Source organism: Carassius carassius, chromosome 29, assembly GCF_963082965.1.
Source record: "Carassius carassius chromosome 29, fCarCar2.1, whole genome shotgun sequence".
Classification (NCBI taxonomy): domain Eukaryota; kingdom Metazoa; phylum Chordata; class Actinopteri; order Cypriniformes; family Cyprinidae; genus Carassius; species Carassius carassius.
In genome coordinates, this window is record NC_081783.1 from 8,066,783 (window position 1) to 8,355,140 (window position 288,358).

General features: G+C 37.5%; 13 protein-coding genes and 3 long non-coding RNA genes across 28 annotated transcripts; 4 read left to right on the top strand and 12 right to left on the bottom strand.

The window, feature by feature from the left end:
• Positions 1–3,057: 3,057 nt before the first annotated feature.
• On the bottom strand, positions 3,058–4,818 carry LOC132110097 (uncharacterized). Its single transcript, XR_009424584.1, has 3 exons — positions 4,733–4,818; positions 4,207–4,328; positions 3,058–3,156 (listed from the first exon to the last, which is right to left on the bottom strand). It is a non-coding gene; the product is annotated as an uncharacterized LOC132110097 (long non-coding RNA).
• A 7,303-nt stretch (positions 4,819–12,121) lies between these two features.
• vimr2 (vimentin-related 2) lies at positions 12,122–23,918 on the bottom strand. The gene is made up of 10 exons (XM_059515739.1): positions 23,551–23,918; positions 22,589–22,730; positions 22,143–22,301; positions 21,854–21,973; positions 20,085–20,180; positions 19,410–19,547; positions 17,833–17,949; positions 14,163–14,273; positions 13,966–14,090; positions 12,122–12,416 (listed from the first exon to the last, which is right to left on the bottom strand). Exons 1-10 carry the CDS (start codon positions 23,649–23,651, stop codon positions 12,374–12,376), a joined length of 1,152 nt encoding a protein of 383 aa, XP_059371722.1. The 5' UTR covers positions 23,652–23,918; the 3' UTR covers positions 12,122–12,373.
• Positions 23,919–25,467: 1,549 nt separating this feature from the next.
• LOC132109561 (inositol polyphosphate 5-phosphatase OCRL-like) lies at positions 25,468–40,326 on the bottom strand. Of its 2 annotated transcripts, XM_059515740.1 has the most exons (24): positions 39,792–40,326; positions 39,154–39,233; positions 35,103–35,194; positions 34,880–34,918; positions 34,327–34,440; positions 33,884–34,015; positions 33,552–33,759; positions 33,315–33,473; positions 33,132–33,233; positions 32,824–32,938; positions 32,561–32,677; positions 32,180–32,361; positions 31,948–32,059; positions 31,544–31,653; positions 31,302–31,437; positions 31,118–31,228; positions 30,607–30,772; positions 30,262–30,497; positions 29,697–29,720; positions 28,287–28,403; positions 28,104–28,188; positions 27,616–27,743; positions 26,442–26,553; positions 25,468–26,357 (listed from the first exon to the last, which is right to left on the bottom strand). In XM_059515740.1, the coding sequence occupies exons 1-24, from the start codon at positions 39,831–39,833 to the stop codon at positions 26,233–26,235; spliced, it is 2,844 nt and encodes a 947-aa protein (XP_059371723.1). In that variant the 5' UTR covers positions 39,834–40,326; the 3' UTR covers positions 25,468–26,232. The 2 variants fall into 2 exon arrangements, with proteins under 2 accessions (XP_059371723.1, XP_059371724.1); XM_059515741.1 differs by lacking the exon at positions 29,697–29,720.
• A 441-nt stretch (positions 40,327–40,767) lies between these two features.
• On the bottom strand, positions 40,768–44,135 carry LOC132109308 (protein eva-1 homolog C-like). Its single transcript, XM_059515316.1, has 7 exons — positions 44,114–44,135; positions 43,534–43,634; positions 43,311–43,431; positions 42,874–43,029; positions 42,547–42,690; positions 42,378–42,449; positions 40,768–41,222 (listed from the first exon to the last, which is right to left on the bottom strand). The coding sequence occupies exons 1-7, from the start codon at positions 44,133–44,135 to the stop codon at positions 41,017–41,019; spliced, it is 822 nt and encodes a 273-aa protein (XP_059371299.1). The 3' UTR covers positions 40,768–41,016.
• Positions 44,136–50,153: 6,018 nt separating this feature from the next.
• On the top strand, positions 50,154–56,079 carry LOC132109562 (chloride intracellular channel protein 2-like). The gene is made up of 6 exons (XM_059515742.1): positions 50,154–50,337; positions 53,179–53,288; positions 53,712–53,837; positions 54,399–54,499; positions 55,401–55,570; positions 55,679–56,079. Exons 1-6 carry the CDS (start codon positions 50,284–50,286, stop codon positions 55,835–55,837), a joined length of 720 nt encoding a protein of 239 aa, XP_059371725.1. The 5' UTR covers positions 50,154–50,283; the 3' UTR covers positions 55,838–56,079.
• A 3,366-nt stretch (positions 56,080–59,445) lies between these two features.
• Positions 59,446–77,607, bottom strand: LOC132109563 (sodium/potassium/calcium exchanger 3-like). Its single transcript, XM_059515743.1, has 18 exons — positions 77,493–77,607; positions 77,072–77,328; positions 73,027–73,122; positions 69,351–69,427; positions 68,450–68,524; positions 68,282–68,366; positions 68,100–68,203; positions 67,949–68,023; positions 67,840–67,865; positions 67,690–67,743; positions 67,390–67,532; positions 67,145–67,311; positions 65,210–65,495; positions 63,821–63,987; positions 63,623–63,737; positions 61,836–61,948; positions 61,217–61,282; positions 59,446–61,103 (listed from the first exon to the last, which is right to left on the bottom strand). The coding sequence occupies exons 2-18, from the start codon at positions 77,235–77,237 to the stop codon at positions 60,993–60,995; spliced, it is 1,926 nt and encodes a 641-aa protein (XP_059371726.1). The 5' UTR covers positions 77,238–77,328; positions 77,493–77,607; the 3' UTR covers positions 59,446–60,992.
• A 656-nt stretch (positions 77,608–78,263) lies between these two features.
• Positions 78,264–81,195, bottom strand: zdhhc24 (zinc finger DHHC-type containing 24). Of its 2 annotated transcripts, none has more exons than XM_059516689.1 (4): positions 81,046–81,195; positions 80,437–80,832; positions 80,031–80,308; positions 78,264–79,153 (listed from the first exon to the last, which is right to left on the bottom strand). In XM_059516689.1, exons 2-4 carry the CDS (start codon positions 80,739–80,741, stop codon positions 78,861–78,863), a joined length of 876 nt encoding a protein of 291 aa, XP_059372672.1. In that variant the 5' UTR covers positions 80,742–80,832; positions 81,046–81,195; the 3' UTR covers positions 78,264–78,860. The 2 variants fall into 2 exon arrangements, with proteins under 2 accessions (XP_059372672.1, XP_059372673.1); XM_059516690.1 differs by having other exon boundaries at positions 80,437–80,799; positions 81,046–81,192.
• Positions 81,196–81,916: 721 nt separating this feature from the next.
• LOC132109309 (dentin matrix acidic phosphoprotein 1) lies at positions 81,917–85,986 on the top strand. Its single transcript, XM_059515317.1, has 9 exons — positions 81,917–82,010; positions 82,647–82,706; positions 83,057–83,213; positions 83,806–83,889; positions 84,030–84,129; positions 84,206–84,682; positions 84,799–84,931; positions 85,091–85,699; positions 85,803–85,986. Exons 1-9 carry the CDS (start codon positions 81,934–81,936, stop codon positions 85,984–85,986), a joined length of 1,881 nt encoding a protein of 626 aa, XP_059371300.1. The 5' UTR covers positions 81,917–81,933.
• A 4,335-nt stretch (positions 85,987–90,321) lies between these two features.
• On the bottom strand, positions 90,322–93,813 carry foxa (forkhead box A sequence). The gene is made up of 2 exons (XM_059516691.1): positions 93,538–93,813; positions 90,322–91,619 (listed from the first exon to the last, which is right to left on the bottom strand). The coding sequence occupies exons 1-2, from the start codon at positions 93,595–93,597 to the stop codon at positions 90,549–90,551; spliced, it is 1,131 nt and encodes a 376-aa protein (XP_059372674.1). The 5' UTR covers positions 93,598–93,813; the 3' UTR covers positions 90,322–90,548.
• A 1,724-nt stretch (positions 93,814–95,537) lies between these two features.
• On the bottom strand, positions 95,538–127,063 carry LOC132109564 (cytoplasmic FMR1-interacting protein 2-like). 3 transcript variants are annotated; one of them, XM_059515745.1, is made up of 29 exons: positions 126,919–127,063; positions 113,400–113,549; positions 113,200–113,289; positions 109,399–109,476; positions 108,877–108,978; positions 108,066–108,247; positions 107,855–107,951; positions 107,508–107,636; positions 107,322–107,426; positions 107,144–107,232; positions 106,435–106,672; positions 106,067–106,359; positions 105,851–105,998; positions 105,606–105,759; positions 105,351–105,507; positions 104,740–104,836; positions 104,579–104,655; positions 104,364–104,472; positions 104,141–104,260; positions 103,759–103,958; positions 103,579–103,666; positions 103,321–103,464; positions 103,138–103,228; positions 102,499–102,629; positions 99,658–99,730; positions 99,336–99,430; positions 98,119–98,357; positions 97,865–98,012; positions 95,538–97,196 (listed from the first exon to the last, which is right to left on the bottom strand). In XM_059515745.1, the coding sequence occupies exons 2-29, from the start codon at positions 113,514–113,516 to the stop codon at positions 97,029–97,031; spliced, it is 3,759 nt and encodes a 1,252-aa protein (XP_059371728.1). In that variant the 5' UTR covers positions 113,517–113,549; positions 126,919–127,063; the 3' UTR covers positions 95,538–97,028. The 3 variants fall into 3 exon arrangements, with proteins under 3 accessions (XP_059371728.1, XP_059371727.1, XP_059371729.1); XM_059515744.1 differs by having other exon boundaries at positions 102,496–102,629; XM_059515746.1 differs by lacking the exons at positions 95,538–97,196; positions 97,865–98,012; positions 98,119–98,357; positions 99,336–99,430; positions 99,658–99,730 and adding an exon at positions 100,248–101,642.
• A 1,299-nt stretch (positions 127,064–128,362) lies between these two features.
• itk (IL2 inducible T cell kinase) lies at positions 128,363–137,152 on the bottom strand. The gene is made up of 17 exons (XM_059515747.1): positions 136,354–137,152; positions 136,069–136,173; positions 135,810–135,891; positions 135,542–135,664; positions 135,359–135,390; positions 135,005–135,156; positions 134,063–134,128; positions 133,879–133,933; positions 133,282–133,361; positions 133,002–133,147; positions 132,713–132,784; positions 130,664–130,832; positions 130,067–130,283; positions 129,636–129,700; positions 129,428–129,546; positions 129,187–129,344; positions 128,363–128,777 (listed from the first exon to the last, which is right to left on the bottom strand). The coding sequence occupies exons 1-17, from the start codon at positions 136,489–136,491 to the stop codon at positions 128,709–128,711; spliced, it is 1,848 nt and encodes a 615-aa protein (XP_059371730.1). The 5' UTR covers positions 136,492–137,152; the 3' UTR covers positions 128,363–128,708.
• Positions 137,153–138,127: 975 nt separating this feature from the next.
• Positions 138,128–139,674, top strand: med7 (mediator complex subunit 7). 4 transcript variants are annotated; one of them, XM_059516692.1, is made up of 2 exons: positions 138,128–138,277; positions 138,676–139,674. In XM_059516692.1, exon 2 carries the CDS (start codon positions 138,685–138,687, stop codon positions 139,411–139,413), a length of 729 nt encoding a protein of 242 aa, XP_059372675.1. In that variant the 5' UTR covers positions 138,128–138,277; positions 138,676–138,684; the 3' UTR covers positions 139,414–139,674. The 4 variants fall into 4 exon arrangements, with proteins under 4 accessions (XP_059372675.1, XP_059372676.1, XP_059372677.1 ...); XM_059516693.1 differs by having other exon boundaries at positions 138,134–138,247; positions 138,645–139,674; XM_059516694.1 differs by having other exon boundaries at positions 138,135–138,281.
• A 1,184-nt stretch (positions 139,675–140,858) lies between these two features.
• Positions 140,859–152,371, top strand: lonrf1 (LON peptidase N-terminal domain and ring finger 1). Its single transcript, XM_059515748.1, has 12 exons — positions 140,859–141,293; positions 144,203–144,321; positions 145,173–145,295; positions 145,469–145,639; positions 145,888–146,017; positions 148,951–149,026; positions 149,229–149,343; positions 149,543–149,664; positions 149,869–150,027; positions 150,238–150,400; positions 151,879–152,028; positions 152,128–152,371. The coding sequence occupies exons 1-12, from the start codon at positions 140,996–140,998 to the stop codon at positions 152,275–152,277; spliced, it is 1,776 nt and encodes a 591-aa protein (XP_059371731.1). The 5' UTR covers positions 140,859–140,995; the 3' UTR covers positions 152,278–152,371.
• On the bottom strand, positions 145,159–145,980 carry LOC132109569 (uncharacterized). Its single transcript, XR_009424520.1, has 3 exons — positions 145,860–145,980; positions 145,455–145,675; positions 145,159–145,272 (listed from the first exon to the last, which is right to left on the bottom strand). It is a non-coding gene; the product is annotated as an uncharacterized LOC132109569 (long non-coding RNA).
• LOC132109568 (uncharacterized) lies at positions 150,259–159,364 on the bottom strand. Its single transcript, XR_009424519.1, has 3 exons — positions 159,027–159,364; positions 158,678–158,903; positions 150,259–150,385 (listed from the first exon to the last, which is right to left on the bottom strand). It is a non-coding gene; the product is annotated as an uncharacterized LOC132109568 (long non-coding RNA).
• Positions 159,365–206,318: 46,954 nt separating this feature from the next.
• Positions 206,319–279,382, bottom strand: gria1a (glutamate receptor, ionotropic, AMPA 1a). Of its 6 annotated transcripts, none has more exons than XM_059515751.1 (16): positions 278,995–279,379; positions 278,687–278,821; positions 261,959–262,198; positions 256,187–256,371; positions 252,966–253,019; positions 247,824–247,982; positions 247,330–247,497; positions 245,568–245,672; positions 245,194–245,304; positions 242,813–243,019; positions 241,919–242,352; positions 219,733–219,931; positions 219,406–219,653; positions 212,510–212,624; positions 210,381–210,515; positions 206,319–207,839 (listed from the first exon to the last, which is right to left on the bottom strand). In XM_059515751.1, exons 1-16 carry the CDS (start codon positions 279,074–279,076, stop codon positions 207,672–207,674), a joined length of 2,745 nt encoding a protein of 914 aa, XP_059371734.1. In that variant the 5' UTR covers positions 279,077–279,379; the 3' UTR covers positions 206,319–207,671. The 6 variants fall into 6 exon arrangements, 2 of the variants coding, with proteins under 2 accessions (XP_059371734.1, XP_059371733.1); XM_059515750.1 differs by lacking the exon at positions 212,510–212,624 and adding an exon at positions 213,113–213,227 and having other exon boundaries at positions 278,995–279,364; XR_009424521.1 differs by lacking the exon at positions 212,510–212,624 and adding an exon at positions 213,085–213,227 and having other exon boundaries at positions 207,702–207,839; positions 278,995–279,381.
• Positions 279,383–288,358: the final 8,976 nt, after the last annotated feature.

Below are 288,358 nucleotides of genomic sequence, written 5' to 3' on the forward strand. Positions count from 1 at the left end.
CACGCCGAAGTGCGTGAAGGCGGGGGTTTATCTGACAGGACACACGGCAATACACAGCAGCCCACAGCAATATACAGCACCACGTCAAAATTATAGGTTTTCACAGCACGAAGACTCACCCACCACACTCAGTGTACGGAAAGGACACCCGTCTTCCTTCACTTCGCTTGGTTCGGATCTGGCGATGGAATATGCGGCCTAGCTAGTGATGTCGTCGTTGTGACTACTTCAATAAGTATTCCTTCGGCTCTCCCACCACACTATATTAGGGGTAGGGCCGCCCTCCTCCTCCTGGAGAGATCTACACAACGCCAGGTCAATATACAGGGCACTTTCGACTGGCTCTTAGTACTCACATCAATGCCACTTCCAATCCCCTTTTTCACGTCGTCTCAGTTCGCCGTATAATCTGTTCACTTCTCAACCTTTAAGGTTCGCGATGTCTTCACAATCATACAATTCCAGCCTGAGGGAGAGAGAGAGTTAGACAGCTACCAGCAGCGTACCAAGACGGGCACAACCCAGTGCTTCACACACACCAAAAAGAGCTTCCCAGACTGGGAAATAACTTGGCCTTAAGTACTGCCTTGTCCAGCGTATCCTCCAATCACCAACCGCTGTCCCTAACTAGGCACAGGTGCATCGAATTCCCTGATTTTCCTTCTTACGGCGCTACCGGAAGTTCCGGTGTTCTGTTTTTCCGGTCCGGGCGGAAACGCTTCCGGGCGGAACCAAACTTCCCGAATTTTGGTTCCGCCCCTAAAGATCGTCACCTTGTGACATCTACAACATTACTCAGTATTATTCTAACAATAAATACTTTCCAAGTAATACTGTTTCATTTTCTTTGACTACAGTGCAAAAACACATTGTCTTATGTTGTCATATGACACTAACACCTAGGGATACACCGATGTATCGGCTGCCGATATTCATAAGTCGATTTTTCCTCAATTTACAACCATCAGCATATCGGCTATATAAGGAAAAAGGCTGATATACTGTAACAAACCAATGGTTTATTAATTAACTGCATGAAGGCAGTTAGCTGTATAATGTCTGTTGCACAATCCTTGCGCTGTTGTCTGCAATTTATTGCTAATCAAACAACAAAAGATCGCACACTATGCTTGACTAAATAACTTTTGTAACTTTCAGAAGTGTAGTGGACCTCATCTGAATGATGACCAAAATTTGCTATTGTTTTATTAAGTTGATTGCTTCCTTTTTCACAAAAAAAAATAAAAAATCACCATAAGAGCTAAACAAAACACAGCAGGAGAAGTGCACATTAAACTCTCTCTGTCAGCTGCATTATCATCAACATAGAGCGAATAACACAAAACACCTTTTACAACTAATAATAAACGAATACATACAGATCTCATGCCTTTTCGGGGGGTGCTTTATAAGCTGACAAACTTTAAATCAGAAGATTAATCATAAAGCCTGTTACAATAAAGGATTAATATGTATTTAATTTATAAAGTGTTATTTTACAATTGTTTACTTTATTTCTGTACCTGAAAACTGTTAAACCTACCCAAAAAGCACTGTTTATTTAATATGTATCTTTGTTCTGTTGTATTTATGTAGGCCTGCTGAATGTTAAATGGATCCAATCCATGTTCATTAGAAATTATTTGATGATGCAGCAATCAAACTGCTAGTATATTTTAATGCAGGTGTTTTTGAACTTGATTTAAAACATGTTTTGATGGCAAAATTTTAAATAAGAGAGGAAATGAGAAATATCGGTTAATAAGTGTTTGTTAAAATCGGTATCGGCCCAAAAAAAATAAAAAATAAATGCTATCGGTGCATCCCAACTAAAAACATAATATTATCACAATTTTCTTAGAAAAAATTAAAGAAGAAAAACAGGCGCTGGACACTTGGTCCGTGATTCAGATCATCTGATATATGTATGTTGTCTTACTTGGTACACTGTATATGCATACATAAGCTTTGAAGTGCAGAGGTCATCATAAAATTGCAGTGCTGTGGAAATTCCCATCAGATGATCCTATGGCAAACATTAAGAAGAACAGAAGGATCAGGGAGTGCAGCAAGGTCAAGTTCAAATCTTTACTTACGTAATACATGAAACATCACAACAAACTGAGCTCAATGAGAAACAGACCTGCTTTTGGAGGAGAGGTGCATTAAAGCAGAAACGGCACTGGCTATATCATCCTTTACCTCCCAGAGCTGGAGGAGGTTCTGATGTAACGGCTGGAAAATCTTGGCCAGGGATGCTTCATTCATGCGATAAGGCTCACATGCTGACTGCCTTTGTGAATTCTACACAGCTTATAAATGCATTAGTACACGGGGATGGAGATGTCACAGAGCAAAAGAAAACGTTTTTGGGAGGGGGCCAGAATGCTATAATTTGCCAACTCGGATTTGATGAACCTCATTAAACTATAATAGCTGATTTTCTAAATCGCTGCCGACGCTGCTCTCTTTAACAAGCTTCTAAGGATGTTTGCCTGTATCCATCCTATTAACCGCCCCACTCTTCCTGATGTCTTAATGCAGGTCAGCTCCTCTGGGTTTTAGTAAGAGAGAGAAATGGATAGAAACAGAAAGAGAGGGAGAGCTTTCTGTTCTCTTTTTCTTATCTTTTAGCACAGCCAGCTGACCCTGTCTCGGACGCTGCCGCTCAACAACCAGCCAGGCTTTCTTGGCACAGTCTGTAGAGAAACCACCAGGCAGAGAAACAGCCCCACCACAGACTAAATCCCAGCACATCTGGAGCAAACATGTTGTCTTGCGGATCACAGGGACCTGTATAGTGCCATGCACACGCAAAGTACCGCGAGAAAGTCAATATGTGCAGTGATGCAGACACATATGCAAATCTATGTACACTGTCCTTCCCTAATCTCTCCTCGAAGGAATAAATCTGCATTTCATCACAGTTCCTTTAGGTATTAAATGCATTAAATATTCTGCATACATATTAAAAAATGTAGCTGAGCTTAGAGAAGATATGTAAAACTTCACCTCCACGTTGAACCAAAACAGGCGCCTTATCAGCTAATTATTTTTCACTGGATTGTTTATTAAACATGAACCTGAAGACCTTCCTTTCAGCTGTTTTGGAGTGTGTGGTGATGGCAGGCAGGGCCTGGGTCTGGTCGAGACAGCCTGTAAACACATACAAGGGCAGTGTAAAGAATTTCAATATTTCAATTTTATATTTTCAATCTGAAAAATTACAATAATTTCCATTTTCACATTTTCTGGTATCATCTCAAATCCAAAATAATATTGCGTGATGTAATCTGACCACTACAGGTCACAACTGCTATCTACTATCTATCTATAAATACATATTTATGCTATATAACTCAATTGGCCTTAAAAGAGAAGTCTGAAAACAATATAAGCATGAATCAATTTTTTGTGATGACTTTGCACTGATAAGGGAAAACACAAACTATTGTTTCTGGATTTCAAAAGGTAAATTCCTTTGAATTCCTTTATGTCAAAAAGAAAAAGGATTCATATTAGAGAATATGAAAACATAATTTGACAATTTATCATTCCTACAATGCTGTTTTCACACATTTGAATTTAATCAATCAAAAATATAGCAAAATGTATTCATTAATTGCAGCAATTTAAAATTTTTTAAGTGTTTATTTAATTATATTAAAAAAAATACTTTATTTCTGTGATGAAAAGTTGAATTTTTAGCACCATTACCCCATTCTACAGTGTCACATGATCCTTCAGGAATCATTTCTATTATGCTGATTTGATGAGCAAGAAACATTTCTGACTATTGTGAATGTTAAAACAATTGTGGCCCTTCATATTTTTCTGGAAACTAGGATTTAAGAGAAATAATTTGTAACATTTCTGTCACTTTTGAATGGTAGCCTAGTGTAGATCCTCCTTCAGTGAAAACAGTGCTGTTTCCCATTATTAAAGCTAGTTTTTAGGCATATAATTAAAATCCAGTTTTCTTTGCCTGGATAAGAGTCTTGGCTAAGCTACAAGTAAACAGCAAGAAAGTTAACTCTCTGTAAACAGTTTAATGTGATGTTCAGCCAGGATCTTCAGAAAGCAAGTGAATCTTCAAACCACTTCCACATGTTTGATAGTGTTGCAATTATTTTATGATAATAAACACCTGGCATTTGATCCAGCATAGGCAGCTGAGATTATAGAAGCATGATCACACATGATTACCACTGCGGTTGTTGTTATTGCTACAGCTTGGCGAAGTAATGAAGTGACCCCATGATGATCCTCTGACTCCTGGCCGGAGCCCCGGACATGAACCAACAGAGCCCCTCAGACAGTCAAGACATCTGACAAACAAACAGGTCAATCTTAAGTAGCCAGACAACATCTGCTGCAAAACAATTTGCTGCTTTGCCTGGCTGGAGATTTTCGACATTAAATTCGCCTTATTTGACACAGTCCATTTCTTCTAGTCAACATGATAAACCGTGATATGAGTGCAACTGCAACACAGCGATAAAATCGATTCTAAACTCGTACAAGTGGGCAACTATCTGCTAAACACACACTAAATGGACACACTGTGCAGAGCTCTGCAATAGTTGAGACAAAAACATCAACAAATGTAACGTTAGTTGTCTGAAGTGTTTGAAATCAAAACACTTGAGACCTTGTTTTATACCTGTTATATTTGGCCAGGGTTTTAAACCGTGTTAAGAACTCAATGTAGCCACCCCACAAACTTACTTACCCACACGTTTCTGTAGCGTGACAGTAGTTCTGTTATCTTCATAACTGCGTATTTTTAACAATAACGAAGTACTTTATGTAAATGGTTGCACGATCGAACGCGCTCTGGTTCTCTCCGTTTCTCAAATGTGTAAGTCCGAATCATTGCAGTGAATCGGTTTATCCAAATCGGCCCAACGTCTCAAATGATACTAAATTCAATGATACGTTGGATACTAGGGAAGTCTCTTTTACTCTAATGAATCGATTCAGCTAAAGGATCTTATCGAACATGCACTGTAAAGTCTAATTCATTAAAGTCCGATTCAGTCAGACAGGAATGTATAAATTCACAAAAAGGAATCAACAATTCGAGTCCCTGTGTCATAATTCGATTTGGTTATGTCATTTACGGTGTCTGTTGTACTTAATATAATGTACCTGTTTGACCCCATCACCCTAATTAAGACACTTTTAATAAATTTTAATTCTTAAAATGCTAAAATTCAGCTCTTTAATTTATATCATTAGACAGTTAATACCCGTTCACACCAAAGGACTACTGTAATAGATATAACTAAGTTTTTCAGTCCTGTGAGAATAAGGAAGTTCATAGCATAGTTCACTGAGATATGACATTGCTGGAATAGAAGTTCAAACTATTTAGCCCACAACATTCTAGGTGTTAACAGGCTTCCATACTTTGTGCAGCTAACTTCCTTTTTAAATACTTTGCATTGCTTCAAATTATGATTAGCTGGTGTAGCTTGGCCAGTCACAGTTTCAAAGCAGCTTCCTCACCACTAGTTTTGAAAGTTGTCAGCATTGTGGAGACCTTGTTAGACCTTTTTGATAATGGCATTTAAATAGTTCTCACAACCTCCTAAGTATGAAACCATCGAGCCTGAATACTCTCTCTCAAATTAAGAAAACCTGTGGAGCCTATTTTCTCTTTTAAACAGGAAATTATATCACAGCACCTAGACAGCCTGATCTGCATATCTCAACTGTATAGAGTCCCGGTCCCTAGTGGACTTCAGATGTAGCACCTTTGCATGCTCCTTCCACATTTACCCTGCAGGAGAAAGTGTGTGATGTTTATATAGTTTCCATGACGAGAGATGTCCTTTAGAAAGAGACTGAGGAGGTGTTTAATGATCTTCACCACCCTCAGGTTTAAACAACCATTATAGCATCAGTCTCGAACATACACAAACGCTTCTCTCTTCTCTGCAGGATAACCGATGATGGTTGGCTGAGGACAAAAGAGTTTTTTTTTTTTCAGCTACAATACCACCCAGAAGCCTAATACCATCCTGATGATTACTCCTGTAGCTGTTGACAAAGAGATGATGTTCTCATGCATATGAAATAACTTGCAGACTATACATATCAGACTGGTTGCATTATTTAGGTTACCCTTCTTTATTTGCTGTCTCTTGAGAGACACACATTCTTAAACTCGGATATCAGATTCATGAGAAAACCAAACACTGCATGCAAAGAAAACAAGCACTCTTGAGAGACATCCATATGCGTAAACAAATTATATTCATCCTATGTGGAAATGAAACAATGAGCTTCTATTGCCTAGAATTCAACTTTAATCATCATGCCCATCAATCCTTACTCTCATACTCTTATATTCTAGTCATACTGCACTACTTAAATGCGTTTAACAAGGTTAATGTCTTTGGCTTACAGTAAAACATATGGCAAGTCTGTGTGCAGTTTAAAAACGGCAATTAACATTGTTTATGTCACAATTCCATATGCAAGTAATTCCCATAAAGCATGAATCAACTCCACAATTTCTTTAACAATTGCAAAATAATATCTCTTTGCAAATGCTCATATGCAAACAATTAAATGCACTCAAAAGTGCTTCAATTTGTATTAAAATGGTTTGGTGAGTTACTTTGCAAAGCATGCACCTATGATATGCCATTTCATGAAGGCTCTGAATGCATTTAGCTTTTGCTCCAGCAGCTCCGCAGCACATTTGTCTTCATCTGAGGCAGCTGCTGAGCTGTGTCTGGTGGACAGCTCCTATTCGTTCAATTTGATGATTAAATAGATTTTGATTTGGCATGCTGCTGTGTAAACTTCCTGTGTGGCTAACCCTCAGGTCTGGCCTTGCCTCTGGGCCCCCCAAGAGTCCCGAGCACCGTTGCTGTTACCATCCGTCCAAATGACCAGAGTTCAAAAATTCCTATTTAACCCCCTCATTTCTGGGTGTTCCTCCAGTTCGCACCAGCCGGATCCCAGAGACTTTGTGAATATTAAACAGCACCGACTGCGGGAATGGCTCCCAAATGGGCAGCAGATGTTTTTCGAAGGCGAGGTGAGATTGTTTTGTCTCCAAATGGAGTTTGGATATTTCTTGTTGACAACACATCACAGCAAGTAACCACTTAAGATCGGTGACCACAGTTTCCACCAAAACATAATGGTTACAGATGACTTTGACCTCTTCAAACTCTTTTATCGAATATTTACAAACCATATGGCTTATTGCATAAACCTCAGAGGTTGAGGGTAAGTATCTTTTCATCTGTTGGTAATCACTATAAGCTCCATATGTTGTTAAAGTTCCTTAGGAACATTATCCTGCAGCTTTACTCTGATAAAAGGGGATATAATGCCTACCATAATCTCTTTAGTATACAAGATGTGTCCTATGTCTGGTAACATTATCTACTAAGAGTAGAGGAGTGCCAACTCATGCCAGCTTCAGCTGCCAAACTGAATACTACCACTATAGTCAGTTTAAACTACAACTGCCTTCTGGTTACCTGCTCGACCTGTCAGTTCTGAGAGGAACCAGACCAGTATATAGAGTAAGATGAATGAGTAACTAGTGGAAAATCATTTCAGAGTCTGTTTAAGATCCAGCAGCAGTCATACCTTCAGGCTAATGCTGTATCAAACTCCGTGAGACGAAAGAAAGGAAATGGCTTTGAAGGATGAAGAAGCATGCAAACCCATTTTTAGGGATTTATACAACTCATATCATGCTTTTCACTCCAAACTAATCCTAATAATTGCTCTGATAATGATAAAAACAGATGCTACAAGAAACAGTTTATTTTAACAACACAGAATGAGAATGTTTTATGTACACTGTATATGCATTTATATTAATCATAGGACAAGGGATTGATGAAACTGGCTAGAACTGCATATGAAGCTAAAAGGATGACACATTTTTTTTAGTATGACAAAGCAGAGCATTATGGGTAAACATGCCTATGTACAGTATATGATACATACTATATAAGCCTTGATTATTGTTGCATTAAGGCCGTTCATTAAGGATGAAAAACCACACTGGAAGACCACCGTTGGAATCCTTTTCAGAATATTTTTTCAGGCTGATGAATGTCGGTCAATCAGAATCCAGAGCTTGAGCATTTAAAGACAACATGACTGCAGCATGTTCATATAATACATAGAATATTAGCATCAGTTGGTTTTGCCACACTAGTATAATCTTGATGCGAATGGGACTTATAACTGACAAAAAGATGGTTGTGACAATGAAACTACTGCTAATTTACACATGAAAACCTGCCTAAGTCAGGTTCTAAATCTACTCTGTGATGTTGATGCATTAGCTACATGTAAGCAGCACCTTGAGTGGAAAATCATTAACCCTAGACAATCCAGTTCAATTTAAATGTCACAATAACCATGAAAATATACAGTACAGGCTGTCACACCAAAGTTACCTTATGGATGATGAAATTTTTTGTGAATATGAAATATTTCACACCTATACAGAAGAATGAACATGAAAAAATAAAGACAACCTTGAGCTAGAATGATGTTGTTTGGTGTTCTCCGTCATCCTATAGAGAGGGTGAAAGAGTGATGCCTTCTTTCTTCGGCTGGCAACATCTTGCCGATTCCCTGCAGCTAAGAGCGGCCTCTGTAATTTATTATTTGTTCGGTTCTTATTATGGAAATACTTTCTCAATTGACTCTCACTTTTGTATATTTTCACAGTCGTTATGTTCTTTCTTTACTCTCTCCCCCCTCCCTCTCTTTGTTTATTTGCTATAATAACATGCTTGGTCTCGTTCTAGGCACAGCATACGTGAACCTTAAAAATGAGTTTTCTCTTTCAAAGGGACTTTGTTTATTTGTTCAGTCGGTCAGGTTGGGATAAAATGGCTAAGAGTGTCTATCAAGAGGTGATCGCTGAATTGAATCAAACGTGTTGCTCTCTAGTGAACATTACCTTGAATACCTAATCCAATTTTTCATGACTGAAACAGCATGTTCTGTTTGGCTCATATATCATAGGGTATTGCCAATGACTACTTTATACACGATTGGATGTCCATTTTCCATGTGAAATTTTCCTGTACTATGTGTGGAAAGTTGACATTATTTGACTCGTTGGGTAAATCTCACAAAACCTTTGGTCTCATTTCACACCAAAATCAAAAGAAAGATATATTAAACTATGTATAGTATATATTAAACTATATTAAATATTAATATATAATGCATTAATTTTTCCATGATTAAATATGTATATATTATCACTGTAGTATGGTAAAAAAAATAATCATATATTATTATTTATTATTAACTATTATATTATTATTTGCAATAATGAGATAATGGCAAACACTATTGAGAATATTATGAATTATTATATAAAATGTTAAACCTCTGGATTCACTAAGTCACAATAAATTACAAATAAATACTTATATTAATAAATACACCTCAAAACACTGTATCATTATTGCTAAATATAATTCATTATTTTTTATAAATTGTTTGTTATCTAACATGGGTGCGATTGACCTCATTATTCTCACTCTGAACCTTTTTATTAACATCGGTGTATTCACGCTTGCACACAGACTGGATGTGTGGGTAGCAATAACAGACTCAGGTGTGTAAACTTTCATAAGCATTAGTATTAGTTAAGATTAAGAGCTGGCGTTTAATCTTTGTTATCCATAGATGTCTCTCCGTTGATCTCTGCCTCCATTTTCACTTCTCATCAAGGCCATCAGGATTAAAAGGCCAGGGGTGTCACTGACCACTGACCCAAACCTCAGCTTTGATGACTGACCCCTAATGCCAAGTTGTCAAGGTCTGAAAGCTAAAAGGAAGACCGGCCTCTGACCTCTCAATGTCACTGCTGGTCTACAAGGGGTTAATAGCCCCTCAAAGGTCCCATAAAAGCCCACTGGGGGGGTAAAACGAGGGCTGAAACTCCCATACCAATACATCATGTCCAACCCCTACCATCATCAGCAAAATCACTCAGTTCTTGTTTTAATGTGCAGTTGTTTTTGTTCTAATCAGTTGTTTTCAGCCTGGATACGATTTTCAAATTGAGAAAATGGAAATTACGCAATTGTGAATGACTCACAAACCATCCCTACGAAATTAACAAGGTAGCGCAAATTGATTTAAAAACATTACCAATGTTTAAGAAGCCATTTAACTGATCAAATTTAATTTGAGGTACATCAGCACACAGTAAACTAATTAGCAAGTAATGAGAACACAATATTCATCACATTAGAGACAGAGACAAACTGGGGAAAAAATTCAAAACAGAAAGAAAGACAAAGAGACTTGAGTAAAATATGCCCTGCCAAATATCCCCACATGACCTTTTGCTCCCCCCTGCTGATGTCAGATCCTCCCCTCCCCTCTTCCATTGTCAAACCTCAGGAAAGGCCAGAAGCAAACCAAAATGCCCACAGGCCAGTGGACCAGGCCCAGGGTCCCATACTTCATCACAAGCACCCAGAAGGCTTTGGGGTGGGTGAGTGTTTAAAGAGGGGGAGGTTCAGGGTGATCTGGTGCCCTTGGGCAACAAGAATGACTAAGTACCTCAGCAGTGAAAATAAGGGCCCCAAAGACAGAGCGACTTCCTCTCCTGCCGCCCATGGTTCATATCCAGTGAATTAAAGAAGTCAGTTTTGCTGCACAGGTCAGTTCAGCCGCACCGCAGGCCTTACCAGATGAGCTTCAGTTCAACAGGAATTCACGGGTCCTGGATAATCTTATCTAATCCATTATTAGCTGCATTTTTCATCTTAAATGCACAGATAACAAGCCTCTGATAGGGTTAATAGCACAGGGCGCTTACAAGTGAGGGTCAATATGAAGACTGAAGGGCTCGCTGGGTAAAACTCCACAGCGCTCCGTTTCAAGACTTCAAAGGTGGTGAAACAATATGGCACTTGACTGACAGAAGGCCGATTGTGGTCTCTTTCAAGTCCGTGTCAGCACAAAACACCCCCATAAAAGTGAAATGTACTGAACTTAGAGTTCAGACAGATGAGGAAAAAGACTGATTGATTTCAAAGGCAAATATTTATTTAAACGCTGTAAGCTGTTGCATCGAAAAGAGTCGGTATTTTCAATTTAAAATGAGCTACAGATGACAAGAGACAGGCAAAATGTCCAACAAGTCAATCAATTTTATCTGTCTTGTCTAACTTAGTCAATAAATTTGTATCCAACTTTTTAATTTTATTTTCATAATTTTGGGTAGTCAAGCTACATTTTCTTTTCTGTCCATGTATACATAACATGATACGTAACTGAATACGTAACTGTAAAGTGAGTGAGTGTGAGTGAAGTGACATTCGGCCAAGTATGGTGACCCATACTCAGAATTTGTGCTCTGCATTTAACCCATCCGAAGTGCACACACACAGAGCAGTGAACACACACACACACTGTGAACACACACCCGGAGCAGTGGGCAGCCATTTATGCTGCGGCGCCCGGGGAGCAGTTGGGGGTTCGGTGCCTTGCTCAAGGGCACCTCAGTCGTGGTATTGAGGGTGGTGAGAGAACTGTACATGCACTCCCCCCACCCACAATTCCTGCCGGCCCGGGACTCGAACCCACAACCCTTCGATTGGGAGTCCGATTCTCTAACCACCAGGCCACGACTTCCCCCTAGCACTAGCAGTGTGTATATAAGGTGAATGAAATCAAGCAACAATTTCATTAAGTCTCATATATTGGAACTACAGAACCAGAACGGTGCAATTTTGGTCAGACTAAAGCACTTTAATAAGACAAATGATTTTTTATTCCAAGTGAAACTCTTAAAGTGCATGTAAATGCTCTAAAACAATGTTTGGACAGTACAGGAAAGGTTTAGATTCAACAGAGCACAAGGAAATGTGTGTACATTAAAAAAGTTTGGGGCTGGTAAGATTTATTTATTTTAGTGTAAGTCTCTTACACTCACAAGTCTGCATTTATTTGATAAAAAAACATCGGTAACCCAATATGCTGATTTGATGCTCAAGAAACATTTCTTATTATTGTTGTTGAAACCAGTTGAGCTGCTTAATGTTTTGGGGGAACAATTATGTATTTTTTAGGATTCTTCAATTAATAGAAAGGTCTGCTGCACAGATCCAGTGTTTCTTGAAGACCCGGGGTTACCTGCCACTGACCCGTTATCAATGAGCTTCCACGAACTCCCTGAAGTTCATCTGTCAGTGAAGGTTTACATCTGCTCAGAAGGTTAAGTGTGTCTGACAGCTGTTTTCTTTACTTTCTTGATTTGTGAGACTTGCTGTTAAGGGTTGAATTGTATGTGGTTTTAGTGTTTCTTTGTGTCTGCTTCAGTCCAGAAGAGAGCATCACCTCTTCTTGCAGCTTACAGGCAGCTCAGTCTCTCTTCTTCTTCTTCAACCAAACCCCTGCAGAAGGAAAAAATGAAAAAATTCTGCTTTTATTTGACCCAAAGATTAGCCTGAGGCATCTGACTCTGAACACCCCACAAAGAGCAATGTTAAATCTGAAATCTATCTGCACTAGTGAAGAGTTAGGGCAACTATTAAAACCCCAATCTTACTGTCACAGGGTTCAATGTAGAACTAAACTAAGGGTAATCATAAGCAACTGTTGGCTATGCAGATCCTTGGATAAGAGTCTACAACATTTTAAACTAATGATGATGCTCAATGTGGCATCAGAGATATACGTGGCCAACCAGCATCTGGCAAAAACTACATTTGGGATTTTTCACAAGCCAAATGCCAATGGAGATGGCAGCACGGTGCCATTAGGGGTTTGTGGAGCAGACAGCTATCTAAAATCTGCAAGAACATACAAGCCAAGCCTTCATCTCTTATTCATCAAGGATGAGAAAGCAGCAGTAATATGAAACTAGTATATTGAGAAAACTTTGTATCTTACTGCAAGGGCCAGAAGGCAAAGAGGTGTGATATAAACAGTCTGGCCTACTAAGACAAAACTGTCTTTTTCTGTTCATTTTAATGAGCTATTGTTTGTAAACTTGTCATTTCCTAAACCTCTAAGGGCAGGAAGCTCTATTTTAGGGGTATATCAAAGGATTAAGGTTACATGGTGGATGCGTCATGCCACATACATCAGTGGAGATGGAGAGTATTCCCAATCCGGTGATGCCATGAAAAAAAAAACATGTTAAGGAAAGCAGGAAATTACTTCATGTTTCTGAAACTGTAAGGGGATGCACTTCCTGTGACCCATCTTGGCCTCAGGAATGAGGGCACTATTCTTAGGTATGTCTTCATCATGCATTGTGTCATTCATTTACCCTGCAGTGCAATGATATAATACAACACGCATCTATTCTTTAAAATGTAAATATATATTAAAGCGAGATGGGATATTTTATATTTGATATTTTGTTGTTTTTATTTATATATTTATTTAGTCTTTGCTCTATCATTTTCCTATTTTCCATTTTCAAATTGGGGTGGGGGCAAATATCACATATGATATTTTGATTTGTTTGTCTTACAGTCTACTTGGTAAAACCTTAAGTCTGATCACTTGTAACAGTAATAGCTATTTAATTATTACTTTTAATGGTAAAAGCACACTTCTCTGCAACAAGCTGAATTTTTACACAACCTTTCAAAGGTTTAGGGTCAGTATTTTTTTATTTACTTATTTTAAACATTAATATTTTTAGAAGTTAGAATAAAACATTATGATGTCACAAAAAGGTTTCATTATAAAAAAAAAAACAAAAAAAAAAAAAAAAACTTTGATATATATTTTGATATTGTTTTTACAATGATAAAAATAATAATAAAGAAAATCTTGATCACCAAATCAGCATATTAGAATGATTTCAGAATGATCATGAGATACTGAAGACTGGAGTAATGTTATTGTACTATGTTAATGTATAAGCATCAATAATAGCAATGCTTGCCTTTACACAGCACCAGTAATGACTCTTATAACTTCTATCACCTGTAAGCAGCTATCTCTATGTCTAGATTCATCTTCTGGTTCAGCAGTTCTTCATAGTCCCCACTCTGATCCTTCATCTGGAACCGAAGATCAGCCTCCTCCTCCTCCAGCTGACAAATGTAATTCTGAACATAGACAGCACTGTGGTGAGATACTGAGAACTGCTGCAGCAGAACAAGAAGAGTGAGTGTGTGTACCTCCAGCTCCTCTATCTCCTCAAGGTATTTGGTTTTCCTGCCTTCTATTTCAGCCTCCAACTCGTCTCCATGCTTCTCCAGCTCTGTCACTTCTTTCTGCAGCTCTGCAATCTACAGTCACACAATCATACAGCACAAGGAAAGATTTGGACACACCTGAATGAATGTATGTGTGATCAAAATGCTTAAATGCATACAGTTGCATACGGTTTCATTTATTAAAAATGTTTAAAATAAATAACGGATTAGACAAGATATTACACCAGAGCCTACAAGCATCCAGCATATAATTTGGAAACTCTATCAATACTCTTTAAAAACCACACCATAAAGTTGGCCAGATTGTACAGAGCTATAATCTAGACTAAGGGTGGATAATTTAAATCTAAAATACAGGAAAGTTTTTTTTGTTTAACTTTATCATCACTATATAATTTCCATAACTCCCTTTATGTAAGGGGAAATGGTAAATAATTCAATAAAAAAAAATGAATGCGAGTGTCCAAACAAAGACTTTCACTGTGCATAAACAAACTGATGCAGATCCACAATGTATAACAATACAGAGCAGAGCTTAACATGACATTATGTTCTAATTAATGACTTTATTTTAAATGACTTATTTTGGTCTTAAACTAGCAATTGTGAGAACATGTCTGAAAACAGTCGAAGTTTCATGTTGCATATTCACCCATCAACAAACACAACGCAGAGACCTGTCAGCCACACCTCTGTGCACGAGCTGGCCTGCTGTGAGTAATTACTGTAATCAGGTAAGTTAAACAGTCAGCTGTCAGAGATGGATGGAGATTGCACGCTCTGCTTCACTTTCAGGTAGATCATGGGAGGCTCCGAGCTCTGTTATTAACAAGCTGATGATACGTCAACCGATGAAAATGGTTGTTACTCCACTCTGGGTCTGGAGTGAGAGTAAGGTGGTCTGGCCGGTGGCCCCCCCACTAGAGAAAACTAGCCATGTCTACAGCTAAACGAGACCTGATTTCACCACTAACAGTTTGTTTAGGCAAACTGTCTCAAAGAGCAAAAAGATCACTAGTATCCTTCCTTAATGGCAAGAGAGATAGGCCGACAAGTAAATTAGGGATGTGTCCAAAACCAGACATCTGCCTGCTGCCCAGTAAAAAAATTAAATAAAAAAATCATAGAGAGCATTTTAAGAAAACTGTGGGTCAGTGGCACAACTCTCATTTTTGTCTTGATATATTAATTTACATCAAACTACATTAAAAATGTAATTTAAATATATAAAGATTTGAATTTTGCTTGTCTATGAGGAGTATTTATTTTTATTTTACATTTGAATTTATTATGATAATTTTCTGGGGCATGGAATAAAAAAATATCCTGACATTATAATGAAGAAAAATAAAAAGTCTCTTTAAAAACATGCTGAGGTCAGTACATCACTAAAAATATCAGTTAATCTGACATCAAGGCACAGTTAGCTCAGGTTGTAAAATGTCATGTGGTCCAACCTTCCAAAAACCTGCTATTTTTGATTTAATAATTCATAATATTTGTAAAGGGTTCAAATAAAATATTTTAAAAAAGCATTTTTTACTTAAAAAAAAAAAAAAAATACACTGAAAACATTTTTGAAAATAATGAAGTTTTATACACTCCAAGGTGTATGGATAATGTGCTAATATATTTTAATACTTTTTTTATAAACATGTATTTTATTAATAAAAGCTTTTCAAATACAAATTGGAATTAGAAATTAGCATGTGTTTTAAATTAGTAATTCAAAAGATATTTGCCTTTTCTTAGTCCTGGACACTCCTATTTCTCACTGACAACATTCATGAGTTCAAGTGAGTTTCATAAATACTGAATATTTCTCGACTACAAAACATATTTCCCAGCAGAAATGGGATCATTGGTTACATTCTTAACCATTCTTCTTTCCGCCAGCCACTGAAATGCACAGAAGGAATTGTATATCATATAAAGGACATCTATGCTGCTTTCAAAACCTGACCAGTTGAAGGGATTTTAGTAGACAGGATGTTATAGAAACACTAGATTCACACGTGCCTCCAAGGTAGGAAGGCATCCTGCAAAGGTTTCTGACACAAGCTTGGAAACACAACAGATAGGAGAGAAAAGAAGAGAGAAAATACAGAGAGAATGTAGTATGAAAGGAGGAAGCAAGACTGTCCATCACTGATCAGGAAACAGGATCCTGTGTTATGAGAGTGAGCCGTTCACTTGAAGACGGTCGGTTTATTTTAAGAGAGGGGCTACGACCACAACCACAATAATTAGAACCAAACCGCCCTGTTTGTTATCTTAAACGTAAAGGTGTCAGTTGTGGCTAGCCAACGATTTTCTGAAGCAGCGAACATAAATCCTGAATGATTTCCCTTTTGTCACTTTTTCTTCCCTGCCTCTTTTTTTTCAACCTAAAGTTTCTCTTCCTGTCGGGTAGGGAGGCTGACAGGTGAGATTTTATTACTGTGATTTGCTGTCTCCCTAGGCACTGCAGGAACGTGTGAAGTTTATGAAGTTTATGATTGGGGAAGAGAGTGCGTCGGCAGACTGTGAAATGTATTGTTCATAATGGAAGACAGTGAGGAAGATAAACACTGTTAGAGACGATACACTCCTCACAAACTCATGGTCCTATCTCTCAGAATAAACACTACGGGCAGCAGGAGTTCTCTTACTTTATTTCTCAGCTGTCAGTCTGACTGAGGACGCTGCATTGTGAAACACCATCCCCCACAAAAACTCCTCAGCTTTTGCCTGCTCTCCTAAACGCTGATTTTCAGCATTAGGGCTGACACAGGAACTCACGTCTGATGCTGAGCTGTTGAGGTGGTGGGTGTTCAGGTCAATCATTGGAGTTAAGCTGTGGCCATGTACACCGCACAGGCTTGAGAGTCACAACCACATTTTAACGTAGGGCCAAATCCCTTAAATTATTGTTCTGTGACCACAGAGATTATAAGAGCTCAAAACAGCAAGACAAATATGGACAAGCACCTCTACCCCTCGAAGGTTCGTTTTTGTTTGTACAATGACAGACTCACGAGGGAGTCTGTCTCCTAAAACGTAACATTAAAGAGCCTAAAGACTTTATTTTACAAATTACAGAATAGTTAAAATGGTTCGTCAGCAGCATTTAGTTACCTTTCACTGTAACTCAATCCAGACTGTATTTGTGACACATTAATGTCTCTGCTTTGTACAAATATTTCTGCCTGTTTGTATAAAATCTAAAAATGAACAATTTATTGTGAGCTCTAACAGTTCTGGGCTGTGTTTCTCAAAAGCATAGTAAGCTTAAGTACATCGTAGACCCATGAAACCAGCTACGATCAATTTAGGCTTAGGATGCTTTTGGGGATCACAGCCCTGAACGATTCACTAAGTGAGTCTGCTTCAATCTGCTAACTCACATGCACGTTCAAGACCATTCTGTACTGGGTCATAAGAATCATTTGTGTGTAAATCAGACGGTGTTCATTATTTCATGTAGGAAACAGTAGGGTATGCACTCTTAATGAGAAGATATCTGCCTAAACTAAAACTAGGTTTTGTAAATTGCCACCAAATGTGACAAATGTGTGTTTTTGCCTAATTTGCGACCATTTTGGTAGCAGTCTGGACCCCTGAAGTGGTTTTTAATGGTAAACTCACTCACCAAGTTCTTGAGGACATTCACATCAGTCTCTTTGGAGACGTCCTTCACTTCCCCTCCAATCAACTTAGCCAGCTGCTCCTCCTCCTTTCCTGCAGCGCTCGAGGCTCTGAACTCAAACTGAAAAGCAGGAAAGGTTCACAGCTTTAAGTTTCTTCCATCTCTGAAGAAGAGTTACCACCCATTAAGTTCTGCAGACTGCAGGCAGTGAAGATGAATCACTGATTATTCCCAGAAGAAAGAAGAGCAAATGAAGGCCCATCAGGTGAGCAGGTGCAACCAGTCAAAAATCAGCCTACAATTACTGTTTCCCCAAAATGCCAATCAATATCAATTGTGAGCGAAACAATTGGACCTTGTGCGGGGCTAATGAAACAAAGCACTAGTTTTTGGTTCTGAGACCACCTGAGAGCGAGCAATGAATAGAAAAGCAGAGCAAATGAAAATAGAGAGGGGTGGTAAAGGATGTGTTTGTGCATGTGTGAGCTGGTTTTTGTGCATGTACAACTTCTGGCACAAGAGCAGGAGTTGTTCTTGGCCTGCTTATCTTACACCCACACACAAACACACACTAGAAGTCTCTAATAGCCTATAGAGGCTCTCCAGTGTCTTCTTGTAGAAGTGCTCTCTTCTCCTCTCCAGACTAATTCTGCATAGAAGCCTGGGAAGGGCTCCAGAGCTCTGATTACCGCCGTGACCCTGGTCGAGAGCAGGCCACTTTTGGGGCAAATGAGGTTAAAGGGCACTGGTGCTGTAGGATGACCTTTAGAGAGCCATCACTCCTCAAACGACACAGAGGGGACAATAGTGCTCTCAGCTCAAATAATATATATTTTTTAACTAAAGAGCTTAAATGAGCTTTAAATTTAGGCCTTTAAACCCCCTGGAACGCTGGTTTTGTTTACTTTTATTATCTTGTATATTATTCTATTAGTATATTACATTAACTGATTTTGATTGATTTTCACCATACATTTCTGTCATATGGACATCCACTTGAGATAATCTATTGATAAATACAATGTAGAAACTTTAATTTTCTGAAAAGCTGCTTTGCAATGATTTGCATCGTGAAAAGCGCTATACAAATAAACTTGAATTGAACTGAACATCGTCTTTTATATGTCTCTTTAAAGAAGGCAGCATTTATTTGACCAAAAAAACAGTTAAATATTATTAGATCTTTAAATAAGTGTTTTCTATTTTTTATAAATTTAATAAACTATTATTTCTTAGCAGCCATTACTCCAGTATTCAGTGCCACATGATCTTTCATAAATCTTCCTTATTATTATTATCATCGTGCTGCTTATTATTTTTGTGGAAACCGTGACACTTTTATTCAGGATTCTTTGAGAAAATGTTGAAAAGTACAGCATTCATTTATTAACATTCTAACTGTCTTAACTGTCACTTTTAATCAATATACTGCATCCTTGCTGAATAGATTTATTTAAAAAACTTACTGACCCAAACTTTTGAACAGCAGTGTATATGATAGAAAATCTGTCAATTTAGCTTGTACTTAAAATGTCAATATTTATCGAGATGGTCTATGTCTCTAAAAATCTGTAATTCACCTTGAGGCTCTCAGCTAGTGTGCCATAGTACTCCTTGATGTCCATGATGGCTGGAGAGATATCAAAGGAGGGGAACTGCAGGGATACAGTAGGAGAACCTTCATCCAGAGTCATGGGCTCACACAATTTCCCCAGCCTCTGTGGACAACACAACATTATGACTTTCTGTTTCTCCTCAGGTAACAATATCTGCCCGTGCGAGAAAGGGCTAGCGGTTCATTAATCTGGGCCTGATGAAGTGTTCATGAAAAGGAGATTGAGTCTTAGTCTCAGCTTGTTCTTCTCAACATGAATAATGAGAGAGTGGCAGATGTATCAAGATAATAATAGCAGTTAATAAAACAAGACAAAACTTCTGTTTTCACTTCATTCGCTTGAACTGTGAGTTATGCCGCACGTCCCAGAGGGAGGTCAATGGATATTTCTCTGTTTCAAGCACTTGAGTACCCACAGACTCCCCATATACTATATTCTTTCATTTTGTGTTTTGAGGGACCATGTTTCCTGTCAGTCTCCATTCCGCAAAACCTTGTTCCCACTTATCAGAGGAGACGCTTTTAATGGCAAAACCCCCAGAAGACCATTCCAAGAATTCAGAGATCTAAAACAAAATGGCCCTTTCTGATCACAACTAAGAAGTAACAAGAAGAAGTGTTATTGACGCAATAGTCTTACCGTTTCGTGCTGCCTGTCCATGGCGGCCAGCTGCTCCTCATAGATGGCCACTTGCTCTCGAAGGGCCAGGCAGTCAGTGGTAATTGCATCCACCTCCTGAGCAGGGCAATGGAAATAAGGTAAATTGAAACTCCAAGCTCTTACCCCCCAACATCTTCTATCGTGAGAATCATCAGTGCCACCAGGTTTTTCCCCAGCAAAGACTGCAATGCAGGGAAGGAGAGATCCACATACGCAGCCCGACATCCAACGTTCAGACAAAGCCGTGCTTTATTCGGCTCATCTGGGTATCTTAAGTGCCTGATTAATTGGCGATGAATTAAATTACTCAGAATGAAAGCATTTGCATGCGAATGCAGCAGTGTGACGGTGGGTCTGGGTGGCAGAGGAAGCGCATTGCACACACACGCTTCCCTGGAGCCTAGAATTGGCACAGTGGCTGCTGTTCCCGTTATCTCAGCGTGAACACAAGCCCAGTACTGGAGAGAGTCTAGACAGCGTTTCGATGCCGATTTGCTTCCTCTATTCTACATTGCCGAAGGGCTAAAATACACTATGGTGGACGCATTCCAGTGAGTTGCTTTAAAATTATACTTTCTCATGCCATTTTCTTTTCATTTAATCGTTATCATCGCTTCTTTAAAATGCCAGTTAACACCAGAATAGTGAAGATACAAAATTGCATGCTTATGTCTCTAAAGTATATTATTTATACAGCTGCAACCCCTCTCATATATTATCCTAGTGACTACCTTTTTGGTTCTTTTCCTGTTTTATTCTTTCCCTCCAACCCTCCTTTCTCCTCTCAGCCCAGCCGGAGAGCTAAGCCCTGCTCTGTTGCATCTAGGAGATATGAGAGGCTGAATGAGTGAATTATTAGGCACAGTGAAAGCTTTCCCACATCTGCTCTTTTACTGGAGATGTGCTCTGACATCTGTGGGGTGACAGAGTGGTTTCTACAGAAAGAAGCTCGGGTTTCAGAGTGGCCGCTGGCCGGGAGTCAGCAGGCCTGTAATCAGGACTCTCCAGAGTGGATCTGGGAGCAGCAGCTGTGCTGTGCCACTCCAGGGACTTTCACACACCTCCACTGGAGTCAGAGCACCCCGCCCCACCCCACCCACAGCACAGACTAACACTGCCATCTAGTGGTGGGGAAAGTGTAGTTTATTTAAAAGCTTGTATCCTGGTGTATTAATGCATAGACTTGAATCTGGTAGGAATTTGATCAGTGTTGTTATTGTTAATTTAAATCAAAACTATTTAAGATAATTTTTGTAAAATGTAAAAATAAAAAAAATGTCACAATTTTTTTTTTATGTAAATAGAAATATATAGATAAAAAATTACTAAAACTAAAATTCTAAAAATAATAGTAATAGTAGTAAATCAAAATAAAACAGTACTGGATATGTTGTGTTTGTCAAACTTGTCCATAGTTAATGTGTCCATAGAGTAAAACATACCAGCAATATTTTATATATTTTCTCTAGTGATTTATTCTGTGAGAAATGGGAAACTGACACATCCACTAAAAACGATCTTGGAGCAGTTGGTCTAAAAATAAACCACAAAAATAACAAGAAAAGTAAAAATAGAAATGTTAGTTTTGAGGAAAGACCATGTATAATTTCTTCAAAGGGTTGGCTTGATATTAAAATGCATCAAAACCAGTGAAATTCAACTTTAAATGTGGTGAAAGTGTCCAAAAACATTTAAGGCCTGTATGTACACCACATATCAAATAACATCTGCAGTATTCATGGCATTACCACAGAAACATCTTCTCGCTCTTGCTGGAGGAGTCTCTTGTGCTCAACAACCTGATCGTATTTCATCTGCAGACGCCGCAGCTCACCCTTCAGCTCCTCAGTGTTGCATAAAATCAGCTCCTATGGGAAACGATAGGCCAGCAGCAATGAAAGAACCAATAAAATAGATCACGTGTTCAAGAAACTATGACATTTGAAGAGAAAACACGCGACTTATCAATTTAATAACCGTACATCAAGTTAGGCATAAATATCCAGCACCACCCAGGCTGGAATTTCTGAGCGGTACCTTCTCTTTCCGTAGCCTCTCTATCACAGCCTCTAAACTGTAGTCCACAGGACCGCTGATGCTGACGGTGCTGGTGGAGATCTGCTCCGACTCCAGCATTTCCTCCAGCTCAAGAATCTCTGCCTCCAGAGATTCATTCTCCTCTTCTAGACACCGAACCTACAATAGTCCCAAAAGTAGAGGACATGTATAATTGCAATTGCTTATGCTCAAACTGTTGTATATTATTATTCCACGCAGTAGAGGACACTGTGACTGCAGCATCTTCATGGCCTTAATATGATTTTCCTCAAACCCTCAGGCAAATGACTGACCCCATTAAAAATCATGGAAATATGATAATTGGGGCACACACAGGGAACCCATTAGATCCAGCACGAGCACAGCTGGTTGTTAGCCAGCAGAACCTTGGGTGTGTAAGATGTGGAAATGTTCATATGGCTCACCACGTCGATGAGGCCGGCCAGGCGATCGTTGAGGCCGGCGATGACAGAGCGTTCACTGACAAATCGTGCCACACCCTCCTTGTTTAGGGCACGAGCTGCAGCAAAATCCAGCTCGGGACATTCACGCACTGAAACTCCACCCCTGTCAAACACACTGAAAGCTTTCCGAAGTCTGCAATGGCTTGTTTATTTTCTATGCAAGCATAAGCAAACAATGCTGAAGGAAAAAGAGGAAATACTGAAGCATAAAAGAGCTTAACTGATAACATGTTTATGTAGTTTATTCAGAAACCAAAGAAAGAAGAAAGAGTGAAGACATTGTTTACATGATTTAGTTTAGGATTTTAGATGGATGTGTATTCCTGGTTGCCAGATTTTCCTCCCATAGTTATTATAAGATAAACTTTTTCAAAAGCCATTTGAGTCCCTTAGTGTTATGATCTAATTATTCTGGTACAATCAGTAGGTAAATATCAGATCTAAACAAACATGTTCTTTTAATTGAATCCCTTTGTAGTTTACAATTCAGCTTTCAGCAATACAATTCAGATTTGCCATCACCGTAATAAATTACCATTTACAATATTAAAACAGAAATCAATAACTTTACATTGTAATATTTAACAATATTGCCCTTTTTATTATTAAAATGCAGCTTCTTTCAAATTGCATTTTTTTTTAAAAACTGTATTAACCCATAACGTTTACATATGTGACCATGGACCACAAAACCAGTCATAAGTAGCATGTGTATATTTGCAGCAAAAAAAAAAAAAAATGTATGGGTAGAAATTATCTATTTTTCTTTAATGACAAAAATCATTAGGATATTTAGTAAAGATCATATTCCATGAAGATATTTCGTAAATCTCCTAATCTTTTTGATTGGTAATGTGTATTGCCATGAACTTCTAGGGTTCAAAAAAGCATACGTGTAGGCTTTCAGATCTGTAAGCACTGACCTGGCATTGAAGCGGACCTGGACTCCACAGCGTCCTGCAGCCTGGCTCCACTGCTCCTCCTCAAACAGTTTACGGTAGGAAGACACTCTCAGCAGGGCCATGACAGCAGCAGGACAGCAAGAAGAGATGACCACTGCGCAAACCGGGGCTCTTTATAGACGCAGGTGCTGAGAATGTCACAGGCACTTGTGGGATCTCTCACTGAACACAAGGTGTACTAACTAGAGCAACAGCGTCAGAAAATAAACCTTTCACATGGAGCATAAACAATTTAGAGATTGGAGGCCACTCCTTCAGAAAGCAGTTATACTGGGACAATGACAGAGGTTGCACTAGCATTACTTATTTGAGCAATAATAATAATAATAATAATAATAATAATACAGACTTAGCAAGCAGTAAAAAAAAAAAAAAAAAAGGAACCTTTCAAGAAGCCCAATAGCGTCATCATATTCGTCTTTATTTCATTGAATAAATTAGATGCCCGGCCCCTCCCCACAAATAAAACAAAGTATGTGCAAGTATCCATCTGCAAAGTACCAGAGACATCATTACAAAAACCGAATAGATATAGAAAGACAGGTCACAACAATAAACAAACAGGCAGGGTGGTGATCACAGCACACCAGAAATCTGTGTAATGGCCATCTGCTTTTTTGTTCCTCTGATTCAGTCTTCTGCAATGAGGTCCTCCCAGGAACATCATCCATTGGCAATGAAAAGAATGATATCAGGCAATAAATGTTTGAATAAGAAAGCGGAGGTTCATTGTGGCCCTTCCCAAAGCAGAAATTAGAAAAAAATAAGCCCAACAGAAAGCTCAGAGACAGGGGGCTTGTAAACATGTCAGAGGATGTGAAGAGATTTAGGCATCCGAGATCATTGGATGACTTCAAACCACAGCCTATATCATTCACAGAACATCACCGCTTAAGAGTTTTCAACAATCTCTGAAAAATGAGCAGAAATTGTTACAGCTTGTCACTGGGTCAGTACCTCAAGCACATTTTTGTAACTTATTTACCCCTAAAAGTGTACAGTAGTACATAAAAGGTACATATTAGGTACTGTTCCTTTTAGGGGTAGATAAGGTACAAAGGTTCCTCTTTAAGTGTACTTTCACAAGCTTTATGCCTAAAACTACAATTTGTGCACATTTCTGCCTAAAACTACAATTTGTGCACATTTTTTTTCTGACAGTAAGGGAAGGCAGAACGAGTTGGTCAGAAAACGCTTACAACTCTTTTTCCAAGTTGCAAGACTCACGCAAAACATTTCCAGTGAGATTTTGAGGAAATGTTGCTAATGGACAGACACACATTGTGGGGAAACAGCTTGTGTGGTTTGTGCTACAATAATATTTGAGCATTGGGGTGATGAATAATACGAGTACAACAGAGGAGACTTCCTCTTTACACACTGTAGTACTAAACCAGACTGACTGGCACAAGAAGTTAAAAACCAGCAGAATTCTTAGAATTTCCCAATGTATACTACGAGATCAAGAGAGATAAACATATGCCGGTATGTCACGACACAGAAACAGAACGTGTAAAAGTAACATGAAACAACACCAACAAAGGACACAAAGACTCTAAACGTACACAAAATCATCCCAGTCTGGGTTAGTAGAACACTTAACATACATATAAATAGAAGGACCACAACTCAGTCTTCATCACAAGACTTGACAGATAAAAGACCAGACCCACTGAGCACATCAGTTAAAATGTTAACGTCTCTGTAGCACAACAGGATCCAGAACAGAGAAAGACCTCAAAAGAATACATTTCATAGACAGAGTCCAGATCTAATGAAGGCAACCTCATCCCCTTGTTGCCATCATTCAAGGTGACTTATAATTATGGTTTGTGGTTGTGTCATCATAACAGACAGAGGAGGAGACCGGAGAGCATGTTTCTTACAGATAACAGACTTATATTCATCTGTGGAGGACATCCAAATGCCCAATGCTGAGGACAACTGTGTGGGAGACAGAAAAACATAAATAACATGTGCACACCACATTGGACAATACCAGCTGATTCATCATGATTCAGATCATAGTCCAGACTTCTCCTCCACTCCAAAAGGTAGTCAATTGTCAAAGTCACCTTGTAGGAAACAATTCTCTGTGAAGGTCATTTTTGAAGGAGAAAAGGAATAGAGCATGAGACAGATGGAAAAGTGTGCTCTGACGGAGCATTTAACCCAGGAAGCAGCAGTCAACATAGCTTTCCTTTAGTGTAACAAAGTCATGTTTTTGAGTGCCTGTGAGTCACATCTAACACATTCAGTCAAATCTGGTCGGGAATATTGGATTTGGCATTACAGCACACTGATCCAGAGGACAAAACCAGAGAAAGTGTGGTTGCACATAGCCTTATAGATGCTACAGTCAAAAAGATGAGGTTTGTAAGTGTTAAAGTGTAGTTATTAATACTACGGAGATAAACTGACACCTATTCATCTGAAGCAGGAACAGAAGAATAACGAAACGTAACCAATGGGCAGTGTCTGTGCAAAACTGTGTGTCAAACTTTCATCATGGAGGCAGTCAGTCATCTTAGTGCAGGGTGGCCCAAATTTCTCCCAGAAGACCAGCCACAAACAGAATGTCTTTTTGCTCAATCTGAACACCTCTGAGAGAAGGCATGACAACTCGTTCTGCGGTTCTCTTCCTCAGTCTTCATCGCCTCCCATTAGGAACCCCAGTATGAAGTCGCTGGCTTTCTGACGGTCGTGTGACGTCTGTTTGCCAGCGAGGTTGGGAGGCGGCCGAACGAGGAGGCTTGCGAAGAGAGTAGCTGGGGAAGAGGTACAAGAAGAGATGCAACGGTAATGTACCTGTATGTCTGCAGTCTGCTGGCACTTAAGAAAGTCAGACTCACCTAGGAGGTTGGCGTTCAGGTTGTTGTCAATCGAGTGTTTAAGTAATTCCCTCAGGAAGGCCATCAGGTAGCGGAACACATTGCGATGGGCTCGTGGGAGCTGAGATATTAGCTGCCATTTAGAGTAAAACAAAGAATTAATCATTAAACTGTATTTCTTGGTTTAAAATAAATTCAGATTTTCCACTCAGACTTTTGGAAGCCACTCTATATTGGAAGCTTGTGGTTGGATGGTTGAGACATGTATATATTTTATATATACATACTGCATTTTTTTTTAAATTAAAAATACAGAACAAAACTGAAATATGGTTAAATATTATTACAATTTTAAACATTTTTTATAATATGACATTTTTTTCCGTAGAAAGTTCAATAGATCAGCTTTTATTTAAAAGACTGTCATTACTGGTCACTTTTGGTCATTAAATGCTACCCTGCAGAATAAAAGCATAAAATAAAAACAATTAAAGATAAGGGTACATTTTTTTTTTAAATTGAGATTTAAAGATCAAGATTGAAAATTGCCTTTAAAGTTGTCCAAATGAAGTTCTTAGCAATGCATATATTACTAATAAAAAAATTAAGTTTTAATAAATTAATGGTAGGAAATTTACAAAATATCTTCATTGAACATGATTTTTTTACTTAATATCCAACAGATTTTTGGTATAAAAGAAAAAATATATAATTTTGACCCATACCATGTATTTTTGGCTATTGTTCCAAATTTACCCTTAGACTGGTTTTGTGGCCCAGGGTCACATATTAATAACTAATGTATAAACTTCAATGAAAAAAATAAATAAAAATCTCTATATACACTTCTGTTTTACATAAATATATATAAAGAAATGCTAAAGTTTACTCTTTGTTTTTGTTGATTATCAAAAACAGCAATTGAACTTCATAGTTTAGACCCCATTGTTAATTCTGTATAAGGTTCCATCAACAGCTGAGAGACAGTTTCTTACATATAAGCAGAATAGACAATGAAACACACCCAAATGAATCCGAATCAAAACACACTGAATGCAGAAACATAAGGAGAGCTTGTGAAATGGAACTGCAATAATCATTACAGTACATAGATTGCCAGACCTACCACAAATAGCAAATTAAACACATAGTCTTAAACCTACCAATATACTTACTGCCGTGCATGCATGTTTACCTGTTTGCACAGGCGGCTGTCATGAGAGCATTCCAGACAGCGCTGATAGAGTTCATAACACAGCACAGGCTCAGGAAGAGCCTCCAAGAAGATCAATAGTGCTTCGGCAACTGAGTGATTAGAGCCAGCTAACCAACAGTCAAGGAGAACCACGGTGAACAGTGAGAATGCACATTTTAGCATCAGGAAGAGAAAATACGGCAGTGAAAAAAAGGAAAAGAAATTACACATAATCTCCAGGGATGCTCTAGCACCATCACAGTAGGACAGAGGAATCATTCTCTGTCTCTCAGCAGCACAGGGATGAATTATGTGGGAGAGTTCAGCCAGTCAGAGCAGTTTTAAAGGGAGCCACTCGGTCACATTCACTGAAATGACAGACATTAGCATTTCTATGCTATGTAACTCTCAGAGCCAATCTATCTGCTGGGAAAAACTTGCCCTTTTCATATATAAACATATGTATATCTTTTGGTGGGAAAGGATACGGATGGATTCAGGAATGCTGGTGTCCAAGCAGTCAATAATATTTTGTAGCTCTTCTTGCAGGCCAGGGGTCTGAAAAAGTTCCTCCTGTGGGTTTAAAAAAAAGAAAAAGAAAAAAGAAAACTCGTTAGTAGTTTAAGATGTGATGGTTAATCATTGGTGGATTCATGCTTTATTTTGTTTACCTGCTGGCAGGCCTTAGTGTAGAGGTGATTAACAAGCAACCAGACCTCTTTGGGAATCTTCAGAGGTTTATCCTCTGTTTCTGCACTGTCCAACAAGAAATTCATCCTGGATTTCTCCTGTGAAATCGAGAAAATTATCACAATCTATATATTGTAGCACTTTCCACTATTTTGGTTTTCCATTACTTTTTTTTTTTTAAGCACTAGATCCTATACTTTTGTTGAACTATTCTTTCTCAACTGTATTCAACATTTCAAATCTTAAAACACTGACATTTACGGTAGTTGAAATTATCTTGTTTTAAGTGAAACTGCATGCTTTTTTGCCAAAATAAAAAAATAAAAAAAATTCTTCAAATTGTCACAGTCAGAATTAACATCATTTAAAGAAGTTTTTGAATATTAGAGAAACCACCAACATATCATTTTCACTTATACTGTATACACTACCTATTAAAGGTTTAGAGATTTTTAAATGCTTACATTTTTTAAAGCCTCTTCCGATCACCAAAGCTGCATTTATTTGATGCAATAGTGTGAAATATTATTACAATTTGAAATAACTGTTTCCTATTTTAATATATTTTAAAAGTAATTTATTCCCTTGATGGCAAAGCTGAATTTTCAGCAGCCATTACTTTAGTCTTCAGGATCACGTGAACCTTCAAAAATCTTTCTAATAGGTTGATTTGCAGCTCAAGAAACATTATTTTATATTCATAATGCAATGTTGTTGTTTTTTTTATTTGAACCCTTTTGTGAAAATTGCTTTTAAAAATATAGATGTCTTTTAAGATGGTTCTTGTACAACTTGGAGAATAACCACTTTGTTTAAACTTTAAAGTATATAACACATTATATAATAATTCATCCATGTGATATTTGAAAAAGGGTGACATATAACATTCCTCTCTCTTATACACACACTGAAACATGTTACATGGAGAACAGTTACAGCCCCAACACCACTGAACAATATAAGGAGACTCATGCAATTAGTAAGAATACAACTCATGCTGAGCCACAGAAGCAAAAACAACTCCAAAGAACAGTCGACTCCAAATTACAAACACGGAGTTGTGAGGCTGGTTTCACCATGCTGTGAGCTGCTTTCTCTCTCTACTAATCTAACAGCGCTGGCTGGTGAGCAGTGAGCAGGGTGGGAAAAGGAGGGGCAGCATTCAAGCTGAGAGATTCAAGTATCAGTGACTTTCATTAGCCTGAACCAGCAGATTGACTGCAGCAAGCTGACCTGTAGGAATGGGCAAGCACATCGAGACACTGTGACACTGGGACAAACATTTAATAACAGGACAAAGTCACCCTCAATCCCACATGTAGGCCATGATAATTGCAGCTATCCTATTGTGTAACATAATAGTCTTTTCCGAGGATGAAGATGGACTTTACCTTTTCCATGCAGCTATCCTCTCCCTGAGTCATGCAGAACCAGAATGATTGGTCGGAAAGAAGTAGTCAGAGAAGAAAAGAGTAACAGAAATGAGGAGAGATAAGATAATAGAGAAACATTGCGTAATCAGTGAGAACACAGAGCCAGTATTGCATAATCACAGATTAGCATCTTTCAGCTATCAAAGGTAATCACTGAACAGCAGAGATAGAAACAGAAAATTACTAAAGATGATTGCAACTCTCTAAATTACAGAGAATATAGCGGCAAATGGAACAGTTACGAAAAGCACGGGTGGTTTGCATGGTGACCTATTGCTACTGAAAAACCTGCATCCCATAAAATTTATTCCTGTACATGACTTCGTCATTCTAGCCTCAAATTAGAATTATGTCTAACCTGAACGTCTTCTCTTATCTAAAATCTGGAAGCAAAATTCCTTGCCGCTGTTTGTTATGACCTTCCACTGGCAAAGAAAGGAAGAAAACAGCTGTGCTTTTGCAATGTCAGCCATTCTGAGGTTATAATCCATCTAATCAACTGAAGCTGCGGCCTGTGCCTCACCAGATCTATGAGTTTGGTGATGGGTATCTCACGGATGGGCTTCTTCATACGGCACAGGGTCTCTAAAGATGTGCCGAAACAGCAGGGCAGGTAGTTTCCCGCCACAGTGATGAAGTAGTCTTTCCCTCGGTCCAGATGAAGAACCAGGATGTCCTCGATTTTATCCTCACCAGAGTTTAGCAGCGTCACAGAGTCTTTACTGACATACACCTCCAGGAAGATCTCCATTTTCTCATCTGGAAGAAACAGTAATACACAGACTATATATATAGTATATATAGGACACTTTACTATCTTTTAAGAAAAAGGCCTTACATTTTATTTGATGCCATATGAGATACTCACTAGGTTCTAGTACCCCTTCGCTGGGCTCAGCACGAAGCCAGGGCTTACAGTACTGAGAATCATTGAGTTTGGGAATGAAGGCGAGGGTGCAAGGGACCTGTCCATCATTAGTGATGAGAAAACTCTGACGCTGGAGCTGACGAAATTTCACATTCTCAAAGCTGAACTATGGGATAAAGAACACATATAATGTGTTTTTGGCAAAGCTGATTAGTCAGAAATCATTCTGTATTCAATATGCTGATTTGACACTCAAAACCTTTCTTATTATGATCAATGTTAAAAAACAGATGTCCTGCTTAACATTTATGTGGATGCAATGATATATTTAATTGTGCTCAGCCCATAATCCACTCACTGTCCAGAGAAATGCTAAAATAGCGCAAACATTATCAATCTTCCTCTGATATATAGTGGGATCTCAGAAAGCCTGGAGGCAGGCCAGTGGATCAATGCAGAGAGAGTTTGTCAGAGGATACGCTCCTCTGTCGGGTTCTCTGTCATTACTCACCTCCCGTCGTGTAAGGGACAAAGAGGGCAGAAAGTCATTTTCCATCCTGTCCATGTCCCGCACAATCTCTTCAAACACCTTCTTGTAGCGCTGGTCAATCACCATCTTCACCTGCAGGACACATAAAATCAATGTGATGCTCTCAACTTCTTTATTGGAGCATGATGAAAGAAGTAAACCTCACCCCAATACTGAAGAGAGCGCTGACAGGTTTGTGGTCACTGGTCTTCAGCTCCATGTGACTGCGGTATTGAAGCTGCTTCACGCTGCTCCCCCTCCAGAGGATACGGTCGCACCAGGCAGGGACTCGACACTTTCCACTGTGGATGACAAATACCAAATCATGAAGTGTCAACCTAATTCTTTTCATTTTGAGATCAAACAATGACGTATAAAAGAGGAGGTCCTAATCTCGGAGAACTTTACCTTGAGTCCCATTGGTCTGATTTAGTGTCATATTTGTAAGTTGGGATGAAATTAATCTCCCCTTCCATGAAGTCAGTGAAGGCACGTTTAGTAGTTCTCTGAATGTTCAGCTGGCAAAGTGTAACAGAAGATGCTATTATTAAGAGTGCTTTTAGAACAAAAATGAAAGTCAGTCTATATTTGGCTAATACTGAAAGAAATGCCACATACACACACATACACACACACCAGAAAAAGCAAAGAGGAAGCAACAAATGATAGCCTAAAATGATAAATACAGTGGAGTGCATACATAAAGAAAACCACTGATGAACTCACTTTTGAGCTTTTAATAAAAAAATATTAATAACTAATATTATTAAAATTCTAAATTATAAGAAAGTAGCTTCACTGAAAGGTCTCACCTGATCATACTCCTGAAGCCTCCGTAGCTCTTTTACCTCAATAAGTCTTTTTACCTCCCCAGCTTCAGGCAAACATAGCCTGTAGTTGAGATCTCCAAGCCAAATCACCACACTTAAGAGAGGAAATAATAACAACTGAATCAATCAAATACTGAGTCAATATTAGCTTTAAAATTATGTTATCTAATCATAGGAAATCAGCTTCAAAATGGCTTCACTGGATAACACTCACTCATGTTTGACTATACTGAGAGGGGGGTATTCCAGCAGGTGGAAACTCATGCGGGCACATATGTCTTTGTAGTCCTGGTTCCGCCGCTCATAGTCATCCACATGAGCTGCCAAGTGAGAGTTTACGAAGCAGAAGCTGGTATTATGGAACACAAAGCGCACTGCTACTCCTCCTTTATTCCCCTATAATAATGGAGTAATAAAAGAGGGTTAACTGATCTACTGATATCATTCGTTTTGTGGTCATTTCTGTAATCCACATCACTCTAAGATTACACCATAAGCAAATACAATAAAAGATACACATTATATGCGAAGCGATAGGCTAAAGGTACTTCCTGTTTTGACAAACCACTACCTATTGTTACAAATTCAAATGTACCATTTTATTCATGAGGCCAGTTCCAACAGACTCTGAAGCCACCTCTCGAATGTGACGTTTGTGCTCCTTGTTGACATACACCACCAACATCATTCCCACTAGGCGAATGATACGGATCTGAAGACAGGATGCAGAGCATCATTAAAGGTTCACACGAAACCAAAACAAGCACCACATACTTTCTTCAGCTGACCACAGGAAAGACTAGACTGTCCTTTGCATTTTAAATGTTGAATAGCAAAAATCAGCTGTTGTTCACACACCCGTTTGTATCTGGCTTTAGGATGGAGGCTTCTCTCTACTGCATCAACCCATAACTGTTCTTTGGATGAGTCCATATAGAGAAAGGCCTCTGTGCTCAGGTCCAGCTCCTGAAATCTGCAGAAAAACAGAACAAATCAATATGAACACAATCAACGAAAATACAAATGGACAATTAATAATGTACAACGACCTTTTAAGGGTGAAATATTTATGCCTGTCCCACTGGAGTCACAAAACTGCAGCTATAATGACTGTTTTCAAACAGGTTTCCCCATGCTCCAAAAGGACTTCATGTTCTGCCACTCACCCCAGTGCGTAGACATCTGGAGGGTCTGGGTCACAGCACAGCCAGGGCTCAAGACTGCTGTCAGGAGACTGACCATTCACATTCCATGTGCCAATAAAGAACCTGTAAAACAGCAACTCAATTAAATACCAGGAATCAGTCTAAATAAAATCAATCACACGTTTCCAGACATGTTACATTTACCTGAAGTTCTTAATATCTACATATTCTTTCTCCTTCTTGCTGAGGCGATACTTGAGCAAGCCTTCCCTTGACCCTATGTGGGTGCCCATCATGGCCTGTCTCATGGTGTAGTTGGACGGGCTGTCAGACCAGGAACTGGAACGGTCTACAGACTGAAATCTGTAACGATAAACAGCATTTCAGTTCAACACAGCTGAAAATCTATAGGCTTCTGCATTTAAGACCAGTAGCACTCACTCATTTCTGACAGATGTGGAGTTCTGTGCAGATGCTGGCCTATCTTTGGTGGTTGGGCCTGCTGCGTGATTAGTCAATGGTGTATATGTGACCTTCTGAGGGGGAAGAGGGGGCAGTGGTGGAGGAGGTGCCCCTCGTTGTGCCACTGTACGGTTTTTCTGGTTCTTCTCTTCAAAGCCAAAATCTGCAGCGATTGAGAGGGCGGAGTCTATAAACAGAGAGGAACAGACCAGCAGGATTATAAATAACAAAGCCTTCACTGGCAACTACTGACTTTGGTGTTTCTGAATTTGTAATCCAATGTATTATGTGTGCTATTTATATTTCCATACCTGTTTTTGAGGGCTTTACTAAAGTTCTATTGCTGATGTTATTTGAGGTGGATTTGGAGGTTCCTCTTTGAGGGGGGACTGGAACAGGTACAACAGGCTCCATCTTTTTGGGCAGTAAACTCCTCTTCTCAGCTATAGATGGGGCATTGAACAGTGAGGTTTAATGTATTTACACATTAGTGAATGGTTTTCAAAATTTCTTCAGCAGTGGAGAATGTTTATTATTGTCACAGTTTTAGTACGGGCAGCTCTACTACTAATCTGGACATGATTTTCAATCTACTTATAAAACACATATGAAAATCTTTGATTACAAATCTGTAAATTTGTTTTACATTATGTTTTTCAAAATTATGTAATTTTGAAGTATTACTGACAGTGTCTTGTAAAGGCAGGAATACACTACACTATTTTTGTGGCTGCATCCTGTGCAGGGGTATCACCTTGCTGTTTGGCTTTTGTCACATGTTGCAAGAAGGACTGAGTGTGAATGTCATCCTGCAGCTCCAGCAGAAGCTCCGGTGTTTGCTCGCCTTGAAGATGAATCCGTACCGTCGCTGTTGAAGAACATTTTGTCAAATATTCACATCCAGACATCACAGCTAAGCATTTTATTCTTTAGAAAAAGCACTTTGCTTAAGTGAATCATTGTATATTTATTAAAAGCAATATGCATTAAGAAACCTGCAAAAGTACACAAATCACATAAAAAATAGAGCATATAAACTCCAACCATTTCATATAATTTACAGAAATTTAATTAATTAGATTAAGAGTAGCAATGAGCTGCTTAATCTGAATGCTGCTACAATAAGATCCTTACGGCCAGATAGATATGACTCAACTATAAATTATGTAACAATTATTTTTGAAATACACTTGATTTGTATTCTGTGCTGATGTAATTGCCCCAAAACGCTATACAAAACTAAAATAAAAATGGCTATGAATCAAACAAATATAAGAATTTAAAACAAAAGGCTAATTAAAACTTACAGTCAATTGAGATGTCAATAAGAAGCGCTTCTTCAGCCTCTAAAATAGGAAAATAAAAAAAAGTCAGAGACAGATTTTAAGAGGACTGGACCAGGAAATATAAAACAACCAAATGATTTTCAAATATTTGATCAGGAGAAGGAGATTTCATCATTCAAAACATCATGCATTTACACTGTTACAAAGTCCTTCTGTAAAATATATATAGCCATTAGAAGCTTACCTCGAACTAACTGAAAATTTTTATTGATGGGGATGGACAGCTGGGGCACTGGGCTTAATACAATTGCTTCAGGGTTTGCCAGAATATCCAACCTAATAACAAGAAATCCATCCATGAAATGTCATAAGAATGCATAACCTGTCTCACAAGTCTTTCTTTATGCTTCATAAAGTCATTTTATGTATGTATGTATGTATGTATATATATATGTATGTATATATATAAATTTCTTTTTTTCTCTCAAAGAAACATGCTCAAAAAAAAAAAAAAAAAAGTAATAACACCACTTTTGTTAAATTTTTATGTTAAGGATGCAGAACAGTGTGATGTACATAACCCTCTACAGACATCTTGGCAACTGAATCACCATTGGCTAGTACATTTTTTAGTTTACTCAAAAAAATGTATATATTTTATTTTTGTGGAGGAAATTTGTCTAAAATATGTGTTCTTTAGACTGTCTCTGCCTGCTTCAATTGGCTGCAATATGCTTGAGTTTTTGATGAGGTGAGAGATGATGGGAAATCTATCTGTGTATGTGTGTGCAAGACAAGTGTGAGACAAAAAAAATGTTATTTTAGTTTCTAAGACATCCGGACTACTTTGTAATGCAAAATGATTTGCATGAAATGCTTAGAAACTCATCTAGAGGACATAGTTGAACACCTTAAATGGACATACATGTTGAATATGCATTATGATTGGATGAGATCAAAGCATCCGCATTTGATGAAGGTATAAATGTTAAGTTGGGGTGTTTCCTTTTTGGTCTAACTATGCAGTCAACTTGGATGACCGTTTTACTCACAAGAAAATAAATATTCAAAATACTTTTGTCTCATGAAACTGCTACAATTTTACAAACACACACAAACACGTTTGTAAAACTTTTGAACGGTATTGTATCTCTCATATTTCGGCTATGGTCCAGCATAATCTTATCTCATCAAAAATGTAGCTTCAGAATGTAGAGGGAAGCTTTTGGAAATGCAGTAAGCTAAATGCACATTGGCGGGTAAATTGCAGACCATATTTCACTCTCTGACAATAACAGTGCCAACTCCAGGGCATCAGGTTCCTCTCAAAGTGGTCATACCTCCATTTCGCTTCATGGGAAATTCAATTACAGTGGATTATTGGAAAAACCTTCAGATTTCACTGCCTGAGTGTGCCATGCAAACGCATGGGGCAAGACTAGAACCCCTCTGTGCTGCCAGTGAGCCCCTCTCATTCAGTCTCAGAAGACAATAATTGCTATAATGCATGCTGTTGCCAGGAAACGCAGCACTCATGAACAAGGGAAATTCGGCCTAGACTTACTAAGCAATCTCACATTCAATCAATACAAATAATAGCCCAGTGTAGGGATGATGGTTATAATCTGATCTTGCCAAAAATATTTCCTTATTCTCTGACGTTAACCTGTGGAACCCGCTCACATTAATGCTTCACTAGTCTCAGCCTCAGAAGTCATGCCCACGGACCATTGGCTGATTGTCTGATGCATATGGCACACAAAAGTGGAAACATGTCAGGAGTGTCCAAGTCCTCATCGGATTGGTTGAATTCTACAAGATTTCCGCGAGACGTGTGTGTCGCGTTCTTTAACGTCCCACCTGGAAACAAAAATACGGTGGCGCCAAACCCCCTCAAGAAAGAAGAAAGCCTAGTGTTTACAACTGTGACAACGACTGCTTATAAGGATCAATAAATGCTGGATTTTCAAAAGTATGTGAAATATTTAAAGTTCGCAGCACAGAACCTTTAAAATATGTCAGAGAGTTTTACACATCAGTCTGTTATTGTGGTGACATTTCCACGCCTCAAAACGTGACGATGAACGAAACTAACTGTGATTGGTTGATTGACATGTCAGTCAAACGGCCTCATGGGTGGAACTTGGACAATGAAAGCTGCCATAGACTAACGTTTCACTGACAAACACAGCTCAAAATTGTTACTTTCTATCTACCCCAAAGGTCTGTCAGGCTAAATGAAACATAAAATACTTTTATAAGCTGGTTACACTTCCTATGGGGACTTCCTGGGGAAGCTGTGGCTTAATGGTTAGGGAGTTTGACTCCTAACCCTAAGGTTGTGGGTTCGAGTCTCGAGCCGGCAATACCTCGTCTGAGGTGCCCTTAAGCAAGGCACCAAAAGCATAAATGGCTACCCACTGCTCCGGGTGTGTGTGTGTGCACTTTGTGGTTAAAAGCAGAACACAAATTCTGAGTATGGGTCACCATACTTGGCTGTATGTCACATCACTTTCACTTTTTTTTTCAACTATGATCTAAACAAAGATGTTCTTGCAGTTCAGGTTAAAGGACCGTTCACCATAAAATGAAAATTCTGTCTATTCATGCATGCACAAGTTTCCTCAATAACCAATTAGGTTTGTTCTTATACTCAATTATCAATATTTATATGTGAATTTACTTTTATATTTAGGTAAACTATCACTTTAAAGACTTTTGTTGCTCTAACTCAGTGGTTCCCAAATCTGGTCCTGGAGAAACCCAACATTGCATGTTTCTGACAGGTTTCTTATCTGACATGTTTGAGGTCTTGAAGTTTTTACTAATGAGCTGATAAGTTGAATTAGGTGTGCATAACTACCTGCAGAAGAAATCTGCATAAAAGATTTCAATGCATACTTTTACGTCTAGTGCCTAATGCGTCAGTCAATGAACGCTTCCTCATGCAGGTCTGAAATATCAAATGTGTACACTGTTCTTATTGTTAGGAGAACCTATTCATTACACAACAAATAACATTTTTGACCTCTTTTGCCCAGTCAGTTCTTGAGCTTTGAGTAAAGCTTAGCTGAGTGTGTACAGTTTTAATGCAGTTAAAGAGTTTGTGTGCTCATGTGAGGCTTATTAGGCTCTAGAACACCGAGATGGAATGCAGGATAATGGGCAGCACACTGGCATCCACCACACACAACGAAAGCCACACTGCCTCACTGCACAATCTTTCACAGAGTATTCTCACATCTATAGCAAGCAGCAGTAAGGGCGATGTATAATTCACAATTCTTTCACATTCACATTTCTGGGGTTCTCAGAAGCAGAAGTTGTCACAGTTGGGTAAACCAGCAGTGAATAAGAAACTACAACAAATATAATTTTTGCATTCTCAATTTCTCCAACAGAAAAAAAAACAAGACAAAAATCCATGATAGTGTTTCCAAGATTTTGCAAAAGAGGATAATAATAGAAAGAGCTAAATTATTGCAGAAAGACGTCTAATTTACAGCCATTTTCTCAGCCAATATATTAAAAACACCCTTGCAGATGTGTTAACATTTTAATGAAAATATAACACACAAAATACTGTTAGAAATGTATTCAAGATATTCAAGATCTCTGAGAATTGCTTAACTTTCAGGGCTGCCAATCAAGAATTTCACATAGGAAGAGCAAAGTTGGCACACCACAGTTCCAAATGTAGAAAAATACTTATGTTCTGACCACATGACATTTCGAGCCTAACACGTCTGATGAAAAGCTTTTAGGCTCTAAATGTCACCTCACCTGTGAATTGTTTCTACTTTTGGGGCTGTGGTGTACCAACTTTGCGCTTCCTGTTTGAAATTTTCTGCTAATCAAGAATAACATACATCAGCCTGAATGAGTGAGATATATCTAGTAAGTATCCTACTATATGTAAAGACCATCAGATGTAAAAATAAATAGCAGGTTGTTAAAAGCCAGCTGCATTCTCAAGATAGAGATGCTCATCAGATAGCTAGCAATTAGATGGACTGTGTTGGTGGGTTTGGTTGCTAATCATGTCAAAAATGCCAAAAACGACAACACAATTGTCAATGTAATAACACAGACAAGGCAGTAGCAATGAACCCACCTGACAGAATGAGCAGTCAAGTCTGACAGAAACTGAACAGCTGCTCTGATGCTCATGTTTCCCAAGCTTTAAAATTAACTTTTGCAACTAATCACATTATACACATTGTTTAGTATAACAGTTAAGACGTGTAAAATGTGAAATAGAGAACTGAGATCAAATAAACAGAGAGTCTACTTACTTGAACTGTCCAGAACACTCTAACAGGGACAGGAGTCTTGATTCTTTTTGTCCATTTCTGAGCACATGTCCTCTAACGGTCTGAAATAAATCACTGTCAAGGATTCAATTGGATAGCTGGAGGCAGAGGGAATGGGAAAAGGGTGGAAAGTGTGACGCCTCATGGCTCTCCAATGCTTGCTCCCTCCCTCAAAATATAAAAAAACTTGTTGGACTTTATATAAGTTCATTAGGTAAGTCATAAAGCAATCCCCATCATACTTCAAGATATATATATATACAAATCATTAAAAGCTCTATTTTCATAATAAACTGCATCTATAATGTTTTACCTTACAGACACATCATATCAAGTGACAATGTCACGCAATGATGTTCAAGTTATAGAAATAAGAAATACGAGTATGTTTTGATAAACAAAACGCTTAACGTACCAAGAGACACTTGCGTAACTTCTGTCTGACACAAGAGGGAAAACGACAGCTGAAATGACAACATTTGTACTCGGTGTAGCCTCTTTTAATACACTGGCAAATTTTTACCATTACAGTTAGGCTAACAGCTAAATGACTTTAAAAGAGACAGCTACTGCTCCATACAAAATGAAAACGAACAACCGAGCTATCAAATAAAGGATACGGCCAAACACTTGCTATCGCATATCCCGAATGAAGACTCCATCGCGAATGTTGTTAAATGGGTTGAATTAAAGCCGTCAGGCGGCTAGCTAACAGGCTAACATTCAACTCGGCGCGACTGTTTTCTGATGCCAGGCTCCACCCCTCACCGCGCGTGCCGGGCTGCCGGCCTTTCTTCCGGGGAGCTTGAGGAACGATCGATTGCTTGCTCGGGAAGAATTTAGCTTGCAAAACGGGTTTTGAATAAACACGGGTGGGGAAAAACAATCAGTGTGCACCCGCTCTTCCAAACAGAAGTGACGTAAGAGTGCGATTCAGCTCGTGAGACGGAGTCACTAAACTCCAGAGAAAACGACATCCATTGAATAAGTGTATATCGAATTTGGGGCTAAACAGGGATCACGGTTGATGACAGTTGTGTTGTCGCATAAATAGGTCAATGACATCTCGAGTGATGTTCTGGTTTACGTTTGTAAAATATGTTGCAAGAGACAACCGGTCAAGTATGGGTTCCGAGATCGTCATCACCGGGCTGTCCCGGACGCAACAACATCACTAGGGTGTTATGCACTGCTCAGGGATGTCATACATGCTCCACTTTTTCGCATTACTGGGTGAAAACACAGTAGCCTACGCTTTACGACGCACTTTTAAATATTGACTGCATAGTTTCTGATAAAACACTGCTATTAATCGGATTAGCCTAGTTGTTGCTAAATCTGAATAAAGGGATATATTGATCTTTTGCTTGCGTTATGTTTCTGTGTGTTGCAAGTATATTATTATTTCAGTAGCCTACTACCCAGAACATATGTTTTCAGATAATAAAAAATTCAAGCCAAATTCCACCTCGATGGCTGTTTGATAAGCATACAATTATTTTATTTGTAATGTGCACGCCAAAGAAATCGGATCACAGACTTCCATTCCCATTCATAAAAAAAAAACCTGTTTGAATTATTAATGACAAAAACATAAGCAGGTGGGCTTGATATTAATGTCACAATCCACATCACACATTTAAGAAAATGTAATCTTGGACTTCACTCATGTTAAATCATTTAATTAGTGCTTCTTTTAATAAGGAAAACAGTCAGATAAGAAGAAAAAACATCCAGATTAAGCAGATGATGTTTTGATTTTGTGCATGATATGAGGGCAGATGCCTCCATTGGGCATCTCAGGTTTGTCCTCATCCTTCCTCTCCTCCATCACCAATGTCATTATCATCTCTGGGTTGAACACGTCTGGTGTGCGGTAAGGGCGTACGAGGTGGCGAAAAGGTGGGAGGACTTGAGCTCATCTCCTAGCTCAGAGGCAAGGTCTTTCAGATCTCTAATCAGGGTGGATTTGAGACTGAACAAACACAGCAAGAAGAACAGACAAGCACAGATACCAGAGACAAAGTATAAAGCCACTGTCTCTGGAAGACCTTGGAGAAAAAAAAAGCTAAGATGAAGAAAATAAAATCTAATAAACAATATCAACAACATAAATAACAAGATGATAAATTAAGTAGTAAGATACTTCCACATTTAGTATATGAGAAGGCCACTGCTGACTGCTGATGTTAGCAAGCTATGAAGAAAAATATAATCATTCATATACTTGTTTATTCTCTAAGGCTTTGGCACTTGTATATAGTTTACATGCATGCATGTTACTGATATGTATGCTGCAGATAATAAGATTCATGTGTACATTTTAAAATGAAACAAAAAGTTGATCATAAAAAAGAAAGATGAATAATATTAAGTATAAAAATGGCATCTAATCATTTGAACATTCTGGGATCAGACCAAAAGATTTCCAAAGAGTTGGTGAAAATGTTTTGTGGTCTGGACACACTGGGACAAGTTTACCACCCTCCTGTGAAGGGGGAAGACGGATTGGATCCAGCAGTCAGAAAGACCATCAACAATTGATGACTTGCAGTTCTGTTATATAGCTGAGTCATGTGCAGTTGTGGTCAAACACTTACATACAGCTTTAAAGAAATGTGCAAAATCTCTTAATGCCTTGTGTTGCCTTTTTGACCATAAGTGATTGTTTCACTTTTGCAATAATTGATTATGAATCCCTCAGTGAGAAAAGATGGATCTCAAAGTCATAGTCATTGCTGGAAAGGGTGGAGAAGATTCTGGTAAGTTGAAGAACAGTGGACAGCTTTACTGCTCAGAACAATCAATGGATTCATAAACAATTATCATAAAACAAAACACAGTCATGTCAAGTCATCCAGGCAACAAACAGTATTCAGAATCAAGAGCATTTAATCTTCTTCAAAAATGTAGCTATTATTTTGTTCTGTGGACTATGTATACACCTATAAAGTAAAAAATAAATAAATAAAACATGCAATTTTTATGTCCTCTTTTATTTTGTTAAAACTATTAAGATTTTGCAGATTCTGCAAGGTGATTTAAAACTTTTGACCGCAGTGTAATTTATTTCACATGCAATAATCAATCATGGAATGAGTCACAGTAATTAGGTTGAAGATATCTTTTTAACACAAGCTAGCTTATTAAAATTTAAATTAGATTAGCAACAAAGAGAATTTGCACTATACAATTATTTTTCTTACCATGTGTATAATCAGAGAGCAAGAACAGATCTATGTTTCCACGTCCAACATCTTCCAGTAGATACCGTGGTACTAAAAGCACAACAACAAGGTAAATCTTTTTATGACTGCTTCAACATTAATAAATAAGCTAGTAGATTGTAGTTTCTCTTAACCTTCTAAAACTCACCATAGCTGAAGGAGACTCGCAAGTGCTTTTTGGTCCCAGGGAAACAGGGGTCTCCAAATCCCTGAGCATTAGCCAGTACAGAGCAGATTGTCCTGCCATGACATTTCCTTGACACCCTCCTCAAGGCTGACGGAGACAAGCACTCTAACAGGAAACAAGCATTTAAGCAAAGTCTCATTAAATGAATGACTGTTTTCAAATATATAATATGATCTCTGTTCTACTTTGTACAATGGGAAAAAAGGATTTGAACACATAATTTGGCCTCTGCTGTTGTAGCCAAACCTTCCCACTAGATGGGAGAAGTGAGTTATTTCAGTCTCAGACCTATATCTGGTTTTGATTTAGTCTCTTGAGGGCACTCAAGGCTGTCATGCTCCAGGTGGCCAAACGTGGCTGAATAGATTGCCAAAACTGTGTCATTCTTACAGGCCAACTTCATTCGCTCATTCTCACACACCGTTCTCGAACGATGATGCTCTGTGGAGAAGAAAAACTCATTAGGTGTGTGAAAAACAAGATCTATCGAATCTGATTGAAAAGATGCAAGCGTATATTTGATTATTCTGGTCCTATTTATCAGACTATTCCAGGACACTTTCAATTAGATCGAAATTCATTCGGCTCAAGCTCAGTTGACAGAGGTGTTAACAAGACTTTTTAATCCAAAGAGGCATCAATATGATCATTTGGGTGCATGTAAATGTAGAAGTCATGTTTGGTTACAAAATATTGATGAAGCACAAATATAGGTTTGTCAGTAGGCTTGCACTTGTAGGAGACAATGATGTATTTGCTGGTTTCAGGGCAGGGATCTTGACCAAACACAGGACTCACCACAGGAATCTGACACTCCCGCCGAATCTGGCACTCAGACAACACTTTCTAGACATAGAAACAAACACATTCTGACTGAAATTCATTAATTATGATGAGTTCCAAAGGTTTTTAGTTTGTCTCTGGAATTAAAGTATGAGTAAAAGATACCTGAATGACTGTGGTTGTTGCACAGTCTGTGTTTTCCTCTGTTATGTTTGGGTTTGCGTGTAGGCATAGATATGGACTTGGAACACGGCGTCCATAAAATGCTGAGCAAACAAGGCATTGTGAATGCATTTAAAAAACAGAATTTTAGACCGCAACTAATGTACACTGATTCTATAAGCCTGTTATAGTGCAAATCCAGCAGAATGACAATGGGCAAACCAACTCCCTCACTTATCTAATCTTGCGAGGTGTGGCTGACATTAAAACTTTGTGATGCAGAAATCTCTTTTCAGGTTTCTAACACAACTGCTGTTTCAATCTTACAAATACAGTACAACAATAACTGGTCTGGAACCCTGGAGGACTGAGAACCGGAGAAAACATAAATGAGGGATCCTGCAGAAAATGTCCTTTTCTAGAGGCATTTTCCTCTTTCTTATCCTCCAATTTTCCACGCAACTCAGGTTACTAAACTGTTATGTTCTAAACATGCAGGGCTCCATTCCTTCACTGGACCATATCCATGAGCATTCAATGAGAAGGAACTGGATCAGTGGCTATTGTAATGTTTGGCCTGTACCTCTCTCATTCTGGATCTGCATAGTCCACTGTTATGCAGTGCCAGGCACAGACACTCTCACAAATAAACACAATGAGCTATTCTTGGCTGATACTTGAAGCCACTATACAGGACAACTGAATTACAAAGCCAACATTTGTCAGGGACACTTAAATGCTGACTTTTATGGTACAATGATGACACAAACACTGCAGCTGGCTCCATATTTGGTGATTCTAATGTCTTTTGAAGTCCAAAATATAGTGTATTTTGCATGCCTTCAGACTATATTTTACATAAAATATTAGTCTTTAGTTCAGAATGGGTTAATAAAGATAACTGCCTTCCTATATGGACTGTCCTCAAACAATGGAGGAGAATGGGACAGTTCTGTGACCCTAACTCCCATCTCTCTTAAGCTGATACACTACAGATTGTTGACAAGGACTGAGTAAAAGACAAAATACAGAATGTTCTCTTTCCTTTCAAAGGGTCGCTCCAGGACAACATGCTGAATTTCATCTATCACAGCCACAAAATCAGAGAAATACAATTACCAAAAGAAATCTGGAGCTAATGAGGTTTGCCTTGTGTTGACAGCTAGGACGACGGAGAGGAAACACCAGGACCAACAAGAGCTTCATGAAGACATAGTGCACAATGCACATTACGAAGCGCTGTAATTTTTAACTAGAAGTTGTTTGGCTGTTTACTGCCCTCTGACTTCTTGACCAGGAGAAAGGGGTCAATGGTGGCATTGTGCTGACAGGAGAACAAGCGCTCATTCAACAGCATTGACACTGACACACATTTGTGTCTAATTTGTGTCTAACACACTAATTAGACAGTTATCATGCTTGTTTTTCATTTATTTATCAAAGACAGAGTTCACATGTCTGTTTTTAATAAGCAACCCTGATTTTTACCCTGATGATAATAAATTTTGTTTCCATTCAAACGACAACACATATTAGTGTTCAGCAGGGCTGGACTGGGACAAAAAATCGTCCCGGGCATTTTTGCCCAGACCGGCCCACTATATGATCATAAACACCACCCATCTTTGCACGCCCTTAATTATATGCATACCAACTGCTATTCATTAAAACCACTAATGCCATGTAATGAGTGAGTATAGGAACGAGTGAGAGTTAACAGATGAAATAAGTCAAAATTGTATATATATTAATACAGTTGAACTATACTCCACAGCGGTGAATCCTAAAACAAGCTATAAGCGGCTGTGGCATAGCAATACCAGTATTTCTTACAGGATTTTTGTTAAAACTATGGTGGTGTGTCCTCGGTCCTTCTAGGGGGGTTCGGGGGCATGCCCCCCGTGAGAAAATTTTGTGCATTTTAATGTTAAATTCATTAATCTGGTGCACTTTGAGAGTTCAAAATTAAAAGCTCCAACCCATATTCAGTGTGCAAATTAAACAAAGAAAAATTCGAACCTCTTTTAGTTACAGTGTCTATTTACATTACACCTATACATAATAATAGTTATAATATTAATCCAATGACCGTAATAGCCATATTTTGTAAAACAAATGCACAAAAAAATAAAGGAAACTTTCTTAATTAGTTGTACCAATTTCTATACTTGAAAGAGATAAGCACATGATCTTTTATTTTGACGCAAACTGCATCAAGCTTTTATTTTGGCGGAAAACATGGTTTACAAACGCCTCTTATTAAATTTCTAGTGAATTGCGGTAATCGTCAACTATGCAGATGTGGAAATAATCTACACTCATGACATGGCCTAAGTGTTTTGAAAGAAGTTATGCTTACCGCAGGCTCTACACTTTCTCATCTCTCTCCTGATCCTCCGTCCTCACTATCATCATCTGCCACAGGAGCTGATGAAGTTCAGAAAACATATATTTTGACAGTTTACAGTGTCTGCTTTAAGGGCCTGGTTCTATTTTTTCACGCTATTTATCTGCACATTCCTTGCGTTTCTTCTCCATCTTTTTTTACAGATACACACTGACACTGCTGCCGCTCGCTCACTCGTTTAAAGTTGTGATTAGGCCAGCCCAGTGTCAATCAAGAAAAGAGCCAATGGGCCGCTGATCTACGTGTTTCATGGGCTGGTCTGTCAGAAAAAAAAACTAACACTGACTTTGACCAATGCATTACACCGGCACAAACCCAGAGCCGCCAATTAAGCAAAACAAAACAAAACGAATGGGCCGCCGATGTACAAATTTTATGGGCCGTTAAAAAAAAAGAAAAAAAAAAAAAAGAAAAAAAGTATGAGTATGAGATATATCGGCCCAAAAAGCACGTCGGCCCACCGGGCAAATGCCCGGTATGCCCAATGGCCAGTCCAGCCATGGTGTTCAGTAATACTGATCAGTCTAAATAAGAATTCTAGTATTATCTAAAAGTCAAAATATTAAATTAACCTTAATCTGAAAAGGACATTAGTGTAAGATATTAAGATTTGTGTTCATATATCTGTCATATACATTGACCTCAAATGTTTTAATACTGTATATTTTAAAATGGATTTAATAATATAATACACATTCATATGATAAATAATACAAAATATGTTACTACTATTTAATAATAAATAAAATCTATTCTAAAGTTTGACTTAATTTTCTTGTTTTAGGCATATATCATAATAAACCTATATACTTAAAAAAAGACAAAAAAACATTTGCTGCTGGGGTAAGAAAAATCTATATAACAGATTTTTTTTGTGTGTGAAATAATTAGATATTTATCAGCAAGGATGCATTCGAGCAAAAGTGACAAAGTACAAATTATTTCTTTTTGAATAAAATTAGTGATGTTGAAAATATTTGCTTTGGCAACAGAGGAGTACATTATATTGTAAAATGTAAGGGGAAACAGTTATCTTAAATTTAAGATGAAAGTGATGTATAGCCAAGTATGGTTACCCATACTCAGAATTCGTGCCCTGCATTTAATCCATCCAAAGTGCACACACACACCGTGAATACACACAGCAGTGAACACACACACCCCCGGAGCAGTGGGCAGCCATTTATGCCTTGCTCAAGGGCACCTAAGTCATGGTATTGCCGGCCCGAGACTTGAACCCACCACCCTAGGGTTGGGAGTCAAACACTCTAACCACTAGGCCACAACTTCCCCCCAACATTTTTTACAATATTACTGTATTTTTGATCAAATAGCATTTGTTTCATCAAAATTACAGTATAATCAGTAATATTGTCTTATTGAAAAGATGGCTTTCAAAAACATTACAAAATCTTAAAATCTTTAAAGAGGTTTAGATTTAGTGTTTAGCATTTATTTATTTATTTTTGCATTTTTATCATGCATTAAATCAGATTTCTCTCCAAGAAAAAACTCAAACCAAGAAATGATATTAGCTGAGCGCGAGTATTTAGTTTCCTTTGCTCTCATGATCAACATTTGGGGTCCTGTTTTGAGAGATAAAGCAAGGATTTTCCCACTGTGTGTTCCCAGTTGCTGGATGTCCTGTAGATAGCCTATCATCTGAGGATAAGTGCTTCCTCTCTCAGCCTACAGAAGAGATCTCAGTGGTTAGTGAGTGCGTCACATTTCCATATTATAGAAACACTAGAAAAAGCAACTTTACCACCATAGCAACTAAATACACATAGCTGGAAATGAGTCTTGAATCAGTCTGCTGTCTCTATATCTGAACATGTGCTGCCTATTCAGCAGAAGACACAAAATGTGTAGGACTCTGTATATGCTGTGTCTTAGCTTTCTCAGCAATCTGACAATACAAACACCCTCCCAGAGTCAAAGAAATGCAACCCCCACTTATGAGACTGGTCTAGAGCCTGATAGGAATGTTTGTGAATTGATTGCTGTTTAATAAGGTGCTGACCTTTGACATGCTTGCTTAGTGATTGCAACAGTAACATCAGATTAGAGACTTAGTCTTGCATCATTACAGCTCATCATCTCCATAGTGATTTCTTGTTTGGTATATTCTTTGCGGTGCTGCAGTATAACAGGAATGAGAAGCTAGCTAGCGTGGACTTAACAGCTCACAGCTCAGATCTGTAACTCATAGTATCCTCATGGCTTCAGGAGGAGGGAGTACACTGAGTAAACTGGCACGGCTCATTTCCTCTGCTGGCCAAAATGGAACTCAGTTAATTTCCAGGATTTGTTAGGAGTTTCCATGTCAGGGTCTTGTTTTGTATATATACAGTACAGTACAGTATTATCACCAGCATCTTTAAACGTTTAAAGAGTTCACCTCAACATTAAAGAAATGACATAATTTACTCATCCTTAATGTATTGAAAACATTTTTTTCTTTCTAGAGTGGAACAGAAAAAGGATATATAGACAAATGTCAGAGTTGACATATCTTCCATATATATTTTTTCTATAGGGATCATGGGCTGACAAGCTTCATCATTAATATAGTCAGTTACATGTACACTATATTGTTTATTTATCTTATTTTAGCTTACTTAACATGGAAGTAAGCTTTTTTTGTTCCGATTCATTAGTAACAAATAACTAGGTAAATAACTAGAAGAATAATGACGAAAAAGATTTGCACTATATACCAATGTGTTTACAATTAAAATAAGGCATAAAAATAATATGATAAGAAATACAAGTTAGCAATGTAAAGCAGCATAACAAGCTGTTTTGTACAGCTAAAAATAACTGGAAGCGGATAATATCAGAAGCCTCACATTCAAGTTACAAATGTTGTGTCCGCTCTAACAATGACTGTCCCTTTAAAATGGTCCACTTTAAAAATTCTTTGTGAAGAAAGAAGAAAACAACTCATTGCTTTCTCCAAGTTATTTTTCATAAAATAGTTAAACTAGTGTGAATTCCCCAAAATGATGTAATATATACAGTACCCCTAATATAACATCTGTGTGCTGAATGAGGAAATGAAACTCTTTCCCATTAGAGTTTTTTTCAGAGGTTGAAAACATTTTTAAGAATGACATTGTCATTATAATTTAGATGATTTTTCAGTCAGTTGGTATACGAGATGAATTTTATTGTGTAGGTTATTCTGAGAGTGTTTCGTGTTAATATGCGCAGTTAAGGGCAAGCCATTAGATGACAGAATTGTTTCCTCTGACTCAAACCGCATCTGTGACTCAAGAGGACTGCTCAGGGAACGAGGGGAACTACCTATTTGTTTAAAAAAACAAACAATCCCTTGAGAGTGATCACATACCCACACCCTCATTTGTCCATCAGCACAAAACTGTGTGTATCTTAGCAATAGACTTCTGTTGTTTTATATATACTATACATTCTAAAGACTAACTCTCCCATGCCAACTGCATTTTTATATATGACTTCCCTGAATGTTCCCCAAGGAATGTAGCTTACATTTTGAGTTGACACTTGCCACATGTTCTCCTGTGTCGCAACTGATTTCAAAAGTGAAATCTGGTTGTTTTTGAAAGTTTAACCAGGGGTTACTGGAAGTTAGAAAAATTCCAGAGAAGAAGATAATAAAGAATGAGTCAGAAACAGAATCAAATGAACTGAATCTTTCAAACACAGAGAAGAGATCGTGTGATTGCTCTGTGGTCTGACATCTGAAAGCAATTATACCTTTTCTTTAAAGTGAAAGTTAAAGTGGCTCAACTGATTTATAATAAACAGCCCCTACATTACAATGCTGAAAGAAACACATTGTGATTGAACATATGGGAGGGATGAATGTTAGTAAGAGGTCAGCTACACACATCTTATAGACTAAAAAATAAATAGCCTGCTTGTGTGTGTGTACACTTGGATGGGTTAAATGCAGAGCACCAATTCCGAGTATGGGTTACCACACTTGGGAAATGTCACGATTTTCACTTTCTCACTTTCAAATCGGTGTTAAGTGTTAATAGTCTACACAGGTCCTTGCTTCACTTCAGAGATAACACTGCGAATGTAAATGCATGTTGGATAAAATGAAAAGTTATTTTTGAGCCCTCTGTCACATTCTGGCAGCAGTGTTATATAGCTGAGGTCACGCCCATCCTCTCTAGCCTCCCTCCCTCCTGACTTTAAAGTCTGTAGCCGGAGGGAGACAACTAGAGTCTGACTAACTTTCACACATTACAGCTGCTTATCATTCTTTTGGGGGATCTTCAGTTCTCTGGTAATTTGTGGAATACTTTTTAAGGAGGTCCGGACTAACTAAAGTCGTTTTTCTGCTGAAGAAAATGGCACTCAGACAAGACTCAGATAAAGAACCACGAATTGAGCTCTTCATAAAGGTCAGTTGTTAAACTTTAGTTTAAGTTGGCCAGATACTGTGATTCCAAATTAAAATAATATTCAAATTCAAATTATATTTAATATAAATATTATATCAATATAAAACAATGAAATTATATCTGTAATATATTTAATAAATCATATTTTGAAAATAAAAATACATATAATTCATTAATAATAAGAAGAATTGAATAATCAACTATTTAAATCATCCAGTAATCTGAACATTGAGGTGGGGACGTGTCAACAGAGCACGTGTCGACTGTGATTAGGTCCGTTATTATGTGATCCTTATTGTTGGAATAATGATGTTAAACTCACTGAATTATACTAACTTTTTATTGAATGGTGGTAGCTAATAAAATAGTTTATGTACTGTACATCTCGCCTTATTTTCCACTTATGATAGAAGTATAATTTATTTCTGATTGACAAGGGAAAAAAAAGTCCTTCACACTCTTATAGACTAAATAAGTCTATAAGACTTTTGCCAGTTGGCAAAATTAGATTAATGGTGGATTTATACTCTATCAGTGCTTTCCGTTAGGAAAGGTTTTCATTTGGGCACCATGAATCAGAGGTTGACATGGGCGTCACAGTCAACTCAGTTAACACATGTAATAGTGAAAACTGGATAGTATGGTTGATATATAACTGTTCTTGCTTACGCTGCTCTTTATCTGACATACAGACAGGACTGAGGTCATCTTATCAACAAACACACACACACACACACACACACACACACAGAAAGACTGACAGCTCTTGGCTCATGTAGTCACACCCATAAACATGCTTACATTTCATATACTGTAGATCCCATTACCATGCTTTACCAGTCTAGATACAATTCATGAACTAAATGAGTAGGATATGGATGAGTGGTGACTTTTAGATCCTAAAGATCATCAAAGCTTTGTAGATGGTCACCCAGTTATTTATAATTCACTTGTTTACGTTCTTAAAAAGATGTGCATCATGGGCGACAGAAGCATTGTGCAGATCTGTTATCTCCCCCTTCTAGAAAATTCCTGTTTTTCCTCTGTTTGGATCAAGCTCTTGAATTGTCCGCCCACACCCACACAATACATGGGCTATTTATGTTTTTTTTTTTTTTTTTATTGACGGAGGGACACATTTAGTTAAAAATAAAAGCTATCCATTAATAATAACAGACTGCTGCGGGTCAAAAATATCTTAAGAACATACTGACTGTATTTACGTACATTTAAGAAAATGGTTTGTAAAAAATAAAGCAGCAGTCTGAAACATTATGTAAACAGTAAATGCAAATGTAAACAGTAAATGCAAATGCTGTTTCCTATGGAAGCCCGTTTCCGCCACTAAATAAAAAATAAAACAAGGTAATTATCTCACAATTCTCAAATTTTTTCTCTGAATTGCAAGTTTATAACTCGCAATTCTGACTTTATAACTTACAATTCTGAGAAATAAAGTCTACCAGACTAAAGAGTTTTTTTCTTTTTTTTTCCTCAGAATTGCGAGTTCATATTTCGCAATTATGATTTTTTTTTTTACTCAGAATTGAGAGATATAAAATAAATCAGAATTGTGAGTTTATATCTCTAAATTCTGACTTTATAACTCACAATTTTGACTATAACTCACAATTGCGAGTTTATAACACACAATTTTGACTTTATAACTCACAGTTTTGACTTCAGAATGGTGAGATATGAACTCGCAATTCTGATAAAAAAAGAATTGCAACTTTATAACATAATCTGTATGTTATAAAATCAGAATTGCAGGATATGAACTTGCAATTCTGACTTGTATGATAAAAAGTAGCAATTAACTCGTTTTATTTTTTTTTCAGTGAAGGAAAGGGGCTTCTATCGCTTCCTTATGCTACTTTCTAAACAAAAAAAATCTGTATTGTTTTTCAACACGTTTTTTACTGCTATTTTAAATGATGAATTGCATTGTGTTGTGTTTTAGGTTTAAAGGAAATGACCTTAAACTTAATATCCAGATAATGTCCCAGCTGGAAACCAGTAGCTGCCAATAACTTTGTTTTTCTTCAGATTTTTTTTTCTCAAAACCGTTTAACATACCTGCATACATGGAAAGTTGTGGAGAAAGCAAATCACTTGTATAAAGTACCGTTTAAAAGTTTGGGGTTAGCAATTTTTTTCCCCGCAGGAAATTAATACTTTAATTTAGACAGGATGTATTACATTGATTAAAAGTGACAGTAAAGACATTTATAAATATTTAATGCTAATATTTTAAACCTTATATTTATCAAAGAATCCTGTTTCTACAAAAATATTAAGCAGCACTGACAGTGCCAAATCAGCATGTTAGAATGATTTCTGAAGGATCATGTGACACTGGAGACTAGAGTAAAATAATAATAATAATGTAATAATAATTTCACAATATTGCCCTAATCCTCATGTCTTTCCAGAATCCAAAGAACACTGAAACAACACTGAACCACACTGACTTTTTGAAGTTTATTGACAATGATACATTCTTCTTATACACTAAAATCTTTATGTTCCACAGAAGAAATAAAATAGGTTTGAAATGACATGAGGGTTAGTAAATGACAACAGACTTAATTTTTTTGGATGATCTAAATCAGGAAAAAAAACATGAAAAGAATTTAAAGGGAAAATAACTGAGTTCTCAACTGGGTTATTAATATTTTTATATGAGTCTCTTGGATTCCAAGCATAAAAACAAAATGGTCAATCTTAACAGAACATGACGGAAATCTACAGTGTGTGCTTCTCTGTCTATGAGTATGTGAATTAGTGTCTGTGCTTATGTGATACTGACCATGGATTCCTTTTTTTTTTCAACTCAAGGCCGGTCATGATGGAGAGAATGTGGGGAACTGTCCCTTCTGTCAGAGACTCTTCATGGTTCTTTGGCTGAAAGGAGTCAGGTTCACGGTAACCACTGTTGACATGAGGAAGTGAGTGTCAAATGAGGCTTTCGTATCTCTGAAACATGACGATAAGGCTATCTAATTGAATGGAATTCAGTAGACAAATAGAGAAATCTGAGGAACCGTGGGCCAGCACCGGACTGAGTTTGATAACACTGGTGGTGGGGATGGTAACGGTGTACATTGTACAAACATGATCAAGGCAGTGAGAACTTTCCAATTGCACTGTTCCCAACTAAATCTTTTAAAGCAAATGCAGCTTTCATCCATATACCAGCTGGACACTCCCATATCCATGTGCTTTGAGTTATTAAATTGACTTTCATATTGTTTTAAAGCAGCATTAATCACTTTAGTTCTCATTCAAAGACAATAAATGACTTTATATTGACCATGTCCGCGCCCTGTGGCTTACACTCCCTCTGCTTTGCTCCACCCTGTGTTGTTTAGGAAGCCAGAAGAGCTAAAAGACTTAGCTCCAGGCACCAACCCTCCTTTCCTCTTGTACAATGGCACACTGAAGACCGACTTCATTAAGATCGAAGAGTTCCTGGAGACCACCCTCGCCCCTCCCCGGTACATGTGCATGTCATGTAATGCCATATCAAATATATCGTCCTCACTTTAACAAAAGGTTCCATAAACATATTGTTCTAGTGTTATTCTGTCATGAATCAAATGGCTGCACTTATTTAAATAATATCTAATGTATTGACATTGCTGTAATAAATCATCCACATCAAAGACTTTCCACCCAGTACTTCAGAATATTTATTGATAATAAGACTTATTTTAAATTGATGGTTCCAAAGATATTAGAAATTCAGCACAGAAAGAAATGACTACTTTTATTCAGCAAACATGCATTTAATTGTTCTTTAGAACTTTCTATTCCTAAAAAAAAACAATATGAATGTTTTACAGTATATGCTCAAATAGCTGTATTTTACTGTATTTTTGGCCAAATAAACTTTTTTTAAATAAAACCCTATAGCACATGTATTATGTATATAGACAATCTTAAAACAAATCTTTTTTTTTTTTTTTTTACACGTCAGCATAATTGTGGACATAATTGTTGGATGTGTATGTTTTGGGTGTATGAAGAATAAATGTCTCTCTTTCTGATCCTATCAGCTATCCTCATCTCAGCCCCCGCTACAAAGAGTCTTTTGATGTGGGTGCTGACATTTTTGCCAAGTTCTCGGCTTTCATCAAGAACAGCCCAAACAATGCTTGTAAGTTTCATTTCACAAACAAGTCATAAATGAAATGAAAAAAAAAAAGTTTTTCCTCACTTGTTTACACAGCCATAACAACTCAGTGTCTAGAACTACATTTAAGCCACAGCGTCATGTTGCTGTTTGCTAATTCAAAATGTGTGGATCTAAAAGTGCAGTAACATTAGTTACGAAAGTTTATTGTCTAAGCTACTTAGTCCGTATTGTAGCAAATAGTCACCAGCTTGATGGTCAACGCGGAGAATAATGTTGCGAAATCTGCTTGAGACGTTTCTAGGGCCTTATTTGAGTAGCACAGCACGATTGTGTAATATTGCTTTTATACAATTGCTCATTACATAAAAAGTTAATATTGAGTAACTTACATTTTAGAAGTTCCAAACACAGCCACAGCTATTCCCGACATAACTGAAGTGCCTTGTTCCTGCTGTATCATGCACGATTTCAGTGTTTTGAATAAATCGGTTCAGTGAATGATTCAATGACTCGTTTAAAATAAAATAGTCGCGTGTCGCTTCAAGATGAATTAGCTTTTTGAAATGAATCGGTTCAATGACTCAATGCTTCAATTACTCAAAGGACAGCAATTTGTCCCCACCTACTGGTTATTGAGGGCCAGAAAGAGTCATTGAAAATCCTCACCTGCCAGTATGGAAAGTGGGTGATCTGTAAACAGTAATATGAAGATTTTTACTTTTTGTATCAGTAAAGCTGAATCCAAGTGATATTATAAATATTTAGGTACATAATTAGATGAATTTACATTACACTTAGGCCTACATAATGGAACAAAACAAAATGAGTATCTATGACATTGTGGCTTCACAATTAGGTTATAATATAGCCTACTTTAGGCTATCACTCTTGAATATTTTTTCTCTATTGTTTGATTCCTCAGTCCACGAAAAAGCCTTATTGAGGGAGTTTAAGCGCCTGGATGACTATCTGAATACTCCGCTTCAGGATGAGCTGGATCGAAATGTCATCGTATCCAGAAGAAAGTTCCTTGATGGCAGCCACTTGACACTGGCAGACTGCAATTTGTTACCAAAGATGCACGTCATCAAGGTGATACGCCTCTGTGGTTTATACATTCACAGGCCTGTGTGATTTAATAAAGCTACTTCCGATTTATAAATGTGTTTATTCTGGGGTTTTTTTTTTTTGGTTTTGTAGGTTGCTGCCAAAAAGTACTGTAATTTCGAGATTCCTGCTCAGTTCATTGGAGTGTGGCGTTACCTACAGAATGCATACGAGAGAGAAGAGTTCAGCCAGACCTGTCCAGCTGATATTGAAATCGAGAAAGCCTATCTGAGTGTGGTCATGAGGAACTGAACTTCAGATTAATGAAGCAATATTGTGATCAAATGTTTAAATAATGTAAATACAAGTTCTTAAGTGCATAAGCATCTACATAGTTGTAGTTCACAGGTGTGGAAATCTATTACAGCTGAAGCCAAAAACACACCACACACAGTTTGCTAATGTACTTTCATTGTGCTTGTGATCTCAAAGCCCTTCTGAGTGACTGCTACTGTCAAAGAGGCTTTATTCTGGTAGTTTTAGAGGTTAGGATCCTTTGCAAATGATCTTGAGCGCAACAGTCAACAGAATTGTGCTTTTAACTGCAATATCATATGTAATGTTTTTGTGCATATTTGTGTATGTATTTTACATTCATTAGGGTGTATTCGGTTATATGTAATGTATAGCTGAAAGGGTGTTTTTAACCATCCGTAAGAATAAGCTGAAAACACTGTAGAGGGTAAAGTTTAGTCAAGTCAAGCGCAGAACTGGAGTCAGTGAGTAATGTGGCAGTAATGGTTGTTTTGTATTAAGGGATATTGTGATGGATGTATCAGTCACATAGACTCCATTGTTAGACGTTAGGATTGTTTAAGAAAGAGATTAAACTGCTTTCTTTAGGTTTCACTTAAAAATGAAATTAATAATATACACATCACACATTTGTCTTTCTCTTTTTATGTGATCGTGAAGCATATCCAGAGCTTTGATGAAAGATTGGTTTAAAAACATAAATCTTACAACTGATCTGTTTAACCCAGAGTATCTTTTTATTTTACAGTTGAAGTTCTAGGTCAGTTTTCATTCATGATAAAAAATACATTCATATTCCTGTTAAATTACTGTATATAAAACAATATTCACAATGTCAAACAGCAGCTGGGTGGACTTTTTTTATGGGGAAAAACAAAAGCATACATTTTAGATGTTTGTACATAAAGTGTGTTAAGCTGGTCCTCTGTCCATCTGAGCAGATTAAATCCTAGTTTGTAACACAGTATTTCCAAAAACAGGCTGTAAAAGGAAGGACAAAAAGTTTATTTCGTAATGCAATATAAATAAATAAATAAAAAGCCATTGTGTTGTCTTTGACATTTTTAAAAAAAATCTGCATTACATAATTGTATGTACTTTAAAACATTCACTAAACTGTTTTTCACTACATATATGAAAACGTCTGCTTATATACTTTAATTGCTCACCTCTCTTATTGTTTTTTGGTAAGTTTTGCTCAGATCGTAGATAGCCTTGAGAACGCAGGTTATCAGCTGCTGCGAGTTTCAAGACGACTGCTTTTAAATCTTCCACCTAAAGACAGAACATACTCATTCATTATCATTATTTTTATTATGTGAAAGAAAGAAAGAACAAACTGTGCGTTTATAACAAAGAGTATACCATGTTATTTATTTTGCCTTGTTGCAAAGTCTCTTTTGGACCTAGAAGGAAAGTAAAAAAAGCCTTGATTAGGCTACAGAGAGTTTTGACAATTGTATCCATTCTAATAACAGGATAAATGTTATGTACCCAAGAGTCACAGTCTCACCTCTCTGGAGCAGGACAGGGAGCACAGTTTTAATGTCCCTTTGCTCCATTAAGTCATTATTCTGTCTGTCCTCTACCTCTGCCACCAGTTTTTGAATCAGTTCTGCAAAGATTAAAAAATAAATGTAGAATTTCAGTCATTATATTAGAAAACTACAAAAAAAAAAAGTTGGTGGTGAAACAAATTGCACTCAGAAATTGCTAGTCAATTTCACAAATAATCAAAAAAAAAAAAAAAAACGCATGTAATTCATTGATAAACATTACATTTTAAAATAAAAACACTGAAACACTTTTTTCTTTGAATTTTCACCAAAAGCTATTAAATTAAATGTTTACGTTTCAAATTTGTAGTGCAGAAGAATTGAGTTATCATCTTATCACTGATCAAGCTCATGGGTCTTTATCAAACCCTTCCCATTCTGCATTCACCACTTTCTCTTTAATATTTACACCGAAAGCAGAAGGGATGTTGAGCAACCAGCCCAATGTCCATTACACATGGTTAGCCTCATGTTCAGCCTTAACAAAATCCATGAGCTTGCCAACTTATCAAGAGCACGCTGCTAATCTTACCTTCCTGTTGAGGCAGTGCCGTGTCTGAATAAAGAGGCAGTGCGTGAGTTCTCCGCGCAGAGCAAACCACGGCCAGAATGTAGAGCAGTGCCAGTGACAACATGTTGAGAGGTTGGCGGGTGACTCCAGTCTCCAGTACTCTCGCCCCAGTCAGGATCTTCAGTTTTATATCTTCAGAGGCCATCTATCCTGAAGGGATCAATATTGCTCGTGTCACCCCATCCCAGTCTTTATGGTTTGATGTGATGCTTCCCTCGTCGTAGACACAATTAAAGTTGTGCTGTCAGTTCAGACAGAACCTATCTCTGCTTGCACAGAGACCCCTAACAAATGTTTACTCTTCACTTTCCATCAGTGACTACTCTGTCTCAGATTCTTTATGTCTGACATCTTATGTTGCATGATAAATTTGGAATGATTTTTGAGTCAGTCCCAATTGTTAAATGAATCGGTACCTTTTTATCATGTGGAACAAGCTAATTGCATTACATGCATTTGATTTTGTTTAATTTTGGACAATTTTGTTTTCAGTGATGTTCAAAGTTAGATACTGTCACACATGCAAAGCCTAAAAAGTCCTCTTACGCACCAGATGATGTGTGTTCTGGGACAGTGCTATTGGTTTCTCTTTTGCTGTATTTATCAAAGTGAAAGGTATATAATATGACACAAAGGTTGGTGCTAAGTGAACAAACAGCGCAGCACGGTGATGGATTATGTGTCTCTGTTTTTCCTGAAATTGCAGGTGGAGGTATTGGTCGAACATCTCTCATCTTCCACTGTCTTTGATGAAACATTATGTCCAAAGACAGAAAGAAACAACAAGAACATAGTAAAGAACATCATTTATTTTGGAGAAAAGCAAGATTTTGTTTCCTCAAACTAAATTAAGTTTTAAATAAAATTATTCTAAACTAAAGTTTACCTTTATATATTAGTGAATGGTTGGTGTGATCGTTGGTTTTGTTAATAAATGTCAAAATAATTGACTCTATTGTTCAAAAGTTAAGGGTTGTATGATTCTTGTTTTTTTATTATGCTCACCAAGGCAGCATTTATTTGACCATCACATGTAAAAACTGTAAAATTGTGAAATAGTATTACAATTTAAAATACATGTTTTCTAAAATGCAATTTATTCCTGTGAGGCAAAGCTGAATTTTTCATAATATTCCATTCTTTAGTGTCACATGATCCTTCAGAAATCATTCTAATACACTGATTTGCTGTTCAAGAATAATTCGTATTATTATCAATTTGAAAACAGTTGCGCATATAATTTTTTTCTTATGATAAATAGAAAAAAATTCAGCTCTTATTTAATTATTGGGCCTATTTAAGTTTAAGGATCTGGTCAACAGAACACATTGCTAGATCACAAATTTAAGATATAAGCAGTTATAAATGTTAATCCATTGTAAAAACTGTAAATGTAAAAACAACAAAACTTTCTTTCCTGAAATGTTAACCAATAGATGCTTATAAATAAAATCAGAAAAATAACTCAGCATCTCAAATGTGTTCACAAAATGAAACTTTATTTGTGACACTTCCAGAAGTTCAAGGGGAAGAATGCACATGACTTCTTACAGTGATGTTTTGGGGTATTGCACAGACCTTGTTTTATTGCACTCAACAACATACAAATATCTTTAAGAATATAGACAGAACTGTAACAAATGGTGAGATATTGATTATGACTTCTAAAATGAAAACAAACAGGGAATATGTTGAACTGGATCATAATAAGATGTTTACTCTGGCTATAACTTGTCATTTACAATTTATTACTCCAATTAACTGAATTAACTTATTGTGAGATGAAAATATTCTAGACAAATTAAATAATTTACATTTTGCTCATTAGTACTAAGAGAACTGCAAACCACAAGCAACAAAATGTCTTAAATGTCTTTAAGAAATGTAATACACAACAGAACTAAAACATAAGCATATTTAATCAGGATAATATGCCAAAAATAACTTTAAAGATTACTTTACAACAATTAAAACACTGCTGTACCAAATCCTTTGATTATGAATTTAAATTATGTTAATTATAATTCATTATCTGTCCTGTAGACAGTATGCAATATATGATCATTGGAAAACAAATATCAGTTATAACTATATTGAGATTCCAAACACTGTGCTTTTAACATGGTAAAGGCCTGTGTATAAAGCGGTTATTTGTGATTAATGGTTACACATTGTTAAAGATTTAATTGATTGTTACTTTCTTATGTTCATATTCATAAAGTTGCAGCAGGGCACAAAAATCATTTCGTTACAACATATCAAAATGTGCAGCAGACACCTCTAAAGCGGGACTTTATATAAAACTATGTATGTTTGGTATGTAAACACTTACCAAAGATAGGGGACGTTTTTGGTTAATCGGAAATACTACAAGAAACGCTTTCAAAAAAAACAGAATACTTTCTTTTTCAAGGAACAGCACATAAATGAACAACTGCTCTTAAATATACTGAAACAGGAACATTTGTGAATCCTAAAAACCACAACTTTTTACAGACCTAAAGTCAAAAATAAATAAGGCAAAGTAATGCAATAAACTGAGTGAACTCTTACAAGAGTTAATAGGACTCTTTTTAGTAGTAACACTTTTGCAATACTTTTCTTCGTATCATGCTTGATTGTGACTATAAGATTTCAGAATGGGAATATGCAAATCGCGAGGCTAGAGGAAGTGTCCAGTGTGCTGTAAACATTTAATACTGCTTGTATAAATTCATCACATCTTGAAATTGAAACAGATTTTTGTTCTCTTAAAGAAGATCTTTATGCTAAGTAGAAATGTTTCAGAGGTACATTATGAAGTACAGTGTCCTTGAGTTTGGCAGCACTGTCTAGCAGATGATTGGCTTTAAGACGTGTGTAGAACTGACTGAAGCAGGGTCATATTTTAAAATGTAACGTTCACTACTCTAGCTTCAAACCATGGCTGAAATAACCAATACTAATAAGATAGTGACTGGGGGTAAAATATGGTTATCTAGGTCTAGATCTATACTACAGCTCAGCAAAACATGGAAAGCAGGATCTAGAGTTTCTCAAAGCAGATGGAGCAGAGCAGGAAGATGGCATACAGGAACATAAGCCCCAGGCCTAACCTCCGGTCCAGCCTCCAGTGATTCAGGTGCACGCTCAGTACCTGTGCAAACAATGACAGACAGAAAACAGGCCATGAGGCCAAGATTACAAAATATGAACAAGCATAACTATGAGATCAAGATAGAGTTCTCAAATTATAAATCATCATCTTACAGTGAGAAAAACAGAAGCAAGGAGAAGAATTACTGAGTACACCAGCCCCTTACTGTTAATGAAGACCTAGAGGAAGACCAAGAGAGAATGTTGCAAGAATCAAATGAATATTTTGGTGTCACTTGAATTTAATACACAGAACCAGTGTCATTACCTTAAGGTAAAAAACAAAAACAAAACAAAAGGAAACTAATAAAAAATAAATAAAAAAAATCGGTACAAATTACACTGAAATTTAAATTTAAACTTTAAAAATAGGGCTATTACAAAAAATTAATAAAATTACTGTGAGTATATAAATATTACTAAATATTCCATAAATAACATTAAAATTAGTGTCAATTAGACTTGAGTAGGTTGACGTTAGACTTAAATATGTTGAAGTTGAAGCACAAAAGTTTAACATTTAAATGTAATATTTAAGAAACATGAAACGTAAACAACATTTAAAACAAAAATCTAATTAAAATCTATTGCAATACAGTTTTTTATTTTGTTTGTTTTTTAAATTAATTTAAATTAGTTAATTTATTGACTGATGCACAATGATTAGAAAAATAATTGGAATACCTCAGTGACCACTGTGATCAATCCCTAGTTAAAATAAATACAAACTCACCGTTGACCCATAATCAACCACTAGAGTACGCAAAGCCCAGGGGAAACCAAGACCCAGCAGAATGTCGAAGATGTTACTGCCAATCGAGTTGGACACCGCCATGTCTCCCATACCTGCATCACCAGACACATTCATCCATCTGACCAATCAACTCAACTTTACAAACACTCTGATCTTTTAAATCTACAGGTCCTTCTCAAAAAATTTGCATATTGTGATAAAGTTCATTATTTTCCATAATGTAATGATAAAAATTAAACTTTCATATATTTTAGATTCATTGCACACCAACTGAAATATTTCAGGTCTTTTATTGTTTTAATACTGATGATTTTGGCATACAGCTCATGAAAACCCAAAATGCCTGTCTCAAAAAATTAGCATATTTCATCCGACCAATAAAAGAAAAGTGTTTTTAATACAAAAAAAGTCAACCTTCAAATAATTATGTTCAGTTATGCACTCAATACTTGGTCGGGAATCCTTTTGCAGAAATAATTGCCTTAACGCGGCGTGGCATGGAGGCAATCAGCCTGTGGCACTGCTGAGGTGTTATGGAGGTCCAGGATGCTTCGATAAAGGCCTTAAGCTCATCCAGAGTGTTGGGTCTTGCGTCTCTCAACTTTCTCTTCACAATATCCCACAGATTCTCTATGGGGTTCAGGTCAGGAGAGTTGGCAGGCCAATTGAGCACAGTAATGCCATGGTCAGTAAACCATTTACCAGTGGTTTTGGCACTGTGAGCAGGTGCCAGGTCGTGCTGAAAAATGAAATCTTCATCTCCATAAAGCTTTTCAGCAGATGGAAGCATGAAGTGCTCCAAAATCTCCTGATAGCTAGCTGCATTGACCCTGCCCTTGATAAAACACAGTGGACCAACACCAGCAGCTGACATGGCACCCTAGACCATCACTGACTGTGGGTACTTGACACTGGACTTCAGGTATTTTGGCATTTCCTTCTCCCCAGTCTTCCTCCAGACTCTGGCACCTTGATTTCCGAATGACATGCAAAATTTGTCCAGTGCTGCTTCTCTGTAGCCCAGGTCAGGCGCTTCTGTCGCTGTTTCTGGTTCAAAAGTGGCTTAACCTGGGGAATGCGGCACCTGTAGCCCATTTCCTGCACACGCCTGTGCACGGTGGCTCTGGATGTTTCTACTCCAGACTCAGTCCACTGCTTCCGCAGGTCCCCCAAGGTCTGGAATCGGTCCTTCTCCACAATCTTCCTCAGGGTCCGGTCACCTCTTCTAGTTGTGCAGCGTTTTTTGCCACACTTTTTCCTTCCCACAGACTTCCCACTGAGGTGCCTTGATACAGCACTCTGGGAACAGCCTGTTCGTTCAGAAATTTCTTTCTGTGTCTTACCCTCTTGCTTGAGGGTGTCAATGATGGCCTTCTGGACAGCAGTCTTACCCATGATTGCGGTTTTGAGTAATGAACCAGGCTGGGAGTTTTTAAAAGCCCCAGGAATCTTTTGCAGGTGTTTAGAGTTAATTGGTTGATTCAGATGATTAGGTTAATAGCTTGTTTAGAGAACCTTTTCATGATATGCTAATTTTTTGAGATAGGAATTTTGGGTTTTCATGAGCTGTATGCCAAAATCATCAGTATTAAAACAATAAAAGACCTGAAATATTTCAGTTGATGTGCAATGAATCTAAAATATATGAAAGTTTAATTTTTATCATTACATTATGGAAGATAATGAACTTTATCACAATATGCTAATTTTTTGAGAAGGACCTGTATATGTGTTCAGGACAAGGAAGAGTAGGGTGATCTCAGCACCTTGACGGGCAACTATGAGACTAGCCATGCAGTCTGGGACACTGGTGCCTGCTGCTAGAAACGTAATTCCCATGACAACATCTGGAATGTCCAGTGTAAAACTGATAATGGTGACCTGCAACAAAGACGATGTGTGTTAACAGCCCATTATATAATATACTGAGACATTCCCATATGACAATGAAGCATTGATCTCACCATCCACACCATGAGGTAGGAGAACACGGCAATCCAGAGTGTTGAGGCCACAAAGGTAACCATGAACCAGCGCTCCCAGCGAGGCAAAACACAGTTTGGGACAGTGTAATACAGAAGACAGCCTAAAGGCCATGACAACACCCACCGGACCTGTTCCCAGCGCCCCTCTGTGGATAAAAGTACTTCATTAAATATTTTCCTCACTTCATACTTGGCTCCTTAACACCACCTACTGGACAAAAACAGATTTCACGTATATGTAAAAAGATACAAAAGCTTTCACTAGGACAGTACCCTTTGAAAAACTTACTAATAATGCACTATTTATGTACTAATATGCAGGAACTGATATGTACATTTAAGGTAAAATGTATTGCCACAGGGAGCGATTTTGTACCTTTTTTGTGTAAGTATTCATACAAAATATCACCAACAGGACAAAGACTGGCGTATGATACTTGCATTAAGTATTCATAATCTCTCTCTCTCTTTTTGGCTTTTGTTATTCAAATGTTTCAAAGGTTTTCCTTTTGAGCTCTTCAAATTGCAATTTTCACCCCTTAATGTCATCTTCAGTAAGATTTTCAATTGTTCAACAGTGATGAAGTTGATTTGATTGCAAGCCGCATCAGCCCGAGAGGTTGGAGAGCTCTCATCACTTTTCTATAATCATAACACTAGAGCATTAATCTAAAACGCATGCCTCCATTATCTAGAAATGGCTCTCAGGCTAATGCATTATGGTCCTTAAGGGGCCAAAAATGAGGGCCATTCTTCTAATCAGGATGTGAAAAAAAAAAACTGTAGACCGATGAACCACAATAAACTCAATATGTTTTCCTGTTATTCTGAATAATGGTTTAATGTTATGTTTTGGAACTATTTAAAAACATATCCACTATGGGTGGGAGACTTTATGCCTCTTATGATACAATTTGTTATTGAATCACAGAGTCCTAATCTAAATTTATTCTGGATGAATCTAAATTTTCAGCAACTGCACAGAGGGGCGCCAAGATTTACATTAAATTCGGTGTGCTATTCGGTGTTTCTAAGCAATTCATTATGAAATTTATTGTGAGTTCTTTATACACTAATATTTTTTCAGTGTATAAATGTACATACAGTATATATATATATATATATATATATATATATATATATATATATATATATATATATATATATATATGTGTGTGTGTGTGTGTGTGTGTGTGTGTGTGTGTATGTATATTTTTTTTTCAGTGTAGGCTATGCATGGATGTTACATATGTATATACATATAAAAATATAAGTTTATTACAAATATTCATTATTGTATTTCATTTTATTATAGTCACGATTTCTTTATTATTATTTATGATCTAAAATTGTTAAATATTCACTCCCCTGGCACAGTAAGAGGTCCGAAGGGTTGTTCCTCATCTGCCTCTTCCTCCTCCTCTTCCTCATCATCTTTAGGCTGTGTGTCTCCTATGTCTGCTACTCGTTCTAAATCCCCTCCTTGGCCCCGCTGCCTAGGTTCCTCCAGGGGTTGCATTTCACTCTCAAGGGCCCCTCCATTCTCCAGACCCCAAGGAACCCCCTCCATGCCTGGACCATCTTGGCCAGGAGTGTCCCCTGCTCCGCTGCCACTGCTGTCTCCAGGGCTCCTGTTTCTAATCAGTCTCTGCCTCTGTTGAAGACAGAAGATTTGAAAGATGTGCAGTCACACACTGCAGAGCTGGAGAAGAGGAGACCCAGTGTGAACCCCTTCAAAAGAATGAGATTCGGTTAGATGAGAAATGGAAAGGACAGAGTTTCAGAGTCAAGCTTGCTGAACACATCGCAAGACCAAGGTAAAGCACAGTCCATTCGAGTGTCGTAGTGATGACATGCAAGAGCTGCAAGAGTCAAGCCAACAAGCAAGTCACATGAACAACTGTTGATGGAATAAACCATTTGCTCACACAAACAACAAAATGGTTACATAAGGTTAAAGGAGTAGTTTCTGAGGATGCCTACACCTAGGAAGAAATGCTATTGCTGACATTTGAGCAGTAAACTTTCAGTTATACAGGAAAGGACAGCAGATGATCTAACGATTGGATAAGGCACAAATCCTACCTGTTGCAGAAGTTACAGCTGAAGGGTCATATTAAAGGACCCATAGAAAATAGAAATCATAAATGAAATCTCTTTAATGATTCTCCAAGACAGCAATGACATTAAATGAGCTCAAACTGACTGTATTGCTTATCACATCTTTCTCTTGAGAGGAACATTTTTATTTCATATTTCTTACTGAATGTGATCAGTTATCATCTGTGTCCATTTTTGTGTTTCCTAATTTTAGAAACAATGATTGACTTTCTCAATCTATATAAATCATGGTTTAAACAATTAGGGTTATGGTTAGGTTACAAGTTATTTGAAATTAAAATCTGTGCAAGATAATAAGATTTTATGAGAATGTGTATTGGATGACATTTTTCTACCTCAAAGCCAATAATTTCTAATTTTAAGCAGAAACCTCAAGAAACATTTTTTCTCAAACTTTTTTTTAAAATTAAAAACAACAAAAACTATTTGTTAATGGAAAAAGAAGAAAAGAAATCGATACTTTTTTAAAGAAATAATTATTCAAATTATATATAAATGACTGACAAAAAAAAAAAAAAAAAAAAAAAAAAATATTAAAATTGGAATTGACACAAGGAAAAATCTGTAAAATGACAGTTTTTTTCTGTAAAACCTTTAAGAAATATTTTCTGTAAAATTATTGTTTTGCACTTTATTTCAGTCAAGATATATTTTATTGTAATTTTATGGTTTTTGTTTGGCAGCCATAGTTGCCAGTCATTTGAACATGATTTTGCCCTTTTTTTTTCTAGTGCATTTATAATGTTACAAAATATTTATATTTAAAATAAATGCTGTTCTTTTGAATTTTACTGAGTAGTAGCAAAACCGTTTTCAGCATTGATAATAATAGAAATGTAAGAAAGACAACACCCGAAATGAAGAATAATAAGAAAGAAGAAATTATTTCTGAAAGATCATGTGACACAAGACTAGAGGAAATATGCTGAATTCGGCTTTGCCATTACAGGAATAAATTACATTAAAATATATGAAAACTGTTTTTTTAAATTGTAATTTTATTTCATATAATATAACTGTTTTTACTGTGAGCAAATAAATGCATCTTTGGTTAACATAAGTGACTATCAAAAACAAAACTAAAATCTTATCAACCTCAAATATTTGAATGGTTGGTTGAGAAACAGAGGTGCTGTTGTCCGATCCAGATGTGCACAAAGCGAGCAAGCATCCAGCCAGTACCTCAGTGATGAGCATGCGTCCGGCCATGCTGAGGCGAGTGCGGGGGGAGAAGTGGGGCGTGATCATGACACGGAGGCTTGCCTCTGAGAAAGAGAACTGGTGAGGGTGTAGACTCATCATCTCATCCACCATCACCACCGGGGAGTCCTGGCCACCCGCATTCTGACCTGGGAGAGAGAGAGAGAAGTGATACTTTATTATGCACAAGCACTCAGTATGATCCACACAGCTCCACCCACACACACCTTTCTTCAAAAGGATCATGGAGGTGTCACAGTGTGGGCTTGCCTCTCCTATCGACACATCTCTGCACAGACTGCTCACCAAACACTGCTGACCTGGAATACCAAACCTCTGCTCCACCCAGCCCCATAGCTGACTGTTAAACCTTGAAAGAAGCACACACACAAACTCATATTATAGCATGTGAAAATTTCATTGAAGTATGTTAAAAATAAATAAATAAATATATCAAATATACATATTAACATTAATTACATTCCGACTGTTATTGTGAATAATGAATAAACATGTTAGATGCTTACTTCATGATAAGGATGTAAACTCCATACATTGATATGAGGATTATAGTTTCCCACCTGCAACAGTGATATTATATGATTATGCTATAAGCTCGGATCACTTAAATGTCAATGAGCATTATTACACCTTCTTTATGGTTTCAGCACACTTACCAAATTACTTTTTCATCATATATGATCTGAAATGCACAAAAACAAACACAAAAAGGAATTAAGTGGGACTATAAATGTAACATTGAGACTCAGTCAAGCTCCTGCTTACCAGAATCAAGGCTAACACTGAGAGGGTGTAGTAGACAGAGTCACGGAAGAGCGGCCACCAGGTCAGAGTGATGGTCTGTGAAGCAGGAATGGTGGAATGTCAGAAGAACTGTAACGTTTCATATTTAATGTAATGCATATGCATATACTACCTGTCCAGAAAATATTCCACAAACTCCGATGATGACCAGGATGTTGAAGACAGCTGATCCCACGATAGTTCCCACCCCCAGGTCTCCCTTGGTGATGAACACGCCTGATATGAAGAGACAATTATTTATTGACGACTTATTTACAGCAACAACTTCTTGAAAAACATTGCCAGAGGCCTGACCAATCAAAGATGTGAAAAGCTCGGGGGCGGAGCTGCCTGCTGCCATGAAAGTGGCACCTGCAACATCCTCGCTGAGGTGTAGATTCTGAAATGACAAAGTCCGGCTCAGAATATGCTCTGATATTTCACAGTAAGACATTCCTGCCAGTATGAACAAAGTACACTCACCCCACAGATTTTTTCCAGAGAGGGGACAAAGTAGACATCGCAGACAATAGCAAGGGCATAGAACATGTAAACTGCCTGTGGTCAAAAGAGCACACAGTATTCAGTTCAGCAGATATCCATTATTTTACCTTTACAAACACCAGCTTTGCAAGGTAACAATAATAGTGCTATCGAAGACTGTACTGAACAAAGTCTTTCATTTTTAGTTATATCATTATTTTGAATTTCGCTATGCATCCATACAAGTAAACAAATGTTTATCTAATCAAATTACTATAATTCTACAAGTGAAACTAGAAATCAAGTAAAAAAAAAAAAAACCTAGTAAAACCCTAAAAAAGGAAATGTACACTAGCATTCAAAAGTTCGGGGTCTTTTTTTAAGTATTTTTTTTAACTCTTTTAAAAGTCTATGATGCTCACCAACATTGGATTTATTTGATCAAAAACAGTGCTAATTGTTATATTGTCATAAAAAACATACAATTATAACATAAATTATAACTATTTCCTATTTTAATACATTTTGAAAAAAACTGAATATTGAGCGGACGTTACTCCAGTCTTCATGATCCTTTAGAAATCATATTATTATGCTGGTTTGGTGCTCAAGAAACGCTTCATATTAAAGGTGATGTATGTAGGATGGACACTGAGCAGTTGAACTAGGTATTACAGTCCAGTATTTATTTAAAACAGAAATCTTCTTTACAGTCACATGTGACCAATGTAAGATTGTAAATGTATTCTTGCTGAAAAAAAAAAAAAATGGATGTCTTTCAAAAAAAAAAAATTTCTTATTCACCCTAAACTTTTGATTGTTATTGCACTTTGCATTATTTAGTCAGTCCCTGCACCATACAGTTCTCTATATATTTCTCACTGTACTGTGGTATACTTACACAAAACACATGCAGTAGAACTGCCCCATGCCTCCTCTGTCCCTTAGTGAAGATGTCCTCTGGAAATTCATGGATAGCTGAGAGGTAAAGTGAACATTTTTGTGTGAGGCAGGGGTTAAAAGACCATCAAAAATACAGAAACTATGCAATCTATAAAGCAAGGCCAACACTTTGCGCACATTCCCCTTCAAACACTATGAGACCAACTTGACAGTTCTGATGATAATAACATTTAGCATATTAATGCTTACATTCAAGGTCACATAAGATAAAGGTTTCAGATCTGACATCACAGTTGCTATTAAATCTTATTCTGTTTTACAAAGCATTTCTTATGGCCATAAAAAAATGTGACTGACATGGGAAAATCTAACCACATATTCAGATGTATATAAGGGGAGGAGAAAATCAAATACACAAACAAACAAGGCAAAGCAAAGCAAACGGTATTTAATCTGTGAGAACGCTGATCTATCTAGTGTTGTTCTTTCTTACTTCACTGATGTAGTCCTTATCAATGCAATGTGCTCCATTTAACTTAAGGTTGTTAAGAAGCTTTTGTCTATGGTAACTAAGTGGCAATTCAATTGACCAGCCTTTTAGCTAATCTGTAATAGTGCAGAGAGGCCAGGAAGAGTGGGCCTAGTTAAATCAGAGGACTGGTAATACTTTAGCCCACAGCTTCTTTAGATGCAATCAGCGTAAAGACGGTTCTTGCTCTGACTGCCTTAAAGAGGCCAACTGTCTGAAAAACAGCCATGAAATAAAGAGAAGAAGGAGGAAATGACACCCTTTTAAATGCACAGCTTAGTAACAATCACAGTCTTTGTGTTTTTAAACTTCTCTTGCATTGAATTTACATATAATTTGCTATTATTTAAATGCTACTTCATAATTTCAAATGCAATGGAAAATTTGCCTTGATTAATCTGAGCAATAGTATTAAGTCTGTTATCTTAATGCCAGAGGTGGAAAGAGTACAAAAATATTCTACTCAAGTAAAAGTACCATTACATTAATGAAATTTTACTTAAGTACAAGTAAAAGTACCAGTCTAAAAATCTACTCAAGTAAAAGTAAAAAGTAGCTCATTTAAAATTTACTCAGAGTAAAAATTACTTAGTTACATTTTAACAGTGGGAGGGAGTCAGCATGGGACAGGCCAGTTCCTGGAGGGCCACAGTCCTGCACAGTTTAGATATAACCTTAATTAAACACACCTGATCCAGCTAATCTAATAATTTAGGTTTATTTGAAAACTACATGATATGTGTGCTGGAGCAGGGTTAGAACTAAACTCTGCAGGGCTACGACCCTCCAGGAACTGAGTTTGACATCCCTGGGATAGGTCTATTAATCTCAAACTAGTTGTTTTTAATTAAAGGAATCAGTTATTTAGAATAATAAAACATTTGGGCTGTTACCAGGCAAATCAGTATCAACAAACTCATCTTTTAATGCAGAGGAAATGCAGAAGATTCATTGGAAGTGGCATTTAGATGTATTACACTGTTTAGTGCAGGACAAGAATGCATTTAACCTGCAGTTACAAATGCATGAATAATGTTTTGATATACAAGACATAAAATGTTGAATACTCATTTGAAATGATAAGAAATTAATTATTTAAAAAAAAATCAAAAGTTAAAAATACTTTAAATGTGAAATTAAAATGGCCAGTATGTGGCAGCAAGTCACTGTTAATAAGTGAGTCATTGCGATTGAACCGAATAATTTAAACCGGTTGATTCATTCAGAAACGAAACACTGTCACGTTGCTCAGAGACGCAAAACTGTGCTTTGGTGGCTGTGTTTGGAATTATTTTCTGTTGTAGAAATAGAGCTAAAAAAGGCAATATGGTGTCTAAAACGCAAGTCTCTTAATTAACTTGTTTACTGAACTGTTATATATATGTATGTATATATTCATGATGATTTTTGGAGGAAAAGATGGCATTCTTTGTGTGATTTTGATTTAATATATGAAATTATATAAATATGTGAATTTTCTGCCCCTATATCTTCAATTTTGTGATCATTCTAAATGCATTTTAGGAGACTGAATCACACAGTGAAAGAATGCGCGCGCACATAATTAAAACAAAAATAGCACACTCCTCACCACTGTTTTTTTTGGCTAATTTGTGCAAAACCTCTTGCTAAAATGTCAAAGCTTCATTTTAACCACCAATGCAACGATGCAATTATTTAGCTTACCTCTACATTCTTGCGAAGGGTTGATGTCTTGTCGAGATTTTATAAGCTGCTAGTTTGGTCTTCCTAGGCATGTACATCTTACACTGCATAATAGAGCATACATATGACCAGGGGTTCACTTAATTTCCTTCGAGTTCAACTTCAGAATATGACGGGGTTTCGTTTTCAGCGGTGTCTGCACCACTAACGCCTGTTTTGTCCGTCTGCATCTTTCTTGTGATTTTAGCGCCAGTTTGCCCTCCTGCCCATTATGCCGTAGTTTCCAGGGAGCGATTTATTTTTTTATTTTTTATTTTTTTTTACTCAGTAATTAATGTGTTTTAAAATGTAGCGAAGTACAATACTTCAAACAAAATATACTTAAGTAAAAGTAAAATTACAGATTAAAAAAATTACTTTAAAAAGTATTAGTACACAAAAAAGCTACTCAATTACAGTAACGCGAGTAAATGTAATTCGTTACTTTCCACCTCTGCTTAATGCATAGCTGGAATCAATAGCTGCTCAGTTACATTTAAGATTAAATTTACCAAGGACTCTATTGAATTTCATAAATCAAGAGGATTTTTAAATAATTAAAGGGGTGTAATGATTTGAAGAGCTTTTAGAGCATTCCATTTGATTTACCTCCAGAATCAATCTGCTCGGCCTACACTACCGCTGACATCTTAGTTAGCTGTTTTTAAACATTTATTTTCCAAAAAGCATTGCAAACAGCTTTCACTAAATATGAATAATATATAAGCATGGATAATAACACACACAGATGAAGTATTAAATGTCAATAGCAAGCAAATAACAATTGGCATTTTTTTCTCTGCAATAAATCATGAAAAACAATGATCTTAAAGGTGTTTTACATTATTAAAGTGAATCATATCCAGTCTGAAAAATGATTACAATTTAATTAGCATCACAGACTATATTATTATCATGTATAAAAGTCAGAAAGGTGCAACCTACACAAGGGTTGAAGGACATTAGAGCTTTCACAAGCGTTGATATATCAATATATATATATATATATATATATATATATATATATATATAACTTGCTTTGGTGAAATCTCTCATTTCTAAAGATGAGAAAGTGAGTGAGAAGGAGAGTGCATAAGGAAAAAGGAAACAAATGAAAAAGAGAACCACCTCTTGCGATGACTGATTTGTGATTGTTGATTGTTGGAAGTTGATTGAAGGAAAAAAGGGCATATGACGTATCTCTCTATGGTGGCACACTTTGAATGCTTAAAACAGACTATCCTCTGTTCTGAAATTAGGGATGCTGTTGCTTAGTAACACAAGCCTCAAAGGGGGCTTGACTATGAAGAGGGCACCTGTCTGCATCATTTCACAGAATGAGGAGGCAGGGTGAATGACAGCAAGATATGGAGAGATGTGATACAGACAGACGGGTGAATAATAATAAGAGAGAGAGAGAATTGCTCATGTTTTCACTCACCAGCTCTGGGTGTACTGGTTGTCTGGTTCTCCTCTACGATCTGCTGGGTTAGTTTACGCCGGGCCCAAGTCAGGTCCGAATCCTCTTTGGAATGGGCTGTAAAAACACATAGCACACAGACCTTTATCTTTAGTGGTCCAAGTTTTTTTGTGAAAGCTAGATAAACCAACATTTTATATATAACCACAATTCAATACAGTGCAGCATCCAAAAGTCTGGTAAAACTGCTATGTTTTGCATTCTTTTCTAATTTATTGGAATATTCAGTGTTTTGGACCTGCTGTATCAAACTCTAACTTATTTAAAAATAGGCAAAAGATTGAGGCAATCAGAATGCTTCCTTCCCTCCTCTCAAGTTCCCATGGAAACCCGATCCAAAAGCTGTGATTAATGAGTGTTGTGGAGCTGGATTTGAGCCCAGAGAGGGTGTGGTTTACCCTAGAACCAAATGGCAAAAATAGTTCTCATTTGCATATGCAAACTAATCAGTTCCAAATATAACTGCGATAGGCTAACTGCCTGTATATTCGAATACATAGAAAAAATGTAAACATGTAGACTTATAAAAAAAAATAAAAATTCATTGCTTAGTTGACTAAATATTTTTGTGATCATCACAAAGTAGAGAGCAGCCATTTGTCAATCACCTATGGTGTACCTACATCTATTTCATCTACAGTATACAGTATGTTTGGTTTTTGACATATCTGTAGATCCACACCTAAACCTGCATTGTTCTTGACATTGTGACGTTATTGTCTATTATTAAAGTGAACCTTCGTTTCATTCAGCTGCAGATTCCAATGGCATGTTTTAGGAGCTGCTTAACATTCAGACTCAGCCTCCCAGAGGAACGCATTACTCACACAGACAAAGCTGGAAAAATTAAAGGCACTGTGAAAAGATTAAATTATAAGCAACACAGAATGATGATGCAGAAGCAGGTCACATTGCACATGTTTGTATCTTTTTTCCTCATCTCTGTCAGCATCCATTTTGCTTTTTGACAGGGTGTCGAAATGTCATCTCTGGAACAATTAATTCGGTAGTTGATATGTCCTGAGGTGTGACATGCTATACTCAATTATAAATAAATTTACTCAAACTTGTATTACATATCCAGTTTTGATAAGCTCATATTAATTGTGAGATCAAATTTTTGCACTTTCAGTTTTTTTAACCACACTTTTGTCAGACCACAGGTGGAGGGAAGAAGGTGATTAAAATGGTACAAAAAAAAGAAGGAAAAGGTGACAAATTGAATCATATATGGACATGTTATGCATCAACTAACAGTCCTTACCCAGCTAACAATTTTTGGTTCCCAGAATGTTATTTTTTATGGTTTGTTTTTGGTTAGCCAGAACATTCCCATAACTGTATTGTAACAAAAATCTAACACTCCCCTAACATTAGTATAATATTCCCAGAACATTATAATAAGTATTTGGTTCCTAAAAATAATGTGATTAAATGGACTTAAATGAACAGATCTTCTCTGATTTTACCCTTCAACCTCTGGAAACAAGTAATAGCCAAGTGAACACCCTAGACACAGGTGTGATGTCCAGGTAACAATGATCTAGAGGTTCTGGGGAGGTCAATGTGAAATATGTCAGGCTGAAGCAGCTGTCACTGTCATGTGCCTGCCATGTTCTGCCACACCTACAGTTCACTTAGTCCCTGTTGCTCCTCCACTACTGCTTTTGGGGTTTCAGTGCAGGATGCTTTAAATTCAATGACACAAAGAAATTGAGTAATCATGTTATGTAATTAATATTATGTTGATCGTAAGTGCGCAAACACTTCCATTACTTTTAAGGGGATAAACATTTTTAGTTAATTTCTGACAATGAGAAATCTGTTTGCAAGCTAATTGTATTTTTGGTCCCCCAGGATCCAACAGTCATTTAAGTGTCAAATATTATATACCAGTGGCCTACTTATATATCACCCTGAACCACAAAACCAGTCATAAGGGTAATTCTTTTGACATTGAGATTTATAAATAAGCTTTCCATTGATGTATAGTTTGTTAGGATAGGACAACATTTAGCTGAGATACAACTATTTGAAAATCTGGAATCTGAGGGTGCAAAAATAAAAAATCTAAATATTGAGAAAATCCCCTTTTAAGTTGTCCAAATGAAGTTTTTAGCAATGCACATTACTAATCAAAAATTAAGTTTTACCATATTTATGGTAGGAAATGTACAAAATATCTTCATGGAACATGATTACTTAATATCCTAATGAATTCTGGCATAAAAGAAAAAAATCGATCATTTTGAGTAGTGGGCTATTGCTACAAATATAGCTGTGCTATTTATGACCGGTTTTGTGGTCCAGGGTCACATATTTTGTCTAAGCATCGCTCAATGTTTTCTAAAGATCTCCCTAATGCGTGAAAGCGGCGAGCTGTTGCTATGGTTACCTCGCTGGCGAATGCAATTTCTGACTGAGGGCATCTATTTTGTTCTGCCTGATTACTTAAAGTTCATCTTTTTTGCGAAATGAATGTTGTTTAAAGGGGTCATATGATGTTGCTAAAAAGAACATTATTTTGTGTATTTGGTGTGATAAAATGTGTTAATGTGGTTTAAGGTTCAAACACATTATTCTCCACATACTGTACATTATTGTTTCTCCTTTATGCGCCGCCTTTTTGAAACGCATCGATTTTTACAAAGCTCATCGGTCTGAAAAGCGAGGTGTGCTCTGATTGGCCAGCTATCCAGTGTGTTGTGATTGGCCGAATACCTCAAGTGTGTGATGGAAATGTTGTGCCTTTGCCATACTGTGATGGAGTGTCCCGGTCAGAAAACAATAAAACCTATTACAAACGAGGCATTTGTTGCATCCAGTGGGGACAGAATTACGGATTATAATGACTTATACCGTCGCGTAAACATAAAACCATGTCTGCACGTGTGATCGGAGAAACAACAAACAGCAAGTGCTACTCTACACTGCTCTAAAAAACTCACGTTTGAATCATCAGTGGCAAATCCTTTACATATGTAAATGTACTTACAGACTGAGATTAAGAACATATGGCAGATCAAGAAATAAATAATGCCTTGCACACATCTGAATATTTGATTTGAGCTGTTCTTGGACAGTGTTGTAAATACAACTAAACTTCTGATTTCTAGTCGTGTGCTCTTTTGAAAGGCCAACCTAAGTATTTTCGCTTCCACAACGAAACACACAGCATCTCCACAACATGGCAGCAGCAACAATTCTACAGCGAGAATCAACGTTACACTTTCCTTCTTTGCTTAAAGTGGCATTATGCAATCTTTTATAAAGAATATCTCTTTGGGATTGAGTCTTTAGTCTTTGCAACTTTAGGGATCTTATGTTTACACAAACAGCTTGCATGTAACACTCCAACGAGAAAGGAAAACATGATATCGCATCAAATGAACCCTTTAAAAGGTTTTAAACCTTATTTAAAAAGGTTTAAGAAAAAAAAGTAGAAGAAGAAGAAAAGAAAATGACTATTTATGAGAGACCCCAAACATTTAGTTTTGACTTTGGGGGTGGGTGTGGGAGTGGAGACTTGAATCCTCACTCCCGCAGTTCCCACCCAGTTTTTGATTCCTAGTGGCTCTTATAATTTGGTTTGATCATGCACACTATTATTGTTGCTTATGTGGCTGATTCACAGTCATACTGCATAAAAGAAACACCTTAATATAACAGAAACTCGTCAATTAATCACTAATGCTCCACATCTCCACGACAATCTAAAACACTCAAAAGGATGATATTCATATAGGAATGTAGCCTATATAATACACCGCGGTAAGACGGGAAATACGCACAAAACATTAAAAAAAAAAAAAAAAAACTATATATATATATATACACACACACACATTTTACAATTTACATACATGCATATATATATATATATATATATATATATATATATATATATATATATATATATATATATATATATATATATATATATATATATATATATATATATATATCAGTATTAGCAGCGAAAAGATTTGTTAATGAACAAACGCACCTGTTACATGAAGAATTTGTGTGAAGCAGGTAACGGCGATGAGCCCGACTGCACATATGAAGAGCCGGTAGAAGAGCCGCTGCCGTCTGGATGCCAACACCGCCTTCATCCCTCCACCACACCTCTCAAAACATGTCCATCCAAGAGAGAAACCCTCTTCTTTCATTCACACCACCTAATTTGGCCTTTCTTTTCAACATACGGCGGACTAGCTTGCTTAATTTCAGCCATACGTCTATCGCCTCAGCATCCTATCGCTTCAATAAAGACACACTATCATTTTTCACTTAACGATATTTACCCCTTCCTTGATATTTAATAATATAAAGATACGAAAATGTCTTAAAGTGTCACTGAGCGCGGAATTATTCAAATGTTTTCACATATTGTCTCAGCTTATAAGCATTCTAATCACACCCACCTCATCTCCATCCGTGTCCCTCTTTCTCGCGCTCTCTCCTCCCTCCACCAGGCGCTGGACTCCGTCACTGAGAGTGTTTCCCAGACTCACAACTGCGCCCTCATGCAGGGTTCACAATAATAACAACACCCTTATCCAGCTAGGGCAAATCAGCACAGCGCAGTGGTTCAAGGCTAGATTAGATTAACTTCATGAGTAGAAGCAGAAGTAGTAACTCTAATGTAGCCTAAATTATGCAATTTATACATTGCATTCAATTAGCACTAAACAAAATTAAATAGAGGTATAATTTATTTTATTTTTTTAAATATGAAATTATGTTTTGTAGTCATTGATTAATTTATAAGCATTGCACAATAAAGTCAAAAAAAAAATTTCTGACCAAAATTTTGGTAAAACGGTTGAAAATTCATGAAGACTAATTGAGAGACTCAGACTAGCATAGTTCACCCAAAAAGGAAAATCCACAATTGATTTGTTTTTCACAAACACACATATTTTGATTCATAAGATGTTAACTGATGGACTGGAGTCATGTGGATTATTGTGATGTTTTTAACAGCTGTTTGGATTCTCATTCTGATGGCACCCATTCACTGGAGAGGATCCTTTGGTGAGCAAGTGATGCTAAATTTCTCCAAATCTGTTCTGGTGACAAAATGTTTTTTTTAAATGGCCTAAAAGATAGTAAAATTTCAGCTAATTTTTTTCATTTCTGGGTGATCCTTTAAGATATTTAAAAATCATTATCACTGCATTAATAACAAAAAATAAAACCAAATGGCATTTATTTTAAAGCAAGATAACATATGCATAGGTACTGATTCAAAAGAACAAATATAAACATAAGACTTCAGATAAACAATATTAATTTCTATAAAAAAATGTTGTGTTTTATAACCGAGGACAAAAGAAAATGACAGCTTGGCATGTAGCACATTCACATTTGTTCGAACAGATTATTTGGCACATTAATGACTGTTTAAAAAAAAGAAAAAAAAAACAAGCAAGTAAAACACAGAAAAAATTACTCCCCCTTGCAAAAAAAAATGGTTTGCTTCACAAAAGCATATATTACAAAATAGAACAAGCAAGAAAAAATACACAATCAAATATTTACTTTACATACCCCTAGTTAACACCAAATATAAACTTTAAGACTGCTGATGAGCAAAAACAATTGTAAAGTGAAATCAGAAATCCGCTTGTCTTGCTGGTTCTTCAGGTCAAAAATAGCTGGTAAGAGCTCCTAATTTTTTGGTGTGAGCACAGCATTCAGCTGCTGCTTCAGGCTCAACAACATGCCATTCTGCATCAGCTGGGCCAGTTTTTCAAATTGCAAAGAAAAATGATCTATCAGTGCAGACTTTACTTCAGGGGCTCTAGTGAACCAGTCAACTTGAAGTTTATGCCGTCTCCAGGCAGTGGGGAAGGTATCAAAGGACAGAGCCAGCAGATGTACCAGTACTTGCCCAAGCATTCCCTGATGTTAGCCACTGCTCCCAGGTTGTAAGGCTTCCGTGTGGAGTACCACTCACGTGTGGTCTGTCCCCTCAGCATCAGAGCCACATGAAAGAACAGGAACGCAGCAACCAATAGGAAGCCGACTACACAAGTGTCGGCAATGAATGCAAAGGCAAATGCTCGTGCCGTCACCTGTCCTGTCATGGAGAAAAACAGATGTTAATGGTTATTTGTTTGAAAATATTAAAGGGGGTCATATAATACATTTAAGAATAATTGTATTTTATGCCAAATTTTCACTATCATTTTTCCACAACCAATAGGGTCCTTATAATAATAATAATAATAAAAATGTAGTAGCTATTCAAAAATGCAGCTTCAGTAAAAACTTATTTCATTAAATATTAAGATTTTCTGTTTTACATTTTTTTTTATGTATTTTGTTCCTCTGATTGCAAAGCTAAATTTTTAGTAGCCATAACACCAGTCTTCAGTGTCACATGATCCTTCATAAATCACTGTAATATGCTAATTTTCCTGCTTAAAAATATTTATTATTATTATTATTATTATGTTGAGAACAGTTGATTGATAAATAACATTTTCACAATTCTATAAGTATACATTCTATTCTATAAATTCTAATAAGTCTATAAAGTCATTCTGGCATTAAAAAAAAAAATCCTCATTTATGTTTGCATTTACTCATTAAGCAGATGTGTTTATGCAAGCAACTTGGTAAATAAGCAATATCAAAAATAATGGCCAAGTTAATATTACCATATTGGAATTATTCGACAATAATACTTTAATACACTACAGACAGTATTTAGGTTTGCAAGGCATCACAACACATAGTATACAAAAAAGCCAACAAAGGACCAGTGCTTGAAACTCTCTCACACTATCCTTATTATTGAGCCTTAGAAGATTTTGAACGTTCTGAATAAGAAAATATACAGTATGATTTCCACAGCACACTCAACTCTCATTTCAAAAGATGGAGGAACATTGTATTTCTGAAGACATTACGCATTTCTCAGAGCAGACATGGATTAGAAATCTCATACATACCAGAGACGAGCATTATCCAGGGCACGAGCAGAAGCATGATGCTGTGAAATGTCACACCCTCCTTTAGGATGACGATGAAGACCTCAGCATTCATGACTACTGCATAGAGCAGCCCTGCCCACATGAAGAGCAGACAGGTCAGGAAATACCGGTAATTGTGGAAACCGACACACTGGCCAAAAAACACACAGTGGTGATCACGCCGCAGTACACACACGTTGCAGTCATAGCAGTGTGAGCATCGTGGAGGAGTGTGGGTCTCACAGTTGTAACAATACCTGTCATAAAAGATGAAAATATCAAATTAGAATGATTTACTGGCTCTTCCTGAATTAATCAATAACAGAGATTTAAGAGCACAAATAAGTGATAAATAAACACTGTACAATCAAAACAAACCAATTACCTCCACCCTTGACCCAATGCATCCCCTCCAAGAAACACTCCGCGAATACTTGGGTTAGTTTTGACAAACAACGAAGCATTCCAAGTTATATTTCCCAACATGAAGTACTGAGCGAAGAGATGCATGGCCTTCCACATACTGGACCACTCAGTCGTCTTCTGTTCTGGCTCAAGGGGAGCCTCCACCAGCACCAGGTAACTGACCTCAGCAGTGATGGAGAACACCAGCACAGCGTTCATAACGATAGGCAGAAGACGACCGGAGGACTCCACCTTACACCACAGTCTACTCATGAACCTAGCCATGTTTTCAGCCTTGATTCATCCGCTGTAGGAGACTCTACCTGCTCAACCTGTTTCCTACCTGTGAAGCCACTCGATTCACGTTTGCTCGAATCTGAACACACAAAAAGTTGCCCAATTGAGAGAGGCTTTAAAAATCTTTCAAAAGTTTCATTACACGATATTTAACGTATAGAAAATGCAACAAACACTAAGATCTAAAACTAGTAATGAATGGGACACTCTATGTTCCAGTCACATTGACAGCCGCTATCGAATGGAAACTGTAAAAGGCTAGGACGATTTATTTTTATTAATTCATACCGACCTTTCATTCCATTCCGAAAATCTTTCTGACGATAAAAGCAGAACAAACGATACCCTGCTGGCAGCTGTCTTTAACAATGAGCTGGTGCTGCAGCCTAATAACATTTGGCACTGACAGGTCTGTGTTGCACCTGAAACCGTCCCTCTAACACAAATGACACTGTACAAGAGTTCCACACGGAAATAAAGGAGTTGTACACAGGTTGTACAGAAATACCTTGCAAATGAGAGAATGAATGTCTTATATATTATTTCCTGTTACCTTAAAAATCCCACCGTATCTAACTGACTACTGTGTAAATATATTTTAAAAGACAAATATTGTATAAAGGCAATACTATCAAAATCACATGTATGAACAAATAAAATACGAGGTGGAAAATACACTCTGTTTACTATTTAAATGAATATGAGCTTTTAGTTCCTCTGACAAAATCAAGCACAAAATTGCATCTTGCATTTTTCAGTGTCTTGTCCTTCTGAGAACCGTTGTGCTTGACAATCAAGTCTCAGATCTGTCAATCAAGATCAGTCTTCAGTTGTTTATAAAAAAAAAAAAGAAAAGAAAAAGAAATTGATGTTGGAGTTTTAGTTGGAATATTAGTTTGAGGAACATATTACAAAATTGTATTCTAATTTAAGAATAATCCTCTATATGTGAAGATGGGACAGCAGTGGTAGGCCTATCTATGAAGTAATCGAAGGTTGTAAAATAACGTGAAAAGCCTTGGGGTTAGTAGTAAAACGTAATCTTTAAATACAAACTACCACGATTTTCCTTTGACCACCGCTTTCATTTTGACCCCCTTTCGTAATGAATAATCCCTAATCTCATAATCCTCGCTGCTGTCTGGTTTGAGAGCAGACTGCCAGTCAGAGAGAGTTTAACATGACTTCCTTTACAAAGGCTGAGGAGGTGCTCCAGGACAATCACCAAACGAAGGCATACGAGAATCTACAACACAAGTGAGTGCTCCTGTGATGATCAGTCACTTTTCACTTTATTTTATTCATTTCGTCCCTGTCATATATCGGAATTATATTGCTCAGTTATTATTTTACGTAAACTTACTATTTAGTTTAATTTAGTTTGAGTTTAGATGTCGAGGTGTTGTGGTGTATATTGCCATGATATTGTAGCCTACAGTGAATCATGATTTCATTGTGTTACTGTTCTCCCGTAGCGTTAAAACCCAGGAGAGGGCGCTATTGTCTGTCCACAAGGGTCGGAAAAATAAATAAATAAATAAAATATTACAGTTATAATTCACCCAGAACATTCGTGTTGTTTAAAACCTATAGGAAAGAAACAAGATTAACTGTACAAGAGGTTGTGTAGATAGAATGATAGTCCGCCATTCATTGTTTAATAAAAAATGATGCAATGAAAGTGAATAGGATATATATAATGCATATATATATATATATATATATATATATATATATATATATATATATATATATATATATATATATAACAACAAAGTTAGTACACAATACAGATTTTGAACAAAATGACATAAACTGCTCTTTTAAGACATTATGTAGTCTGTGTATATGTGTTAAACATCACTCATGGTTTTCTCGATCTCTCTAATACAGTCAGCAAAGGAGAATGCAGCTTCAGAATGATCTTCAATCACAGCAGCGAAATCATCGCCTGTAAGAAACCATGCGTTCATTAAACATCCTAACACCTATATTTGTTCAGTTCAGAATTTGAGGATGAATTAAATTTGTTATATGGTATTGGGCTGAAATGTTACATCAAAAGAAAGAAAGAAAGAAAAAAGTTAATAATAAAAAATAAAAATAACTATTTTGGAACGAATAGGATCAATCAAATATTCTATAAGCATAAATAATATCCTATAGGATGAATTGAATTTCTCCAGGTTATCAGAATAGCTGTATTTTGTTTTTGAGGATTCTTCTTTATTTTAGAGGATTCTGGCATTCATTAGTTTTTTTTTTCAGCAGTGAATAAGTTGATGATGTGTTTGTTGTGACAGGAGCAGGGCAGCCTGGCTGCAGGGCTGCTGGTTGGAGATCAGTGAGCAGGAGCGCAGGGCTCAGATCAAGAACCAAAAGCTGTTGCAGGACTTTCAGAGAGCACAAGACACGCTCAATGACATGGTGGCCCGCACTGAAGCCATGAACACTATACGGGTCAGCTTACACATGAAACCTCCCTGCCTTCCATACATGCATTGTCAGAAAGAAAAAAAAAAGTGCAGAAAAATTTATCTTTAGAGGCTTGTCAGTTACTGGAGCAGAACTGTCAAATAAATGACATTATATCTAACATTATAAGTCACCCTGAAATGAAAACAATGTTTTTTGGCAATTAGCAAACAACAACAATACAAGAATCTAATTAGTTTCTGAACGACAAAATCAAAGTTCCACCCTACATTTATTTTTATTCAAGAAGCCGTTTCAATCTGGTATACTTCATAATGAGGAAGAAAAGACTATCAAAATTTCAATTTCATGCCATCTTTAGCACTAAGCAGCTTTTAGGGAGAAATAAGGTATACAATTTTCCCTTTAACAATACTGTTACAATGACCATCTGTGCAGCTAAAAGTAAATTTTTTGGCATTATGCTTTTTCTAAGAGCTGCATTGTATGCATTGATGAGCAGATCCGTCATATGACATGCATTTGTCCTCTAAAACTTAGAGATTCATTATGTTTTGCCATTGAATGTACATGTTGTTGCTTAATTAAACTAACTTTGACATTTTCTCTTTAAAAGGTTCAGTATGAACAGTATCTGGAAGAGAGCTTCCCACGATGGCAGCAAAGACTTAAAGACATAAGAGTTTCTGAAAAGTCAAAGGTGCTTTTTTCGAGGGAAAGTGAAATCTTTTTAAAGGAGTCTTGACAAACATGAACAAAACTGAGTGTCTGAAAATGTTACTGAAAAGTGAATGGAAAACAGGACACTTGTTTTGATTGTAATGTCTGGCTTTTATCCAGCAGGTACAACAGCACTTAAAGAGCTATATTCAGAAGATGGAAGAGGAAGAAGGTATCAAGCCTTCACACACCATGCTAAACACTCATCAGAAAGTAAAAGGTAATGCGTTTAGCAATTTCTCATGCCCCATATCAACTTTTGTTGAGAAATCTGTTAACAAGGCCCTCTTTTTTAGACATCAAGCAACATTCTGAAAGATGCGACCATGATCCTTACATTCCACCTACTTGGTTAACTGGCTCACAGCTTTCTATTTCCGGACTCCCCCAAAACAATATCGCAAAGGATTACAAAAACCTTCAGAACACTCAAGCCTTAAATCATCCCTTGCCACCTTACTATTCTTTAACTGGCGATATAGTCCATCAGTCACATTCTCCAGTCCAGCAAAAGCCACCATCAATGGACCATCTGTGGGCTGGTATAAAGCAAGGGTCTACGCTTACAGCTCACTTCACTCCTCCTGCTGCTTCCTGGCCACGACGTCCTCTGCTGAACCCCATGACGTGGGGTATGATGGATGTACCAGTCCCCAGTGAGGAAACAATCCAATGCAGTGAGCCAGACAAGGAAAAGGTGACACAAGCAAAACCAAAACACAGGAGGAAAGGGAAAGGGAGTGATCGGTCTTCTGAGCTTGACTGTAGACCAGGTTAGTTGTTTTGTGACTTTACATTGATTTGTTTCTCTGTGGGAAAAACCTTACATGATATTAGTCTAATGTAAACAAACTGTTCTTAAAAAAACCGAGTATGCTTATTCCTGCAGTGCGTCTATCAATCAACCATGAAGAAAGTAGTGAAGGCAGCGCTGTGTCCTCTAAAGTCACAGTTTCTGGGAGAAAGAAAAAAACTGATGGGACAAATTCAAACTCTACAGAAAACAGGAATGAATCTCATGGGTATGCCACATGAACAGAATCGTTTTCACAATTTAATAACTCCATGTAGATAAAAATTATGCAATGCAATCCACATGTTAGAGATAGATCTTCCTAAGTTTTGGAAATAGGGTCAAAACATATATTTTTATAACATCTTTCCACATTTATCTGTTTTAGCTCTTCCATTATGTCACAAGATGCTTTAGATAGTAACTCGGGCCTAAAAATCAACCACAAACATCAAAAGCAATTTAATAAGTGCAACAGCAAAGAATCCGTTATCACAGAGAAGGCTGTTGATGCAGTAATGCAAGATGAAGACGAACAGGAAGAAAGCAAGAGCCAAGAAACTTCTCAGAGTAGTGTCAGCTCTGAAAAGAAAGATGGATCTGAAGGACTTAATGTTAGAGAGGAAGAAGAGTCTAATGAAGAAGATGATGACAGTCATGATATCATTGTGGCCGAGGAGAAAATAAGTCACAGACAAGCTAAGGATGAAGAAGAGGATGAGGAAAGCACAGATGGAGATGAGGAAGCAGGATTTGATGATGAAGCACAGGGAGGCAATGAAGAAGGGAGTGAGAAAATGACGGGAAAGAGAGATGGGACTGAACCCAGTGATAGAGAAGAGCCAGAAAGGGAAGGCGATGTTCCAGATGACATTCCAGATAGTGGAGATGGAGGAGAAACAACGGAGGAAGAGGAGAGAGACAATAGTTTTCAAAATACAAAGGAGGCTAGAAAGACTCAAGAAACTGTAGAAGATGAAAAAGATATTCACAAAAGGTATATATTGAAATGTATGCAAATAGCACTGCTCTTGAATATTCATTTCTTATTTTTAATATGAATTTTCTACTCATTGGACTAAAACTGACTTTCTGCAAAGCCTCGAGGAGTCTGAAGAGGAAGAGGTTTACAATCAAGAAATAGAAGATGATGAAGAAGAAGATGATGAGGTTGTGGTTGAGAAAGCAGACCCCTGGTCAAGAGACCCTTTTGATGATCATACAAAATGCCCTGAGGATGATGAGGATGATATTGAAAGTCTTCTCAACCCTGCATATCAGTGAGTTAAGTTATTTTCTATATGATATTGTTTGTTTTGCTCATTGGGACTCTAACCTTTATTTATTCCCACAGGGTGGATGATATGAAGGAGACAGACCAAACAAATGGTATGTTTAATTTTGTAAAAATATATATATATATATATATATAAATATATAAATATATATATATATTTATTTATGTGTATTTTCCTTTTTTATTTATTTATTTATTTTTACAAAATTTTACAATTAATCACATTAAATCTAGTTGACTTACAACGAAAACCTGCAAACTATAGGATGGAATTTGGTAAATCGTACAATATTTGTCATTTTTAGATTTACCTGAGACCAGACTAAAAACACAGGGCTTGTTAAAGTCAGCAAAAATTAAAATTATTTTCATTTTCCAAATGCATATTTCATTTTTTAATTTGGCTTTGTAATGTTTACTCAGAATAATTCTGTAATATAATACCATAACATATGTTCTCCCTGGTGTTGAGAACCAAATCCCAGCCTTACTTTTTTCTTTTTTTTCAGTAATCCACTACATTAAAATGTATGTCACAACACAGAAGAAAACATTTGTTGCCACCATATTTGCTCATTCATTGAAAATGTGGCGTACAGTATACTAAATTTGACATTATTTTGTGTATGCAAGACTGCTTATGGATGAATTTTATGTCTAAAACAAATTTTGCTTCAGGACCAAGATTTTACATTGGACATTAAGTGGTGAATTCATATTTAATGCAGTCATTATTATTATTATTATTATTATTATTATTATTTACCTTTCATGGTTCTATTCATAGTTTTAGAGATTGAGGACTTGTCAGGCTGGCTAGCTACTAAGAAACTTTCAACAAAAAATGGAATGTGCTTTATTTTTCATTTATTATCTTAATTTCCACCATTATATTAGTCAAATTTGGCTAGTAAAATGTTATTATTTGCATTATCTTTTTTTTAATTTTTTTATCCAGATCAACCCTTTGATTCAGAGGAGGAAAATCTACCACAGAAGAGTCATCCTGCAGCCACAAATGAGATCGTGGAGTCTGATGATGAGTTTGACCACTTCTATGACTAAACCAGAAACTAGAACAGAAAGATGGGAGACAGAAAAAGAACAGAACAGAAAGAGAAAACCAACAATGGATGAATACACTGAACAGAAGCTGCAATAACTCGATGCTTTCAGAAAATGAGCAAGGTGCACACCCTAAACAGCAGCTTCAGACCAGCCAGAGAGCCACAAGGCCGAGCAATGAATAGAGGAATCACATTACAAAGGGATGAAAGAGGAAAGAAAGGGAAAAATAGATGCTGGGTGTCCCTCATCTTTTTTTGTTATTTGCTGGTAGCTTATCTGACTGTCCTGAAAGAACCGCACCACTGTCACTCTGCAAACACAGGTGGATCCAGAGACGAAGAGAGAATAATAGAGGAGATGAATAGTGGATGACGTTAAACGAGAGAAGCCCAGTTATATATTTTATTCTAAGTGCATAGCTGGAATGCTAACACATTTCTAAAACAGAAAAGTGTTTCTTTAATCTAAATCAATGTCCTATAGGGAATCAAAGTATTTGCCCTGAGTTCTTTGGAATTCATTTAAATGTAGCAAGAATTTGAATGCTTTCTCATTCAGATAGGGAGCGTGGCCTGAAGCGAGGGGGATGAGTGAGGTTTCGGGGGAAGTGGGAAGGAGTGCAGGCCTGTCACTGCCTCTGACTGATGGCTATTTGAACAGGCATATTTACCCAAAACCTTGTGAAAGGAGACGGAGGGACACTAACGGAGACGTGCAGGCACAGACAGGCAATAAAAAGCTGGCCACTGTGTAAACAACATGGCCTAGTCTGTTCGGCTGCTGCCATGCCAACAGGGCAGCTTCCACTCTCCAGACAATCACATGCCAGCTTTTTGACAAGCGGATCAAAACCCCCATGAGATGTTTTAAGCAGCCATTGAGAAAATGCTTATAAAATAAAATATTTCCTTCTGCGTTTGGGCCGTTGATACGTTTTGGATGTCCTGCAGAGTGACATGCTGTACTGTTTCAAACAGCATTTTGTAATTCTTTTAGAATTGTTGCGCATGCAATTTAGTTCTTTTAAAAATTGTCACAACACAGGAGCATTTAAAATGAACTAATCAACGCAAAAACGGAGGAAGAGGAGAGAGACAATAGTTTTCAAAATACAATGGAGGCTAGAAAGACTCAAGAAACTGTAGAAGATGAAAAAGATATTCACAAAAGGTATATATTGAAATGTATGCAAATAACACTGATCTTGAATATTAATTTCTTATTTTTAATATGAATTTTCTACTCATTGGACTAAAACTGACTTTCTGCAAAGCCTCGAGGAGTCTGAAGAGGAAGAGGTTTACAATCAATGTAGCCAATCACATGCCAGCTTTTTGACAAGCGGATCAAAACCCCCATGAGATGTTTTAAGCAGCCATTGAGAAAATGCTTATAAAATAAAATATTTCCTTCTGCGTTTGGGCCGTTGATACGTTTTGGATGTCCTGCAGAGTGACATGCTGTACTGTTTCAAACAGCATTTTGTAATTCTTTTAGAATTGTTGCGCATGCAATTTAGTTGCATCACAGGAGCATTTAAAATTAACTAATCAAAGCAAAAACGTCATTAGAAATGGTGTGAAGCTTAAAGGTAATGATGACGAATACATAAATAATAAGAATTTAATTACATTTATTGTTTTTTTATTTATAAATATCATATATATAACATTAGACTATGAATAATAATAATTTTATGAAATTACTTCTTTAAGAATTTAGGTTTGTATCTATCTATCAAACTTTTTCACCAACAGTCACCTGGCAGCAGATCCCTTCCTCCTTCCCCAACCCCCTCACAGTCCGGATCCACAGCTGGGCTACTGATGACCTGCAGACAGCATCTTCACACCCTACAAATCCACATTCACACCCTTGTAATGCTAAGAACTGAATACACAAATAGCCAGACTTTCAGATATTTAGAAAGTCACGGCACAGTCATCCATCATATCAACATACAGCCGAATCTGTTGATGGGCCGACTTCTAAAGAAGACAATATTCTGCGCAGGAACAGATCATAACCCCGAAAGCTCATGGACTTCTCACGTCTCGCCCTCTGTCTGAATCTCGGACACACACTGAGGGGTCTGTGGCTTCTGCTCAGATCGCTGTGGGTGTCCCTGTGTCCCATTGTTGAGAAGACACTGCTTTGCGGGGAGGTCCACCATTAAGACAGTGTATTCCTATTGTTCTCATACACTCAAACACAATCCTGCTTACCCAAGAATCAAAGGTTAGGCTAGCATTCAGGCCATGAGACACCACACCAACCGCACTAAACAGTCAAAATCGCAAGCCGTTTCTGGACACTAACCACTAACCTGTCCTGTATCATCAGTGTATCTGTAGTTTGATGGGTTTGTGCAGTTGTATTGCTGGCACATGACATAAATATGCATTTTTTTTCAATTATTATTTCAATTTCTTGTTCATTTATTTTTATATTATCAAATTATATTATCATATATAATAAAAAATATATTTAGCATTTGTTCTGCCTGTTTGAAAACATCTAAGCTCCATACACATTAATTTTTATTTCAAACTCATTCACTAATAAATTTGTATAAATAATTCCCCTATATTAATCATTTTATTATTATCTAACTATTTCATAATATGTAATATTTATTTGTGTTTTTCTTCCTGTTTAGAGATATGGTCGACATTTTTTTTCATTAACTAGTAAATTAATATTTATAATATCTAATTATTTTATCATATATATGATTTTTATTGTTAATTTATTTTGTTTTCTTTTCCTGTCTGTTCTAACATCTAATTTTTTTATGATTTATTTGAATAAATATGTATTATTTCCAACTCATTTACTAATAAATATGCATAATGTTGCTACATACATATATATGATTTATTTATATTTTTGATTTTATTATTTTTTTCAAACATATTGTTTGATTTTCTATTTAGAGACATCTTAGTGCCATAAATATGCAATACACATATAATTTATTTTATGCACATTGTGAATGCTATAATAATAATAATAGTTATTATATTGGTATCTAAAGGTGGCTACAAAACTTAGTGTGATGAATGTCAGGACAGGAAATGATCTTTTATAATGTGAGTAAGACACTGCCTCTCTTGAGTTGATTGTTCCCCAAACACTCTCTTGAGGAATTTTAAAAATACAGCAGTAAAATAATGTGAAAGCCTTAAAGTGTGATTATAATCTTGCACCTCACACCAGACATGCAAATAACAGAACTAACAGCTTCTGGAATGTTCAAAATTTTACTTGAGATTTACAGCAAGGAATTCACATTCATATGTTTCTTCAAACACCTTCAATTCAATTGAATTCACATTCACACAGAATCAAAGAATAGCATCAGATAACAGATACTTCTCCAACTATGAGGTGTCCATCAGCTATTATATACAGCAATTATAAGCATCTAAACAGAAATTAATCCTATTTTAACAGCCCTTAATACACTATAGGAGGCTGATCAGGAGGAACTCAGAAGAGGAGCAGAACACATGTTAAACCCGGGGTAGTAAACAGAGTCTCCAGCATACGAGTTGAAGTTGGGATGGGAATTAGACTGGCAGTAAACTGGGTAGTTCACAGGAGTCTCGCAGTACTGGAAGTCCAGAAGTCTTGGGACAGAAATGTGATATTGGGATGTTGGTTCACAATGCAAGCTGGTTTCCATTGAGGCTTGTGGAACAGACTGCAGGCTGGGACTGGGCATTGTTGGGAACGGGACATTCAGAGAGGGCAAGTTAGTTGAGATCTCTGGAGGCTGGGTAGGAAATAAAGTGTGTTGGGGAGTAAGGTGCTGAGGAAGATGGGAAGGAGAAGGTGTTTTAGCTGTAGGATAGGACACTGGTAATATCCCTGAATGCTGTGTTGTGGTGTCAACTAGGGGAGGTCCAGGTGATTTACAAAAAGAGGTGACTGACTTGACCTCCACCTTTTTTTTCTTCCCTTGCAATTTCACAGCTTCCCCATCCGAATTTTTTGATGGTGACATCGCCTTTTGACACTTGAAGCGCTTCTGGCGACGCATGTAGCAGCCGTTCTCGAACATGTCACCAGAGTCGGGGTGCAGGGCCCAGTATGAGCCTTTCCCTGGCGAGTCTGGCGATCTCGGGACACGCACAAAACAGTCGTTGAACGACAGGGAATGTCGGATGGAGTTTTGCCATCGCTGTTGATTCTGTCTGTAATACGGAAAGAGCTGGCGGATCCAGTCGTAGATCTCGTTCAGTGTCAGTCTCTTGGCTGGCGATTGCTGGATTGCCATGCAGATAAGAGAGATGTAGGAATATGGTGGCTTGGCATGGCTTAAGGTCCGTCTGTAAACTGATTTCAGCGTCGGAAACTCAGATTCTCTGGAGTTGCTCTCAGCGTATCCTTTGGGGTTTGGTGGAGGCAGTATTCCCACTGGGCTTCCGAGTCTCCCGGTGTTTCCCGCAGCTGCTGAATCACACGGTGGGCCATAACTCTGGTAGTGATGCTCTGGGGGGCAATATCCTCTGGGACCCAACGGCAGGTTGTCTGCTCCATAGAACACCTAAAATATGAGAAATTAACAGTAGATTAAAATAATAAATAAATATATTATAATTGTTTTATTGTATTGTTGTACAATAAAGTGAGGACCAGAGTCAGAACTACTGTAAACCAAAGCTTTGGTCCAAATACCATATTAAAAATGTGGGGGGAAAAATAGCTCATATTTGAATGCATTGTTTTTTTTTTTTTAAAGCAGTTATCGAATATATAATATATTTAAAAATATTCAGTCAAATGCAGTTGTTGTTGAATGTGTCAGTAATATAATGGGTATTTATTTGACCAAAATCTATTAAAACAGTGATACACAGTCTTAAGTCACTGGGGTATATTTGTAGCAATAGCCAACAATAACCACATTATAACAACATTGTATGGATAAAAACTATAGATTTTTCTTTTATGCCAAAAATCATTATTAAGGAAAGATATATCAAAACCAAATTTTTTATTATTAATATGCATGGCTAAGAACTTTATTTGGACAACTTTAAAGTCTATTTTCTCAATACTTTGATTTTTGCACCCTCAGAATCCAGATTTTCAAATAGTTGTAGCTTGACCAAATATTGTCCTATCCAAAAAAACATTAATGGAAATCTTATTTATTTTGCTTTCAGGTTATGTAAAAATCTCAGTTTCAAAAAATTGACCCTTATGTCTGGTCTTGTGGTCCAGGGTCACATGATCTTGGGCTTTATTTTGATTTTATAATTAACAGCAATCAAATTGTATACAGTTAATATTAATAATTAATATGAATAATTATATATATATATATATATATATATAATAAAAACTAAATCTGAAAAGGTACATTATAACTTAATGTTTTGTTTTATAGTGCAAATTTGATTGCTTTTTGACATTATTTTTTTTTTTTGCATTATTTGCGGCATTAATATTATTAAACTTATTAATAGTTGACATCGTGTGTAGACTTGTGACAGTGAAAAAAAAGGTAAAATAAACTAAGGCCTCAAGCTAGAACCTTAACTGTTTAGTAGCCTATAACCGAAAATCTTGACGATGATGGCATCCATATTTCCTAACCAAACCTTGGCGCCTTGGGTAACTTGATCTAATTGTATTCTGACCACCCACCCAGCCGATAACCCCATTATCTGGCTAGTCCGGCCATTCTTCTCACCCTTTTGTCTCTTTTTAAGTCACTCACCGTGCGCCTTTTTTCTATCTTATGACAGAGGGGTATTTGCGGGCGCGACTGCTGTTTTCACTTGTTCTTTTTCCCCCGATGGACAGCGATCGTAATAATTCGGCGCTTTCAAATCGGAGCCCTGCTTTCGTGTTTCGGATTCCGAGACGCCCCTCTGGTTATGAGCCGAGTGTAAGTCATACACGAGTGTCAAAGCGTGAGACATTCAACACAATCACACAGTAAATCAATTAACTGCCACACACACACAAGCGCAGACACGCTGAAAACACACGTATAACCACAGTAAGTGTAACGTGACCGCGCACAGATAAAAAGCATCAAACGGCTTTTAGTCACCTGTTTCTAGACTATAATATTAATAATATAAGTAAAAGTTTTTGGTCTGATCTGTTTGTGTTTCTGAAAATTGCGTTTGAATGAGTTAGATATAAGAAAAAGGTTAGGCTATAGGTTTAATGAGTTTTAGATTCATTTTTTTGTCTAAACTAAAGGCATATTTGTTACATAAAGTGTCATTGATAGGAAAACATTTTTCTGATAAAAAAGAAAGGGTATTTTGTTTTGGGCAAGATATAAATATTAATAATTTATTAAAGAGTAAGCAAATAATAATGATGATAATAATAATAACAATAATAAAATAAATAAAACAAATAAATATAAATTATTATAAATGTTTAATATTATAATGTTTTCTAGTAGGCTACTTTGAATAAAAAAAAATTCTCAATCATACCTCGCCGGAGTAATATGACATCCACTGATCGCTTCTCTCCCGTTTCACTTCTTCAATCATGTCTTCTGTTATTCAACTAAATAATTAGTTAGTAAATAACGCAAAATGACAGAGTGAATTAATTAGGTAAAACGATATTTAGATCTCAGTGAGGATGCCTATCAGAGAGCATTTGGAAACCTAACACAGTGTATAAACTGTTGTAGTCCAGTCAGAAAAGTGTTTTAGTGTGCTGCTCGGATCCTCACAGAGCGAGTCTCATCATATACGAGCTGATCTCCCGCCCTCTGACCAGCGTCCTGCCCACCTCCTGCCCTCTGAACACCGCTACACTGCTTTATTCACTTTACTGAGCAATTACACGACTTCAATTAAAAGATCACATCATATTTGATTGTCACAAAATGGCCAGTTACAGGCCTAGCCCAAAACATTTAGATTATCTCTTGTTCATATAAAATTACAACGTTTCATTCTTTCTTTCTTGCATCCTTAATAAATCTTTCTTCATCTTTGATACCTTGATAAAGACTAGCTAATATGTGGAATTATAGTGGAAACAGAATAATCAGCAGAAAATTAAAAGACAAAAGTAACAAAATACCTATATTCTAGGCCTATAGATATACATAGCCTATGTTATCAACTGAATAAGATTAGTTTTTATGCTTAATACAAATTCTCAAATACGTCTATTAACGTAATGTGACATAAAATTATAATTTCTATGATTAGAAAATAATAGACTCTTCTTATATTTAAAAGCTCCTGAAATTTAAGAGGGCGATAATATTAAAATCTATTTCTGACACTGATACTACTATAAAGAGCCTAGACCTAGAAATATTTTAATGTGCATTTTTTTCTTTTTTTTTTAGTCTGTAATGTTGGCATTGTGTCTCATTCAGTGGTCACAGCTCACACCCCTCCCTTTCTCTCACTATTATATGTAAAACAGCATCTATCAAAATAATACATCTGACTGTTTAGATTTATTTATTTTTTTGTGTGAACATGTGTAGGTATATATATATACGCATATATTTCATGCCCGTATGAGGGTACATATGTACTTTGATATGTGTATATATATGGGTATATGTGTATTTACCTTTTCCATTTATTTGTTGTATTGTTAATCAGGACCCCAGGAAGAATAGCTGCATGGCTGTAGCTAATAGGGATCCTTTCAATCAAAAAAAACAAAAAACAAAAAAAAAAAACAAACTCCACATCTCGGTGCTCTTCATTGTGGGAGAAAGCTGTTTGGCTGATTGTGGGTGTTGGGTGTCATCTTTATTGATGGAAAGCAAACATTTACTCTGTGTGCCATTTAAAAGCACCACCCTCGTCTATCTTCCAGTTGAGCTCAGCCAATCAGAGGCCTCAAGAAACACTCCTGCTCCTACAAAACAGACTTTATGAGTTGTGTATTCATATTGACAAAGGAGAGACAATAATATTCATACCATGTTTAAAACATAAACGGAGAAGACAGTTTTGGAAGACAAAAACAACAAAAAACACCCCGGATTCCTCACATTTCCAGCTGTGCCATCATCCCCATGTGGAGGAAATGTTTATCCAGTGCTAAGTGCCTCATGGATTAGATGAAATGCCCTTAAAAACAAGGCAATTAATTACATCCTATTGAGACCAACCCAAGGTGTGAGAAATGTCAGGAACTTACTGATTAAATCACCAATTGGGCATTAACACTGTCATATCTTAAGACTCTTTCATAAAGATGAAATAAAGTTTGAGGCTAATACATCAAGTGAGCATTGCAATGTTCTCTACTTTGATGTGTGTTGGTAACAAAAATACCAAAGGACTAAAAAAGAAAAAACCCATGGTTATTTAGTTTTAATTTTTGAATGAAACTGAAAGATACTTGATTGTGATAATCTAGAGCTCAAAGTCTAGATTAAAATGCTGGTGCAAGTCTATTATAAAATGAAATTCTGAATAATTTAAGTTAAATGCAAATAAATAAGTCATTTTCCGTTAGATCTTTTTTATTTCATGGAAATACAACATAATTATAACTCCTGTTCAGAAACATTTGTTGTACATTGTACTATTTTCTCATTTTTTTTGTATTTCAAAACATAATCACTTGTACAACAATAAGAACAAAAAAATCTCATGTCACAAATAGATCCATGATGACAATAAATTACACCTGCCATGCTTTGAGTTTTTAAAACGGCACTTCTTTAAAGTAAAAAAAAATAATAATTTCCATCATTGTTCACATAATAACCCTTCCAAAAGCAAGAAAAATCAACTTTGATGCATAAATAGATTACTGGAAAATACCCATTTAATTCAACAGTTATTTATAAACGGATTAAAATTGATCTGGAAAAAAAGGAAATAACAGAATATGATGAACATTCATGAGGTTACATTTTCAACAGCCACATAAATTACAAAACTGAAGAGAACGCTTGCCAATCTGTCTAACACTGTTGAAGCAAAGGGCCTGTGAGGGTAAATACTGAAACATTTCTGGAAGTTATATTGAACGGTTGATGTCCAATGTTTTCCCTTTTTGTCCGTTATTGGCCAAGGTAATGCAGTATTACTACTGCAGTCTGTAACAATAAGAGGTGATTAAAGAGATGTCATCACAGCACAAATCCAGTTATTAGTACTTCAGAACTGCTTCACTATGGTTATTGTGTATAAAATAGCCCAAATTAACAGTCCAAAAACTGACAGAAAAGATACATGAGGTTACTTTTCAGTAGTTGAGGCAAATACTGATACCAGTTAAGTACCAATAAAGTTAGAACAAGTACTACATGCAATTCTTGACAGCATTAAACTGCAACATTCACAATGATGGATGTTACAAATGCAAAGTTCTGTAAACCAGTGCTGTAATACAATAACGAGAACAGAATGCTGTAAAACAATTCTGGCCATAAAAGAATTAAAAAGGGGGGAAATTATTATGGATATTTGTATCCATAGTTGTACTTTTGCTTTTTGGTCTGTAATATTATAGTACAAACAATATTAGGATATATGGAGTTTGTGAGGTACATGCAAATACTATAAATTAGATCTGTATGGGCATGATGTTAAAAAAGACATTAATTGACATTAATCATGTTTTCTCTTAATAATAAAAGTAATTTATATTTACTTTGTTTTTTTTTACTAGAACTTAAACAACATTTGTTCAAATTTCCTCTGGTGACTTGGAAATATTTTCAGTAGTCGTAAATCTCTCAAAGTGGTTCACTTCAAGTCTCATTCAAAAGGGATAGTGAGTATTGATATTCATAAGGGTTAGATAACAGCTGGGGCAGACTGAGAAATCTATTGTGTTTTTTAACCATGTGGCGAGACTGGAGGTTCGTCTCTTGTTTAAATAAAGCTGAAACAATCTTGAAAGCTCTAAGTTCCTGTACACTACGTTTGAGACCAATGTCACACCAGAGGAAGAGTAGGATAGCTGGAAGTCAAATAAAGTTTGTTTAACATGTGGTGGCCAGAGACTGATGTATAGGAGGCTGGAAACAGCGAACATGCTCCACAGTAGAACTGTCCGTCTCCACAGCCTTCATGTACTTGTTGAGGATGGCGAAGATCTCGTTGTTGAGAATCTGATACTTTCTGATGCGGTCTGCCATCTTCTTCAGGGGCTGAGAGTTACACGACAGAACATTTAATACAGAAGACCATATTTACAAGGACATTTACACTACCTTTCAAAAGTTTGGGGTCTGTATGATTTTAGGATTTTGAAAGATGTCTCTTATGCTCACCAAGGCTGCATTTATTTGAACAAAATACAGTAAAAACAGCAATACTGTGAAATATTACAATTTAAAATAACAATTATAACAATTAAATTATAACAATTAAATTTAAAATAACAATTATAACAATTAAATTACAATTTAAATAATATTTACAATTTTAAATATTCTATTTAAAATAAATAGAAAAAATTACAATTTTTTCTATTTAAATGTTATATATTCCTATGATGGCAAAACTGACTTTTCAGTGTCACATGATCTTTCAGAAAACATTTTATATGCTGATTTGCTGCTCAAGACACTTGTGCTAATTAATATATTTTTTTAAATCATGATGCATTGTTTTTTTCAGTACTGTTTGATAAATAAAAAGCAGAAACAGACCTATTTTAACATTACAAATGCATTTACTGCCAATTTTGATAAGTTGATAAATAATGGTTTTCTTATAAAACATTAGTGTTTATTTCATTGCTGACTGTTAAGAGCTTCCTGCAATCATTCATGTCATTTTTTAATAGTTTAAGTCTATGAAATCAGAAACGTACCACATTTTTAATGATCTCATCTTTACCGTCCTGCCTCTGGACCTTTAGCAAGTGGTAGCAGAAGTCGAAGAGGTCAAAGCGACGTTGTTGTCCTAACAGCACAATAATGGCACATCCAGCCCAGTTCAGACCATCACCGAAGCACTGCCTAAACACAAAACCCCCCAAAACATTTCAGTTATATGATGTAAACCTAAATTGCTAAAAGTGCTCGCTTATTATTAAAAACAGCCATGCTGAATGTATATGCATACTCTGCAGTGAACTCGTGTGTGCCCACAGGGATGCAGTACACAAACTGCATGGCGCTCCAGAGGCGGTGGAACTCCATGCACTCGTCCACATGCATGACACCATTGGTGGGGGGAGGACCTCGCCACACACTGTCCTGCAGGAAGCTGCGAATGCGCGTCAGGATGACCTCAAACATGGACAGACCACAGCACAGACGCTCCTTTGTCAGCAGGTCTCCTTCTCGTGCTATTGCAATTTGCTAAAAAAGTTTATGAAAAAAAACAAAGCATTTGGTTAAAATGGAGACGCCTAAACGTAAATTACCAATCCAAAAATCTGGGGTCAGTAAGACTTATTTTTTCTTACTCTATTCAGCATAAAGGCATTTAACTGATCAAATGTGAATGTAAAGACATTTAAAATATTACAAAACATGTGGAAATAGAAAGAAAGCAGGCATGGTTTAGTAATCGCAGTAGTGTTGAAGCAGCCATGTCAGGGAGATGCTGTGTGTATCTAGGCGAAAGCAAAAGCACTTTATTTGGCCTTCCAAAAGTAGATGGATTTAGGAATCTTTAAGATTACTTACAACAGAACAACAACGCATTTAATGGACGTCTGTTTCTTGAACCTAGGAGAGGTTCTGGCACTTCTGAATGAGCTACTGTAAGTGTTTTGTTATTTGTTTAAGTATTTGCTATTGAATGTTCAAAAGCTGTGTTTTGCGGGTCACCTGTGTGTGTGTGTGTGTGTGTGTGAGAGAGAGAGAGTCACAGTGGAATCAGCTGTCTTAACCATCCGTGGCTTGTGTACTGCAAACACATATAAGCTTCATCACTGTGTCTGTCATGTGACTCTGTTCCCCTTTTGAGATTGAACTGATGGTAAAACTAAGGACATTATTAACTGTCTTTACATTTATTTTGAAAGATGAAGCTTGCGATTATGGAAAGGGGTGCAATATTTCTGAAAAGTGCTTGAGGTGTTCAGCCAATCACAATGTTCTCTGTGTCAGTTGGCCAATCAGAGCAGACTGCGCTTGTCGGATGGAAGGACTTTGTAGAAAGAGGACCTACAGTAATGTACAGTATTTGAAAAACAATGTTTTTCTTTTAACATTAAAGCATGTCAACATATCCTGTTACACCAAATACACCAAATAATGAACTTTAAAAAAGCATCATATGACCCCTTTAAATACGTTCTGCCACTTACAAATGAGATCTGAGTGCCTCACCTGTGGGGTCCCAAGTCTCTCAATGAGGGGCACCAGGTGAAGAGGAGCGTACTTTGCCTCCAGCCTCTTCATCCTCACCTCAAGTCGCTCCCCCTCTGTAAAATTCATCATTAAAGGAAGATTTCAGCAGGTATACAATTATATATACCTTTGTATATCATTGCTTTTTAGTTGATTTTGATTGCTTCCATTGTCCTCATTTGTAAGTCGCTTTGGATAAAAGCGTCTGCTAAATGTAAATATATATGTATATTTAAAAACTCTTCATCAGAAAGCACTGAAGAAGAACATGATCTTGTAGTTTCCGAATGTGATTTTTCACCTTTGATGTAGACCCTTGGGAGGATATTCTGGAAGGGTGCAGCATGAAGTAAATCACAAACTTCTTCCTGTGACTGAGTTCAAACAAACACCACAGAAACATGACGGGGAATGAATGAAAAACGCTTCTTTATCACACTGTTAAATGAAATCTGAATCAAGCTTTACAGAGCACAAACATCACACGCATCAGTGTGAAAATGGGTTAGTCATAATATGTATGAAAATGTAACATTTTGGTGCTAAATATGATGATAAATAAGTAGAATTGTTGTTGACTGAGAAGCTCGGTCTGAAAACAGGTAAATGATTATCCCAAATATAGTACAGATAAAAGGATCTCATCCAATAATTTAATCATTTCCTTTAAATCACCTGCAGTGAATATTGATGTTACATGTAGTAAAAATAATTTTTCTATAAATATATACATATTTTCATATGCTATGCATATTTCTGTGAGAACTTTAATAGTTTTGTGCAATACAAAAAGGTTGTTGCTTAAATAGTGGCATAATCTTTATTTTAATCATTTAACACTATTTTAATATTTTTATTTTATTTTATTATTATTATTTTTTTTATATACTCACTCTCCGAATCACTTTCCATTCAGCTGATCTCCGGGTCTCTAGCATAGATCATTGAATCTGATTAGACAGTTAGCAACTTGCTAAAAAATGACCAATGAGTTTCTATATTTTTCCTTTTTAAAACTTGACTCCAACTTGACTCCAGCACAAACTACACAAACTAGCTGGGGACTATTTTCAGGTGCTGCGTAATATCACTGCATCTAAAATCCCTTGACTACTACACTGGAATAAGATTATAGTTCCTAGCCATATCAGCCTAGAAAATCTCAATTTTTCATTTTGCGTCAGTCTTATAGTACACAATGTAACTACAGAAGAGTCAAGTTTTAAATAGGAAAAATATAGAAACTCTTTGATCATTTTTGACCGAGATGCTAATGGTCTAATCAGATTCAATGGTCTATGCTAAGCTAAGTTAAAAGTGCTATCGACAGACCTAGAGATCAGCTGAATGGGTTCGAAAACTGTAAAACTCAACCGGTTAACTCTAGGGGAGTTGGAAAATGAGCCAATTTTATTTAATTTTTTAAAGTGCAGTGTTCCTTTAAAAAAACTTGTGTGTTCTATGTTTCAGTCTGTTTTACTCCATCTAGATGTTTCTGAACACAAAAATCCACCAACTATAGACAACAAAATGTAGTTTTGCACATCCCTAACTATTAATATCCATTTTATTAAATCTCTACATCAATATTTACTAATATAAACCCAGAAAGATAAAAAAGTGTGATAAATTGTGGCAGGTGGTGTAAACCCTAAATGTAATGTGAAAGTAAAAAGGTCTTATGGTAATGACCTTCAAATCAATGAGGTACACAAATCTGAGCAAAAATCACTTCATTCACAATAATAAAACAAGCACAGAACAACACCCAAACAAGAAGAGAGAGATGACCAGAAGAGCATCCTGACAGAAACGAGGTTAATGAGAGATCAGCGTGCAATGATCATCCGACACATTCACTATGCTTCAGAGAGAGACCCAAACAAAAACACAAGAGAAACAGTCAGAAGAGTTACAGTCAGAAGAAGAGAAGTGTATGGAAACAGATGTGCATCAGCACGGGACGTCACAGGCAGCCAGAGAGGAGTCGTGACTGCCATGAAAGCAAGGAAGACTTCCTTTGGAGGAAAAGATACTAAACAAGCCTCTTAATATTAACCCAGTAGGAGTGTGCAGAGTCCAAACGTCACGATAGTGCCAGACATTCACAGCTCCGTATTACATTTCGGTTTTTATTCTCTCATCTCGGTGACACTAGCGTCCTTGAATCCATGGCAGAACACGGCTCAAAAGTGACTAAAGAAAAAGTATAAAAACCAGGAAGAGTGTGCGTTCAGTCAGTTTTTTGTGGTTCTGTTACATGAATGAGGCCTAATTCCTTACCACCTGTAGTTGTTGCCAGCGTGTAATGAGAAATAAAGTTGCTTTTTAGGGGCAGATGGCAGCAGTGTCCTCCACCCACACAAGCGTTAACATACACAGTAATTCATTAACATTCACATCCAGAAACACACACACACTGGCATACACATCAGCATACAACACACGCTTTCTACAAATTCAAATCTGCCTCTTTATGCAGCTTATTAGCAAAGCCAGGCTGAGTCATGTCAAGGACTGGGCCTTGAATTTTTGGTGCACCAATCGGATGCTTTCATAACAACAAATATTTGCATAAAGGAAATCATAATTATTCTGAAGTAAACAAGGCATTTTATGAAAGATCAGACCTGCCAACCTTGGCAAAGTATTTTGAGAACTGCAATAGTGCAATGCTTAGTTCATATACTTTCACACCATTTTGGCACTTATTTTCCTATATACACCACCACAACAACATGAAGAAAACAATCCAGTAATATATAGCTGAGAGAGGGATAACCCCTTGAGAAAGCAATATTTTTTTAATACTAGCCAAATGTTTATTTATTGTAAATTTTAGCATAAGACTATAAGGGAAAACAAAACAAAAATAGTCTCTCTACTTTAGTTGCCTCATTGAACAACAAAGGCGGCATTTGATTTTTCTGTTGATTGGAGTCACAAATCTTAGAATTGTTCTTCGAGGTCAAAATGCACAAAATGTGTACAGGTTGGCAGGTCTGAAAGACTAAATCTAAAATATAAATCAGCTTTGAGATTAAGTTTTAGACCAACTAATTAGGAGTAAAGTGATAAACGATCAACTATGCATTTACACTACATCATGCAAAATGGAAAAGTAAGCCAGCGAGGGTCTCACCAGAGCTTGCTCAATGAGCAGACAGAAGAGAATGGCGTTGCCCACCTCCCTCAGACTCTGAAACACATCTGTCTTGAGCTCGGCGTACTCAATGATGTCCTTCAGCTGATGATGGAAGAACTCCAGGATGCCTGACAAATTTTCCACATTCCGTAACATCAAAAACACTCCAGGCTAGGATCTCTATATGCTACAGTTAGTCTTCTTAACATTAACAAGCTATAAAATATGTTTAACAAAGAGTTATACAAATTTATTTGTTGTACTAAATTAAGTAATTAAATTGACAGCTCTAATATAATTACATTTACATTCAAGCATTTAGCAGACACCTTTATCAAAACAGGCTTATAGTTCACAATTTAATATTCTTATTTTAACATCTTTTGTTTGTATTCAATTCTTTGTATTTACTCTATTTACACTCTGATGGAAGCATGTAAGATATGCAGCTGCATGGATAGGCATACATAAATACATAAATCCCATAGTAGATCTAGACAGGTGGAGTTAGGGGAGGTAGAGGGATTCTGATGGTACAACTCTGCACTAGAATATAGTATATTAGCTAAAACATTTGGTCTCTGTATTCATTATTAGACTGTGACACAACTGGAGTGTTACTAGTTCTGATCTCACCTGGGGATCCGTACTCATGACGAGGGAGACGGCAGATCTTGGGCATCACCTCTATGAGGGTCTTAACATACTGCAGGATGGTGCCTTGCAACTGGAAAAGACAGATGGACAGGATAAATGAAAAAAGGAAACGTAAAAGAAAAAAGTACAACTACGTGTAAACTAAACAGAGAGACATAATACCAAGCTCTTGACAATCTTGAGCAGCTCCTCCATCACCACAGCGATGCCCTGGTAACCAAGAAGACGGCAGATTGTTTTGAAGTGCGGAGGACCCACAAAGTTCCTGTAGGAACTGTAGATGTGGGAGTAAGCAATGTTCAGAGGCTGAAAAACAGAGCGAGATGTTTAAAAATAGACATTGATGTTCTCTAGTACACTACATGGAACACATTTAAGTCTTTGGTTGAGTATAACATGCTAATCATGCTGCTAACAGACCTTGGAGCCATACAAATAATAAGGCTGGACATTGGCAGGTTTGTCCCTCTGAGGCTCCTGGGTAAAGGGAATGGCTGTCCGCACAAACCTGTTCCGTGAGATTGAAGACTTTTGTTAGCATTGTCATCTATATTGAACCACATTAGTACGGATTTGTATCTACAATTTATATTCATCGACCTGTTGGTGGAGCCATTATAACAGTAGTTTGGTAAGAAGTCAAAATTGAGTTCCCAGAAGACATGCAGCGTGATGCGGCCGTATGGAGCAGACACGTTGTGGTTGGCCTCACGAAACATGGCGTCAAAACTATCCAGGGTCATGTGCTTCGAGAGCAGGCGATGAGTCAACCTGTTGATTTCCATCAGCCATTCAAGCTCCTGAAACACAGGGAACAAACCAATTTCAATATTCCAAAGTTCTTAGAGTCTTTGATTTTCTAAATCAAGACACCAGATGTCAAAATGCGAAAGAAAATTGTCTGTACAATTGTAATACCAAAAGAATACTGATTTTGATGACAACAAATACCAAAAAAAGTCTAAAAGCATGTGTTTCTCACCACTATGGAGGTGAGGTCCTCGCTCTCAAAGCGGCTGATGGCCTGATCCAGGGATTTGTACATGGCTGCTGAGATCCTCTGGGTTATCAATCTGTTCAGGTCAATGGAGCGACCCAGCAGCTAAAAAAAGCACAAACATGTTGTTAGATTTATCATTTAAAGTGTATTCTGAGTGAAACAGGGTTGGCTATTCTTATTGGTAATGGGTATAATGTCTGCACACCTGCACATGTCTCTGTTTGAGCAGTGTTTCGTAGCGGTTTGATGGCGGGTATGGAATGATCACACCGTAGTTCTTACACTCAGCACGGAAGCGTTTGTCTAGGAGGACACTGTGAGGAAGAGAAAGAAGCTTATGATCTATAGCAGAGTCATTTCTTTGATTCGACCTGAAATTAAACTTGAAAAACGTTTAAGATGAGACAGGGATATTGTTACCTTCCAGCCATTGCTTTGTAGTAGGCAAATATCTGGTCAGCTAATTTGTACACAAATTGATCAAAACACAGGTTGACCTATAATGAAAAAGAGATTGCTTCAGTTTTTATTAAAATATCTTTGAATGGAAGACAATATCAAACAAGTCTGTGACACTCTACCTCCGCCTCTATCTCATCATAGAGGAATTGCTTCTTGAATTTGGTGAGGGCATAATAACCACTATCATTATAAAGGTCCAACGGATACAACACATATCTGAAAAATAAATAAATAAATAAAATCAAAATTACAAAATCAGACAGGTGTTCATATACTGTACACTACTGCTAGAGTTGGTAAGATTTTTCTCTTATGCCTGTTAAGGGTGCAATGATTTGATCAAAAATAAAATAAAAACAGCAATTTTGTGTAACATTTATTACAATTTAAAATAACTGTTTTATATTTGAATATATTTTCAAATGTAATCCATTCTTGTGATGGCAAAGCTGAATCATCAATGTCACATCATCCTTCAGAAATCATTCTAATGCTGATTTGGTGCTCAAGAAACATTTCTTTATCAATATTGAAATCGGTTGTGCCGTGTAATATTTTTACGGAGATGGTAATGAATTTTTTTTTCAGGATTCTTTGATAAATAGAAAGTTCAAAGGAAACAGCATTTATTTGAAACCAAAATTTTTTAAAAAAATATAAATGTCTTCACTGTCACCTTAGTGTGGTGTAGCTTAATAAATAGAATAAACTGTGTGTATGTGGCACATACTCCATCATGGAGGGCTCTTTGGTCTCCAGAATGTGGTCGGTGAGGATCCAGGGCATGGACATCTCAATGGGGAACTGGATGCGCCGGCCCATAGTGAGCTCCAGAAAGAACTCTCGGAACCACAGTTGGGACAGATCACAACACTGCTGCAGGGCCTCTAACAGCCAATCACAAGAGAATGAGATATTTCTCAGTCTATATTGACATGTAAAGATGATACAGTTGCACTATAGAAAACCGTTGCTGTTGTCTCACCACTAAAGTTCAGGAGATGGGTGAAGAAGAAAGACTGCTTGTGGAAGTCCTCTATGGCCTGAACGATGGGGCCATCCAGACTGCTGCGAAGAGTCTTTTTAGAGCCACTTTTATCAGCGATGAGAGACTCCAGCATGGTGCGCACCATGTAGAGCTACAGGACAGGGAGGAACACCTACTACTCAGAAACAATCTTTATAAACAGCACTAAATATCATCTATGTTACAAACACAATTTAACTGACTTGTGTGCTCGAGGGGCCAACAGCACGACGAGGAACTTTGATGTCAAATCCTCCTTTGGGGTCCTTCTCTCCCCTCAGACAGGGGTCATTAGGAGGTTCTCTTCTTCCTTCCCAATCACAGATGGTTTTGCGAATTGCCTGAAGTACACTATATGGAAGCAAGGTGAGAAGTAATGCCCAAAAAAGTATGTATTTTTGATGTGGTGTACATCTTACCTGATGAGAACGTTCTTCTTCTTGCGCACAGCCTGTCTGAGTGGCTCTCTCAGGATCACTTGTGCAAAGTCCTGCAGGGCAGAGTAGATTGTGTGTCTGATGGCCTGGTTGAACACGCTCTCCATCCGTCCCATCAGAACCTGAAGACCCTTGATCATAGCTATGACCTCCACCAAGGCGAACTTCTCCTCGCTGGTGTAGTTGTAGCGTGTGGCGCGTTCATACTCCTCAGCTGTGCCCGGACAGTCCTTGTTGCAGAACTTATCAGTCGGGTGGACTAGTTTCCAAGAGTACTAGAGGAAGAGAAGATATGTAAGATCGATGGAGAACTGGAATGCTTCCAACTGCTTAAATGATCTCAAACATACCACTTCCATGACATGAGTGCTCCACTTAGACAGAAGCTGCAGTCCTCTGAGTGCAAGGTCGAAAAGCTCCTTGTATTCCTCATCAGACTTCTGACTGTCCAGCCCTGATCCGGTCACCACCTCACTGTTACTGTAGCGCGCCAGCTCAGAGATGAAGCGGATGTGGTCGTCTCTGATCTGCACCATCTGCTCGCACAGGTTATACTGCGGACTGATGCTGCTCTGAGTGCAGGTCCACCTGAGAGAGAGTGAGAGGAAAAAAAAACACTACTAAAAAGATGATTAAAAATACAGTAAAAGCAGTAACATTGTGGAATATTATAAACAACTGTTTTCTATTTTAATAGATTTTAAAATGTAATTATTCCTATTTATTATCAATGTTCAAAAAAGCTGTGCTGGATAATATTCTTGTGGAAACTGTGACATTATTTTAGGATTCTTTGATGAATAGAAAGTTCAAAAGAACAGCATTTATTTGAAACGGAGATCTTTTATGAAAACATCATAAATGTCTTTACTGTCACTTTTGATGCAACTCTTGATACTGAATAAAAAAGTATAAATATATTCCAAAAATAGTTACAGAGTCAAAACTTCTCAATATTTAATTAACCAGTCAGGTAATGCCAACAGGAGAACTAGTATCAGATGAAAAACAATGCACTTGTGGTTACACGGTGTACTTTTTATCTTAACAATTACTCACTTGGACTTGTTCTCTTCATAGTGAGCACTTGTTTCTATGTATCGTGACAGCTCGATCTGCATGTCTCCAAACAGAGGCACAACCTGAAGCTGTGAAGGCAACCAAAACAAAGCTCCACTCAGAGGATTGTGACAAAAAAACAGTCCATTTTCATGAGATCCGGAACGTCTGTCTTCACCTTAAAGAACTTATCGATTTTGCTAAGGTTTATCCTTTTCTTTGCATCCAGCTTGTAGATGTTGCTGACATTTCCATCCATCAAATATAGGCCAAAACCCATGACCTGAAACACAGAGCCATGCCTTTGTTTGTAAAGATCTTTCAGCCAGGTCTAAAAAGCTTAAGCAGGAATGGATGTGCTCACCTTTAGCAGCATGTGTTTCTCACTGGGGGTCAGGTACATCTTGTTCTCGTAGTAATCCACACAGATGTTGACAATATCAGCCAGCAGCTCCTCATAACCTGGGATCACCTCCAGCTGCTGGTGCAGACACTGGACAAACATCACATAAAACATGACACGCTGCACGCAAATGTCCAAATGAATCGTGAACGGAGAAGCTTTAGGGGAAGAAAAGATTACCAATAAAATGTCTTTTTCCTCACACAAGCCTAACATATAGTGACAGAAGCTTGTTTATGGTTCCTTTTTGGTCTTTTTAGTTCTTATTCCTTTAACATAAATATGACTATATTTGAAGTTAAACATACCTGTGTAATTCTGTTGTGATTGGCTAAAAACATAGAGAGGTTTTGAGACTCCTGGATGGACTGTGGGTCAGCCATCTTTCTCAGAAATTGAGCTGCTCTGTAAAAGAAGAAACAGAAGAAATATGGAACTTTTTTTTTTTTTATATTGCATGTATGCATGTATGTCACAGTGCTTTAATGACTCCTTTAAATTTAAGCACGACCATTATACCTCTTGTAAGCAGAGTGGTCATTTTTAACACTGCACTTCATGTTCTTCAGTTCGTCCAGCACAGCAAACATGTTAATGAACTTTCCTAAAGTAAGGAGGTAGGCCTCGGACACAAAGTCTTTCCTGCGCTCAGCATGACATAGTCGCTTTACCTCGCTGCAGAAACGTTCAATGGCCTTGCGCTAGAAGGAGGGATATCAATGTTAAAGCCATGTACTAACTAAATGTCACAACTCTCAATTACAATTTTGAAAGCACAGCAAAAACTATGCAATGCTACTTATTTACTACACTCCTTTATTTGAAAAGTTAAATATATATTTTAAGGAATTAAATGGAATGTTGCCTTCAAGCATTTGTTATTTTCTATAAGCAAATAAAAATAAAGAGATAAGAAATAAATAACGAGTAATGAGCATTTCTCCCTCTTTCTTATTAGAGTTGTTGTTGGATGAATAATCATGACATTTGAGGATTAATGTTTTTATTAACAAGATTCGGGAGGAGCGCATCAGATACTTAGCCTAATCAACACAGGTGGACCATAATCAAGTAATCAATCCCATAGTATAAATATCGCTGACTTACCTCTATCCATTGATGGTTTATCAGCATCCCTCCTCCACCCCATCTCCTCACTTTGAATTCACCTTATAAATAGACGGGGAAGGGGGGGTACTCTAGGTTCGGGCCATTCCTGAGCTCGGAGCCCTTCCCCGGACAGCACGCCAAATACGCATACCATACCTCAGCTAATTATATGTAAGCGTGAACTAGTGAATAAGGATTTAATAAGAAATTTCTCTCTCACCTGGAAGTACATGAATTTCATAAGCTTGGTGACCTCAGGTTCCAGCACCTCCACAGTCTTCTCGTAGATCTCCACTCGGTTTGGCTGCTCGTTGCACTTCACCTGATATGCACATGAGGGCGTCATTAAACTGGCAGGATTCAGATTATAAATAATGAGCCTTTTCTCTGCAGAGAGGAGTGAGTGCAGGGCAATCATGTTGTTGAACTGGGTCCTCCTTTCAATCATATCTTTTAGAAAAGCAATCAAAAAAGGGTTCAGATTCTCTTCGGACGGACAGCATATCTTAAAAAACAAGACTTAGCACATAGTCTTTTGAATGCTGGCAGCAACATTCACAAACTTCAATAAATCTATGCATATGTAACTTAATAGCCCATTATAATAGAGTTCCTCTTCTGCACCACGACACACTTGATAGTAAAACAATATGTGGGCCAGTCGGCCAAATTGTGCATGCATTTGAGAATACACCTCACATCTGAGCATTGGTACTGCACTGGATGTCACGTGTGTGTGTACCTGAGGAATGGCTCTGGAGCAGCTCCTCCAGGTGTATAACATGACGGCATACTCGTGCCCCTCCTCCAGCATTTCATTCTGAGAAGAAAAAAACAGTTTGAAAAAGAGGAAAATGAACAACAACTCTACAGGAACCAGTCATATAATCTCCTGGGAATTCTGTGTAAATGTGCGCTAGATCATTTTCCTGACCTCATGCTTAAAAACAACAATCCATTAAACAGTTTTTTTTTTTTTTGCTGGAAGTGACCATAATTTCTTAAAGGAACTATCAGCGCTTGCAAGGCAGCAATGATGGTACATTAAGTTTACAGACAGAGGGAGAGACGCCAAACCTAGAATCCCCAGAGTCCTTGCAGTGTAGATAGAGTTTTGTCATACATTTTATTTTAGACTGGGTGTAAAAGTCCCTAATTATGCTCCACTTTCCATTAATAAAACATGTAACCTGGATTTCTGCCAATCACAATTCAGTAGCATTCAGCAAGCATTACAAGGAAGGCCTTGCAAACTAAATATTAGCAAAACTAATCAGTGGTTTGCCTAAACAACTAATCAACAACAGCCTAAACTAAAGCCTGGTTCACACTACAGGAGTTTTAAAATTCGATTTTGAAATCTAGTTGCAGCACACACATGAGGAGAATCTTTGCAGATTATCTTCCCTCAAATATTAAACATGCACACACTACAAGATTTGAACATCGTGGCACATCACACACTCTGCAAGATATTATTAAAACTGTCATGCCAGAGGGAGCGCTTCACGTGATCTCACACAGCAGATCGTCACTGAATTTATTTATTGTTTATTTATTTGTTTTTTAGTGTGCTAGCTTTGTGCCCTCACCCAGTGCATTCATAATGAGGCGATTTCACTCCAGCGCTTCTCTTTCTCCTTACAGCTGTGATGCATTTTTGCCATATTATACAGACAGTTGTTACTACAAAATATCAAGAAACAGTTTCCTCTATCTCCACTATCCAAGGAAGCCGCACATCACATGTTTTGCAGTTTTGCGCATTGGCTGTGAAAGTACTGACGTAATCATATAGCCATCATCATCCCGATTTAAATCCTAAATATCAAACATGTTTGATAATAATTGGGACTGCCCCGATTTGTGTCCGAGCAGATCGGGAGGTGCAAGATTCGATCGGTGAACGCCGCACATTACCAGATAATCCACATTACCAGATAATACCAGGAAATCGGGGGCTAAATCGGGCTAAAAATCCTGTAGTGTGAGCCAGGCTTTAAGGAATCCTGATCATACAAGTTTGGATTTTTCAGAAACAGCTGGATTACATAAAAGAAAAACAGCTAAAAAAATACATTGTAAATATTCAAAGTAATATTTAATACAATGTTTATAATTTATATATATATATATATATATATATATATATATATATATATATATCTTTTTTTGGATAAATTGTTTTGAATAATTTCAAATGTAGAATATAGAAACAAGCATGGAATTGTAATATGGTAGTAAGTAATAAAAATGTGAAAAAAAGTACACTTGGTAATTTAACTTATTGAAATATTTTTTTATCATTCTTTTCTCTGAAATTGTCCTCTTTGTTGTCTTTCATTGAAAGCACTGGACTTGTCAAACTTACTAATTAACTGTCTACAAAACATCTGAATAGAGTCTGTATGTTAAGTTGATTTAAATGTATAAAAGTGAGACAAGACAAAGAACATGAAGAGGGTTTGATTTAAATAGGCCTACACTGCTCACCATGCAAAAACTGTATTAAAATCCTAAATCCAAGTTTAGTGAGACCACATCATTCCTCCAGCGACTTGTGTATAGAATACAAAGTCTACATCTATGCTCTCGTCTCATTAGAGATTTAGCAGAAGGTAGCTGAAGCAAACAGGACCTCCAGTCCTTGAGGAGTAATGTGCACTCCTGTTTGACAGTCCACGCACATCCACGAGCCACTGAGCCGTGAGAGGAAGAGGTGGAGTAGATCCTTCAATACCATTTCTATCCAGCACAAACCCCCACAGAAACTAAACGGTACAAAACAAGCATAAACAAGGGTCTCTTTGTGAAAAGGTGTTTGTCCTGAGCTCTTTGCCTCACGCCTCTGCTAAAACAGAAATGAAACTGATGGGGTTTTGATATGGTACAAAATATTTTGCCCAGTTTACACATGCCTGGCCCTTAAATAGTCATTACAGTTGCAAATCTGTTGATATGGTTTGAGATGTTTATTTCAGAATTCACACAAAGCAATCCATGTTTGGGATAATGAAAGCCAAGTTTAAATTGATTTGAACTTGAACCTAGTTCTAGGCTCAGCACTAGGGCTGTTATTTTCAACGCTTTTTATGTGACCCCTGGGAGATATCATCAGGAAACACAGTAGCCCCTTTCACACTGCGATTCTGGAAAGTACACGGGTAATGTGTCCCGGTAATTGTTCCCGGGTCACTAGATTTTGCTTACCCAGTGATTACCCGGAATATGTGCATGCGTTCACACACAAACCGTAAAGGTCCCGTAATTACATGTGACATCAGGATGTGACGTGTAATACACGAGTCGAAAACGCTAGGCACGTTAACTTTCACTTAAGCTGGCGAACGATCTCAGCTTCAGCGCGTAAAGTGAGGAACTAACTGATCTCTGCTTCATTACAGTTTGCACAAATATTTTTGTCGCCTGGGTAAAAAGTCACACGATAACGTGCATCATCACCACGACACATTACGGCATTAGTTCTGGCTTTTGTTCACACAGCGCTTGTCCCGGGACTGTTACTAGGTCCCCGACGTGTTTGTGTTCACACAGAAGGCAAGCCGGCAATTTTCTGGGACCAACGTGCAGTGTGAAAGGGGAGAGTTTTAGCTCGTTATGTAAAGGCCTTGTCTCATAGACGGCCACTGGGACAAAATCACAGGAACCAGATGATTTCTCTACACAAAGTGACTTTGCTGCAGCCTGGAATTGAACTGCTGGTTTAGTCTGGTCAGAGGAGACCTGGTCCGCCTACTGAGCCTGGTTCCTACCAAGGTTTTCTCTCATTTCTGTCAACGATGGGAGTTTTGGTTCTTTATTATTGACACACTATTTTCCTATTTAATACTGTAAAGTGATTTGACACAATCTGTATTGTTAAAATCAGTATATATATATATATATATATATATATATATATATATATATATATATATATATATATATATATATATATATATATATAAATACATATATATGGCAACATGACAGTTGTGCTGCATAACATTTTTGTGGATTCTTTTTTTTAGGATTATATAATGAATGGAATGTTTATATAAACAGAGTTTATTTGAAATAGCAATAATTTGTAATTATAAATGTCAGTTTTGATCAATTTAATGCATTCACACTGGATAAATTTATTAATTCACAAAGAAAAAAAACACAAAGTGTTACTTCAAGGTGCTTCACAGAAATCCATGACATTGCTAGTTTACATGTTGAAAAAACATGATTTATTACAGTTCCTAAAAATATGTTCATGTTTTTTGTTTAAGCAATGTTTTTTGTATGTTTTTTTTTTAAGTAAAAGCTTTGGGAAGGGAACTGCACTGTTCTGGGCTGATTAAAATTTGGCTGTAACAAAAAAAAGCCTACATCAGATAAACTGAATGACATGTTTCTGCTTCTCAGTGCCCTTCTGATAAAGATTTCAGAAAGAGCAGCTTTGTTATAATGCAACATCCTTTCGTTATTGCTGCTCTGGTCACATGACCAGCAATTCTAATGTGCTGTTTCACAAAGTCCTCCTTCTACTCACCATGCTGGAGTGCACAGTGGCCTGTTCAATGTAGCGGGCAATACCAGTCACAAACGCATTTCTGTCCTCGAAGTTGGTGTCAAAGTTTGCCTAGTAACAGACAGAAGGTCAGTCCAGTTATATCTAAATTTACTGTGAACTCTACATCCAACAACAAATACAAATGTGTATTTGAAAAAATGTTTTTTTTGTGAATGTACCTGGTACATGATGGAGGATGGTGGGGGTTCGATGCATGGCTGCTGGTCTGGGAGGGGAAGCTCCTCCAGCAGGTCCACATTGGACAGAGCATCCTCCAGGGTCACGTGGGTTGTCATGGCGACACAGGTTCACTCACAAAACAGCCCAATCTGAAACAAGAACAAAAAAATTCACGACCTTGAAGAAATCTCTAGTTCAAGTCTTTCACTCAGTTTCACTGGAGGAATTCAATTAGTCTCCAAACACAAGCACTGATGTGGCTGCCAGCAAATTTCCAAGAATAAATGAAACTTTTACATGTTATGCATGTTGTGCTAATTTTATCATCTAAGAAACATTTGGATTTATTTAAAAAGTGATTATTAATTAGTGCTACAGATTCTGTCAATAAATCTAATTAATATTTAAAACAATTTGAAGCAGGGTGATATGAACCAAATCCTGAAATTAGTTATTTTATTTCAAAATAAAAATATTCTGTATTATCACCATATTTAAGGTTTAAAATTTTAGAAACCAATAAAATTTGATTATTCTCTACATCAATTTAAACATCACGTCTTAAAGGAGACATATTACATATTGTAAAAGGGGGGCGTAATAGAAGTCTCAGGTGTCCCCAGAATGTGTCCATTACGTTTCAGCTCAAAATACCCCACAGATCATTTATTATGTAGTTTTGAAAATGCCTATTCTGAGTGGAGGCAGAAACACAGTTTCTGTGAAGGTAAACAGCTGGGAAAAGAAACTGCATGTTTATATTAGATCTATATTTTATATTAGACCCAATTACAGCACTTAAACACCTTTAAGACATAACCTAAGGCCATGTATACATGTACACGGGTATTTTTATAAACAGAGTTTTTTCCTTCTTTCGTTTAAAAAAATGAATAAATAAAATCTCCATTCCCATGAAAACGCAAACGCATGCTATAATGCACTGTCAAGAGCATGCCAAGCCAACAGTTGGCGATATAATCTCAACTGTAAAGTAGGCTTGGGTGGTAATACGGTAATATGTTATACCGCGGGATCTAAAAATAGCAACAGTATTAGTTTCAATACCGTCATAAAAAAAAAACTAACAAACAATGCACTTATATAGGAGACCAGGATTAAATATTAAATATAATTTATTTAATGCCTAAAAATGCGTATGCGTGGTTGTCATCATGTGACAGCGTGGAGGAGAAAGAGAGACGGGGAAAGATGTCGAGTCACACACCGAGTGACCTGGTCTCGAAAAAGAACACAACTTCTGCAGTTTGGCAGTATTTTGGATTTCGACCAAACGAGAAGGGAGAGGCTGTAAATACGGACATGGCAATTTGCAAATTGTGCAACAAAAAGGTCACCGCAAGAGATGGAAATACCTCGAACCTAAGGTCACATATACGAAACCACCATCCACTCACTGCTGCGAGGATGGAACCGAGTTCACTCAGTGCAACAAATTCAATGCCTCCCGATACAGGACCAACAACATCTAGGTCCACCGCCAGTACGCAGCCGACGATATTGGGGGCCTTGGGGAAAACAACAAAGTACAAAAGGGACAGTGTCCATTGGAAAACCTGTACTGATGCAGTGACAAAATACTTGGCGAAGGAAATGGTCTCTTTCCACACAGTGGAAAAAAAGTCCTTTAAGGACATAGTAAAGGTCCTAGATGCCCAGTACGAGCTACCTGGATGGAAACATTTCTCACAAACAGCCGGCCACATTTATAGAGTAAAGTTAGAGACAATGTTCAAGTGCTGCTGTAAGCGGCAGACAGTTATTCCTTAACAACTAACATGTGGTCGTCAGTTAACATGACATGTCCCTGACTGTCCACACTTCTACACCTGACAGGAAACTTGAATCCAAATGCCTCCAAACTACGTATTTTCCTGAGAGTCATGTGGCAGACAATATTTGATTTTTACTTTCACTTTCGAGATTTGCGTTCACACATAGCCTACTCTACTACGGAGCGGCTCTACTTACCAAACATTTCACAAGGTTAGATGTTTGTCAGTGGTGCTCAGGATGTGCAAATCATTCGCCATCATCCTATTAGTCTCCCCTTACCTCTCTCTGTTTATGTGGTAAGTGAAATTTTATATACTGTTATGTAAAAGGCAACTGCTAGCAAGCAGCTAACCATGTCCCTTTAGTGGCTCCGTAGAACGCATTATTTGTTTTCCGTGCCTTTCCGAATACGGATTCGCTATTCAGGCACATCCCTAGTCAGGAAGTGTGGTTTGGTAAGTTATATTGTCCATTTTAGACCAGAGGCTGACTTGACTTTTACCTCACCAAAACAATGCTTTGAATTTTATGCTACTTCAGTTGCTCCTGTGCAGAATGCATAGGCCAACCTTGGCCAAAACTGTCAAAGAATATTTAACTGGAGGATGAAAAAATTTTGAGAGAGAAAGGAGATTCAAACTTAGGTTGCCCACGCGTCCAACATATCTGTTATGCCAGAGCACCAATACATTAAAATTAGGTCTTAGGATGTTGTTCATGCATGATAAATATATGATTGATTTGTCCTGGAACAGAAAATAAGTGGCCTGACAGCCATCTGTCCAAGGAGGAAGCTGATTTTCCATCTTTACCTTCATCAAAGCTTGACAGAGCAGCAGGGAAACATGACTGGATGTGCATTAGGGCTGCACGATGTGTCGTTTAAGCATCGATATCGCGATGTACGAATCCACGATAGTCACATCGCAGGATGTGCGATGTAGGCTGTCGTAGTTGATCTGTTATTCATTAACTGTACGGGCCAGCTGCTCCCCGGCCCTTGAAGAATGTGATTCGCGGATTAATTGCACAGATTAACCATAATAGAGTGAAAGTTTATCATTTGCATGTGTTTTTAAGTCCTGTCAGTATAACAGGGCAGAGAGAGAGAGAGCGAGAGAGAGAGAGCGAGGGAGAGAGTGCGCGCACGCGAGAGAGAGAGAGCGAGAGAGAGAGAGAGAGAGAAAGAGAGAGAGAGAGCGTGAGAGACAGAGAGAGAGAGAGAGAGAGCGCGAGAGAGCGAGCCCCAGCCGCACGCTCACTGTCTTCAAACAACACGAGCGCTGTCTTGCTCTCTCTCTCTCGCGCATATTAATCAATTGACACGATGGTGTCGATGTTTAAATCATTTAAAATGAGAATGTAAGGGTGCTCACCCCATTTTTGTTTGTAAGAAAAAATTAGATTAGATTTCATATCGCAATATATATCGCAGAAAAATAAAATATTGCAATGTCATTTTTTCCCAATATCGTGCAGCCCTAATGTGCATGATCATATCGTTAGATATATCACCCAGCCCTAGATACTATGATGTACTGACCCAAATGCGAAGTCAAATTAATCAATGTCACGTTACGGAGTTATATATCGCAATATATATCGCAGAAAAATAAAATATCGCGATGTCATTTTTTCCCAATATCGTGCAGCCCTAATGTGCATATCACCCAGCCCTAGATACTATGATGTATTGATCCCCCCCCCCCCCACCCTTTATGCGAAGTCACGTTACAGAGTTAGTATGTGATGAAAGACGCAAGAAACAGCTCCTAATTGAACAGTCCATTGTTAATATGTCACTTGCCATTTTTCTAGTACAGGTACACTAACACTAACAAATTCATTCTGATACGCTCCACAGCACTTTAACAATACAGATTCATCTATGCTCCTGTAAAATAGGTGGAGTTTCCTTTCAGCATTTATGTCCTGTGTCTCACAATATTGTGCAACTATTTAATACAATTTTTATTTATACAACAGCAGGAACTCTAAAACATGTGTAGCTCCTATTCTTCCGAGCTGCTTCTGCAAAGCTTGTTCAAGTTCTGTCCTGAAAGAAAACTTAAGCTGTGTGGCGTGTTGTTGTAACAAAATCGGTCCTCCTTTGAAATGAGGTCCCCATTAGGACCCCAAGTGATCCCATTCTCTTTAGCGCCCAAGTATAAATCCTACAAAATCACAATATATTCCATTCGAAATACATTGTACATTTTATTTAGCTTAAGTACTAACAAATTAGCCTGTTAGCTTATACACTACACATTTGCCCTTGCCCTACACATATTCACAACAGTGTTTGATGTCATTATATACTATACTCATTATACTATAATAAATGACTAAAATATTTAGCATCCAAAAGTGGAAGTAATTCAAATATCTTCCCCTTTTTACAACAGAACCTTAAACTACAGTACAAAAGTTTTTACAGACTGTTTTTTTAAAAGACTGCAGCATTCTAGTCATCGTGAACCTCAAGTGACTCATTTGGAAGGGTCTATACATGCAGCAGCATATAAATACTTTGCGTGAGAGACTTGCCTCACAATTGAACACATGGGCTAATCACATAGGCTATAGCCTTAGTGGAGTAAAGTCGATTTTTGAAATATTCAAAATGACTTTTTTATGATTATCAAAAAAACAACAACAACAACAACATCTCAATACACACTTCATAAATGTTATTGCACCTAACTGTGTCATGTTTAAAACCAGAGCTGGTCTGCATCAGAACAAAAATAAAAAAGCAAATGTACTTTGAGCCTTGGGGGTTTCCTGCACATTTTAATTTTCTGAAAAGATCACGTGAGGTGGTGTGAGACATGTTCAGACTGATAACAACCTCAGAGCTGAATCATTGTCATTCAAATAAAGGAACTCTTGGAAGAAATCTTCCATGACACCACCACATTCCAAGTGGAAGAAGTGATCTGACAGGGAGAGAGATGTAGAGACTGTGCCTGTGGAAAAGGATGCTGAGATACTAGAATAAACTTCCTCACATTGGCTGATTCCCATTGTACGGTGGGGTGCACTGTCTACATTCCTATACTTTATAATAGCATTACAAAATTGCACCACCACTAACATAAATACACAAGCCTATGCCTTTCACTGAGATACAGAGTACATTTTTCATTTAAACATGAGATGCAGTGGGGAAAAACCCACCATAAAGTCTCAAGATAAGTTTTTGAAAAAACCCACCTTAATTTTACATGGCTTTCTAAACACGCGGCTCTGTTGTGCGAGATGCGAGTGCAATGGTGATAGAAGATATCCCTCTCTAGACATGCATGAAATAGGCTATGCGTTCTGTGTGAATGGCCTGGTTTCAGTTTTGATGTAAACAAGATCTCCACATTCTCTTTCTCCGCAATATTTTTAATGAACATCACAGCAGCGCTGCATCGGGACATTCTAAAACGCTTAACGTGAAAAACGCTTAACGTGGTTTAATGTACTAATACAGTGATATTAAAATTATTATTTAAAATTAAATTAAATTTATGCATTTTGCAGACGCTTTTATCATTTAGCCTATAATTGTTTTACATATCATGTGTCCCCGGGGAATCTAATATTCTAATATTAACAGACCAAACTCACTAAACATCATACTAATAAAGTATACTATCTACAAAAAATCAGATGATCCCTGAATATGAATGCAACGCATTTAATAACACGTTAAAGGGTACATAACATACACAGTTTCACCTAATCTCATGTTAATCTTGAGTACCTATAGAGTAGTACTGCATCCTTCATATATCCAAAAAGTCTTTAGTTTTATCATATTTATAAAAGAAAAATACAGCTTTCCGATTCTTTCTGGAAAAAGCCGAGCTCCTGGAGGTGGAGCTATAATACTGGTGTTTCGTGTTGTTTCCATTAAAATATATTCACTTATGTGCTGATTTCCAAGAAAATACAGAAATCTGATGCAATTGTACTTCCATGAATGGAGTCTGTTATCACAGGGATGGCTCCGTGTTTTAATAGCAAACGATGTGCAAATCCAAAGTCGACTTTGGCCTTGTTTATAAAACATTCGTCACTCAAATGAAGAGAACATACAAGCGCACTTGATACACTCCGTTGCTGCCCCGGAAAAACAAACTGCATCCACTGTTCATGTAATGCTGGGTTCTTGGGGAAGCTGAACACTGTAAACTTTCCCTTACATCCAAAAATGCACTTATTTGGAGGCATTCTCGAACAAATCCTATCCAGCGCTGCAGACGATTTTGAAGCGCGTTGATGTGCACGGTCTCACTCTCCTCTGGTCAATGTGTGTGCGCGGGCGCGCTTTTCCGAGAGGAATGCTCATATAAGAACTTTCGTTCTCTACTATGTCATTAGATCCACGATCAAAAAAAAAAAACAGCCGAAACCTGTACTAACCCGGAAGTAAGATTTTCAGCTCAGATATTCTCAGTCATTCTTGTAAATTATTTTTTCAAACTTTGGCCATGTTTAGCATGATAATCCATCTCTTTAACAGTGTGAACAACTCTGAATACACGAAACACCATTGTACCCCCCCCCCCCCCCACTTAAGCCTTTTCCTCCCATAGAAAACCATCATAGGGCTTAACGTGTTATTAAATGAGTTGCATTCATATTCAGGGCTCATCTGATTTTTTGTACATAGTATACTTTATTAGTATGCTGTTTAGTGAGTTTGGTCTGTTAATTTCACTCTCTTAGTACATTAAGCCACGTTAAGCATTTTTCAAGTTAAGCGTTTTAGAATGTCCCGCTGCATCTAGCTGCTTCAACTGTATATGTTAACAAAAGCATTTTAATGCAATGACACTTATATTGTCATCGCATCTCGTGCGCCACTGATAAAGGCCAAAGTATAATTTGACCATCCGCATCTGGCCCCGTCTGCATTATATAGTTTTCGTCATCAAGGCTGTAAACAGTGCATGCACGAGGTGAATGATGATAACGGAAGTAGTACTGCTTGTCGAACTCATCCGCCTTCTGAAAGCTGTGCGGATGAGGAGTGTGTAAGACGGATCAGAACGCGCAATGTGAAGTATACCCAAGGCGAGCCTTAAAGCAGCCTCCTTTACGGACACCTAAAATTTGAATGCAAAATTTTTGCATTCGAATGTGGATTTTACAATGCAACAAACTTTATTAAATACCTTAAAAATACTTTAATGTTTTTAAAGTGTTGACAGATTTGTTTGTTTCTTTCTTTCTTTAGTAGCCTGTATACATTTGGCCAAAATCTAGAAAAGAAGTTGGCTGTGACTTGACTCAGCTAACGTTACCAGATCTCTCTTTTTTCCTTTTCTTTTTGAGTAAAGAGAATGCTGTACTTTATTATTATTATTAGGCAAATTATAGGCAAAGAAAATTGTTAAAAAAACAAAAAAAAACTTATTAACCGGTATTTCTTCCAACCGAACCGGTTTCGGAAAGGTAATGATATCAGAGGAACGCAGGAACAGAAACGTTAAATTATCAATTCTGCTCTGAGTGAACCGACTGATTTTTTTTTCATTTTCAAGCCCTGGGTCTAGCCACATAAATAAGGTCTAGACATCACTAAGGTCATATGAGTGCTTCCATTGCTGAAAGAGCATCACATTTGGGTCACACAACTCAGTGGGACATCATACTCCCGTCCTCTCTGCAAGCCTTGAGCTACAATTACTAGACAGGCAAGCAGGATGTGTAATTGATGGCTGACTGAAAAATTCTCCCTTATGTACAGACGGGATACACTGAAACAACCCCTCCACATACTCTGGACTGTTCATGATTGCATCATTCAATTGTGATTTCCTGAGATGAGAAAAAATTAAGCAAATGTGGTTGATAATGTAGTTAGGCATGCATCATTTCTGACAGCAGGTGAAACAGTCTCATTATTAGTGCTGTACTCCATGCATTTTAACACTGATTACATTTTCAGGTAAAAAATAATTCAAATGGTTTTTCATTAGTATTCTGGGTAGGGTTGCACCAGCCGTTCGTAAGTTCTTACTTAAACTGGAACGTAAAGTCCAAACTAGAGGCTTAGTAACTACTAGCTAGTTTATAACTAACTCTGTACTTTATTCGGTTGCACCATTTATTCTTAAGGCAGAACGTAGCTAGTAGGTCGTAAGCTCTCCGTAAAGTAATGCGTTGTCGCATAGAATTACATCTATTTTTCTTAACCCAATCACAAGCCTTCTAATAGGTAAATAGGAAATAGTCTGAACAGCGCGTAATTTGAAACTCATTCTTGACTGGCCTAAACTGAAAGTTAAAAAAGACATTAAAGCACACGTTATCGAACTCAAAACATTACACTTTTAATTGAAAATATCTATCCCACACATGGAGGAGAAAAGAAACAGGAAGAAAAATTTCAGTCATGAAGAAATTCTTATTTTAATTGATGGATACAAAGAAAACAAAACAGTAAGAAAAAACGTAAGGCGACACACGCTTGAAGGCTTGGGGAGAGAGCGCCGTTTCTGTCTGTCTCGTGCTGAATATCAGACGCTATCATGTCCGTTATCCGCATTATGCCCTCTCTTTTAAAGCGCAAACGAGCATATTTGTCGACATCATCATAAATATCCAACGGATGTTGTCTGTCTCGTAAAACTCGTTGACAAACTTGCGGCTCTTCATGATCAAATACGAGCTCATCAATGTGATCTAATCTGGCTGACATCTTATTCCGACCGTTATTCATGGACAGAGGCTTCCGTAAATATTTAGTTACAACGTATAGTTACGTTTAAACTAAGTTTAATGGTGCAACGCAAAAATATTTAGTAGTCCGTAAGTCGTAACTTAGTGTCCATTTACGTCAAAACTAGGCTAAGTTATAACTTACGCACAGCTGGTGCAACCGGCCCCAGGAAACTAGTGGTTACTTTAAAATGAACCTGTGCATAATATGACCATGCTTTAATGAATGACAATGGATTCTCCAGGAAGTTACAGTTAAAGTCAACATGAAATGAAAATGTACCTTATTTTTTAAATACATGTTATTGATCTTATTTTGAATGAGTTTCTATTTTTCAAAAAAAAAATTTGACCTCGTAGATTTTAATGAACTGTCAAAACAGCCCTTTCTTACAATCGGCTGGAAGCTCATATTCAGATTTGTGTCCATGCAATCAACAATTGATGGACAGAACAAAATCCCACCTTAATTTTGTTGCTACTTCAGTTTTATCACAACTTTAAGGTTTGGACAACAATAAACTCCTTACTTTACAGTTACACAGTTCTATCAAGTCTACTAGAACCAGTGATGTGCGGGCTGATCCAAAATGAGCGGGTGCCTGCGGTCACCTGCGGTTACGAGTCATCCAAAAAATATTTCTAATGATATTCGGGTCGCGGTCGGTCGGGTCCTTTGAAATAAAGATTTCAATTAAACCTTTGTAATTTATATAGTATTATACACAATTTTGAAATATATAGGCCTACACTTTATTGGCTGAATTACTGGCGCGAATAGAGTGACAACCTGTCCCGCTTTACGTTGTATACAGCAATTTTACCCTTTGTCCCGCCTCACGCAAATTGAGCATCTGTCCCGCTTTTTTCATTCGACCCTGCCTAATAAATACATGGATACATCCATAGGCGTAGTGTTAACTTATGTCCAATAGTTCAGAGGAGAGAAATAAAAGCGTTAGTCGATTGGCTGAGTCGTACATCAATCAAACTGTCGACGCGCGCGCTGTTCGGTCAGGTTAATGGCCACGAAAAAGAGAAGATGCACTTTTAATAGCGAATGGACCGCAGCATACCCTTGATTAAGACCTGTAGATGGCGAAGCAGAGAGAGCTTTTTTTCTGTGGGACATGGAGGAGAATACGACGTTAAGCGACATGGTGCATGTGAGTACCACAGAAAAAAAGGACATCATCAAGAAACATGCAAATGAGTGCAATCATTTTTCAATAAACCAAATGACCCACAGGCTGACAAAGTTTGGGCAGCAGAAGTGACGAGCATTTATCATGCCATACATGACTGCAGTAACAAGTTTGCCCCAGTCATTTTTTCAGAAAAAAGCTGTAGAAACTTTGGGTGATATTTTGGGTCAGGTAGTGTCTTAATCTTTTAGTCGGTGGGTTTAAAAAGAAATATAGGCAATATATTACAGAAAGCTTGAAATGTCTACTTTTAAACGAAAATATTCAAACCAAAATAAATAGGCTACTCTCTGATTATGTAATCCATATGAAATGTGCATTTCTCTCTGGCGTTCATGGTGAGTCAGAGTTGTGGGCGGGTTAGTTAAAAACAGGGGCGCTGCACAAGATCCCGGGCCCTATGCATAGGCAGTCCCCCCCCCCCCCCCCCCCCTGGAAAATATATATTCCAGACTTTTCAAGGGCCCTCTCTTCCTTTGGGGCACTGGTAATCAGTACTGGTTTTAGCCCCAGTCCGGCGCCCCTGGTAGAAAACATCGGTTGGGTGCGGGTTGTTTATACATTGACCCGCGCATCACTGACTAGAACAGTCAACAAATATGTTTGTACAGTGACCACTAAACTGGATATTGTACAGCTGACCATGGCAACATACTGGTGCTACTTTCACGTTTCTCATATCACTCCGCAGTGCAGCCTAAAAATTATTTTGGCAAAATGGTTAACAACTTCAGACTATGGTAAAAATGGCCCTGGGGCTCTTCAATATTAATTTTATACGAATACAACTTTGATAGATTGCTAGATTCTATAAAGAAAGACAATGAAACATCACTCAGAAAAACAACAAACTGTAAAGAGATATAAAAAGCTTATCGAGAGAGAAAAACAGAGAAAGAGATGTACAGTACATATATTAATTGTACTGCGGATTAATATATAATATATTATAGTATTGTCGGAAGTGCTGGTTTTGTTGTTAGCCAATAGCAGTCTACGTTGTAATGGCTGAAACTAATTTAACAAAATATTTTGAATTACATTAGTATTTAATGTTCGTAGATTTGTATATATCATAACCAGGAGTGTAATAATAAGCAGGAAATCGTAAAATAAGCTGGTCATTACTTCACAATGTCGTTTATTTTGTCAGCCAGGCTGCTAATTATCGTTTATAAATTAATTTACTGCTTGGTCGTCCACTAAACCTAATTCTACAACATAAAAACTCTAAATAAAAGTCCTTAATCATAACATAAGAAAAACCAATCCACACATTTAAAGGAAAAAGCTGGAATCTGTTATTTAATGTGTCATATACACAGTGTTGGGGAGTAACTAGTTACATGTAACGGCGTTACGTAATTTAATTACAAAATTATTGTAACTGTAATTAGTTACAGTTACTACGAAAAAATGAGTAATTAAATTACAGTTACTTATGAAATTTTTAACGATTACAAAGGGGATTACATTTGAATATTTACACACATCCACATACAGATTTAACTGATTTCTTTCCCAAATTGCACTGACTATTCTGAGACATACCGCCCTAATAATTTCCGGGATGCGGAAATACAGTCTGGTTCGTAGAATCCAGTCATAAAAACGAAATGCCTAACGCGGACGGAATATGCCACATTTTGGATGACTAAATCAAAAGTAGGTCAGTAGCTACACTTGTATCAAAACATGACATCGACTAGTGTCTGTGAATATAAAGCCCCAAAAATGCAATATATGACTTGCACATTCTGCGTGTCTGTGAAAATCAGGCGCGGACTGGACACCGGGAGAAACGGGACAATTCCCGGTGGCCTGGCAGACAATTTTGCCCCACTATTTAATATCATTATTGTATAATTGCCTGCCGAATGTACTAAAGCGATCATTTGCGAATCCGCCATTTGATAATTAAATCTCTAATAAGTCATGAAGTGTTAGTCATGACTCGCGCGCTCTCTGCGCCTCCGCCAAACGGTTTGGATCAGACTCAGAGTAATCAATGCGAGAGAGAGAGAGAGAGAGAGAGAGAGAGTGAGAGAGAGAGAGAGAGAGAGAGAGAGAGAGAGAGAGAGAGAGAATAGAGTGGACTGCTGGAGCAGAGAAGCAGAACTAATGTTCAGGGTTTCAGGTCAGTTTCATCTGTAAAGATGCTTTTTTGTCTTTTTTTTATTTTTTTTATTTAATCAAGCAGCAGCACGTTGCTCACCAGTCATCACTCAAAATACTATATAAAGGACATCATTATTATCAGTTGTAATGTTACAGTAGGAATTTATCTGAAAAAAATTCCGATTTTTTTTTTATAGGTTTAGGGGGAGCTACGACAGACAATAACACAACCCTTACGAAAATTAACATTTAAATGTGGTAACCAAAAATGTAAAATTATTTTACAAATGTATTTATTTAAAAATAAATATCAATCCATTTGCAAAAAAACAAAAACATAACAAGGTTATTTTACTTTTATATAGGCTAATAAAAGCAAGGGAAAAACATGACTCGTGTACAGTATTAGGATTTTTCTATAAAGATATTGTAGTATTGTAGAGTATTGTATTGTAAAGTATAGTTTTGTTCAATCTTGAGTATTAAAGTCATGAGAGAGATGGATAACAGGGCAAAATAAAGAGACTGAAGAGAAAAATGGAAGTGAAGGTGCAGTTCAGGAGAGAACTTTTAATTATTTTGCATGTCCCCAAATTAAAGATTTAAACCTTTTTTATGTCAGGTCCATACAAAAAAAATAGTTTTGTCCATGAATTTGTTTGTATGAGTTTGAATTTTCCAGTCTGAATTTTTTTCCCAGTCCGCCCCTCCTGTAAATTAATGGCAAAGACATGGTTTCATTTACTACACATAGGCCTACTGAAGCTCGCAGTGTTTTCAACCTCTGCTGCCTCAGTATAGGAGTACACGAGCACATAAACATAATTTCTAGAACTGCTTTGTGTCACTTAATGTGCATTTTACTTATTTTGAGAAAATTATCATCATATACAAAGAGACAGCAGTTTAAAAAAAACACCAATGTTTTAGGAGTTTAGTACACAGAATACGTCACATGCTTATTAGATAACTGTATTTAAGTTGATGTATATGCTTTTATTTATTATTCTTTAATTTTCACAAATTTAGAAAAGTAATCAAAAAGTACTCAAAAGTAATTAGTTACATTACTTTAATAAAGTAATTGAAAAAGTTACACTACTATTACATTTTAAACAGGGTAACTTGTAATCTGTAACCTATTACATTTCCAAAGTAACCTTCCCAACACTGCATATACAGCGCATTTCTTAATCATCAAAGGCGTCTAAATAACGGTTCGGTTGGCAATAACCTAGCAACAGCCCTCAGTCACCGGACACCAGGGGTCGGATATAATGGAAAAACATCCCAAAATGTGCTTAAGATGGAATGAAACGACACTCACAGCGAAGTAATCTGTGAACTAATGTAAACAAATAAAGATAAAGCGCTTTATACCACATAGGAGATGTTTGAGAAACGTGCACGCGCACCCCCTCACCCCACCCATAAAGCGGAGATGCTATCAGCAGCACCTCCATCATAATGAACCATATACACCAAATTAGTGTAAAACGCCCCCAAACGCGTACATAAAGGCGGCTAGCTTAAAAAAAACATTAAAGTTGTGAAAATATGACTGAGCATCATGTTGGGAAATAACGTTACACGAGCAGGTTGCTGCCATCATCTCTCGGGCACCGTCGAGCGAGCACTCTCATCTATGTAATTCATGAAAATAATCACATTTACCTACCTGCTAATTGCATGTCCGCTCTTAAACTAACGGGCGGTCAGTGCAAAGGGGGAGAAACTGTGAGAAATAGCGTTCGCTCGGTGTAGTAGATTGATGCTCTGGGTTCTGTCTCTATCCGCTAATCCACCCCACACAAAGAGCAGAAAATGGCTGCAAGTGTATTCTCTTAAAGAGACAGGCACCCATTTAAAAAGGCATCTCTGGTGTGAGTCATCAGTTTGCATCTCTATTTATAAATGTCTTCGAGTCGTGCATTAATTATTGTATGATTATGAACAAAGAGGGAAAGACAAGTGCAAATTCTAGGATGTTTTCTACATGAGTGTGCAAGGTCATAAATTTGCATCGATTGCTGTACTTCTGACCCACTTAGCACTCATCTCTGGGGTCGATTTATATTATGCCATGAACAATGACGGTTTAAGTTTATAGGACTGTAAAGAGACAAATAATCTAGAAATATACAAAGATGAATTCACTGCTAACATTTTTATTAAGAGGCAATGCCTCCTGAAATTGATTTTCAGAGGTACTTTTGGGGGTGTATTTTTCTAAAACAATAAACACAGAATGTCAAAGGACAAACTGAATCAATTAAATTAAAATCTTCTGATGCCAGGACTAAGGGACTTGGATGAGGGCATCACTAAGGTCCTCTACTGGGCCCGAGCACAGTTTCTTTATTTCTCTGCTTTAGTTTTAAAACATTATTTCTCTCTGGAAACACATTAAATAAATATGCACTTATTTGGTGCCTATGGCCTCAGGCTGCACATACAGTGAACACTCCCATGCTGGAGTGTTTCTATACAGTGCCGTTGTCACAGTAACCAGTGAATGCATTTGTGTTACTATGCTCCAATCAACCTTAACAGCAGGCCTGCAAAATGTGCTTAAACATGCATGATTGTCATAATAAACAGTCTGTAGACTTGGTTAGTAAGGTAGCTTTAATATCATCAAATTTCTCAAAAATCAGCTCAAATAGATTAGTATTACTAACTTTTACTTCATTCAGCAAATTGTGAGTTTAGTTTATATAGACTAAAGGAAAGTATCACTGACAGAATCAGTACGTAGATTTAAATGCGATGTTTGGTCGAATACATTACAACAGCAATAAGCAAAACATTTTTTTTACTGGTGGTGAAAAAATATGGCTCATGTGTGCCTCCTAAGGGACAGATTTGTAGTTGCAGTTGCAGAAGTCATGCATGTATAAAAACAGGAAAAATACAATTCAGTGACAGAATGTGAAATAAATGATGAAAATAAGAAATCTGTAAAATAAATAAAATATACAAATAAATACAATATGTGATTTGTACAATATACAGTATTTTCATTTAAAGGTATAGTTCGCCCAAAAATGAAATTATGTCATTACTTACATATTTTCATGCCATTCAAACCTATTAAACATTAAAGAAGAATGTTAAGCAGCTTTTTCTTCATATAACAGCAGGTCATAATCTGTCAAGTTTTCCAAGCTGCTATCTAAGGCACATCTAGTTTTAATTATTTGTTTGTTTGTTTATTTATTTATTTGCTTCAGTCTGAACACCCAAAACCCAGCTCACAAGTCAAAACCTAACACAATTTAAAGTGCCTTTTTTCCTATTTGGTCAATTGCAAGCTTCCATATATGGAAAACTGCTATGCAAAGATTCTTCAAAATTCATCTTTTGTGTTCCACAAAAAACAGGTTTGAAATGACATGACAGTTTTTAAATGATGACAAAATGTCCTTTTATCTCTATAAGCCAGTACAGGGAAAGGTGTGATCAGGATCAAGGTTCTTGTTCAAGGCAGGACAGTTCATGCAGGAGCAGAGCAAACGAGGGTCGATCCTCAGGTTTCTGTTAAACAAACATTGTTGTGTTTATGTTGCTGTGGCAATAATGACACTAACAAGACGCATAGACAAATAACTAAAACAGACCAGGATACAGTAACATTACCTGCTTTGAATTACATGAGTAATAAAAGACAGACAGTAGGAAGGTTTAGTAATAAAACACATTAATTGTGTGTAAAAAATACCCTACATAATCCACATTTCAATCTGTGAAAAAAGCAACAACCTTAAAGGAAAAAATATGAACATGACTAGTTTCTCAGAAGGCCTTATTCATGAGAACAGGATTTCTCAGTAAAACCACTCTCTATACGGAATGACGTTATATTTTGTTAATATTCATATCAGCTTGCGGTTCAAGGATGATTTAAATGCTGGAAAGTTTATGATGCATTTAATGCTAGACTCACCTCTTTCCAGCTCCACTGCATTAACTCATACACACTCTGTGGACAAAGGCGGGGTCTCAGGAGCCGCAGGCCTGCATTTAGGGTCTCCACTACCTCTGCATTACTGCGGGTATCATAGGGCACACGGCCCTCACTGTACACCTCCCACATGAACACACCTGCAAATGAGACGTCAATATGTGTTTAGATCAAACATGGGGATTCTGATTAACATCATCTCAGTGGATTGATATGGACTCACCAAATGACCACACGTCTGATTTGCTGCTATACTTCCCGAATTTGATCACCTCTGGAGAGGACCATCTCACTGGAAATTTGGACCCAAAAGAACTGGTGTATTGATCATCTAGGACAAACCTGCAGATACAGGTGGGAATTTTCCATTACGTTGAGGTCTTAAAAAGCAGTGATGTGGGAATCTGCAATACTGAGGCGCTGCTACTCACCTTGTCATTCCAAAATCTGATATCTTCACCACATTATCTTCAGAAACCAAACAATTTCTTGCAGCCTGTGTAAATAGGAAGATTTGAGGACCAAAAAAAGCAAGAAATTAACACAATAAAAATTGAAAGTGACATGACATTCAGCCAAGTATGGTGACCCATACTCAGAATTCGTGCTCTGCATTTAACCCATCCAAAGTGCACACACACAGAGCAGTGAGCACAAACACACCATGAACACACACCCGGAGCAGTGGGTAGCCATTTATGCTGCGGCGCCTGGGGAGCAGTTGGGGGTTCGATGCCTTGCTCAAGGGCACCTAAGTCGTGTTATTGTCAGCACGAGATTCGAACCCACAACCCTAGGGTTAGGAGTCAAACTCTCTAACCACTAGGCCACGACTTCCCCCAAAGACCCTGTGTACACTTACCAAATCTCTGTGAATGAAGTTGGAGCTCTCCAGGTAGGCCATCCCCTCACTCACATCCAAACACATCCCCAGCAGAACCTCCTGGGAGAACCTGCCTTTTCTGGCACGCAAGAAGTCTGTCAGGCAGCCATGTTCCATGAATTCAAATACCAGATAGATGGGTGAGCGAAGAGTGACCACACCATACAACTGGACCAGCTTATCGTGGGACAGTTTCCTGTGGAGACAGACAATGAGCAATGCAATAAATTCATCCCTTACAGTAAAAAACACATGAACTTTACATGTGCATTCGCATGTTATAATCACATCTGAAATATGTGAAACTCACATGAAACACATATGATACATATGGTTTTGGAATGTTTTCATGGTCTAAATGTGTGAAATCCATGTGATGACATGTGAACGTGATTACATATTGTCCACATTTGATCACATGGGTTTCACATGAGTTTCATGTTTGTGTCACATATTTCACATGTGATTTTAACATGTGATTGCACATGTGAAGTTCATTTGCTTTTTCTGTAAGGGATGGTACACTTTTGATCCTTATATTCATGTCCTTTGAAACATACAGCATGAGTTACTCACATCATCACTTGTGCTTCCTCCTTAAACTCCTCCTCTGACATGAAACCCTCTCGGACAGTCTTAACTGCCACATGCAGGTCATTCCAGCTTCCCTTCCAGACCAAGCCAAACTGTCCACTGCCCAATTCCTCGCTTAATGTCAACTCATCAGGGTGAATCTCCCATTTATCTGTAAAAGAGACAGACTTTGTTACACCTTACAAAGAGGTGGAAACATTTCATATATATATGAAAGGTAAGAAATCACTATATATATATATATATATATATACAGTGCCATGAAAAGATTTTTGCCCCCTTCCTGTTTTTAATTAGATTTTTGCATATTTTTCACACTTAAAAGACTCAGATCATCAAACTAATTTTAATGTTACACAAAGATATTGCAAGTAAAAACAAAATGCAGTTTTTAAATGATGATTTAATAAAAGAAAAGCTGTCCATGCCTACCTGGCCCTACGTGAAAAATGAATTGCCCCCTCCTGTTAAATCATGAAAGAACTGTGATTAACCACATTACTTTAGAAAGCTGAGTTAAATTTCACTAGCCACACCCAGGCCCTATTACTGCCAGACCTGTTGATTCAAGAAATCACTTAAATAGAACCCGTCTGACAAAGTGAAGGATGCTTAAAGAGCAATACATAATGCCACGATCTAAAGAAATTCAAGAACAGATGAGAAACAAGCTAGTTGACCTATATCAGTCTGGAAAGGGTTATAAAGTCATTTCTAAGGCTTTGGGACTACTGCGTACCACGGTCAGAGCCATTATCCACAAATGGAGAAAACTTGGAACAGTGATGAACCTTCCCAGGAGTGGCCGGCCTACCAAAATTACTCCAAGAGCACAAAGGCTCTTCTCACATTTGCCAAAAAAACATCTTGATTATCCCCAAGACTTTTGGGCAAATATTCTGTGGAATGAAGGTTGAACTTTTTGAAAGGTGTGTGTCTCGTTACATTTGGCGTAAAACCAACACCGCATTTCATAAAAAGAACATCATACCAACAGTCAAACATGGTGGTAGTGCGACAGTCTGGGGCTGCTTTGCAGCTTCAGGACCTGGACGACTTGCCATAATTGATGGAAGCATGAATTCTGCACTGAAATGTCCAGCCGTCAGTTTGTGACCTCAAGCGAACTTGGGTTATGCAGCAGGGCAATGATACCAAACACACCAGCAAGTCCACCTCTGGCTCAAGAAAAACAAAATTATGGTTTTGAAATGGCTAAGTCAAAGTCCAGACTGAAATGATGTGGCATGACCTTAAACAGTTCATTCATGCTCGTAAACCCTCCACTGTGGCTGAATTAAAACCATTCTGCAAAGAAGAGTGGGACAAAATTTCTCTGCAGGTATGTGAAAGACTCATTGTCAGTTATCACAAATGCTTGATTGCAGTTGTTGCTGCCAAGGGTGGCACAACCAGTTATTAGATTTAGGGGCCAATTACTTTTTCACGTAGGGCCAGGCAGGTTTGGACAGCTTTTTTTCCCTTAATAAATGAAATCATTTAAAAACGGCATTTTTGTATTTACTTGGGTTATCTTTGTGTAATATTAAAATAAGTTTGATCTGAAATTTTTAAGTGACAAATATGCAAAAAAAGCCGGTAATAAACAGGTAATGTATATATGATACACACATAATTATTATTATTTTTTTTTATCAATTTTACATTTTCCAGTTTTTATTTTTATTTTTATGGTTTTTCTAAGAAGTCTCTTGTTGACCAAAGCTTTGATCCAATCTTTACTGTCACATGATCCTTTCACAATAATTCTAATATGCTGATTTGGTGTTCAAAACTTTTTTTTTAACAATACAAGAAACAGAGATGCTGCTTAATATTTTTGTAGAAACCACGATTTTTTTTCTTCCCTCAGAATTCTTTGGTTTAACCACTCAAAAGAACAATATTTATTTGAAATAGAAATAACGCGCGTGTGTGTGTGTGTGTATACAGTATAATATACACTGTGTGTGTATACAGTATAATATACACTTCAATACAACTCTTATTTTACTTGACGGCTTGTTTTACCTGATGACAACTCCTTGATCCTTGGGTTTGTGACATTTCTAGACACACAATGCCTCAATCTGGTTATTAAACCTGCCACAAAAACAAGCACATCACAAAGTGAAGACTCTTATGCAGTTTTCATTAGTTCTATATTATAATCAACTGAAACATTAAAATCTAATGCTTTAAGATTTCAAAAGACCGTTTTTGAAAGCAGTGCCTCTAACGAGATATTATGTAATGAATGCTATTCCAAATATTGGCATACAATATACGTTCAGAGCAACTCTTTACTTGGAATTTTTACCTGCTGGATTGTGTTGATGATAGCGGATGAGCTCTGGAATGGTCGGAAACACGTATTTCTCAGCTAAGTAATACATGACCTTTTCACCTTCTCTTTGTACTTTGATCTGGTAGTGCTTAACTAGGGGATACTTCTCTCCATCAGTCCTGCAGATGAATGAAATTCATTAAAAACTTCAGAACACCAGTGGAAGATCAAATAATGATTGAATAAAATGATCAGATATTTCTTTGTAAGTGATTGTAAGCAACATTAATTTCATAGCAAAGTAAGCGTTTACCCTGAGATTCTGGAAAATATTGACACGGTGTATACACCTGGGTGTTTAGAGTCCCGAACCATGAACCCCCCGTCCTTGTTCTGTAAAGAAAACCTTTAATGTTAACCATAAATTCAACCGTAAATGTCAACCCTTACAAAATGTAAATACCATAAATGAGAAAGTATACACAGAATTATGATTTTTGTTTCATTCTGACAAATAAAGTGGTATGGATGTATTTGGTAGAGAGACTGTTAAAGCTAGTTAATGATAATGGTTATGACAGATATTTAACTCATGTGTACTGTATGTCTGAGATCTCTCTTATTTAAAACATAACATGTAAGATTGTCTTGACAGGAAACACAGCAGCCACATTCTGGTTTAAGGGCTGTAGATTTTGTTTGAACTCTGCATGCTTTTGCCTGCACCGTCTGCAGACGTTGCTGTTGCAGGTTTGCAAAGAAACCCAAGTTTCTGCAATACCCAAAAACTGTGAAAATGTACTGAAGTGGCATGACATTAGTGTTTAACAAAGTTAAAGTTTGGGGTTATCTGATTAATGACATGGAAACATTTATTGACATTATGAATGTCATTAGTTTATTGCCTTACCTCTCTCATTAGTAAGCTCTCTGCCTCGGTCCGAGTTATGTCTTTATTGTACCATCTATAAAACCACAAAGCATTGGAAAAACGTATTATAATTACTGTATTAATCAAGCTTTATGAACTCAAGACATTTTTTTCCCCTTTCATATCAAATGTTTTATTCTGTAACATACGGATGAGAACTTACTCAAATGTATCAATGTTGTCTGATATTTTTTCTGCAACATATATACATGGTACCGTGCCGACATTTCTGTAATGGGGAAAAAAGCACAAAAAACGTTACTTGTAAAAGCCTCTGTTATTTCCTACCACTGTAACTGTTTTAAATCATTATCATGCTAAACAAAACTTTAGCAGCTCCATAGAAGAGGAGCTAAATATCAGTACTGGCCTTATTGTTTATTCTTATATAACTGTTTTTTTCTTTTTTAATTAACATAATCTTGGCTTGATAATAATCATATAGAGGAGTATGTCCCTTTTTTTGTTTATAGATGTTTTTAGCATATTGACAACATCTTGAGGCATTTCTAATAATAATAATAATAATAATAATAACATTAAAATTAATTAAATAAATACATAAATCAATTAATTAAAATAAAATAAACTCTCCATCAAAGACATTTGCCATTGTTTAATGCTGAATATCTAAGAAACACCATGCTTTTGATCATTTTTTAGCAATTAATACTTTATATATCATTGTAATATTTCCAAAGTGTAAATTAAGATGCTCAAATCGGTTAATTTCCAGATATAATGTAAATAATACAATTGTATCATGTTGTTATATAATACAGCAAGAATGATGCTACAGGTAAATAATGAAATAATAAATCCCATTTGAAATGTTTAAAACTTTTGAGAATTTTTAAATGACTTTTTTGTTAACGGAACTGTTACTCAGTGCTGAAACGGTTCATATCTATTTATCAAATGGGTTTTTGTGTCTGATATTCATGACGGCGAGTGGAAAGGTGTGGCATTTTGTTTAACTATCTCATTTCGGCAGTGAAAAACTTTTATTCATTAACGTCTTTATGTAATGTGTCAAACTTCTCATTATTTCAGAAGGCATTATAATAAATGTAACTTAAGAGAGTGCAAGAATTAAGATAATTACCCGTTTTTGTCCTTCACAGTCCACCAGTTTGGTTCCGAACTGTCAATGACAAAATACTCTTCATCTTTATGCAAAGGCAGGTCTGTATCTTCTACAGGGCTGAAATTCCTCAAAGCAACAACAATCCTCTCCTCTGGATCTGAACATCGGCGCTAGTGGATACATACCGACAGCTCAATTTACAACATCTCATCTAAACACTGTGCTAAATGTACTAAACTACAAAAACAACAGAAACATTTGAATAATCTTAAACATTTGAAGCTATTTCAAAATTAAAAACCTAAAACATTAAGTAAAAAATATATAAAAGCATAGGAATCAGAAACTGTAAACAGAAACTGAATGACGAACCATGGGATCTGGAGTTGGGGGAAGTGGTTTGGCTGTGGGATGAAATGAAACAATTAAAAATTTATGAAACTGATAGAAATGGACTGAGATTCATCATACTCCACTGCATTAATATTTTGTGGAGTGACTATGATGTTTTATGATTTGAAATTTGAAATCTGTTCAACTTGAAAGATTTTGCACCTCCATTGGGATAGTATTCACTGCATCCCGTCGCCAGCTTCTCGGTCTGATGACAACATCTCCATTTCCCTTCGCCCCAGAAGTCAGGATGGTACTTCAGAAATAAGTTGTTATTTTGCGTCGCTTCATAGGTTGAAGAAATAACATAAAATACAAAAGATAAAGTACACATCTAAACAAAAGTATTGAAAGATCAAGATCATATTCCACTCTACACTTTCTTTTCTGTTTTTAACGATGCATATCACTTTCTGTAACAGCTGCTTACCTTCTTTCAGAGCTCTGACCCATTTTAACCTACAATCATTGTCTGGAGCAAACACATAAAGATAGTAGCTGCCATGGGCGACCTGTCAACAGACACAAATACACAAACTTTTAAGCAATGTAAACAGAAATCAAAAATGCAGAATGTTCATTTGAGATTTTTCTCAAAAGTTTTTCTATACGCATTATTTTGAAAATATTTACAGGCACTTTCTCCTGTATGAGCAAAATCTTGAAACAAAACTCCACTGGTTTCTCACCTGGAAAGGGTACTTGTAATCACAGGGAATGGGAACATCACTGCGAACGATCTCCACACAATTGATATGAGACAGTTCGATGCAGCCTTTCTGAGTTGGCTTTTTCTAAGGCGATATACAAAGGAATATCATTATTCTACTGCTCATTCATCACAGACATTTTCTGAACTTACTAAAAAGTGAATTTTTTTTTTAGCTTTTAATAAAAAAACAGTAGCTTTCGAAATAATAAAAAATAAATTAGTAACAGTTACAGTGAAGTCTCCAGAAGGTGTGACTACATACCCCAGGACGATGTTCGAAGTATGTCAACTCCTGTGTGTTTAGCACAAAAATCCTCTCTTTGTAATTGCACGGCGAAGTTCTTCTTTTCTGTTGTGATTTCTTGTACAGTGTTTCCTTTAGGATGACCCTTTGGTACATGGTGAAATCTGGATATTTAACTACCTCATAGAAGGTTGACTCATGGTTAATGATGTGTGGCAATCACTAGTTCTACACTTGTAGAGCTTACACTGATGTATAAAGTATAGGTTTCCGGAGTTGACACTTTAGGTAAGCCACTTCCTGAGGTAGACTGCACAAGTTAAACTCCCAAGCAATCACATGCATGCACACACACACACACACACACACACACACACACACACACACACACACACACACACACACACACACACACACACACGTGCACACACACACACACACACACACACACACACACACACACAAACACTTGCTCTTTCTCCTTCTTTGTTAACACATTTTTTTTGAAGGTTTATTAAGTGGTTTTTCATCATAATATTACAGTGTAGATGATATCAATTGTTACAATCCATGTGAGAGCCTCTGTAACTGTCACATTTAGTTTGGTTTCTGTTCCTGGTTGATGTTGCGTTTTGTTTCCTTGTGTCCCTTTTGTTTAATAAAGAAGCTGCAAATAGAACCATTTGTCTCTCTCTCTAACAGGGACACTGTGACAGTTACAACATTGTAAACAAAGCCAAACTTTAAAAGGAGGATTCACTTGAACATGTATGCTTATATTTCCTCATGGAGGCAGTGGGAAGAGAAGAAACATTCATCCTAGAAAAATTGGTGTTAATATTTTTGAGAACAGATATAATTGAAAAAACGTGAAACTTGACTTAGAGGTTGAAAAATTCTCTAACCAAAAAAATTCATAAGAAATCCACATCACTGTGTAACAAACTGTCATTTAAAAATTTATGAGTATATATACTGTACACTACGACCAATGTGTATGTGTATGTGAGTGTGGGTGATATATATATACTACCAACCTAATCAGCTTTTCTTCTAATAAATTCTCAATATAATATACTATTTTTTATTCAAATATATACAAAATTTTATATAACACAAAAATTAATAAACAAGAAAGTACAACAATTAAGCATAAAAATACAGTACAAAATGCCATGTAGAATGCAAACACACACACACACACACACACACACACACACACACACACACACACACACACACACACACACACAAATAAAATAAAATATAATATATATCATTGCTCTTTTTGTTGTTTTGATTGCTTCCACTGTCCTCATTTGTAAGTTGCTTTGGATAAAAGCGTCTGCTAAATGAATAAATCTAAATGTAAATATAAGATAAATCAATTATCACTTTAACAGTGACTCACCCATTTTAGAGCTTTGACCTATGTAACCTACAGTCCTTGTCTGAAGCAAATAGCTATCAAAGGCAACATGTAAACAAACCAATAAACAAACAAGAAGTTAAAGTAATAAAAACAAAAATCAAACAAGCAACTCAAAACTAACAACATAACTTCGTACAATGTAAATTTTCTCTCATTAAAGCCAAGATGATTTTTTTTTTAAATAAGTAAATGTAATATGTCTATTATTTTATATTTTGTTTACTTTCTTTCTTTCAAGACCGATCTATTTATCAATGTCAAACCACGAGAGACCTATACTTGAACCACGATGTCATTGAATACCCTCAGCTAAGTACCCGCCCTGATCCGTCTTTGACCAATCAAATACCTCGTTGCTAAAGGACTGTGCACCAATGCAATCCATTCATCTTTAGACATGAAGAAATCGCAAATCGAGACATGCAAGAGGGCTTGATCGCTTTGCTTATGTTTACTGGAAATCTGTTTACGTAGCTGACAGTACTTTTCTTAAGTAAGCCATTAGTTTCGGTGAGTATTTTTGTGTTAAATACTACAGCGGCGAGTCCCGCAAAATCAGTCGCTTTGCTAATCTCTGAATCATTATTCGGTGAACCGTAGCATGTAGCTTGTAAACTGTTAGCTGTTTCTAAACCAGTTTTGTTTACAAACTAAAGTTAGGTTTTCTTTTACTGCATTGCCAAAGCAGTCCAATGTGTTTGTTTCACTGTTGTATATTCTTGGACAAAGAACGTGTACATTTAATCTCTTCTTTTCAAAGCGAATTTTGTTTATAACAAATGATTATTGTTTGTAGAATGTATCCCCAAGAAATGCTATTATTTATTAACAAATACTAGCATTATTAAATAATGTTACTGGTTAACTTAACCAATAGTTATGATTATTTTCTTGCTTTTCCTGATTAGATTTCCAAAATGGGGGAGCCACAGCAGGTCAGTGCTCTTCCTCCTCCTCCGATGCAGTACATCAAGGAGTACACGGATGAAAATGTGCGAAAGGGACTGGCCCCCAAACCCCCTCCTCCTATTCGAGACAGTTACATGATGTTTGGCAATCAGTTCCAATGCGATGATCTCATTATTCGACCACTGGAGAGCCAAGGCATCGAGCGCCTTCACCCTATGCAGTTTGACCACAAAAGAGAGCTGAAGAAACTAAATATGTCCATCCTGGTCAACTTTCTGGACCTTCTGGACATCCTCATCAAAAGCCCAGGCAGCATTAAGCGAGAGGAGAAGCTGGAGGACTTGAAGCTCCTTTTTGTCCACATACATCACCTCATCAACGAGTACCGTCCCCACCAGGCCAGAGAGACGCTGCGGGTCATGATGGAGGTTCAGAAGAGACAGAGGCTGGAGACGGCTGAGCGTTTCCAGAAGCATCTGGAGCGGGTGGTGGAGATGATCCAGGGGTGTCTTGCTTCGCTGCCTGATGATTTGCCACAACCCAGCAGCTCCAGCATGGGAGAGGCTGGTGGCGCGGCATCAGCTGGAGACTCCAGACTGAAAACCGAGCCTATGGATGTAGATGAGACCGGTGTTAGCTGCATGGTTGCACAAACGGACAAAAATGTGCCCAGTAAGAAGGACAAAGTGTGGGATAAGGATGCTGCAATGTGCAGTATTATTGATGAGATGACCTGAACTGTCTAAGGAATTTATTCAGAAAATTTTAGCTCTTCAACTTTGTTACAATACTTGGAACTGCCTTGGACTACAGACATTTTTACTATTTAACAAGGTTGCCAGATTACACAGTCAATTAAGTAGACATGTAAAGTGATAAAGGTCTACTGGTCTTTTCATTTTCATATCTCTCACTGTATTTTTGTGTTATTTTGTCATATAAATAAAACAGGCACATTGTAAACTATAATAAAAGCATGTTTGAATGCTTAATACCTCCCTATTTGTGTGTGTGTATATAATTAAAATTATTATTGTTGTCATATAATATTATAACTAACCTCTGCTCAAGTGTTTTATGTAAGAATAAGTTTTAACCTTAGTGATTTAAATCAAACTACTGGTACAGAACCTGTTCCACTGCCTTACAAAAGAAGATATGTATGTGATGTTATGTGATTTAGCCACTCAGCGTCACATGTTTAGCTTAATGCAAACTTATAAACCTTTACTGCACTTACGCAACCTTGTGTAAGTGCACTTTAGTCTGAGTGACAAACATTTGAACCAAATGAAACTTGTATCCTTTGCAAGTAATCACAAAGCTTCTGTATTTGCATTGCCCTTGACTAGTAAATGCAAGTTTTTTGCTGGCCTATATGCCACTGAACATTTAAACTATAACATAAATGAGCACGTGTTACAACAAGTTTATTAAGATTTATGTAATTTAGTATGAAAGGGTTTCCTAAAATGAAGTTAGTTTAATATAGTATAACTATTTATGTAAACAAATTAGGATTCATGTTTAATTATATTAACGTAATGTTATTCCTGGCTGTGGCTGTAGTAGTGGCCCCATATGCTTTAATCTTAAAGACAAACGTATTCCTACGTGCGGCAAAAGCTGAAATACACAAGAGAAACGCAAGAAAGCAATTCATTATCAAATCATAATTATTGAACACCCATATATGTCCATGACAGTTTTTTTTGTAGGCGTCTGTCGTTGAATTAGTGCGCGAGATTCCCTGTTATGAAACGCAAGGTTTGATGTTTCACAACAGGAGCAGGGAGCCAATCGGAATCACCAAAACGCGTCACGTGTTTTTTATTTATGTAATGCAATGGTTTCAGACGCGAACCCAGTACACTCTGCGTGCTGCACTAGAGAAAAATGTTGGTATCGTGAGCGAAAAATCAGAAAATCAGAGATCCATCGGTTGTTTTTTATTTTGTCCTTGCACTGCGTTGATGGAGTTCGGAGGAGTCGCACTGATGGGACTGAAGTGGAGTGAAGCAAATCATCATGCACAACAAGGGAAAACGTTACTCTCACAGCAAAGACTGAGATATGATTGCCCATGGAAAAATCATACATATTAAATGTATTGCCATATAGAAAAGTCAGTTGGATATGGAATCATAAAGCATGCTCTTGGCACAATTTCGGCCTTTAGGGCAAAGCTTTAAAACTAAGTTACCCTTGTCGTTTAACTTTTTAATCATGTCCCATTTCTTGCTAAAGGATCGAGCTGTGTAACTTGACAAAAGGCATAATCTATTCAACTCTGTATCTGTCAGCGGATAAGGGTCGAGCATGGATCTACTGGAGTGTCCGATCTGTCTGTTCCTCATGTGCGAGCCAGTGACCATGAGCTGTGGTCACTCTTTCTGCAGGAGATGCATGGGAGCCTTCCTGCCCTCGCGATGCCCCACATGCAAAGACCGATTGAAACACAGAGATGCGAAAAACATCAAAAACAATGTGTTACTCTTCAGCGTCATTGAGAAATGCTGCCCTGAAGAGACTAAGATGAAATGTCACATTCAAGAGAAACTGAAAACGAGCGAATTTACAGAAGCTCTGCGTATTGCTGATGAAGGGATCGAGATGGGTAAGGATGCACTGCAAACGCTGTTTACCGGTGAACTGACTGACCTTATGCAACGTCTTATGCAAATATATACGTTTTCTGTATATATTTTATTATTACTATTGTTATTTATAATTCATTGTCTATTCACATATTTTATGTATGTTTGCACTTTGTATTTTCTGTACCGGAAGCTCCTAACACCAAGACGAATTCCTTGGTGTGAACCTGTTTTTATACAGTCTATGGTGTGAACACACTTGGCAATAAAGCTATTTCTGATTCTGAAACTGAAATGAAGATGCCCGGACTATGGCCGTACCTCAAAACTAAGGTTGACAGTTGAGGATCAAATCGTTTTTTTTTTTCAAGACAACAGAGTGGTTTTTATTAAGTTTAGTTCCTGTACGGTGCTCTACAGAGATTTCATACAGTGCTACTAGTGTTGTTGAACGAATCACTCGAGTTTTTTTTTTGTGAATCAAAACATACAGCACAACCAGCGTAGTCAAATTACAGAACTACTGAATCTTATGAGCCGATTCTTTTTTGTGAATCAAAACATACAGCACAAACAGCGTAGTCAAAATACAGAACTACTGAATCTTATGAGCCGATTCTTTTTTGTGAATCAAAACATACAGTACAGTCTATGAGTACAACCAGCGTAGTCAAAATACAGAACTACTGAATCTTATGAGCCGAGTCTTTTTTTTGTGTGAATCAAAACATACAGCACGAATCAGAATATCAAAAGTAAAATTCGTAGAAGTCAGTTCATTTGAGTAAACCAAAACATAAACAATTTGACTCACTGAACCGCAAGTTACAAGCTGTCAGGCTCCAAATAAACCGAAACATTGTTACTGTAGCATGTTGTACTTAAGACTTGCGGGAGTTATAGTGTTAATGATTGGTTATTCATTTTTTTAGTGTATAGTTAGGGTCAGTTATTGCACTGCATTTATACTAACTCTAAAAAGTAAACATGTATTTGTGCATAATAGCATTTTTTGGTTCATAAGTGCGCCAGGTGACATGGAAGGTGCCTAGTTAGTACAGTCTAGATAGGGTGCTCCCTAGATTTTAAGACAGCTTATATGTCAAATCAAAGCAAACTGTAACCTTGTTCTTGCTGTACAGGATATTTATAACCCATAATAATAATTGGTACTCACTTGCCTTTTATAGGACACTTATGACAGCACACTTCATTCAGCTAAAGTAGGTCAATGCGTTTGTGAACCTCACACTCACTAATGGAAAAAGTAATGCATTCGATGTAATGGAAAAACTCCAGAAGTATGATGATTTGAATAACATTTCAACAAGTAACTGAAATATAGTATATGAACCATGTCAGTTCATGTCATCACTGTGAAAAATGCACCAGAGAAATTATGTAATGAATACACTGAATCCATGTTTTGAAGCCTGTAAACACAGGTAGGCAGAAATAATGACTGCAATATGCAGCAGGAGTTTGAAATCTGTTGTTTCTAGAAATATGTGCCCTAGATTGCAGCATTTAAACACAGCGTGGGATGGTTGAAGACTGTTAGATATTGTCTTTGTGATCCACCTACTCACACAGAAGTGAGCGGAGAGCTGTGGTTGTTAAAAGCAAGTGATTTCATAATCTTAGGTCTTCTAAAGGGTTAATAAGCAGCCAGGAAAGTGGGTTAAAACATGTTGTGAGTGGCTGATATCATTAACAGACAGAAGCCAATAAGGCTATGAAAACACCTCTAGGGCACACAATGGTGAAATAACAAGTCCCCCTAGCCTAGGTATATAATTTACACAAAGGAGACGTATTGTAAGAAGCACAGATACAGTTGTGGAGAATCGGGTGTAATGAATGTGACGGTTTGAGCTAGTGCAGTTTAATAATAATGTAAGGTTCTTCTCTTGTAGATATAGCATTACTCTTAACAGCAACAGTACCATTTGCCCTTTAGTGAATTACGTATCATTTTACAGCCACTGAATGACTGCAATTATCTGTCTGGTAACATAAACCCTTCAAGGTAAAAGTAAGATGTCTGTCTACCCTTTGAATCCAATTAGAGGCAGTTTCCCATACTCCTATACCCCGTTAGTTAACCAAGGATCATAACATAATTTGGTTTTGTATGGGTTACAACCTGGTTATTACAGTGACGTAAATACATTTCCCCCCTCTTTTTACAATAATTCAAAGAAATGATTTACACTCATTGCCAGATCTGTTTGTAGTTGTGTTTGATTAATCTTTGATTAATGCACACTCATCCACCTCTTCCTTTGCCTATTTTGTAGCAGGTAAACTATATCCGTTGCACCTCATTTTTAAACATCAGGCATTTTCTTTTCCTTCTTTTTGGATTATGCTACGGTCATGTAATGTCATCCAAGATCATTAGTGGCCCCCCTACTTTTTAGCTGTGTTGGTACCAGAAGTGTTTTTGTCTGTTCATTTTTCCTATTTTAAAAAAATCTTTGTTAAAGTGTTATATGCCACACTCTTAAAAAAAATATGTTCCAAAATGGGTTTTTCATAAAATAACCATTCCCTTTGCTCTCAAAATACTAGACCATTTTAAAATAAGTTGAAATAATGTGAACAGATGGCAACCTCGGAGCTCACATCATGTTTGTCTTTAAAGCTTAATTTATCATTAGCAATCAATTCTCACATGGAGAAAATTAATGGATTTTTTATTTTATTCTTTTACATTGGGAAACCTGGCTGTTGAATGCTATTTAAGTTAACTATGCACTAATACACAGTGTTTTGATGGTGGTGGGAGGAATGCTTATGCAGAGTACTAATGTTCATTTAGGTTGCCCTTTTTGTTAATGCACATTTAAAACGCTCAAAACAGATAGAGGTCTATGTCTGAAATTAGACTGAGGGTCACACTGTCCATCTTTTCTTGTATCTACAGCCCCTGAAGATGTGAGTCTGAAAGTGTGGCGAGCTGAGGCCTGCATGGGCCTCCGTCGCTTTTCTGATGCCCTCCGTGACCTGGATGACCTGTGCTGTGTGCGACCAAACTGGACTGAGGTGAGGGCCGTCTTTGCTGACTGTGCTGATTATTTGCATATAGGGTCAAACTGTTTGTTTAGGAACAGTGTTGACAAAATCAATATCAATTTCATATTTGCATCTAGAGTTAGTGCTTTTATTTCCTGTCATTTATTCTGTATACTCACTCTAAAATCTCTAAAATGTCTGTGCGTTATCATGACAATGACTGACAGTTTCGCAGCTATGCAATATCTGTTGGTATGGCCAGAGCACATTGTGGGATTTGACATTATCCTCACAGCAGTACACTGGCATACACCACCATTCAGTTTATATTTATTATGTTTCAGAATATTTAGTTAAATGCAAATAAACCCTGTTGTTATTGACCTTTTATTTATCAAAGAATTTTGAAAAAAGTACCACAAAAATATTAAGCAGAACAACTATTTTCATTGTTTATAATAATATGAAATGTTTCTTGACCATCAAATCAGCAAAATAGAATGATTTCTGAAGAATCATATGACACTGAAGACTGGAGTAATGATGCTGAAAATGTGGCTTTACTGTCACAGGAATAAATGACATTTAAAAAAATATTAAAATAGAAAACAGTTATTTCTTAATTGTAATTTAACTTTTTTTTTTGACTGCATTGAGATCCAATAAACTCTTGATGAGCATAAGAGACTTGTATTTTACTTCTTACTGACCCCAGATTTTTGATTGTATATATTGGCACAATAAAGAACTGCTGAAAAGTTTATGTAAAACAGTAGATTTATATTTATACCTGAGAATTTTGCTATTGTGTTCATTAAATATTTAATAAATTAAATAGTGTTACCTGTGATAATAATTTGTGTTTGAATTCTGTTTTGTAGGGCTTCTTTCGTAAAGGGAATGTGCTTCTTGAAATGGGCAGACAGACCGAAGCCCTCATCCAGTTTTACCATTGCCTAAAGCAGCATCCTGATTTTGCCCCTGCAAAAAATCAGATTAAGAAGGTGAATTTTTCAGAAATTGGGTTTGATGAACAGATCATATACAGCAAAACACTTTTCTGGAGATAAAATCATACCTTATAGAATAATTTTGAGTGATTCAGTGTCAAGAGAGCATGCTCTGCTTGAAAACATAAAAGATTGTTTCATTGATACACTCACTGATCTGTATGCAGATCCTGGAAGCAGAGGGCATGGCTGTTCCAGAAGAAGTTCCACAGATCCTGCATGTTGTGTCTGAGTACTTGCAAGAGCCCTGTGCTATCACCAGCTCTGTAAGTGCCTCATGTCCAGATGGTCAGCGCTACTCCCACAACAACGCTGAAGGTCAAAGTGATCCCGTGCAGGTGAAGTGTTTATGCACAGCACTAATGATGTTGACACTTTTGAAATGTAACATTGGTAAAGTGAGCAAAAAATATCAAAGGGAAAGATCTGGTATTATTGTTATTGTAATGTTTTTCCAAATATTAATTTATTCTTTTTTTTCCCATGAAAATATCCCTTGATACAAATATGGTAATCAACTGGTATGCTTATCATCAATTATGAAAAGTTTTAGCTCACACTCAGGCTCTTTCCTGTGCTGTCCTAGAATGCAACTAAAGTGAAGCACGGCACCAGCGGCGAGTGCTGTCTGAGCCTGTGTCAGGCCGTGTCCTTCCTCCCCACGGCTGAGGATGATGATGAACTGATGATGAAGAGAGAAGAGAAACAGAACAGAGGTGAAGTTATCTTAATCATTACTACAAAACAAATGTAATGCTTTCACATTTGAACATACAACATATAGGAATTGTTAAAACATTGTTTTAGTATTAAATAGAATTCAGTAATAATTTCACAATTGTAAAAAAGTTTGTAGTTTTGTTACGTTGATAAAATTTTTATTTTTACTTTTTTTGTAGCATCAAGGAACTTATTAAACACATTATGTGGGTCCATATCACTGTAGGATGCCTTTTGGTGTCCTGTACATAAATAACACATTTGCCATGATAGCTTAACATGAAATGACTATGAAAGGGTGTTATATTAGGCTAAGTTGTTATATTCATAACAAAAGCAAGAGCAGTGTAAGAGTATGCGTGTTATTTTGCTATGTCCCTTGCTCATTAAATCATAAAAAAAGTTTGTTCTCCTATGAATATTTTGTTAAATAAGAGATTACTCAATTTGAGCTTATTGATCATTTAGTAATAAAAATAATAGTTTTTAAAAAGAAGAGTTTGTCCATGTCCCTAGTAGTCCCATGGTTGTCCAATCTGTCTTATTGGGGAATCCGCCACTTTAAGAAAAAGCCATCCTCTTTAGTGACAACAGGACAACAGATTTTTTTTTCTCTTCAGTGGCAGAAATTTCTTCCTTTTTCCTATTTCTTCCTACTTTCTTTGCCAAAGCTTAAAGCGATAGCTCAACAAAAAATGATAATTTTATGTTTATCTGCTTACCCCCAGGGCATCCAAGATGTACAGGTGCTTTTCTATGAATTAAAATGTTGTGAAAAAGTTCATTTATTTCAGTAATTCTACTCAAATTGTGAAACTCGGGTATTAAATAAATTCGACGCACACATACTGAAGTAGTTTGAGTCTTTGGTTCTTTTAATTGTGATGATTTTGAATCACATTTAACAAAAACCCACCAATTCACCATCTCAACAAATTTGAATATGGTGACATGCCTATCAACTAATCAACTCAAAACACCTGCAAACATTTCCTCAGCCTTCAAAATGGTCTCTCAGTTTAGTTCACTAGGCTTCACAATCATGGGGAAGACTGCTGATCTGACAGTTGTCCACAAGACAATCATTGACACCCTTCACAAGGAGGGTAAGCCACAAACATTCATTGCCAAAGAAGCTGGCTGTTCACAGAGTGCTGTATCCAAGTATGTTAACAGAAAGTTGAGTGAAAGGAAAAAGTGTGGAAGAAAAAAATGCACAACCAACTGAGAGAACCGCAGCCCTATGAGGATTGTAAAGAAAATCGATTGAAGAATTTGAGTGAACATTAGAAAGGAATGGAGTGAGGCTGCAGTCAAGGCATCAAGAGCCACCACACTCATAAGGGTCAAGGATATTTGGATACAGTTGTCGTATTCCTCACTCCTGGGGCATCTTACCTGGGCTAAGGAGAAGAAGAACTGGACTCTGTTGCCCAGTGGGTCAAAGTCCTCTTTTGAGATGAGAGCAAGTTTTGTATTTCATTTGGAAATCAAGGTCCTAGAGTCTGGAGGAAGGGTGGAGAAGCTCATAGCCCAAGTTCCTTGACGTCCAGTGTTAGGTTTCCACAGTCTGTGATGATTTGGGCTGCAATGTCATGCTTTCTTCTGCTGACCAGCTTTTTGTAGATGCTGATTTCATTTTCCAGCAGGATTTGCCACCTGCCCACACTGCCAAAAGCACCAAAAGTTGGTTAAATGACCAGGGTGTTGGTGTGCTTGGCTGGCCAGCAAACTCACCAGACCTGAACCCCAGAGCAAATCTATAGGGTATTGTCAAGAGGAAGATGAGAAACGAGAGACCAAAAAATGCAGATGAGCTGAAAGCCACTGTCAAAGAAACATGAGCTTCACTACCACCTCAACAGTGCCACAAACTGATCTCCTCCATGCCATGCCGAACTGAGCCAGTAATTAAAGCAAAAGGAGCCCCTACCAAGTATTGAGTACATGTACAGTAAATGAACATACTTTCCAGCAGGCCAACAGTTCACTAAAACATTTTTTTATTGGACTTATGAAGTATTCAAATTTGTTGAGATTATGATTTAGTGGGTTCTTGTTAAATGTGAGCCAAAATCATCGCAATTAAAAGAACCAAAGACTTAAACTACTTCAGTCTGTGTGTGTCGAATTTGTTTAATACCCGAGTTTGACAATTTGAGTTGAATTACTGAAATAAATGAACTTTTACACAACATTCTAATTCATTGAGAAGAACCTGTAGGTGAATTTGTTTCTTCAGTAGAAGACAATCGAAGATTTTGAACACAAACCATTACAGTCTGTCAGTCTTATAATGGAGGTGAATGGGAAAAAAGGCTTAAAAACAATACAACTAAAAAAACAAACAAACAAAAAAACAACATCCCATAATATCCTAATGATTTTTGCCACCATAAAAGAAAAATCAATATGTATATATATATATATATATATATATATATATATATATATGTGTGTGTGGGGGGGTGTGGGTGTGCGTGTGCGTGTGTGTCAATGACAGGGTGGACATATCTTAAGGTTTATGCTTTGAATAATGGTCCATAATTATCTAAAAAAAAAAATGTGTGGGAGCTCAGCTAATATGTTTCAATAGTACTTGCGTGTCTACTATTTATGACCTGACATAAAGCGAATGGGAAATTTTAATGGGAAATAACATTTTTTTTGAGTATTGTGAGGGTTGAAAGGCACTCTATGGTAATATTGACCCTTATTGACTTTATTGCATTCACAGTATATCATATTAGCTAACCTATATGAACAACATAACACAGCCTTAACCATTTTATTGTTTAAGTATAAAATAAGCTAATAATATATGTATAATAATATATTCTCTCATCATTTTACATTCTCATTAGCATGATTAGACAGCGAATCAAGACGACATCTATTCAAGCTTGATTTTGTTTATTTGGTTCTGTAGGTATGTGCAGTGTGGGCAGAGGATCCTGCCTCAGCGTTCTGACAGTGACTGATTTTGAGTGCCCTCTCTGCATCAGGTCAGTGGAGATTTATAATGTGTCCTGCTTCACTGGCATTATTTCCTGCTACCAGATACTTTCATTTCCTTTAGCTTTGCTACCAGATGGTTAAAATGTCTAGCAGTCTCTCAGCTTACTGTACATCACTTACACAAGTTGTGCATAAACAGAATTATTTGTTAATTGCCCGCTTCTTATAATTGTGATTGATGGATTAAAGGTTATTCTATGAGCCAGTGACAACACCCTGTGGACACACCTTCTGCAAAAACTGCATTGAGAGAAGTCTGGACCATAATCTACGCTGTCCACTTTGTAAACAACCACTGCAGGAGGTACTACTAAAACACAGGCTCTTACAATGATTACACGTTTCTAACATTTAGAAGCATGTAGAAACATGCCTCATAGTAAATAAAGACCTAGTATTCTGATCCTTCTAATGCAAGTCAACCCCCCCCCCCCCCCCCCCCAAAAAAAAAAAAAAAATGTTACAGAGAAGCTTCAGTCTCACCGCATTACTTCCTATTCCAGTATTTGAAGAACAGGAAGTACAACAACACAGTGCTGCTGCAGGAGATCATGTCCCGCCTCTTCCCCCAGCAGTTGGCAGAAAGGAAACAGGTGCATGAGGCGGAGATGGCAGAGCTCTCAAAGTGAGTGCCCCTCTAAGTGATAACAAATAACAGTAGTTCTGTCAACTCACATTCCTAAGCTGCTCAACTCCAGTATCTGCAAAATGATGCTTTTCACAATGAAATGGGACAAAATGACATGGTTAAAATGTCTAGCAGTCTAGAAGCTGGGAAAGGTTATGCAAAAGCAGAATTATTTATTAATTGCCCTTTTCTTATCTCTAGTTTGACTAAGGACATCCCGATCTTTGTGTGCACGGTGGCGTACCCTGGCATCCCATGTCCGCTGCACATCTTTGAGCCTCGTTACCGTCTGATGATGCGGCGATGTATGGAGACAGGCACCAAAAAGTTTGGCATGTGCAGCTACGAGCATGGCAAAGGGTATACAAATAAAAGATCATGCAGTTAGCATCTATCATAACTTCGTCACTATTACAGATTTGAAGAAACTTTAAGTTGTTGTTAATTATATATATATATGGTATATACTTTTGCTTTCAACGGTTTGGGGATAGCAGTGTTATATATGTGTATATGGAATAAATATGGAATGCCTTTCAAGGGATTTGATCCCAAAATTCCCTGTCACAGCTTTGCAGATTATGGCTGCATGTTGGATATTTTGGATCTGGATTTGCTTCCTGATGGTCGCTCCTATGTGGAAACAGTGGGAGGAAGTCGCTTCCGAGTGCTCAGGAGAGGACAGAGAGATGGCTACCACACAGCTGATATTGAGTACCTGGAAGATCATAAGGTCAGAGGTTACAGACTGTCCTTAATGAGAAATAAGGCCAAGAAAAATGACACTGTAAAAAGTCTTTGTTTCAAACAGTGGTATTAATACACATGAAGTTAGACTGTATGGCAGATATACAAAATCTAAACCGTATAACCAGATTATACAACAATTATCTGCCTGTAATGTAAATGAAATTGTGCTCATGGGGCTTTATTACAGAAACAGCTGAAATTTCAAGAATGCTATTTCATCTGTTTAGTAATCATGCTGATTTCAGTTAGTTTAGTCAGATCGTAGCTTAAGATTAACCTTAAAATAAGTCGTTTCTGTAAAACAGCCCTTGATGTAATGGAAATTGCACTTCTCACATTAAAGGTTATAGTTCCTGTCATAATAGAGATCTGGCATTTGTTTATCTGAGATGTTTCCTGATGCCACATTTCCATTCTATAATTTACCCTAGTGTCTACGTACTTCCTCTAAAAACTCAGTACAGTATTCTCCCACAGTAAACTGTGGTATTAGCAAGCTTTTCCGTTGACTATCAATCACAACTAATTAGGTTGCACTTTATTTTACAGTACGTGTACTTACATGTACTTATACTGTACTTACAGTGTATTTATCTAAGAAAGTTCTGGTAATACAGGGTAACTACATTGGGTAGGTTTAGGGGTAGGTTCAGGGTTAGTTCTTAGTTAATACATAGTTATTGTAATTACTATAATAAGTACATAGTATGTACATGAGGAACTGGACTGTAAAATAAAGTGCTACCACTAATTATATCATAATATAGTGTATTGCATATTATTAACTAAAGTAAGCATTTCAGCATTTTACATGAAAATATAACATTTTAGTAAAGAAGCTTTAAACACTGTTTGCATAAAGCTGGATCATATTAAGATTTCATTTTTACTCCTGCAATTAAAACATCAATGAAATGCTTTTAGGCAACTGTGACATTCTTGTGCAGTCTGGTTTTCTGTTATGGTACAACTCTTTAATCTTCTAGTCATTTTCCCTATGGTTATGTGTCTTAACCACCTAAGTAAGGTGTCATGATTAAACATTTAATGAAAAGCATCTATTAAAGAGAGAGAGAGAGAGAGAGAGAGAGAGAGAGAGAGAGAGAGAGAGAGAGACAGAGAGAGAGAGAGAGAGAGAGAGAGAGAGAGAGAGAGAGTTATTACTGCTTTCACAAGCCTGAGCCTGTGATGGATTGCTTATAATCACAATAAATACAAAACCTTTTGTTAGTACTGCAAATTTAATATCACATAGATAGTTAATGTCAATTAGAGTTAATTGCAAGAGTATTCAGCAAACATTAGGAAGAGGAGCTTGTGATTAACTGCCTGTTAGTCAACAAATACAAGCTCTTTTCAAACCCATCTACATAATGATGACACAAGCATTATTTTATTCTGAAGCTGAAGTAAAACTTCTGCTTGTTTGTCCACCTGACATTTGCATGCATTTGTGTTTAGGTTGAAGGTGCTGAGCTTGAATTAGTGCAGCGTCTCCATGACAGTGTGTATCAGCAAGCGAGAGAGTGGCACCAGCGCCTGAACAGCCGCATTCAGGAACAGATCAGCCAGCAGTACGGCATCATGCCCGAGAAAGAGGACAATATACAGGTCAGAGCACACAGAATATTGCTTTATTAGCAAAACTACAGATTGTGCATTTTAATAATAACTCCCTAACGAGAATGAATGTGTTTTTGTGCATTGCAGGCATCTGCTAATGGGCCGGCCTGGTGCTGGTGGCTGCTGTCGGTGCTGCAGTTAGATCCAGCCTATCAGACCACCGTTCTGTCTGTGACCTCCTTGAAGGACAGACTGGGTCATCTACGTATCGTACTAGAATACTTCTCTCAGAGTTAGGACGGAGACCCATTATGTGCCCATATATCTGATCACATCACATGCATGCACCACAAGAAAACATGAATTTTCTTCTCATTTAAACAGAGCCATTTGTTTGCACTTGCTACAAAATGTAATAGATTTCTGATCATAAACTGTACACAAGATCTCTTGTGGTTGAAAAACTATGATATGGGTTGGTTTAAAAATGAATTAGTCATTGAACTGATTCCTACTTCAGTCGAGCACCAAAGAATCAAGGACTCATTCTACACAGAACAGCTGTTTATTGGCACACGCTGTTCGCTTCATTAAACACCATCAGAGCGGATGCCAAATGTTGCCGCTAGTTTTGTTGACATACATTTGAGATGTTTCCAGTAGTACTGGGCCCTGTCCAGGACTTGTTTTTAAATGTGTAGCTCACATTTGTCGCCGAGAGGGCCAAGAGACTGATGACTAAATAGGAGCTCATTGATTATGCATGAATGAAACACTTATGACTACAGCCTCAAAATCTCACAATTCCAGCCGTAGGTTTTAGTAGAATCAGAAATAATATTATCCTCAGTAACAGATGAGGAGTTACATTAATATTGCAAGACTAATGGCACAGAATAATCTATGCTAGCTTTGGTAGTTTCATTCGTAATATTAAATGTGTTGCAGGCTTGCTGGCATGACCGTAGAGAGGAGAGAGGAAGGGATTCCCATTCAAAAGTTTGGGGTAAATGAGATTTCTCGGAAGAAATCAATATTTTTATTTAGCAAATATGCATTAAAGTGAAAATAAATATTTAAAAGGATTTCTCTTTTAAACACGGTTCTTTTTAATTTTCTATTCATCAATGAATACTGACAAAAAATCAGCATATTAGAATAATATCTGAAGGATCATGTAACACTGAAGACTGAATGAAAATTCTGCTTAGCATTTATAGGAAAAAAAAATATTTCAAAATGTATGCAAATATAAAAAATATATATATTTTAATAATGTTTTACTGTATTTTTCATTAAATAAATGCAGCCTTTCAGAAACATAAACAAAAAAAAAAAAAAAAAATCTTGCATACCCCAAAGGTTTGAATGGTAGTGTAAAATACTCTTAATCACACAGCAGTTGTGGGAGGTGTTGTGAAGCTTTTAGTTATCTGGTTGATCATTATAATTCTCCATACCTATTTGTGTCAGTCATATTGGATTATTTCTGTGTGCTTGTGCCTTGTGATGGGCCTTAATCTGGTTTCAGATACTTGGTTAAGGACTGCGGATTTATGTTCCTTATTTTTCCTTTTTGTTCAGTGCCACATTCTGAGGAATGTTAAAACTGCAAATGTTACATGTGATGTAACACTTATATGGGCTCAAAACTGACTTTGTTCATACTCTGGTGATTGTGCAATGGTTTATTTTTATTTTTTATCTCATACATGTCTTGGGTTAACATGCACTCACCTGCACTGTTACTTTATTTTTAGGTTTTTCATATTTGATATGTTGTGCACTGCTCTGAAGATTATTATCATTTTGCCATATTGAAAACCAGTTACTAACAGGTGGGTGCTTTGCTTTCAAACGTGTTTTGAATGCAGTATGCCTAAACATACTGATTTTAGATTTGTCTTATTTGAAGAAGTGTAAATTTGGGAACTTTTGCAGAACAGATTAGACACAAAAAGGTTCATCCAAAAACTGAGATTTACAGAGGCCTTCTTTACTTCATCACAGCTTTAAATGATCACACCTCCATGGTCAACGTCATGCTGAGCCACGCATCATTCATGATCGCATGACCTCAATGGAGTGATTCAGAGAGACAAATATTTATGAAAGGGATTCAAATCAGAGTTGTTTTTTATTTGACTTTACTTTAGTAATTTAAATAAGACTTTACTGATTGATGCATCTGATGTTTTGTTTCATATCCAAGGTGCACTCTTGACTTCTAAGATCTTTCATCCTCAGGATACGGGGCTTGAAATATCACTTTCAAATGCTGTTGCTTTATCTGTCTGAAGTTTGTCAGCATTGTGGCTGTGAGCCTGACAATGTCAAATTCTCACTCTTCTGGTTTAAGTGTATGTGAAGGTGGCAGATCCTGTGGTATTGGTTTGGGATAGTAAAAGAGTGACTCTATAGACCTCAAATAAAATGTCTTGTGTAAGTAAAAAGACTTTGATTAAATTGAAAATACAAATATAGATGAGCCAAATAAGAATCACTAATTAAGATTATATCCTCTGTTTTTTCATTTATTTCGTTACTATTCCTTTTTAACGTAATATATTGATGTGTTTGGAATTAAGGCAGTCTTCGGCAGACTATTCAAAATCTGTTTTCCCTGGTGTAATCTAGGGACCTGTATCAGTGATTTTTCTTTTGAGAGATATATCTTTAACTCTTAATGAGTTATGAGATACACATTATACAATAAATGTACTATTAAAATAAATAATTTTGTTTGTATTTGTTTTTGTATTACCAGGCAACCACTAGATGGCGTCATAAAATCACAAATTGATAGGCATGCCTGATGTTTTAGCGCTTATCAGCATTTTCCATTTCTTGAAAAAGTTTCCATCTCTTGTTTTATCCCCCCTCCAAGCAGACTTGTCTAAAATAGTTAATGGGATAGTTCACTCAAAAAATAAAATTCTATTAAGATATATAAAAATAGCCTATGCCTGTGTGTGTTTTTTTTAAATATTGGGGGTCTAATGTTATTTTGGACCCTAGTGACTTTCATTGAATAGACAAAACACTGGAAAACTTTAGTTGATGTTAGTTAATGCATTAGTTAACGCAATTAACTAACAATGGACAATAGCCAAAGCTTGATTAATAGGTTCATTAAATTATGCTAACAGATACAACTTTTGACTTCAAAAATTTAAATGTTGAAATTAACATGGATTAGAAGTGCTTTAGGCGTATTTTTCATTGTTAGTTCATGTTAACTAATGTTAAAAAAATGAAACCTTGTTGTAAAACATTCTTCAAAATATCTATCAGGCTACATTCCACAGGTTTCGAATACATGAGTATGAGTAAATAATACCAGAATTGTTCAATTTTGGGTAAACTCTTTTGGGTGAATCTCTTTAAAAAGAACCAACAATCATGACAATGAAATAAAAATAAAATGAATAAATAAATAAAAGCATCAGGCTGTGGTGAACTAATCTGGGTAGCCTATGGAAATATTTAAACAAAAGTTATGGCATTAAAATAATGTATAAAAATGCGTTTAATGTAAAAGTCAACTAGTGACATTGACCCCATGAATGTAGTGGTGTTGGAAACGTAATTAACACAAATTACATCTATAAATTTAATCTATTAATCTATATGCTTGAATTGTGTGTTTTCTAATACTTTTGGAATTAGTTTGAGATTAAATCGAAAACTGCGATCACATTTTACCGTTTCTAGACGAATTTCAAAAAAGATTAGCATATTTTTTCGAAGAAACAAGTATGTGGACTTAGCACGTTTCCTTATGTTTATGTTTTAGTACAGTAAAGAATTACATAGCCTGCCCTGCAGTACCTTTAATCCACTCATATTTACGGGAAGTCGCGCGATCAGGAATTTTTCATGTGTTCGAAATTTTCCCGCTGGTTTCGCAACAGGTTACTATAGACGTTTTCATCGGGCGCACGCGCCTGGACCTAAGTTAACTTCCGGTCTGTGTTGTGTATATCGGTCTGGCTGCGGTGCCTTCTACAAACACAGTCAAAGTCAAGGTGATGAGTAGACTGAAGTTGGCTCAGGTGGTTGTGCTGCGGGATGTGTTTACCATACATTTATTTATTTTTGGAGACTCGCCACAATTTTAAAACTGATCGATTTTCAAAAAGGCTTCGCTGAATAAACATGAGTAACGTTATGTACTGCACGTTTAATAATAATAATTCCTTACATTTATATGTTTAAATATCAAAACGAGGCACAGGTGTTTATATATCGCTGTATTTCTGAAAGAAGACTTGCGTGTTATATGCCTGATAAAGCAGCGTGTGAGCGTACCAGCTCTGCTTTGTTTACAGCTGTTACTGGGGAAACCTCTATTTCTCGCGCTTTATGTCTGTGCTTTAAAACATCTCCTGCTGGCAAAGAATGAATTAGCATTTTCATTAAGTCCTCTTGATCCACGCAGCAAACATATTTTGTTTGTTATCAAAAAATATCTACTCTAGAGGGACTTGGTTGTTGTTATTGATTCTATTTGGAAGTCTACCGGAAGTTAAGTTAGGTCCACAAAAGAGCGCATGCGCAGTAACTTTTGTTTATGTTGTTGCCGTTGAAACCGTGGGTGCTTCTCAATATCCCTACTCGTCTCCTCGCTCCTCCGTCCTCCATCCTATGACCCGGAAACCGATCGAACACAGCCATCTTGAAGGACATCTCAATTCTCTAATTGCACCACGAGGAGACGAGGATCGAGGAGGGAGGAGGCTTCATGAGGAGAGATGAGCGAGGATACACAGGTGTATCCTATGCGGAAGTATTTTATCGACTTAACGTGACGCACGTATAAATTCTCCTCCCCCTTCACATCTGTTGTAACAATTTTTATTTATATTTTACCTTTTCACTTCAAATAAACCATGCATGTCATATATTTCAAACAGGGCATCTTGCTTTATTAATATTTATTATGAATGTCTTAATTAACAAAATTTAACAACATAAGGGCAGATCCCTTTAATTACAGCTGATGACACTTTGAAGTAACGCTGAAGGGAGCAGGATAAATCATTTCACTTGATTCAAGTCCTCCATCCTCACGTCTTTTCCTTGCGTCCTTCCCTCGCATCCTGAAAGGGTGGAGCTAAGACACGAGGAAAGGAAGCGAGGAAAGGAAACGAGGATGCATAAATATGAATTGAGAAGCACCCCGTCTATAAAGAGACTACTTTGATGAGGAGCGCTGTATCTAAAACCGTCCGTGTGATGTAGCTCAATGTGAACAATTAAGCCGATTACAAAGAGGCAGGAGAGAAGTAACGTTACGCAGTGGCGCCCCCAGAAAATTTTAATAGGGGTGGCCAGATGAGGCCACAGTAAATCTTGGGGTGGCACATAAAAAAAAAGAAAAGAATAATAAGGGTTTTGTAATATTGAAATAAAACAATATCTGTGATTTCTGGTATTTTTTTTTACCTTTTTTTTAAGCTTTTTTTTTTCTAAAATTGTGCACCATCTTTTAGGTCAAATACTTGCATTTGGGCTGTTACCAATCAAATGCAATCAGTATCAACAAAAATTATATTTGCAATGCAGAGAAAACAGAAGCTGCATCTGAAGTGCCATTTAGATGTTTTTACACACTGTTTAATACAGCTCTGTGGGACATGGAATACTTTAACCTGCAGTTACAGATGAATTAATTGTGTTTTGATATTTTAAATGCAAAACATTGAAAACTGATGTTTGAAATTATTAAAAAAATGATAAGGTACCTTAAATGTGAAATTAAACCCGCCAGTAGGTGGCAGCGAGTCACTGTTACAATAGATTGCAGTAGAACCGAATCATTTAAACGGTTGATTCATTCAGGAACGAAACACTATCATGTTGCTCAAAACAGTGGCTGTGTTTGGAATGATTTTTGAGTGAGGGAATATGTTGTCTAAAAGGTAAGTCTCTTGATATTAACTTCTTGTTTTTATTGAACTGTTGTATAAAATCAATATCACATTTGTAATTATGCTGACTTTTGGAGAAAAACGTCACTCTTTGTGAAAGTGAAAGTGTGAAAGTGAAGTGACATTCAGCCAAGTATGGTGACCCATACTCAGAATTTGTGCTCTGCATTTAACCCATCCGAAATGCACACACACAGAGCAGTGAACACACACACACTGTGAGCACACACCCAGAGCAGTGGGCAGCCATTTATGCTGCAGCGCCCGGGGAGCAGTTGGGGGTTCGATGCCTTGCTCAAGGGCACCTAAGTCGTGGTATTGAAGGTGGAGAGAGAACTGTACATGCACTCCCACCACCCACAATTCCTGCCAGCCTGGGACTTGAACTCACAACCTTTAGATTGGGAGTCCAACTCTCTAACCATTAGGCCACGACTTCCCACAGTCGTGGGATAGTAACTAACATATATTGACAAATTTGATAATTCTAAATTTCCAGTGAAAGAACGCACTATAAATGATTATGAGCACTAGTCTAGAACATCACATGTACATGCACACTCTGTGTTTTGATTGGACGAGGGGGGAGTTTATACAATGGTGGCCGTGGCCACCCCTGGCCACCCCTTGTGCAACTCCCCTGCCTATGGCTTTTTGAGTAACGTTAGGGTTGACAACACTGATATATATAGATCAGTGGTTGACAACCATTTTTTTGTAGCATACCAATTGTCTCTGAGCATACATAAGTCATTACAAAGAACCTGCATCTGCGTTCGCGGGAAACTGCATACATCCGCGTGCTGAGGAAGTCCACATGGTGTCTTGAGTAGACAGTTGAAGTGGTGTGTCAAAACGATGGCAGTTAATTTGGGATGAAATCAATGTAATTTTCACACTGCCAGTCAGAGATGGAGGGTGTTGAGGAGATGATGCGGGCCAGTCACAGCCTATCAAACAAATGCCCCGTGTTGCCATGGAAACCGTCGCCTGATAGGTAAGGCAGAATAAAACTTTTAAGTAGCTAGTTAATTGAAAATAAACTTTTAAAGTGCATCCGCAAACTCTTTTGTTTGTTAACAGCCTGCGAGCCGCGGTCTCAAATGCAAATACCTCAGCGAGATATATGGCGAATGTATGAGACGTTTGTCTCCCTCTCTTGGTTCTCTTTGTAGGGATTATGGAGCGTCTAAGAGCTGGGACTGATAAAGAAGCCTTGTTTCACACCAACCTAATCCCCCTGTGTCAATACACAGATAAAGCTTCAAATGACGTCTGCAAAAGAGTAAAGGTAAACATATCAGAGCCTCGGTACTTAAAGTCTCGGGGTGCGTTTGGTAATAAGACAAACGCAGGCAGTGCGTCTCCCTCCGCAGAGGCGGAGATTAGCGGGAGAGACAGCTGGCTTTGTCCCCTCGCTGAGTAATATAAAACCTCGCCGTGAAGAGCTAAAGCATTTTATAAAAACAAAACAAAAAGTTACTGAAGAAACACGGTTTTAATATTAAACCACGATGTCTGGAATACTTGACCCTGATTGGTCTTTAACTGGCTATATGTTTTTGTTTAATGACGACTAAATTGTAGGCTAAATTTCTACGTAACATTTTTACACGTAGACCTTAGCACATTAGTGAGATGTAATATTCTGATTCATTAAAAGTGTATTTAGTTCAGTGCAGAAAATATAAAAACAAAACAGATTTATCAGTTAAAATAGTAATTTAATAATCCAAAATTATTATTTATTTACATAGTTTTTTTTTATGTTATAATCTCATTAATATGCAATACTATTGAATATACTATAAAATTATGCAAACACAGCTTTTGTTGTTTGTTTTAGTAAAATATTTAAAGAATTAAAAATAACTATTTTCTATTTTAATATAGGTTATCTCAAGTATTTATTTATTTTAATATATATATATATATATATATAGTAATGGAAAAGCTGAATTTTCAGCCGCCATTACTCAAGTCTTCAGTTTCTTGTTATCCTTAGGAAATCATTTATTAATATTATTAGTTGCTTTCAAAAACTGAGTGCAATACTTAGCTACTGATATGTGACCCTGGACCACAAAATGGGTCAATGTTTTGAAGTTGAGATTTATACATGATATGAAAGCTGATATCAGCTTTCCATTGATGTATGGTTTGTTAGGATAGGACAATATTTGGCAGAGATACAACTACTTGAAAATCTGGAAACTGAGGGTGCAATGCAGATTATTAATAAAAAATTAAGATTTGATATATTTACGTTTACATTTAGCCATTTAGCAGACGCTTTTATCCAAAGCGACTTACAAATGAGGACAATAGAAGCAATCAAAATAAAAAAAAGATCAATTAAATGCAAGTGTTATAACAAGTCTCAGTTAGCCTAATACAGTACACGTAGCAAGGTTATTATTTTTTAATTATATAATAAATAAATAAAAAAACAGGTAGAATAGAAAAAGAATATAGCAAGCTAGTGTAAGAGACTTTTTTTTGCTTTTTGTAAATTGTAAAATAGATAGCACACAAAAGGAATATAAAACCTAGTGTTAGTTTTTTTAAAGAAAACAAGCAGTTAGTAAATGAATAAGTGCAAGTCTAAAAAATAAATAAATAAATAATTCGACTTGAGTGCTGTAGTTAGAGGGTCAAATAAAAATGGAAGAGATGTGTTTATGGTAGGAAATGTACAAAACATCTTCATGGAACATGATCTTTACTTAATATCCTAATTATTTTTGGAATAAAAGAAAAATCGATAATTTTGACCAATACAATGTAATGTTGGCTATTGCTACAAATACACCCATGCTACTTATAACTGGTTTTGTGGTCCAGGCTCACATACAGCACTGTAAAGTATACAAAACTAAAATTTTCACTATATGCATGAAATGTTCACCCAAAATTTTCATATAATTTGCCAAAAATACTGTATTGGTAAAAACAGTGTGGAAAATCGTTCTAATATGCCATGTATGCTTCAAAACTGACTAAAAATCTTCCCACAAATGACCAAATGTTATCATGACAATGTGACTGTTAAGATTTGACAAGAAAATCTAAAATTTGTAAAAACTGTTGATTTAAATGATGCGATTAGGCAGAAAGACATTGAGAATAAAGTAAAGGACAAAAGACACCACCTGTTAAATGGGAAATTACAATACTAATTAAATGCATGCAACGTGGAGCTTTTTTCTAAGCCTGTGCTGCACATTATGAGTAAAAAGACGAGTGATTTAAATGTGCTGTGTGTCCTCTACTGTTCTATTCCAGTGAGCACAAAATCAAAAGGTCAGGGTAAAAAAAATAAATAAAGTATTTTGGAGAGTCCAACCAGCCTCTTCATGGGAGCCAAAGGTAATATACTAAGTGCAAGTGAAATGAGCCATTTAAATAAAAAACTTGCATCTGGAACCTGAAAAATTGCAGGTTTGTTCACAGATCAAGTTTAGATGCACAGCACTGGGTTTAATGGGTGATCATGCCAAATAGCTATGGATGAAAAGCCCACATCATTTTATACAATGCATGACCCTGATCCTCATAAATAAAGCTGTAACACATTAATGGTGTACCTGGGTATACTGCATTGCCTGCAAGGGTAGCACAATACATAATGCCTTTAAGAGGAAGTTCTAAGAATACAAGAGAAGCATATTCCTTCCCTGTCTTTAAATAGGGTCAAACAGAAGACATATTCATTTTCACAGGTATTCGAGTGAACATGGCTGATAAGAATGGTGTTCGTGTTCAGCTTTCATTCTCCAAAAACCTGCAAAGATCAGCAGTCTCTTGGCTTTCTCCAGCTTGTGCACAGAGATCCAAGCTTCAGAAAAGAGACCTGAAATTAGCAGGCAACAGAAGAAATAGTGACTGTCATAAAAAGCATAAAAACAGCTGAGTTACCTCTCGACAGGGAACACTCCATTTACTCACGTAACCTTGGTTCTCTGAGATAAAGGTTAGGAGTGTTGTGTAAATGGCCGTGCTATAGCTGCACGTTAATCGATGGCTGTTGCATCATTCATATAAACTCGATGAGATGGCAATCCATGCCGATTTATAACGGTTGGCTATGCCCCTTCTGGCGGGCTCGAGCGCCATTGGTTTGTGCAGTTACACAAACATTAATCAGCCTTCAGTAATGGAGTAAACAGGAGTTTCCCCAAGCAGTTGTCAATTGACGACGCAGCACTCATTCACTTATCATCTCAGGAAACCCTGGTTATGTGAGTAACCGGAGCGTTTACAACCTTGTTTCAGTCCTTTTCAGTATAAAAGTCTTTGCTACTGACTCATTCATAAAGACAGTCTCTTGTTGCGATCTAATGGTGATACAGTGTAACTAAATCACCATCACTACCACACAGACATTTCTCAATATCAAATACTATTTCTAAATAATACTTATAGTATAAATTATTTAAACAAAATATTATTTATTAAGTAAATAACATTCAATAAAGCACAATAGCCATAATAAATGTTGCTAAGCCATTCAGTCAAAAGTACAAATACAGCATTCTGATACAGTATTAAAGTTATATAAAAATATACTGTAGATATGAGACTTTTATAAAACCATTTGATCTGAAACTAATAATAGATTAATGAAACCAAAAACTGCCTATTATATATGTAACCCCCTTATCAAGTCAAGTCAAGTCAAGTCACCTTTATTTATATAGCGCTTTAAACAAAATACATTGCGTCAAAGCAACTAAACAACATTCATTAGGAAAACATGTGTCAATAATGCAAAATGATAGTTAAAGCCAGTTCATCATTGAATTCAGTGATGTCATCTCTGTTCAGTTAAATAGTTTCTGTGCATTTATTTCCAATCACGTCAACGATATCGCTGTAGATGAAGTGACCCCAACTAAGCAAGCCAGAGGCGACAGTGGCAAGGAACCGAAACTCCATCGGTGACAGAATGGAGAAAAAAACCTTGGGAGAAACCAGGCTCAGTTGGGGGGCCAGTTCTCCTCTGACCAGACGAAACCAGTAGTTCAATTCCAGGCTGCAGCAAAGTCAGATTGTGCAGAAGAATCATCTGTTTCCTGTGGTCTTGTCCTGGTGGTTCTCTGAGACAAGGTCTTTACAGGGGATCTGTATCTGGGGCTCTAGTTGTCCTGGTCTCCGCTGTCTTTCAGGGCAGTAGAGGTCCTTTCTAGGTGCTGATCCACCATCTGGTCTGGATACGTACTGGATCCGGGTGACTGCAGTGACCCTCTGATCTGGATACAGACTGGATCTGGTGGCTACGGTGACCTCGGAATAAGAGAGAAACAGACAAATATTAGCATAGATGCCATTCTTCTAATGATGTAGCAATTACATAGGGTGTTATGGGAAGTGTTTCCGGTTCACCTAATTAATGCAGCCTAAAAATCCTTTAACGGATTTGGATATTAAAAGCATATTAGTATGTTATGTGTAAGCCAGGTTAAAGAGATGGGTCTTTAATCTAGATTTAAACTGCAAGAGTGTGTCTGCCTCCCGAACAATGTTAGGTAGGTTATTCCAGAGTTTAGGCGCCAAATAGGAGAAGGATCTGCAGCCCGCAGTTGATTTTGATATTCTAGGTATTATCAAATTGCCTGAGTTTTGAGAACGTAGCGGACATAGAGGATTATAATGTAAAAGGAGCTCATTCAAATACTGAGGTGCTAAACCATTCAGGGCTTTATAAGTAATAAGCAATATTTTAAAATCTATACGATGTTTGATAGGGAGCCAGTGCAGTGTTGACAGGACCGGGCTAATATGGTCATACTTCCTGGTTCGGGTATGAACTCTTGCTGCTGCATTTTGGACTAGCTGTAGTTTGTTTACTAAGCGTGCAGAACAACCACCCAATAAAGCATTACAATAATCTAACCTTGAGGTCATAAATGCATTGATTAGCATTTCTGCATTTGACATTGAGAGCATAGGCTGTAATTTAGATATATTTTTGAGATGGAAAAATGCAGTTTTACAAATGCTAGAAACGTGGCATTCTAAGGAAAGTTTGCGATCAAATAACACACCTAGGTTTCTAACTGATGACAAAGAATTGACAGAGCAACCATCAAGTCTTAGACAGTGTTCTAGGTTATTACAAGCAGAGTGTTTAGGTCCTATAATTAACACCTCTGTTTTTTTCAGAATTTAGCAGTAAGAAATTACTCGTCATCCAGTTTTTTATATCGACTATGCATTCCATTAGTTTTTCAAATTGGTGTGTTTCACCGGGCCGCAAAGAAATATAGAGCTGAGTATCATCAGCATAACAGTGAAAGCTAACACCATGTTTCCTGATGATATCTCCCAAGGGTAACATATAAAGCGTGAAGAGTAGCGGCCCTAGTACTGAGCCTTGAGGTACTCCATACTCCAACTTGTGATCGATATGATACATCTTCATTCACTGCTACGAACTGATGGCGGTCATATAAGTATGATTTAAACCATGCTAATGCACTTCCATTAATGCCAACAAAGTGTTCAAGTCTTTGCAAAAGAATGTTGTGGTCAATTGTGTCAAACGCAGCACTAAGATCCAATAAAACTAATCGAGAGATTGAACACCCACGATCAGATGATAAAAGCAGATCATTTGTAACTCTAAGGAGAGCAGTCTAAGTACTATGATACGGTCTAAATCCTGACTGGAAATCCTCACATATACCATTTTTCTGTAAGAAGGAATATAATTGTGAGGATACCACCTTTTCTAGTATCTTGGACAGAAAAGGGAGATTCGAGATTGGTCTATAATTAACTAGTTCTTTGGGGTCAAGTTGTGGTTTTTTGATGAGAGGCTTAATAACAGCCAGTTTGAAGGTTTTGGGTACATATCCTAATGACAATGAGGAATTAATAATAGTCAGAAGAGGATCTATGACTTCTGGAAGCACCTCTTTTATGAGCTTAGATGGTATAGGGTCTAACATACATGTTGTTGGTTTAGATGATTTAACAAGTTTATACAATTCTTCCTCTCCTATAGTAGAGAATGAGTGGAACTGTTCCTCAGGGGGTCTATAGTGCACTGTCTGATGCGATACTGTAGCTGACGGCTGAATGGTTGCAATTTTAATCTCTAATAGTATTGATTTTAGAAGTAAAGTAGTTCATAAAGTCATTACTGCTGTGGTGTTGGGAAATGTCAACACTTGTTGAGGCTTTATTTTTCGTTAATTTAGCCACTGTATTGAATAAATACCTGGGGTTATGTTTGTTTTCTTCTAAAAGAGAAGAAAAGTAATCGAATCTAGCAGTTTTTAATGCTTTTCTGTAGGATAGGTTACTTTCCCGCCAAGCAATACGAAATAACTCTAGTTTTGTTTTCCTCCAGCTGCGCTCCATTTTTCGGGCTGCTCTCTTTAGGGTGCGAGTATGCTCATTATACCATGGTGTCAAACTGTTTTCCTTAACCTTCCTTAAGCGTAAAGGAGCAACTGTATTTAAAGTGCTAGAAAAGAGAGAGTCCATAGTTTCTGTTACATCATCAAGTTGTTCTGAGGTTTTGGAAACGCTAAGGAATTTGGATAAATCAGGAAGATAACTTAAAAAGCAGTCTTTTGTGGTAGAAGTGTTGGTTCTACCATACTTGTAACAAGAAGTAGAATTTACAATTTTGGCTATATGAAGTTTGCACAAAACTAAATAATGATCTGAGATATCATCACTTGGCTGCATGATTTCAACACTATCAACATCAATTCCATGTGACAGTATTAAATCTAGAGTATGATTTCGACAATGAGTAGGTCCTGAAACGTGTTGTCTAACCCCAATAGAGTTCAGAATGTCTATAAATGCTGATCCCAATGCATCTTTTTCATTATCAACATGGATATTAAAATCACTAACTATTAAAACTTTATCTGCAGCCAGAACTAACTCAGATGTAAAATCACCAAACTCTTTAATAAAGTCTGTATGGTGCCCTGGTGGTCTGTATACAGTAGCCAGTACAAACATAACAGGGGATTTATCATTAACATTTGTTTCTCTGGATAATGTTATATGAAGCACCATTACTTCAAACGAGTTATACTTGAAGCCTGCCCTCTGAGAAATCCTGAAAACATTGCTATAAATTGAAGCAACACCTCCCCCTTTGCCTTTTAGACGCGGCTCATGTTTATAACAGTAATCTTGGGGGTGGACTCATTTAAAATAATGTAATCATCAGGTTTTAGCCAGGTTTCTGTCAAACAGAGCACATCTATATTATGATTAGTGATCATATTATTTACAAAAAGTGTTTTCGTAGAAAGGGATCTGATATTCAATAAGCCAAGCTTTATCATTTGTTTATCCATATTGCATCTGTTTTTTATTTGTTGAACCTCAGTTAAATTGTTCATCTTAACTTGGTTTGGACGTTTTTTGTATTTTCTAGTTCGGGGAACAGACACAGTCTCTATAGTGTGATATCTAGGTGAAAGAGTCTCTATGTGCTGAGAATTAGCTGACCTCTGTGATGTGAGGTAGCTAGCAGACGGTCGGTTTAGCCAGTCTGTCTGCTTCCTGACCTGGGCCCCAGTTAGTCAAGTATAAACACTAAGACTATTTGCCATATTTCTAGAGAGAAGAGTGGCGCCACCCCAGGAGGGATGAAGACCATCTCTTTTCAACAGGTCAGGTCTGCCCCAAAAGCTCGTCCAATTGTCTATGAAACCTATGTTATTCTGTGGGCACCACTTAGACATCCAGCCATTGAGTGATGACAATCTGCTATGCATCTCGTCACCACAGTAAGCAGGGAGGGGACCAGAGCATATTACAGTGTCTGACATCGTGCTTGCAAGTTCACACACCTCTTTAATGTTATTTTTAGTGATCTCCAACTGGCGAAGTCGAACATCATTAGCGCCAGCATGAATAACAATCTTACTGTATTTACGTTTAGCATTAGCCAGCACTTTTACATTTGCCAAGATGTCAGGCGCTCTGGCTCCCGGTAAACAATTGATTATGGTGGCTGTATATTCACGTTCCGTACAATAGAATCACCAATAACAAGAGCACTTTCATCAGTTTTCTCAATGGGTGCATCACTGAGTGGGGAAAACCTGTTCAATGTTTTGATCGGAACAGAAGAGCGGTGTTTTGACCCACGACTACGCTGCTTCACTTTCACCCAGTTGCCCTGCTGCAGGGGCTCTGTTGCCGGAACCGAACAATGTACAGTACAGGAATCCCTGAGCTAGATGCATCCAAAGCCGTATCTAGAGCCCTAACATTCTTACTGTCCTCAATTAAGGTTTGGATGCGTGTCTCTAATTCTGAAATCTTCTCTGTCAGCCTAACTATTTCCCTGCATTTATCACATGTGAATCCCTCATCTGCGACAGAGATTGATAAACTGTACATGTGGCAAGAGGTGCAAATAACAAGAGCAGGAGAAGCCATTACTCACCGTGCTTGATGAAATATTCTTACTGTGGTTGTTTGATGAACCTGTGAAAAACTGGAGCGAGAGAGAGGAGAGGAGAAAAAAAAACAGCGATAGGTTCGAATGAAAACGCTAATGACAAGCTAACGAGTGCTAACGCTTTGCAGGTGTACTGCACTCACGGATATAAAATAAAAGTGAACAATCAAAATTAATCTGATAAGATTGATCGATAATATCAAAAATATGGTGTGAATTAAGTTATATTTTATCACTTTAAAAAACAGAGAGTGATAGTAAGATAAATATTCTAGAGAAAAAAAAAACAGCTACACGGAGCTACGATTAGCTACAGAAGGCCAACAGGAAGTAGAGAAAACACTGTCCAACAGCGACACCCGCAGAGGGTTATATCAGGTAGGGTTATATAAATATAAAACAGTTTGATGAAAAGTGTGCATGTATAATGTCCAATTTATAATAGCCATATAGGTTATTAGTGAACGTAAGTCAACATAACCATATTCTTTTAAGATTAGTCCTTTTAAATGTTTTACTATGCATCTTCTACAAAGAGCTTGTATAAGTGCGTGTCCCCTTTAAGAGAATGCGTGAAACTTTAAGGGTTGGTTGATATGTACTTAAACAAAAATGTGGATTTCGCTATCAGGTTAGATCGATTCCTGTTTGATTGGATGTTTATTAGTTAATGCCCACCTCCAATATAGTCTGATGTGATTGGTTTATCTGAAGATCGGAGGAAAAAAAGACGAGAGGAGAGGCGATATTAGAATAGGTGTTTAAAAAGGTTGGTTCTAATCGAAATCTACCATTTTAACAACCCCAAAAAAACTTGAGTTAAGCCTTCATATTTTTTCAGATACGTCTTTTGTTTAGTTAAGTGTCTGATTGAACACAGGAAATGTGTTTGCCTGTTTTATTTTGATTCGTTTTCGAGTGAAAGACGTTGAGGCCTGTGTGAATATACAGCGATTTCAGTTAGAAAGATTGTAGCGTTATAGACTTATTTTATACTATTCATCGTGCTGTTTTCAAGTAAAACAGTCGACGTGGGAAGATTAAGAGGAGATCAGATAGCCCTGTTGAGCCACCGGAAGCGCTCACAGGTCCTCTGATAACGAGGGACTGTACAGCCGCAACCAGATAGCATTCCCAGCCACCGGGAGTGTTGGGTGTTCCTCCGGCATCGAGGGAGCGACGGCTGTTAGTGGAGTTGGTGCGAGCCGAGTTTGAGAAACGAAAAGGTGTTGAGACTTGTAAACTTGGGTATATTTCCCTAAGGGATTTTCTGAGTATTCTAATCCATGTATTACTGGTTTATCAGTATTGAATATTAAAGGCAGGGTAGGTAAAAAAATGTATTAAAACCTTTTTTTTCCAAATTTGTTTAAACTTTATTTATATATCAATACATAATTAAAATGTAAGTACTCTGAAAAAGAAAGTATAAAAATCGAGTGTCTGTAGACCTCTCACGACTGTTTTAAAGACAGCTCATTATTTCCATTCACTCCACCCCCTCCCTTCTGGGCTCCTTCCAAAGCCTCTACTACGGCTCGCTAAGTAATGTTATGTTAGCTATATTACGCAGCTACGTCTGCTAATGACACATGCTTCATGAAAAAATAAACAAAAAAATATGTATGATCAAAATACAAAAAGAAAGATTTACCTGTCCAGCAGAAATAAAGCCATCAAGGAGTCACTTTTCAGCCCCTTGAGTTCCCTCAGATCTCGCCATCGCTGGAAAGCCACGCCGATATTAACGCACGTTTTATTTCTTTGTTGATCCAAAAACTTTTTGTTCATTGCCTTTTCTTGTACTGTTACTGTCTTCCTTTTTTTGCCTGGTTTGCCTTCACTAACTGCATAGGCCCTGTGAATTTTGCTTGCTGTTTCTCTGCCATTGTTTTGGTATTCCTAGGATCCGTGCCTGTTGAATTCCTCAAATCAAACGTGCGCGCGCAAGTGGGCAGGTCATGTGTGGCAAAAGGGTGGTTGCCATGGTTGCGAGAGAGTGACAGTCGCCTAAGCCAATCTTATGTTTCGTCCCGATTGGAAATAATGACCTGTGTTTAATACAGATTAAACGGTCTAGATTCAATCGATTTTTATACTCTTTTTATCAGAGTACTTACATTTTAATTATGCATTGATATATATAGAAAGTTTAAACAAATTTGGAAGAAAGTTGTTTATAAATTTATTACCTACCCTGCCTTTAATACCTGTACTTATTCATATTGAAATTACCTATTGGTTATTGCTAACATATATCATCTGAACATTTATATCTGATATTTATACCATCCTATTAATATATATCTATAAATATAATTATATATTGTATTTTCCTAATTATTATTATTATTGTTTTTTCTCTGTTTGTTAAATAAATTATTTCTTTTGGATACGTGTTTCAGATTAGTTATTTAGGAAACTAATAACTCTCTTCAAAACTTGGTATCAGAGATGGGGGCTTAAATTATAGTCGAGAGACACCAATAAAAGGAACCCGGTGCTCCACCCATTAGAACTTAGGTCAGGACACACCTAGGAGGGCAGGGGGCGCTACATAAAGTGGGGGCTCGTCCGGGATTTTTCTTTCCCTCCCTGGTACCTTTCAGAAGAGAGAAATAAACATGTGTCAATACTCCTTGATCCCTGAAAAGAAAACAGACATTTGGTGCATTTAACAACTTCTTGTTGAAAATATGTCTCGCAGAAGTAACCCTCCTCCTCAAAGTGAACTTGCTGACTGGTGTAGAGAGGCTGGGATTGACCTTGCTCACTCCCTGATGCTAACAAGTGTACCCAGATCAACTGAGATTGCACGCATTGAAGAAGTAGCCGAGAGTGTGAAAGCTTTTGGAAGAGTGCGCGTTGGAGACACAAGATGTGGAGCCTCTCCAGATACCCTACTTGTGCTGTGTGAATGCAGAGAGTCTGTAGACCCCACACACTGCCCTATAGAACTAAAGCCCATCGATGATGAGACCTGGAGGATAATTACGGGCGTTGAAAAAAACCAAACAGGTACTGTTCCCTCAGGATTCGCTAACAAGCTCTCCCAGTTTCTTCGGGATGAAGGGAAGTCCATGACAGATCTACAAGCACTATTTCCTCTCCTTAGTGCAAGTCCCAGTTCCACTGAGTCAATTTTTCGTGCAGTGGTTGAGATCCTAGAGAAAACCATAAGACCACCAAGTGATAGCAATGCTTACCGTCATTTACGTACCTTCTCTGGTATTGTTCCTACCCCCACAGGAGAAGAAACCATGGAACACTGGATGGAGCAAGCTAAGATGATGATAACTGAATGTGAATGCTCAGAGAAAGAGAAACGGAGACAAATTGTGGAAAGCTTAAAGGGACCAGCCCTAGAAATCATTAAAACTGTCCGTATGTCCAGTCCTGATGCCAGCTCGCAGCAGTACCTTGAAGCTCTGGAAAGTACTTTTGGCTCCTCGGAGTCCGGAGAGGATTTGTATTTCGCTTTTCGGCTTCTTCGACAGCGTCCAGGTGAGACACTTTCTGATTTCCTGAGAAGGGTTGAAAAATCACTGACAAAAGTTGTGCAAAGAGGTGGACTGTCTCCCGCCAATGTTGACAAGGGAAGAGTTGAACAACTTTACTGCTACTGCAAAGTCCATACACTTGCAGGACAAGGGGAATAACTGTCCAGCTTTTGTGCGAGAACTTAAAGCAGAAATTCAAGAACTGAGGACTCCGCTCAAAAGTGACCGCTTGAATAGCCTACCAGCATCCTACATGATGTTAGAATCAAGAACCAAGCTATGTAAAACAAGACCCTCCGATCACAAAGGAGTAACAAAGGATTCTGAAGTTCAGTCTTTGAGAAAGAAAGTACTTCAGCTGCAACAGCAGCTAGCAGTAATGAGTGTCAGTTCAAGTAGTTCAGCTAGTCATGCCCAGTTACCCCAACCGCATGCTTCAGTCCAGCAGCGATCCAAGCCCTCAAGGAACATGGAAGATTACTTTTGCTACCGGTGTGTCAAGCACCCGAAAATGCCACCCAGGTGATCACTAAATTAATCCATTCATTACGGAAAGCAAAAGGAATGAGGAGTGATCCAAACGACAGCAGCCCGTCTGGAGAGCAAGCCTGTTTTTCTAAAAACAGTCATGTGCACAGCAGTGAGCCAAATGGTCTGCCCAAGGGACTAGTTGGACCAGCCTCGACCGTGGAGGTAAAGATTGGTGGCCATCCGTGCCATGCTTTGTGGGACAGCGGGTCTCAAGTTACCATTGTCTTTGACTCCTGGTATTCCCGAAACCTACCTGATGTACCCATCCATCCCCTTGCTGGATTATCCATTTGGGGTCTCAGCTCATGCAGTTATCCCTACAAAGGATACATTGTCATAGATGTTACCTTCCCTGTAACTCTCACTGGTGCTGAAGAGACCATATCCTTCCTTGCCTTGGTCTGCCCAGACCCCCAAGGACCAACACAATTCCCAGTAATCATTGGAACCAATGCCAGCTTCTTTCAATGACTGACAGCATATAATGAGACTACTAGTGGAAAAAACAGTGCCCATTCGCTGAGAATTCAGACACCCCCAGTCCGTATTTTACCTCAAAGTGGACAAACTTCTGCAGCAGATCGACCCGAAGGCAAAGTGATATGGGAGGGCTCTGGAACTTTCAAAGTCCCATCACGAGGGGAGCGGTATGCCTTATGCAAAGTTGAGTCTGACAAACCCTTGTTGAAAGATATCTTCCTCATTGAAGCCTCCCCTGTAGATCCACTTCCTTCAGGACTGTTTGTTTCCCCTGTAGTAATGCCTTCATCAGCTGTGGATGTGAATAACTTTAGAGTCCTGATTCACAATGAGACAAGCAAAGATCTCTCAATTCCAGTGGGTACTGTAGTTGCCCATGTATTCCCTACAGACACAGTTTGGGGAGGCCCCTATACCTGCTGGCTGGGAGAAGAGATTACGTTTCGAAGTTGGCGGAGCGGAGTAAGGTGTTCTCCACCGAGGAATGGGATGTAGGCTTAGCCAAAGATGTCACTCACCAGATCAGACTGAGTGATCCACGCCCCTTCCGAGAACGTTCACAGCGCATTGCCCCAGCCGACATTGATGACGTAAGACGCCACCTTAAAGATCTTCTAGCGGCAGGCATCATCCACGAGTCCCGAAGTCTGTATGCATCACCGATTGTGATAGCTCGGAAAAAAAATGGTGCCGTACGGATGTGCATTGATTATCGGACCTTAAACAGCCGCACTATACCATACGTCACTCCCAGGATTGATGATGCCTTAGACTGTTTGACTGGTGGCCGATGGTTTTCAGTCCTAGACCTGCGAAGCGGCTATTATCAAATAGCTATGTCTGCTGAGGACCGAGAAAAGACTGCCTTTATGTGTCCGCTGGGGTTCTACCAATTTCAACGAATGCCACAAGGTATCACTGGGGCCCCAGCGACATTTCAGAGGCTCATGGAGAGGGTGGCAGGTGACATGCACCTCCTACAGGTAATCGTCTACCTTGATAACCTTATAGTCTTCGGCAGAACACTCGAAGAACACAAGGAGCGACTAATGAAGGTTCTGGATCGCCTGGAGGAATGGGGGTTAAAAGTCTCTATCGACAAGTGTCAGTTTTGTCAGAAACAGGTCAAATACTTGGGGCATATTGTTTCAGCTGCAGGAATAGCTCCAGATCCAGAGAAAGTGTCAGTGGTAACTCAGTGGAAAGAACCTACAGACCTGAAATCCCTACGGTCTTTCCTAGGATTTTACGGTTTCTATCGCTGTTTCATTAAGGGGTACTCCTCTGTAGTAAGATCTTTGATGGAGCTCACGAAAAGGCTACCCACCTGTAAAAGGATCAGGAAAGAGGAATGGAAAGAACTACTACAAGGAGACTGACCCATTTGGAGCACGATGGGACAAGTCCTGTGGAGAAGCCTTCAAAGCCATTATACACTGCCTAACCAATGCACCAGTACTGGCCTTCGCAGATAACTCCCTGCCTTATGTACTCCACGTTAATGCTAGTCTGAGTGGCCTTTGTGCTGTGTTAAACCAGGAGCATCCTGAGGGATTTCGACCTGTCGCCTTTGCTAGCAGAAAGTTGAGTACGTCGGAGCAGCGTTACCACATTCACCAGTTAGAATTCCTAGCATTGAAGTGGGCTGTCGTCGATAAGTTTCACGACTACCTATATGGAGCTCAATTTGTTGTGAGAACCGATAACAATCCACTTACCTACGTACTGACTAGTGCAAAGCTGAATGCAACGGGACATCGCTGGTTAGCCGCCCTAGCTGCCTACAACTTCAGCCTGCAGTACAAGCCTGGAAAACATAACACTGAGAAGATGCGCCAATAAACGCTGAAAATGAACGTGGATTTGCACATCTTCTCAGTTAACAATGGCTCTGTGTAGTAACAGCTGCTCTATGTGAAATCACGCACCTGATGGAATTAACCGCTGATTAGAGAACCGGCTTTACTGACGAGATGCGCATAATGAACGGCCGATCGTGATCGGAGCACCCCTACACTGACGCGGATGTGCTATCCCGATATCCTACCAACCATGCTGTGTCTGCCTTTTGGACTGAAATTCCACAGTCTGGGGTCAAACCAATCTGCTAGTTGGCCAGTTCTTCTGGGAATGACGAATCCGTCAGGATGGTGGACCATTTCAGGAGTTTCACCTGATAGCATACCTTCTGCTTACTCTTGCCCGATTTCACTTGAAATGTGTCATATGGAGCAGTTTTCCCATGAAGGCCTGAAGGTGTCACAACAACAGGACCCCATTATCGGAGTGGTGAAACAAGACATTGAAGTTGGCAAAGTGCTTACCTCTCAGAAGAGCTCTTATCCAGTGCTTAATCTCCTACAGCTTCAAGGCCCAAAACTGGTCATTCAAATTCAGTTGCTATACAGAGTTTCCCAAAGCCCCTGTGGAAAAGAGAGAGTTCAGCTGGTTCTGCCAGCCAAATATCACCAGACCGTCCTACACTCTCTACATGATGATTCTGGTCACCTTGGGGTGGATTGGACGATGGAGCTAATAAGAGATCGATTTTACTGGCCCCGCATGGCCCTTGACATTGAGCAGTACATAAAGACTTGTGGTTCTTGTATTACCAGAAAGACATTACCTCAAAAGTCTGCTCCCCTGAGCCACATTACCAGTAATGGTCCGCTAGACTTGGTATGCATCGATTTCTTGTCTCTGGAGCCAGACACCAAGGGTATTGCCAATATACTAGTAATAACTGATCACTTCACTCGATACGCACAGGCGTTCCCTACCAAAGACCAGCGAGCAGTCACTGTGGCCAAAGTCCTGGTGGAAAAATTCTTTGTACACTATGGCCGTCACACATTCACTCTGATCAGGGACGCGATTTCGAATACCAACTGATAAGAGAACTCTTGGGAATGCTTGGAATCCGAAAATCGAGGACAACACCCTATCACCCCCAAGGTGATCCACAACCAGAACGCTTTAACCATACCTTACTCTCCATGCTCGGTACTCTGGAGCCGGCTTATAAGAGTAAGTGGAGTCAATACATCCCTCAGCTTGTACATGCTTATAATTGTACAAAGAATGAGGCAACGGGCTATTCCCTTTATCATCTCCTCTTCGGGCGGGAGGTTCGACTGCACAGCGATGTGTGTTTCGGTACCTCCCCTGTTAATCAGAAAGGAGTCAATCATTTGCAGTACGTAGAGAGAATGAAGAAAGATCTTCAGCAGGCATATCAGTTAGCGGCTGAGACTTCCCTGAAGGTTCATCAACGAAACAATGATGATCAAAGAGTGAAACCACAAACCTTGGAAAGGGGAGACCGAGTCCTCATCAGAAACCTTGCCTGCACAGGAAAGCATAAACTTCAAAACCGCTGGAACTCTTTACCTTATGTGGTCATTGAGAGGTTTAAAGACTTACCAGTCTATAAACTGGAGCCAGAGAGAGGAATGGGTGGAATAAGGACCCTTCACAGAGACCACCTGTTACCCATTGGAGACAAGGTGAGGTTCTCGAAGCCTGGGGACTTGAACCAACTGGTACAGCCACCTGTAACAAGAGCACAAATGGTTAAAAGAAGACAAAGGAAACAGAACGAAGATAATATTGATCAGATCGATTGTGACAGCCAAGAATTTTCGGAGAGTGAGGATGATGATCGCTGCTATTACAGCCCAGCAAGGATCAGCTACCAAAGGCCGATATCACCTCAACGTTACTTGGAACCTGTATTTGAACCTCCTGTAGTTGTATCAGAGCTTATTCATGAGTGTGCCGGGAGAGAGGATCCACCAGAAAATGAACCCCAAGAGATCCTTAATCTGTTTCCTGAAGTTGAGAATGCTCAGAGTTTAGAAGGGCGAGAAGAGGACACATTGAATGTACCCCCTGATGAAACAGTACCACCGGTGTGTCGTAAATCCCAGAGAGAAGTAAGACCAGTGATTAAGCTGTGTTATGATGAACTAGGACATCCAGCGGATAGGCCATTAACTTTGGTCCATCGAGTGATGGTTGTTCACATTGAAGAGCTGTCCAAGGCAAAGAAGGTCTGCCACACTGTATGGTGCCACCCAATGGCCCAATGCCCACAGTGTGTTCCTACAAACCCCTGCCCTACTGTCCAAACAGTAATTCAGTCCTAAAAATGTCTAGTCTCATGAGGGCATGAGAAGTTAGAAGGGGGAGGGTGTAACCCCTTTATCAGGGAGGGTTATATAAATATAAAACAGTTTGATGTAAAGTGTGCATGTATAATGTCCAATTTATAATAGCCATATAGGTTATTAGTGAATGTAAGTCAACATAACCATATTCTGTTAAGATGAGTCCTTTTAAATGTTTTACTATGCATCTTCTGTCACAATCGGCGTTACAGGAAACACAGGAGAGGGAACCAATTGCAGGTAAGTCATTTATTTAAAGGGTAATCCAAAGGGGTAAACAGTCCAGGCAGGATCAAAACCAGAATATCCAAATCCAACATAAACAAGACACGAAGACACGAAGACAAGGTAAGGCAAGGCAAGGCAAGGCAAGGCAAGGCAAGGATCGACGGACATGAATAATCATAGGACATTAAACAAGGACTCCGTAACACAGACTCAGACAGACCGGGTATAAATACACAGAAGGATAATGAGGGAACAGGAGACAGGTGGGGAACAATCAATTACTCAACAAAGAGGAAGGTGACCAAATAAGGGAACAGGAAGTGATAAGGTGACAGACACCGTGGGAAAGGAGGACAGCTAGTGGAAACCCAGGGAACACAACCCAGACACTGTGACAGTACCCCCCCTCTACGGAGCGGCTCCCAGACGCTCCACGACAGACACAAAACAGAGACCAGGAGGGAGGCGGACAGGTGGAGGCTCAGGAGGAGGGACGGAGGGCCAGAAAAGAAAAACATGGGGAACAGGCACCAGAATTGAAAAAACAAAACAGGGAGACCAGGAGGGAGGAGGACCGGAGGAGGTTCAGGGGGAGGGACGGAGGGCCAGACTAACAGAAAGGAACAGGGACAGGAGTGAACACAAAAACAAAAAGCAAAAACAACAACATGAAGCCCCCCAGGGCGGGGCAGAAGACCACCACATTCTTGTGGTCGACGCCAGAGTCCTCCAGGGCGGGGCAGAAGACCATCACAACCGTGTAGTCAGGGCGAGAGCCCCCCAGGGCGGAGCAGAAGACCACCACAACAGTGTGGTAAGGGCGGAAGTCCCCCAGGGCGGAGCAGAAAACCACCACAGCCATGTGGTCAGGACGAGAGGCCCCCAAGGCGGAGCAGAAGACCACCACAACCGTGTGGTCAGGACGGAAGCCCCCCAGGGCGGAGCCGAAGACCACCACGTCCTTGTAGATGAAGTCAGAGTCCTCCAGGATGGAGCGGAAGACCCCCACAACCGTGTGGTCAGGGCGGAAGGCCCCCAGGGCGGAGCAGAAGACCACCACAGCCATGTGGTCAGGACCAGAGCCCCCCAAGGCGGAGCAGACCTCCGTGCGGCTGGACCAACGGGACGACGAAACTCTGGTAATCCCCTGGTGTCCTTACTGGATTCCAGAAGATTGGTGCTGGCCTGACACTGCTCATGAAGATCATTGGTGACTTGTATTTGCTCATGAAGATCAATGGTGACTTGCCTTTGTTTATGAAGATCACCGGTGACTTGACTCAGTCCTTGAAGATCACCGGTGACTTGACTCAGTCCTTGAAGATCACCGGTGACTTGACTCAGTCCTTGAAGATCACCTGTGACCAGCCTAGTCTCTGGAGGATAAGCGGTGACTAGCCCTGACTCTGGAGGATCAGCGGTGACTAGCCCTGACTCTGGAGGATCAGCGGTGACTAGCCCTGACTCTGGAGGATCAGCGGTGACTAGCCCTGACTCTGGAGAGTTCACTGGCACCTGACTCGACTCTGGAGAGTTCACTGGCACCTGACTCGACTCTGGAGAGTTCACTGGCACCTGACTCGACTCTGGAGAGTTCACTGGCACCTGACTCGACTCTGGAGAGTTCACTGGCACCTGACTCGACTCTGGAGAGTTCACTGGCACCTGACTCGACTCTGGAGAGTTCACTGGCACCTGACTGGACTCCGGAGGGTCAACTGGCACCTGACTGGACTCCGGAGGGTCAACTGGAACCTGACTAGACTTCGGAGGGTCAACTGGAACCTGACTAGACTTCGGAGGGTCAACTGAGACTCTCATCCTGTGCAGCGGCACTGGGCAAGCAGCCATCTTGGGCCATGACTCTGGACAGGCGGCCCTCTTGTACTGTGGTGCTGGGCTGGCGGCCATCTTGTACTGTGGTGCTAGACCGGTGGCCAATGTGGGCATTGGCGCTGGGCTAGCAGCCATCTTGTGCTGTGGCGCTGGACTGACGGCCATCTTGTGCTGTGGCGCTGGACTGACGGCCATCTTGTGCTGTGGCGCTAGGCTGACGGCCATCTTGGGCTGTGGCGCTGAACCGGTGGCCAATTTGGGCATTGGCGCTGGGCTGGCGGCCATCTTGTACTGTGGCGCTGGACCGGTGGCCAATCTGGGCATTGGCGCTGGGTTAGCGGCCATCTTGTGCTGTGGCGCTGGACTGATGGCCATCTTGTGCTGGGGCGCTGGGTTAGCGGCCATCTTGTGCTGTGGCGCTGGACTGATGGCCATCTTGTGCTGTGGCGCTAGGCTGACGGCCATCTTGGGCTGTGGCGCTGAACCGGTGGCCAATTTGGGCATTGGTGCTGGGCTGGCGGCCATCTTGGGCTGTGGCGCTGGAACGGTGGCCAATTTGGGCATTGGCGATGGGTTAGCGGCCATCTTGTGCTGTGGCGCTTGGCTGGTAGCCATCCTGGGCAGTGGTGCTGGACTGGCGGCCATCTTGGGTTGTGGCGCTTGGCTGGTAGCCATCCTGGGCAGTGGTGCTGGACTGGCGGCCATCTTGGGTTGTGGCGCTTGGCTGGTTGTCATCCTGGGCAGTGGTGCTGGGCTGACGACCACCCCGCCGGAAGAGACAGAAGTGGCTGGGGCATCCCACCGAAGCCGATGCTGCAGGTAGCGCACAAATTCCCAGAATTCCAGTGTCTTTAACTGCGCCATCTCCTCCTGAGACACTGGATCATCCAGCCCGCCATTGAAATAGTCCTTGAGTGCCACATCGTTGCAGCCCATGCCCTCGGCCAGGGACCAGAACACCTGAGCCAGGGCACCCACTTCATTGCCCTCTTGGCGGAGGGCGATCAACCGAAAGTACTAGTTAAGTGTCTGATTGAACACAGGAAATGTGTTTGCCTGTTTTATTTTGATTCGTTTTCAAGTGAAAGACGTTGAGGCCTGTGTGAATATACAGCGATTTCAGTTAGAAAGATTGTAACGTTAGACTTATTTTATACTATTCATCGTGCTGTTTTCAAGTAAAACAGTCGACATGGGAAGATTAAGAGGAGATCAGATAGCCCTGTTGAGCCACCGGAAGCGCTCACAGGTCCTCTGATAACGAGGGACTGTGCAGCCGCAACCGGATAGCACGTCCAGCCACCGGGAGTGTTGTGTGTTCCTCCGGCATCGAGGGAGCGACGGCTGTTAGTGGAGTTGGTGCGAGCCGAGTTTGACGAAAATCGGGATCAAGTATGGAGTTACAGGTAGTGCTTATGGGTCTTATTTTAGCTCACTGAAGAGTGAAGAGGCCATTTTGCATTTTAAAGGCCACTACGTACCCAAGCAACGAATCAGGCCTGCATCGGGGTTGGGTTTGAGTGTGTTTATGGTGTGAGTGGGCCCACTGTTTATCTATCATTTTTTTCCTGTATATTAAGTTTACGGTTACAGTTCATAAAACACTGAAACGTGTTACTTGGATTACTAGTGTTATATCAGTGCCCTAAGTAGTAAGTGAATTAAGTGGATTTATTATCCACTGATAATTCTCAGTTTGTGCTGCTAAGAGTGTACATATAGTGCCAAATAAGAGAAACGAAAAGGTGTTGAGACTTGTAAACTTGGGTATATTTCCCTAAGGGATTTTCTGAGTATTCTAATCCATGTATTACTGGTTTATCAGTATTGAATATTAATACCTGTACTTATTCATATTGAAATTACCTTTTGGTTATTGCTAATATATATCATCTGAACATTTATATCTGATATTTATACCATCCTATTAACATATATATATAAATATAATTATATATTGTATTTTCCTTATTATTATTATTATTATTTTTCTCTGTTTGTTAAATAAATTATTTCTTTTGGATACGTGTTTCAGATTAGTTATTTAGGAAACTAATAACTCTCTTCAAAACTTGGTATCAGAGATGGGGGCTTAAATTATAGTCGAGAGACACCAATAAAAGGAATCCGGTGCTCCACCCATTAGAACTTAGGTCAGGACACACCTAGGAGGGCAGGGAGCGCTACATATATACCCAAAACAAATTATATCTCATGTTTAACCACTATAGAGACATCAGAGTGAAATTACAGTAGAGCTCACTGAGGTAAGGCTGTTCTTGGCGTGTTTGTGAGAGCTGAATTGCTGCTGATGCCATCACATCTCCAAAGCAATTTTTATTAACAAACCATACATTTGAAGTCTAAACAACTGCAAAAAAAAGAAGAAAAAAAACTTATGTATATATCGCTGTGAGAAATGCTGCAGTGGAGTGATACAAATGGTGAAACACATCCCTTGGTGATATCGGGCAATATCTCATGGTTTGAATTTGGAAAGACCTCTCAGCCAGTCAGATTCGAGCACCAGTAAGAACTGTTGCATAAATAATGATGTTATGTATAATTTTTGTGCAGATCTTTTTCTTGTCTGTTGTAGTAGCATACAGTCGGTATGGTTAACCTCTTCAAGAAATGCCAATTCGGTTTGTGAACACCTTTTGGCTTTTTTAGTCATGGCTTCTATGGTCCAGTCTATTGAAAATATCTTTGTTCTACAATATGGACAGTCATATTATGCACTCAAATAGTATCAGATTGTAACAGCAGACCCAGACTGCTGGAACCACCTGGCAGTGGATCAGCACAGAGGCTGATGAATGCTCATTTGGCTGTGAGCCGCAGTGGCCTTTTTGCTCTGACTGATGAAAACATGATCGTCTTTTCTCATCAGCGCCCCAATGAGCTCCCAATATTGTCATGGAGACAGACCTTCAGCAGCCAGTGGCTTTCAGCGGGATATGCAGAGATCATTCTCTAATCAGATTTATCTCATCAGTCAAACCCGTTTGCTTTGTTTGCAGAAAAATTGGAAAAGCTATCTGAAATTAACCAAATAAAATGCACAACAAAAAAGAGGACAGAATCTAAAATATAAGAGTTGTGAATAGACAAATAAATCCTTTTGGATATCACATGAAAACACACAGAATTGACATTATTGGTAAACACTGACACAGTGTAATTACACAGACTCAAAATATGACATGTACAACTATATCATAGTCTCACTGCTGCCATGACACAGTCACGGAGCACATAATCTTGTGCTGTGAGGAGAAAGCCGGTATCATCTCCCAGGTCCTCTGCATTATACACCAAGGAGGTTTATCTCCTCCTTAAGATGATGAGAAGAGGATTCTGGGAGCACTACTGGGACATGGAAGCCAACCATATGAGGCTTCTCTGTGTGAACCGATCCATAAATAATGCATATCCTAAGACATCTGAGAAAATGTGCCTCTCAACCAGTGCAAACGAACCGAGTCGCTTTAAAACCGAGCTAAACATATGTTTTTTCAATGTTCACATGCATGGTTAAATGCAAACGTAGGAGTATGTTGCGTAAGAGTGTGTTTACTTGAGTATGCATGCTTTTGGGTGCATTTTAGCCTGTTTTTCTCAACTGCAAACCCACAGGATGCTGTGTCTACCAGATACTTTACAGCCCATGCTGTGAAAGATTGAGAATAAACCCCATCGGCTGCTTGCATGTGCTGAAATGTTGATCCACCACTGTGGACGGCTGTCTCTCGAGTCACAGATCTGTGCAGGCGGCCTCTAGCCCCGCAGCACTAACAGATTGCGGACGTAATTTAGTAACAAAAGGACTTATAGATTTGTGAATCACACAGAGTGACAGCCTCTTGCTCTGAGTTTGGCTGGTGCTCTATTTTAATGCATATTATTTACATAAATGTTCCCCTTTTTAGCAACTTTTGGCTTTGTGCCACTCAGTGCATTAATCACTGATGTTGAAAGTTAGGGAATAGCCCAAGCTTTATGTTACTCTTCAGCGGAACTATAAAACTGCAAAAGCACTGTCCCTTGATGGTAGTCTATATCCATGACATATTATTTGAGTGCATGTGGTGGAAAAACGGCTCCAAGCTAGTGAAGGCATTTCTAGTGGAGTGCTCAAAAATCTAGCCAAAGCGGGTTAAGAGGGGTTTCATCAAACCAAATAGGTGCCAAAACATTAGCTGTGACAGGGGCTGCTGTTGTAAAAACAGATGGGATTGACATTGATGTTTATTTATACCATCTCTGGCTCTTAGACCAGAGTCTGTTTGGAAATCATTTGATTGGCTCATTTACCTGTTGCTGCAGTGCGGTAGCTGAGACTTTGGTCATACAGAGCTGCTATGGCACTGATAGAGAAAAATGTCAGTTCCTTTGATTTTTTGAGAATAAGCATGAAATAGGGGTGCTTCTAGCCTTTTATCAGTATCCCCAATCCAAAAAGGTATTTTGATATTCATTTTCTATACTTATTTGTAAATGGATATAAATTGTCTTTACCTATGCAGTAAAGAGTCATTCACAAGCTGGACACGCAGTAAAGACCAACTTTGTCATTTACAAACCAAAGAAGATGTTTGCTTGTTTTGTTTTCTACAAGAGATAAATATCCACCTCAATCAGCACTCTTTTTGTTTTCGGTCATATGATTTATCCCAATACTATTTCAGTGTGAGAAATCACTGCAAGTGGTTCAGTGTGTGATGAACTGTCTGAATGAATCAAACTCACAAACCGTTTCAGACCTGCAAACCCATTTGAACATTAAGCTCAAAAGAGTGATTCATTCAACAATCTGGCATCATCAGTTCTGATTCTAAACAGCTAATATAAAACACATGAAAAAAATTCTCAGGTGGATGTCATTCCCATTGAAACGTAAGGAATCATCAGTAATATTTCACTGCAGATCGTGCCCTGTCTTGTGGGATAAAGTATTCAAGTTGGACATGTGGCCTGGTGGGGAGTGTGTTCTCCAACATCATGTGGTAGTGTTTATACAGATGCCTCAAGTTTGAAGCTTGTGCCATTTCCTGATCCCATTTATAATTTTCTGTCTCTTTCTTGACTGCCCCTGCCTAAAAATAGGAAGAAAGCATAGCATACTGGCTGCCTGCCTTGGTAATTGCTGTTTAACAAACAAACAGATTTCTATTTCATCAAATTGATCAATGTCTTTGGTAAAAATAAATACCATATGGAGGTTAATTGGAAGTCATTTTGAAGATTTTAGATCTTGACATTTAAAGAACAAAGAAATAGAGAATGTGCTAGTTGGGGAATGAGGGAAATGCATCCATTCTAATTTAGGACAACTGTTGACAACTGCAAAATTACTAATGATATTAATCATTAAACAGGAATCACCACTTTACTAATCAAACCTTGCTAAAAAAATTGCAATTATCACAGATGTGACTTGTGTTTATATTTTTGCATTCACTTTCATTAACAGAATTTGTCAGTTTGATGAAACAAGAAAACATTGTATGATAGGAGACACATTGTTTTAAACATGATGCAAAACGGTTTTCTCTATCTTTCTCAATCTTAGGCTTTTTATGCCTTCAGTCAAAAGGAAAGTGAAAAGAGGAGGATATGGCAGACCAAATCCAAACTTGCACCCTTAGGAGAACAGGATTGGCAGTGTTCTAACCAGTGTGCTACGGCACTGACAAGAGTTCCCTCTTTTAGCAAGACTGACATTTTCTGTTGGTGAAAGTGTTTTTTAAGGATTAGTTCACTCAAAAAAGCTTTGATGCCAGTGGAGCTCAGCCAGAGTTTTATAAGAGTTTCAGCTAGAATTTATTTGACATGCCATCTACAAATACAAATACTTGCTTATAGGTTTTCATACCTATAAGTGACTTTTTCTTTTATACTTTTTAAAAACTAAAAACAATACATATACTAATGCTAATAATAATACTTAAGATAATAGATCAATATACATTTATTTACATAAACAACTATATAAACGATTTAATATTTATATCATAAAAAGGAAACAAGCTCTCCAAAAGCAAGTTTCAGAAATGCCCATTTTCTCCCCATTTCACAAGGGAACTTACAGGTTTATTAGAGCTGGTGGCCTGTGATTGCCTTTTAATGAGAGAATGACTGGGTGCAAGAGATAAGAAAAGTTCAGACTAAGAGGTCCTTGGTGGGATTAGAATAATCATCAAAAATGCCATGTCTTTAAAAAATCCACAATAGGACATGGCAGCCCTACTCACTTCCTCTCTCCACAGCCAACCTATTTGCATTCCAGTGCAATGGTCCAGTGGATGCTTGTGAATAAAGAATTTGTTCTCTTGTTAAAGAACCACCAGGCCATAGATTGAAGCTGGAAAATAAAATTCTGCATGCAAAGGAAAGAAACTTAAATGTCACAACTGTGTGACAAAATTAATGTACCCCCGCATTAATTCACTTTTGTGATGAGCTGATTAAGTGTGCCTTTTGTATAATGCAGTCTCGGAAATATAAAAGACTGCCACATTACATGACCATTACATTTACAAATATGTCCTATTTATTGGCCAATATGCCACATGCCCATTCAGAGGAAAACTGCTTTTTACATTCGAAATAAATAAATTTCACTCTGAAATGGTCATCATGCTCAACTGAACAACAGTAATACAACACTACAATCTAACAGGAACTCTGTTCAGTTTCAATGATAAAATACAAGTGGCTGTCTGTTTCCAATTGATTTATTTTTCATATTACCGTTTGCTGATGGCGATCACACCTTCAAAGGACAGGTGCACTTCTGCCTGTTCAGAAAAGTAGGTCTGAACATGTTGACTGAGATATTGATCCCATGAGCATGAGCAGTGAGTGTAGCTCAAGAGAAGCCAGTGGCAGTGACCTCTGAACACATGCTCGCTTCTCTATGCTTGACATGCCTTCAAGTGTTTTTCAGGGATCAAAAAGTGGAAAAGCTTGTTCTGCTTTCTTAGATGTACTATTCAAAACCTCATAGGACATTGGGTTGTTGCTCCTTTGAGAAAAGCTTCTCCCTGAGAGATTTCTAATGGAGTCGGTTTTAGGACTCATGCATTGAGTCATTCAGTCATTGCATGGCAGCCTATATTTAAACTTGATGACAATCTTAAACCTGGCCCTTCTCTTTAGGGGGTTGGTTGTGATGTTTAGAAAAGCAGTTGTTGAATTAAATGAATCATGTTAGGTGATTATTCAGCCATAATCTGCCCACTGTTCACAGAAATTCATCTCGGATAATTCGGAGGTGTTTTGGAGCACATCCTGGTGACAAGCTCAACCTTCAACGAGAAAGGATTATGTTTCTCTGCCATAAAGCATCCTGACATTTGGAATGATATTAAACTTCAATGGACTCAGATCAAGGTTCACCGATCATTCTTGCAGGCGCTGAATCCATTATTCAAGGTTAGAGATGCTGTTTACTGAAATGAAAATAGGCTGCATCTATTATACATTCACATTACACTCAAAGCAGAAGTGCTGCTTTCTGTTTGTTAGAAGTAATGCACGTTTTGAAAATACAAAGATACTACCAGGAAATCGCATATGAGACCTGCACTGCATTTACATCATCGCTCTAATAATGCTAATAATAGAACATTACACAGGTGTTCACCACAGGTGTTAACCAGTGATCTAAATATACATTACAACTTTGGATGGGGACTTTATTCTGTTCAGGGTTGTTGAATAGATGTGGGTGTTGCAAGCTTGCAGTCAATTGCTGAGAGGCAGGGTTAAGCTGTTGCTAATAAATGCAATGTTCCTCACATACAGTATGCCATCATATGGTTTTAGAAGACTGGGAATACAGCACAATTTGTATTTAGCAGTTTTATGTTTGAAACAGCATGAGGGTGAGTAAACTACAGATTCATTTTTGTGTAAACTATCCCTTTAAATTGTTACCTTAGCAGAAGTGCCTCAAAAAAACTCTAGACGTGACAATCATTAAAAACAAAAACTGCCTTCAAGTGGGAGGCATTTCCAGCTGTTTCTTTGCTTGGTATGTTCCTAGTCGGGCTTGTAACAGACTGGAGGTCAGCTGGGACTGTCCTGCTTGGCTGTTCCTGCTCCCCTTTCAACGGTGACAAGCAAGGCTCCAGTGTGACTCTGTAATCCGTTCATCCGTCATCCCGTCTCACTCCATGTGCACCGCCATACATCTCTCTGCTCTCTGCGTTGCTCATTTAACTTCACCATCCATCTTATCCCAGTGACTTTTTACATCTACACACAACACGAACACTGGCCAAGTGAGCCTGTCCGATTCACCCACGGCAGATTGAGGAGTGCATCTCAATTTTAACTTTGATTCACAGCATAGTGTTTAGTGATTTCCCTCTCAGAGAGGAGATTTGGATGAGATCAAAGGCTGAGCATTAACGTGGCTGGGATGAAACGGTGAAGGGTGCCTTTGTAGGACAGAAGTGAAATCATGAGCGCATTAGCGTAGTTCGTACGCATCACCCGTGGCAGTGCAGGGGATCTATCTCTGTCACTGCGCTGATGAGCCCGTGTGATTAACAGGCCTCTTTTCTCCTCACAGACCGTGGAACAGTGGGAGCCACTGATGAGCCAACGTACAAATGCAATGCTCTTTTCTGTGTCCCTCGCTTTCATTTTACTCACTTGTGTACATCTGTGTTCTCTTGGTCCATCACTCCTTCGCTTCCACTCATGTCTGCCCCTTTACAACAAATGAAACATATTACAACTCTTACAGAAAAATAAAACCCTGCAAATGATTGCAACAGAATTTTCTGGAACACTTTATTTTAAGGTGTCCTTGTTACACGTTACATGTCCTTATTATAATAACAATTAATTATGCATAATTACATGCAAGTAACCGTAGGCCAAACCCCAATCCTAGCCTAACCTGTAGTTAATTAATATTACTCAATACTTAAATATATAATTAAACCGTAACAATGACACCTTAAAATAAAGTGTAATCAAATCTTCTGAAAAATAAGAATACATTTTTTAATTCTTTTAGCATTTCAGATTTTATTTTTAAAGAAAATTTACCCCAAAAATGACAATTCTGTGATTATTTAGCTACTTACATTTTTTTTAGGTTCAAACGTTTTCTTCTGCAAAAGACGTGAGAATTTGTCACGGTTGGTAAACCGTGATCTCAGGGTTTTGCACTGTGGGTGAAGTCTGTGTGTTACGCGTCAGCACTGATTAGTTTGTGGGCGTCTCCGCTAATTGTAATCAGCAACAGCTGTCACTCATTACTCATACCTATATATTGGCTTGTCTAGCATCTTGTGTTTGTGAGAGCGTTGTTTCATGTACTTGACTTATGTTTGCTTTCTTGTGTGTTTCTGCGTTGGATGTCTGTGTCTCCCCGGAACCCCGTCAACTCTCCGCACATCACCAACAAGCAACATCTCTTACCTTCGGCTCGCTTCCTCGCAGTTCCTGTGTCACACTCTCCTGCTGCCAACTCATCTCCGCCATCCGGATCCTTCACTCACCTGCACCATCCTGGACTGTGTATTCCTTTCAGTGTCATCTTTGTGTCTAATTGTTGTCTTGTATCATTGTCCTCATTAAACCGTGTTAACTCGCACTTGCTTCCTGCCACTCCTTTCACCCCAGTCGTTAAATAATTACCTAAATGGATGCAAACTAATTAACTAAACTGAAATTATGAGATGCAGATACAATTTTTTAATTAGGACAAACTTATAAAAAAAAATCATAATTATAAGAAATGATTGACATTATTAAGTTGGCTTGAAAAAGCCAACTTACTGATCTACTATTTAATCTTATTATTATTATTATGTTGGCTTGGCAAGAAGTTATGCTATTTAAACTTCTTATTTTTATTATTATGTTGGCTTGGCAACAAGCCAACATACTGTTATGCTATTTAAACTTCTCCTTCTTATTATTTTTCTGAGACTAAAAAATACCAAACGTATCTCCTCCTAGGGCTTTAAAGCCACAAGCCCCAAACTCGGCAGACACCTGCGGGATAGAGCGGTGGTGTGTGCTATATCTTTTCAGAGTGATCAGACTTAAAGTTTTTTTTTTATTAATTTTTAAATGTTAATACATTACCCATAGACTTACATTGTCTGAGAAAAATCGCGCCCCTACAGTTGCATTACCTGGTCTAAGGTTTCATTTCACTTTTAAATCGGTCAAAACAAGTAAATAATACAATTTCCCTCAAACTGACAAGTTAAACCAACATATCTGGGCCCGGTTCCCCGATAACGTTCACTCTTAGCGCACTAAGAAGACATCAAAAGATATATCTTACCAAAGTTGTTGATGTTTCTAAGTGTGTTCCCCGAAGTGTCCCTTAGGAAGCTTCTTAGCACGCTGCCTCTTACGTCCGACGTTACAAGAGCGCTGTCCAAAGTGAAGGTGCTGAATTAGTTGGCATCGATTGCTCATGAATCGATTTTCCACTTCACATGAAGGTGCATTACAGCGTTAAGAAAGACAACACGTTGTATGCAAATGAAACATTCCTCAAATTATTACAGTTACATTTATTTTAACATAGTTTAAGTTATCAGTAAAATATAGACTATAAATTAAATTATCAAAGGGTCAGTAATGTTCACACGATATGTTGTGACGGTAAGACAAACCGGGTATCCCTCGCTAATCATCCATCCCGTTGTGCCACTTGTGCCGCTTCTTGACATGGGTTTAACGACTTATAAAAAATATATAATACACTTTTATATTAATGGCAAGGTACTTTACAATTAGAATTGATTGGCAAGCAGCTGCAGTTACTTCTGTTTAATGCGGTATTGATTGCAATTGGTTTATGTTTTTAATAAAAAGCAACCTATCTACAATGAACAGAGAGAGAGAGAGAGAGAGAGAGAGAGAGAGAGAGAGAGAGAGAGAGAGAGAGAGAGAGAGAGAGAGAGAGAGAGAGATAGAGAGAGAGAGAGAGAGAGAGAGAGAGAGTTAGATACAAAATATGCTGGGGAAGCAACGTAAAAAAGGGTACCAAGCCTCTCGTCAGAGGAACTTGAAGTGTTGCTGGACCTTGCCACCAGGTCAGAGATCACACCCCTATGGTCCACTATAACCTGCACATTTATGGCCGCGTCTTCCTTTCGCGATAAGTAGCCTACGCCTGATCATTCACTGATGGATTGGCGATAGGGATGAGTGCCATCCACCAGGATGTAATCCCCGGGATGGCGCAGAAGGGCGTTGGTGACAGTGTGGACGCACTTCCACACAGAGGTCTTGATTAGGCTGTAGCCCTCTCCCACGACCTCGATGAATCTCTCTGTAGCAAAAAAGAAAAAAAAGAAAAAAAAGTAGCGCTGGGCTTCAGGGCTTAAAGCAGAATTCTGCCGCATTAGTCTGGCCAGCGCAGGTCTGGGAAGGTCCAGCTGCTCCACAATGAGTTGTCTTGGGAGGGGATTTTTTTTAAAATAGCCACGTCAGGCAAAATGTCAAAAGGGCTTAAGTTTTGCCGAATAAAAAAACTGACATGGACTAAACGGCTCCGAGTCCGGCTCCGTCTTTGATTCAATACAAGAACACGTTGGATCGCTGCCATAGTTGGTCGCTTACTGGACACCACCATGCTTACCCATTTAAAGATCTTAGCCATTTAGAGCCAAATTGTTTGCCAGATTTTAATTATAAAAAAATGATTGCCAATTCGCTTTAATTACATTACGAAAAAGCCTAGGCTAATTACCACCTTATTAGTTCTGTAACCACATAAAGTCAACTTCATAAATAGGCCTGTATCCATTGCGAACATAATTTATTATGAGTCTTAAAAAATAACAGAAAATCATTGTTGAGCCACAAAATTTTCAACATACCATAGTTTGACTTGTACTTCGCTGCGCTGGTTTCTAAAGACTGCTGTACAGTAGCGTCATGAGCTCAAATAACGCTAAGAGAGAGCTACGAATGGTCCAGACCAACCTTACGAAAGTGTGACTTACAGAAGATATACTTAGCGTACGAACGTGTCGGGAACCGTGCCATAAGGTTAAGAGAGAGGTTAAGGAATAGGTTAAGAACTACTTAGCGATAAGAACGTTTTGGGGAACCGGGCCCTGATTATTACAGGGGTCAGGGCTCATTAATAATTGATTTCTGGGCAGAGAGAAGTCAGAAAGACGAGAGAAGAATCACTGCTGGTTAGCTCAGGCATTGTCTCCACGGAGCTCACAACGAGCGAATTTATTCTTATTTAAGACCTGTTAAAAATAAAATATTACGGCGATTGCACGCAATCTACCCGTTAGAACACACCAAGAGCTAAATTCAGATGTTTCTGAACTGTTTAAAGTAATAACATGATATATTAGCGGCAGCCAACTGCCCGCGAGCTCGCGATGTATTTCTCTGAACACTTGAAGTCCACATAGAGAATTTACAGCCTTTCACATTAAAACACTGCAGCGAAACGGCACAAAAAAATTAGAAGAATATATTATACACATGAAAATGAGTGTTTATATGTGCTTGTGAGATTTTCTCTGTCGGGCTGAACGTCACAGCGATTGCTCGGCGCTGCATAACATGGTAAAGCAGGGAACTACACTGGTCGCATATGCATCACTGATTATTTTTGTACCTACTTATGTGTTATGCTATGATTTAATATGAGCATTTATTAAAATAGAAATGTGTATTTTAAGAATACGTTTTATAACGTGCTCCGAGCATTTAACACATCAAGTTGGCTTCAGCCCCGCGATGCGGGAAAGCTGAACTGAGCAGCTGGTGACTCGTGCTGTGTTCGGTGTGCACAAGAGAAAGCCGCGTCTTGCGAAAAGCAACACTGGACCGAGCTCTCCTTCAGGACGTTCACGTACGTCCTCCTGCACCTGAACGAACAAATACAAATCGCAGTTTAAATAAACAGAAAAAAAGAGCGAAAAGTGATAGAGCTCAATTCAGCACCGCGGTGTTCTGGTGTTCAGGGAGCAAGCAGAGACGCGTCTCAAAGTCTTCTTGCTTTTGTACCGACAACAAATACATACAAAATATGTCGAAATACCCGTCTTGGAAAGTGTGTTCGAAAAAGTATGTGGTTATGTCTTAAGTGAAAGTAAAGAGTTGCAAAAAAATCGGATGTGTATCATTATAATGGATGCGTTTGTCTCTTAAGGTGACCGCGCCTAATTTACTAGCTCTGCTGTCAGTGTCTTTGATTTATGAAAATGAAAGTAAATCACTCACTGCTCTTGATTGAATTACTTTGTAGTTTTAACAAGAATTTATCCAAAGTCAATCCAAAAATCAGATAGAATTGTTTTACTAGTGGGTGCAGGCCACTAGTTCATTTATGTAAGTGAGTATGGCAAAATAGTGATCTGTGAAATATTATACCCAAAAATTCTTCATACTGTAGACTACCAGTGAAATTGATTAAAAATAAATAAATAATTAGGGACCTGACCATGTTTTGCTTAAGTGTTTCTTTCTTTAATTGCTAATGCAACCTTTTCACACCACAGACTGAACCAAATTAAGCATTGCTTGCTTGGTAACTGTTCAACAAAGTATTGATAGTTGTGTAAATATTGTCATACTGACAGTTGTCTGAAGTTTTGGTTGATTCCATTACATATCTTTTTATCAAAGTTATCCGAAATTATCAAGATGAATTTGTTCTGAGTTATTGCCATATTTTATTACCAATTTCTAAACTACAGCAAATAAACTGTGGTAATGTGAGAAATGTTGAAGGTGTCTGAATACATTTTGGTTTGATTGTGTATTTTATTTTACAGTGAAGACTATGCAGTGCTATTTTAAATTAACAAAAACAAACTTAAAAAATGTAAACATTATGTAAATAGCACAAATAAATAAATAGAATGAACATACAGTACAAATTAAACAATTTTAAACAGGGCCCACTGTACAACCTGCAGCTACAAGACAGAGCAATGCACTGTGTGTACTGTAAGAAATAGAACAAGGCATGTGTTTTAAAAGATGGCAAGTAAAACAAAAAGCACATCTGTATGCAATAGTTTCATTATTGTTCATTATTATCCAGTAATTACCATAAATAATTTGTGCGACCAAATCATGTTTTGCGCCAGTAACTGAAAAAGTTATTAGCACAAGAGCCACCAGTGGAAAAAGTTAGTGTAGTTCCCTGTGGTAAAGTCATTTATATATTTTTTAAGAGCTTCTTAAAATAAAATATTACTCTGAATGCACACAATCCACCCTTTAGAACACAACAAGAGCAAAATATGCAATATTTGACATTCACATGACATGACAGCCGTGTTTCGGGGCGAGATCGGACAAATAAATACACATTTCATTCACACTGACATGCTAAACCAACATATGTTATTATTATCGGGTCAGATCTCATTAATAAATTATGTCTCTGGCCAAAGAACCGCCAGAAAGACGAGAGAGAAATGAGCGCTGCATATCAGCCAGCCCAGTTATCACTACGAGCTCAGAATAAAAGCATTTTTATATTTCTTAAGAGCTTTCAAAAATAAAATATCACAGCGAGTGCACACAATCCACCCATTAGAACACAACAAGAGCAGAATTCAGGTGTTTTTGAGCTGTGTATGTGTGCAAAATGAAATATCAGCGCGATACAGCTTATGAATACTGGAAGGAAAAAAAGTCACGACAGCCTTTTAAATTAAAACAGTGCAGCGAATCAACACAAAACAATTAGAAGAATATATTATAGAGATCAAAATGAGTGCTTGTGTGATCTTTTTGTCTTAGGTGAAAATAACATCCATCTCTCCAGCTTCAGAGGACAGTGATTCTGGCTTTTCATCGGTAGATCGGACAAATCAAGTACACGATTATTTCAAAATTCATAATAGCTTGGCGAATATAAACGAAAACAGCCACGTGAACACAAACTGTTGAGAAATAAATCAAAAATGGGTATTGATGCTGGATTGAATATTAAAAGAGGCAGCATTTACCAGCTGCTTTCAGTATGTTGTCCACACGATGGCGCCACAGGATAAATACTAAATACTTCAAGATAAATTCAGAGACAAAGCAGTTCATACAAGTGAATACATAAATTGCCTATTTTCAAGTAAATTATGAGTCCTTCTGTGAGTACTATTATATGCACAACATGAAAATAGATAACTAATATAGTGTCCCTTCTTTAATTTTTCAGTAATGTGTGATAACTTGAGAAATATGTTGTCAGTACTATTAAAATAAGATCAAATTGAATGATATTTAGGAGATTATAGTTTTTGCATTATTACTATATTGGGCCTTATTAAAGTTTATTAAAAAATATAATAAATATTTATAAATTTTTTATTTATGCACATAAATAGATTAGAAATATTAGATGAGTTTGAATGTGTTTAAATTGATTAGAAATAGTTCATAAAAGCAAAGCTTGATTGAGTGTAATGGGATTTGGAGCTTGGCTCATCTGAACATCCTGTCAATTAAAGCCTATGGGATCTTTATGATTTTTTATATTCATTTTTATGAAACCCGTCGAATCAGTTAGAAAAGATATAGCACACCAAGACTTGAAAATGTTTCATTTATGTGCAGAAATAAAAAAAATAATAAATATTCATTATTTTTTTTATAAACTTTCATAAAACCCAATATAGTAATTATGCAAAAACGATCATCTCCTAAATACCATTAAATTTGATCATATTTTAATATTATTGCCAATATATTTATCAAGTTATCACACATTACTAAAAAAGTGAAGAAGGGACTTCTAAAAATAGGCAGAACTTATTTTGCGCATCCAGCTAGACAACTCTGTCGTAGCTGTTATCATAGCGTAGGCTTTTTATTAGAAAAGAAAACAGCAAGGGACCATGGAAAAAAACTGTTGCAGGTTGTAGGTGGTTTTTTGTTTGTTTTTTTGCAGCGGGGCAGCTCAAGAATGTTGGGCACACAAGTACTGTGGCTCTTTTGCCCCATGGCCAAGCCAACATCAAAGTTAATTCACTAACTTTTAATTCTAGTTATGAAGTTGGCTTGACTTACTGATCTACCATTTAATCTTCTTCTTATTATTCTTCTGAGCCAAATTTTAAACACTATCTCCTCCTAGAGCTTTCAAGCTAGAACCACCAAACTCGGGTCAGACCTTCAGACTGGTCTGACTCGGGTTGCTATATCTTTTCTAACTGATCCGGCTTAAGGTTTTCGTAAACCAGACTACCAAAACCACCCTAAATCCCATAGACTTTTATTGAGGGGGTACAAACTTTTACAAAATAAGACTTATAATGTATTTAAGCTGTCTACTACCATAGCAAACCTTAAAAACTCTCTACTGAGAATACAGCTAAAACCAGCCTAAGATGATCAGTTGTTTTGGCTAGTCTCCCAAGCTGGTTTTTAAGTGGTTTTGACCACTCTCACGCTGGTCTTAGTTGGGTTTTAGCTGGTTTTTACTGAATCCACTGGTTTTAGCTGGTTTTGGCAGGATTAGCATAGAAACATGCTAACAACATGCTAGTTACTCACTAATCAGGCTAGAAACATGCCTTTAACATGGTTTTAAAGTTGTTTTGGCCACTGTCATGCTGGCCTTATGTGGTCTTAGCTGGATTTAGCTGGTTTTCTTTACTGAATAAACTGGTTTTAGCTGGTTTAGTATAGAAAAATGTTAATAACATGCTAGTTACTTGTTAATCAGACTAGAAACATACTTCTAACATGGTTTAAAGTGGTTTTGGCCACTGTCACGCTGGCCTTATGTGGTCTTAGCTGGTTTTAGCTGTTTTTCTTTACTGAATCAACTGGTTTTAGCTGATTTAGTATAGAAAAATGAAAACAACATGCTAATTACTCACTAATCAGGCTAGAAACATGCTTCTAACATGGTTTAAAGTCGTTTTGGCCACTGTCACGCTGGCCTTATGTGGTCTTAGCTGGTTTTAGCTGGTTTTCTTTACTGAATCAACTGGCTTTAGCTGGATTATCATAGAAACATGTTAACAACATGTTAGTAAGTTGATAATCAGGTTAGAATCATGCTTTTAACATGGTTTTAAAGTGGTTTTGGCCACTGTCACGCTGGTCTTAGCTGGTTTCTAACTGCATCAACTGGTTTTACCTGGATTAGCATAGAAACATGCTAGTCACTTGCTAGTCATGCTAGCAACATGCTAGAGACATGCTAGGCATGCTAGCAACATGCTAATCATTCTAGAAACAAGCTAACAACATGCTAATCATGCCAGCAACATGCTAGTCGCATGATAATCATGCTATAAACATGTTAGCAACATATTAGCAACTTGCTAATCATGCTAGAGACATGCTAGAAACATGCTAGCGACATGCTAATTATGTTAGAAACATGTTAGCAACATGCTAATCATGCTATGAGCATGCTAGTAACATGCTAGCACCATGCTAGTCACTTGCTAATCATGCTACAAACTGTTATGGTAAGAATGATGGAAGACCAGGGCTGGATTCAGTTAACAGTCTTTAATGAATAAAGGAAATAGTTCTCAATGAATAATTAGAACACAAATCAGAGGCATTAATCAGAGCCAGAACAGAAACTGCCAGACGACTGGATCTTTAGAAAATCAGCATAAACTTCCACGAGGACAGAGGCAGGGACCCCGAGATGCATTCAGCCAGTCAGGAATAGTGAAGACAGCAGAAGGGGGTGAACAGCCATGAGCAGGCGCTGAACAGGTACTCTGCAAACAGGCACAGCTGGATAATACACAGTCTGATGGCAGTATTACTCACAGCAGAATTTATGGTTTAACTTTCCACAGACAAGACAGGACTAGAGAACAGACGTTTCTCACGATTGTCATTGAATAATCCGACAACAAGACAGGGCTAGGAAGAGGGAATAAGAAGCAGAGACAATCAAGAGAAAAAAAGGGAACAGGTGAGGAGAAGGGAACGAAAGGGGAAACAGCTGTAAGAGATAATGAGCAGAGGAGTGGATGTGTGTGCGTGATTGTGTGAGTGAGTGTGCGAGTGAGTGTGTGACCACAAGAGGGAGACAGAAAAAGAGGAAAAGAAACCAGGATCATGACACAAACATGCTAGCGACATGGTAGTAACTTGCTAATCATGCTAGCAACATGCTAGTCACTTGCTTATTATGCTAGTGACATGCTAGATACCTTGTTGATCATGTTAAGTACATGCTAGTCACTTGCTAATCATGCTAGCTACATGCTAGCAACTTTGCTAAGCATGTTTTTTTTAATGCTAGCAATATGTTAATCACTTTCTTTTTTTAAACTTAACTTTTAAAACTTTTAAATCTTTTTAAACTTTTTTAGCTTTTCAAACTTTCTAAATTTTTCAAACTTTCTGGCCAGGCTTTTTCAAGCCAACTTAAAGTTTGACCACAAAATTTACTATCTAGTTATTTATTATTATGTCCCAAGTTTGGGGTGACATAAGCTTTAAATTGGAATGAATGCAAAATCACAAAAAAGCCTCCTTTAGATCATGATTATGTTAAGGTTTTCTGTGAATGACAAATGTAAAATGTTCACATAATGATGATATATGGAAGTTGATTTCCTAAAATCAATTGATAAAAAAAAAAAAATAACATGTTTAAAAAAGTAAATCATATAAGACTTAAAAAGTCATAAATAACATGAAATAATATTCATTTTAATACTCTTCTCCCATAATTTTTTTTCCTGAAAGGAAACCCCTACAAATGTATATTTGGTAAGGTCAGGTGCAAAAGTGTCCTCGCCTTTTCAGTGCTAATTCTTTGTTGCACGTTTTTAGTAAATCATGATAGTACTATTTTCATGCCAAAAGACGATTTGCGCTGGTGCAAGCGGTTTGTAAATCTGGCCCTTAGAATCTTAAAATTTCAAATTATAACGATTTTAAATGATTTACCAAGGCATGATTTTTTTCCCCCTTATGTAGCAGAAATGGGCTTCCATATACAATAGATATATATGAGAAACAAATTAAAATTTTTTGTTAAACACAGAAAATCTTAACATCTGCCCTAACTCTTGTAGTTATGTCCTTTTGTGAAAAAAATTACACTTGTTAATCATTAAAAGTCATATTTGTAATGGATTCTATCCTGTTCACATAAGTGTTCTTTGGTTCATTCATGAAAACAAACAAACAAACAAACAAAAAAAACTGATCTAGATTTCAAATTCAACTCACTGACTCAGCAATCCAGTCACAGTGGTTACCAGCTCACTGTGAGGAACATTATTAGTGAATTAAATTTCAGTTTATTTCCTCACACAAAGTCACATTAGGCTATTCATTTCAGAAGACTGAAATTGGCTTATAATTTTACGTGCTTTTCCTTTTCTAAAAAAAAAAAAAAATCTTGAAAGCTTCTAATCCTTGTAATTGCACGGAAAAGAGCATGGAGTATGATCTAAAGCAGGGGTGCCCAAACTTTTTCCTATGAAGGGCCAAAAATCAAACTTGATTGAGGGCCGTGGGCCAAAAGTAAATTTTGCGTCATAAATCAAACGGTATTATATTAAAGTTGCTATGGGTTTATTTATTTCATAATATTTAAAATAAATATAAAACAACTTTAATCTGATTAACTAATGCAGTTTTATTTGTAAAGTTTTGCATTTTAATGAACTTGTTACAATAAAACCAACATTCCCCAAGTGTTCAATGTACAATACAGTTCAATGCCAAATACACAAGCAATAATAAAACCATGTGGTTGCAATGTCAGTGACCTAATGAGAGATATGAAGCTGGTCCTTATTTTTCAGAAGTTTTTCAAGATTGGGCTGTAGCTGACTTACAGACAAAGACAAGATATTATGTAGGTGAGAGTCAGTTATTTTGCTTCTGAGTTTACTTTTGTTCAAATCATCAGACTGAAAGTCTGCTCGCAGAGGTAGGTACTGCCAAACAGAGACAGCATCACTTGTGCCTGCTTACACATCTTTGGGTACCTGTTTGCTGGGACACATTTGTAGAAATCTGTCAAGGGAAGGGATGTGAACTTGTGTTTCAGTTCTGAATCACACTGAAGCTCAATTAGTTCCATCTGAAGATCATCTCTGACTGCATCCACACTGATGGTGAAGGGTTGAGCAAACAACTCAAAGTCAGCAGTGTTGTGTCTGAAGTCCTCAAAGCGACTGTCAAACTCCTGGATAAGGTTGCTGAGAACAGCATCATACTCATGGACCTTCTCTTTCACCATGCCTACCTCTCCAAGACAGGGAAAATGGGCTAAATTTCCTGCATGTGGGATGAGAAACAGAAAGAACAGTGTGGGACTGGGACAGGCTTGTAAAACAGAGGGAGAAAAAATAGATTACATAACTGAAAAAAGAAGGAAATTATTATTTCATGACAATTTTATCAGCTTGATGTACAACAAAAATACAAATGCTGACATGACTGAATATAAAAAAATCCAGATATAATTCTAAATATAATTAATAATAATATAATTATAATTGCACAAAATATCCTGAATATTATAACTGTAAATGTTACTGATACCTGCTGAGAGATGTCTTCTGAGCAGCAGTAGTTTTTGTTTGAAGGCTCTGACGTGATCAAAAAGCTGGGTGATAATCTGGTCCTTTCCCTGGAGCTGAACATTAAAAATATTGAGCATCTCTGTTACATCCACAAGGAAAGCCAGGTGAGAGAGCCACTTCTTATCAGTGGGCACTAGAATATTACCATCCTTGCTTTCCTGAAAAAATCTGATCTCATCACGCAGATCAAAAAATCTCCTGAGAACTTTTCCACGGCTGAGCCATCTGACCTCCTGGTGGTACAACACATCACCATATTGCGCATCCATCTCATCCATCAGTGTCTTGAATTGTCGGTGAGAAAGCGCCTTGGAGCGTATATTGTTGACAATTTTGACGACGTCACGCATCACATCCACAAGCCCGACAGATTTAGCACATAGTTGTTCTTGATGTAAAATGCAGTGGTACTTAACAACTTTTCCTCCACATTCACTGACTTTCTGGGACACAAATGTAGCAAGGCCAGATTTCCTCCCTACCATTGCCGGCGCTCCGTCAGTTGTAATGCCGGCCATCTTCTCCCACTTTAATTCATTTTTTTTCAACACTCTCTCAACAGCAAAAAAGAGATCTTCTCCTTTAGTAGTACCAGAAAGGGTCTCAATGCCAGCCAGCTCTTGTGTCACATCAAAAGTTTCATTTACTCCACGCAAAAATACCAACAGCTGTGTGGAATCGGATATGTCGGTGCTCTCGTCGCAGGCTATTGAATAGGAAGAGAATGCACTTGCCTTTGTCTTGATTTGCTCGCCGATGTCTTGAGCCATGTCCTCTATACGTCGGGTAACAGTATTTCTTGACAGGCTGATTTGTGAGAACATTCGTACCTGAGAAGGACAAACTACTTCTGCAGCCACTGCAAGACATTCCTTGACGAACTCTCCAGTAGCAAAGGCTCTTCCACTTTTAGCAATTAGAGCGGAAATCTGATAACTGGCCCGTGTGGCGCTTTCTTGTGCTGATGAAGGACGTAGCAGCGCGCTCTGTTCAGATCGAAGTTTAGCAAGCAGCTCGTTAGCCTTCTGTTTTCGCGCCTCGCCGCTGTACTTTGAGAAAGCTGCAGAATGTTTTGTTTCATAATGACGACGGATATTGTACTCTTTTAAAACAGCAACAGACTGTTTGCAAACTAGACATACTGCCTTTGATTTTACTTCAGTGAATAAAAACGCATCTTGCCAAACTTTTTTAAAATTTCTCTTGTCTGTGTGCCACTGCCTTGATTTCTCCATTATTGCGTTTAATTTGTTGACGTTAATTGACGTCAAGTGTCGCAAAGAACATGGTGCTGCACCTTGAATTGCCATTTACAGGAAAATATCGAATTAATTTACATTTAATTTAAACATTTAATTTCAGTTTAGCCTGTTGTAGTTAAACAATAAAACAAACAAAAATGTTATTTCAAATTAGAAATGACGATCTGTGCCAAGGTATCCTCTCTCTCCTCAGACGGTATGGTGGGCCAAAACAAAGGTTACCACGGGCCAACTTTGGCCCGCGGGCCCTAGTTTGGGCATCTCTGATCTAAAGGAAGATGACTTTCCATCATGTTTCATGTATGTTTGCTTCTTCAAAGTACATTCATCCACCGACTGTGTACCTTGTACTATGTTGTACTATGCCCCAAGCTATTCTGCCTCTTGATAATGATATAGTAGTGTCAGATCAGACTCAGCTCAAATATTCTGCCCCCTTAACGATTCATGATTAATATCAATCTCAAAGCCGAGAAGCTTAGGCAGAGGACCGCATGTCACTTAAGATATCCTTAGCTTGTATATTTCACATCACCTCACTGTGGGTAATATTTCTACGAATGTTTGTGTCTGTATTTTATTGAGAATCTGGACGTGGTGCCGGACGGTATGAGACCCTCTGCTGAGATAAAAGCAGCTGTGACTGAGTGGGCTACGACACGATTGTGCAGCCAAATGTAAGAGAGATAGATTGATGGGAAATAATACAATTCACAAGGAGGAGTGTATAAGAGAAGAGCAATGAAAGAGCGTGGGATTGAGGCACAGTGGCAGGTGTCATGGATCCTCTCATGCCGTCTCACGCACCCACACTGTGTCTTCATTATGTATGCTGTCCAGGCCCACACAATCACACACATTACAATGCCATAGTCACAGTGTGAGCAATCAAACAGCTCAGGCTATGAGGAAGCACACTGCTCTTTTAGACTGCCTTAAAAATGAGATTTTCTTTTAAGCCAAATGCTTTTCTGGTCTTTTCGATGAGAGGATGTCATATGAGTTACTGCAGTATGCAGTGGCTCAGATAAAGAATATTTTTACAACAGTGAGTTCTGGTCCTCGAATCAGATCTATGTATTGGTAATGGAAATTTTAGTTGAATAGATCTTTCATCATTAGGTGGTGACTGACAAGTGACTGTCCTTTTTAGTGGTCATTGAATCATTAGTTGATCTGGGCCCGGTTCCCCCGATAACGCTCACTCTTAGCGTGCTAAGAAGACCTCGAAAGATATATATTACCAAAGTTGTTTATGTTCCTAAGTGTGTTCCCCGAAGTGTCCCTTAGGAAGCTTCTTACCACGCTGCCTCTTACGTCCGACGTTACAAGCAGTGTTGGGAAGGTTACTTTGGAAATGTAATAGGTTACAGATTACAAGTTACCCTGTTTAAAATGTAATAGTAGTGTAACTTTTTCAATTACTTTATTAAAGTAATGTAACTAATTACTTTTGAGTACTTTTTGATTACTTTTCTAAATTTGTGAAAATTAAAGAATAATAAATAAAAGCATATACATCAACTTAAATACAGTTATCTAATAAGAGTGTGACGTATTCTGTGTACTAAACTCCTGAAACATTGGTGTTTTTTTTAAACTGCTGTCTCTTTGTATATGATGATAGTTTTCTCAAAATAAGTAAAATGCACATGAAGTGACACAAAGCAGTTCTAGAAATTATGTTTATGTGCTCGTGTACTCCTATACTGAGGCAGCAGAGGTTGAAAACACTGCGAGCTTCAGTAGGCCTATGTGTAGTAAATGAAACCATGTCTTTGCCATTAATTTACAGGAGGGGCGGACTGGGAAAAAAATTCAGACTGGAAAATTCAAACTCATACAAACAAATTCATGGACAAAACTATTTTTTGTATGGACCTGACATAAAAAAGGTTTAAATCTTTAATTTGGGGACATGCAAAATAATTAAAAGTTCTCTCATGAACTGCACCTTCACTTCCATTTTTCTCTTCTGTCTCTTTATTTTGCCCTGTTATCCATCTCTCTCATGACTTTAATACTCAAGATTGAACAAAACTATACTTTACAATACAATACTCTACAATACAATATCTTTATAGAAAAATCCTAATACTGTACATGAGTCATGTTTTTCCCTTACAAAAGTTAAACATGCTTTTATTAGCCTATATAAAAGTAAAATAACCTTGTTTTGTTTTTGTTTTTTTTTGCAAATGGATTTGTATTTATTTTTAAATAAATACATTTGTAAAATAATTTTACATTTTTGGTTACCACAGTTAAACAATAGTAACCATTTTCTCTGGATTTATAGTTAAATATTAAAATGTTAATTTTCGTAAGGGTTGTCTGTCGTACCTCCCCCTAAACCTATGAAAAAATAGGATTTTTTTCAGCTAAATACCTACTGTAACATTACAACTGATAATAATGATGGCCTTTATATAGTATTTTGAGTGATGACTGATGAGCAACGTGCTGCTGCTTGATTAAATAAATAAAAAAACAAAGACAAAAAAGCATCTTTACAGATGAAACTGACCTGAAACCCTGAACAGTAGTTCTGCTTCTCTGCTTCAGCTGTGCGCTTCCACACTCCACTCTATTCTCTCTCTCTCGCATTGATTACTCTGAGTCTGATCCAGACTGAACCGTTTGGCGGAGGCTCGGAGAGCGCGGAGAGCGCGCGAGTCATGACTAACACTTCATGACTTATTAGAGATTTAATTATCAAATGGCGGATTCGCAAATGATCGCTTTAGTACATTCGGCAGGCAATTATACAATAATGATATTAAATAGTGGGGCAAAATCGGCTGCCAGGCTACCGGGAATTGTCCCGGTTCTCCCGGTGTCCAGTCCGCGCCTGATTTCCACAGACACGCAGAATGTGCAAGTCATATATTGCATTTTTGGGGCTTAATATTCACAGACACTAGTCCATGTCATGTTTTGATTCAAGTGTAGGCTACTGACCTACTTTTGATTTAGTCATCCAAAATGTGGCATATTCCGTCCGCGTTAGGCATTTCGTTTTTATGAATGACTGTATTTCCGCATCCCGGAAATTATTAGGGCGGTATGTCTCAGAATAGTCAGTGCAATTTGGGAAAGAAATCAGTTAAATCTGTATGTGGATGTGTGTAAATATTCAAATGTAATCCCCTTTGTAATCGTTAAAAATGTCATAAGTAACTGTAATTTAATTACTCATTTTTTCGTAGTAACTGTAACTAATTACAGTTACAATAATTTTGTAATTAAATTACGTAACGCCGTTACATGTAACTAGTTACTCCCCAACACTGGTTACAAGAGTGCTGTGCCGAGTGAAGGTGCTAAATTAGTAGCTACGTCAGGCAAAATGTCAAAAGGGCTTATGTTTTGCCGAATAAAAAAATTGACATGGACTAAACGGCTCCGCGGCTGGCGCCGTCTTTGATTCAATACAAGGTCATGTTGGATCGCTGCCATAGTTGGTCGCTTACTGGACACCACCATGCTTACCCATTTATAGATCTTAGCCATTTAGGGCCAAATTGTTTGCCAGATTTTAATTATCATAAAATGATTGCCAATTCGCTTTAATTACATTACGAAAAAGCCTAGGCTAATTACCACCTTATTAGTTCTGTAACCACATAAAGTCAACTTCATAAATAGGCCTGTATCCATTGCGAACATAATTTATTATGAGTCTTAAAATGTCCATAACATAAAATCATTGTTGAGCCACAACATTGTCAACATACCATAGTTTGACTTGTACTGCGCTGCGCTGATTTTTAAAAACTGCTGTATAGCGTCTTGAGCTCAAACAAGGCTAAGAGAGAGCTACGAATGGTCCAGACCAACCTTACGAAAGTGTGACTTACAGAAGATATACTTAGCGTACGAACGTGTCGGGAATCGTGCCATAAGGTTAAGAGAGAAGTTAAGGAATAGGTTAAGAACTACTTGGCGATAAGAACGTTTTGGGGAACCGGGCCCTGATCTATAATAGAGATAATATCAGATCCGTAATCTTTATATAAGGATCAGTGATCAGATTGGTATGAATCACTCAACTTTCTGTAACAAACATTTATTTGTGATGCAATGTGTTATATTTCTGACTTAAATGTGCAAATGTGACTTGAATATTAACTTAATTGAACTGTTTTCAATATCGTTTCATATTGTGAAATCATGAATTCATGGAATCGTTTCATATCTTTTCTTAACTTTTTTGGCGATGTGATGCAAACAACAGCAAAACACCTGCCAGTAACATGAACACTTAATACCCTATAAAAAGAAATTCTGTGGCCCAGAGCAAAACCTTCACTTAAGAAAATAATGATGTTCTGGAAGATCATGGGAGTTAAGGAGGTTAACTTGTGTCACCCATCTCTGGGGAAATAAGACAAACCCAGATTTCATTGCTTGACTACAGCTTCTCATGAATAAATGATCCATTTTCTCCAGTGTCACGGCGGATTAACAGGACTATGCTGAAAATGCCACATCTGACACTTTACACAGTGTGCAAGCTTTCAGACTAAACTGTCCTACTTGGAAACAGAACAGAACTGATTATAAACCTGATATGCAAAAAGAAAATTCAGTCACAACAGAAGGTTGCCTATCTTGTGTGGAATTACACTTCATCTAACAAATCATCTTGACAGAATGTCACAAAGGAGTCTCTGGAGCACAAATCTTAAAGAAAGAAAACAACAACTTTCTGTTATTACACACTGCATCTCCATGTGAGGTTGAGGATGTTTACTGAAGGAACTGAAAGAGACATTTAAAGTTTCAGCACAGAGATATGAATAATATTGGCTACAGATGTGACATTGCAGTTTTACTTCATGCTTGATAATTCAAATGGTTTAGATTTCCATGCATGCCGTGATGAGACTTGAAATGCAATGTATGGCATCAGACCAAATGGGGAATAAAAACAGGGAAAAAACACCTGTTTCTTGGTTCTACATTTTGTTAACATTCTGTTAACATCTCCGTAATTAGAGCCATTGGGCGTCCCAATTAACTCCTCCCATTGTTTCTGCAGGGGAGCTCAAATTGACAAAGATTAAAGAATTAATAATTCCAAAAAGGAATGGGTTTGAGGCAACATGTGCCGACTGGTTAAACGCCAGTGATTATGTGTGGGATGCACCTGTAGGTAATTAAAACACTCTGTACAGTGTACACTCTGTACACTCTGTACCTGTACAGTGAGTCAAGCTCTAGAGATCTACAGCTGGAAATACATTAAACACCAATCTGTCAGAGATGGCCACTTATCAAGTAATGAATAGAAAGTAATGAATAAATGATCACTCTACTTTTAGCAATTATTATTCATATAAAAATAGTATTGATAGCAATAAAAATTGTTCTTCAATTTAATAAAAAAAATAATAATAATAAAAAAAAGTCACACGTAAAGCACAAGTGTTTGTTACAAAAGAATGACTAAAATATGAAAAATTTCCCATGGTTGAAAAGCAGTGACCCAGCTCTTGGTGACTGTGGTTAGAAAAGTTTTATTTATTATTGATTGAATGTATTTTCCACTAAATTTGATTCAACCACATCTCTCTTTTATGATAAAAAAATGATAAAATAAAACAATGAAATAAAACAAACAAAAAATATACCAAATAAAATGTTCAAGATTGAGGAATCAAGAAATAGGCGAGTATCATTTCTGGATTGAAATACCCCCCCAAAAAAATCAACATTTAAAGCAGAAACACAAAGACTCCATTTCTCTCTTAACTAATCAAAATCAACGTCCTTATCAGTGAGAATATCCGAGTAACATTACGTCAGCAATGTGTAAAACACTAGTTCAATCAACTCTTCAAAATCTCACAGCGGTATAAATGTTAAATTTCTCACTTGAACTTTACAAATCTTTTACTGCTTATAAAATACTGCTCTCACATGAGGCCATAAAGGACTGCAGTGTTCTGTGCCTAATAAAACACATCAAGAAAATGGAAAGAAAAATGCAGAAAAATAGAAGCGAGTTTCGATGGCCACACAGTTTGTCATGTTTTGCAGTACAATGGCAGTGTGCAGGGGAAGGCTGAATAGGTAGAGCTGTTTAAGTTGAGCTGGAAGCCATGTTCTGAAAGCCTGCAGTGAAGAAGCCAAGAGCTCAGAAAGGTCAGCTTGGCTCCCGTTGCCGATCAATGATTTCTCCACAAACACCATCTCTTCAGGAGCCTTGTCGCACAGTGTGTATACCGCACAGAACAGCCTATGTTTCACCAGTATTTGGTTCCTGTAGATGTTCTCACTTTTTTCTTTGTTAGTTCTCTTACAAGAAAACAATTTATGGTTGACTCAATCATTAAAAATCTGTTATCTATTCACCCTAACGTTGTTCCAAACCTGTACGACCTGTAATTGACATATAAAATATGGAAAATATTTTTTTTTGTGCACACCTCATAAAATTTTATATGGGTGCTATTTGGAACAATGTGTGTGGGTGAGTAAATGACAGAATTTTCATTTTTGGGTGAACTATCCCTTTAAGGCGTGTTCCATGTAGGCCCACATAGAATGTTTGACAATTTCTACATGGACTGTAGGGGAAAATCTGCTGAATAGATTTTAAATGCAGTAAACCGAGAGTGCTACACTCTTTTAGAATGATCAAATTAGCCAAATGTGGCAAGGGATGTGAAGAAACTGAATGATGGGCATTTAGATTTGGCGGAAATCTCTGGATATTCCTTTTTCAAAGTATCCTTTTTGTTAAAACAACACCATTTGAATGAACTTTTCTTAATGTATTCTCATTGGTTTCACGTTAATGAGAACTGATAGTTTGCGTTGGGGACACACTAGCTCATTAAAGCACATTTGCCCATAACTGAGGTCAAATTTGACTCTGTCCTATGAGAGCTCCAAATGAAGTGGCAATCAAAACAGGTGGCCGCTCGCTCCCAGGTCTCTGATGAGGTATGGCGCCTAAAACAAGGCGTAGCAGCTATGCAAGGTCCATGAGGTGGGAAATCACAGAGCAAGATAATCAGTTCAGTTCAGTTCCGCAATGCTCTACCGATCGACAACAAATCAAATTTCTCCCTCACTCGGTTTCAGATTCACATTGGAGTATTTACACTATGGACAGGTCGTTAAATGAGCTGATATGTTTGTTCAATACACAGAGTAGCTGAGAGAAATAAGCAATGTTGTTTACGGGGCATTGGATCCATATACTGTAAATGTGTAAGATCTTGCTCGTTAGCTTACTCTAACTCTTTTCTAGTAAGTATAAGGAAAATTAACTAGCTTTTTGTCATTTCATAGAACATATTTGTGCAAAAAAAAAAAACATCTCTGTGAGCTAATCTTTGTAAAGAAAGTCAAGTTAAAGACAACATTGCCGAACACTGATATGAACTAAAATATTGCACACTCAGACAGAAGTAAACAGGTTTATAATATTGGCACAGCGCGAGTGTCGAATCGGACACAAGACTTCTCTTTTTTGTTTTCTGAATTCATGACATAAACGAACACTATTTTTCCCAAAGAGTCCCACAGGCTTGTTATTGCAGCACTTTTTTTTTTGATGTTTTGTTTTTCTTTAGAAAAGAGTTTTATTGGTGGCTATTCACTGAGAAGAGTCTTCGAGTGCATTTTGGCAGTACGGTGCGTCTGTTGCGGGCGGGCAGACAGACATAGGGGCAGATGGCAGGTGAACGGGAGGTCCATGCGTTACATGTGATGCGTGACGCTCCGTCAAGATGGTCACATGCCAGAGGCTCCCAGGCCCATGCTGGCCGCGTGGCTCATGCACGGCAGCGTCTGCACAGCTTTGGGGAAGTCATGTGTGACAATCCGCCCATTCTCCCCACCGCTCCCGTTCCCGCTCATCCTGGTCAGCGAGGAGCAGCGCATGGCGTCATTGATGGATTGCTGGGATGGAGACACAACAGCGTTAGACAGTAATACAGAAATACGTGCAGGACTGTTGCTCAATTTTAGTAGGAGACAGTAAAAGATGATTTAAGCATCTGCCTAATGGAGTATGCACATAAAATGTTTTGCCATGTGATGATTGGATAATCAGTTAGACAACATTTGTGAAGAGAACTAATCTGCAGGCCTATGCCAACAGATTTCTATCTTTTGGGTTTCCTGATTTTATTTGATCAGCATGGTGGCTCGGGGGGGGGGGGGGGGGGGGTGCACAACACAATGCCTTTAGCAAAGCAAACAGATGAAACACTAATGAAACTTTTCTGATAGTGATGCATTTTGGAAAACAATCCAATATTAGCCATATTGCTATTAAATAACAACATAAGCTTTACCAATCTACCAATTCCACAACATGTGCTCATTGGAAAAACATGCCTTCCTACCTACATTTGTACAAAACTCCAAAAACGTACCTATACATACAATTCAGCATAAAACTGGGTCAAACTGTAATACTTTTTAAACATGATCAAGTAATTGAGTTTTTTTTTTCATTTGTAAATAAAAAGCATTGGAGTATGTTTTACAAGAATATACTATTTTGGCCTTTCTACTTAAAAATTTCAGTTTCTTTTTTAAATATTTCCAAAATTTAATAGCAATTACGTCACGTTGTTTCAATGTAAATCCTGTACCATTTTTATTCAGTGTAGAAACAAGCTAAAATGGCATTCCTTCAACAAATGCACTGTTTACATTTAAATTTGTTAAAATCGGTTAGGTTTAGGGTAGCATGTAGCATGTTGTTTGACGGACCCGTATTTGCATTAAATATGTGTTGTGGGCTCATGCTGTTGTGTTGTCAAGTTTTAATTGCTTGGCTAATGCTGTTGCATTGTGCCCCCCAGGACCACTGTATTTAGGCCCTCAAAACCAAAGCTGACACTGTAAAGCATCTCTGACGTGGGTAGACAATAAACAGTCTTGATAGGCATGTAACAAGAGCTTAATTTGCTACAGAGTAGTGGAAGTGAGAAATGTCATCGTTTTATTGCTGCAGTTGTGAAGAGCAATCCGCTATTGTAGTCGCAGCTAGTGGGCCTGAAACCAAGGCTAATGATGTGTCCCTTTAAATCACATTTTTTTCCAATCTAGGAATGATTTCATTGCCCTACACTTCAGCGCGTTGGGGAATGAAGTTATACGCCTGATGCAGACTAATTAGTTTGCCCATAATGACTCAGATTCTTGCTTGCCTGATATGAAAAATGGACAGCTGTGAAATGTGACTCCTGTCAATTGAATTAACAAAGCAAATCTATATTAATCTTTGCTATTATAATATTACACAAGTGTGTAATACCCAGCTAAACTTGTTACAAATCCTACTTTGGGTAATTGCCTGTCATAAAGATACTTGTTACAAAAATCACACTGAAGTATCTATATGTGCAACGGATTACATTTATTGGGGACCTTTTTTGCAATGGGGTTTCTTTGATTTGTCACTCTGGCCCATTAGGGAAGCTTGTTTTTGCCATAGGATAAAAAATAGATGTAAGATGTAAATTCAGAATTCAGAGAAAAAAGACAGAATTTTCTTTTAAAAAGTCACAATTACCTTGTTTAAATTATTATTATTATTTTTATTCCACTGTGGAAACAGGCTTCCGTTGGCCTGTAGATTGCTTGTTTATGATAGATACTTTTAATCAACTACGCATTAGCAAAAGTACATTAGGTAATCTGACATGGGTCTTATTGTATAAAGGAGCACACAAGCTGACTGATGCATAATCATGAGTCTAGACGGACTATTTCTGGAGTCATGGTGGAAAACAGAGACCTGCAGTGTCTCCGGGGAACACTTGCTCTGTTTCATGAATGAACAGAGACACGATGTGTATAAACAAAGCTCTAGTCTATGGACAGAGCGGGTAGCGGACAACAGGAAATAAAGGGAGAGAAAGATATAATGAGAGATTAAATTAGGAGTATTGAATAGGGCTGTCAAGATGTAGTCTGCATGTTTGCATACACTAACAATCAATAAAAAAAATAAAAATAAAATATTTTTAATATATTAATTTAATTACAATGAATATTAAAACAAATATTGTCTATTAAATTTAATTATATATTACATTTTGGGACATTTTAGCATTATTAGCATTATTAAATAATCATATTAAAATATTTAAATTATTTTATAATTAATGCTTTATTAATTTAAATTTTTGACAGCCCTACTATTAAAATAGAATTGTAAGAGACAGAAAAAGAAGAGGTGTGGAGAAACGGATGATACTGAAAGTGGGCAGCAGAAGCTTTGAATCTGGCGATTGTTAGATGGGGGGCAGGTCAGGCTGCTACGTGGGCAGGATGTGGCCTAGTTCTCCGCAGTACTCAAGGTTCCTACCCCAGAGTGCTTTATATCTTAACAGTGTCGGCACCGTACAGGCCGTAACTCTGCAGCTCAGTGTAGCTGCTGTCTAAGGCGGTGCAGTGAAAGGCCTGAGCGGCCCGCGTGGACACCTTCATTCTGTGGGACTCTGTTCTGGACTTGTAGCAGAACTCCACCAGGGCCACCAGCATGGCCAGACCCAGACCGCCGATCAAAATGTAGAAAACCCCAGCCACATTGCTGAGGCTAAGAGCACTGGTCTTGTCCTACAGGAGAAGGAAAAATGTCTTAGATGAGAATTACTGGATAAAACTAACAAATTCACAGGGACAAAGACAATAGAAGCATGCCTATACATTACATACACACATTTATGCATTCATCCAAACGTCTAAACATATAAAAGCTAAAATGCTAAAATGAGAACTATCTTGAATAAAGTGCAAGAAACACTGTGGCACCAAATGCTATAATCATTTACCTAAAATGTTCCTGCTCCTCTGAGTATAAAATATCATGAATATTGATGAATATAAATGTTTATTTTCTGTTTTGCTAAAACAATCTTTTTTTTTTTTTGTACTGCTGAACTTGCATTATTGCTTATATGTTATTCATAAAGAAATATTCATTATGAAAAATCATATTATGTTAACTTATGTAACTAATATAATTGTCATAATAAATACTAGTATTAAATACTTATAATATCATTCAACATTAATACCAAATGCTATTATAATATTAACTAGTACATACAATTATATAAATGTTAATACAATAACATAAAAATGACTGGTAACTACTATGGGTAAAATATTGCACAAATTGTTATTTGAAATTTAAATCGTCAAATTTAATTTGAAATTAGGAACATGAAATTTTAATGTTACATTTAATTTACAATTACGAACATGCACTCATGCACTAACACAGCCAGTCTGTGTTCACCTTCAACTAATTTTTCAACCTGCTAATTAGAATCTTCACTAATTTACAAGCTACTAAACGATCACATACAATATCATAGCTGCAAATTACGATATTAGTGGTTGGCGCCCATGCAGCCCAGGTCATCAATCTTAGGTTAATTAATCAAAGGTGATATAATAACAGTCTTGGTGTGGAACTGGTTCTCTAAGAAAGGCATTTAAGAGAGGTGTGGTGTCGTCTGTGTGTGCCATGCGGGCGGGTTTGGTGCGTGGGGGTGTGTATCGGCCGGGGCCTATGACAGCACAGACAGCTGTCCACTGGGTTTGCATCCAAATACATGCACACTCCAAGGGCACACATGAGGGAGAACACAGAGGCTGAGGACCACAAGGGAGGCTTGACTCTTACGGATGATCAGAGCAACATGACCAGTCTCTCTCCAGAGCTCCATTCAGACCACCAGGCTATTTTAAACAAAGTGAGTGTATTATACAGTGAGTCATCCAGTCTATAATAATGGCCTTTCTCTTCACGGCTCCTAGAGCTAGACATACTATTATTTACACTTGAATTAATAATATAAAATGTATCAGATTTGAGGTGTGTAGATATATGCAAAAGGTAAATGGAAAAAAAACTGTCAGCAATCAAAAAACAAACAAACAAACAAACAACAACAAAAAACATCTATTTAACCATGTTAGTATACTAATATACTACCTCTTCAACTGATACTTTTTTACAGCAAGGATGCATTCAATTTATCATAAAAGTGACTTTTATAATGGTACAAAAGATTTCTATTTGAAATAAATCTATTTTGAACAGACTTTTTTTGTAAACTTTCTATTCTTCAAAGAATCTTGTTTTTTTATAGTCATAATATATGTACAGACCACAAATGTATCAGAGTCTATCTATCTGTCTGTCTGATATTATTATTATGTTTATTATATTTTATATATTTGAATTTAGATTAATTGTTGGAAAATGTTGCAGTTGCATTAAGTTCTTTGTTAATGGTTTTTAAAAAATGACAAAAATAAAATAAATATGAAGCAGCATATCTTTTTTCAAAATTGATATTATGTTTCTTTAGCACCAAATCAGCATAACATGTTTTCACACAAAATGTAATAAAATTTGAATAAAGCAAAAATGCAGTCTCTACTACCAAAATGTGTCCTCTTGCTTCCCAAATTAAAGAATACAACCCTGGAGAGAGAGTAAGAGCCGCCCATGTCCAGATTCCTAACTGAACGTTCTGGAAGGGTACTGAGAGGGCTAAACTGAAGGGAACAGAGCAGGACCAAATATGTGAACTGACCTTTCTTCCGGAGTCCTTGCTTCCACACTCCCCCTTATCGTACCACCATTTGTTTTTCAGTTTGTCTAAGACGGCTTGCTCACTGAGTTTCAACACCGCTAGGTTAACTGGGATTCTTCAACCAGGAAAATAACATAAATAACATTATCTATGTTATTTTATGTTATTCAGTACACATTAATCACATACCCATCAATATCAACTCAACTGTTCTGTTTCTTTTTCTTTTTTAATTGACTGAACACATATCAGAAACATGTTAGTTCATTGTAAAAGTGATATGGGTTAATACTCCATCTAGCGATGCTTCCTTGCTCCCTGCTGCAAGATGTGTATTATTATATCACTTTGGGTAACCAGCAGACCGCAAACACTCTGCTTGGAATAACGTGAACGTGGTCAGCTATTATTGACCCATTGCCATGATATGCCATAATTTGTTAAAAAAGTACTTTCTATTTATTAATCAGCCAAGATATGCTAGTAGTAAGCTCAGTTTAGGCCTGATTGCTTAGGTCTAGAGTGTTTGGTCGGTGTGAGTTGCTGGTTACCCCCCATGGTAGTGGTGGTTTTACCCGCTGGGTTTGTCACATTGGGGCTGACCTTGGAATCACCTCCTCCGCTGCCACACTCTCCCTTGTCGTACCACCATTTGTTTTTCAATTTGTCCAACAGGCCTTGTTCATTCAGTTTTAACACTGCCAGGTTTACTGGGTTTCTTGAAACGATAACGAAATAATATTTTGGTCAGTGTCAGCCCAGATAAACCATTTCAGAGACAGCGTGATGGGAGAACAGGTTTGAACACAACAGCCACTGCTCTATGTAGGCTGGAATGTTAAATACATAGCATTCGCAGTGGTTTTGCTTCGAGTCTGTATATAAAGTATGTTAACGTGTATTAATGGAAAACAATGCTTTTGTAAGTGGCCTTTGTGAAAGACAGGTTTTATAAAGCCAGGAACAAGACTTCTTTATAAGAGGAGATAAGAGGAGGAGAAAAAAAAGATGTCTTTAGTGTTAAGTGTCCACTTTTGCTTCTTTGCTTTTGGGGAATGTAACAATGTGAATTGAAAACAATAGCTTGGAGACATTAGATTAATTCTTAAAGAGATAAAAACTCACACCTAGACCAAAATCTTTTTATCCTTGATTCGTCAAGTACAGAAGGATATGTTGGGCAGAATGTTCACGGACATAATGGAAGCAAATGGTGACCAAGGACTGTCGAAATACAAACAGTAGTTCATAATTTGCACTATATTCCAAGCCTTCAGAAGTTGTGCGTTGTCATAAAATCTAATTTGTGCAAATGGTTTGAACTACAGCTCTCAAAACTAGAAGCAAGCACCTGTGTTTAAAATTGTGACAATAAGCTTATCAGGATCAACTAAATGCTGGATTTTCAAAAGTATGTCAAGTTCACATCACCATCGTTGCAGTAAACTAGCACAATATTCTTGAATGAACAAATTCATTAGATGCACGTTACATGGATTACATTTTTTTTGTCAGTTTTGGAGCTTGGTCACCATTTACTTTCATTGTTTTGAAAAGAGCAGCATGAACATTATACTAAAGCTGTCTAAGCTTCAAAGAAGCAATACCATTACTTGACCAACATGACAGCAGATGATTTTAATTTTTTTATTTTATTCCCTGTTCCCTACATGACTGATATGTGGAACCACATCTTAAGCGTCTATCTCTTCATCTCTTTTCATTCTCAGGTCTTGAACACCCCATACAGTTCACAACCGTACATCTCCTCACGACCCATGTAACCGACTGGCCAATCTGCGCCGCGAGCAAATGTCGTGTGCAGTTCTGTATGTGTAGGAAAGTGATTGTCTGGCTTGATAAAACCCAGGAATTCTTTCTAATCCCAGAAGTACCAGACAGAAAGAAGTCAGAGAGTGTCTCAGGAATGAGGAACAAACAGCTACATTCAGTTTGATGAGCATTTGCTTCAGAAGGTGGCAGTGCTTTGGGTGAGATGATTTTATAGACTAAACTAAGAGAATGGGGACAGATGGATAGAGATAAAAGGCCACACACATCAGTCTTTAGGGCTGTCGCATCTTGAATGCAAAACAAACCGATTTAAGGTATCAATTGGAGATAAGACAGGGAAAATGTGGAACAGCTGTCGAAATGCACCAAAACAACTGATTATTTCTTCAGTCAGTAAATTAACCCATAAAACACAAATGGCCCTATTTTAACGATCTAAGCGCATGGTCTAAAGCAGCGGTTCTCAATCCCAGTCCTTACACCCCCCGCTCTGCACATTTTGTATGTCTCTCTTATTACATCAGACATTTGGTCTATTCGAACGTAGGTGCCCTGCGAGGTGTACATCACAGGAACATATAGGTTCCATTCAAAGTGCATTGAAGTGTGTGAGATGTGAATTTAAATTGTATTTATTTGCAGAGGTATATGATATCACACTTGTCTGTGTGTGAAGACATTGCGCAGCGCAAATCCATGACTGAATGTTCCGAAGTGAAGTAAACTTCAACAGATTTCCCCAGCTCAGGGAGTAGGGAGCAATGAACACTGTGTAGGGACCATGTCAATCGGAACACAGTTCATGCACGGAGCTCACTTCTAATGAGCTGATTATCTGAATCAGGTGTGTTAACAAAGAGAGACATAACAAATGTGCAGAGCAGGGGGTTGCGAGGACTGGAATTGAGAACCACTGGTCTAAAGCGCATGGTGCAGGTGCACTTAGGGCATTTCCGAATCCTCTTTTGCAAGTATAATGACGGGAAAAATGGTAGGCGCTCCCAGTGCGCAGTCTAAAAGGGTTGTCCCTATTCTAATTCTGATACATGCAAAGACTATACCTTATTACATGTATGACATTTTTATATTTATGTAGCCTACACAATAATATTGTTTTACACTGTAATCCTTTATTTGTAAATATTAGGCATGTTGATGTGCTGCTGTGCGTCCCTGTGTGTAATAAGCAAAGTGAACGTGCGTTGTGGACCCGCCCAGAGGTGCATTTTTTTATTAACATGCTCTTTAAATAACAAAAAATATTGTGCCATTGACTTTAGACTTTAGATCAGGTCTATGGTGCAGTCTATTTTCAGTTTCTCAAAATAGCAACGTGCCAACAATGCACCTGAACACACATCTTTTTTAGACCGGCACAATCATGAGCGCACAAATGGGCGCAAATGCATTTGCTATTTAAACAACGTGCGCAGGATGGGAAAATGACAACTGCGTCAGGCTGAAACTAGCAAAAACACTTGTGCCGCATTGCACCAGGTGTATAATAGGGCCCAAAGTGAAGTAAAAAGTAAAGCAAGTTCCAAAGGTTAATTAACTTCATCTTAGTTAGGACTTTGTGTATTAAAGCATGATGAGGCTAGCAGACCGTAACACATCGGATAGTGAGGTGTAAAAAGATCTCTATTAAAGGCTCTGATCAGTGTCATTAAAGCTACATTTACATAGTAATGGCTCATGCACAGATCTCACATCCATTTTTTTGTCCTGTTACCCGAGATTTTACATTGACCAAGAAGATGCTTTAAAATGTAATTTAAATGTTGTTTTACATTAAATTACATTTACAATTTTAATATTTTTACACCTAACAATATTTAATAAGTGCCAGATGTCTATAAATAATAGTTAATTGACAGTGTAAAAACATTGCGGCCAAAAAAAAGCTAAATTGAGTGATAATGCTTGGAGCATTATGGTACATTTTGACAACTGCAGCACATGGTTAGTTCAGCAAATCATTACTCAGTCTAGATTTACACATAAGATTCTCAGTGTCTACCAATTTTGACAGAGAGATCAAATTCTCCCCTTTGCTTCCACGTGATGAAGTCGCACAGCAGATGCCCATATAGCATTTACCGGTACATGTAAACACGTGTCAGTATGGGAGTCGCTCTCTCTCAAAATTAGATATACACTGCACAGCTGGTAACTCACTAGAGACAGAAACACATTTTGGGCTGGACGATTATGGCCTAAAATCAAAACTTGATTTGAAAATTTAAAATTTTACCTCGATTACGATTAATGAACGATTATTTTGTTTCTGTTTTGTTTTTTTGCCCTCATAGTTCACTGACAAGGTTTGTACTGTAAATATGATTGACTATCAGCAGTTATTTTATCTATGTTCTCAACATTTCTTACTATCGATTCCTAGTTTTGAATCCAACAAGATAAAAAAATCCAATATAAAAAAAATTAAGTCAAATATTTAGATCTCCAACATTTTTACAAAGCATTCTATTGCAGCTGAATAACGAGCAAAAATCAGCAGCCTACAAAACACTGCAAGAGGAATTTTGCCTGTGATTAAAAAAATACCATAGCAAAAACAACTAGATTAATATCAATTTCAAATATGAAAGTGTCAAAGACAAGTAAACGGTCAGTAATAAGATAGGAACAAACAAATCAATTAGCAATATCATAAATAAATACAACTAAACAAAATTTCATGTACATAAACTGTAATTAAAAGTTTAAAAATACTGCATAGTTTTCTTTTTATAAATAAAATAAAGATTAATCAAGTAAAGTTATTAAATATATTCAGTCAAGATCAGTGAATGATTTTCTTTTGTTCTTTGATTAACATTAATGACAGGCAGCGCGTTTATCAGGCTGTTGTCTCTTTAAGCAAAAATACTGTACATGTGTGTTTTCTTTCTCATCTGTTTATGTTCACGTAAGACAAAAACGGCTGCGTTTATGATGATATACTGATGTAGTTTTCTGTATCGTAGTTTCGACTCGGAACAACCTTTTCTACAGTTAAAATACACAGAACAGTCCGAGAACGGACACAAACCGGGAACCCACAGCGCGACCGCCGACCACTATTCTCTGTGCACGTGCTTGTGCTTCATGTGCGCTGCACACAAACATGCTGTAATAAGTTTTGAGATTCTAAGCTACTTTAGTGATAAACCACAGGACAGCGCTGACAACTAGTTTCTGTGTTCCTCTGTGCGCGCGATCTTCACATCTACTGTTTATATGAGTGTTCGTGCCACAATGCAGCTGCGTGAACATGGTAGCTCAATATAATAATACACATCCGATCATCTAATCACTTGAATGTCCAAACCATAAAACAAATACAACTGACAAAGTTTACTGAAGACGCAAGGCTCACCGCTCACGCGCCATCAGTATGTGTTGAACCGGCGTTCACCTCCTTATTTTGCTTTTATGAGAGCAGAGTCATGTGGCTACACACGCAGTAGTATGCTTTTAATGGGGAAGTGTTAACAGGATTAAAAAAACCTAAATAACCGACATGGGGAAATTACGTCGGTTAGAGGTTATGAATTTTGGTTTTGATTACTTTTCGATTAATCGTCCAGCCCTAAACACATTCATGAATTAATTTCCAAGCCTCTTTCACTCTTGCTGTCACAGTAATGGCTAGCTAGTATTAAATTTAATTTGAGTCCTGCCCTAGGTGGCAAGATGGAAGTCATTCATTTACATCTTGTATCCGATGTCTCTCTCCCACTCCATCCACGCTCTCCCCCCTTTGCTATAAGGTGACCCAAAAAATGACTCTACAATTGCTATGAGGTCGTTTCCCCAAGGAGCTTATCTTATTAGAAAGAGATGGAGTTATTGAGGTTATTTCAACAGCTCCAAATTGCCCTTGTGAGGCTTTTTGCACTGCAATGAATGTAATATCATGTGGGCCATGGGGTATTAGTCAGATGGGTATGTTCAAGCACAATAAATGTGACGTTAATGATGGTGGCAAACAACTGAAATTACAACCGTTCACCTTATATTGCAGAGAATATAAAAGAAAGGTGTTAATGTCAACATTCATCTTCAGAAGTGGCTTGCATAAGAATAACAACTGATTGCCCAATTTCTCTCATGTGCAAGTCAGTCTGTGAGAAGAAAGCTTTTGTAATTCATAATGAAGGAGGAGAGAAAGTGAAATTAGCATTCGGTGAACCTAAAGCTTCAAAGAGCCTGTCGCCATCTCAATTGGCTCTGTTGAGCGGAACTACAGTTTAATGAAAAGACGGCGAACACACGTGTTTCCTAAAGAGCTTCTGAAGAGGGTGCATCATTTTACTGTTTCTTATGCCAGCACTTCTGGTGGAGTGTGCTGAAAACCCCTTCAAGCAACATGAGGTACGGGAAGGATTTTGAACAGCTCCACACACAAGTATGTACACCCACACAACAGCATGTTCTGTTATAGCAGAGGCTGCTTAGTACAGTACTTCCACCCTTGCCCTTGGTTCAAAGGATGGCTTATTTAATTATGTCACGTATAGCCAATAAAAAAAATCTTTCAAAAAACGAGAAAGAAGGCAAGTTTACTGAACAGCCACATCACTTTGGCAAAAGCCTGCGTCTTATTCATAAACCACCTGTAATCCAGGTGTTAAATTTGGTGCTGCGCAGTGAGTCATTCTCAGCACAAATGCATTGTTTTTCCATGTGAATTAAGCTTATTATAGAATGTGTCTTGTTTGCAACACTCAGCAATATTTGCCTGCAATCGTGTCAGCATAAATTCATCAAATGATGGAGAAGAGCACATATAGACTATGCAGTGTACTCAAGCACACTTGGCATTTTAAAGAGCTGATTTAGATGGCAGGACTGCAGTGATAGAGTAATGCTGTAAAGATTCAGTAAAGTATGCCAGATTGCATTAGTCTGCTGTGTCCTTCATAACCTAGTACACAGGACTGGCTTACAAGTTTACGAAATGCAGAATGAAAATGGATACTACCCCATAACCCCTTTAGGACCGTATCCAGCCTCTACCACAACTGAATCACCATCAGAAGTTAGTTTGGCAATGGTTAAATCCACACAGTTAGCATACAGTGGACAGCTGGCTTTACCTGAGAGGGGATCCTTTGGGGGTGGCGATGCCGTAGCCTTTGGAGTCCAGGTTTCCTCCGACCTTCATAGTGTCACAGGGTTTGCGCTGCTCGATGTACTCGTTCATGGTGGACTCCAGCAGGTAGGCATACTTCCCTTTGGATTTCCTCACCCGTATAACTCCTTCATCTGTGGTTTTCACAAACACTGAGGGGTCTGCAGACTTCATATAAGACCACATCTTCTCAAAGACTGCAATCTTTGACCTCTAAATGAGGAAAGAGAGTGAAATATTATACATTTACAAATACGATTTTTTAAGGTTAACACTTCATGTCTAATCTTACCCTGAAGAACTCTTTGGTGGAGCCGGCATCTAGAGTACCGTAAGCAATCTCAGTCTGTTTGGCCAGATCCTCTGCACTCTCGATGGGTGACACCATCCTCTCTACTGTGAGAAAAGCAGCTAGGTTGGCTGTGTATGAGGAGATGATGATCAGAGTAAAGAACCACCACACACCACCCACGATACGGCCAGAGAGAGACCTGTGGAAACACAATGAAATACATATATAGTTGCTTCAATAAGTAAACTTGTGTACACATAAACATATGCATATTATTAAATCAAGTAGTATTGATCTTAAAGAAAATATATAGAACAAAACACACTCTTGGTTTTCAAATATGTGAGACTGGACCACAAAACCGGTCATAAGTAGCACAGGTATATTTGTAGCAATAGCCAACAATACATTGTATGGCTCAAAATTAATTTTGCTTTTATGCCAATAATAATTAGGATATTAAGTAAAAAATATGTTGCATGAAGATATTTTGTAAATTTCCTACCATAAATATATCAAAATGTAATTTTTAATTAGTAATATGCATTGCTAAGAACTTAATTTGGACAAATTTAAAGGCAACTTTCTCAATATTGAGATTTTTTTGCACCCTCAGCGTCCAGATTTTTTAAAAGTTCCAATAGTATTGTCCTATTCTAACAAACAATACATCAATAGAAAACATATTTATTTATTTATAATTATACAGATTTCAGATACAACAATAGCTCTACTGTGCAACATGAAATGTTGAAATGTATATCCATTATTCTGTAATATATATTTAACACTATAGTCTAAATTCACTTATAAAGCATTTACAAAAAATATTTTATTTTTATTTATTTTTATTTATCATTATTTTTATTTTTTTATTTTTTTTTTGCACTACAGTTCAAAAGTTTGGGTTTGGCACAATATTTGAAAATTTGAATTTATTTGATCAAAACTACAGTAAAATAGCCATATTTTGAAATACTTTTACAATTTAAAATGTATTCCTGTGCTGAATTTTTATCAGCCATTACTCCAGTCTTCACAGTCACTTTCCTTCAGAAATCAACCATTTCAGTCATTTAATGGTTATCAGCCATAATCTGAACATAATTATAAGTTTATTAGCAAGGATTTTATTCAAGAAGAGCTGAATATTTTGTATCTGTTTTGCTAAAACAATTCAGAGAAACTAATGGAAATCACAAGCTCAATTGGAGATCCATTATTAGTTTATCAGGTGTATTCATTCAAAAAATCAAATCTCATTCCGAGGAGCACTGAACATTTTCTACATCCTAACTGTTTTACAAACTCTGGCCTGCATGTAGCTTCTTCATGCACACATTGATGCTTACAGTGGTCAGAGGTCTAGTCTGTTTGATACACTGCTCTGTCTCCACTCAGCTATAAACTCTTAGTGAAATGTGCTGAAACGAGATAAGGCAATGCGACTTACCAGCAGTGCATTAATCTCACTTTTAGAAAGTTGCCAGTATGTTAAATGAATATGTATATTAATTGCCAGGGATTCATGGTGATGAGAGCACTCAGCTGCCACTGTAATTGTACTTCAACCGATAATAATGAAAAAAGTGAAAAAACAAAAACAAAAAAAAACAGATTTGCCCAAATCTCCAAGGATCCCCAAGGAATCCCTCTCTTGCTCAAGTGAGTCTAAGCAGCATACAACAAGAAATGGTGTGTGTAAAAGGTTTCAGGGAAAGTAGTTGTTCGATATGTGTGGTGGAACAGGAAAAGCTGCTCAGATAAAACACGTAAACAAAAACAAACGCACGGTTTAATCATTTAAGCTGGGAGGGAGGCGGAACCCGGCGAGATGAAAGGCTGGCGAGATGGCAACAAACAGAAATATGAAAAGGCAAGAACCTGTCAACCCTGTGAATGTGCAGTGAATGTCAAAAGAGCGAATAAATGTGTATTCAAGAGTAAGAGCATAACGAATATTTGATTTAATCCTTCAAGGGCTGGACTGAGATATCGCTGGTCACAAATTCAAATTTCACAAGAGTTAAAAAAAAAAGAACAATTTCACCCCTGGCCAAATCCTGAATCCAGAACACCATGCAACAAGGATATTTTTTAAACCAGACTTTTGAGGTTGGGCTCTAATCACATGACCTGAATGAAGCTCAGGCAGGCATATGAGATCAGTTTAACATCTCTGAGGGAGTTCTAGAAGGTCTACCTGCAGTCCTAGAAGGCTTAAACAAAACCAAGGCCACTCTCCCCTGAGTTCCTGGCAGCCGGGCGGCATAATCTTCTCTCTCTGCTGGAGTAAAGACCAGGGTTAACTGTGTACATGGTGAATCCACCTTGATAGGGGGTGACCTGGATAGTCAACAGGCCTATTGACATTAATTAATAAAGCTGAGACTATTTTTCATTTTCATTGTGTGAAATGTGTTTACAAATATAGCTGTGTACAGAAAGATATGTAAGCACCTGTAAGATGGGAAATTTATTCGCTGAATGGTTTAGTACACAGCAGTATTATAATGTTATGACGCTGGTAAATCAATATTCAGTGTGACCAGGCTACACCATGAAAATGATTCATGACAGGACCTGTTGAAGTGTGTTGAGTTAGTGCTAAAATGGTCTAATGAAGATGCTGATGTGTTGTGTCTGCTATTTATTCAGTCTCATATTTCATATTAGCTAATTACCCTTAAATACACGATACATATTCTGACAAATACAGCATGCCATATTTACCACAGCCAAATAACAAGATAATCAGATGCAAACGCATACTGAAGTACATTTATCTGAGAAAATGAAATGGATGATTCAATACTAAATAATGTAAATTTCAGTAGTCTCCATATTGTGATTTAATAAGTGCTTGATAATTGAAACACTGAAGAATGCTGCACACAGTAAACGTGACATCTTACACTTACATTACGCTGACAAACAATGAAATGAAATAAATGAAAAATGATTTTATGTCTAAAAGATATCTAGATATGAACTTAAACCAAAAAATGTAAACAGTAGAAATTTAGCTTTTGCAGATAAAAGAAAAAATTGTGTTTAAGCTGAGGCACTAAATTTACTAAAACTGAAAAAAAAAAAGATTAAAGCTAAATTGAAATATTTAATAAGATAGAAACCAAAAATGACAAACGCATACAATTACTAAACCTTAAAGCAAAATTAAAATTAAACTGAAAATATAAAAAAGGTCATTTAGAATCATGATAAATACTATAAATTATACTAAAATAACACTGGTAACAATAAACTTTTGCATGTTACATAATAATTAAAAGATATGATGATTAAAATATTAGAAATAAAATTCATATATTTTTTATATATTCATATTTGAATGTATTTTTTAAATAAAATTTTAACATCTATTATTTTTTTTACATAATATTCTCTTGATTTACATAAGCACATTTATACAGAGATACAGGGACCCACAGTTTTTGAGCAATAATCATATATTTAAAAAGCTTTGCTCGACCACAAAGCAAAAAAATAAATAAATGCTTTACGCTCATTCTGCTTTATCAGCAGAATGAATGAAAACACAATTAATGCATGGTAATCCTTATATAGCCTATGCCCACTTAAAGTATTTGCATTTTAGGCAAATCATTTTATCACTTAATTAATATTCAGGAGCCAAGCTAATAATGTTGATGTCTCCCTCCCAGTTTTCAGATCATTCCTAAACCCATGCAAGACATCAGCGGCCTATGAAACCCCCCAAGTCAAACTCTGAAAATATACCATAGGCAAAATGTGCACAAGAGGCTGAGGCAACAGAAATTCAAAGCTGGTGGAGGGAACTGGAGCTCACAGCTCTGATGTTGTTTGACAGCTTTTGCAAGGCACCTTTTGAGCAGTGTGAAGCTGACACACTGATCTCATTCCTTGCCACATGTCAAAATCTCTCCGTGTTTAAATCAACACCGCTTCCTCTTCTTCCTCACGAGGTCAGTATTTAAACTCTGCATGTATGGAATGAGACGATTATGCAAATGGTGTTGACAGCAAACGACTGCAATTAAACGAGTGAAAAACTGAGAGATTTCCCTAATGTCTGTATAATATGCTCATTTCTCAAGCAGGTGTATGTGACTCTGTATGAAACTGCTGTGGTTTATTTGCGCACTTTTAATTTCATAAATCTCACAGATCTTTTTAAAACAAGCTTGGCTCAGAGTCTTAAGAAATCCATTTCTGAGATAAAGCTACCTTACCATGTTATATAAATTATAGCCATAATCTTCTGCACTGCCCTGTTCAAGATAACTCAATACTGAAGGTGGCACAGATATCGACTTCCTCTGCACACAAACACACACACACACACACACACACACACACACACACACACACACACACACACACACACACACACACACACACACACACACACACACACATCCAGAACCAGCATTAGACAAGTATTCATTTATAAAACACAAATCACCCACTGATAAATCAGAGCAACCAATCTGTAAAGAAAGCCATGTGTCCTTGTGACTTTACACACACTAATAGAGCACATAAAACAGGTTTAAATGCATAGCGTACATTTCATTGACTTGTCAATGACATTTTCTATATCAAAATCTATCCCTCACACATTTTCATCTTTTACATTTTCTTTACTTTGTATGTTTATTAAGCAAAATTCCTCCTCTGGCTGTTTCCCTGTAGGTAACATCAGGTTTTGTTATTCTTCTCAGGACATTTGGTCCCTATAATGTAGGCTAAAGCTGCCTCACACACACACACACGGATGGTGGTAGTCACTCAGCATTGCTCTCAAACTGTGAGCTGTGCCACTCCAGAGGAAACACCCATGTCTTTCAGCGTTGCCATGGCAGCACTCTCTTCCTTCCAAACACGCAGCTGAGATGGGTTTTGTCACAGAGCAGCTTTCAGTCGACGCTGAGCTGACTGAACCTCGTCTACGGCCAGCATACGTCTGTGCAACACGCAGAAGCCCACTGTTTGTCTGCTTCATGTTTTCTCTTTTCATCTGTCTCTGTCATTGAATTAAATATCTGTTATTGTAAACCTTGAACTGTCTCTACCAAAGTCCCACACAGAAATGCTCTTTTACTGCCAAGGATGTAAAGGAGATGACAAAACTGTATATCTAACATGTCGGTAACACTTTAAAATAAGCTTTCATTTGTTAAAATTAATCATTGCATTAATTAACATAAACTATAAGCAGTATATATAGTAATATACAGAGGCGTCGTGCGCATTCAAAGTGAGGGGGCACGTGCCCCCTCAGATTTCTGAGCCAAGTGGATTTTAAATGCAGCTTCCAAACGAAAAAAAAAAAAAAATTGCAGAATAATATTTTTTATATATTTGATACAATCACAGCGGTGTGATTAGATCGTTCAGTGCACAGCATCAGCTGCTAAATTCAAATCTGCGTTCGCTGGCTGGCGCTGAGCCAGAGACAGACGCGTTCGTACAACGCTTCATGATAACCAATCAGAAACGATTCTGTTGCGCTTATGGATGCAATGGCCAATGAGAGACGTCCAGAAGAGTCATTACTGAAACGCGGTGTTTTGTTCACTTGCTCGCTGACTGAATTATTTAGCGAATTCTCTCATCAGAAACAACAAAAAGTGCAGATGTGCGTACGAATGTAAGTAAGATATTCGTTTCATAATGTAAAGTGCTTCAGTGAATTTAATGGGAGTTTTTGAGAGTGCCTGAATTCTGGCTAGACTGAATGAAAATGTTTTTTGATAATGTAAATGTTCTTTACTCTCTGTAAAATGAAAGTGTTAAAATAAGTATCTTACAATATTGTTATTAAAATTTACATTAAATGCAAATTCAGTCGTATTAAAATATTTTATGGCATGATATGGCACTTAAGTAAAAAGTCAGGTTTTTATGTGTAGTTAATAGATTACACTACATTTCCATATATTGATCAAATAACAATCTATAAAGGTGCAAAACGTGTTTACCTACACATATTTGAGAAACGAGATATTTCCTGATATATTAAGCATGTTTGGAATTGTTTTGAATAAAAAGGAAAAAAAATAATAAAAAAATAAGCCTATATCAGTTATACAGTGCTTTCGTAGAATGACTTATACTCCTGACCCCCCCCCCCCCCCAAATGTGACCCCTCAAAAATCATGAATGCATGACGCCCCTGGTAATATATATTAGGGGTGTAACGGTACGCAAAAATCACGGTTCGGTACGTACCTCGGTTTTAAAGTCACGGTTCGGTTCATTTTCTGTACAGTAAGGGAAAGAAATGCAAACATTAAACTGCAGGTTGTTTATTACTATACACTTTTTTAAAAATACTTTTTAATAAAATATATATAAAATAAAAAAAGAATAAGAAATAAAATACTGCTGCAAAGTTCTCCACTAAATAAAATACTCTCAGTCTCAAACCAATATCATATAATAAAATATAATGAAAAATATAAATAAATAACTATGATTACAGTGCAGCATTACCAATCCCAGCTTGTAGGCCTGCTTCACCAGAACCGTGCCGTGCCTGCTGCTGTAGATGACAATATCTATACTTCATGTTGAGCATAAAAATAAAGCCTACTGATAAAGGACACCGTCAGCAGTATTGACGGCAAAATAGACTATGTTTGACAGGTGCAATATTTGATAATTATTAATTTATTTTTTAAAATACATTTATATCTGAATTTATGTCAACCTATAGACTTTCAAACATCAAAGTGTCATGAATTAATATGTATTTGTGTACAAAATTACATATAAACATATTTTCCTATTCTATTTTGCCTGGAAACGCTTCCAACATGCTTGCGTGTCGCGTGAAAAATAGGCGTCGGTTCTATTTCTAGTATGCACGCGTTTTCCGCGCCTGAGATGCACGTCTCACGCAGGCAGTCTGCAAGCTCTAACCTGTTAACATGGGAGCCGAATTAAAAACGGACACGCCACGCAGCTGAGACTTATGTTCACTACTAGCCTACTTATGTTCCACGCACAAAATATTGCATTCCGTCATTCGGTACACACGTGCACCATACCGAAAGCCCTGTACCGAATACACGTACCGTTACACCCCTAATATATATATATTTGAACAATACGTCTACAGCATTTATTAACCTGGATACTCCACCCAAAAATGAAAATGTTGTCATTAAACACTTATCCCCATGTCATTCCAAACTCGTAAAAGCTTTGTTCATCTTTATAACATAATTTAAAATATTTTGGATGAAAACCAGGAGGCTTGTGACTGTCCCTTAGACTGCCAAGTAAAATACACTGTCGAGGTCCAGAAAAGTATGAAAAGTGTCGTCAGAATAGTCCATCTGCCATCAGTGGTTCAACCGTAACATTATGAAGCGACAAGAATAATATTTGTATGCAAAAAAAAAAAAAAAAATGTAGGCACTTCTGTGTCAGCCACGCCACAAGGATGACTGTTTTCTTTTAAATCACACAGGTGGAGTAGGGCTGTCACTTTTGTGAAAAAATCTTTTTTGATTTTTAAGACATAAGTGTTCATTGAATCGATTGTAAAATCGATTTTCCATGTCTAAAAAAAAGACGTTTCCTTCTTCAACGCCAAATAATGGACGAACGTAAAGAGAGCACTGGAAATGCCCAAGTCAGCAATATTTCTTATTTATTGGCATGAAGTTTCGTGCAGAATAACAAACAGCAACAGGAGTGCAACATTCTCGAAAAAATATATATGCAGAGGGGAGGAAAAATCCAAGATTATTTTAAATAATGATTCAATCCATTTCAAACAACTGTTAAAAAAATAAAACTTTAAATGGACTTGAGAACAAGCCATGTGTGTTTTTTATTGAACGTAACCGACACTTAGGCTAGGTGGCACTAGGCAGGCATAATGAAATGTGCAAAAAGGCTAAGGCCATTACAAATTTATTGGACAGGAAAACAAGTCGTTCAACATTTTCGGGGTCCAGAGGAGAGCATTTTTTATTCACTATATGTCCAGCTGTTGAGAAGACGCGGTCCGACCACACTGATGTCCCAGGGACACTCACTTCATTGCCAGCTGCGCAAGGTGGGGGTATTACTGCCAATTTTCCATCACAAAAGCCAGTCGCTGTCAGCTGGCAATGGTGGCTCCTTTTCATAACTCAGCATCTCCTGTAAATAGATGCGCGAATGAGGCGAATTCGCGTCTACTGCGCCGCGCTAAATGCCTCATTCGCGCTGCGAGACCTCCAGACGCGCGTAAACGCATCTTTACATTGACTTAACATTGAAATCATTCGCGCCAGACGCCAGACGCTCTATTGTTTGGTGTGAACGCAGCATAAGAGGTTGCTTTCGACGTCACTGGGTCTTATAGGCGCGTAAAATTGCTGGTATTTTCTGTCTAGCTTTCGCAAGGCATACTGCACTTTCGGAATTCTTTATTTTCTTTTTCTGCTTGTTTGTGAGTTTTGTTATTTTTTAATTGTTTAATTCTTTTAAAATTAATAGTGTACATATTTGGTTAAAATCGATTCCCTATTTTCACTTTCAAAACTTTTTTTGGTTGGTCCGATCGATTGTGCAATCGATTTTCGAACTAAAAGTGACAGCCCTAGTGGACAGTAACAAACTACACAACTTCATTACGTGAGTGAAAGTACAAATACTACTGGTCAAATACTACTCCACTACAAGTTAAAGTTGTAAAGACAGGGTTTTATGTAAGTTTAAAGTACAAAAGTAAAGTTTTATTGTCACTTTGCTGTATACTTACAATACCTTATGCCACTAATGCAACCTACTGAATACACTGATTAGCTTGTAGTGATCAGTGTTCATAAAATGCTCATAAATCAGTGAACTTCACAACATGTGGCTAGGGTTGTGTACTGATTTAATTTTATCCATTACAATTTTGATTCTGCTTATTGATTTAAATTCTTATCAATTCACAGTTTAGATTCCAAAGCTGTAAAAAAGTGAAGTAAAACATTTCGACCTGTGTAATCATTTAACGTAGTTATTGATCATTTGTAAAAGTAGAAAAGAAGAAAGAAAAGTATTTATGTGCAGTGTTTTGACATTTAAATAATGTTTAGATTTATATACTTCCTGCAGTTTTTAGCAGCAATTTACCAATAGGCCTGAGTAGTAAGGTTTTTTATATACTGTATGGTAATAGCAGCCAATTTTGAATGATATGTTAGTCTACCATTTGTATAGTTTAATTACAAATACTAAACTATAATTACTATATTGAAACTATGTTAAATTTGTGGTTACTGTAGTTTTACTACAAATAGCATAGCTATGGTTACTGTAGTAAGAGAATAGTAAATTTGTGAAAACTGTGATTTTACCGAAAAATACCATACTTAAACTAGTTACTATAGTAAAAACATGGTTAATTTTCCAAAGAGCTTTAACAAGTTAACACATACACATGTGAGTTCACAAAGAATAAAAACTATACATTCTCTTTGTCATGTAGATCAAGGTGTAGGTCATTTTTATTTACTGTATGCCAATCATTATCTTCTATGATCTTTGATCGTAGAGCTCGGTCTACGTAAGACATCACATACAGTTGTCTCTTTAAAATCAGTATGGTGAACACACAGATGATCACACCACACTATAAATATGTGCTTTTTTCTTCTTTTATTATATTATTTGCCTTTTTAGAGCACGCTGTGCAGAAGCGTAGACGTTTAGTTTAGCCGGGAAGGTCCCAAGGTTGTCATAATGGATATAATGTGGGGGGAAAGATTTCTCTGAATCATTTCAGGAGTACAATATCTTAAAATTCATTATCAAATTCTGAAGTATCTTTATCTAAATTGATGGTAAAGACATTTGTTTGTAAAAAAAAAAATAAAAAAAATAAAAAAATAAATTAAAGTCTGTAAATAAATACATAAAAATGTATGCTCTTAAAGTATTTCTTCAAAGAGTACTTAATCAAAGAACAGCAACCACCAAATTTCATGTGTGTAATTATAAATAGGTATTACAATGTTCTGGTACAAATATTTAAAAGGATAGTTTACCCCAAAATTGTTTTGTTATAATTTACTCATGTTGTATAAACCTGTTGGGCTTTCTGTTCACTGCACAACACAATGTAGTTAAAAAACAAATTGGGTGCACTATCCCTTTAAGAAATTATATAATGCATTCTTTTGTATGTTATTTGATAAATAAGAGTGCAGTATCAACCAATGTGTTAGGTTAATGCTTCATGGAAAATATAAGTTCATAAGGGAAAGTAGAATCTTTAATAAAGCTATGCATTTTGGGCATGTCTTCATATAATTTCTGTTATTTAATTATCTGAAACAAGATAATAGCACAGGTTGTTTCATTGGAAATAAATGAGCTGATGTGAGGAAGATCATGAGCACTTAGGTAAATATGCAGAACACTGGACACTGACTCAGGCAGTTTCTCTAAATAACTAATAAGCGATGCAACTCCTCAGAGGAAACGCAGAGCGAACTGCAAAACAAAGTCTAAGTGGAGTCCTCCAGAGACTGCTTCACTGAAGATAATTAAAAAGAAAACTGTTGCTGCTCATGTTCTTATGTTCATTCTCTCTCTTCAGGAGGCCTGTTGCACAACGCATTAAAAAACAGACCTCATCAAACTTTTATCTTCCCCCAAAAAGCATGTCTGACAGTATCTTTTCATTCTGTCTTTATAGATCTTTGAATACAACACATATAAAGAAGGAAAGAAATGTATATTGACAGAATAATTTTAAGAATTTAGCTGAAACATCACGCAAACAAAGCAAGCGCCACAGTAACATGAATATTACAATGACATGCTGAATTTAAACTCCAATCTTGCAATTGCAATTTTGATTGTTTGAAGTGTCTTGATGTGCTAGAAGTTTATTATCAATGCAGGAAATGTCCTCACTGTGCCATATGACTGAATCTATACTCTAGCTGAACTTTTCAAATGAAGGGTGAGTTATAGTAATGTGAAGTCATGGTAATGTTTATACTGTACAGTATCAAATGGCATAATGTAATGTAAAATGCTGTATTTGATGCCATCTGTCTCCCTTCTGATACATCTCTGATCAGTTCCTCTCCCTTGTGTTCTGCTATATGTTCACAAATAGCAAAACACACTGTTTTACAAATGAAGACGTTCTCAAAGGGAGGTTTTAGGTGATTTTGTCAAGTTTTGCTTACTTTTGGGTATTAATTTGTCCCCAAAATATGGTTACAGTAAGTAGGTACACACACACACACACACACACACACACACACACACACACACACACACACACACACACACACACACACACACACACCTTTGTTTTTGTGAAAAGTGGGGATATCCCATAGGCAAAATGGTTTTTATACTGTACAAACTGTATATTCTATGGCCCTACACCAACCCTACACCTAACCCTAACCCTCACAGGAAACTTTGTGCATTTTTACTTTCTCAAAAAAACACATTCTGTATGATTTATAAGCGTTTTGAAAAATGGGGACATGGGTTATGTCCTCATAAGTCACCCTCTCCTTGTAATACCTGTCATACCCATGTCATTATACAGAGTTGTGTCCTGATATGTCACAAAAGGATTTTTAGGCTGCATTAATTAGGTAAACCGGAACCGGGAACACTTCACATAACACCCTATGTACTTGCTACATCATTAGAAGAATGGCATCTATGCTAATATTTGTCTGTTTCTCTCTTATTCCGAGGTCACCGTAGCCACCAGATCCAGTCTGTATCCAGATCAGAGGGTCACTGCAGTCACCCGGATCCAGTACGTATCCAGACCAGATGGTGGATCAGCACCTAGAAAGGACCTCTACTGCCCTGAAAGACAGCGGAGACCAGGACAACTAGAGCCCCAGATACAGATCCCCTGTAAAGACCTTGTCTCAGAGGACCACCAGGAAACAGATGATTCGTCTGCACAATCTGACTTTGCTGCAGCCTGGAATTGAACTACCATATTTTTCGGACTATAAGTCGCACCTGAGTATAAGTCGCATCAGTCCAAAAATACGTTATGACGAGGAAAAAAACTTATATAAGTTGCACTGGACTATAAGTCGCATTTTTTTAGAACCAAGAGAAAACATTACCATTTACAGCTACGAGAGGGCGCTATATGCTGCTCAGTGTAGACTACAGGAGCACTGAGCAGCATCTCTGGCCGCATAGAGCGCCCTCTGGCAGCTGTAGATGGTAATGTTTTCTCTTGGTTCATTTCTCCTGGTTCATGGCAAATTAATTTTGATAACTAAGTCGCACCTGACTATAAGTCGCAGGACCAGCCAAACTATGAAAAAAAGTGTGACTTATAGTCCGGAAAATACGGTACTGGTTTCGTCTGGTCAGAGGAGAACTGGCCCCCCAACTGAGCCTGGTTTCTCCCAAGGTTTTTTTCTCCATTCTGTCACCGATGGAGTTTCGGTTCCTTGCCGCTGTCGCCTCTGCCTTGCTTAGTTGGGGTCACTTCATCTACAGCGATATCGTTGACTTGCAAATAAATGCACAGACACTATTTAACTGAACAGAGATGACATCACTGAATTCAATGATGAACTGCCTTTAACTATCATTTTGCATTATTGACACACTGTTTTCCTAATGAATGTTGTTCAGTTGCTTTGACGCAATGTATTTTGTTTAAAGCGCTATATAAATAAAGGTGACTTGACTTGACTTGACAAAAACAAGAGCACACACACACACACACACACACACAAAATAATGGTTACCATCTTAGATAAATCACTAGTGTAAAAATAATTCATTGCATTTGGTTATGCCTAATTTGTAACCACGTTCTATAGAAACTATATCTATTGAATCTATAGCTATAGGTGCACCAAATATTTCACTGATTAACCATTAAGATGAGTTAGATTAAATAATAGACCAATGTATTACACCAAATGAAATCATGCAAAGTCATGGAGTCATGCAAATGAAAAGTTTGATATTAAGAGCTTTATGAAAGGCAGTTACTGTGAATGAAACATTTATATAGATGAAACACTTATTTTGTGTAGTGAAAAGTATATATTGTGATTGCGTGTATCGTACTAACACAATTGAAAATATGCTGAAATGTTTGAAAAAGTGCACTTTTGATGATCTGTTGTGACGTTACTACTAAGACGCAATTAAATAAACCTGTAAAATATAATATTATATATATTGTATATTTCAAAATATTGTTGTTTTGTAGATAACAACGTGCTTAATGTTAACATAGCACTTTATTCATTTTTGTGTTGCGAACTGTTATAGGATGTTCGAATTGGATGTGGAAAGAGGCTCCGCCCCCATGTGTGTGTAAGGAGAAAGAGAGAGGATAGGACAGAAGATTTTTTTTTTTCTTACACAATATTATTACTTTTACTGTATTTTTAATTAAATAAAAAATAAATGTAACCTTGGTGAGCATTAAAGATTCCTTTCAAAACACAAGAACAAGCTGAAGCAACAATAAACATCTAGGCTTCACATGATTTGTAGAACTTCCCAGCCACTTCATTTTTGTTATTCTCAGTATGACTAAGGGTCACATAGTCATACACAAAGGTAGATGTGTCAAGTGAGCAAAGAAATGCAAAAAAAAACAATTGTAATTGTATGTGTGTGTGTGCAGGGGCGTAGCCATCTTTTCAGAAGTGAGGGGGACAGAAAAAAAAAAACAACAACAAAAAAAAAAAATATATATATATATTTTACATTACAATAGAACATTTATGTAATCTATAGCTACCAGTCAACAGTTTTTGAACAGTAAGATTTTTAATGTTTTTAAAGAAGTCTCTTCTGCTCACCAAGCCTGCATGTATTTGATCCAAAGTACAGCAAAAGTTTTTAAAGTTTTTACTATTTAAAATAACTATTTTCTATTTGAAAATATTTTAAAATGTAATTTATTACTGTGATCAAAGGTGAATATTCAGCATCATTACTCCAGTCTTCAGTGTCACATCCTTAAGAAATCAAATCATTCTAATATATGCTGATTTGCCGATTATCTATTTTCAAAATATGAGTAAATTTTTTTTCAGCATTCTTTGATGAATAGAAGGATCCAAAGATAAGCATTTATGTGAAATAAAAAGCCTTTGCAACATTATACAGTATATCATTAAAATATATATATATATATATATATATATATATATATATATATAGATATTGGAAAATAAATTATAGATATGAATACTTTTATTTAGCAAGCTTTAAAATCTCAATAAATAACATTTTGAAATATATTCAAATAGAGAAAACAGTTATTTTAAATAGTCTAGTAACAATATTTCAGTTTACTGTTTTGCTGTACTTTGGATCAAATAAAGGCAGGCTTTGTGAACAGAAGAGACTTGACTGGTAGTGGATACTATAGGCAACTTTAATTATTCTCTAATTTCTAGCTTTTAATTTGCTTAGAAATCTATAACTGCTTGACAATAACAAATAATAATATTTTTTAATATACTACAAACACTTATTTATCACATAATAAGGCAGAATAGTTTCTATTCTGTAATAAATCTATGTCAAGTAGCACTGTTTTGTTGATATACTGTATTTATCACCTGCTGGAGATGACTTGAAAAACCATATATTGTCGCAATTGTATATTAATGTCTTGTTTCCAAAAGTTTCAGTTCTTCTGTCTAAACAACTGTTTTCATACAGCGATAGCTGGACGCTGTTGCCCATATTAGGAGTTTCCTGATATGACTTTCTGCGGTAGAGCGCGCTCTCCAGCTTCGAGGATGAATGCAACACAAACTGCAGGTGTGTTTAGCGCTTCTGGGTCCGAATAAAATATCAGGTCATGCGCATACTACCCTGTCTCTTTGAGTTTAAATCTATATTTATTCACGCCAGCTCTTGAAAACATCTATGCGAACACATTTGACTGAAAAAGTGCGGGGGACAAATTTCCATGATATTTAAAAGTGGGGGGACACGTCCCCCGCGTAATCTACGCCCCTGTGTGTGTGTGTCTGTGTAAAGACCTCTAACAGCTTGCTCTATTCTTATTTTATTCTATCTGTTTTCTTTATATTATATTATTTAAAATCCCATGCTAGGTGTACTGTGTTAACCTAACTGAGACTTGTTATAGCACTTATATATCATTGCTCTTTTTGTTGTTTTTGATTGCTTCCACCGTCCTCATCTCCTCATCTGTAAGTCGCTTTGGATAAAAGCGTCTGCTAAATGAATAAATGTAAATGTAAAAACCCTCTGAAAATGATGAGTAGAACAATATTTTTATCCTCTACAAACTTAAAGGGTTAGTTCGCCCAATTTGCAAAATTATGTCATTAATAACTTACCCTCATGTCGTTCCAAACCCGTAAGACCTCCGTTTATCTTTGGAACACAGTTTAAGATATTTTAGATTTAGTCCGAGAGCTCTTAGTCCCTCCATTGAAGCTGTGTGTACAGTATACTGTCCATGTCCAGAAAGGTAAGAAAAACATCATCAAAGTAGTCCATGTGACATCAGAGGGTCAGTTAGAATTTTTTGAAGCATCGAAAATCCATTTTGGTCCAAAAATAGCAAAAACTATGACTTTATTCAGCATTGTCTTCTCTTCCGTGTCTGTTGTAAGACAATTCAAAACAAAGCAGTTTGTGATATCCAGTTCGCGAACGAATCATTCGATGTAACCGGATCTTTTTGAAACAGTTCACCAAATCGAACTGAATCGTTTTAAACGGTTCGCGTCTCCAATACGCATTAATCCGCAAATGACTTAAACTGTTAACTTTTTTAATGTGGCTGAAACTTCCTCTGAGTTCAAACAAACCAATATCCCGGAGTAATTCATTTACTCAAACAGTACACTGACTGAATAATTTTTCCCTTTAATCACTGTAGCAGGTGTGCTGTGGGCCACTAGAGTGCAGGTGTGTGTTGGTGTAATGACAAAAAATGACGTTTGATCTGCCATTGTGGGCAGGGTGCTGGGAGGTATGGAATAGATCCTTGTCCTGTGAGAGCCATCAACAGTGTAACAGGATCCATCAACCACTTAACAGCTAGATCTGTTCTGCTCTTAGTACAGATCACCTGAACCAACCTGTTGTGCGCTTCTGGAACATAGATGAACAAAAAGAGCCTAGGAAGATTTAGAAAAATTTACATTTGTGAATCTTAACACTTAACTTTCATAACTAGTGTTGACAATCATACTGTAGTTCCTGTGTCACATTGTTACAGGATGTTTCTATTTAAAATAAATGCTCTCAAATATACAGTACAGACTAAAAGTTTGGACACACCTTCTCATTCAAAGAGTTTTCTTTATTTTCATGACTATGAAAATTGTAGAGTCACACTGAAGGCATCAAGGGCTATTTGACCAAGAAGGAGAGTGATGGGGTGCTGCGCCAGATGACCTGGCCTCCACAGTCACCGGACCTGAACCCAATCGAGATGGTTTAGGGGTGAGCTGGACCGCAGACAGAAGGCAAAAGAGCCAACAAGTGCTAAGCATCTCTCGGGGAACTCCTTCAAGACTGTTGGAAGACCATTTCAGGTGACTACCTCTTGAAGCTCATCAAGAGAATGCCAAGAGTGTGCAAAGCAGTAATCAAAGCAAAAGATGACTACTTTGAAGAACCTAGAATATGACATATTTTCAGTTGTTTCACATTTTTTTTGTTATGTATATAATTCCATATATAGTTCCACATGTGTTAATTCATAGTTTTGATGCATTCAGTGTGAATCTACAATTTTCATAGTCATGAAAATAAAGAAAACTCTTTGAATGAGAAGGTGTGTCCAAACTTTTGGTCTGTACTGTATGTTCTTTTGAACATATTCAGAAAAGAATCCTAAAAAAGCGTAATTGATTTCATGAAAATATTAAGCTGCACAGCTGTTTTCAAAATGTATAATAAAAATAAATGTAATTTAAATAAGCACCAAAGCAGTACAGAATATCAGAATGATTTCTGAAGGATCATTTGACTGCTAAAAATTCAGCTTTGCATCACAGGAATAAATGACATTTTATTGTATATTTAATAATGGAAAATTTTTATTTTAAACTGTAATAATGTTTCACAATATTAGTAAAAAAAAAAAACATAAAAAAATACTATTTTATAAATATACAATAAATAATATATACAATTTACAGAATTGTTCTGTATTCTAAATATTATGCAGAATTTTATGTGATTGTATATAATTATATATTATTATAATTATTATAATTGTAGTATTATTTTAATGATTTTTGGCATAAAAGAAAAATCAATAAATTTGCCCCATACTATGTTTAGTTGCTACATATTTTTGTGGTCAAGGGTCACATATTACATAAATATTATATATCTATGTATATACCCCCATAGTATTGTGTGTGCGTGTGTGTGTGTGTGTGCTATATGAACAAAGGTGCAATAAAATTTGGTTGCAAACTCTCTTAAACTTTGGTAAATCTCAACTTAAATATTCATATAATCAAATGAAATATAAAAGCAAAGCTATTTGCTACTGCGGGCGGCTGTTTGCAACTTAAAGATTTTTGGGAAAATATTTAATAGTTTACATTGAAAAACAAGTTATGCTCTGAGTCCAGAGCCTCTAGAATCCACTCACCGCTCAAAAGTCATCTTTTTAGTGATAATAATCAGTGCTTGCATTCTGCCATGCCAAACCATGCACGTAGCAGCCCATGCTTACTTTTCTGTTGAGTGCGAGAATAGAAGAGAATAGAATAGAAGAGAAGAGAAGAGAAGAGAAGAGAAGAGAAGAGAAGAGAAGAGAAGAGAAGAGAAGAGAAGAGAAGAGAAGAGAAGAGAAGAGAAGGACAATGTAACAGTGTAAGATATGAGATTGTGGGCACCTGTGTCTAAAGAGATAAACATTATCTTGAGTGGCTTGCATAAATTATGCCTGATGGGGAGGTTTGAGTGACAGGTCTGACATTTGAACAGGGATTTTTTTCTTCCAAAGAATAAATAGCACATGAAGGGGCAAATCATAGTCTGATGCTCGTGCGGCCAGACCACTAACCATTCAACCTATCAGCGTTCATTAGACGGAAGGACTAAGTGTGTAAATTCAAATGCAGATGATCACAGAGAGAAGAAGCTCTGACTACCCGTGATTAAAGAAGCATAATGGAAGTTGTTAATGCTGCTGCTGCAGTCGCTCTATCATCCACTCTCTCCTCTCATTACTAATTAAATGTCATCACACAAACAGAATCGTGAATATCCAGACACACATGGCTACACATAAAGCAGCGTCTGAGGTGACGTGTTGAAGATGGCGAAACATGTTCACCCGCAATGCAGACACCATCCACATCCTGTCCTTACTTGTTTATAGAACTTCAGTGACACGGAGAGAGAAGGTATAATCACTACAACATTTTCGATTCCACTCAGCAGAGTCTGAGTCATGGCGAGAAATGACAGGGAGAAATGACATGGTCTAATTAAGATCTTCTGAAGCCTCTCTGCGCCCCATCACAGGAGACATCTACAGGAAAGCAACGTGCTGCTCTCCCTCACACCGCTGACATTTCAACACCACTGCTGAGACAGAACAATCAATTCATACAGGAGCTCACAGAAGCCCCTTTCACACTGCACGTCCGACCTGGCATATTGCCGGAACATTGCCGGGTCGCCTTCTGTGTGAAAGCAACCACGTCCCAGGATTGATTCCGGCATTGAACCCGGGTCGGGGACCTAGTAACATTGCCAGGTTCAACCCGGGATGAGCGCTGTGTGAACAAAAGCCAGATCTAATGCCGTGTCGAAGTGATGACGAGCGTTATCACGCGACTCTTTTACCGGCTGTTTTGAAGGAAGATCAACGTTCGCGACGAAAAAAATATGTGCAAACTGTAATGAAGCAGAGATCAGTTTGTTCCTCACTTTCCGCGCTGATGCCGAGATCGTTCGCTTGCTTCAGTGAAAGTATTACGTGCCTAACGTTTTCGAATCGTACATTACACGTCACGCCCTGATGTCACGTGTCATCACAGGATCTTAATGGCAGTGTGAAAGGGGCTAGAGATATACACCGGCTGTATGTTCTGAAATGCTGGATTACAGACTAATAAGATTTAGTAAGATTTTAATAAGATTTTCAGATTTATCACTGTGAATTAGTACAGGTTAAGGTCATTTTCCATAGATGCATTAAATTGATCAGGAGTGACAGTAAACACTTTTACACTGTTAAAAAATGATAAAAAGGAATAAATTACATTTTAAAATATATTAAAATAGAAAACAGCTATTTGAAATTGTAATAATATTTCAGTTTCACAATGTTATTAATTGATGCAGCCTTAGAATAATATAACTATTTAAAAAACATGAATATAATGAATATAACAGAACAACTACAGAGGAACGAGGCTTGCAATACTATTGTGGTTCTGCTACAGTATAATTTGTTCATATCACACTGGTAACCAAAGTGACAGCATTATGCTGTGGACATCCTACCATTATACCAGCACAAACTAGTCAATTTAACAGCATTAGGTATTAACAATTTAAAAAGATTAATCAACACACTGCTTTTGCTCTCATTCTTGTAGTCAAATCAGGTATCAACTAAAGGCAGGAATTACATAATAATAATATTAACAGCAAAAAATGAGTACATATGGTTAGCAAAGTGCATGATGATATACAACTGCAGGCACTGCTGAACATAAAACCTACACTAAAAGGTGTGAAAGATGTTACCTGCGAAACTGAACTCATGATTTACTCATCACAGCTCAGATTCTTAATGACTCCTTGCCAACATACCCATTTGTAATTATGCTTATAGTAGTAATTGTCCCCTCCAAAAAAGGAAGGGTGCAATTATTGCTATGTTGATGGAATGATATTCACAGGCAAAACTGGAAAAAACATATTATGAGCTCTGTTCCAAATCACAATGACCTTCCTGACGGTCTACAGAGGCAGCACCGTAACTGAAACAAAACTCAAAAGTGACTTGCTTTATATCAGACTCCTCACATAAAGCGCACAGCAGACTCAACCGATTCAAACAGAATTTAGCATTTGCCTGTTCCTAAACTAACAGTGATATGCATAATCTTCTTGAAAATTCATTTTCAACTGCACTGAACAGTTTCTATACTGTAGATAATTTTTAATAATGAATGAAATGCTTTCATTTATAATAACTGCTTCTCCCAAGTTTCCCCATTGGCTGAGCTTGTTGCAATGCATTCCAGGATTCAATATTCAATACAATAGATGAATTTAGTCTGAAATTAGAAGATATTAGAAAGCTTAATTGAGTTGCCTACCATGTAGAACAGCTTATGATTCTCAGAGGAGAATGATAACAGAGAAAAATACATATACCTTGAATAAAATTTAAGTCACTCAATAAGTAATAAAACAGACATATATCAACCACAACCACACATTTATAACTTTTTTTTAAAAAGAGGCTGACATATCAGATAGACATTTAATTATATTGCAGAACCGTATATCCATCTGTAATATTAGCTTTAGGCATCAACTAGACTTAAATGTGTTGCCTACAGGTGTTAAAGCTGTCTGGTGCCTGAACACAGCCGCTGACATTTCTCTCTGAGACCTACAGCACTGTCTCTCCCTGTGCCATTAAAACCCACAGCCATTGACCTCATGTTGCCAGCTTCACCCCCTATTAATTAGGATTTTAATTGGTGACATTTGAGAGTCCAGCAACTGCGTAGAGAGAGACACTTCATCTCTGGCCCTGCGCACCAGCAGCACAGAGTAAAAGGCTCAGATGTAGCACTCACAGCACTTTAATCTGCCTTTCAAAGAGCTGCTGCCTTCCTCTCATTAGTCAGTACTGTGGCATTAGGTTTGTGTCCAGTCCAAGTGGATGTGCAGCTCTATCTGATCTTCAGAAATACTGCCATGTACCAAAAACCAGCTGTGCACATGAGGAATTACTGAACTACAAACACCACTCAGTAATCTGCCAAGAGCCACACAACAGCACCGCTGAGAAATCACTACACCCCAAACATTTAAGAAAGATTTGAACATCTTCAGCATGAGAATCTACATGATTGCTGTGAACCGTTGCATCATATAAAACTGAAATTGATCATAATGAAATGAAACTAACCATGCAATGGTATAGCAGAGTAAGCTAGAAAAATAAACTGCTCATAAACAAATTAAAGTAACATACTTCCCCTGTCTTGTTCTGCTGGTGTCAAATGCTGTGTGCCCAGTCAAACTTTATTGTGTTTTGCTGCAAATTCATCTGTCACTTGGTAAAAGTCAAATTAAATGAATGCCAAAATGGACAGATTGCATGTTATGCCCATCAAACTGGCCATGAAGAAAACTTGGCAAAGTAAAAATAAACAAATAAATAAATACAACCCAAATAACACTGAATATAAATTAATTTGCAATGAGCATGAACTGATTTGTATGGAAGTCAATTTCCATCAGTGAATAAAAAAATAAAAATGGTAAATGCAACTTTATATCTCACAATTCTTTTTTCTCGCTTGTCAGTATTGTGTGATATAAATGCTAAATTGTGGGGGGAAAAAATGGCTAGTTTAAATCTCACAATTATGAGAAATAAAGTTGCCATTCTGAGAATTGAGATGTAAATGATTCATTTAAACCATAAGTGAACTGAGATGTAAATTCGCAAGTTGAACTTATAAAGTCAAAATTGTGAGATACAAATTTGCATTTGCGAGAAAAAATTCAGAATTGTGAGTTTTTATCTTGCAATTCTGACTTTTAACTCTCAAGTGTGATTTCATATTCAATTCTGTGAAAAATAATCAGAATTGCAAGTTTATATCTAACAAATCATACAATTTTTCTATGAAATGTGAGTTTATATCTCCCAATTGTGAATTTAAATCTTAAATTTAAAAAAAAAATAAAAAAAAAAAAAGTCAGAATTGCGAGATAAAATAAAAGCCATTACCTTTTTAAATTTTTATTCAGTGGTGGAAACGACCTTCCATAGTTTTTGCGCATGAACCCATCAAAGTTTAGAATCCAGTAATAAATATTTTAAATTTTGCGGACAATTTTTGTTCATGACTGTTGAGTCACCACTTTATGTCCAACATGAAACCCTGAAGCAAAACCAGTTGCAAAAACCCTGAACAAAAACAAACTGGCATCTCACCTGGGGGAAATATCACAGCCCTGCTGCATGAAAGCTCCCAGTGAGAACCAGAGACTGTTGAAGATGCCAAACTCGTTGGTCTGCTCCTGACTCTGCTGGTTCTGGTTCTGCTGGCCCTGACCCGGTTGAGCGGACGAGGAGGAGGGTTGGTTAGGGTTCTGCTCTGCTCCTTCCTCGCAGTCATCTGCGTGCCACTCGTAGGGACTGAAGCGGCTGACTAGGAAAAGGACCACGCTCACACCGATGTAGGCGAACACAATACACATCCAGATCTCATAGGCCAAAGGGTCCAGGAAGGAGAACACACCAGGCTTGGACTTAGTGGGCTTTTTGATCATGATGGAGATGCCGAGGCTCATGAAGGGCTTGGAGAAATCAATGACTTCCTCCCTGACCAGGGTGATGGTCAGTGGGGCCACAGCTACGTCAGCTTTCTACAGAAGAATGTATGATGTTATTGCAATAAACACTAAATATATAGTGTTAAACATATATTTAAACTAAAAAAGGATCCAGGAAAGAAAGAAGTCAATCTAGGAAACAGACCTGCTACAGTCATTTTTCTTGTGTTTATCGAAGATGTGTAACTATAAATACAGAGCGGACTTGTTCTAACCTCTCAACCTCTATTTAACACCTTTCCAGAAAGAGTTTTCTTCACTCTCTGTTATTATTACTGTAACTGTGGTGAAAATATGAAGCCTTTCGGTTCAATTACTGAAACCTCCTCTCCTCTCTTAAAATTATTCAGATTTGAAAACTAGTCAATTTTCTGAATCAGTGGCATAACTGATAAACACCTATTGGGTTCTTTGTGTTCTCTTGCATTCATCCTTAATGCTTTGATATTGAAGTCCGGATATATGCAGAGAGAAAAAAACATGTTGCACTTACACCATAGACAAGCTCTCCCACCATCCCATTCCACATCATGGTCTCAGGATCTCTGGCTCCATATTTCCCATCAGCCACTATCTTGAGCATGTAGTGGTATCCCACATGTTTGGCTATCTCAGCTGCCAGTTCCACACAGTAACCTTCATACTTATCATTTCCTGTAAACTGCTCGTGGTTCTTCTTCAGCATGACATATGGTGATTCCTAGTCAGGACACAGAGGTAGACAGACATGTACAGTGAACAAAAAAATAATAATTACAGGATATTTGTATATATATATAACATACTAAATATAAATACTATACATACAGTACATACAGCTCCACTGATTATAATGGGAACAATTTAGATTTTATCTAATCCATTAGAAACATTACAAGCATTATGGAAACCATATTTTAAGACACTGAGAGCCAAGGGAAAGAAAGAGTTGACAAAGCAGATAAGAAATGGTGCTTTGTTACTTAAAACATGGTGAACTTGACAGGTTTATTTTCATATGTCTTATTCTCGAGCATGAGGGACAGACCTGGCAATCAGCTGTGTAGAAAGTGTAGGGTGATTCTATTTGTGGAAAGTCTGTAATATGAGTTAGCAGTTCAACTGTGATATTTCACAATGATTGGACATCCTGAGGAGATTACAACACAAATGGCACCTGAGGCCCAGCTGACAGCTCATTCTGTAACAGACTTTTCTAAGGAGCTCACAATGTACATATAACATGAGAGCATAAAGAAAAATAGAGTAGGCTGACGTTAAGAAAAGAAAAGAAGCCTTTGCTGTGCAGCATAGGTTTGAAACTAAAAGCAAATAGAGCCACATAGATGGACTTTTCCCCCTTTCCAGAAACAAACCTCAAAAAATGAAACTCTTGATTACAGTGTCATGTCTGCAAATGCTTTCAGTACCACAACACTTTGAACCCAGCTGTGCTGCAATGCATCTCAGAAACAGACAGTGCACAGTGGCAGTGAATTTCCTGGTAATGCAGACCTCTAAGATGGCCTATATGCTGTCTTTCAGAGGAACAGATCATTCTTTAGAGCACCCAAGGTGATGCAGCTATTCCCAGCTTCTCTGATAAACAGTCTCTGTTGGACAAACAGCATAGCTCAGACTATTTCCTGCAATCCATCCCACTCCCTTGTGAGCGCTTAGCCCCTAACCCACACCGATGATCCATAACTGCTTTTTTGTCCTATCACCAATTCCCTCCACATCCTTCCATCAGGAGACCGGTCCACTCACTCTGCCCTTTCTCTGGCAGGAAAAGAGATGGGCAGTCCACATATGAAAGGTTAATAAATGCCCTCTGAAGCCTAACTTGAGAGAGAATAGCTAAAACGCAGGCTAAGCCCAAAGATCTCTGCCGAACGAGGATAAAGAAAAGGAAAATTAATCTTTTGTCCACTGCTGGCAATTCAATCCAAGGTTCCCCTTTAAGTATAAGATGAAAACACTGTGGCTGGAGGAGCAATAATGTCTCATTTACAGACAGCGCACAGAAGAGCCTTCATGCTTTTATCTGCACAGCACGGCATTACCGTCTTCATACTGAGGGATAAAAACATGAAGGTGATGCATCAGCCATTTTAAGAAAGGAAAAATGGTGAAGAAGACTTGTGAGATGGTGGACTGAGTCTGAATTCCTGTACTGTCATTCTACCAGTGTTGGGGATGAATGATACTTGCCAAGCAACTTGGCAACTACAGACAACTTTCACTGAAACTATGATCATTAAATTCTACAGGACATGTTAGGAGGGCACTGTCTCAGTTCTCTTGAGCTGTTTGCTTAATGAAATACGACATACAAACAGTGATGTAATTTATTTAATGAAAATATAAAGGTATAGGAATAGCTGGAACACATGACTTGCAATAACTCACCAACTTTTTTTATGCTCATGCTTTTGAAAAAAAAAAATACAGTAAAAACAGTATAATTGTGAAATATTATTCTAATTTAAAATAATGGTTTTCTATTTAAATATCTTTAAAATTAGATTTATTTCTATGATGGCAAAACGGAATTTTAGCAGCCATTACTGAAGTCTCCAGTGTCACACGATCCTTCAAAAATCAAATAATATATTAATTTTATTGCACATTAAAAATTTATTATTATTATCAATGCTGAAAACAGTTGTGCTGCATAATATATTTGTGGAAACTGATCATTTTCTGTGATACAGAATTCTTTGAAACAGAAATCTTTTGTAACATTATGCATGTCTTTACTGCTACCTTTGATTAATATAATATGTCCTTGTTGAACAAATTAATAGTTTAATAAATCTTACTTAATAATGTTTTCAATCCCACAGAAGTTTAAATTGGCAAAAAAATGTAAAAGATTTAAAGAAGACATACCAGAATAGTGGTAACAATATATGTGCGATTCTGAAGTCCGTAAGTGTCATTACTGCCTGGCATGTAGGCCGCCGTGCTCACAAATTTCTCATCCTCATTCCAGTAACCCACCTGAGAAAAAATCAAATCAGGGACAGGAACTTGAGCATTATCGGGAACCTTTCTGAGATATCCCACAGGAGACACTACATGAAATACATTACTCATTTAGTCATCCCAGAAGAAGTAGACTGGATTGCTGAAACAGTGACCATACTGGATCTTATAAAGGGAATGTTTTGTTTAAACCATAAGTGAAGCAAGAAGTGTGAAACAACCTGCCATATCAAAAGGCTTCCTAAAATGCTTCCTTTTCCTGATATTTAAGTACTTACTTTTTTTGGTCCTGTCGGCCTGAGCTCCATCACACTAACAGTGTAGTTAGTCCTTCGTCCTTTTTCGTTAAACTGAATGTGTCCTGTTAGGCCTTCAATACGAACCTAAGTACAAATCACATAGAAAATGTTTGTATTTAGACAAAAAAACTTTCTCTCTCTCTCTCTCTCAAGTACTCCTCCTCTAAGGGGTGTACATCTCTCACAGTGTCTCTTCTGTGTGTACAGTACTGAATATCTCCCAGGCCACATGAAGGAGTTAATTGACCGAGTTGAACATCAATCTCCACGGCCTCTCAGCAGATGGACCAAATTGCCTCAGTCTAGCACACATCAGACTCGCATCAGACACAGCCACAGGCAACTGTGAGACATAGTCTATTTCTGCAAGAAGAATGCTACTACATTGCTTAGGCTTTTTCAGACTTATTAAAACCCTTTAAAGGGTTACTCCACCCAAAAATGAAAATTTTGTCATTAATCATTTACTTCCATGTCGTTCCAAACCCGTAAAAGTTTTGTTCGTCTTTGGAACACAATTTAAGATTTTTTGGATAAAAACAGGAAGGCTTGAGACTGTCCCATAGACTGCCAAATAAATGACAGTGTCAAGGTCCAGCAGAGTATGAAAGACATCGTCAGAATAGTCCATCTGCTATCAGTGATTCAACCGTAACGTTATGAAGCGATGAGAATACTTTTTGTACACGAAGAAAACAAAAATAATGACTTTATTCAACAATTCCTCTCCTCTGTGTCTCTCCAAATCAGCATAGCCCCATTTTGGCAAATCTGAGCTGAACGCAGATGGCGTACGCTGCGCCGTTTGCTTTCAAACCAAAGCGTAAATAGACGTAAAAAACATATCCTTGTGGCGCGGCTGACACAGAAGAGTGTGTACAGCTCAGATTTGCCAACATGGCACTACTCTGATTTGAAAAAACACAGAGGAGAGGAATTATTGAATAAAGTCATTATTTTTGTTTTCTTTGTGTACAAAACGTATGCTCGTCACTTCATAACATTACGGTTGAATCACTGATGGCAGATGGACTATTCTGACGATACTTTTCACACTTTCTGGACCTTGACACTGTTATTTATTTGGCAGTCTATGGGACAGTCTCAAGCCTCCCAGTTTTCATCCAAAATATCTTAAATTGTGTTCCGAAGACCAACTAAGCTTTTAAGTGTTTGGAACGACATGGGGGTAAGTGAATAATGACAAAATTTTCATTTTGGGATGGAGTATCCCTTTAAGTGAAAAGGAGAAACATGTGATACGACTGGAAGAAAAACATCAATTTGTGTACGGTTTCTCAAACAGAGTGCATTTCTACAGATTTTTCAATTTGGTAACAAATTCTGCTCCACCTCGCCTGCCAAATTCTACCCTCGGCACCTAAATCTTCATATACCGCCCAAGGCAAAGAGACAAAAATCTGCCTAAGGGTAACACAACAAAGCCAGGTGCTCCTTCCCTCATGCATCTCTATGTAAATATAACTTGTCATGTGCTGTTATGAGCAGCATAAATGTTTATCACCTACTTGGTTTGTTTATTATCTGTAGTGTCACATTTGATTGTGATGGTCTCTTTGGTGAATCAATGTGAACTTTATGAGATAAAGATGTAATTTGCTTATTGGGGTTTCATTTTGTACACTCAGAATAGATTAGAGCCGGTGTCAGTCTAACAGATAGGAAAGTTTGTGAACACTGTGTTCGTTCAGAAATGTGCAGAGCCTACAGCGTGTGATACCTGCTGAAGTGCTCTCTGAATATCGATGCCTTGGCCCCAAGGTGCTGGTGGGTTGGCCAGACATTCTCCAGCATTTCCACGGCGAGATATATCTATCCTCTGCCTACGGAGGTTCTGGAAGGCTGTAGACATAACTTTGACTCCATCATATGTGAGAGCGCCGGTGTACTGCACAAAGGATGCACAGAGATATATGAGAAGTGTATTTCTATATTTAAATATGATATAAATTATAAGTATATATATATATAACAGTTTATAATATAATTTTGTGTTAAAATCTGTTTAAATGGACTATTGGAATTATTTCCTTTCGAAGAATCAAAAGCCATATTTTGTCATCAGATTTTGATGTAATGCAGTTGTGCTCTCTCTCTGGAACTGTGCCAGTGATTCATTATACAACTTTATTACATGTTGTTTCTTTGTTTTTATTCTTTTCCTGTCAGAGCAGAATCAGTTCTTCACACTGTGGATGATTTAACTGTAGTCACCTTCAGTCCTCGCTTGGGAACTTTGGCGTCTTTGTTGTCAAAGTCCATCCACTGCTGCACTATCCTACTGATGTTAGGGTCTGCGTAGTTCACCAGCTGGAAGCCTGTTACATTGGCCTCACCCTTCTTAAACTCTGTCAGGTCAACGTCCAGAAACCCCTAAAGGATCACAAGGAACATGCATGTCATACTGTGAATTCAAGTTAAAGTAAAATAAAAACAGAAGTTCTCCATGGTCAAGAAATCCAATTTCAGCCAAATGTCAATCAATAAAGACAAGCTATTGACTAAATTGAAAAGGGAGACCAATTTGAGATAAAATATAATGACAAATCCCCTGCAATTGTTAAAAAAAATCCAATGTAAGACTTCCACAGGAAATGGAGGTAGAATTCGCAGCCGAGGGAGTCATTTTCGCATTAATGCTCAGGTGCAGCAAGAGAGCAGGAGGCCGGGCCTTTGGTGTGCCGTCAAATGTAATGCAGGGTTTAAAACTATAATGGAAAGAACAGTTGGGTCAATCACTTAATGAAAAAGGCTAATCCCTCTCATCCACTGAGGCTGGTTATCCAAGAAAGCTCAGTTGTTATCCGATGTGGTGCCGGAAAATGCAGGAGCTGTGAATAGGAATTTGGAGTAAAAAAACTGTGACACATATTGAGAGTTTGCCGGAGGTCTGCTTTTGATCCCACAGGCGCTATTTAGTAATTTAAGGCCTTTTTCCACAATCCAATCAGCTGAGGTAAGCTGCCCCAGAGCAGTCCACACACTCGCTCCGTACCTGAGATCATACCGAATTGATTCTAACCTACTTTATTACTGGGAACATTTCTTCAACCTTTTAGTTATTTGTATCAGCTTAATAAAATTTTTTTATTTGTGTCCAGCTATAAGCATCAAAATATGTTGGTGTGTGTGTTTGACTCTGTTTTGAGTGTAATAGCCCTTGTCAGGCTCTAAGTGTGGTGATCTTTGATCTTTTATCCCTTAACACGCTTTGTCCCCCAGGAGCAGTAACGTGTCTTTGTGTTCCCTGGGAACATCTGCTCCGTAGGGCAATGAACAAGATTCACTGCACTGCTAACATGACCTCACGCTTGTCTTACCTCAGATACCCTCTCACACACATACTCAAACTCAGGGGAGTTTTTGTCCTTTTGTTGCTTGTCAGAAGCGTATGATTGTACAGTTTGTTTCTTTATGTCAGAATGTAGGATATAAATCTTGAGACATTTGTCACATTTGACAGTGTTGACTGGGCAGTCAATCATATCATGTTCTGACATCCTCACTGACAGGCAAAAATTAAATGGCACCACAAATAAGTCTCATATGCCAAAGTTGACCTATATTGATTGCCCACTAATTTAAATAGATAGGGGGCAGGGCTGTCAGCCTAAATATTGTGGTACCAAGCACCTCAAAATATAATAATATCCTTAAAAAATAAAAAATAAAATATAAAGCACCTATGAACTGCTATTTAAACATCTGAAGTTAGTAAGCTTTTTACTATTATAAAAAAAAATATAAAAAAAAATAAAATTCAGCAAGATGCATTAAATTAATCAAAGTGATAGTAAAGAGTTTAATACGTTTTGATCTTTTGAACTTTTTATTAATCAAAATATATATAAAAAAAGTTTCCATTAAAATATTAAGCAGCACAACATATTTCAACATTGATAATAATAATAATAATAAGAAATATTTATTGAGCAGCAAAATTAGCATATTAGAATGATTTCTGAAGGATCATCTGACACTGAAGACTTGAGTAATGATGCTGAAAATTTATCACAGGAATAAATTACATACATACATATATATATATATATATATATATACCCCTTAGCATCCAGTTGCGGCCCCATGGGGGTCCCCGATCCCAGTATGGAATCCCCTGTCTCTCTATTGTAACGTACTATTCCATAGGGAAAACTAAAAGTCTCCTGTAACGTCAAATCAATTCCGTGAGGGAAACGCTATCACACGGCTGCCTCAGGGCTAAAGCGTCATGCAACCTGGTTTCACAGCCTCATCACTCTCTATGGTGGGAGTGAAGAAGGCAATCAGAGATACGCAGACTGTCTGCATCACTGCACATATTATACGAGGCTGTTACTGAGCGCACAACTGGGACGCATGTCATCACAAGCTCTCAAGTCTGAAACATGGCACATTCTTCCCTCAGACAAGATGACTGCCTTGACTTTAGAGGCAATCAAGAGCTCATTTACCAAACAAAAGAGTTTTTGTACTAAATTAAAAGAGAAAACAAAGTCAAGCAGTTAGCAGAAAGAAGCTTTCACTGATTGCAAAAAAACAAAACGCTCATGGAGACACTTCAGAAACAGTCAGAAACTCTCATATCAGAAGCATAAATGATACAGTTTTTTGACATGTTATACTGTACATTCCAAGATTTTGATATCTGAAATAAAGCTGAAATAAAATATAAGATTAAAATCAATTTAATTTAGTAGCCAAAAATGACAAATTTTATTTTTTAGCTAAAGTAGTAAAATTACTCACAAAAATTGTATAAAAACTAAAGCTACATAAAATAGTATAAAAACTATAAGTGCCATTCTAAAGGTCAGGATTATTAAGATTTTTAATGTCTTTTAGAGAAGTTTCTGCACACCAAGGCTGCATTCATTTGATCAAAAATACAGAAAAATATGTAATTTTGTGAAATATTATGGCAATCTAAAATAATAATATATATTTCTATTTTAATATACAATTTACAAAAGTTTGTGGTCAGTAATTTTTTTTTTTAAAGAAATTAATACTTTTGTTCAACAAGAATGTGTTAAATGGATAAAAAGTGAGAGTAAAGGCTTATTATGTTTGAAATTATTTCTATTTTGAACAAATGCTGTTCTTTTTAACTTTTCAAACATCAAAGTAAAAAGCGTAACAGGTTCCAATAATAATAATAATAATAATAATAATAATAATAATAATAATAATAAAAAAAAAGCTGCACAATAGATTCAACACTGATAATAAATCAGCATATTACAATGATTTTTGAAGGATCATCTGACACTGAAGACTGGAGAAATGGCTGATGAAAATTCAGTGCTCTGTCACAAAAATAAATAATATTTTAAGTATATTAAAATAGGAAACAGATATTATAAATTGCAATAATATTTCCCAATATTACTGTTTTTTTGTGACCTGTATGCCAGGTTAAACAGACCAAGGGACACTAGGAGTCTAGAACCAATCGAGAGATGGAGGAGAAATGGGGCCAGGAGTCAATTCAGATGTCTCTGATTACAACAGCAAGCTGCTTACTGAAGCACAGCCACAACTCTCTCATGATTGGCCGTGTCTTTCTAGTTTTTTTTTCTTTTTGTTCGGCAGCATGTCTTTTGGCATTCCCTCTCATGTCGACTATCTGCTCTCATAGCAACAGTGACATCCTGTTTCTTGGAACAGGGCAGCACTGATGATGTCCGTCATTTGTATGTGGCTGATGGAATAGATAGCAGGTTTTTGACGGATTTTGTCAGTATTTGCCAGTCTTGTTCTCTCGGCTCAGGCTGATTATTCTCAGTTTCAGGCGTAGGCGGTCCTCCCACTCTAGAACTAAAGTGAGGGCTTTTGCCCATCTGATCCTACACAAACTCACTGCGAACCTTGCAAGATTTTGGACACCCGTATTCTGATAACAAGTTCTCAAATCACAACAGTCAAGCACAAAACTTGGGAAGCTACTCCAGTCAGAATGTTAAATTTGAGGGATGATTTTAAGACGATTTTAGATTAGATTTTAACATGCAGTAAGACAACCACTGAGTTACATCACCAGGAAATTTCCCCAATACTGGAAAAAACTAAACAAACAAACAAACAAAAAAAACTAAAGAGGAAGCTCTTTTTTTCCTCAATCTCTACAATATTTTGCACACCACACCTTAACAGTCATTTTTTGGTTAATCATACTTCAGTGCAGTACACAAAAATATTTGTTTTCCCACAGAGACTCAACAGAAACACATTTTAATTATTTTGCAGTTTAATTTCATCACGTTCAATATAGACTGCATAATCACACAAATATATGTGCTAAAGGTGCTAAAGAATGGCAGTGTCATGTAAGAAACACTTATACAGGGAAAATCATAACTGTGTATATTATGAAAACAATTATTTTAAAACTAAACAACAGGGGCCATGCATCCCTTGAAAATAGGCTTAGAGTAAAAGATCAATCTATGGGATTTTAATAATACATTTCCAGATTGTTGAAATTAAGATTGTGTTTTATTTTAAAATGATTAGTTCCCCATCCTAGTCTCTCCTCTGTGATGTACCTGTAGCAGGTGTCCATATCTATTGACTGAGTGGATGGAGCTGTATCTTTTTCCGCTCTGTGTCCCATTAAATGTGGTGCAGTGAGTTGGTGATGTTACTATAGAAACTAGCCTTCACCCAAAAGGCTTGGACACAGAGGGGAAGCTTACACGGGCATCCTCTTAGATACAAACGTCCATGCACACACACACACACACACACACACACACACACACACACACACACACACACACACACACACACACACACACACACACACACACTCATTCACACTTTCACATCCACACATACAAACGCAGTGTAAATAGGACACCGGGAGTAATTTGCTCACTTCTTAAAATTTGGCCATTATGGAAATAGCAGCCAGTTGCAAATCTTTCTTTATTGCTTTGCAACCTTTATCATTTATCATTTACAATTTCATCTAACAAACTGGCCAGATCAGTTTTATTTTTAAATTCTCCACAGTGTGCTATCCAGGAGCACACCACAGCATATTAATGCTGCGATTATCATCATTTCAGTTTAAATCAATTTAACCCTCTATTCTCATATGCTGAGCGCACCTACAGACAAGGACGGCAAAAATCACTTGTAGTTTTTCATATTCACGGAGCAGTTCTCCAGGCAACGTTTATATAACATCTCATCTGTTAGTCATAGCGAGCAGCTTCTTGCGATTGGTCAGTAGTGAAAATATGCAAATCACCTGTAATATCAAGAGTAGCAGTGACATTTGAAAGCCTCATGCTGAGCATTAGTCATGAGATCTCTGGTACTGAAATGAGTGGTGTGTTTTTAGCTTACCAGGTTTGCTAGTATGTAGTGGTAGCTCTTCACGTTCTTTCCCAACTCGATGATCTGAAATAGACCAACAAATTAAGGTGAAAAAATAAAGCAGTATTAATTGTGGTGTGCATTGTAAAGCCTTATCTATGCAAATAAACCATATAAATCACACTATAATATCTGCTGTATTATTCCACATAATTCCAAATAAGTTTTTGTCTTACACAGCAGTCATAATGTGTGTCAATGTCCATGATTACTTAGCCTTTTCTTACTGGTGAAAGTAAGGATATGTAAATAACTAAATATGTAATAACTAAAAACACACTACACAATTTTTCCTACTATACAAAGTTTTCCTACTTCAGACTGTTCATTTCAATGAAATGGTGTCAATGCATGAATGCAAGTCATTTTTAGATAAAAGCATCTGCCAAGTGCATAAATGTAACATTTAAATAATCATAACAACAATAGCACATTTTCTATAAGCGTACACCCACCAATCGCCATAAAATGACTACATTCCTGGGCTTTCATCTTTACATTGAGTTTAGGGTGTTTCAGAATGAAGATGTTACAAATAGGAGAGGAATGAAGATTTATGATGCAGGTTTTCTTTTGTGTGGCTATAGAGATAACAAAGCCTCTGCAGGCATGGAGAGTACAACAGTGGTGAAAAACAATGAGTCATACACTGATGGGGGAGGAACACATTAGCAGCGCTCTCAGTCTGTTTGGTACACTACACTGGCCGTGGGTCACAGCTTGAACTTGTGTGGATGTACGTGAGTGCTTTTTGTGCAGTGTCAATGGCTACCATAGACTTTGACACCATCAAACTGTTACGCTGTTCAATGGCTTCAATTAAAGAAAATCCTCTGCATGTACTAGAGATGTGCAGGAGTAACCGGGTTCATAGTGATCATGAAGGCATACTTCTGTAACCAAAATGTATGCATGTAATTATCTATTTGTTCTCTCACACACTTCTGAAGTTGTGAAAGCTGACAGTGATAGCCTGTGGCCATGACAGACAGTAGCATTAGTTATTAATGGTGACCCCAGTAAGATTTCATCCGGCAGGCCAGCCCAGGGCAGCGAACACCACTGACAAGGACCCTTTCTGGTTTTCTTGTGTATTTCAATGCTGGGATCAACATGAAAAGGCACAGTTCACCCAAAAATGAAAACTTGCTGTCATTCTGTTCCAAAACTGTATAACCTTTCTTCTACAAAAAAGAAAACATTTTAAGAATTTTTTTTTATACAATGGAAAACAAAATATTTTATTTTATGTTTCACAGAAGAAATAAACAGCATGTGGATGTGTAGATGATGACAGACTTCTTGGGTACTGTTCCTTTAATGCAGAACACAGGAATGAAATCAAATTTGTTTGGGCGCTTTTAGTCCATTTCTGTAAAATCTTTGAGCCAATCTATATGAAAGTATGTTCCAAAAAGCTGACAAAAAAACTTGTAAAAGCAGCACATTCTGGAAAAAGGACCAAAAATAATGATGACTTCATCTCCTGCTAAGGGTATATACACATTTTTCCAATAAAAAGCACTTAAGAAATGAAACTGTCAGCTCTTTGTGATACCACATGCCACCGATTAGAAGAAGCCAGAAGCAAACCATAGACTTCCTGGGCTGTGACAAACTAATGGCTACTGGTGTTATTTTAAGTTTTTCATATACTATTTATATTTAATCTAATTTTAGGTTTAATATGATTTATATATAAAACAGTTAATAGTTTTACTCAACAAAAACAATGTTGACTATCTGAAAAAAGACACTAATACTTGTGCTTAATAAAAATACCCTGAATTTGTACTTTTGGTATACTAAACTGGTATACTTACAATCTGCTAAACTGGAGCAACTGGTTTTGAACTTAATGCACTTTAATTGTATGGAAGTAGTGCTGAAGTCCAACTAAAGATATACTTAAGTATATTTAAATCTGTTAAAATGGAACTATGGCAAGGTTACTTTAGGTACATTTTGAATATCCTGCATCTAAAGACTAAAATAATTATAAAATCATACAGTCCTCATCAATTGTGACAATAAAACACATTTTAGACTTAATATTAAGAAGTGTGCATTGTGCACAAGAAGTTCTCCAAATAAAGTTTAATTATCATTGTTATATCAGGAGGTCTCCAGTGATATGTTGGTAAATATGCTAACAGATTTGAACTACATTTGGTATGAAATAAATGTATTTTAAATATAATTCTTTTTTACTAGGGAAGTCATGCTGAAACTTTCTATTTCAAAAGAAAGTACATTTCTGTTTATCAAACTACTTTATGGAGTCTTTTAAATATACCTACTAAAATGTTCCACACGACATCTTGCATGGTTAGAGAGTGATGAAAAACATGCACAGAGTTTTTCCTCAATTAAACCCTCTGGCCCCTGGTGTTAGTGAAAGAATGTGAATCAAAGTGGGAGGAAATGACACCAATGTTGTTTCATGGTATGATTGGTGGATACATGATGATGGATGATTGCTTTCAGAGAGGAAAAATTTGTCTAGGCGTGCTGTGCAAATTGCCACCAAATGATGCAACAGCCTTAACTGTGGGCACTGTGATATCAATAACACAACACGGCCTGTCGAGGGTCTTCTTTTTGAGTCATGAAATAGAGGAAAAGAGAGAAAGGGAAGAAAAGGCACGCTCTCATTAATTACAGTAACAGGACACTTCCTCCTACTCCAGGCAGCAGAGAGAGGTGACAGAGAAAGTGACACGTCACTATGGCTCCGCTGCCAACCCCAAATGTCAGCCCAGTGTTATTTATCTGCTCCGTCCTTATCGCTTTTTGAGTGAGAGAGAGAGAGAGAGAGAGAGAGAGAGAGAGAGAGAGAGAGAGAGAAAGAGAGCGTCTTGGGGCCTGCTGCATAGGCCACTCCATCTGATTTGAGTGGCCACAGGCTTCACCGAGTATTCCAAATCTGAATTAGTTTAAGTTGAGTCATCTGCGCCTTCAGATGATTACTGATATAGACTCATTATGACATGGTTATTAGCAACATTAAAGCTGACTGTTTGTGTAGCTATGACTAGCTGTTTGTCTTGATTGAAAGACATATTTAAGTGGTCTTATTACATACAGAAAAGAACAAAGAATCTCAATTTGGATCCAAAAATTGATTCCTCATTAATTTGGAGCACCAGACAGCATGTATGACTATAATAAGAATGGTGAGAGCCAATTACCTTCTTCAGGATGGAGGTGAGTCTCTCCAGCTCACAGTCGATGATGATCTGGCCCTCCTTCCTTTTGTCCAGGTCCTGGAACACTTTGAGGAAGGACGGTTCTGTCATTGTCTCAACATTTACGGAGGTAACCAGCCAGTTATGCTCTGCTGCTGTGTCCAGAACCTTCTGCAGAACTGACAGTCCTAGAATACAAATGAACAAAATTAGGCAAGCAGAATTCCAAAAAGCTGAGGTAATCAGTTGCATCAAAATGTTACATTTTTGAGATTAATAGAACTTGAGATCTTTATTTTGAACTAGACAAACAAGGTAACTGCATTTAATTTGAAATATTGAGTAAGTTAACTTATATGTATATGGAGGAAGAACTAGTTAATATGACACGTTCTGTGAAATGCAATGTGTAAATAATGACATTCTGGTAAGTTAATTAATTAGAAAGTCATTCTGAAGCATCTCAGGAGCTTGGAGGACTATAGTATCGACACTCTGTTATCTCCAGGCACCTCTGACCATCTGAATGCCACTTTATTGGCTGTGAATTCAGTAAACCTTTCAGGATGGTACAGACACTGGAGAATGAGAGCGACACTATTCACAGACAGGAAATGAGGTTCGATTAGTGAAGACATTGATCTTGGCATTGGATTCAAAGATGATGGATGCATGTGTGCAACACTGTGGGACCAATCAGCTTTCTCCCTAGACAGCAACAAAAATCTCTCTGATTCAAAAATAATACGCTATTACAGTAGCCATTAAAGCCAACAAAGGCACAATCTGTCTCAAAACCTAAAGTGCTGCCTCACTGTCTGCCACATACAGAACCCTGAAAAGTGTTCCAACTGTTGCTAAGCTAATGGCACGACACTCTGACACAGCAGCTTTTAAGATTTTTAATTACAAGGACCCCTAAACACTATGCTCATCTGGAGAGCCCCCCCCCCCCTTCTAAAATATAAACATGACTATATTTTCATGTACAAAATAAAACAAAACACTACTAACTTTTTGGAGCAGACGTAACACCAGCCTCGACTTTCACATAAGAACCGATTACTTGTCAAGGATCATATGATCCCATGACATGATGACAAGGGTACATGATTGCTCTTATTATGTTGCCGCTGAGAGCAGTTTGCTTCTTGTGTTCTCAGTACTTCAGCACCATGGCCAGCTCCTCCAAACTCATCAAAACCTCTCCAAGCACTCAACTGCTTGCTTTCAGAGCCATCTATGCTTTTTGCTGCATGAGTATTTCACGGAACAAGCCCAAGTTTATTCAGTAAAAAAAAAAAAAAAAAAATCCTGCTAGTCTACACCCTCCTGTAAATTCTGCCAGGCTCTACAAAGAGACATAAATACAGCAACTCTCCTGTGAGCATTTATATGGGAAATTGTTTATGAAATGTTTAATGGACTTACTCAGGTTTGTTTTATGTTTTGAACAGTACCCAGAGTAAAACAGCGTGCACTCAAATTTTACAGTCTTTGTTTAATGCAACACCACACAGCTGTTGCGTGAGCTGTAATTAAAAAGAGAGCAACGACAAGGATGCACACTTTATAATTTATGGAACCAATGGATCCCACAGCAGAAATAACAGGAATAAATATTGCATTTATGGGGTGGGATGGACCACAAAATAAATCCGGGGAGGGGCAACTGTGCAAGAACTGTGTATGTTTTTGTGCACTACAGGGACTAAACACTTACTTAACCACTGTATAATAAAACAAAGAGAAACTTTTGAGCATCAAAAAATTTAAATGAGTCAAATGTAAGACAAATAAAATAAAACAAAAATCTGTTATCTTAAACCTTCATGTCAGAAAAAAAATGCCTTAAAATAAAAATTCAATCATTGCTTATTCATCTTCACATCATTCCAAAACCAGACGACTTTCTATCAATTGAGCAACACTCAAGCTTCAAAAAGGATGCAAAGATACCGTAAAACAAGTGTACGTACATGTGAGAGACAGTGTCATTCAGTTTGTGAATAAATTATTATTTTGAATCAGATCTTTTTAATTAATCCAGTTCACAAAATTGGTTCAAAAGATTCACTGACAAATCTAACTGTTTCAGTTCTTGAGTTCATGGTCTCAATGATTCGGTATAAGCAAACAACAACCACCACAGGGGAAGATTATCAGTGATAATGATTTCAATTTCAGTCTCTCACCCACACAAACTGTTTGGGTTAACATTTCCTGGTCAAATCTGTGTATTTTTCTATCTGATAATGTAACAATGAACCTTTAAAAATGGCTTAAAAAACATATGGCTCCATAGTGTCACCCATAGTGTGCAGTGTTACAATGACCATATTTTTGCAGTGCCTCACCTGTCAGTTTAATGAGTAGATGACATGAAGTGGTTAGCCTAATTAACCCTAGGTTAACTACACTGACAACAGGTCACAGAGCTTTGGATCGTGGCAAGTTTCAGAGGGCTTTTTTGTAGAATGCAATGCATACAGTCCCAGACATTTCTTTTCATTTTTTGCTGCTGCTCAAAAAAAGTAATTTCTAGGAATTCCTTCAGTTTATTGCAGTTGCTGTGGAAACTAAAAACAGAACAGCTTGACCCTGAGATCATTTTTATTCTTAGCAGTTTTCAAAAAGTTTTGGTGAATAAATTCAGTCGCTCTTTTACTTTATTAACACTCTTTATTAATCCCCCAGAGCTGTGTGGAGCACTTTTTAAGATGGCTGGATTGGAAGAGCCAAGAGTTAATGTAACTCTGATTGTATTCATCTAAAAGAAGAAAGTCATATTGGATGGCTTTAGGGTGAGTAAATCATGGGTTAATTTTTCATTTTTGGGTCAATCATCCCTTTACATGATGCATTTGTTACCTTTTTGGAGCTGTAAAGAGGACATTTAAGGGACAAGCACAGACATGACGGTAAGTAAACAGTCACAAAAAGTTCTTGAAGCAGTCTAACTATACAGCAAATCATATTTACAGTGTAGTTTAAAAAAAAAAACAAGTCAAAACTAGTTGGATTCCGAAGGAAAGAAAGCACATATTCAGAAAGTCTGTCTCTGTTTTGTGCACTTGCCCTTTGACCCCTCTGCATCTGAGCCAGAGTTGCTTCCTGCTTGACTCAGTGTGAGTACAGCTGGACCACTTTAAGACTGCAGGGTGATTTGTCATTAAGGAGCTCTCACTCCCAGCAGGCTCAACAAATGGCTCACGATGCACACAGAGAACAGGGCCAGCGGGGGAAGACGTCTCTCCTTAGCCTCATTCTCACTCATCTGGGGTGGTGTGACGCCGGTGGAGTACTACGCCAACATGGAAAACAGCACACAGTGGAGGAACTGATTTTATGCACATAGGAAGCTAACGCCGCGGCTGGGTTCACATGCGGGCTACAAACACTCTCACACGTATGTCCTTAAAAGGCTTAAAATAACCCCATAGACAGTGCAGCGCTGTATCTAGGCAACAAGAGGCTGGTGATATGGATTCCTGCGGTTTGGTTCCTCTCAGTCACAGAGTTAATGATCCTACAAACTTAACCCAGAGCCATCAGCACTTCCACAAGATGAAACCATCACCGAGACACCCGTGGCGTGCATATAGGCAGGCATCAAACCTATTGTGTGTGTAGAGCTGGAGCATTGAAGGGTACTACATTTCTTAAAAAAGACCTGTAATATGTAGATCACGTCATGCTCCTAAAGTATCATGGTCGGCTGAGCTGAACGTCTGTGACAGATGGTGACACGTTATGGGGACACTGGAGCCGATTGGCTACGGGGGGGAAAGCACACCTGGTGCTGACAGGTGTGTCAGATTCTACCTGCTTGGGAAGCAGTGCCGGATGCCCGTGACTTTTCAGATCTGGGAATTTCAGGTATTTATTTTGAGGCAAGAAGTGTCAGGCATTAAAAATTCCTGTATCGCTGTGCTGTGGGATGGTACATGGCAACAGGGTCCAAAATTAACACTCGGCAAGTGCCAAACACAAGTAAAAATTGGGTTAGTCACCACTTGGCTGGTAACTGTCTTAGGAACTGCAACATCTTTTAAATCAAATGAGTTAGACAGTCTAATTTAAATCAAATTAGAAAAATAGTTTAACACTCCCTGATGTAAAATATGTGCATGATTTAAATAAATGATAACCGTCTATCAAAGAACTTTTACCAAATTGGAAGCTTTTCCATCAGGATTTATTTCACAAAAAATTAGGCCACCAAAACAAAAATATGAGGAACAAAATTATTATGGCTGTCTTGTCAATGTTAATTTCTTAAGAATTCTGTCATTATTTACACACTTTTATGACCTTCCAAACCTGTATGAATTTATTTTTTATACTCAAAATTTTTTATACACAAAATTAATTATTTTGATGAACGCTGGGGGAAAACAACATTGGACCCAATTGCCTTTCAGTGTATGAAAAAAAAAGACATTCCAAAATACAGGTTTGGAATGATACAGTAAGTGAATTAAATGATTGTTTATTTATTTAGTTTTCGCATTTTTAGGCAAACTATTCCTTTTAGGAAAAACAACTAAACCTTTCCCAAACTGACATTTTTTATAATAATAATAAAACAAAACCTAGTTTCATGGCTTGTATGAAATATTTATTGGTTGGTAAATGTTCTTAATTCATCAGCCCTGGCCTGTGTGGCAGACAAGTACATTTTGGACCCTTCTTAGAATAACAATAAAACCATGTGTGGGGGTGCTTTGGAATTAGAATTTTCTTTCCCTGGCCTTCAGCTAGATACATTTTACTCTGGCACAACGATTTCATTCTGGCAGATCTCCATGGAGAAAGATGCACAAATGAGCTCCAAGTGCAGAGAGAGATGCATCCACTTAGATCAGAACACTATTGTTCATCCCAGCAACACCAAAGCAGGCTGCTCCCTCATGAGTCATATCTATATCTGTCGTTACACACCAACATGTTCACAAACAAACCAGGAACAAAAGCTGACTCAATGTGCACACCGGCAATGTGGTGGTAAATACTGGCTCTCAGAAAACCAACCAGCCACATTCAAAAGAGAATTCTAATGGGTGAATTCAGTGCATGGTTTTGCACAAAAACCTGTATCTTATTCACTAAGCCCCCCAAATCCATTTCAACCAAGTGCTACATGTATCACTATAGCACTACACTATGAGTATTTAAATTCTCATGCGCTTCAAAAACACCTCAGTTCTAATCAAATTTAGATTAATATAAAATACCCCTTTTAGAGCACTTTTAAAGAAAGATTTAGAGCGACTTTTTATTCACGTGAAGGGTTTTAAAACTTTTTGATGCCAAGAACCCTAAAAATGATGACTACCAATCACCTTACACTGTGTGAAAAAAGGTCAAATTGAATGAAATTTATTATAACATTATTTATTAATATTATTCATTTATTAATATTAGTTATGCTAGTGTAATTATGATAATAATATATTCATTTTTATTGCTATTGTAATAATGACAATAATAATAATGTAAATATATTTTTTAATAATAAAAATTGCATTTCAATAATAATAATAATAATAATAATGAATATAACTATAATTTGAAAATAATTTTTCTCTAAATGTGCTGCTCCAGTTTGGAAAATCCTAAGTCATGGAATCAGTTATACATTAAATAATAATCAAATAAAAATATGCAAATAAACATCGCTATTAGTGGGCGCAATTCATTCTTAATAACCCCCCCCCACCCCCACCATCCCCCCCAAATCCAAATAATAAGATCTTAAAAAGCAGGTCTCACCAGAGTCCGAGCTGTACATGTAGACAAACTTGGACCACTTGTAGTGCTCGATTACGCCCACCAGGGCATCCTGCAGTTCGGGTCTCAGCTGGATGACAAACTGGTTGGAGTTTTCCATGGGGAAGCTGGGCGTCACAAAGCAGACGTGTAGTGCACCGCAGAACGACATCAACATGTTGACAGTCTTCCTGTCGTACACGCCGATGATGGCGTACACTCCTTTGGAGAACTGCGAACAGACTGGAGAAGACAACAGAACACGATTTACAACACAGACATCATTTACGTCGCATTGTTAGCATCGCGCTGGCTTTATTATTCACTTCCGAGAAGCAATTAGTAAACGTTTCTGCACAATATGCATCACTGGACTGGAAATGGTGTGGATTAAGTTTCTGAAGGGCCAGATAATCAATGCGCACAATGGGTCTCGCTGAAATTTACCAAACAGCAGAGCGCTTTTCTATCTCTGCTGCTTTGAATGTTGAATATCTTTTCCTCTCTCTGTTGGTGGCAAAATGGCCTCAATCTGTTTTGAACCAGGTTTCCCTGTGTATTTTAATCCTGTATCATACTCTGCTGTTTCTATCTTTGCCCTGGCCGAGGTTATTTTTCACTGCGGCTCTGGGCCTCACGTTTCAGTCTCTGCAACTAAACAGATTGAAGTTGCAGTCTGTTCGCTGCCCAAGGCCCAAATCCCAGCAGGGGCCGCCCGAGGGGCACAGGGGGAGCAGGAGCAATAGGTATGGCCATCACCCAAACTGCCTGCCCCACAATGCAACAGCCCATAAGCAGTGCAGTGTGCCAGCTCCTCCAGCGTGTGTGTTTTTGTGTGTGTGCGTGTCTGTGACCACTGACCTTAATCACATGCACTATGACTCATTTCAACATCCGACTGAAACATAAACACTTCATCTGTCAGATATATAGATAGTGTCTCAATCTGAAGTCACATACCATGAAATAAACAAGCAAATTAGATCTTATAAAGAGAAGGTGATATTTAACACAGGCACTGTATATAAAAGTCACACACTTGGTGCTAAGCAATTATGAGTGTGACACGTCTATAACAGACGCTGTCGTGAGCTCTGAGGTAATATTGGGGGTGTTCTTATCACACAGCTCTGCTTCCTCTGTGACTGATGACTTGCACATTAATTCTGTCTGGGCTGAGCTTTGTGGACCCGGAGAGACAGAGAGAGAGAGTGAAAGTGAAAAGGGAAAGGAAGGTGGGGGACTGCATCCCTCTGTGTTAGCTATTACCGAAGGCATATGGCACATTGAATCGAGATCCTCACCATACCATATGTGCTTGTCTTGAATGATTTCACATACTTTTGTTTTTTTTTGTCAATTCATACATTGTTAATAACCTGCACTCGTTCATCTACAAAATATTGTTGAACTGGGTTCCTGGCAACAGGCATCAGCAGAACATATTCATTACCTTTATTTGATATCGTTTGGCATATGGCTTCATTGGAAATGACTTAACATTAATTGCAGCGATATACTGGCTGACTGAACAGAGTTTTAGTGCCTCACTCATGGGGTTTTAAACTCGCAATGCTATCTGAGATAGTCACACTGATGAACTTGAGAGAGATGCGAGTGTGAGTCACACTCCTTTACTGATTCTTTCACTCTTTTTCTACATACCATTTCCTGTTTTTTTTTTTTCATTTTATTTGGGGGGTCATACAATTTTGTAATGTTATTTAAAATAAGTCTCTTATGCTCACCAAGGCTGCATTTATTTGAAAACAGTAATATGACATATTACTACAGTTTAGAATAACTTTTTTCTATTTAAATTTATTTTCAAGTACAATTTATTCCTGTGATGGAAATGCTGAATTTTCAGCAGTCATTACTCCAGTCTTTAGTGTCACATGATCCCTCACAAATCATTCTAATATGCTGATTTGGTTTCTTTTTATTATCAGTGTTGAAAAAAGTTACACTGCTTAATATTTCTGTGGAAAAAATTATTAACTGTGATACATCGCGATTATAAATGATTTATAAGCTGCATTTAAATCAAAAAGAATATTTTTTAAATAACGTAACAGTCTGTCACTTTTGATTAATTGAGTCATAAAAAGAGAAAAAAATGACTGCTAACTTTTGTACGGTAGTGGATTTTTATGATTTGTGTACACACACTGCCAACACACATTTCAGTTCAAACCACTTGTTAAAGTGCATGTAGCATAGCTCACTAGTTTAGGTAATTTATTAGTTTGTTTATTTAATCTCAAGCTCTTCACTAACTTTAGATAAAACTTTATTATTGGAACAACTATTAAGGACAGCTGTAATTTGTCATTTCACAAGTAGTAAAATAAATGTCCTACTAAAGGATTCCAAGTTAGAATAACAACATAACAAATACATTTGGTTTTTAATCAGAAACACAATTACAAAAATTTCAATGGAATCCATTTGCCAAATGGCCGCCACCACTTCCTACGTGTGTTATAATGTGGAAGCAGATTGGAAGTGTGCCGCTCTCTCTCACTCACATCTGCTTCCCTGTTCTGAAAAGTTCGTCCTGACAGAAAGCACATGGCCGTGTCATCCGACCCTCTAATGACAGGAACACATTGGCCGCCTGCAGTGGTTTGTGTTAGCCTGAGTAGAGGCGTAAAACACTATGTGAACACCTCTGGCAAGCCTGTGCTCTCTGGCCATGCTAAAAATCCTGGCAGCATCTGGCCATCCTGGCACTATCTCACAAACAGATCTCCACAGGTCTGTTTGGCCCTACCAGACCCTCGGCGGGGATGACTGATGACTGTATTGAACGTTCAGCTTTTCTGTGGTCATGAAAAAACAACAAATGAGAAAAAGCAATGTATATATGGGATGTTTCAAGCAGGGATTTCTGAGAATATCCTTTCACTGTTTTTCATAGAAAATCATATGGAAATTCATAGCTTTAACTTGCATAACTAAAAACCTATGTTTAACACAACCTGTCCTCCAATCAATACGCTCGTATAGGTCGTTTGTCCAAATCCCTGGAATACGACCCATTAGAGCGTATACTACAATTGTGCACCATCAGCAAAAGGATGTTTCCATATTAATGTTTTGTACTCTTTTATTTGTGCTGCAATTTGGGTTTCATGTAGCTCAGTTGGTAGAGTATTGCATTATACGATTATATGTAATCATGCGATCATTGGTTTGATCCCAAAGAACGCACATGCTCATAAAATGTATATGCTCTATAAATTATAATTTTGCACGATTTCCGTGACAGGTAGGTTTAGGGGTGGGGTTAGGTGTGGTCATTTGAGCAAAAAAGCCACCTTGTACAATATGTACAAATTACTGTGAGATGGGTGTGAAATGTACACACATTTTTTAAATAAATGTGCATTTTGATTGGTAATGACGTAATATATAATTTCATGACGACAGACGGAACACGATACTGTCATTGTTTTTACACTCGCTAGAGGGCACTTAACTTTAAACCTTAAATATAGGTCATAATAAGGTGCTTTCACAAACTACCTATATGGTCATTTTTTGTTGGTGGACAGGCTCGTTTGACAATGCACTTTCAGCTTCATATGCCTTCCTAACTATTTACTAAAAAATAATAATTTCTAAATAAAGAATATTTATCATAATTTAAGTACATTTAATTTCAAACACCACTGACAACAAGGTGTTTACACACACACCTATACTCAAACTACAGAAGGTTCTTTTTTTTTGTGCACAATGGAGCTAGTCTTCAGCTGTCTGTCCAAGACAATGTCACTTTTGTCTTTTGAAGTATGTGCACAGCACAATGCAGAGACCAAGTGTAGACATGCTAAACATTACAGTGAATGAATCCGAGCTACAATCACATTGTTCAGATCTATAAGTCTGACTTTACAGAAAATGGACTGGAATGATTTAAATTGCACAAAAGTGTTTACATGACATTTCCAAAATAAATTAAAAATTACTGCTTTTGTCTAACGGAAACTACATTTAAAATGAATATAAACAGTGTTGTTAACAAAAGAGCAGCAAGAACATCCTGCTAATGTTCTTCTTTTGTGTTCCACAGAAGAAATGAGAGATTTCTACTTATAAAATCAATTGACAAACATGAAGAAACAGTATATTTGTTGTAGCTGTGCTGCTGAACTGGCTTTCCAGCATTTCTGTTTTTGCTCATGCTAAATTACATCAGTTCCACCTAATATGTGTGGGGCCAGTCTATTTAAGTGACAGTGTGTTTGAGAGGTTCTTACCATGCAGCACCATGCAGTAAACTGCTTTAAACTGCAGTCTGAGAGCAGTCGCAGGTAGACTCCCTCAGGAGAACTGTGGAGACTAAATAGCCATTTCCTTCTCAATCTGTTTCTCTCACTCACTGTTTCTCTATTCTCCTCCCTTCCAATCATGAGCAGAAAACCTGTGGATTATTTGTGGAGCCTGTGTGCCCTTTCATGTGTTGTTATTTGGTCTATGTTGATGCCCGATAACATGTCGGTGTATGGATTATTTGAATAACTGTGAGGTGAATTTTAAAGGACACCAAGCTCCACCTCTTCCATCCACATCCAATGCTTTAATGAGGTGCTCTGCTCGCTCTTTTGGCCTCCAGTCCTCTGTATAAACACTCACACACACATTATATCCTTTGGCACACTCTAACATACACACACAAGCTACATGCCTCACAGTCTAAATATAAAACACACACACACACACACAAAATAATTCAGCAATCTTACTCTCACTACACATAAGCATCTGCAAATATCACCAGAGTAATTACACTCAGACAAGCGTAAGACCTTTTTCACCCTCTCTCTCTCTCTCTCTCTCTCTCTCACACACACACACACACACACACACACACACACACACCCACTCACACACCCACATAGGAACGCACATAAACCTGTCCATACTCATTGACGGGAGTTACACGTCATTAGTCTACACAGTGAAGCGTATGGCTGTGGGCGCTCAGGGGAACATATAGTAATAATCACTCCTGTATCCTGCTGTACAGTATATATGCCCTAAGTGGACAGTTCCAGGTCAGCTATACATAATGTGTTATTTCCAAGGAATTCGACCTTTACAAATACAGTATGTACATGCTATGACAACATAAGAAAGGGCTTCTTGGTCGCTGTGATTTTGTCAAGTAAGACATGTTCCTGGATCAACACATTTTGTTGATCCTGGATCAACATTACTGTCCAAAAATACAGACTTAACCCAATACCCACCCCTAAACCTAACCTTACTCATAATTTATTCCTAAAATCAGAGGGAAATGATAGCTGATTAACAAGGGTGTAGAAGCACCTAATACTGATTGTAAACCTAAAACTGACATTCTCAATCTCAATTTTGATCGGTTGATTAGAATGTTGTTCCAGGATCAACAAGAATGTTGATCCAGAAACATGTTGTACTTGGTGAAATCACATTCACCGGGCTTGTCATCATTTGCATGTGCTCATTGTTTGCTCATGTCCTGTGATACTTCCATTCAGTCACAATGGCTGATGGCTTACAAATGTCAGAATGCTTTTGTTTTAAAAGGAATCGACATCCTCAAGGCGGTCTATAATATTTAGTATATCTTCATTTATGTAAAATGTAATAATTTTTATATATTGTATTTATTAAAATATAATAATGATAACAATAATAACACTTTTTAATAAATAAATAATATATTAATCTATATGAGAAATCTTTTTGTTGTGTAACGGCAGTCGTGTTCTAAACCGGTCTGCTGACAAGGCCTCTTAGGGCTGAAACAACTGTTATCACTCCTGCAACAGGAGAACAAACCAATTTAGAGAAAGCCAGCGGCGACCTCAGAAAGACAGCTTTTTTTTTGTACCCAAATATAACAAATAGCCCAAGTACTGCATCTCATTTTGTCCATCATGTCTGATGCAATAAAAGAGATCAAATATTGACAGTTTCAGTGCTTCAGTGTGATGTTTGTGTCATTTCATAAAAACAACTCAATTGTCCTGGCTGATGGTTGACATTGAGAATTACTGTGCTGTGGCCCTAAAGCATTATTTAAAAAGCCACACATACACATTTGTTTAATTTCTAACAACCATCTCCTTACGGGTCTATGAGGTCTGTCTGTCCAGTACATATCGTCTCTGTTTAAATTAAGTTATGTTCAAAACAGGATGACAATGACCACGCCACACTGTGATGCCTTTAATGATAGTGGTATTTAGAGTTACAGGTCCTTCATACTGAGAGCCACAAATAGCTCTCAGTGCAGCAAAAGTGATGCAGTGTTGGGTGGGTGGAAGCCCTTAGGTGCAGAGACCACTGCTCTTGTCAAATGAGAGTTCACTTCTTCAGAATGAGTCACCTACACAACCTGAGCATGAGAGTGTGAATCACATAAATATGGAAGAGAAGAAAATCCACCTCAGTGGCAAATGTGATGGGTCGGCACACATTCTGGGTGGTACAACTGTGTGGCCAAACCAGCATGTATCCAACCAATCAGTGCTCAAATTATTCATGTGATGCAAAGCTGAGTTTTCAGCAGCCATTACTCCAGTCTTCAGGGACACATGATCCCAAATATGCCAATTTGATCCTCAAGTTTATTATTAAACGTTTATTATCATTATCAGTGGTGAAAACTGTTGTGTGGATTTTTGTGGAAACAGATGCAGACTTTTTTCAGGATTCTTTGATGAAATTTTTTTTCAAAAGAGCAACATATTTAAAGTTGAAATCTATGGTAACATTATAAATGCATTTATCATAAATTTTAATCAATTTAATGCATAATAGTTGAGTATTTATATATATATATATATATATATATATATATATATATATATATATATATATATATATATATTTATATATATATATATATATATATATATATATATATATATATATATATATATATATATATATATCTGGGCCAAGTCTCATTTAAAATGGACTGTGGCAAAGTGGAAAACTGTTCTGTGGTCAGACAAATCAAAATTTGAAGTTCTTTTTGGAAAACTGGGATGCCATGTTGGGTTGACAAGGACAACCCAAGTTATTATCAGCGCTCAGTTCAGAAGCCTGCATCTCTGATGGTATGGGGTTGCATGAGTGCGTGTGGCATGGACAGCTTACACATCTGGAAAGGCACCATTAATGCTGAAAGGTATATCCAAGTTCTAGAGCAACATATGCTCTCATCCAGACATCGTCTCTTTCAGGGAAAACCTCGCATTTTCCAACATGATAATGCCAGACCACATACTGCATCAATTACAACATAATGGCTGCATAGAAGAAGGATCCGGGTACTGAAATGGCCAGCTTGCAGTCCAGATCTTTCACCCATAGAAAACATTTGGTGCATCATAAAGAGGAAGATGTTACAAAGAAGACCTAAGATAGTTGAGCAACTAGAATGCTGTATTAGACAAGAATTGGAAAACATTCCTCTTCCTAAACTTGAGCAACTTGTTTCTTCAGTCCCAAGACGTTTGCAGACTGTTATGAAAATAAAGGGGGATGCCACATAGTGGTAAACATGGCCTTTTCTCAAGTTTTTTGAGATGTGTTGATGCCATGAAATTTAAAATCAACGTATTTTCCCTCAAAATGATACATTTCCTCAGTTTAAACATTTGATATGTCATCTATTGCCCTATTCGGATGGGACTAGTTTTACAGGGGGTCGTTAGAGAAATATGTGTTTCACAGACATACTTGGTGATTTTAATCCCGTCCGAATCTGCCACGTCTGTGCTTTTCTCACACAACCTCTGTGATAATTCCTGAGCAAATTACCTATTGCTTTTCAGCATGTTTGATATATTTGCTTACCGGCAAAGAAATAATAATAAAAAAATATTAAAAATTATAAAATCAAGAGCAAGATCAGGTAAACTGTTAATACCGGCTATTGTATTATCAGCAGTGTTTGGAATAACGGCGTTTAAAAGAACGGCGTTAGGTAACTACGTTATTTTTTCAGTAACGGGGTAATCTAACTAATTACTTTTCCCGTCGTTACAACGCCGTTAACGTTACTGAACGTTAAATGCGGTGCGTTACTATGCATTGATTTAATATACAATCCGAACGCACCCCTGGCTCACACAGCGAGTGAGCAGGTGGGTTAATAACGAGATAAGCGATTATGATTGGCTAAGGCAGAGTCATGTGTTTCATTGTAGCCAATCAGAGCCAGTGTTTTTACACACACACGCCAGCGGCGCCAAAAACACACACAGTCACACACACTCAAGAGCTACACAGAGATTCGCAGCAGCAGCAGAAATGGCGAGTCAGGAGCAATCCGATGAAAAGTTGGCATTTTCAAGGTGGAGATATAAGCACTACTTCAAATTCATTGTAGTCAAAGGCAAGAACGTGCATGTAATGTGTGACACACGCATCTACAAAGCTAGTGGCCAAAAACACTTTTCTTACAAAGAGTGCAGGATAAAACTCTAGCTGTCTGTTGATGTGCAATACATCTCGAAAGTTATGTAAGAACACCTGTCTGTTCTACTTATTTCAAATGACTTGTGAAAACTGCTAAAAAAAAAAAAAATAATTCTTTGACATATAGCAACTTTTTTTTATTTTTTTTTACAGTAACGCAAATAGTTACTTTCCCTGGTAACGAGTTACTTTTATTATAGAGTAATTCAGTTACTAACTCAGTTACTTTTTGGAACAAGTAGTGAGTAACTATAACTAATTACTTTTTTAAAGTAACGTTCCCAACAGTGATTATCAGCCTCAGGTAAGATTACTCACGTTCATTTATGTACTCAGTTACATAATGTTTTAATTACATATGTACCTTTATGAAAATTAAACATACGGTAGGTTTAGCCTACTACACAAAAAGAAAAAAAAAAGAAAAAAAAAGGAAAACAACTTAATCTAAATGAACCACACATTAACATGGTTTTGCTATACTAGCCATTTAGTATTTATTGTGTAATAATACTAATGGCAATCATTCTGAATGAATGCAATGAACGCATACAGAGCGCGTGATCTCTGTGACGCCCAGATGCACAAAACAGACCCTCCCACCTCTGTAATAAGCACGGAGATGTTAGTCCTGTCCGAATGGGTACATGAAAATCGCAGACGTCAGGTGGTAAGAATCGAAACTCAAACGTAGTTTAGAAAACTAGTCCCGTCCGAATAGGGCTTATGTTGTATTCTGAATAAAATATAAAAAATTTGAAACTTCCACATCATTGCATTCTGTTTTTAATTCACAATTTGTACAGTGTCCAAACTGTTTTTGGAATTGGGTTTGTATATGACTTGAAATTACAAATGCTGTAAATTTCTTTGAGTATTAGAGGTGCCTATTAAAAGGGATATCTAAAAACAAAAACAAAAAAGTAAACCAAAAGCTTATGCATAATTGTCCGGTTGATATGCATTTTATTTCAGAAACAACTAAGGATGTTGATCTCAGACTGTGATGTGAAGCAACTAATTAAAAAACACTTACTTACTTTACTACATTTTTCAGTAACATGACAGGAGCTATTCTGCTTTCAAAACTGCAGCGATTCCAGCAACATGTTACTTTTCCAAGTAGTGGTATTGATTGATAAAATGTTATTCCAATGTTTTGCGGCACATTCTGCAGCTCTCTACATTTAGACAGCAAATTTGATATATCTACAAGCTCGCTCTCTCTCTCTCTCTCTCTCTCTCTCTCTCTCTCTCTGTCTCTCTCACACACACACACACACACACACACACACACACACACACACACACACACACACACACACACACACACACACACACACACAAACACACACCCACACCCACGACCCTTAATGCATGTGAGCACAATAATAAGTTCCCAGCTGAGAACCCTTCCTCTCGTTCTTACGGATGGATATTAAAATCAAGGATCAGAGCACTAAGTAGGCCAGAAGAGTGTTAGGGCAGGCTGACCAGAAAACTTGACACTCAGTCTTGGTGTGCAGGGGATGAACAAAAAGGTCACACTTTCAAAGAGTGCTAATAGTGCTGTGAGCCTGTGGCCACTGGGCTCAGTATGTGTCCTCGTCATCACGGAAAGGACAAAAGCACAATCCTCCGACGGGCAACAGTTTCACGTATTAGCTCTTGTGCAGAAAGATGCAGATGCCGTCTTCAGAGAGAGATCGTATCTTTCTTTGTCTTCTGCAGTTTGTTTCACCAGTGTACAGGAACCATGGCTAATTATGCTGATCATTGAGAAAACCAGACCATTTACAAGACATCCTAAGAGACAACAGGCTGACCCACACACACACATCTTAGTAAGTATTGGAACCATAAGAACATTGGTTCTGATTCCATTTTGATTCTTTTTGTACTTCTGAGGAAGCAATAGAAATAGAAAGGTGTGTGGTCAATTTATTATTTCTTGGCAGCCAAGACTTTCTCTCTATCATCATGTTCAATTCAGACAGCAAGCTCACAATACAGCTAAAATGAATTCAGTAGCGTTAGCATAAGACCAATAGTAGTAATCTATTAAAGTGTTTTAAGTGAAGTTTTGCATCCACTTCACTAGAAGAATGCAAATGTTCATGGTTTTATGGGTGGCAAGATATGATATGATACTTGAGTATATATATATATATATATATATATATATATATATATATATATATATATATATATATATACTGGCAAAAAAATAAACTAATTATAGCCTGAATGCACTGTAAGTCGCTTTGGTTAAAAAGTGTCTGCTAAATGCATATATATATATATATATATATATATATATATATATATATATATATATATATATATATATATATACTCAAGTATCATAGACACAGAAGAAGCTGCATTTACATTTGTAACTTCTTTTAGACTTAATTTAATTGCATTGAAAATCTTTCTTCATTATTTATTTTCATTATTTTATTTTATTTATTTTCAACCCTACACCTGAGTCAGATTTTCCATATCATAAAACATTTTCCTAACATGGATAATACAGCCTATGATTACATCTACACAAGCACTAAAAACTATATTACAATAAAAAAAACATTCTTAAATTCTCTATGGTGATGTCAGCCAAGACAGACACATGTGTCCTCATTAAGACAGGAAGCTCAGGCTATATGGGCCATACTCCTAATGAAGCATAATTGGACTGCTTCCACTATTTAAAATGGCAATATATGATGGTATGGGGGACAGTGGAATCTCTTGCACTAGATAACAATGTCAAGGCAAAACTGTCTCATCCTGAATTCATGCTTCAGTCTGTTATACTGATTCTTGTATTTGTCATTTTCAGCTCAAAAATCAAAAGCTTCCCTTAGTGTTTTACCACCTTCAAATTCTTTGTTCTATATAAAAAAATAAAATAAAAAAAACAGGATGATAACAGTTGTCATGTTTCTAAGGAAGAGAAGACAGATGGGAGAAGACGTGATGCTCTCTTTGTCTCTCATTAATGTAAAGGACTGTGCGAGACAAGGGAGTCTCTGTTCATCTCTCAAACTGAACATAACAGCTCTTCTCTTTGCCTCATTGAGAAGTACATCCCTCGCTGGATCCTTTCTCACAGTTCTCACAAAAACCAACAGTTACAGTAAAGCAGAGATACAAAGCCAACATATATAAATCCACCACACACTGGCCTTAATTACCTCCCTATTATTGTTGTGAATTCCCAAAATATATTAAACTGCACTGGATTTTCCCAAGCTGCTGGTTTCCAGAGCTGCCATGGGACGTCGTGAAAGGATGATGTTTTCATTAGTGTTTGCTTCAGGGCAACATTCACAATTAACCATTTGAGATGAAGATCCGGACCGGCACTGGTTCCATCTAATTCACAATTTCTGACCAATGTATAAATACAAGAGATCAGAAGTTTGAGGTTGGTAAGATTTCATTAAGTTTCTTAAAGAGTTCCTTTATGCTCACCAAGCATGTACAGTATGTACAGTGTGTATGTGGCTGCATGTATTTTATTAAAAACGCAGTAAACAATATTATTAACATTTGTACTATTTGTATTTGTATTATGACAGTTTAAAATCACTGTTTTCTAAATGTATTTTATTTCTGTGATGTAAAGATGAATTTTCAGCAGTGGTTACACCAGTCTTCAGTGTCACATGAACCTTCTATGAGCATTCTAATATGCCAATTTGTTGCTCAAAAAAACTTTTCTTATTATTACCAATGTTGAAATGTTTTTTTTTTTTTATATTCGTTGATGATCAGAAAGCTCAAAAGAACAAAACTTATTTGAAATAGAAATCTTTTTAACATTTAAAAAGTCTTCACTTGTCATTTTAATGCATGCTTGACGAATAAAATCATTAATATCATTCAAAAATATGCAAATAAATTTAATCATCACATTTTCCTCCATATGTGACTGTAAAGATACATAATGCATACGCAACATAGAAGCTGACAAGATGTGTTTACAGAATTTCAGTGCCATGCGACAGAAGAAATGTCAGCTGCTAGAGATTCTGTTGTAGTGCACTGATTATAATTGGACTGATTTAGTGATTAACTGTAGGTTGTTTACAGTTGCCAAGCAACAGCACAACTTGTAATACAGAATACTACTGATGTTCGGTCACAGGTGTGCAGCGTGGCTCATCCCATCAGAACTTATGTTTATTTTGTGATTTTTATTGATTGTTCAGACCTTTTCTGTAAAGGACATTTAGGAATTGAACCTCTTGGCGCTTTAACTGAATGTCTTGCTTTAGGCAATCCCTTTCAGATCATTCATTCATTCAGAATTTTGAGGTCTTGTTGCTCCGGGAGATATGGTGACTGAGGGCGATGACTTCCCCCCTTCCGGTGTCCTGTTACACAATAAAACCATGGAGCAAACTCCCCCAACAGACACAATCCTAGAAATCAACTACCGTGCTGTCTGTACACATTTCTATGTGCAGAAAGACTCGCTGCAGAGGGTTATTATTTTCTTCACAGTGCGAAACGCTGAAAGACATTTCAGGCTTATGACAGAAACTGCTGCTGCTTTCTGAGATACTCTGATACATGTTTACAGCCGTCTCCCAAGAGCAATCACATCAGATGCGAAGGTGTAAACTAGATATTGTGAAACAAATGATAAAGGGAAACACACACACATACTACTCTTCAACAGTAGCAGAGCAGGGAAAAAAAACCCAGATGTTACATTTAGAATATTATATTATGAGGCTTCACTCTAATAATCAAATTATAGCAGCTGTAAATACGCTCGATTCAGTTTTTTTTGTACTGAAGCATGCTAATATTCTTCTGGCCTGAAGGCTTTCTTTCTTGGAGGTCTATGAATGCACACTCTCCTATAGATCTTTAAGTGGGCCCTTGAGTCTTTGCATGGAGGAACAGGTGAACACCTTGTATTGATTGTAGAGCCTTTGCATTGGGTCTGGCTATTGATCAGCTCTAATTCTGTTCACGGATCAAAAAAAGGAATCTACCATTAGCTGTGAGGACTTCAAATGTCAGCGAGACGGCTGGGGGTCATTGAATAAACTGCATTACACCTTTATAGAGATGCATTCTTCTGAAATTGAAAGCTAAAACGTGTCTATACCTGGAAGGTGAGAGAGTGAATGAAAAAAATAAACGGTTTATGAATCATCTATTTTTATAAGAGTTACCATCCAACCGGTGAAAACACAGACTGCAGCAGACATTAAATCAAACATGGCTTTGGGAAATCAGTAGTTATTTTTTCAACTTATGCTATGTTTCATACAGTGCATTAATGAACAATAGTAGCACACACAATTAAAACCACAAAAGCTAGACTGAGCCCTCAGGTTCTATTGAGATTGATTGTGATTCTATATACAGAAACCTCAAATATTTAGCATTAAAAATAAATTTCACATTTTAATAAGATCCTCTTACAAAATAAAATCCCAGTAGGCAAACACTTTAACTTAAGTCCACTGTTTTACCACAAAGTACATGTGCACTTTTCATAAATGTAACCAAAACACACTAAATATCAACACAATACAACTAAATTAACTGTATTTATTCATGCTTTATTCCAAGGGTCTCTAAGACCATGAATATTAGTAACATAACACATTAAATGTTGATTAAGCATGTTATTATTATCACTTCTCATTATATATTTTAAAGAATGATGGTGACCAAATAATAATCACTTCAAAACATCTTGTGTACTTAATGGAAGAAATAAATTTAGGTTTGGAATGACACGAGGATGAACAACTGATGACAGAATTTTCATTTTTGGGCGAACTCTCCTTTTTACTAACATTAACTAACTATATAAGCAATATATTTTGCAGCATTTTTAACCTATTACCATTACTTAATACAAACATTCATGTTCATGTTAGTTCACAGTGCATAACAAATGTAAAAAATGTATTAGTATGGTGTATTGTTCGTTTACTAATGTAGTTAACCAATGATAACGAAATGCACGATATTGTAAAGTGTAACCTATTAAAACTTATATTAAGGCCTTGAAGTCTTAGTGGCCCCAAACAGAACATAATGGTTCAGTGTGCTCTTATAACGCTTACCAATTATCAATAAAAATGTGCTTTCCTAGGTCCCACAGCACTCTTATTTGCTCAACTTTTGCGCCAGAACAATACTAGGTACTCAACCCCCTCTGGTACAGCCCGCCAGGTGCAGACGGGGATGGTTTGCTCTAAGGATTGAGCCCACACAGAGAGGGAGCAGCTCAGGGTAAGTTTCCTCAGGCGTCTCCGGACACACATTCAGTTCCTGGCACAAGAGGCCATTCAGCATTACACAGAGTCGGGGCCTTCACAGCACTCCTCTCACAGCTCGCTGCGCAAGGGCTGCCCATTCACTACGCAACAGATCAGGACGGGAGCACAAAGTGATACAAAAGACCTTCGATTATCCTGGACAAACTGCTGGCGCGTTTAAATATGACCAAGCTTTATAATGGGTCAGTGAATAACACATGCCTTATCTAAAAGATATTGGAGAAAAAAGAGCAAGAACATCATTGACTAATGAGCATGTTGCATTTTCCACCTGAGAGAACACCATGGAATTCATAGAGGGACTGATTTGTCTCTTCACGCTATTAAAAGTCCCACAGCACACCTCCAGCTCTGACAGAATCAGTGAATGGAGTTTAATTACACTGTTGAGAAACCTCTGCATTAATATTTGGAACTCCATTATAATTTCTTTTCATATCTTTCCTCAAGACCAGAGAGCAGGCTTAAAGTGCTGATGGATGACTGGTCTGACTTGACACACACTGAACGTATGAAAGGAGGATGAGGTGGGAGGGTCTATGCATAGCTCAAAATTCACATCAAGAAAAGAAATATTGGTAGCTCGGGGGAGACGAATGCATAGATTTAAAGTGCATTTCTTTGATGTGCTCTCAGTAGTATTACTGAACAAAGAATATTTAAAACATGCTACAGAACTGAAAGACATCTTCACACTGATTTTCATACTCAAGTGTCTAGTTTGCGTCATACTGTATTTAATATATATATATATATATATATATATATATATATATATATATATATATATATATATATATGTCACATTCTTTGATGCTTTTGTGAGAAAAAGAAACTAAAAAAAAAAAAAATTTGGCAAAGCAGTGTGTCCCAACCTTTTTTTTCTCCCATGAGTAAGGCTCAAGAATCCCCTCATCACTAAACAAGAAATGTCTTCTTCTTAAATTATATTATAATGGACCATTATTTAAAGTGGCCGCAATTACATTAATTGGTTAATAAAATAATCAATAACAGAAGTATTGTAAACAATTCTGGATGGATTTCTAGATGCAAATATGAAAAAAGGACCTAACAGTGAATTTATTTATGAATAAAAGTCACAATTCTGTTTTATATCTTTAGCAAAGCAAAAATCTAAATTTTCCATCTCCCTAGTTGGAAATCAATGACACAGAGACTAAAAAATAGACTTCACGTTCTTTGTCTGTAACCTCACTATATTGTTCCTGTTTGACATCTACATGAGCCTAAAGAGCTTAAGTCATTGATTAATCAATTCATTGGATATTAGCGCTTGTTTTTGATCCTGTGTTCTGTTCAACAGAAGCTGCCACGCGTTGCGCGCTTTGAGACCAGAAACAAAAATAATTTACAATCTATTAAATAATCAAATGACCTGACCCCCGAAATGTTACACAAAACCGTTATTAATTCAAATGATCAGCATTATGAACACAATAGAAAGGCTTCGTGATGTATCAGCAATGAAGCATGCGCGTATGACGCATAATTGATATTAATTGCACGCACGGTAGTGAAACGAAATTAAGAAAAAATTTCTTACAAAAATGTGTCTGATAATTAGGTTACTGATCAACGATGTATTCCAGGCGTAAAGCGCATTCAGTTTAACACGCATTTATGCGTCTGAACCCTGCACTTTCTGCGCTTGTGAACCACATATCACTAATACATTCAAAAAGCGCCACATTTGATGTCAGTTATATTAGTCTTTAATAGAAATAAGATCGATTTTATCGTCCGAGGAATGCGCAACAGCAAGACAAAAACTTTCCCATCCAGACTTCTTCATTTTATTATTTAGCCATCAGAGCAACAGATAGACGCGGACAGCAGCTGCAGTGCGTTGACATTCACCACACACATTTATCTATACACTGAAAAAACAGGTTGTACTCACAAGCATATGTCATGGAGAAGCTATTTCCCATTTTGACCATATCCACTTGAGGTACCAGTTTAGGGATATCCTGGTGATGCGAGAGCGCAAACCGAAACACTTCATATTCGTGTGATTCGGTTGGGAATAACCCTCCTGTGGTGGAAGAAAAATCCCACAATACATTAAAACCACCTAGGCAGGTTTCTGGTAACAAAAGTGAAATGACTATGTCCATAATGACGCCTCTTTTCCTATTTTTTAATTTTTATTATTATTCATAACGCATCACTCTACACTCCATTTCTTCACTTTTGTCATTCACTCACCTATGTTGATATTACTTGGGAAACTGGAACCGAGGCACAATCCCAGAAAACTGGTGCAGAGCAGTGTGAGGCTTCGCTGCATATTTCCTTTTGCATTAGCGAAGAAAAAGAAAGCCAAATCCCAAGCATGGGTATGCGCGTGGTGTCGAATATCTCTTCTGGATGCTCTCACACTATCCGCACATCGGCGAGTGAGCAGCGTGGATTACAGGTGCACCTCTTTCCGCGTGGTGTCCTCGCTCGCGCTCGCGCTGCGTCCGTGTATGTTGCGCTCCCAGCCGTTCCTTCAGCACAAGCAGCACTTCCTCTGAGAGCCGCGGGCGCACAAGAGAGTGAGTGAGTGAGTGAGGGACTCTGATAACCGTGTTCCACTCCAGCGCAACACCGTCTGTGGACTTTCTCCTTACGTTCACAATTACCTACTCTGTATGACTGAATTACACCGCAGTCTTTCTCGCGCTCAAAGTATGCGGGGTAAACCTGTCACTTCAAGGTGCTCTGTTGTCAAAGACAACAATCGCAGAGGTCAGATGTTTCCATTGGTTTCCTCTCCTGTAATGACGAATAATAAATATATATATATATATATATATATTTAAACATAGGAGTGATTGAAATAATAAACTGTGATTATTTTCAGCAGTTTCAAGAACAGTATGTTCTTTCGTAAAAACAACAGTTTTTGTGGGGACAAATGTAAATAAAAAAAATATGATGCTTGTCACATTTTTTATTATACTAAGCTAGAATATTTTATCTTGTCATCTTGTGCCCACCTTGAAAGTCTGCTGAGGCCTCCTGGTTGACAACCACTGATTTAGAGCATGGCAGCTAAACTTTACTGGCCGACATTGACAGAGAGACCATCTGCTGTGCCCAAAGCCGAAGACAGTTACTGCCCAGTTACCTCATAAGGAATTGAAGGTTTCAGACAGTCTTCCAATACACCATGACATCCCAATACACATGGATGTACATTTTATACACTAAACATAACTAATATTATATGTTTAATTATTTGAGCATGTCACTTGAAATCCTTCTTATCTGTATGACTCAAGTTTTAGCTTTTTTTGATCATAGTGCAGGGGATTTCAAGGTTACAACTCTGTAAATCGAGCAGCTAATGACATGCAAAAATATTTAGACCACAAAAACATTCTTTAACAATACAACAGAATCAATACAACAAATCCATAACTTCCTAAGCGTAAGACACATCAGAGAACTGGATGAAAATAAGAGCAATAGAACTATTTGAACTATTTGAAACTATTTGAAATGGTTCATCCTCCTTGACTGGCACAATATTTAAACTCAAGCACTGAAACCATCCTTTATTATGTGGCTCTACCACTAAGAGCTGCACAGCCAGCTTCACAGCCACTTTGAGCTGGAGAGAGCAATGACAAGATTAGAGCTCTCGGGCTGATTCAGAACAACAGTGGGTTATTTATAATCCACTGCACTTTCAGTGCGATAGAGATTACCTGCTGGCAAACACTGCAGGAAACAACATGCCAGTCACTGTCACAGCATCACTACAACAATTCTCAAACATGATCCATTCAAGATGCTCATATTCTCATGGCTCCATGTATTATACATCACACTTCTAGGTAAAGTTATCACATGCCTGAGAAAACATTTTGTCATTTGTTATATTTTGTTGAACAAACCTTCCAGGTCTCGGCTCAACCAAGTTTCTGCATCAGGTGGGCCTAAATTCTATCCACATTACTTTGTCAAATCTTTTGTGGCGTTCCCTACTTGTTTATGAAAAAGGTTGTAAATCCTGCCTTTGACATAATTAGGATTAAGGATAAGCTCATTTATCAGACCAAAGCAATTTCTTCCTTCTGGATGATGGAAAAATTGCTTTTCTTTTTAATACGCTCTCACGCAAACAGAGGGCCCAATTAGCATATTTTCACTGACAATAGAATTTAAGCGATTAAATGGGTGTGGGGTGAGAAACAGGAGTGCTTTTCTCCTGTCTTCAATTTAACACACGCAGTGCGCCAATGATAAAACATGATGGATTCTGTATCTGGCTGCTATGACACCTTTGAGGCTTGAGGAAATATGGTGAAACTGCAGAAAATGAAAGAACGTCTGAGAACTTACCATCATCTGCAAAGTGTGAAAGAGAAGGTATCATTTATTAGGAACCGAGTTCAAGAGGAAGGCACACATACAAAATGAGTCGAGATGAAGCATATGGGCTGCAATCAGCTACACCAGCTTCTAACCATGAAGCTCAATTACTCATTGGAAAGTGAGAAGGTGAGGAGGCCTTTCTCATTAAGCCTGTATCATATTCAACCCTAAAGACCTCTATTAAACATCAAGGCAAAAGGAGCAAGTAGTTAGAGGCTTGGGAAATGAGTTGCACACATTATGTAAGATGTTTTGATTGTTGTACACACAGCTTGTTCTCTCAGTAAAGAATGCCCTGTGCTCTGTTCTCTGTGGCCTACCTAATTAACATTATCTTTTTGCACTATGGTGTCTGCTGTCAAAGAACTCTGTTAATGCCAGCATATGTTTCTTCCATGTACATTGGCCGTGATGCTGATTCTTAGTATCATCTTTAATTTACATATTTTCCTCCATTTTCACAGGAAGACACAAACATTTGAATACGCTTAGACTAAGCATTATGTCCATACCACTAATCACATTACACCTTCTAGCAGGCCACATAAATGGACTCTCACTTACACTTACATATAACCAGATTAAGCAAGTAGTATGCAAATTTGGTGTGTTGTCCGAGGGGAGGGCTCTGAGCTCCCAGAAGAATTACGTAGGTAATTCCTCATATCCCAAGCTGGGAAAGGAATAGTTCAGAATGAGGAGTTGGAGTGGAGGAAAGATGCCAGAAAACTGTCAAAGGACAAAGGTGAGTTGGCTGTATATATACTTACTCTCATGCTAATTGAGTTGATCCGAACGTGCTCCACCTGTGCCTAATTGGTTTATTATTTTAATGAGCTTCTCAAGAAATTTAGGCTACATCCACACAAAGTCAGAGCTTTCCCTATCCGATCTTTTTTTTTTTTCCTCTTCTCAAGAAATATCTGCGTCTACACGAAACCACAAAACGATGTAGTGTACATGCCAGACCAGTATGTGGTGCTGTAATTCTGGCACAGAGTTATGCTGAAAAAAAATGGAGAAGAAGACTTGGACTATGCGCATAAACCTTGCGCGCGGTATACAAATGCACATTGAACAATACATTTATTAATCTGTTAATATTAGTTAGTGTTTGTTCATGTTTTTGTCTCTGTTACGTGACGTAGTGGTGTCTGACTAGGGGGGAGATGTGGTCTGATGACGTCATTGCTTCAGAAAATATATCGGCGACATTTTCAGATTTATCCACTCTGGGACCCGATTTTTAAAAAATATCAGTTTCACTCTCCCAAAACGCCGGATCCATGTGGACAAAATGCCTATACGATACAAAATTTAAACATATACAGCAAAATGCATCTCCGTGTGGTCTGGTTCTTAGTAAAACATAATTTATTCACAGCACACTTTTATTTGATGTAGTTTAAAATTGCATACAGCATATACCAGATTTTTTCACCTAACAATGTCTTAAATTTAAATTCAGTTTCTAAATTTGAATTGCAGTATCAAACAGGATATAGTATTGTAATTCAAATTTGTAGTAGAATTTGACAAACATAAATATTCACTTGACAAAGCTTTGTTTTGAAAAAAGTTTTTCAAAATCTTGAAGTTTGAAGGTTTACAGGCCAGATATAAAGACAAATTAGATTAGATATGAAACAAATATATTTATATATTTTCACATCATGAATGTGTGCGGAATTGCAGGACTTAAAGTTTGGCTTTTTCAGACACATGTTTGACCTTAAAAACTTTTTTGGCTCTGCAAATTGCTCTCGAATGAAAATATAATTGATAATCATTACCAAGATTTTGTGGTTATTGTTGTGCTACTTAATTAGTCTTTGTGATCGATTGTGGTGTAAGTTAATTCTTAGGATAAAAAGCCATACGTCTGTAGATTCTACAGAACATGCCGAGAGACAAGCAAATATTTATTATTTACAGCAAATTTGCATTAATTGTTATGGTGATAGTGTTATGACTGAATTAATTATCATACTTGTTTGACTAAAGAGAATTGCCTTATCAGACTTTGATTATTTTTGCCTAATTGTTTCTGGATCCCTTATTTTTTCCTTTTTGAATATTCTTAACCACAGCAGGTCAATAGGGACAAATTACGCTGGAAAGAACTGCAATTGACATCAACTGATGGAAAGGTAGAAAACAAGCAAGTCAAAGAAATGTGTGCTTGGCATTTTTTAAGGGCCTAAGTCCCTCATCTGTCTCTCTCACTCATTCCATGTTCCCTTTTTAATTGTCTTTCCATCCCGCTGCCTGCCGCTGGATGTAGGGCTTTCAGAACGTTACCACAGTAATACTGATTGATGGAGTCGATACCTCGCCAGGTTCCAGAACATCGAACACCCCCGCACACAGACATGACAAATTTCGGGGAACAAATTATAATCGCTCGACTCATGATGAATTCCCTCTGGGAAAATAGAAATATCGTAAATACTTATGAACTTTGCCTGCCACATGGCCATTCATTTGGTACGCTCATGTAGGAAAGGGGAAAGAAAATAAAGACGTGAATAAAGGTGAAGAGGCGGAAACTCTCACTGATGAGGATGGATGAAAGACGGAGAAGGTGGGTATTCGATGGGTGGATATATACTGACGAGAGGCTATTACTTCTGAACTATGTCTATTCTTTGATCTACATTTTAAAAGCTGCTCAAATACATCTACAGTTATGTAACAGATCCATCTCTACTAAAAGGAGCAGGAAACAAGGAAATTAATGTGATCTGTCACAGAAATGTGTGGGTTAAAGAAACACGACAAGACACATCAGGGTTGCTTTAGTCCAAATGTGACTAGTAGACAAGCATTAAAAATCAATCAAAACAAATTAATGGCTGACAGCAATAGCTGCGTTTTGTTAAATGGAATTGGACCTGGTTGCAAAGCAGTCACAAGGCTAAAAATGAGTGCCAATCACCATGACTGGCAGTCATTTGCTCTCTCCATCACACACAGAGACCTTAGAGAACAGAGGGGTGAAGATATAACTGATGGGGCCAAGATATCAGCAGACAAATACTGACATCACTGTGGCATCACAAAATGTGGCTGTTTAGGAAACATAAAGAACCAATTATGAGGGGGTTTTAGTGTATAGGTTTCTCCTGAGTCACCATCACATCAGGTATAATATAGAAAAAAAAATCAAGAAAAGTAAACATTTTAAAACAACAAGTCTTGTTTGAGGTAAAAAATTTTACTTTAGAAAGTTCTCATTTTAAGAAATAGTAATTATGAAGTAATATGTGTTACACTGATTTTTGTCAGAACAAAAACTGGTCAATTAAAATACTTCAAGACATATTTTTAAAGCTTTCATGCTACATAATGAAAAGTAAAATATACACATAAGGTATGTGGTTGATGATTTTTATTGCTGTCATGCTACTTTAAATAATTATGGGAAATTATTTTATACCATTCTTCAGTAACTTCAGTACACAAATCTCTACAAACGAAGCACAAACTAAACTGTACCATCACTTATTAAGATAAATTACAATTGGTTGAAATCAATTGGTCCTCCACACAAATCATGTTTTTGCACAAAAAAATGCAACACAGGGCAGGGAAGGTTAAAGTAAAAATTCCTTAATGATGATTTGTTTCTGACAAACACATAGCTTTTTGCTTCACAATATATTAATTGATGGACTAGACTCATGTGGATTACTTGTGGATTATTGTGATGCTTTCATCACCTGTTTGGAGTTTCATTCTGGCGGCACCCATTCATTACAGAGGATTTATTGGTGAACAAGTGATGAAAGTGATACAATTTCTCCAAATCTGTTCCCATAAAGAAACAAACTTGTCTACAGTACATCTTGGATGGCCTGAGAGTGAGTACATTTTCAGCAAAATTTTATTTTTGAGTAAACTGTTCCTTTAAGGTTGTACTCACATTTACTCAATTTGTGAGCACAATGATTCCAATATGACTTGAACTAATTGATTTCTCCAGCCATCAAAAAAGTCTTAACTGGCAAGATGTTTATGTTTTTAATGCTTCACTAAAAGCTTGAATACACTAATTGACTTCTGAACAGTCTGAACAGTTTTTGAAACACTAGGCACTTGCTGACTTTGTAAATGTTTGATATAATCAGACTGGATGAAATCATAGTTTAATGCTAAAAAACAAATACTATGATCTCCAATTGAAGAAAATGGCCAAAGCCTCAATTCGTCTAAACTGCAGAAGGTTAAAAAACAGGCAGGAGATGGACAAGGTCAAAACTGAAGAGGCAAACCCATGTCACATTATATACAAAACAGCAGCCACTCCTGATTCCGGCCATCATACCATCATTTTTCAGACCCTGACTGTGATATGAGTCTCCGTGGCAACAGGCGAGAATGCTGGGAGGCCATATGAGGTAAACAAAGCATTGATGGATTTGCGTTTCGTGCCTCATGTACTGTTTATGCTGTGCTAGCACCTTCTCAACCACCTGAGCTGACGGCTCGTACTGTGGAGGTGTTGGGCCTCATATATTTATCCAAGGAAATCACTGGCTGAGAAATCAATTAGTGCCTGTCTGTGTGAGTATTGCACGCCTGCCACGGCCAAGCAGGACGCTTCCTGTTCATTAAATCAGTTCGTCTAATGATCTCAATCGCTCGGCTGTCTGATGCAATCGCCTGCATGCCATACAAAAAGTCAATGACAGCATGAATGAATGAAGGGAACGGGTGAAAGAGAAAAAGACCAACAGGACAGATTTTATCCATTCACATACAGGTTTTTCTGAGCCAATCACCTAATCCATAAAACAATAAGACTAGTTATTCTGAAACTGCAGGAAAATAATACCATAATGAGATAAAAACACCTATGTGAAAGGCAGCCAGGGAAAAAATATAGTCATTTTTTAATGGATTTAGAAGTATTCCCAAACATTTATATTGTTAAAACCTGAAATATAAAGCTTTTTATCCAATCAGAAACGGAACAGAAGAAAGTCTGAAATCACTTAAAGCGCCTTTAATATATGGTTTCTGTGTAGGTGTTTTCTGGAAGCATACATTATGTAGGTGTTTTTGGAATTACACATGGAATTCACTGAAGCATTTGTTTTTTCTTTCCCTCTGAGACAATAAAAATATGTAACATGGCCCATATCGCAGCCAAGATGAGACTTTACTCTACATAGGGCTTTCCCTGAACAGAAGCAGTCCCTATTAAAACAACAATGTTTACGCATATCTTATGATAAAGACATTGTGCCAAAGCAAAGATACATGTATCATCATCAGCATAGTTTCAGTCCACGTTCTTCTTGTCCTCAAACAGCAGTATGGCCTACATTCATTATGAGGTTGGGATATTTAAAAAAAATAAAGCCACCAGAGGGTCCTGAAATAGTTTGCAGTGCACATTACAGCACATATTCACTTGGAATTCATTAAAATAATTAAACATGAACAAGGGCTCATGCGTATGAGACACTCTGTTTTGTTTGTAATTAGAGTGTGCTGTATGTTTCTAGATGGCCTAAATGACCTTTAGGTGTGATGCATGCAGCTCCTGCACCTAAAGGTATGTACAACAGGGTTCAACTGTTATTGCCCTGTATTAACAAAGGTTAAAGCTAACAGATCTTGTAAAGGTCCCATGCCAATTACTGGTGGTCATTACCCATTGACATGATGTGATTCATACTAGCATGCTACAAATGACTTGGGAAAGATCTAATTACAAAGGGCATAGAAAATGATTGATAGGACAGAATCATTAGAAAATTATTAATAGGACAAAATAATGTAATGAATCATTATGAATATATATATATATATATATATATATATATATATATATATATATAAACAAAGTGAGCTCTTTGCATTTTCATTCAGATCCTAAAAAATGGGGTGCATGTGACGAGGCTAAAAATAATTTTGGGTGCCTCCACTGCACTATAACTGGCTCATTACTGTGTCAGAGAGATAGTGACAGCCTCTCATATTCATTTTTAACCACAATTCGCCTGGAGGGCTCCAACTGGTGGAGACTTATTTTAAGTATTTAAAAATAATTGAAGATAATTGAATTTTATTAAAAATAAAATAAATATTTATAAAAAAATTATTTATAAATAAATAAACAAACAAATATTTATGCATTATATTTATTTAATATAAATTTATTTATAGTAAAATCCATTTAGTTATTTTTATGCCATATCAGCAGCAAGGGTTACACTGAGGTTTGAACAAACAGTTTAGAGCACACTTATCATCAGTAAATAAATACACTTACAGCACTGCACATAAAAAATGTACAAGATCTTTCAAGTTGGTATCTGTAAAAAAAATTGTCAATTTAAAAAAAAAAAATGTCCTAGTGGGACATTTTTAAAAACATCCAAACGGGATCTTATGAAATATTTTTATGTGAGGTAGTGACTGCTGTGAGTATTTCAAAGTAAGCGTCTGAAACTTTCTTGAGTGTGTCATAGACTAATAATGGCTTCAAAACAAGAGTTTGGTGTCTGAGTATAGCCAAAGGTCAATATTAAAGACCCCATTCCCGACTCCTCAAAGGGATACATTATGGTGCAGACGTTACAGGAAAGACATTTCCTTGAGCCCGAAACATCTTTGAGTTTTATTGACCCACATAGTTTGTGTCAGCAAACCTATTACCCGACTCTGCAACAGTCTTCCATGTGGTGTAAAATGTGGTGCTGTCAGGTGGCGGTGTTGTTGGAAAGAGACCTGCAAAGCTTTGTCAACACGGCAGACAAATTCATGGATGGATGAGAGGAAGCGGGCCACCCCAGAGGAGTGTCAGAAGAGAGAGTCGTCAGCGTCACTCCACAGAAAGAGCAAGACAAGCATTCCTGGCACACACTCAGATCCCTGCTGAATAAATACAGAAAGAAACAAAGAATTACCTCATTGCACACATATCATTGATCCAGGAGTATTTCACCATCCCTGACAAACAATCTATCCCAGTCACAGTGCGCATGTGACAGGGGAAAAAGCCTGTGATATCTGTGCACGTTCCCAGTTCATTTTCAGTGGGAAAGAGGTGGAGGATGCCAGAAGGGAGGCTGAACTGCTTTCAAAGCTTGTATATCTTTGCTTGTGAAGTTTGCCCAAATGTGTGGTGTACAAAAAGCTTACTGCAGAAATGTAGACTTAAAGGTATAGTTCACCCAAAAATGAACATACA

Coding starts and splice junctions, on each gene's coding strand:
- gria1a (XM_059515751.1), bottom strand. CDS start 279,076: ATGCAGCGAAGCCTCACACTGCTCTGCACCAGTTTTCTGGGATTGTGC. Junction 256,372..261,958: donor CATGTACAGCTCGGACTCTG/GTGAGACCTGCT, acceptor TTTGTATTCTAG/GACTGTCAGTTCTGCAGAAG. Junction 207,840..210,380: donor CAGAGTCCCACAGAATGAAG/GTGTCCACGCGG, acceptor TCTCCATCCCAG/CAATCCATCAATGACGCCAT.
- zdhhc24 (XM_059516689.1), bottom strand. CDS start 80,741: ATGGCTAGGTTCATGAGTAGACTGTGGTGTAAGGTGGAGTCCTCCGGT. Junction 80,309..80,436: donor GCATTGGGTCAAGGGTGGAG/GTAATTGGTTTG, acceptor CTTTTATGACAG/GTATTGTTACAACTGTGAGA. Junction 79,154..80,030: donor CTGGATAATGCTCGTCTCTG/GTATGTATGAGA, acceptor TCTCCATGACAG/GACAGGTGACGGCACGAGCA.
- LOC132109563 (XM_059515743.1), bottom strand. CDS start 77,237: ATGAAAGAAGAGGGTTTCTCTCTTGGATGGACATGTTTTGAGAGGTGT. Junction 61,949..63,622: donor TCTCATAGTTGCCCGTCAAG/GTGCTGAGATCA, acceptor CTGGTGATGCAG/GTATGGGAGACATGGCGGTG. Junction 61,283..61,835: donor TGGTTGATTATGGGTCAACG/GTGAGTTTGTAT, acceptor GTCTTCCTCTAG/GTCTTCATTAACAGTAAGGG.
- med7 (XM_059516692.1), top strand. CDS start 138,685: ATGGGGGAGCCACAGCAGGTCAGTGCTCTTCCTCCTCCTCCGATGCAG.
- LOC132109308 (XM_059515316.1), bottom strand. CDS start 44,135: ATGCAGATCCAGAATGAGAGAG. Junction 43,432..43,533: donor CAACAACCACAGTCATTCAG/GTATCTTTTACT, acceptor TTCTATGTCTAG/AAAGTGTTGTCTGAGTGCCA. Junction 41,223..42,377: donor GCTCTCTGATTATACACATG/GTAAGAAAAATA, acceptor TTTTTCTCCAAG/GTCTTCCAGAGACAGTGGCT.
- LOC132109561 (XM_059515740.1), bottom strand. CDS start 39,833: ATGGAGTCTTCATTCGGGATATGCGATAGCAAGTGTTTGGCC. Junction 32,362..32,560: donor CTGGCCTCATGAATAAAATG/GTACATTTGAAT, acceptor CCATTATTATAG/GGGAATAAAGGAGGAGTAGC. Junction 30,773..31,117: donor TGTCCCTTACACGACGGGAG/GTGAGTAATGAC, acceptor TTTATCCCATAG/TTCAGCTTTGAGAATGTGAA.
- vimr2 (XM_059515739.1), bottom strand. CDS start 23,651: ATGGCCCTGCTGAGAGTGTCTTCCTACCGTAAACTGTTTGAGGAGGAG. Junction 22,302..22,588: donor TGGCCGGCCTCATCGACGTG/GTGAGCCATATG, acceptor GGACTATTGTAG/GTTCGGTGTCTAGAAGAGGA. Junction 12,417..13,965: donor ATAGAGATAGCTGCTTACAG/GTGATAGAAGTT, acceptor TTCCTTCTGCAG/GGGTTTGGTTGAAGAAGAAG.
- LOC132109564 (XM_059515744.1), bottom strand. CDS start 113,516: ATGACAACCCACGTGACCCTGGAGGATGCTCTGTCCAATGTGGACCTG. Junction 113,290..113,399: donor CATCCTCCATCATGTACCAG/GTACATTCACAA, acceptor GTCTGTTACTAG/GCAAACTTTGACACCAACTT. Junction 102,630..103,137: donor TCATGAGTACGGATCCCCAG/GTGAGATCAGAA, acceptor AAAATTTGTCAG/GCATCCTGGAGTTCTTCCAT.
- itk (XM_059515747.1), bottom strand. CDS start 136,491: ATGTACCAAAGGGTCATCCTAAAGGAAACACTGTACAAGAAATCACAA. Junction 133,934..134,062: donor GACAACATTGATACATTTGA/GTAAGTTCTCAT, acceptor GTGGTTTTATAG/ATGGTACAATAAAGACATAA. Junction 128,778..129,186: donor TGCAGTGGAGCTGGAAAGAG/GTGAGTCTAGCA, acceptor TTTGTTTAACAG/AAACCTGAGGATCGACCCTC.
- foxa (XM_059516691.1), bottom strand. CDS start 93,597: ATGATTGAAGAAGTGAAACGGGAGAGAAGCGATCAGTGGATGTCATAT. Junction 91,620..93,537: donor TGTCATATTACTCCGGCGAG/GTATGATTGAGA, acceptor CTCATATTTTAG/GTGTTCTATGGAGCAGACAA.
- lonrf1 (XM_059515748.1), top strand. CDS start 140,996: ATGGATCTACTGGAGTGTCCGATCTGTCTGTTCCTCATGTGCGAGCCA. Junction 144,322..145,172: donor TGCGACCAAACTGGACTGAG/GTGAGGGCCGTC, acceptor TCTGTTTTGTAG/GGCTTCTTTCGTAAAGGGAA. Junction 149,027..149,228: donor GAGTGCCCTCTCTGCATCAG/GTCAGTGGAGAT, acceptor GATGGATTAAAG/GTTATTCTATGAGCCAGTGA.
- LOC132109309 (XM_059515317.1), top strand. CDS start 81,934: ATGACTTCCTTTACAAAGGCTGAGGAGGTGCTCCAGGACAATCACCAA. Junction 84,130..84,205: donor CACTCATCAGAAAGTAAAAG/GTAATGCGTTTA, acceptor CCTCTTTTTTAG/ACATCAAGCAACATTCTGAA. Junction 84,683..84,798: donor TGAGCTTGACTGTAGACCAG/GTTAGTTGTTTT, acceptor TTATTCCTGCAG/TGCGTCTATCAATCAACCAT.
- LOC132109562 (XM_059515742.1), top strand. CDS start 50,284: ATGGCACTCAGACAAGACTCAGATAAAGAACCACGAATTGAGCTCTTC. Junction 53,838..54,398: donor ACCACCCTCGCCCCTCCCCG/GTACATGTGCAT, acceptor TGATCCTATCAG/CTATCCTCATCTCAGCCCCC. Junction 54,500..55,400: donor GAACAGCCCAAACAATGCTT/GTAAGTTTCATT, acceptor TTGATTCCTCAG/TCCACGAAAAAGCCTTATTG.